The following is a 288358-nucleotide window of genomic DNA, read 5'->3' as shown; positions in this document are numbered from 1 at the left end:
TATGGCGTGAATGTTACTTGCCACATGTCATTCCAAGCCTGGATATTGTCCAGGTTGTTGTGTATTGCAGATGTGATACGCAGGACAGATTCTGGTTAAAAATGAATGGAGCTTTATTAATTTATGTGATCTCATCCATGGCTGCTTCTTCTCTCTCTGTTTCCCATGCTAGGTCTATTACATCATTTCCAGTGCATACAGCCGAGCTCCGGTGAGCCAATAGGAATAGATATGTGGTGGACCTCTGTTGTGCCTTTGTCCTATATGGACCACCGTTGTGTGTGTTTGTCATACCTGGACACATCCCCTTCCAGTTTGGTTCCTCCCCATGGCACCTAGTATAAAGGTGGCTGTCTCCTCCCCCTTGTTCAGTCCAGGTCGGTTATTTGTTGGGATCTGCTCCTGATTCTGTTGTGAATAAAAGCCTACACTTATATTGGCATATCGGTAGTCTTTCACCTTATTGATAGCGCATCAAGATACAAGTACAAAGCTCAAGTCTTGCTGCATTTGAACATGAACTGCTTCAGTATGTGAGTCGTCGCAAATGATACTGAACCTTGTGCAGTCATCAGCCAACATCCTCTTTTCTGACCTTATGATGGAAGGAAGGTCATTAATGAAGCAGCTGAAGATGGTTGGGCCGAGGACACGACCCTGAGGGACTCCTGCAGTGATGTCCTGGAACTGAGATGATTGATTTCCAGTATCCAGACCAACTTGCTTTGTACCAGGTTTGACTCCAACCGGTAGAGAGATTTCCCCTGATTCCCATTGACTCCAATTTGCTAGGGCTCCTTGATGCTGCACTCGGTCGAATGCTGCCTTGATGTCAAGGGCTGTCACTCTCACCTCACCTCTGGCATTCAACTCTTTTGCCCATATTCAAACAAAGGTTGTAATGAGATCAGGAGCTGAGTGACCCTGGCTAAACCCAAACTGAGCGTCAATGAACAGGTTATTGTTGATAGCACTGTTGATGTCCTTTCCATCATTGGACTGATCATCGAGAGTAGACCGATGGGCGGTAATTGGCCAGGTTGGATTTGTCCTGTTTCTTGTGTACAGGACACACCTGGGCAATTTTCCACATTGCCAGGTAGAGGTCAGTATTGTAGCTGTACTTGAAAAGCTTGGCTCGGGCATGGCAGGTTCAGGAGCATAAATCTTCAGTACTATTGCCAGAATATTGTCAGGACCCATAGCTTTTGCAGTATCCAGTGCCTTCAGCCATTTCTTGCTATCACATTGAGTGGATTGAATTGACTGAAGGCTGGCATCTGTGATGCTGGGGACTCCTGACAGAGCCCGAGATGGATCATCCACTTGGCACTTCTGGCTGAAGATGCAAGCCTTATCCTTTGCACTGATGTGCTGGGCTCCTCCATCATTGAGGATGGGGATATTTGTGGAGCCTCCTCCTCCAGTGAGTTGTTTAACTGTCCACCACTATTCACGACTGGATGTGGCAGGATTGCAAAACTTAGATCTGGTCCGCGGGTTGCATGTTATATATTTGTATTTCTAGGCCCATTGAATTGAGTCTGTCTGTTGGGAGTCTGTCTGAAACCTTCAGAAAAGGAGAGTCCACAGAGGATCAGACAGAAATGACCACACAAAAGTTATCTTCAAAACCCTTATTGTAATGATTGTAAATGCACAGTGTATTTAACTGATCTGTCTGGCAATTTTAGCTTAGACCATGGTCAAATGAAAAGATTTTCATATTGTCTACTGAACTCACAGATAATTAGGTGAAGCCACAATAAGCAGAAATACAGTGACACAGGCTTTGCGTTCAATCCATGGACACATTATAAATTACCTAGATGTTGATCTGTTGAAGGCGACATTAGAATTCCTACAGTGCAGAAGGAGGGCATTCGGCCCATTGAGTCTGCACCGACCACAATCCTGCCCAGCCTCTATCCCCGTAGCCCCACGTATTTACCCTGCTAGCCCCCCGATACTAAGTGGCAATTAACATGGCCAATCTACCTAACCAGCACGTCTTTCGGACTGTGGGAGGAAACCGGAGCACCCGGAGGAGACCCACGCTGACACGGGGAGAATGTGCAAACTCCACACAGACAGTGACCCAAGCCAGGAATTGAACCCGGGTCCCTGGCGCTGTGAGGCAGCAGTGCTAACCACTGTGCCAGCATATAGTATCTGACTAAAGTGGTCTGAGATGCTAAACATGAGAAAAATATCTCGACTAAAAAAACCTAAGATTCTTCAATAATAACAGACAAAAAACTATTGAAAATGGTTTCCATATCAATTCTTAATTCCAATTAAGCCTTCTCTTTTCACTGTAATGATTCTATATATACATAAATAGCATTGGTTAGCTTTTGATAAAGCTAAAGTTGCCATACTCCCAGCTGACCATTGGCTGCTCTCCCCTTTGACTGGTGGAGATTTAACCTGGGGAACACCACACCTCAGGCAAAGGGCAAGGTTGAAAAGTTGGGGCCTTCATGAAAACCTTCAGCCTGTACGGAAATTGAACCCGCGCTGTTGGCATTGCTCTCAATCACTAACCAGCTGTCCAGCCAAGTGAGCTAGCTAACCCCCAAAACAGAAGTTCTGTCCAATCTCAGAATTCCACCTAATATACACTATGGGCGGAACTTCCCCGTCCCGCCCGCCATGGGAATTATAGCGGGTGGAGGGGAGGTGGGGGGACCATTCAAAGGTCCTTGACCTCAGGAGGGATTTTCTGGTCTTGGACAAGTGCGGCTGTAAAATTCTGCCCCATTGAGCTTTGAACCTGAGCCCCTGGAGGAAACCTATGCAGACACGGGAGAACATGAACCCAGGTCCCTGGCGCTGTGAGGCAGCAGTGCTAACCACTGTGCCACCGTGCCGCCCCATTTTTGTATCATTTTTGGTACTCATGGGCTTATAACAAAGAGCATTCCTTAATCCAACTCTAATTGGTGATCTTAGTCAGAGCAGGTAGAGTGTAGCTGGTATAGAAAATGGAAAACATGTCAAGCTGGCGGAGTTGGACTACTTTATTGTAATTCAGGTGGAGGCATGGTGTCAGGGCAGAGACAACAATTCCTCATAATCTTTAAGAAGCATTTAGTGAGCAATTGGAAGACCATGGGGTAGGATTTTACAGCCGCACTTAGAACATAGAACATAGAACATAGAACAATACAGCGCAGTACAGGCCCTTCGGCCCTCGATGTTGCGCCGACCAGTGAAACAAATCTAAAGTCCATCTAACCTACACTATTCCAATATCATCCATATGTTTATCCAATGACCATTTAAATGCCCTTAATGTTGACGGGTCCACTACTGCTGCAGGCAGGGCATTCCACGCCCTTACTACTCTCTGAGTGAAGAACCTGCCTCTGACATCTGTCCTATATCTATCACCCCTCAATTTAAAGCTATGTCCCCTCATGCCAGCTATCACCATCCGAGGAAAAACGCTCTCACTATCCACCCTATCTAATCCTCTGATCATCTTGTATGCCTCTATTAAGTCACCTCTTAACCTTCTTCTCTCTAATGAAAACAACCTCAAGTCCCTCAGCCTTTCCTCATAAGACCTTCCCACCATACCAGGCAACATCCTAGTAAATCTCCTCTGCACCCTTTCCAATGCTTCCACATCCTTCCTATAATGCAGTGACCAGAACTGTACACAATACTCCAAGTGCGGCCGCACCAGAGTTTTGTACAGCTGCAACATGACCTCCTGGCTCCGAAACTCAATCCCTCTACCAATAAAAGCTAACACTCCGTACGCCTTCTTAACAACCCTATCAACCTGGGTGCCAACTTTCAGGGATCTATGCACATGGACACCGAGATCTCTCTGTTCATCCACACGGCCAAGTATCTTACCATTAGCCCAAAACTCTGTAATCCTGTTACTCCTTCCAAAATGAATCGCCTCACACTTTTCCGCATTGAACTCCATTTGCCACCACTCAGCACTGCAGCACTGCAGCCTATCTATGTCCCTCTGTAACCTGCAACAACCTTCCGCACTGTCCACAACTCTTGCCCTGAAACTGGAAAATCCTGCCCGAGGTCAACAGACCTTCTCATAGTCCGCCCCTTGTCCGCTACGATTCCCGTGGTGGGCAGAATGGGAAAATTTGCCCCCATAGCACACAAGGCTACAAACCCATTGCTGGAAAATGGGTTGAGAATAGATAGGTGTTTGATGGCCATTGCAGACACAATGGGCCAAAGGGCCTCTTTCTGTGCTGAAAAGCTCTATGGGCACTATCTTATTGGCCGTTCACGCCCAACTGCAAGTGAGGAGGGGGAATTTGGTGCCCAGGCAAATCTCCGTTCACTGCAGCGGGACCAGAAAATCCCGTTGGCGGGAACGGCCGTAAGAATTTGCACTGTGACGCTATGGTAGCTATATTATAAATAAATGAAAAATACTGCGGAAGCTGTAAATCTGAAATGAAACAGAAAATGCTGGAAAAATTCAGTAGATTTGGCAGCATCTGTGGAGAGAGGAGCAAAGTTAACATTTCCAGTCCATATGACTCTTCTTCAAAGCTTTATTCAGTATCTGTTTGTATTATTCCCTGATTAGATCTCCAAAGTGGAAAGTGATCCATTCTCCAATTGTCATATCTCTCACATTTTTTTAATTCATTCATGGGACATAGGCATTGCTGGCTGGCCAGCATTTATTGCCCTGGCTGCCCTTGAAACTGAGTGACTTGCTAGGCCACTTCAGAAGGCAGTTGAGAGTTAACCACATTGCTGTGGCTCTGGAGTCATGTATAGGCCAGGGAAGAATGGCAAATTTTCTTCCCTCAAGGACATTAGTGAACCAGATGGGTTTTTCTGACAATCGACAATGATTTCATGGTCATCAGTAGATTCTTAATTCCAGATTTTTAAAAATTGAATTCAGATTCCACCATCTGCCATGGCGGGATTCAAACCCGGGCCCTCAGAACATTAGGGGACCGTCTGACAAAGAGTCATCCAGACCCAAAATATTGGCTCTATTCTTGCTCCACGGATGCTGTCAGATCTGCTGAGATTTTCCAGCATTTTCTGTTCTTGTCCCCAGAACATTAGCTGAGTTTCTGGATTAATAGGTAATGATAATACCACTAGACCATCGCCTTCCCACGTTGATCAAACGCAAACAACAAAAGAACCCAGTTAAAATGGATATTAAATTAAAAAGGTAATAAAACAGTCAACAAATTTCCCTTGACTTTTTCTGACGAAGTGAACTGCAGAAAGTGAAAGAAACATAGGTGAACTGCAGAAAGTGTTAGGCCTAGTGATGTAGCCAGAAAGCATTTGGCAAAGTTTTGTATTTTACATAAATTAAGGCAGTGGAGTTTCAAGGTAACAGCTTGAAATGTACATGAAGAAGAAAATAGCAGCAAGTGGTCAGCGATGCTGAGTTTGGGGAAAACCATAATTGGATTGCTCCAGAGATTGGTATTGGTTCATCATTGTCTCTAATCTGCATCAACAATTTGAATTAGGTTAGGTGGATTGACCATACTAAATTGCCACTGGTGTCCAAAGATGTATAGGATAAGCCAAGGTAAATGTGTGTAGTTACAGGGATAGGGTGGGGGAAAGAGCCTGGAAAGACACTCTGTCAGAAAGGGTCAGTGCAGACTCAATGGGCCGAATGACCTCCTCCTGCATTGTAGGGATTCTATAAGAATCCAGAAACTCAAAACTAGTGACTGCTTCGAGGCACAATGATATTAAGTGAAGGGAACACTATAGTCTGATGAAGGTTTTAAAAAGAAAGAAATGTATAAGTGGGTGAAACAATAGTGGATTAAATTCAACACGGCTAAGTATAAAGGGAAATAATGATGTCCAACCAGCTAAAGTTTGAGAGATCCAGGGTTATGAGGAACACAGGTTCAAACCAGTGTTTATTTATTTATTTAATGTCACATTAACACTGCAATGAAATTACTGTGAAAATCCCCTAGGCATCCCAGTGCCTGTTCGGGTACACTGAGGGAGAATTTAGCATGGCCAAAGCATCTAACCAGCATATCTTCCAAACTGGAGGTGAATGGGATCAAAGGTTGTGGGGAAAACTGGAGCACCCAGAGGAAACCCACACAGACATGTGGAGAACGTGCAAGCTTCACACAGACAGTGACCCAAGCCTGGAATTGAACCCAGGTCCCTGGTGCTGTGAGGCAGCAGTGCTAACCACTGTGCTGCCACAGTAAAAAGCAAAATTTCAAACTTCAATTGGAAGGTTGTTCCTCAGGAAAAGAGTAATCAACACTTGAAACACATTTCTGGGTAATTCAGTGGAAGCAAAACTTCCTGTAATTTAAAAGACAGTTGGACACCGTCGGAAGCGAAGATGAATGAGCTAAGATGCACCAAAGCCTCCCTTCATCCATAATTATCTTTTGACGTATCTAACACAAGTATATTTGGAACTTGCTGTTGTGTTATCAATGAATTATTACATTGCTATATTGGACCATCTGACTTGACGACAGCATAACCATGAGCCCAGTGAGTGCAAAGTATGAATCATTTAAACAAGCTGTATTATTAAGGAATTTCCATAATTTATAAACTGGTAGCTAGTGTATAATGTTATTGATAGCAAATGTCTGAACTGTTTCACATTCTCAGAACATCTTAGATTATAACTGAACTTTCTTCAGCTATCTTTCTCTCTGTTTAGCTCTGTGTCTTCATAGAAGATAGCAGGAGGAGGCCATTTGGCCCATCGAGCCTGCTCCACCATTCATTACGATCATGGCTGATCATCCAACTCAATAGCCTAATCCTGCTTTTCCCCCATAACCTTTGATCCCATTACCCCCAAGTGCAATATCCAGCCACCTCTTGAATACATTCAATGTTTTGGCATCGACTACTTCCTGTAGTAATGAATTCCACAGACTCACCACTCTGGGTGAAGAAATGTCTCCTCACTTCCATCCTAAATGGTCTACCCTGAACGGTCTACCTTCCAAAGACATGCTCGGAGTAAAGATTGCTTATTCCTAATGTACCTGCCCCTTGCACTCCTGGTGCGGGGTTGGGGGGGCATTTTCCTGTCCCGCCCACCACGGGAATTGTAGCAGGCTGGACACGGATCATGCAAAGGTCTGTTGACCTCAGGCAGGATTTTCCAGTCCTGGGGCGAGTGCGGCCGGAAAAGCCAGCTCCTTGTTAGGTTATGTTGATTGGCCATGTTAAATTAACCCTGGTGTTAGGGGGTTCAGCGGGGAAAGTATGAAGGGTTACGGGAAAAGGGCCTGGATGGGATTGTGGTTGGTGCAGACTTGATGGGCCGAATGGTCTCCTTCTGCACTGTAGAGATTCTATGGACTCTATAACTTGCCTCTGTTTGGGTAGATGCCTGGGATATTTGTTGCCCACAACAGTACATGCTCTTCGTTGGGGTCAATGGATCTTGCTGGCATATATGTGCCTTGCTGAGGTCCTTTCCCAGGATGCAATTTCGCAGGCACCAGTAATCATCCAGTATCGTACACAGATGTGTCTTTCTTTTTTATTCAATCATGGGACATGGGCGTCGCTGGCTGGCCAGCATTTATTGCCCATCCCTAGTTGCCTTCAAGAAGGTGGTAGTGAGTTGCCTTCTTGAATCGCTGCAGTCCATGTGCTGTGGGTTGACCCACAATGATGTTTAGGGAGGGGATTCAGCGTTAATTTATTCTATTAATCATGTTCCAATCCTACCCAGTGAAGATTTGAAATTTGATCTCCGAGCCTTCTGGTGGGCTATGGTGGTCTGCACCTTTTATTGGGAATTACACCAGTCATCCAATGACAGGAAACTGGTAAACCACCACAGAATTCCAGGTTCTGAGTGCCAGCCTGAGGCTAAGAGGATTTTGAGTGTGGGGGGGTGGTGGTAGGGGGAGACAGCACAACCCAACACGTTCTAACCTGGCTCGCCATTCTCACACACACATGTACCCGAGCAGAGGTTAGCAGGTTTTATTAGAAGGCTGACAGTTCCCTTCCCTAGCCTCGGGATACTAGGGAACAGGGATAGCCTCGGGATAGCCCACTGTCTGCCCCACCCCCTCCCTCACCATTCCGGCACACCTCAAATCGAACCTGGGACCTTTCAAGGCTTTATGGCTCATTATCTCCAGCACTGTGCCACTGGGGAAGAAGAAGCAAAATTATCTTTCATATGCAGTAGGTTGTTAAATTGCTAAAGAATTGAGAATGTTGATCTCCCCTCTCTAGGCAGCTTCACACTGAATTTCAGAGGTGATGTTCGTGACCTTGCGCGGGGCATGATTTTCACCAGCTCAGCACTGGGGCGTCCAACTCTGAGTTCCTGCAAAGAGGCAGGTCAGGCGGAGAGCTACCGTTGTTGAGCATTACAGCAGCTTTGTGGCTCCCAGGAGTTTAAAAATTAAACAAAATTCATTCATTTTAATGAATATTACAAGTGCAATGAGAAATGACTTAAAGTCACATCAGTGATGTTAATGGAGATGTTTTTTTCTGGATTGATATGTGTTTCTCGGATGCAGCCCAAAATGTAATTCTACGTGCGTGCGTATTGATCTGATCATGGATGTGTTTGTGTGCATGTGTGCATATGCATGTGTGTGTGAATGTGAGTGTGTGCATGTGTGAGTGTGTGCATATGTGAGTGTGTGCATGTGTGTGTGTGCATGTGTGCGTATGCATGTGTGTGTGAATGTGAGTGTGTGCATGTGTGAGTGTGTGCATGTGTGAGTGTGAGTGTGTGCATGTGTGTGTGTGCATGTGTGCGTATGCATGTGTGTGTGAATGTGAGGGTGTGCATGTGTGTGTGTGCATGTGTGAGTGTGTGCATGTGCATGTGAGTGTGTGCATGTGTGAGTGTGTGCATGTGAGTGTGTGCATGTGCATGTGAGTGTGTGCATGTGTGAGTGTGTGCATGTGCATGTGAGTGTGTGCATGTGAGTGTGTGCATGTGCATGTGAGTGTGTGCATGTGTGAGTGTGTGCATGTGCATGTGAGTGTGTGCATGTGCATGTGAGTGTGTGCATATGTGAGTGTGTGCATGTGCATGTGAGTGTGTGCATGTGTGAGTGTGTGCATGTGAGTGTGTGCATGTGAGTGTGTGCATGTGTGAGTGTGTGCATGTGTGAGTGTGTGCATGTGCGTGTGTTTTTTTCCTCCCTATCACTATCCACCATCCAGTGATCTGACTGCAACATTCTCATGATAACTCCAGCCTTGGCTATTTCAACACCATTCACAGAATCTGCAGGTTCATCTTGTGTAACACCGTGAACATATCCACACACCACCACCCTATTGATTTGCTGTACATCTTTATCCCACTTATTTTCTGGATTCTTGTTTGCCTTCTTACGTTTGACTGCACTCACTGAACATAGCGCAGTAAATTTAACCAGTTCTCTCTGAGAATTCCTCTCTCCTTCCTCAGGTGAGTGATGAAGGAGCAGCGCTACCAAATAAACCTGTTGGACTTTAACCTGGTGTTGTGAGACTTCTTACTGTGTCCACCCCAGTCCAACACCGGCATCCCACCTCATTTCAGGAAGCGTAAAGGAGAACATGCCCATGTCTACATCAACGGGGACAAAGTAGAAAGGGTCGAGAGCTTCAAGTTTCTAGGTGTCCAGATCACCAACAACCTGTCCTGGTCCCTCCATGCCGACACTACAGTTCAGAAGGCCCACCAAGGCCTCTACTTTCTCAGAAGACAAAGGAACTTTGGCATGTCAGCTACGACTCTCACCAACTTTTACAGATGCAGCATAGAAAGCATTCTTTCTGGTTGTATCACAGCTTGGTATGGCTCCTGCTCTGCCCAAGATTGTAAGGAACTACAAAAGGTCGTGAATGTAGCCCAATCCATCACGCAAACCAGCCTCCCATCTATTGACTCTGTCTACACTTCCCGCTGCCTTGGCAAAGCAGCCAGAATAATTAAGGATCCCATGCACCCCGGACATTCTCTCTTACACCTTCTTCCATTGGGAAAAAGATACAAAAGCCTGAGGTCACGTACCAACCGACTCAAGAACAGCTTCTTCCCTGCTGCTGTCAGACTCTTGAATGGACCAACCTTGCATTAAGTTGATCTTTCTCTACACCCTAGCTATGACTGTAACACTACATTCTGCACTCTCTCGTTTCCTTCTCTACGAACAGTATGTTTTGTCTGTATAGCGCGCAAGAAACAATACTTTTCACTGTATGTTAATACATGAGACAATAATAAATCAAATCAAATCACACTTCAACCTGTCAGCCAAAGGGATGATGTGATCGGCGTGCAAGGATCCAGAAAATAAGTGGGATAAAGATGTACAGCAAATCAATAGGGTGGTGGTGTGTGGATATGTTCACGGTGTTACACAAGATGAACCTGCAGATTCTGTGAATGGTGTTGCAATAACTAAGGCTGGAGTTATCATGAGAATGTTGCAGTCAGATTCCTGGATGGTGGGCATTGCCTCCAGCAGTTGAATCTTGTTCCACTATTCAATTATATGTGGGGAAAACAGAGGTAGTTTCAGCTGATCTACATTTGTATTGTTAAATATTAGAAATAATGACAGATGACGAAGCTATTAGCCTGTGCAATAGTTCATAGTGATGGCATTTAAATCCTTTTGCTCCTTGTCTCTCTCCATTCAGAAAGTATTCAGATTTCTTGTCCTCAGATCAAAGTGCATGACCCCCACATTGCTGATGACACCATTAACTTTAATAGCAATGGACAGCTGTTTCCAGAAAGCTGCAGAGAATCATTTGTCTGGAAAAAAAAGGAAGACTTACTTAGCTTTTTAAAACACGCCACAGTGACTAACTTTCAATTAGACCGTACGGCCCTGGTATTTACTGGAGCAGGACTTCCCAGCGAGAAGGGAAACGAGGAAGTTGAGGTTTCTCCAGATGACGTAAGGTTTTAAATCCATGTAGTGTGTAATTTTTAAAAAGCGTTTCCAGTGACATTCGTGCCACACAAGTTCCAGGCAATGACCATTTTCAACAAGAGAGAATCTCACTATCTCCATCTGAAGTTCACAGCGTTACCATTGCTGAATCATTCACCATCAACATCCCGAAGGTGACCATCGACCAGAAACTGAACTGGGCTACACAGAGAAATATGATAGCTATCAGACCAGGTCAGAGGCTGTGAAATCAGCAGTAAGCGACTCACTTCCTGACTCCTTCCACAATCTACAAGGCACAAATGAGATGTGTCTTACGTTGCTCGCTCATCTGAATGAATGCTACATGCATCAGCAGGGCCCAAAAACATAATTTGCTGATATCTGATAAAGTTCATAGAATAATCATGGAATCCCTACAATGCAGAAGGAGGCCTTTTGGCCCATCGTGCCTACACTGACAACAATCCCACCCACGTCTTATCCCCGTAACCCAACATATTTACCCTGCTAGTCCCCCTGACATTAAGGGGGAGTTTAGCATGGCCAATCCACCTAACCTGCACATCTTTGGACTGTGGGAGGAGACAGGAGCACCCGGAAGAAATTCACACAGACACGGGGAGAACGTGCAAACTCCGCACCACCGCCCAAGGCCAGAATTGAACCCGGGACCCTGGCGCTGTGAGACAGCAGTGCTAACCACTGTGCCACCATGACTGTCACAGCTGTATCACCTACTGCAGTAACAAAGACTGAAAATATGTTGAAGATCTGAGATTTCAATGAACTTAGACAATGGAGGAAAAAACAATCAACTTCCTGTCAGATTATCAGGATAAAAAAGAGAGATGATTTCCCAATAAGTTTCTGGGAGGACCTTTTACTTTCTGCAGGCAGTGGTAAGGCAGCCACAATTCTCTCTGGATAAGGTTGCTCCATTATGGGCAATGGGAAGAACTGCTGAGAATATGGAGACAGGACAGCATCATCTTTTGTAGTGAGGAAAACTTCTTGTAGACAATCACCTTTGGGATGAGACAGCTTCAGATGTGCTAAAGATTCTGCCGTAGCTTCTGTGTTGACCTCCAATTCTGAAACAAAGGTAGCCATTGAGCTGGGACTGAGGTATGGGTGGCAATTGACATTCACTCTAGGAATGTACCATCGAGATAGTCACTGTCTGCTGCAGTGCCTTCTGTATCCTCTAGCTCTGGCCCTACTTCATGAAGGACTGAGGGATTCTTTATCTGCCCTGGGTCTAGTGGACGGTGTCTCTGTGAAAGAGAGGGAACTTGCTGTTGATTGTATAAACTTCCTCGGCTTCTGGAGGCACAGTGGTTAGCACTGCTGCATCACAGCGATAGGGACCTGGGTTTAATTCCAGCCTTGGGTCTCTGTCTGTGCCGAGTCTGCACATTCTCTCCATGTCTGCGTGGTTTCCTCCGGGTGCTCCGGTTTCCTCCCACAGTCCAAAGATGTGCAGGTTAGGTTGATTGGCCATGCTAAATTACCCCTTAGAGGAATTAGCAGGGTAAATACATGGGGTTACAGGGATAGGGGCTAGGTGGGATTGTGGTCGGTGCAGGCTTGATGGACCAAATTGCCTCCTTCTGCACTGTAGGGATTCTATGATTCTATGATTTCATTGCTTCTAAATAAAAGGTGGAAGGCTGTTACACAGAGCGCAGTGAGTCATTCAAATGAACAGGAGTGTGTGGTTCATCTAGGATTTCTAGAAATATGCCAACATCACCACTCAATAAAGGCTGTACATTGAACATAGAGAGAATCAATGACCTGTCACCCTTTGTAGTTAAAGGAGCAATAATTCTGCCTTTATTTGGAAGGTGAGTGCTAACTGGACCTTCTAACTTGTTGTCTGATGGATAAAGGGTCATTGACTGAAGCCTGTCTAGGTAATTTCTAATATGTTAACAGCTGCTCCAGTATCAATTATAAAAAACGTATTGAAGCCTCAAACCTGTACCTGTAACTGACCAGGTCCAAATTCTCCAGCCATTCACAGTGGCGGGATTCTCTGGCGGTGCCCAGTAGTCTGGATTAACTTCCGTTCATAACTCTATAGGGCCGTTGTTTTCTGCACTTTCTATTCCATGGCTTTGTTTAGTTTATTTCTTAGTGTCACAAGTAGGTTTAAATTAACACTGCAATGAATTTACTGTGAAAATCCCGTCATTGCCATACTCCAGCACCTGTTCGGAGAATTTAGCATGGCCAATGCATCTAACCAGCACATCTTTGGACTGTGGGAGGAAACCGGAGCACCCGGAGGAAACCCACGCAAACCCGGGAGAACGTGCAAACTCCATAGGTGAAGAAGGCATATGGCATGCTTGCCTTTATAGGATGGGGCATAGAGTATAAAAGTTGGGGTCTGATGTTGCGGTTGTATAGAACGTTGGTTTGGCCGCATTTGGAATACTGCGCCCAGTTCTGGTCGCCACACTACCAGAAGGACGTGGAGGCTTTAGAGAGAGTGCAGAGGAGGTTTACCAGGATGTTGCCTGGTATGGAAGGGCTTAGTTATGAGGAGAGATTGGGTAAACTGGGGTTGTTCTCACTGGAAAGACGGAGGATGAGGGGTGACCTAATAGAGGTGTATAAAATTATGAAAGGCATAGATAGGGTGAACGGTGGGAAGCTTTTTCCCAGGTCGGTGGTGACGTTCACGAGGGGTCATAGGTTCAAAGTGAGGGGGGGGAGGTTTAACACGGATATCAGAAGGACGTATTTTACACAGAGGGTGGTGGGGGCCTGGAATGCGCTGCCGGGCAAGGTGGTGGAGGCTGACACACTGGGAACGTTTAAGACTTATCTAGATAGCCACATGAACGGAGTGGGAATGGAGGGATACAAAAGAATGGTCTAGTTTGGACCAGGGAGCGGCGCGGGCTTGGAGGGCTGGTTCCTGTGCTGTACTGTTCTTTGTTCCAAACAGACAGTGACCCAAGCTGGGAATTGAACCCGGGTCCCTGGCGCTGTGAGGCAGCAGTGCTAACCACTGTGCCACCGTGCTGCCCAAGGAATGAATGTGTTTATAAATACTTGTTGGTCTTCGATTTTGATTAAAATGGCTGGATTTGCAGAAATGCTGGAAATGTCCAGCTTTGCCACACTGAAACCACACCCTGCTGGGGTGAATATGGTGGATTTTCACATCATCACACAAGCATCTCAAAATGGCTGCTCCTGCCTTGTGTTTTCAGCCCTTTCAGTTTGTTTGGTGGTATTTCATATGGGGCGGGGCTTGGGTCTCATGCCCTTGGGCCTACCCAATTTATGGAGTCATGTGAAGCATCGCTGATACCATGTGTTATGGCCCAGTTAAATGCTCTGATGATACAATGATGTGGAGATGCCGGCGTTGGACTGGGGTCAACACAGTAAGAAGTCTCACAACACCAGGTTAAAGTCCAACAGGTTTATTTGGTAGCAAAAGCTTTCGGAGCGCTGCCCCTTCTTCAGGTGAGTGGGACTTCTATTCACAATATTGTGTCTTTATATGCCCTGTTGGTGAACAGAACTCCCACTCACCTGACGAAGGGGCAGCGCTCCGAAAGCTAGTGGCTTTTGCTACCAAATAAACCTGTTGGACTTTTAACCTGGTGTTGAGAGACTTCTTACTAATGATACAATCCCAGCTGATGTTAAAATTGGACAAGTCAGATCTCAGAGTGAAACTTGCTTGATAGGTTCTAATTTTTTTTTAGAAATTGTGTAAAGTTACTGAACAGATTCACAGAAACTTGAAACACTCAAAAAAGCTTAACCAGATAAAAAGGTTGGAAAAATCACAATGTCAACAGAAAAAAATGATTCAAATCACACTATTCATTTCCTCCACCAACATCTTTATATATATATAGATAGATAAACAATGTATAATAACTATCTTATACTTAATATGAGGTACATATAAATTAACAGGTAAACTGTTACACCACACTCCAAAGTAAATGGCAGATGTTGTCGGGAAACCTCAGGGAATGTGGGCTGCAGCAGGAGAGGAATGAATGGAAAGGGTTAAACAGGTAGCCTGACTGTAGTATTCACACTCACTGTCGGCAGACACGACAAATTACCATATTCCAGACAGCACTAACACAGTCACCCCCGAGGTGAGATCTTTCCAAAGTTACAGCAACAATAAGAGGATTGATATCTTATCAAGGCTCCACAATATCTAGAGGAACCATTGTGCCTCTGGAAAACTAATTAAATATCATCAGCGAGATGGGACAATTAACATATCAGTTTGACAAACACAACGCTTTGATATTGTAAACAGAGATGTTGAAAATGATTAAAGCTGAAGCACACAGGTCAATGGATCCGTATAATGTGATCAAAAACAGAACTGTAACCAATTCAAAGTAACAATATGATGACCTATTGTAAATGTAGCACTTTGTAATGCAAAAAAGTATAAGAATATGTAAGAATCAATGATTAGTAGAATAGCTCGGAAGAAAGCTGCAATTACAGCAATGAGTTCTGCTCTCCCACATGCATGTTGAATAAAGCCGTTTTTGTTGAAGTTCTACATGGTCTCTGAATACTCAGTTTGTTCATTCCTTCCAACAGCAGATATTACCAAAGCTGTTCCATGGATTTTTGAACAACCCATCCTGATGTTTGTCACCCTGTAGACCATCCAGTCTCACTAAAAAAAGTCTTCCTCAAAAGGGTTTCCAATCTCCAATTTGAGGAACTTGCATTGTGATTTACTTCAAATGTCTCTTCAACTTTGATGGCTGATGTTGCAGCTTCCATTGCAACTTGCTGCCCTGCAAGCTCAGGCTGCTGCCAGCATGCCTGTGGATTACAGTGTGTGAATAACAAGAACATTTTCTGTCAGTAAAACAGAGAAAATACACAGATAGGCAGCAGGTTCAATACTGAAGGACAGAAAACAAAAACATGCACCTGAACTTTCACCTTTAAATGCTAATCTAAGTATTTATATTATTAAAAGAAAGTTTTCTTCATAGCGAGAGGATTTAAGAATAGGGATAGAGGTGTTTTATTGCAATTGTATAGGGTGTTGGTGAGGCCACACCTGGAGTATTGTGTGCAGTTTTGGTGTCCTTATCTGAGGAAGGATGTCCTTGCTATAGAGGGAGTGCAGCGAAGGTTTACCAGGCTGATTCCTGGGATGGCAGGTCTGTCATATGAGGAGCGACTAAGTCGGTTAAGATTATATTCACTGGAGTTTAGAAGAGTGAGAGGGGATCTCATAGAAACTTATAAAATTCTAACAGGGTTAGACAGGGTAGATTCAGAAAGAATGTTCCCAATGGTGGGGGGAGTCCAGAACTAGGGGTTATAGTTTGAAGATAGGGGTAAACCTTTTAGAACTGAGGTGAGGAGAAATTATCACAGATTGTAGTTGAGGCCAAGGAGAAATTAGATGTAGCTCTTGGGGCCAAAGGGATCAAGGGATATGGGGGGAAGGAGGGATCAGGATATTGAATTTGATGATCAGTCATGATCAAAATGAATGGCGGAGCAGGCTCAAAGAGCCGAATGGCCTATTCCATAAGACCATAAGACATAGGAGCCGAATTAGGCCACTCGGCCCATTGAGTCTGCTCCACCATTCAATTAAGGCTGATATTTTTCTCATCCCCATTCTCCTGCCTTTTTCCCATTACCCCAATCTCCTTATCAATTAGGAACGTATCTATCTTTGTCTTAAAGACACTCAATGACCTGGCCTCCACAGCCTCCTGCGGCAAAGAGTTCCACAGAGTCACCACTCCTGCTTCTAGTTTCTATGTTTATGTAAGAACTACAGTGAGACCCACCACTTACCTGGCAGGGTGACAATGGTTGAGGGACTTGGGGGATGGGAGTGGGGGGGGGGGGGGGGGGGGGGAGAAAGACAATAAATGGAGTCTTGTCAACATCACCTGCACCTTGACAACAAAAATAAAAACACAAACTGGCCATTCACCTCATTTACAGCACGTTCTATCTGGCTATCACAGTCACCCGCGTGAAGCTGATTGGGATTTTGAGGCTGTGATATGTTGCTATTTAAAGGTAAATTCTTTCATTCTTTCAATAATGGATAATTCCTTTGAACAACCAAGAGTCCAACCCAGAAAAACATGCCCTTTACTCTTACTGTGGAAATAAATAGAGTGAAGGCTATTGTGTTTAAAGATGGTGAGTTCTGACAGTTCAGTGAGATGCAATCCTCTGCCAGCAACTAGTTTCCAAATTTCCTGCCATCTGCTATATTCATGAAAATGGAAAACCTGAGGCTTAATGACTTCACAAATGATGATTAATTTAACAGCTAGGTACACTGCCTAAAATCGTGCTGAGTAGTTTATAAAACACCTTGTTGCTGTTACACTGAGATAGCAGCGCTCGAGACATTGTGCTTCCCCCTCCCACCTATTGTTCCCATGTGACACCAATCCTCCATTGGAGAGCCAACAGAAACGTCTTTCTGGATCCTCAACTTCCCCTCACACAGATGCTAAATGTTGGTCGCTGTAGCAGAACGATCTGGCACATATCGGGTTAATGTGGGACTGCGCTCAGTACCACCCATACCGATGGAAGGGAGCACATGACCCATGCCCAGGATCAGTCTCGTGTTGGACAGAGCTGTGTGTACCAGCAAGCACAGAGACAGCTCCTAGCTTGTACCCTTCACTGTATAGTTCTAAGAGACAGTAAAGATTTACAGTCAGCCTACGTATGACTACAAAGCATTCTTTGGACCTTCTGAACTATATCCATGTGGTGAACCATCGTTGGTTCCCACTGTGGGATTGTTCTAATGTTGTTGTTGGGTTGTTCTAATGTTGTTGTTGGGTTGTTCTAATGTTGTTGTTGGGTTGTTCTAATGTTGTTGTTGGGCTAGGGTGGGATTGATACACCTGTGGTTGTTACTGTTGTGGCACATCCCAGTCGGGCTCCGCCTCCTGGGAGAGGTATAAGACCCCCTGCTCGGGCGGGACCTCTTCAGTCTGGGATAGTGTGTTAAAGTTCTGTTAGTTCCATTGTTAGTTAATAAAAGCCTTCTTTTACCGAAGCTTCGTGCCTCGTGTCCAATTGATGCGCATCAATCCAATATCCGACAACAGTTACCAAACTCTTAATGGGGCTCGGAGGTTACTTCAGTCACATTGTTTTGTTTTGCACTCCTACCGCTGACAGCAAAATACAGGCACAACCTCCACTGACAAATTGCTGGCACACCAGAGACCTAATCACTTGACTTTTGTCTCCAAACTATACTTGAGCTCTCTTCTCCACCGTCTCAGTTTCTCTTGCTCTTTTCCTATAAGTTTGATTTGATTTATTGTCACATGTATTGGGAGACAGTAAAAAGTATTGTTTCTTACGCTATACAGACAGAACATACCATTCATAGTGTAAATAGGGGAGAAGGAAAGGATAGGGTGCAGAATATAGTGTTGCAAGTACTGAGAAAGTGTACTTTCATCATTGAATACCAAAATTAATCAATTTTGAAGCTGGAACTGGGGTTTGTCCAATGTAAACAGGATAAGTGCTGATCCCAGACTGGGTTATATCAAATGCAGTGTTTGCAATTCAACCAGAGACCCCTCAATCCCAGCTGCTAGTTTCCAGAGACGAAGAACAGGCTTTTTAAAAAAATCGCGCTACTTAGTCCCTATCCGCGAAATTAAGTTTGCTCTTTCTGTCAGAGATTGATTGAAGTTCAAGTCCCAAAAGGTGAAGGGTCAAAGTGCGCTAACCCAACGTCCTACCCAGTCCCATCAGAGTAAGTGAATTGTAATTACCACTTCTTAGACTGGACTCAAACTTTACAACCAAGTAAAAAGATAGACCGGAATTCTCCAGCCGTTCATGCCGGCGGGATTCTCCGGTCCCGCCGGCAGCGCACGCTCGCCTGTGGGTTTCCTGCAGTGTGGGGTGATGTCAATGGGAATTCTCATTGGCAGTGGCGGGAGCAGAGAATCCCGCTGCTAACAAACATCACGCCACCTCCCGCCGGCGGGAACCACGTGGCTGGAAGGCTGGAGAATCTCGTCCAACATGTCTGATCATCAACCCCAAGAAATTACACAGGATCCCTAAAATGAGCATGATTTTTAATCACAGAATTGTTCCAGTGCAGAAGGAAGCTATCTGGCTCACTGTGTGTGCACTGGCTCTGTGAATGAGCAACTCACCTAGTCCCATTCACCCGCCTTCTCCTCAAAACCCTGCACACTCTTCCCTTCAGATAACAGTTTAATTCCCTTCTGAATGCTTCAGTTGAACCTGCCTCCACCACACCTTCAGGCAATGCATTCCAGAGCCTAACCACTTGCTGTGTAATAGAGTTTCTGTTCATATCACCATTGCTTCTTTTACAAATTACTTTAAATCTGTGGCCTCTCGTTCTCGATTCTGTCATGAGTGGGAACAGTGGCCAGAACTTTACCGCCCCACCCACCACGGGATTCGGGGCGGGTGAGGGGCGGACCATGGAAAGGTCCACTGACTTCGGGCAGCATTTTACGGTTTCAGGATGAGCGAGGCCATAAAATCCTGCCCCAGTTTCTCTCTATCCACTCTGTCCAGACCCCCATGATTTTGAACACCTCCATCAAATCTCCTCTCAGCCATCTTCTCTCACTGGCCTTTGCATTTCTGGTCTGAATGCAAGGTTTAGTGAGAGGGAAGAACTGAGGGAGATCAATATTAGTAAAGAAATGGTGCTGGGAAAATTAATGAGATTGAAGGCGGATAAATCCCCAGGGCCTGATAATCCACATCCCAGAGTACTTAAGGAAGTGGCTTTAGAAATAGTGGATGCATTTGTGGTCATCTTCCAGGATTCTATAGACTCTGGAACATTCCCTGCAGATTGGAGGGTAGCGAATGTCACTCCAATATTCAAAAAGGGAGGTAGAGAGAAAACAGGGAACTATAGACCAGTAAGCTTAACATCGGTAGTGGGGAAAATTCTCGAATCCATTATCAAGGACTTTATAGCGGAGCATTTGGAAAGCAGTGGCAGGATCAGACAGAGTCAGCATGGTTTATGAAGGGGAAATCATGCTCGACAAATCTGCTTGAATTCTTTGAATGTGTAACTAGTAGAGTTGACAAGGTAGATGTGGTATATTTGGACTTTCAGAAAGCGTTTGACAAAGTCCCGCACAAGAGATTATCGTGCAAGATTAAAGTGCATGAGATTAGAGGAAATGTACTGAGATGGATAGAAAACTGGTTGGCAGAGAGTAGGCAGAGAATAGATGCTTTTCAAATTGGCAGGCAGTAACTAATGGGGTGGATTTGGATGAAGGAACAAAATGCAACATCTCAAAGTTTGCAGATGATACCGAGTTGGGTGGGAGGGTGAACTGTGACGAGGATGCAGAGATTCTTCAGAATGATCTGGACAGATTGGGTGAGTGGGCAAATCAATGGCAGATGCAGTATAATTTGGATAAGTGTGAGGTTATTCACTTTGGAAGCAAAAACAAGAAGGCAGATTACTACCTGAATGGCTGTAAATTGGGAGAAGGGAGTGTGCAGTGGGACCTGGGTGTCCTTGTGCACCAGTCGCTGAAGGTAAGCATGCAGGTGCAGCAGGCGATAAAGAAAGCAAATGGCATGTTGGCCTTCATTGCGAGAGGTTTCGAGTACCGGAGCGAGGGATGTGTTGTTGCAATTATACAGGGCCTTGGTGAGGCCACACCTAGAGTATTGTGTGTAGTTTTGGTCTCCTTTTCTGAGGAAGGATGTTCTTGCTTTCGCGAGATTGCAGCGAAGGTTTACCAGGCTGATTCCGGGGATGGCGGGACTGATGTATGAGGAGAGATTGACTAGGTTAGGATTGTTTTCGCTGGAGTTCAGACGAATAAGGGGGGATCTCATTGAGATTTATAAAATTCTAACAGGACGAGACAGGGTAGATGCAGGGAGGATATTCCCGATGGTGGGGGAGTCCAGAACCAGGGGTCACAGTCAGAGGATTCAGGGTAGACCATTTAGGACAGAGGTGAGGAGACATTTCTTCACTCAAAAAGTGGTGAGCCTGTGGAATTCATTACCACAGGAAGTAGTTGATGCCAAAACATTTAATGCATTCAAAAGGCGGCTGGATATAGCACTTGGGTGAATGGGATCAAAGGTTATGGGGAAAATGCAGGATTAGACTATTGAGTTGGATGATCAGCCATGATCGTAATGAATGGCGGAACAGGCTCGAAGGGTCAAATGGCCTCCTCCTGCTCCTATCTTCTATGTTTCCATGTTTCTATGTTTCTATGGTCAAGCTGCCCTGTGGTAAAAGACTTGATAAAGTTCATGTAGACTACAATAACAACACTGTCCTCATCAACTTTCCTTGTTACCTCCCTCAAATTCTATCAGTTCAGTCAGATACGACCTTCTCTTAGCATATCAATGTTGACAGTCCTTGATTAATCCCTGCCTTTCTCAAATCATAGAATTATGGAATGGTCGCAGCACAGAGGATGTCATTTGGTCTGTCATGTCCATGCTCGCTCTCTGCAAGAGTAGCTCAGTTCATCCCACCCCTACCCTTTACCCGTGCTTCTGCTAGCTTTCCCTCTTCACATGGTTATTTTTGAAAGCCACGATCGACTGTGCCTCTGTCACACTCTCAGGCTGTGCATTCCAGATCATCACCACTCGCATCGACCTGTCTCGTCCTGTTAGAATTTTATAGGTTCCTATGCGATCCCACCGCTGCCCCACAACCACCCACCCCACCCCCCACACCACCACCTCATCCTTCTGAACTCCAGTGAATACAATCCTGACCGACTCAATCTCTCCTCATCAGTCCCGCCGTCTCAGGAATCAGTCTGGTGTTGATGCCACTCTGCCATTTAAAGGATCTGGGGCAGGATTTTATGGCCTCGCTTGTCCCAGGACCGTAAAATCCCGCCCCAGGTCAATGGGCCATCTCATTATCCACCTCTCACCTGCTCCGATTCCCGTGGCGGAGTGGGGCGGTAGAATTCCGGCGCTAGTGTCCAGACATCATCAGCAGCATTGCCGACAAAATAACTGCTTAACCAAAATAGCCGTCAAACATTGTCATTGCCTCAGCTTTATTCACTGTTCAAACAGCAATCTGCTCAACAAACGCCTGTGGAAAGGGATGGGAGTTGTCTCATCGGGTGTTTAGTAAAGGTCAATAAATAGCAAATAGTTGCAGTGGCTTGTAATGATAATAATTTTGGAATAATTGAAGTGCCAGATTTGCAGCTTAAATATATCTGAGTCCCTGTGTACAGGCCTTCCAATTCAAGATGCTTTACTTCCCATGATCAAATAATCTGTCACTTACATTGTTAATGGGCCAGTGTGGACCTTTAAATTGATCGCGTTTAAGCAGCGTGACTAGTCTGAAATGTGGCCGCCTTAATCCAGAAAATCCCTGGGTTGGGCTGTGCTACCAGCAGTCGGGATTTGCACTGTATTACTGCTCAGAGGGAAAAATAACTGCTCGGGTGAACTACCTGATTTTGGAAATTATTCACCCTAATGTGCATTCAACCTAGTAAATGAATTGCTGAGTTTAAGCATAATAGTTCAAACACATTAACCAGCATTTAAGCCAATAATTAACGGATGGGGCAGCTTCGAAAGAATCAGTCACTTTATTTTTACCTATTACACTTGCTTCTGAGGCTCATTTGTGTGATTATTTAATCGCTCTCTTGCGTAAGGGGTACAAATCTGCCACCTTTCTGAGAGAGATCCCCCCATGCGCCAAATAGTGTGCCAGTCTCTGCATGGGTACTGGGTTCAAATGGAGATATGAATGGTTGGGAGTGGGAGATCGCAGGACTTGATCAGTATTTTGATGCAAAATTATTAATTAGCAGCACTGTTTCCCCACCTCCAATATCTCCCTGGATTTCTATTAAAATTGGCCCTCGGAATTACTGCACAAAGAATTCCTCAGAATTGGTCCTCAGAAAAATTATACAGTACAAAGCAGCCCTCTTGATTGGCATCCATTCCACAAACATTTGCTCCCTCCATCACCGATGCATAGTGGCACCCCATTTACAAGATGCGCTGCAAGGCTCCTTAGACAGCACCTTCCAAACACACCACTGCTATCATCTAGAAGAGGTGGAGATGCCGGCGTTGGACTACGGTGGGCATAGTAAGAAGTCTCACAATGCCAGGTTAAAGTCCAACAGGTTTATTTAGAATCATGTTCCTTCATCAGGTGAGTGGAGAGGTAGGTTTCACAAACACGGCATATAGAGACAAAGACTCAATTGCGAGATAATTACAGATTGGAATGTGAAGAATGGTTGAAATGTGAATCTTTACAGGTAATCAAATCTTTACAGGTATGAATAGTGGGGGTTGAGCTACAAGGCACACAACACACAACAACGCAGAATCACCGTCCCCCCCCTCAAGCCATTCACCATCCTGGCTTGGAAATATATCACTGTTCCTGCACTGTTGCTGGGTCAAAATCCTGGACCTCCCTCCCTAACAGCACTTTGGGTGTATCTATACTGCATGGTCTGCAGTGGTTCGAGAAGGCAGCTCACCACCACTTTCTCAAGGGCAACTAGGGATGGGCAATAAATGCTGGCCTAGCCAGCGATGTCCACATCCCATAAATGAATTTAAAAATAAAATATAACGTGCTCTTACAGAAAATATATACAGGCTTGATGGGCTCCTCAATGGCTACAGCCTTTCTGGGAATCTATGAAAGATGATAGGTTCATCATCGAGTACACTTCTTTAATGTATCAATGTCTATACTTTCTACCTCAGAGCAAATGAGATGGTGAATTATTAAACAATTACATTCATTAACAGTGACTGCTGCAATCCTCCAGGAGTGTCACAATTCCTAAGTCATCTATATTTGCAAACAGGTTCCAGGAATTACAATATATCATGTTCTGTGATGTACTTAAAGAAATTGTACTGAATGTTATACAGAAATTGTACTCGATCCAACCAATTCTATTCCAAAGGAACTAAGCAGATAAATGTCATTTACATGCCAGAACATTCCAGAAATCAACAGCTCTGGATACAAGCGGAACCCAGCACAGGCTCCATAATATAATCCCAAAGTAAGAAGGTTAAAGTCCAACAGGTTTATTTGGTATCAGGAGCTTTTGGAGCGCTGCTCCTTCATCAGGCGAGTGGAGAGCTGATTTCACAAACGGGGCATAAATAGACTCAGACTCAATTACAAGATAATGATTATATCTTTTCAGGTAATCTTTTCAGATTACTTTTCAGGTAATCAAGTCTTTACAGGTACAGACAATGCGAGTGGAGAGAGGGATAATCACAGGTTAAAGAGGTGTGAATTATCTCAAGCCAGGACAGTTAGTAGGATTTTGCAAGCCCAGACCAAATGGTGAGGGTTACATGCAGTGTGACATGAACCCAAGATCCCGGTTGAGGCCGTCCTCATGCGTGCGGAACTTGGCTACCATAGTTCACATCATAGTCCCAAAGGGCGCACATCTCAGCTTAAGGATAGAGGATTGGTTAGCTAACAGGGAGCAGAAAGTGGGAAAAATGGTCTTTTCCAGTTATGAAAAAAATGAGTGAAGTGCCACAGGGAGCGGTGCTGGGGCCTCAACTTTCTACAATTTATATCAATGACTTGGATGAAGGGACTGAATGAATATATAAATTTGATGATGATACTAAGATAGGTAGGAAAATCAGTTGCGAAGAGTACATAAGGGTTGCAATTTAGTGGCTGTGTTTGCTGTGTGGGAGATTCCTGTGATAAATTGCGTACAAACCTTGAGTTTCCGAGTTGCCCCCCCACCCCCACTCCAACCCCGGCAGTGACGTGATCAAGTTCACGCCCAGATATACATACTTTTAAATAAATCATAATATAATTAAAGGGCTTAACACTGTAGTGTCTACCTCCGATGCATCTCCCCCACCCCCCATCCCCAGCATGAATCATTATTGATTTTCAAAATCTGGGATATTAACAAGCGTGCAATTATGGAAGGGAAAGGTGGAATTCTGGAGTTCTTCATATACTGTGGGGTTTGAAACATATATTTTAAATGCACAGCGTGCCTCTTTAGTCACTGACAATTCTACAAACCAGTCAGTTTGATTGGCAGTCTTTGCTTCCAGTCAGAATGGAGAATACATCAGAGGCAGTGAGCCCAGTTCATGACCCCACATCAGGGATCTGATGGTCAACCCTAGAACAGGTTTGATCCCCAATCCCATGAAAAACATGGAAATGTCCTCTTCATCCCACTATAACTAGTCCAAGCGACCAAACTGATTTGTATTAATTTGCATTTCACTAACTTTCAAAGCCCAATTGTGAATGTGGAACCCGTCCTCTCAGCTATGGTTCGGCTACTCCTTCAGAAGTCAAGAAACGGCTTGGAGTGCCAGAGGAGATGTCTCCTGATGATCGGACTTGGTTTTACTCCCCCTGGAACCTGTCAGCTATGAGGGTATCACAGGCATGCCTGCCACGTTGCCCCTCCTCCATGACATCATGTTGTCCCTCAGGAACCCCCTGGATTCCTGCACCTGCCTCATCTTCCAGGAGGGCTTTTCCTCCTCCAGTTCACCCTCTGGCAGGGACTCACCTCTCTACATAGCCAGATTGTGATAGGCACAGCAAGCTGCGACCATGCGGCCAACCCTCTCCGGTGCATATTGCAAAGAGCCACCTAAGACCATAAGCTCAGGAGTAGGCCATTCAGCCCTTCGATCCTGCTCCACCATTTAATAAGATCATGGCTGATCTAACACTCACCAAGTCCACTTTCCTGCCTTCTCCCCATAACCCTCAATTCCCCCACTGGTTAATAAAAACCCTTCGATCTCAGCCTTGAAAATGTTCAAGGATTCGGCCTCCACAGCTTCCTGGAGTAAAATATTCCAAAGATTCTCCACTCAGAGAAGAATTTCTTCCTCAAATCTGCAGTAAATAGCATTCTCCTTATTCTGCGACTCTGCCCTCTGGTCCTACACACTCCCATAAGTGGAAACATCCTCCCAACATTTACCTTGTCTAACCCCCCAAGAATCTTCTATGTTTCACCTGAGCAGTACTGACATCTGAATCGCATCTTCAGCAGTCCAATGATCTGCTCTATGAGGGAATGTGTGGTGATGTGAGCAGCGTTATACCTTCCTCAGCTGGAGTCTGAGGGTGATGTACCAGAGTCAATAGCCACTGTTTAAATGGGTAGCCCTGATCCCCCAGCGACCAACCCCCCAGACTTTCTGGCCCCTCAAAGATCCCAGGCACCTGGGAGTGATTGAGGATGTCGGAGTCATGGTGACTCCCAGGGAACCGTGCACACACATGCAGGATGTGCTTCTGATGGTCACACAGCGATTGCATATTGTCGGAAATGGCAGCAGCCTTTGCTATTAATGAACATCAAGGATTGCTGCCAGGGTGCCTGTATCTGCATGGGTGCAGTCTATTGCTCCCTGCACCCTGGGAACCCAGAGATAGCTGAAAGGCCTGTGAATCTCTGTGCCTGGTTATCCTCATCCACAGCAAAGTTCACATAATGATGGGCCCTCCTATAAAGGACATTGGTTACCTCCTGAGTGCACCGATGTGTTGCTGACTATGAAATGCTGCACAGGTCCCCACTCACTCCTTAGAAAGACCCAGAGGCAAAGAAATTGAGTGTTCCTGTCACTTCAGGGTCACTGGCAGTGAGAAGCCTCCAAACCCACATGGTGTCAGGTCTTCTCGGAGCACGGGGTGTATGTGGTGGACCAGATCGCTGGACTATCGCAGCCTTGCTCTGAACTGCCTCTCACTCATTGTAGAAAGGGTATTCGTGGACAGTAGACCCACGGTGTTGCCAGTCATCTCCGCAGTCTGGGTCTCTGCCCTGTTGATGCTCACACTCTCCCTGGCCTGGTCTGCCAGGCAGTGCCCCCTGCTGGAGCTGTGTGCACAGACTGTTTCCCTCCTTCACCTCCTGCCACGAATGGGGAATCGTATGAAAGCTTCCTGGATCACTGAATCTATTTTCATGTCTGAAAAGATATATTGAAGAGCAGAATGGTTAAAAGGTGCTAAAACCAAGGGTGTGAATGAGAGACCTATGGGAGAAGTTGGACACCTTAGATCACATTGTTCCTCATGCTACCTTCCACCTGGGACTCTAGCACACATTAGGGTGAGCAATCGTCCATTCCACAGATACAACATCTGGAATCCATTGGGGGATAACGAGGGGCAGTGGGGGCGGTGAGAACTTGTGAATTATTTCATTGAACCAGTGTGGCTTTGAACTCCACTCATTGAGTCAGCCTCACTATGAGCTTTCATTTGCTCCTGGCGAATGAATGGAACCCATTTGGCCACTGACGAATTGCATTAATTGTTAACCTGTGACTCCCCTTCACTGATGGGACGGCACAATTGATGCAGCTTGGTGCCCCCTTCACTGTAGCTTCACTATCCGAGGCTGCATTCCTGTCTTCCACAATTTGGCATGAATCTATTGAGTTGCAAAGCACAAAATTAGAAATCTGGCTTGCTCTTCCTTCCTGGGCAACAAGCTCTGAGTCCCGCAGAATTGACCTGGACCCTGTCCACTGTAGTGGCACCAACAAGTGAGTATGCGTCACAAGATGCAACCCCAGAGTCCAGTTTAGCAGTCCTCTCATACTTCATCATAACCCTCCCAAGGAGAACACACATACTTCCGATTTTGGAAGATGCAGAAGGCAGAGAGTGGCTGTGGAGGGGTCTTTCTCTGCATGGAGGTCAGTGACCAGTGGAGTGCCCCAGGGATCTGTTCTGGGACCCTTGCTGTTTGTCATTTTCATAAATGACCTGGATGAGGAAGTGGAGGGATGGGTTGGTAAGTTTGCTGACGACACCAAGGTAGGTGGTGCTGTGGATAGTTTGGAGGGATGTCAGAAGTTGCAGCGAGACATAGATAGAATGCAAGACTGGGCGGAGAAGTGGCAGATGGACTTCAACCCGGATAAGTGTGTAGTGATCCATTTTGGCAGATCCAATGGGATGAAGCAGCAGTATAATATGAAGGGTACCATTCTTAGCAGTGTAGAGGATCAGAAGGACCTTGGGGTCCGGGTCCATAGGACTCTTAAATCGGCCTCGCAGGTGGAGGATGCGGTCAAGAAGGCGTATGGCGTACTAGCCTTCATTAATCGAGGGATTGAGTTTAGGAGTCGGGAGATAATGCTGCAGCTTTATAGGACCCTGGTTAGACCCCACTTGGAGTACTGCGCGCAGTTCTGGTCACCTCATTACAGGAAAGATGTTGAAGCCATTGAAAGGGTGCAGAGGAGATTTACAAGGATGTTGCCTGGATTGGGGGGCATGCCTTATGAGGATAGGTTGAGGGAGCTTGGTCTCTTCTCCCTGGAGAGACGAAGGATGAGAGGTGACCTGATAGAGGTTTACAAGATGTTGAGAGGTCTGGATAGGGTAGACTCTCAGAGGCTATTTCCAAGGGCTGAAATGGTTGCTACGAGAGGACACAGGTTTAAGGTGCTGGGGGGTAGGTACAGAGGAGATGTCAGGGGTAAGTTTTTCACTCAGAGGGTGGTGGGTGAGTGGAATCGGCTGACGTCGGTGGTGGTGGAGGCAAACTCGTTGGGGTCTTTTAAGAGACTTCTGGATGAGTACATGGGATTTAATGGGATTGAGGGCTATAGATAGGCCTAGAGGTAGGGATATGATCAGCGCAACATGTGGGCCGAAGGGCCTGTTTGTGCTGTGGCTTTCTATGTTCTATGTTCTATGTTCTATGCCATTTTAGCTGAGTGGTGGTGTTACACCTTTATTACAGGACAGAGTTCAACCCTCCCTCCCTCCCTCGTTCACTGTCTGTGTGCCTCTGATTTATCTGGAACCTCATGATGTGCAGGTAGAGATACCGCCTCTGAATTTCCAGCTCCGAAGAACAGTCGTATGGGACTTGAAACATCAAATCTGTTTATCTCTTCACAGATGCTGCCAGACATGCTGAGCTTTCCCAGCATTTTGTGTTTTTATTATTAGAGACGTCATCCGTTATTCTGCAGCCTCCCTCTCTCATACTGGACTCCGTCATTGTGGTGATGGACATTGACACACTCTTCCCCACAAGCCCATTCGTCCCACAGACCAGTACCCACCCCATCTGGAAGCTACGTGCACTGTCACTTACCTTCCCCACCCTAAGAGCTTCACGTATCTCCCACTGTGTTATCTGTTTCCTCTCTACAGGCTGCATTTGCCCCTTGGACCATCACCACACCCTCTGCTGCCCAGCACAGAGCCCGCCACAACCAGGGACATCAAGTATTGGACAGCCCTGCACACCAAGCTGTGTATTTTTACTTTGGAGCCCCTGTCCCACTCTGGAGTACACCATGCTCACAACGATTGCCCCTGCTGTATGTCCGCTGCTCTCCTGCACTGTCTCCTATCTCTGACTTCAGATTGTGAGGTTCACATGGCCCCTGGACTGCCTGTCATTTGTGACTCCTTTCCATTTTACAGCAGGAATGTCTGCACTCTCTGACTTCCGTCTGCCAACCCCTGAACTTAAACAGGAGCTCGGACATTGTTCCCAGTTCCAAAGAGGACTACACAAACCTTCACAAAGCACTGCAGCCCTGACCTGTTTAGTGTTTGTGTGAACAACCCCTAAAGTGCCATACTAACAGGCCCCCGCCCCATAATCTGCAGTCTGCATGCATTGCCTTCCAGTAATACACGTTCTAGCCCTGACACCCCATTGTTTGTGAATTATTCATGCAGCCTGTGTCGGGTCCAGATTCCCTCCCCTCCATCTTCCTTCTGCCTTCCATTGTATGTCTTCTTCACCCACCTCCTTGTCCCTCTGCCCGCCATTGTGAGCCCTCACCCTTCCTGCTTTGCACAGCCAATCATCTATATTGCCCCCCTAGAGTTTGCCCTTCCCTAGCTCCCTTCTTGCACAGAACCCCTCTACATTGCACCCTAGCCTTCATGAGGCTACCACCCACCCCAGCTTCACCCCGCACAGCACCCCCGCCATGGCACCAGAACCTTCGAACTCGCCAGCTGAGGGTTGGCAGACAAATCAGCTGACAAATCAGGAATTCTGAGGCTCCAAGTGCAGTATCTGGTGCAGGTACCGCCATTCCAGCCAAGTGTGACTGTCTGTGGAGTCTGTATGTTCTCCCCGTGTCTGTGTGAATTTCCTCCGGGTGCTTCAGTTTCCTCCCACAGTCCAAAAGGCATGCTGGTTAGGTGGTTTGACCATGTTGAATTGGTCCTTAAGTGTCCCAAGATGTGTAGGTTAGGGGAATTAGTGAGGTAAATACAAGGGGTTATGAGGAAGGACCTGGGTAAGATGCTCTGTTGGAGTTGGTGCAGACTCGATGGGCCGAATGGCCTCCTTCTGCACTGGAGGAATTCTATGATTAGCCTCAAAATGGGTGGCACAGTGGTTAGCACTGCTGCCTCACAGCGCCAGGGACTGGGCTCAATTCACGCTTGGGTCACTGTCTGTGTGAAGTTTGTTTGTTCTTCCCATGTGTGCGTGGGTTTCCTCCAGGTGTTCCAGTTTCCTCTCACTGTCCAAAAGACGCGCTGGTTAGGTACATTGGCCATGCTGAATTCTCCCTCAGTGTCCCCGAACAGGCACTGGAGTGTGGCGACTAGGGGATTTTCACAGTAACTTCATTGCAGTGTTAATGGAAGCCTACTTGTGAAACTAATAAATAAACTCTAACTTTAAACTTTAAAGGGAGAATTCCACCCGATGTGTGGGAACCAAAACGCGATACCAGATGCACTGGACATTGTGACACTTTAGGCTGTGAGAATAAATGTACTGGGCTTGCCACGCGGGTACATCAAAGATGTCAAAGCAAGTTTGATGGGCAATAATCCTCAATAATGCTCAAATACTAAGGCAAGTGACAGGCAAGTGTAGTCAGGAGATTGATGAGACAGAGGTAGACAGCATGTTGAGTTCATAATATATAGAGAATGGATGATCATCAAACACTATACCTGGAGTGATATCTTCATTATTCTCCCAGCACATCCTAAGGGGCTTGCAGAACTTTGTTACATTTTATATCTGCAATTTCAAGATTTCAATTTTAGGTAAAAATGTATCCAAATGAGATTGATAAGATATTTTTTAAAAAGGAGTAAATATAGACATTTCTGTAACAAGTACAGCTTCCTTCTTTTAAACTACAAATCCAACAGATTGACACATATTTAATATAAAAGGAGACATTCATCATGTTTTAATTCACAAACCTAGAGATTTTAAATTTTCCTAAATAACACCGAAGGTTTATTTTACTCATCTCTGATCTTACGCAACTTCTGAGCAGCAAAATATAAATAATGATGTGTTTTTACAGTCAAAAAATGAATCCTTTATGCATTTCTTCATTTTTACGAGTTCCACGGCAACCTAACTAAAGCTTAAAGCTTTAGCATTCCTGAGAGCTTTGATGGGGGTGGGGAGGTGCTTAATAAGGTAAGAAGTAAAGTCACAGCGGAGGGCCGTGATTTTTTGGAAAAGAGATTGGCATTAATAATTCAGGTTACTTTTACTCATAACGTGACTGTCATGTAGGATGGGAGCATCCGTAATGAATTCTGCCCCTGAGAAATGTGAAACCATTAGGAACACACTTAAAAAAGACAAGCTGCTGAATTATTGCAAAATTCTAAGTGCTATATCCAGGAGGGATGAGTACACCTTTTCAATCTTCTGTTTATGGTCCCCCAACACCATAGATTTAAGGTTGACGTTCTCGTATTCAAACCCTTCTACTGACCTGCCCGTCTCTGGCTATGAATTGGTTAGCCCCCGAAAATGGGCACGAGGATTGGGATGTGTGATTGACCCATTGAGTGGACTGCAAGCATCATGCCAACTTCATGCCGCCTGCCAATGATATTGATTGCTGCATGGAGCCAGCGCTCCTAGTTCATTAGCTACATGCATCAGCAGCAGGCGACGGCCTAGTGATACTATCACTAGACTATTAATCCAGAAACTCAGCTAATGTTCTGGGGACTCGGGTTCGAATCCCGCCACGGCAGATGGTGGAATTTGAATTCAATAAAAAATATCTGGAATTAAGAATCTACTGATGACCATGAAATCATTGTCGATTGTCGGAAATACCCATCTGGTTCACAAATGTCCTTTAGGGAAGGAAATCTGCCATCCTTAACCGGTCTGCCCTACAAGTGACTCCAGAGCCACAGCAATGCGGTTGACGCTCAACTGTCCTCCAAGGGCAACTAGGGATGGGTAATAAGTGCTAGTCCAACCAGTGATGCCCGTGTCTCATGAATGACTAAAAAAAAGGCTCAATAAGGCCAGGATCATGCACTATTTATAGCACACTGACACTACTTAAGAGCTAGCCAGAATCTCTTAAAGGGGAAGTGAATTGTGGTTGGAGCAGACAAGAGGATTTTGTTCTGCAACTGAATCTGATCTGTGAAAGAGAGAAGACTGGCTAACCATAAGAGACAGTAGGCACTAGGTTTTCTGACACCACAATGGGAGTCTCGGTAAAGGTGGTGGAAAGAAGGAGACCATTTTTAAAAAGTTTATTTATTAGTGTCACAAGTCGGCTTACATTAACACCACAATTAAGTTGCTGTGAAAATCCCCTAGTCACCACACCCCGGTGTCTGTTTGGGTACACTGAGGGAGAATTTAGCATGACCAATACACCTAACCAGCACATCTTTTGGACATGTCCTGTTCATCAGGGTGGAAGGAAGCCCTCCAGTCACACGATGAGAAACCAGTGGGTACAGATAGCTGCGGCGGTTAATTCCAAGAGTGTAACCCCCAAGAAACACCATGCTATGCCAGAACCAATTTAATGACCTCACATGAGTGGTCAAGAAATGCCGTATTCTACCAACTGCACCACTAGGTTACAGCACACGCATTACTGACTTACTAACAATCATCAGTCAGCATCAATGCTCCCCAGGCTGGTGAAGCTAGAACAAAGGAGCACAGTCTTAGGATAAGGAGCCGATTATTTAGCACTGAGTAGGGAGAAATCTCTTCACTCAAAGGGTTGTGAATCTTTGGAAATTCTTCACCCACGAGGGATGTGGATGCGCCATTGTTGAATACATTTTAGGCTAGGATAGTCAGATTTTGGATTACTCAAAGAATCAGGAATATGGGGAGTGGGTGGAAAAGGTGAGTTGAAGCCAAAGTTTAGCCATGATCGTATTGAATGGTGAAGGCTCAAGGGGCTGTATGGTCTACCCCCGCTCCAATTTTTTTACATTAGGTTTCCTCTAAGCTATGCAACTATGCAGCAGCCCCGAGCTCCTGGATCATTGCACACAAGTCAGCACCAATAAGTTGCTGTGTGTGCAAGGCCACGTAAAAAAACCTCAAGGGAATGTTGGTTAGGGCTGGAACCTCCATAATGTGCTTTCACCTCACTATCGGCATTGTTCAAGCCTCACACTCATGTCTCACAACTTGTGCGCACAGGGTGGCCATAACATTCAAACAGATTGTATAATATTCATGGACACATTTCCCTCTCTCTTGCTCACAACTGGAGGCAGCAGGAACTAACCGGGTTGGGAGAGGCAATCTGTATGTTCTAACCCAATTCTGGAAAGAGCCATTGGGGAGGTGATGACCACCAGGAGAGGTGGAATTCAGTGAAGGATATCCTCATTGTCGTTTTCACATTAACTTAACTCTCTTTTGACTTTCAAGCACTGGATGATGTTAGAATGTACTTCTTACTTACTCCCTTCCCCTCACCATAACACAATCCTTGTCCCTTCTCCATTTCAGATCCTCAAGTGGTGAAAGATTTGTTGATAATTTCAGCCTCAGCATTGGTCCCTGTGCCACCCCACTAGATACAGTTTGTCAAACTGAAAATGATCCATTTATCCTGACTCTTTGGCCTGAGGCGATGGCATCGTGGTATTGTCACTGGACTAGTAATCCAGAGGGCCAGGGTAATGCCCTGGAGACCGAGTTCAAATTGGGAAAGGGTGCAGAGGAGATTCACCAGGATGTTGCCTGGACTGAAGTGTTCCAGCTATGAAGAGAGGCTGGATCGGCTGAGGTTGTTCTCCTTAGAGCAGCCATGACTAAGGGGGGAATTGATTGAGGTGTACAAAATTATGAGGGACATAGATAGATAGAAACTTTTCCCATTAGTCGAAGGGGCAATAACGAGAGACATGGATTTAAAATATAGGGCAGGATATTTCGAGGGGATTTGAGGAAAAATGTTTTCATCCAGAGGGTGGTGGGAATCTGGATCTCACTGCCTGAAGGGGTGGTAGGGGCGGGAACCCTTATAACATTTAGGAAGCATTTTAGATGAGCACTTGAAACGCCATAGCATACAAGGCTATGGACCAAGGGCTGGAAAAGGGGATTAGAATAGATAGGTGCTTGATGGCTATCGCAGGCAAGATGGGCCAAAGGGCCTCTTTCTGTGCTGTAAAACTTTATGACTATTTGTAAACCAAAGCAACTCATATGCTTTTTTTAAAATCATCAGTTCAAGGGCAATTACGGATGGGCAATAAATGCTGCCCTTGCCAGTGATGCCCACACACCATGAATGAATAAAAAAATTCATAACACATTTTCCCGCTTTAGAAAATGCCTTTTCATCCATATTCTTAGAACTATCAACTTCCAAGTATAACCGTGGGTGCAGACGGAGTGCATGGTTCTCACAGTCAATGTTGTGCATAATCAGCCTGCACTTCACTTCATTTTCCCTTGCTTTACGTGCATATCAATTCAGTCATACCGGTTGGATCAAATATTGCGGATGGAAGCCATTGGAATGTGGCAACTCTATGTGTGGACAATGGTCAACAAAATACCTTGTGGGCCACATTTAGAACCCCGGGCTGCAGGTTACCCACCACTGCCCTAGATAGTTATTGGCAGGTTGGAAAACAGGTTCCCCAGCTGGGAAATCCAGAAATAAGAGCTAAAACATTTCTTAATTATCTATCATTACTTTAATAATTTACGCAACAGATTCAAGGAGGTTCCCCGCTCACCTTCAATCCTCCCCACAGACAGGCGGAAGAGGGTGGGATGATGTTGCAATTCCGATCCTTTCCCTGGGTGCATTGCCAGCAGCTGTCATCTCTCCCGCTAACACTGCCTGTCGTGAACAGGTGCCAGCCTCTGAGTGGGGGTCCTTCATCCTGGGAAAGGCCCGCCTACCACTTAAGTGCTGGGAGGCACTTAATACCTGCGAGACTTGCCCAAAGGGGGTGATGTGGACCTCTCACTAGCTTTCCAACCAGTAGGTGAGACCCTGTGGTCTGCAATAAATTTTGTTCCAGATGTGGAACGTCTGCTAGTGTGAAGTAAATGGAGTTAATTTCCCCATTGTATATCATCAGGAGGTCTCAGTGTCCTGAGATGGTTTGGCAGAAAATCGGTTTCTCAGATGCCAGAATGTAACTTGGCAAATGATCGCAAGGAAGTTGGCATCGCTATTGGGAAATTCTGCCCACAATCTACTGTTGTTTTTCATGATGTAACTGGGGTTTATCCTGGAATTATAGAATGTCACAGCACAGGAAGCCATTTGCCTCATCATGTTTGTGCCGGCTTCTTTGCTAGCATAATCCAAAACTAATCCACTTCCTGACCCTTTGCACAATCTCTGCAACTTCCTCCACTTTCCACAATTATTCATGTTTCCTTTAAAATACATTCGTCAAAACATTGCTAGAAGTCAAGCTGCTTAGTTTAAATTTCAAACAATGCTTGGCAGTTAACCATCGGTCACCTGGTGCATTTTCCAATGGTAATGCCTCTTCTAATCAGAGTCCACTCGCCAACCAATCAGCACTCTCTTCTCATACATTATAAAGTTGTTGTTTCCCCTGACATTGGTATTCTTGCAATTGTCCTGATGAGTGCAAGACAAAAAGCTTCGACAAAATGTCTTCTTTCAGCAACACTCACAGAAGAAGAAATGTTTTTGTCTCTCTGAGCCCGTTCTATGTTCTGATGGATCTTACTTTTGCGGCTAAAAGAAGTGGAACAAATCCAGTGAGCCTTTCCATACATATAGAGTTCCATTAAACAAAAATCCTCTAGATTCTGCAAAAATAAGCGAGTTCCAGGTTTAAAAAAGCTCTGAGTCAATAGATTCCGGCTACTAAGTAACATATCCAGGCTCAGAGACTGCAGACTCAGTCAAACCCTGGTAAATACATAACTAATTTGCTGAGGAATGTTATGCTTGGATCAGCCCTATGCCTCAAAAAGAGCTTCTGTATAATATGAGTAAATGGAAATGATACATTGGAATGCTTTCCTGGATCAGGCACACACCAAGTTAAAGCTCACAACCTCTTTACTATTAGCTGACCGTGTCTCTCCATGGGGAATTATACTGTGTAACATTCCTAAATAACTTTTCAGGTAATATGGAAACTACTTCTTGGGCCAGTAATATTCTGGCTGTGATGAGATGCACATCCACTAGAATAAAAATGGCAGCACCATGAATTAGTGCTGATCTCTGAACTTGATTCGAGCATACGAACCAGGAGCAGGAGTAGGCCACTTGGCCCCTCAAGCCTGCTCCGGCATTCAATAACATCATAGCTGATCTGATTGTAACCTCAACGCCATTTCCTGCGTACCCCAGACAACCTTTCAGCCCCACTGTAAATCCAGCGTCCTGCTCTGCCTTAAAAATATTTAAAGATTCTGCTCCCACTGCCTTTTGGAGAAGAGCGTTCCAGAGACTCTCTTTCTGAGACAAAGATTTCTCCTCATCTTAGTCACCGTGTTAAGGAGAGCAATTTAAAGTCTACCCTTAGTTATAAAGCCAAGAATCATTCTTGATGAAAGCCTTATATAATTTTTCAAACAAGCATGTTTGCACAAATCTGTGGTGCAGATCTGCTTCACTTTTTAAAGTAATTTTTAATGGTTGTGCATATTCAGGGAACACCAAATAAATAAAATAAGTAGAAACCAAAAAGGCTTCTTAAGGGACAAGTTCTGTAATAGAATATCAACTGACGATGTTTTCAGACTAACAGGTATTAAAATATAGATTTAACCTATATTTCAATTACACAGAAAAATCTTAAAGTCAGGTAACCTTATTAAGACCATAAGACCATAAGACATAGGAGCGGAAGTAAGGCCATTCGGCCCATCGAGTCCACTCCACCATTCAATCATGGTTGATTTCAACTCCATTTACCCGCTCTCTCCCCATAGCCCTTAATTCCTCGAGAAATCAAGAATTTATCAATTTCTGTCTTGAAGACGCTCAACGTCTCGGCCTCCACAGCCCTCTGTGGCAATGAATTCCACAGACCCACCACTCTCTGGCTGAAGAAATTTCTCCTCATCTCTGTTCTAAAGTGACTCCCTTTTATTCTAAGGCTGTGCCCCCGCGTCCTAGTCTCCCCTGTTAATGGAAACAACTTCCCTACGTCCATCCTATCTAAGCCGTTCATTATCTTGTAAGTTTCTATCAGATCTCCCCTCAACCTCCTAAACTCCAACGAATACAATCCCACGATCCTCAGACGTTCATCGTATGTCAGGCCTACCATTCCTGGGATCATCCGTGTGAATCTCCGCTGGACCCGCTCCAGTGCCAGTATGTCCTTCCTGAGGTGTGGGGCCCAAAATTGCTCACAGTACTCCAAATGGGGCCTAACCAGTGCTTTATAAAGCCTCAGAAGTACATCCCTGCTTTTGTATTCCAAGCCTCTTGAGATAAATGACAACATTACATTTGCCTTCTTAATTACGGACTCAACCTGCAAGTTTACCTTTAGAGAATCCTGGACTAGGACTCCCAAGTCCCTTTGCACTTTAGCATTATGAATTTTGTCACCGTTTAGAAAATAGTCCATGCCTCTATTCTTTTTTCCAAAGTGTACGACCTCGCACTTTCCCATGTTGAATTTCATCAGCCACTTCTTGGACCACTCTCCTAAACTGTCTAAATCTTTCTGCAGCCTCCCCACCTCCTCAATACTACCTGCCCCTTATTGTAGTTGCTGGCCTCTTAAAGGGGTGGACATTGGGTGGGTCATGTGGCACGATCACCCAATGGAGAACGAGTGTGTGGATCTGGGTGCAGAGCATGGGCTTTTGAAGTCACAACTGATCCCAGAGCTGGAAGTATTAACATTGTGAAAGTACTCTGTGTATTTATCTGCTTGTAAATAAACCATTATAGTTTGTCCCAAACTAACTGGTGGTCGCCAATCCTTTCAATTACTACATTAACGATGCTGTAAATGAGATTTGCAGCAAGGAATTGGAAGAGAACCTCATTGCAAAACTGCAGAATGAATCAGATTGATCAAAGCCTGAAAAAGAGGGAGCAGTCATGCCTCTCATTGGAAAGCTCAAAGCCTTCGACTCCCCAGAAGTGTGTCGATTTAGAGGAGCAGAGTGCTTTGACTATGGATAAAAAGGTCATTTGAGGCACAAATGTAGAAGCAAGGAGGGCCAGCCCAATACAAGCAGAGTAAATAATCCAGCTCCAGTGCATAGTATGGACGATTGTCCAGTGGGGGAGTGAAATGTTATGACAATAAGCAATGGTGAAGCGAGTAAGGCAGTCTCTATCACAGTAGTGTTGTAACAGCCGACATCTGAAGATGGAGGTAGTCACAGGAGCATCAGCTACTGTTATGAATGAGCTGACCAACTGGTATCTTAAACAAAGAGTTCAACCCCTGAAGTTGATGAACACTGCAGCAAGACTCGCTATGTATACCAGAGAAGCCATGAAGATAGTAGGAACAGCTGCAACCCCTGTGAGTTACAGACAGCAGTTGGCACAGCTACCTCTGGTGTCTGGACAAGGACTGAGTTTAATAAGGCGTGATTGGCTCCAGCAGATTAAGCTGAATTGTCTGGAGATCTTTAAGATGAAAGAAGGTGGCCTGCATAAGGTCAATAGGAAGCACCACAAAGTATTTGAAGTGCAACTTGGGAGGAGGATCAAGGGATTGCAAGCTAGGACATATGTAGATCCGAGAGCTACAGCAAGATTTTTAGAACAAGATTATGCATTAGTAAGAAAGTAGAGATGGAGCTAAAATGACTGGAAGACTTGGGCATTATCAAGCTTGTACAAATTGCAGAGTGGGCAGCACCTATTGTGCCAGTAGTTAATCCAGACAAGTCCATCCATATCTGCAGGGGCTACAAACTGGATAGGTATCCCATCCCCAAAAGAGAAGATCTGTATGCGAAGTTGGCTGTGGGTCTGAAAATATACCAAATTATACATGAGCTACACTTACCAACAGTTAGAACTGGATGAACCATCAAGAGTTAATGTCATTCTAAATACACATAAAGAGCTGTATCAATATACAATCTACCGTTTAGGGTCTCATTGACTTGTGCCATCTTTCAGCGACTATGAAGAGTTTACCGCAGGGTTTGCCCAGAGTTGTCATTTATTTGGATGATGTCATAATAACAGGGTCCACCGAAGAGGAACATTAGACAAATTCGGATGAAGTTGTAAAAACAAATTCCAGAAAGCTAGAGCACAATTAAAATGAGAGAAGTGCACCTCCCAGGCAGATGAGGTGGCTTATCTTGGTTAAGATGGCACGGATGCCATCATCTCACGTGAGAACACCATCTACCAGGTACACAGTACCTACTCTTGCAACTCGGCCAACGTTGTCTACCTGATACGCTGCAGGAAAGGATGTCCCGAGGCATGGTACATTGGGGAAACCATGCAGACGCTACGACAACGGATGAATGAACACAGCTCAACAATCACCAGGCAAGACTGTTCTCTTCCTGTGGGGGAGCACTTCAGCGGTCACGGGCATTCAGCCTCTGATCTTCGGGTAAGCTTTCTCCAAGGCGGCCTTCACGACACACGACAGCGCAGAGTCGCTGAGCAGAAACTGATAGTCAAGTTCCGCACACGTGAGGACGGCCTAAACCGGGATCTTGGGTTTATGTCACACTATCTGTAACCCCCACAGCTTGCCTCCTGGACTTGCAGAATTTCACTGGCTGTCCTATCTGGAGACAATACACATCTCTTTAACCTGTGCTTAATGCTCCCTCCACTCACATTGTCTGTACCTTTAAGACCTGGTTGGCTGCAGAGATTCGCATTCTAATCAGTATTCTGTAACTTGATTTTGTGTCTCTGTATGCCCTGTTTGAGAGCAGATATCCATCTGACGAAGGGGCAGCGCTCCGAAAGCTAATGGTATTTGCTACCAAATAAACCTGTTGGACTTTAACCTGGTGTTGTTAAAACTCTTACTTATCTTGGTTAACAGTGTTCAGGGGTCACACCCAATAGAGGACAAAGTGAAAGCGATTAAAGAGGCACCTGCCCCTAGGAACATCTCAGAGGTCAGATCCTTCCTTGGGATGGTCAACTATTATGGGTGGTTCCTGCCAAATTTATCAACATTGAATCATAGAATCCCTAAGGTGCAGAAGGAGGCCATTTGGCCCATCGAGTCTGCACCAACCACAATCCAACCCAAGCCCTATCCCCATACATTTACACTAACTCGTCCAACTGACACTAAGGGGGGATTTAGCATGGCCAATCCACCTAACCTGCACATCTTTGGATTGTGGGAGGAAACCAGAGCACCCGGAGGAAACCCACGCAGACACAGGGAGAATGTGCAAACTCCACACAGACAGACCCCCGAGCAGGGAATCGAACCCAGGTCCCTGGCGTTGTGAGGCAGCAGTGCTAACCACTGTGCCACCGTGCCACCCCACTGATACATGTGTTATTAAAGGAGAGTTAAAGTTGATAATGGAAGATTCCACAAAAAGAGGCTTTTAATCAAGTTAAGCAATCGCTCCAATCTTCAAGTTTATGAATGCATTTTGACCCCTCTAAGAAGATAGTACTGCATCACCATATGGAGTCATCATAAAAGTCCATAAGATGCTTCCAGGGCTTTTCAAGGGGGACAAGGTGATTCCACCAATTGCCACTATAAGAATACAGTGATGGGCACTGTTCTTGTCGGATAACGAACATACCTTTGAACAGCAGCCAGGGGCTCAAATAGCCAATCCAGATACTGTAAGTCATCTCTCTTAGAACACCACCCCCTCTAATCCTGTAAGGGATTGTAATGGCTTTGCACTTTCTGGGTTCCTTACCTGTAACAGCATAACAAATTAAGTACTGGACTCATAGAGACCCACTCTGTTATTGAAGATTAAACATATGATACTGCATGAATGGCAGAATAAGTGCGTTTCAGAGGAAATGAAGCCATATCAACTCAGGAAACATGAGCTCGGTTGTGAGGATGGTGTCATCCTTTGGGGGAGCGAGAGTGGTCACCCCCAAACCAGGAAGAGGGTTATTGCTTGAAGAAATGCATAGTGCTCATCGGGGTACATCAAAGATGAAAATTCTGGTGAGAAGTTATATCCGGTGGCCTCGCATTGGTACTGATATAGAAAGCGGTGTCAAACAGTGTGACCAGTGCTAATTTCAGCATAAAATTTCAGCAGCCCCCTGCACCCATGTCAGTCACCATGGCCAGGTCAGTCACGGGTAAGAGTTCATTCGAAATGGATGGTATTTGAAATGAAGTCCACAACTTCACACACTACACTTGAGAAGCTATGCTACTGTTTTGCCACCCGCGCCCTACCAGAAGTACTTGTCTCAGACAATCCCACAGCATTCACGATTCCAGAAGTTCATGGCCATCAATAGCATAAAAAACATTCATACAGCACCTTATCACCCTTCATAAAAAGGGCTATCTGAACGTGCAGTGCAAATGTTCAAGGCTGGTATGAAGAAGGAAATACCTGCTTCCTTTGAAACTAAAGTGCCACGTTTTCTTCTAGCTTATAGAACCATCCCACATGCTATGACTGGAATACCTCCAGCCGGGCTGCTAATGGGTCGATGCTTAATAACCAAGTTGAGCCTGATAGTTCTGAATTTGATGTGGAGATGCTGGCGTTGGACTGAGGTAAACACAGTAAGAAGTTTAACAACACCAGGTTAAAGCCCAACAGGTTTATTTGGTAGCAAAAGCCACTAGCTTTCGGAACAGGCTGTTCCTTCATCAGGTGAGTGGGAGTTCTGATCACAAACAGGCCACAAAGACACAAACTCAATTTACATGAATAATGATTGGAATGTGAGTCTTTACAGCTAATCAAGTCTTAAATGTACAGACAATGTGAGTGGAGGGAGCACTAAGCACAGGTTAAAGAGATGTGTATTGTCTCCAGACAGGAGAGCTAGTGAGATTTTGCACATCCAGGCAAGTTGTGGGGGTTACAGATAGTGTGACATGAACCCAATATCCCGGTTGAGGCCGTCCTCATATGTGCGGAACCTGACTATCAGTCTCTGCTCAGCGACTCTGCGCTGTCGTGTGTCGTGAAGGCCACCTTGGAGAACGCTTACCCGGAGATCAGAGGCTGAATGCCCGTGACCGCTGAAGTGCTCCCCAACAGGAAGAGAACAGTCTTGCCTGGTGATTGTCGAGCGGTGTTCTGCAGGAAAGGATGTCCCGAGGCATGGTACATTGGGGAAACCATGCAGATGCCAGAACAAAGGATGAATGAGCACCGATTCATCAAAAGTAGAAAGAACATTTAAAATAGTGTGCCCTGTTTTTGTGAAGAATTTTGGAAGCGGACCAATTGGGTCTCAGGAGTTATGGTGGCCCAGGACACTGTCTTATGAGGTGAAAGTGCAGGACAAGTTAATGAAGAAACACGTAGATCATTTGAGGAGATGGGAGCCATCCCAACAACCAGTGTTACCCTCTGGTCCAATTGTGCCAGTGAGTCGTGTTGTTGTTTGTCCCAGGGATGAATGGTTGATCAGCCAGTGACAGGCCAAAGTACTGCTCCCACTGAGGAAAGTGAGACACAAATTCCATAGGAGAGTCCGAGTGAAATAAGTTCAACCAAAATTACCGCAACAGTCGAACCTCAACCAGTTGAGGTAAACCAGAGAAAGTCCCCTGACAGGCTGAGTTTTTGATAAACTGTGTTAAAAAATGCTCATTATTGCTATTGTTTTGGAAATTGTATAGGTTATTTATATATTGTACAACAAGAGACTTAAAAGGGGGAGGGATATAGTAGCTGACCCTTTTAAGGGACTGACATTAAGAGGGTCATGTGCCCCGATTGTCTAATGGGGAACAAGCATGGGGATCTTGGTGAAGAAAGCGGGTTTTTGAGGCCAGTGGGCAGCATGGTGGCACAGTGGTTAGCACTGCTGCCACCCAGCACCAGGGACCCAGGTTTGATTCCAGTCTTCAGTCACTGTCTGTGTTGAGTCTGCAAGTTCTTTCCATGTCTGCGTGGGTTTCCTCTGGGTGCTCCGGTTTCCCCCCCCTCAGTCTAAAGATGTGCACGTTAGATGGATTGACTATGCTTAATTGCCCCTTAGTGTCCCAAGATGTGTTAGGGGATTGAGCTGGGTAAATGCATGGGTGGGCCTGGGTAGAATGCTCTTATGGAGAGTCGGTGCAGATTTGATATGTTGAATGGCCTTCACCTGTACTGTAGGAATTCCGTGGATTCTATGATTGATCAGAATGATATTCCAGCAGAAATTCTATATATTCTTTCCCCATAGTGCTGCCTAGATTCCTTACAGATCAAACATACCAATTTGTAGCACAAAAGGGAGCCATTCGTCTGGTATGTTTATACCTAGTAGCAAAAGCAAAGGTGGCTTTTGCTACCAAATAAACCTGTTAGACTTTAACCTGGTGTTGTTAAACTTCTTACTGTGTTTACCCCAGTCCAATGCCGGCATCTCCACATCATGTTTATACCTTCCAAACATGCAATCTCCACGACCTAGAAGTACAAGGGCAACTGGTGCATGGGATCACCACCAGCTGCAAGTTCACCTCCAAGACACAAACTATACTGACTTGGAGCTATATTGCCATCCCTTCACTGTCTCTGTTCCTGGAGCTGCTTCCATAACAGCCCGTGGAAATACCTATACCACACAGAAACATAGACGTAAAAAATAGGAGCAAGAGTAGGCCATTCGGCCCTTCTGTCCTGCTCCACCATTCATTATGATCATGGCTGATCATCCAACTCAATAGGCTGATCCCACATTCCCCCCATGTACTTTGATCCCTTTAGCCCCAAGAGCTATATTGAACTCCTTCTTGAAAACATACAGGGGGTGATTCTCCCATCCCGCTGTGCTGCTTTTGTAGAGCAGCAGACCGTGAGACTCGAGCAGAGGCCACTTTGCAGGCTCCCCGCTGGGCACCACGGCCTCCCCGAGTCTCCGGCAGCCGGATTTCAGTTGTCATCAACTCCACCCCAGAAATTAGCGCATAATTGCGTCATGTATGTAAATACTTATTTAAATCCAATTTACATTTAATTAGTGGGCCCGGGACTGAAGTCTCCAGGCCCGCTAGCGTCTCCCCCCGCCAGGAGTGGTTCACTGTGGCGGGGTTTACTGTAACTCCCCACTAATGGGGAACTAGTGGCCGAACCCCGGTGGAGTTAAGAGGGGCAATCGAGGCCCCCCAGAAGGCCGACGGTAAGGGGAGGTGCCCCCTGGGCAATGCCATCTTGGCAGTGCCAGCCTGGCCCTGACACTGTCCAAGGAGTAAAGTGCCATGCCCAGCGGGCTCCTTGGCACTGCCCACCAGGCATCAGGCAGTGCCAAAAGGATGGGCCCTCTGTGGAGGGTGGGAATGGAGAGAGACCAGTGGGGAGCTGGGCGGGGGGGGGGGGGGGGCAGGGGGTCCCACATCCCACTGCCACTCTAACTAAGCTGAATGACAGAGGGAGGGAGGCCAGCGATCAGGGTGGGGCCCGGACATGTTCGAGAGGCCAGCGATTGGGCTGTGGGGAAATCGCAAGGCCAGTGATGGAGGGTTGCGGGGCTCGCTAGCAATCCAGCTGGCCAGTGATCATGAGGCCAACAGTGCGGGGCTACTATGCATGTGCCGATCTCAGCACTGACAGATCGGTGCATGCGCAGTGGCTCACTCAGTGCTATGCTGCCAGTCTCTCCAGTGGGAATAGGCCCGCCTCCTGATTTTTGGAGTGATTCACGCTGAGGCACTCTGCAGTGCACAGAGTGTGAGAGATGCATTTTAAACTCCCGCTGAAAAACAAGCGGGATTTACTCCAGTTTTTATGCGAATTCGACACTTAGCATTTTTTTTGGAGAATCGCCCCCATAATGTTTTGGCCTCAACTGCTTTCTGTTTGAGAGAATTCCACAAGTTTACCATCTCAGCCTTAAATATCCTTAGACTGTGATCCTTGGTTCTAGACTCCCCCATCCATTCCATTGGGAACATAATTCCTGCATCTACCCTGTGTAATCCTTTTACAATGTTATAAGTTTCTATGAGACCGCCACCATTCTCATGAACTCCAGTGAATATAATCCTAATTGACTCAATCTATTCTAGATTCCTACATTACAACAGTGGCTACACTTCAGAAGTATGCTGTTGGATGTAAGGGACTTTAGGCCCTGTGGTCGCGCAAGCGGGTACTAAAATGCAAACCTTTTTTTTAAAAGAGTGCTGCCACTAAGCTCTCTCTGCTTTCCAAACAGCAAAGCACATGATGGTCTGACTGTCAGCCACACCATTCCAGAAATCAGTCAGGTAAACCTTTGCTGTACTCGCTCTATAGCAAGAACATCCTTCCTCAGATAAGGAGACCAAAACTGCAATACAATACCCCAGGTGCAGTCTCACCAAGGCCCTGTATAATTGCAGCAAGACATCCCTGCTCCTGTACTTGAATCCTCTCCAATATGAAGGCCAACATACCATCTGTCTTTACTGCCTGTTGCACCTGCATGCTTACCTTCAGCGACTGATGTACGAGGACACGCCCAGGTCTTGTTGCACATTCTCCTCTCTCAATCTATAGCTATTCAGTTAATAATCTGCCTTCCTGTTTTTGCTACCTCACATTTATCCACATTATACTGCCATGCATTTGCCCACTCACTCAACTTGTCCAATTCAACCATTCAAGAAGGTAGCTCACCACCACCATCTCAAGGGCATTAAATGCTGGTCCTATCAGTGACACCCATATCCCATGAACAAATTTTTTAAAATGCTAATTCTTTGATAGAACAACCCAAACATGATCCCACTATCCATAACCCTGTATAGTTATCAAAGGTCAATATAAGTGTTTTGTTTAACTTGCAACCTATAATCTGCAGGTTCGACAGCATCTTGAGTGTGAATTATTTGTCAGAAACCTACCTGGTAAAAATGATCATGATCACAGATACCTTCTCATTGTCTCCTGGTGGCAAATCCACAACTTGCCCAGAAATGGATTAGCCATGTCAGCTGTGGCTCAATTGGTAGCATTCTTGCATCCAAATCAGAAGATGATGAGTAAAGACTAACATTGCAGTGCAGTACCGGGAGAGTGCTGCACTCAGAGTTGCTGTCTTTCCAATCGGACTTTTAACCAAGGCCCTGTCTGTCTTCTAGGGTAGATATAAAAGATCCTGTGGTACTATTTTGAAGATGAGCAGGTGGGTTATTCCTAGTACCATGGCCAATATATATCTCTCAATCAATACCACAAAAACAGATTATCTGATATGATCACGTTCCTCTTTGTAGGACATTCTTGTGCATTAATTGACTGCTGTTTTCTACATTATAACAGTGGCTACACTTCAGAAGTATGCTGTTGGGTGTAAGGGACTTTAGGCCCTATGGTTGCGCAAGCGGGTACTAAAATGCAAGCCCTTTTTTTAAAAAGAGTGCTGCCACTAAGCTCTCTCTGCTTTCCAAACAGCAAAGCACATGATGGTCTGACTGTTAAAATAGTTGTACCTTTTCAGGTAATTACTTCAATTTATAATTACACTGAAATAATTTTTTACTTAATAATTTCCAATCACATTATATCTGGAATCTCTGCAGTATCGAACAGTAGGTGACAAGGATACATTTGGTTATTTAAATATCCAAGTTAGGCACATCACAATACAAAATACACATCAAGTCATACAGAATAAGCCCCTCAGCCCATTGAGTTTGCACTGACAAAACTACACTAACTCTACACGAATCCCACTTTACAGCATTTGGCCCATAGCCTTGAATGTTAAGACATCTTAAGTGCTCATCCATATACTTTATAAAGGTTGTGAGGTTTCCTGCCTCTACTACCCTCCCAGGCAGTGCGTTCCAGACTCCCACCACCATCTGGGTAAAAAATGTTTCCTCAGATCCCCTCTAAACCACCTGCCCCCCACCTTAAAATTATGCCACCTCGTTAGTGACCCGTTGACTGTTCTAAAACTGGTTTAATTTAATGGTTGCACCACTTCAAAGAACAAAGAACAGTACAGCACAGGAACAGGCCCTTCAGCCCTCCAAACCTGCGCTGATCACGTTGTCCAACTGCTTATATCCCTCTATTCCCCATTTTTTCATGTCGATCAAGATAAGTCTTAAATGTGGCTAAGGTAACTGCCTCAATCACCTCACTTGGCAGTGCATTCTAGGCCCCCACCACCTCGTGTGTAAAAAAACTTCCCTCGCACATCTCCACTGAACCTTTCACTTCTTACCTTGAACTTGTGCCCCCTTGTATTTGTCATTTCTGCCCTGGGAAAAAGCTTCCAACTGTTCACCCTATCTATACCTCTCATAATTTTATAAACTTCTATCAGGTCGCCCTTCAGCCTCCGTCTTTCCAGGGAGAACAATCCCAGTTTATTCAATCTCTCTTCATAGCTAATACCCTCCATACCAGGCAACATCCTGGTAAACCTTTTCTGTACTCTCTCCAAAGCCTCCACGCCCTTCTGGTAGTGTGGTGACCAGAATTGGACACAGTATTCCAAATGTGGTCTAACAAACATTTTATACAATTGCAACATAATTTGCCAACTTTTATTCTCTATGCCCTGTCCGATGAAGGCAAGCATGCCAGATGCTTTTGACAAGGTCCCTCATGGGAGGTTAGTTAGGAAGGTTCAGTCGCTGGGTATACATGGGGAGGTAGTAAATTGGATTAGACACTGGCTCAATGGAAGAACACAGTAAGAAGTTTAACAACACCAGGTAAAAGTCCAACAGGTTTATTCAACATCAATGGAAGAAGCCAGAGAGTGGTTGTGGAGGATTGCTTCTCTGAGTGGAGGCCTGTGACTAGTGGTGTGCTGCAGGATTCGGTGTTGGGTCCATTGTTGTTTGTCATCTATATCAATGATCTGGATGATAATGTGGTAAATTGGATCAGCAAATTTGCTGATGATACAAAGATTGGAGGTGTAGTGGACAGTGAGGAAGGTTTTCAAAGCTTGCAGAGGGATTTGGACCAACTAGAAAAATGGGCTGAAAAATGGCAAATGGAATTTAACGCAGACAAGTGTGAGATATTGCACTTTGGAAGGACAAACCAAAGTAGAACGTACAGGGTAAATGGTAGGACTCTGAAGAGTGCAGTTGAACAGAGGGATCTGGGAATACAGGTACAGAATTCCTTAAAAGTGACGTCACAGGTGGATAGGGTCGTAAAGAGTGCCTTTGGTAAATTGGCCTTTATAAATTGGAGTATCGAGCATAAAAGTTGGAGTGTTATGGTAAGGTTATATAAGGCATTGGTGAGGCCGAATTTAGAGTATTGTGTACAGTTTTGGTCACCTAGTTACAGGAAGGATGTAAATAAGGTTGAAAGAGTGCAGAGAAGGTTCACAAGGATGTTGCCGGGACTTGACAAGCTGAGTTACCGAGAGAGAGATTGAATAGGTTGGGACTTTATTCCCTGGAGCGTAGAAGAATGAGGGGAGATTTAATAGAGGTGTATAAGATTTTGATGGGTATAGATAGAGTGAATGCAAGCAGGCTTTTTCCACTGAGGCTAGGGGAGAAAAAAACCAGAGGGCATGGGTTAAGGGTGAAAGGAGAAAAGTTTAAAGGGAATATTGGAGTGGGGGGCTTCTTCACGCAGAGTGGTGGGAGTGTGGAATGAGCTGCCGGATAAAGTGGTAAATGCTTTTAACATTTAAGAAAAACTTGGACGGGTTCATGGATGAGAGGGGTGTGGAGGGATATGGTCCAAGTGCAGGTCAGTGGGACTAGGCAAAAAATGGTTCGGCACAGACAAGAAAGGCCAAAAGGCCTGTTTCTGAGCTGTAATTTTCTATGGCTCTATGCTTTCACCACCACCTTTTCCACCTATTTTCTATGTTTACCCTCTTCCACCTACTTCCATCAGGAAACAGATACAAAATTCTGAAAACACGAACCAACCGACTCACAAACAACTTCTCCCCTGCTGTCAGACTTTTGAATGGTCCTATCATATACTACGCTCATCTTCCTCTTCACCCTACGTGTAGCTGCAGCACTATACTCTGCAACCTATTGTTTTCTTTTCCCCCTATGTACTCTATGAACGGTATGTTTTGCCTGGAGAGCATGCAAAAAACAATACTTTTCACTGTATCCAGGCACATGCGACAATAAATCAAATCAAAATATGCTAGAAATGCAAGAAGAATGGTTGTTGGAACAAGGTTACAGGAACTCAACTGCCTTTACTGAAACTGTATCCTACATCAGTTAGTGCCTTTCAGGAAGGAGAGAAAATTGGAAGGGGCAAGGTTGGATAACATCAAAATAAATTAGGACTTAATGCAAAGTGAAATGTATTACATTTTTTAATGTATATGATCTGAATACAAAATCTTCTGTAGGAACTATAATTAAAGACAGGCACTCTTAAGTTTTGTTTACAGTTTCTTTTGCCTGACCCTCCAAAAAGATCAATCATCTTCCCAGTTGCAACATTATAAATAATTTTTGGAGGCAGTACTGTATAAATCACCCAAAGTTTAGAGCTTTGGTAAAGATGGTCCATTACAGTTCAGTGTTCTTTGTATTTAAAAATATGATAAATTATGAGTCAAAAAATACTGTTTTTCAAAATAGTACACCGAATTCTCTCAAATACAAGTTAACATAAAATCAGCAGTAACATAAGCGGTAAAAAATGGAATATGTATAGTTTTGCCTTGCAAACGATATGCAAGTCCATTCACCAAAGGAGTTTTTTTTTAAGGATTGGCCATCAGCTTTCATAGTGTTAATGTTTCAGAGCTGCAAGAAAGTTTGAGACTATCCCCTGAATTTGGGTCAATTATATATGAATTGCAACCCTTCTTCAAGTTCAAGTTACTCAAGTCCTTCAAATGAGTAACATATTTAACTGAAAAAAAATACATTAAAGTGCTTTGCTGTAACTGCAATCCTATGGATCAACAATTCCAACTCATAAACCAAAACGGCACTGACAGCTCACTGTTCTGCAGTTTTACTCATACAGGGCAAGCGGAGAACTATCCGGCGCCTATTGCTGTCCACTCGCAGTGCAAGCCACTCCTCCTGATTTACTGCCAAATAGGACTCAGGATGCCCAGTTGCCCTAATCTTGCTCAGTAGATCAGAGCCTGTGGAGGTTTCAGGCTGAAAGCTTGCTCTGTTCCTTTCAGTCCGCAAATCCAGGCTGTCAAGACTGTTCAAGCTCCCGTGACTGAAGTCGACAGTCCTGGTGGAAGAGGAGCCTACAGCAAAGTAAAGAAAATCGTATTAGTAGAGTTCTAAGGTCAAAGAATCAAAGGCCAAGCACAGCCTGTTCTAGCAAACCCATGAGGGAGCAAAAAGAGGTTAAAATGCTTGAACCACAGACTGTATTACACAGTTAATATTAATAATAAAGGATCCCAAAGTTTAAAATCAGAATTTAAACATCACCCTTCATTTAAAGATAACACTAATTATTTTACTTCAGATCAAGTAAACCGTCTTCCAAACGTGGCATCAAACAAAAGTAGTAATAGGGAAATCCCTACCCGAGAAATTTCCACCCCCCCTCCCTTATACTCATCAGCAGAAGGGATGCTGAGGGTTTGATGGCTTCTAAAAAGACTATTTTCTTCAAAGAGAACAATATCTGAGTAAGCACACTCTGGGGCCGATTTTACCAAACCGGCTCTAAGTGTCGGGTGCGGTCATAAATCAGACCCGTGCCCGGCAGCCGCGCTCCGGTGCCCCCATACGCCTTTTTTCGGCGCGGGTCCAGTGGACGGGGCCTAGCGCATTTGCATCTGTCGGAGCACCGACAGCACTCAGCGCGCCCGAGCGCGAAAGTCAAAGGCAGCGCTGACAGCACTGCTGTCTGCGCTGCCTTTGACTTTCCCTGGTGGGGAGGGGGCAGAGACGTCACATCCCCCCCCTACCCCCCCACCTCAGGGCAGAGACGTCACATCCCCCCCCTACCCCCCCCACCTCAGGGCAGAGACGTCACATCCCCCCCCCACCTCAGGGAAGAGACGTCACATCCCCCCCCCCTACCCCCCACCTCAGGGAAGAGACGTCACATTTCCCCCCCCCCCCCTTCAGGGAAGAGATGTCACATCCCCCCCCAACCCCCCCCCCCCCCTCAGGGAAGAGATGTCACATCCCCCCCCCCGCCCCACCAAGTGAAGAGACGTCATCCTACCCATCAGGACCCCCGGAGCAAGGCCTGGATCCAGGATTGCAAGATGCTTTCGACGGACACCAGCGATCAAGGTAGGTCGGGGGCCCAGGGGTTCCGATCCCGGGGGGGGGGGAAGCTGCTGGTGGGGCCTGCATCCCAGGGTGGTCCGATCGGGGGGGTGGGGGGCTGCCGGGGTGGTTTGCGGGGGCGGTCCGCGAAGGGTGGTCGGGGGCGATTCGGCGGTCCAGTTGCTGAGTTGACTGTGGGTAAAGAACATGTCAACCTTTTCAGCCTGATGCAACAATGGCCTTCTTGTGGATTTCTAATCCAACCCAAAGTTAAACAGAGCAAGCTAAAAACAGCTTCATCAAGAAAGCAGACTATACAGCAACACTATGCTGACAGGATAGGAGGCAGAGATTTTGCTTCATGCTGTAACCTGAAGAGTTTCAATAATATTTTGGTGGTGGGGGTAGAAGCTGTTAGAGTGGAGACTGAAACATTTCATGTCTTTAGAAACAGATTGAGGCCAAAAAAGTTACCCGCAATAATATTTTAAAATTCTAAATTCCTACAACAAACTTCTACTTTGTGCTAGGCTGAGTATGCTGCTGAAAATTTTATTCACAAATCTGTTGCTGCGAGCCTTATTACTCATTTCAACATTCTGTATTCTAACTCGCCTTGTTCTGTTCTCCCATTACCCCTGCACTCACTGACCTATACTGGCTCTCCAGCCAGCAATGTCTCAATTTCTATATTCACATTCTTGTTTTCAAATCCTTCCATGGCCTTATCCCTCCTGTCTCATCCCCATAATTCTTCGTGCTCCTTGGAATCTCGGATATCCTCAATTTTAACTACTCCACCAGTGACAGCAGGATCTTCAGCTGCCTGGACATTAGCTGGAATTCGCTACTAAACCTCTCTGCCTGTTCAACTTTCTCTCCTTACATATAGTAAAGTGCCACTTGAAAAGTACAAGGTCTCATGGGATTTAGAGTAACATATTAGCACAATAGAGGAATTGTTAAAGGATAAAACTCAGGGGCCTGGATTTTAACTCTTGAGGTGGGTGCTTAAAGTTGGGAAATTTTCTGGCTTGCAGTAGCCTCCTTGGAAAAATGTGCTTTGAATTGGGAGATCTTCAATCCATCTGGCGGAGGTGGTGTTGGGGGTGCGTACTGGAGAAACATTTTGGAGGTGGTCTAGTTAAAACGTTTGCCTCGGTTCTCTGGGACTTTGTCTCACCTTCTCAAGGGCAATTAGGGATGGACAATAAATGCTGGCCTAGCCAGCAATGCCCACATCCTGTAAATGAATTAAAAAACTTATGTTGTGCAATATTGGGCCCTGTACCCTCTTTCACCCTACCCAATATCCATGCCCTATGACAACTCATGCCCCCACCCAATCCCCCAATGATCCCTTATACCCTCCATGCCAACCCAAGCCCCACCATTCATTCCCATGGCCTCTTTTTACCAACTTAGCGCCAACTCTTGACTCTCCACTTTCACCCATGGCCCTATTGAAGCAGGCAGGCTGCTTTCCCCCAGAAAAATTAAAAGGCAGAGGATCTAAATAACTTGACAGCTTGACGGTTCCACAGTCCTTTTACCAGAATTTACATCTACTGTAAAAAAGCAAAAGTCACATATTACAGGATAAGACCCTCACTACAGTGAAATGCATTGAGTTCAAATGGTGCTGCTGGGTTTGGGTTTCCCCCACATAAGAACCACGTATTGGTGAAAATAGGATCTGTTAGAAATGGGGAATGGAAAATCAAAGCCTAAGAGTCAGAATAAAGAATGGCAGTGATGGTGGGCAGTATAGTCAGGGAAATAGATTCTCTGTAGCCATGATCAGGATTTCTAAAAGTTGTGTCGCCTGCAGTGTCGGTGTTTAAAACATCAAGGCCAAAATTTTCTGGCCATTCCTGTCGGTGGAATCTTCAGGTCCTGTTGACGGTGACCCATTGCTATGAGTTCCCTAGTGGCGAAGGGTGCAAACAACAGGAAAACCCATAAACAGTAGCAGGACCAGAAGATTCCACTGCCACCTCCGCAAAACATGCCATGGGGGGAGCGGGGGGAAAGAAAATTCCACTCCTTCTTGTGGTTCGAGACAAATTTGGAGTGGGACAGCAAAGAATCCAGCTATCATAGTCCACATAGGAATGGACGATATAGGTAGAACTAGAAAAGATACCCTGTTGAGAGAGAGTTTGAGGAGTTAAGAGTCCTAATTAAAGGTAATAATCTGTGGATTGTCACTGCAGCCACAAGCCAATTGGAACAGCATGAGGCAGATTGAGAATTAAATACGAGGCTCAAGAAGTGGTGAAGCAAGAAGCGATTTCAATGGAGGGGGCACTGGCAACAGCACTGGACAAAGAGGGAATAGGCCTCGCTTAAACTGAGCCGGAATCAACATGCTTGCAAATCGTGTAACTAGGGCTGTGGATAAGGCTTTAGACTAAAAGAGGAGGCGGAAGGTGAAGGGAGAATTAGAAATCTAAAGACAAAAATCAAGGCAATAGAACAGTGTAATGATCTGGTTAAAGACAAGCAGTGGGGGACAGGAAAGGACAGAGAAGTTAACTTTAATAGTGCATCAGTGGATAAAGTCCATGTAAAGAATACAGCTATAATAACCATTTATATGGTTGCAAGGTGCCCAAGGTTTGGAAATAAATATTCAAGGGTAGACAACATTTTGGAAGACAGGTGTAATGGAAAGGGAGAAGGAGTACCCTGACAATAAAGGATGACATAAGGACTGTAGTAAGAAGGGACCTTGGCTTAGAAACTCCAGAAGTAGAATCAGTATAAGTGGAGATTAAGAAAAAGTATCAGAAAACACAAATGGCAGTAGTTCTAGATCCCTAATAGTTTTATACTATTGGACAGGGCATGACGCAAGAAATAATTGGAGCTTGTGACATAGACTATACAATAATTGTGGAGGACTTTGATCTTCATATAGACTGGGCAAATCATATTAGCAAAGGTAGCAAAACGTAGGCAAATGTTTTCGTAAGAGCTTCCTAGAACAATACATTGTCGAACCAAATAGGAACAAAGCTATTTTAGATCTAGTATTATATAATGAGACAGGGTCAATTAGTAATCTCAAACATAGTACAAATATCCTCTGGGTAAAACTGGCCACAATACAACTGACTTCCATCCTGCAACATACACAAGTCCAAACCAAAACCTTAAACTTTAAACATAGCTAATAGCTATAAGGGAGAGCTGGTCAAGGTTGATTGCGTGAATATGCAATGGGAAATATTTAAAGAAACAATTCAAAGGGTTCAACAAAAATATGTTTCATTAAAGAACAAAAATGTTGAAATGGAGGAGAGTAGCTAAAGGAAACATTAGCACCTAAGAGATGGAAACAGGAGAAATATCATGGGAATTGAGGTTATGGCAGAGACAATGAACAAATATTTTGTGTTTGTCCTCAAAGTAGAAGTTACCAGAGAGAGAAATTAATGGGCTAATAACAGTAAGTAATGGTAAGAATCTTCAACAGTGCTATGAAGTAGCTCTTATATTTTGATAACCCGTTCATTGATGGCTCAGACTTAGCTCAAACATATGAGTTGGGAGCAGGAGTCGGCCACATGGCACCATGTGCCTGCTCCGCCATTTAATAAGATCATGGTTAATCCGATTGTGGCCTCAGTGCAACTTTCCTAACTACCCCTTGTCAATCAAGAATCTATCTAACACAGCCTTAAAAATAATCAATGACCTAACCCTCCACAGCTCTGTGGGGAAAAGAATTTCACAGTCCAACAACCTTCAGAGAAAACAAAATTCTATCTCTGTCTTAAATGGGAGATCCCTTATTTTTAAACTGTGTCCTCTAGATCTAGGTCTGTAACTTCCTGGTTCCCTGGATTTGAGGGGTACCCCAAAGATGTGTTGAGGAATCCCTCTTGGAAGTTCCCAGGTCAGGGTTGACGTGGCAATTACCATGGACAATTATACTGCACTGGGAATCAGCTACAAAGCGATTCAAATCACTAACCTCTGATGGTGCTGCCAGTGCAACACTAATAGTTATTCAGGAAAAGTTTAAAAACTTCTGCTAACTATTTAAATAGCCAGACTGATTCTTGCACTAGAACCTCCACCCATGGTATTCTCACCACTTGACACCCATATGGGATTCCCCCCACTCAACCCGACTCTCATCCCCACCACGAAAAGAACCCCTCCCACCCCAAACCCAGTTGGAGACACCCTACGCAACCCCCCCATCCCCAACCCCTCCACATCCACATCACCCAAACCCCCTCACCGACCTCCTACCCACTTGATTCCCCCCACCCCGCTCACTCTCCTGACCTCTGATCCCCAACCCCTGACCTTCGATCTGCCTGCTCCCCCAGCCTCCAATCTTTGATTTTAAAATTTAGTTCAATCTTCTGACCTACCACTAATCTTCGCAGAATTACACACTTTTTCTCTCAATCTGATACTATCTTGAACTTCCTCAGTTAGCCACAATGGTGCATGCATTTCTAGTGTCCTTTTTAACTGGAATGCATCTTTGTTGAATGTTGAAATCACCCATGATAGTTGAAGTGCCTTTCTTAGAACCCCCTTAGATATATACAATAAGTAAATTCCAGAAGTGAGGTGGAAGTGACTGTTATCAAACTGGCCAGTAACAGTTAATATTTTTCTTTCGAGCCTCAGAAGAATATGTCTGCTTCTCTTGCTCCCACACAATAAAATAATTTGCCATTTGTGAGCAGCATCCAAAAGGTCCCTTTAAGGACTGATTAGGTCACTCAACACAAATTCATGCTATGTCCATTTGTCTGGATCATCAGAGGACAGCGATGTGCATTTTCAGCACCATTGATTTAATTGCATCTCAATGGGCTGGTCGCCCATTTACAACCCTGCCTTAAATTTATTTTCATTCATTTACAGGACTTGGCCAGCATTTATTGTCCATCCTTAACTACCCTTGAGATGGTGGTGATGCCTTCTTGAACCACTGTAGTCTTTGTGGTGTAGGTACATCCACAATGCTGGTACGGAGGGAGTTCCTGGATTTTGAGCCAGCAACAGTGAAAGAACAGTGCTATATTTCCAAGTTGGGATGGACAGTGACTTGGAGGGAAACTTCCATGAAGTGGTGTTCCTATGTATATATTACCTTTGTTCTTCTAGATGTTAACAGTGGTGTGTGGAAGGTGCTGCCAAAGGAGCCTTGGTGAGTTCATGAAGCGCATCTGTAGATGGTATACATGGCTGTCACTGTTTGTCACTAGTGGAGAGGGTGAATATTTGTGGAAGGGGTGCCAATCAGGCAGGCTGCTTTGTCCTGGATGGTGTCAAACACCTTGAGTGTTGTTGGAGCTGCACTCACTCAGGCAAGTGGAGAGTATTCCATCAGACTCCTGATTTATGCCTTGTAGGTGGTTTTAGGGAGTCTGGAAGTGAGTTACTTGCTGCAGGATTCCGAGCCTCTGACCTGCTCTTGTTGCAGGTATTTGTATGGTTAGTCCAGTTCAGTTTCTGGTCAACGATAACCCCCAGGATGTTGATACTGGAGGATTCTGCTTTGGTAATATCGCTGATTGTCAAAAGGCAATGGTTAGATTCTCTCTTGTTGGAGATGCTTATTACCTGGCACTTGTGTGGCCTGAATGGCACTTGCCATTTGTCAGCCCAAGTTTAGACATTGTCCAGTTCTTGCTGCATTTGGACATGGACTGCTTCGGTATCTGAGGATCAAAACGGTGCTGAACATTGTCTAGTCATCAGTGAATATCCGCACTTCTGAACTTATGATGGAAGGAAGGTCACTGATAAAGCAGCTGAAGGTGGTTGGGCCTAGGACACCACCTTGAGGAACTCCTGTAGTGATGTCCTGGAGTTGAGATATTGACCTCCAACCATAGATAGATAAATTTTTGAACAGTAAAGGAATTAAGGGTTATGGTGAGCGGGCTCGAGGGGCCAGATGGCCTACTCCTGCTCCTAGTTCTTATGTTCTTATAACCACCACAACCATCTTCCTTTGAGCCAGGTATGACTCCAACCAATGGAGAATTTTCCCCTGAATCCCATTGACAGTTTTGCTAAGGCTCCTTGATACCACACTGGGTTAAATGCTGCCTTGATGTCAAGGGCAGTCACTTTCACCTCACCTCGAAAGTTCAGCTTTTTCGCCCATGTTTGAACCAAGGCTGTAAATGAGGTCAGGACCTGCGGGACTCTGTCAAAATTGTGGCATCAATCGAATACCACCCCCCATCGTCACCCATTTTCAACTACCATCACATTGCTTCTCAAGTGGAAAACTGAAAGCTGTCAGTTGATGATTACACCTTTTCTTCAATATTTCACATCAAGAAGTGATGTACTATTACACTTATCAGAGAACTGAAAGATCATTCAGGTGAAGCTGCATGAATCAGCACTAACTTGTTAAGCATTGTACATTGACCGATTCTCTGATTGCCCCCAAAACAACTGAAATATAGAAATCATGGGCAAAAGTTTGAGTATCAGCTGGAGTGGGAGATGGATGGGAGCTAAAATTGCCGAACTGGTCAGTGTGCCAGTATGCTGGCTCCATCCCATTTCTGGGCCATTTTTACAGAGGTGTGATTGGGGGCACAGCAGGGTCATCACAGCTCAGTAAGATCCTGTTGAGGTCAATTAAAGTTGGCTAGCTGAGATTTCCACTCGGTCTTCAGGTTCCTATCTGTGTTAGTGAGCAGTTTAGGTGCCTGGAGGCATCCTCCTGACAGTACATTGGTGCTACCAAATAAACCTGTTGGACTTTAACCTGGTGTTGTGAGGCTTTTTACTGAGCACATTGGAGGCCCAGTACTCCAGACAGGCACCGAAGCTCTCCCTGCCTGCTTGGGTGCAGAGTAGCTAAAGGAGAGGGGCAGGCACCCACCTTCTCCCACCACACGAAGCGAAGGCTAGCTGCTGGATCCTTCCTTTATTTAAAATTTTAAGAAGTTGAAGAGGATACCCTCTCCCTTACTTATTCTCTACTGCAGTCTGCTGCTCTTTTCAAGCCTGATGCGCTCTAATGGCCCTCTAGTTTTGAGATCCTTATTTGGATGGCACGTTCAGGCCAATTCAGGGGGTGCCCCTATGAAAATCACCATGAGTGCCCATTATCCCACCCTAAGGGGTGTTTTCAGCAGACGAAAATCCCTTTTTCCTATCCCCAGAGTAAAAATCCTTACCCATGTTTTGTAGAAAGCCATATTGTTAATTGTACATCAATTGGATCTTAATTATGTTCAGGCAATGGGTATTAATTGGACACTCACCTGTTCTCAGCTCTGCAAATAACAGTTTTTAAATTAATAAAGGTTAAGCTCCAACATTCTGCTCTTCAACACTTGGCTGACTGAGATTTGATGCATACAATCCATTTCACCAACGTACAAGACTAAATCAGAATTTACAAATAACAGAAAATTACTCGACACATACAACAGCTCCTGAATGGCTCCCAGGTGTTTGATGGAAAATAGACCTTCCGAGTAGGTTGCTGAAGGAGGCAGATAATGGCATTGTCCACTTGATGGAAGACCCGGAGAGAAAGAACAGCCTGTCTGATTTCTGATGAGAGCTGCTGTTCATCAGAACAGATCAAGTCTCTTATTGTGTCAAAATCCTGCTTCAGCTGCAAGGCACCCTGGAGGCTAAAGGACACAAATAACAAATTCACAATTTAATAGAACAAGTTACATTGAATAGTTGTGATACTATAACATAGACAATATATGTTCTACTGGAATAAAGTGATTAGCAATCTTTAATTAAATAATTTACAGTAAGGCAATAGAAGTAAATAACCTGAACAGATCCACAGGGTAGAATTTAATGCCCTCCCTCGTTGTGTGTTTGGTGGGGAAGGGGCATTTAATCAGGTTGGAGGGTGACCAGTGGAGTCCCCGCTGCCTTCCTGCTTTCACCCCAATTAAGTCTGTGGTGGGAAGGCCCATGGGTGGCTTTCCCATCCCGCTGCCAACTGAGACCCTGAAGTGGCCATTTGCAAGCACTGGAGTGCATGATTCAGTCAGCCTTTCCTCAAAGAGATGATGCAGGGCTTTGCTGGCTCTGTAGCTGGTAGACAAGATCCCAGTAGCCTTCATTAATCACCGCCCACAGTGTCTATTTTTATGTATTTCATTAAACACTCAGGTTTGACAACAATTAACAGCTACAATGGTGTTCTAATTACATAATTTAAAGTGAGTTCAAATTTCAGCAGAGCAGTTTGAGAACTTGAATTCACTTTTGAAAATCTGTAAATAAAAAGTTGGTGTCAGTAAAAGTGGCCATGACAGCGAATGCATCATCATGAAACCAACAAGTTCACCAATGCACTGCAATATGTCAAGGAGGGAAAAGATACCTGGGCACTTTTTTCTAGGAGGCAGTCACACCCCTTAGGATTGATGTTCTTACAGCCTGTATGATGAAAGCAGGAGCTTCAAGGTCAATCAACAAACTCACAGAATCACAGAATTGGTAAGACAGTCTCTAGGGAAGAGTGATCATAACATGCCAGAGTTTTACATCAAGTTTAAGAGTGATGCAGTTCAATATGAAACTAGGCTATAAAAAAGGAAATTACTAAGGCATGAGGGCAAATTGGAAACTACATTAAAAGGTATGATTGCAGACAGGCAATGGCTAGCATTTAAACAATTGATATATGTCTGAAGGGGAAAGATGATCCAACCATAGTTAACAGATTCCATTAAAGGAAGATCAAGTTGGCAAAAAAGTAGTAAGCCTGCAGATTGAGAGTATTTTAGGATTTAGCAAGGAGGCCCAAGAAACTGATAAACAGGGAGGAAATAGAATATGAATGTAAACAAGTGAGAAACACAAAAATGTGTAGGTCAGGCGGATTAGCCGTGGCAAATGTGCGGGGTCACGGAGATACGGTGGCGGGGAGGGCATGGGTTGGATGCTCTTTCAGAGAGTTGGTGTAGACACGATGGGCCGAATGGCCACTTTCTGCACTGTAGGGATTTTATGGTTTTATGGACTGTAAAAGCTTCTACATCTAAGTTAAAAGGCAAAGATTAGCAAAGACAAATGTGGACCCATTACATGCAGAGACAGGTGAATTTATAGTGAGGAACGAGGAAATAGCAGAGAAACTAAACAAATAATTCCCATCTGTTTTCATAGAAGATGCAAAATACCTTCCAGGAATATTAGAGAATCAAGGGACTAGCTAGAATGAGGAATTGAAACTGAGGTGGCTATAGAGATAGAAGATGCATTCATGATCATCTTCCAAAATTCTAGACATTCTGAGATCATTCCTGCAGATTGGAAGATAGCATGTGTAACTCCATTATTTAAGAAAGAAGGGTGAGAGAAAACAAGGAACTACAGACCTCTTAGCCTGAAATCAGTAATAAGGAAAATGCTAGAATCTATTATAAAGAATGTTCACTGTAGAAATAATGGTGGGATTGAGCAGAGTCAACACTGATTTATGAAAGCGAAACCATATTTGACAAACCTGCCATTAGCCAGACATTCACAGAAACTCTTGAGTGTCTATGCAATGTCCCTACTGCAAGTCATCATCATCCTCCTGCAATGTAGGGACTACGGGCAACTGCTGCATCCTCATGACAGGAGCCTTATCACAGAGATTGTGCGCTGCCGTCAGCCAGGTGGAAGAGCAATGCTCACTGGAGGCATCTGAAGATAATAGGATGTCCTCATTGGGTCTCATCATCCTCCATAAATCTAGCAGTGATGAGCATGTCCCGAGCTTGTCTGCCTTGTCAGTGTATTGCCATTGCCTCATGGTTGACACCCTCTCCCTCGAGGGCCTCCTCAGCCTCATCCCCTCCGATGTCCTCACCGAAGAAAACGTGCCACTCCTCCATCTCCTCTTCAGGCAGTTCCTCCCCCCGTTGCAACGCCAGGTTGTGTAGCAAGTGACCACGATGTGCAACACCCTCTGCGGATTGTATTGCAAGGCTCCACCAGATGAGTCCAGGCACTGGATCCTCATCTTTAGTATCACTATGGTCTGCTCCAAAGTGAGAGTTGCAGCATGAGCCTTTGTCTCAGCTGCATAGGCATCATTAGCCACATCCTCTGTGAGTAGCCCTTGTCGCCGAGGAGCCAAACTGGCAGTCTCTGTGGACTCTGAAATATAGTAAGAAGTTTAACAACACCAGGTTAAAGTCCAACAGGTTTATTTGGTAGCAAAAGCTACCAAATTTTGCTACCAAATAAACCTGTTGGACTTTAACCTGGCGTTGTTAAACTTCTGTGTTTACCCCAGTCTAACGCCGGCATCTCCACATCATGACTCTGAAATATGTCAGGGATCTAAGAGTGGCTCAGAATATAGGAGTCCTGGAGTCATGCACACTCCCTGAGAATTGAGTGCAATATCAACGTTTGGTGCGGTCATGGACCAGCTGAACATTCAGCGAGTGGAAGCCCCATGTGGTTCACATAGTTAGTTTACTGCTTAATGCCCCGGAGATCTGAATTTGACATGAGTGCAGTTGATGGCACCCTACATCTGTGGAAAGCCAGACATTTGCACAAAGCCCATTGCTCTTGCATCCTGGCTTGCCTGGTCCTGGTCGAATTGTGTCCATCGCTTCCTGGATGCCCTTGTGTGCAGAGGCTTGTAAAATCCTGTAGAGGTCATTTGTGGAGCCCTGGAAGGAGCGACTGGGGTAAAACTTGAGCACCGCTGTGCCTTTCAGTGACACTGGCCGTGGGTGCCCTCCAAGTCCCCATGGTGCCAATTCCTGCTAAAGGTGGCAGATGTGACCAACAGTTTCCTGCTCTTTGTTACAGATCAAAATTAAGTTATAATGAAGCAGTCAGAAAATATTGGCACTGATGACATGATTTCCAATGGCTAAGTATGAATGGAAAAGTTTAATACCGCAGAAAACAAAAATATTCAAACTGCCTGTCTCAGTTTATTTATTAGTCACAAGTAAGGCTTACATTAACACTGCAATGAAGTTACTGTGAAATTCCCCTAATCGCCACACTCCGGCGCCTGTTCAGGTCAATGCACCTAACCAGCATGTCTTTCAGACTGTCGGAGGAAACCGGAGCACCCGGAGGAAACTCACGCAGACACGGGGAGAATGTGCAAACTCCACACAGACAGTGACTCAAGCCGGGAATCGAACCCAGGTCCCTGGCGCTGTGAGGCAGCAGTGCTGACCATTGTGTCACCATGCCACCCCGCCACCGTGCCGTCTATTACAACCTTTTAAACATGTGCTCACAAAGCTTATTTCTTTTGTAACATCAGTTGTTATTTTGCTGTATAATAGCGCAACAGATTTTGTTTAATTGCTTAAAGTTTTAGTAAGAAATCATTAAAAATATTTTTTTTGCCAGATGTGATTTAGCCTTGCCAGATAAAATTGAGTGTGGCAGTGACCGGCTTTGAAGTTTTTCCACGAGATACACAACGTGTAATAAAATTATGTGGAAGATTACCTAAATTTTATCTTTTGTCTCAGTATGTAATCCATCCAGGCCTCCATAAAAGCAGTCAGGGCCTCTGTTAATGGAATAGTTTGAGCATCTTCTGGAAGTGGTTGAATTCCCTCCAGAACCTGACCAATCACAGTCTGTGCAGCAACAGTTGCATATTCATTGGGTTTACTGGGGAGCTCAACTGAAATGAGAAAAAATAATATTCACACTTTATCTGAAAAACAGAACTCAAGCACATCTAGTGTTTCTCCAATATTTAACGGAGGAGATTTGGAGGATGCCTTAATGATGTTAAGTTTGTCCGAATCAGGTGACTTGGGGGGGGGGGGGGGGGGGGCTTAAGGGGAAAAAAAAACAAATATGCTTAGCAATTGCTCTAATTGATTATGTTTCATTCATAAATTACATGACTGAGCCTGAATTCTTGAAGATACACCACTCAAAGAACAAAGAAAATTACAGCACAGAAAAAGGCCCTTCAGCCCTCCAAGCCTACTCCGACCATGCTGCCCGACTTAACTAAAACCCCCTATATTTCCAGGGACCATATCCTCTATTCCCATCCTATTCATGTACTTGTCAAGACGCCCCTTAAAAGTCACTACTGTATCCACTTCCGCTACCTCCACCGGCAATGAGTTCAAGGCACTCACTACTCTCTGTGTAAAAAATCTGCCTCGTACATCTCCTTTAAGCCTTGCACCTCGCACCTTAAACCTATGCCCCCTAGTAATTGACTCTTCCACCCTGGGAAAAAGCTTCTGACTATCCATTCTGTCCATGCCTCTCATAATCTTGTAGACTTCTATCAGGTCTCCCCTCAACCTCCGTTGCTCCAGTGAGAACAAACCAATTTTCTCCAACCTCTCCTCATAGCTAATGCCCTCCATACCAGGCAACATCCTGGTAAATTTTTTCTGTACCCTCTCCAAAGCCTCCACATCCTTCTGGTAGTGTGGCGACCAGAATTGAACACTATATTCCAAGTGCAGCCTAACTAAGGTTCTATAAAGCTGCAACATGACCTGCCAATTTTTAAACTCAATACCCCGGCCAATGAAGGCAAGCATGCCGTATGCCGCCTTGACTACCTTCTCCACCTGCATTGCCACTTTCAGTGACCTGTGTACCTGTACACCCAGATCCCTTTGCCTATCAATACTCTTAAGGGTTCTGCCATTTACTGTATATTTCCTATCTGTATTAGACCTTCCAAAATGCATTACCTCACATTTGTGAGGTACCATACATGGTATATGTTTCACCCTTTTTGTTTGCATGATTTAAAAAATCTGAGGTAACTCAACTCAGCATTCTTCATAAAAGACTGACCATCAAATCTTTACTCTCCTGTCTTCCATTGTTTTGCCAGAAGCTCGTGTCTCGTACACACACACACACAAATAAATTTGTCTCTTGTATACACACAAATAAATCAGTGTGCAGAATGAGTTCATACAAATATTAATAGTAATTTTGGCACAATTATTAATTGAGATGAGACGTCATGAGTCATTAAATCACAGGAAAAGTCAATAATGGTTTGATATGGCTTATGTGAATTAAACTTCCTTTATTTTATTTTTAGACAAATGGAACAGCGATTTGTTGTGCGAGACTAGAGGACATTTATCCTTCCTAAGGGTTGTCTTATCTGTTGGCTACTGCACTAGGAGTTGTCAGCTTTATTTCTAGAGATAAAAAATACTATTAATACTGGAAATAATGTTGTATTATTGTTTTGGTGAGTCTTTGGAATAGGAAAGGATGCATATCGTAAGTTGGAGAGATGGTGAATTAAGTTTAGTTTATCAACCATATGTGATGTTTGGTGAGCTGCTGAGAAAGTGTAAAATTGCTGCTAAAATCTATAGTGTTGATGCTCCAATTATGTCCTGGCTTGAAGAAGTATAAACAGTTATTGCCTTGCCTCTGTGGTTCTCCTTGTAGGAACTGAACTCCTGCTTTAGTTTCTTGCTGGAATTAATTATTTTCCAGCTGTCAAATAGTTGTTTTTCGAGTATTGAATCTGCCACTGGGATTTTGAGTGCAGTGTTTTCTGCTTGTAAAACTTACTTCGTATTAAGAGTGGGACTGAATATTTTTATCTTGGTGTTCAGTTGAGAACTAATAGTAAAGCACATGTGAATATAGAAACATAGAAACCCTACAGTACAGAAAGAGGCCATTCGGCCCATTGAGTCTGCACCGACCACAATCCCACCCGGGCCCTACCCCCATATCCCTACATATTTTACCCGCTAATCCCTCTAATCTACACATCCCAGGACACTAAGGGGCAATTTTAGCATGGCCAATCAACCTAACCCGCACATCTTTGGACTGTGGGAGGAAACCGGAGCACCCGGAGGAAACCCATGCAGACATGAGGGGAATGTGCAAACTCCACACAGACAGTGACCCAAGCCGGGAATCGAACCCAGGTCCCTGGAACTGTGAAGCAGCAGTGCTACCGTGCCACCCTTTATATATATATATATATAAGAATATATATAGGAATATATTAAACTGGTTGTACACCAATAAAAATCGTGCAAACAAAAAGGGTGAAACATATACCCTGTATGTTCTGCACATGGCTTAAGAAATAAAATTAATGAGTTAGAAGTATAAAGTCAGCATAAAGGATATGATATAGTGATTATTGTATAGATTTAGCAATAAGTTGAGCATGACTGGAAGCTATAGGATCTTTAGAAAGGGGAGTGAAGAAAAGGGAATGAAATTATTGGCAAAAGATGCAATTGCACAGTAAGGATGATTGTTACAATCCCAGTTGAGGTTATAACCGGAAGGGAAGATTCCAGAATGGAGTGCTGGCTCAAAAGACTATAACTTTTATTTTTGTTTATAAACTGTGGAGGAACAGAGGACTGCTAATTAAGTTGAATAAGACAAAATATTAAACATGAAAAATTGGGTTACGATAGAATACTCATTTCATCCTGTTACATATTTAAGTGTTGCATTGTTTTAAGAGCAAGTCACATGACTTAATGGTGATGTCATTGGGTGTTTCACAGGTTCCTACTTTTACTTAGATTTTCTACTCTGTACAGGCAAGAACATCGAGAATGAATCTGTTGTTAGTTTGAATCTGTGTGTGTAAACCAGGTCTTTTTCTTTAAAAACTACAATGCCTAACATAGTTAGGACATCACAATTGCACCCCCCCACCCTTCCCACTCCGCCTTAGTTTAACAAATATGTACAGATTTTATTATTACAGAGTATATTTTAAACTACAATGGTCTCAGGAACACAAAGTCCCCTTAAGCAGACAGATTGGCTGTTGTCAAATACCCACTTTGCTCTGAACCCAAGTTAGTGTCTGTGGATTTCTCCTCAGAATTCCCCTAGGTGATTGTCACATGAGAGCTTCCAAACTCCAATCCCAAAAATCATGTTTTAAAATCTCTCAAAATATTGCTTCCCTTAGTGATTTGCATTCCAAAATCCAGTCTAGGTTTTCCAAATGACACTTTGAAACAAAGTTTCCATTCTACTTTTAACAGCAAATCCAGTCCTAGATTTACACCACCCCCTTTTAGGATTTCTTTGTCTTGACTGCTGTACAAACTGCTTTCTCTCGTATCCCAAACTCTAGCAAAATGGCATCAAACATTTGATATAGCTTTGAAATCTGCAATTCCAGTTGAAGTATGGTTGCTGCAATTATTCCTTTAACTCAGAAGCTTATGTTTATTCTTCCTTGATTTATTCTGAATAGTACCTTGGTCTCTGTTCCCTTAACTCCAGTCATCTAAAAACATTCTTTCTGTCCCAATTCCCTGGTTATCTAGACAGTAATTGGTTCTTTAGGACACCTGCCTCTTTGCAGCTCTCATCCTGTCCAGAGTTTCTTCCGGCAGAGTTGAGAAATGTTCACTGCCTGATGTCATGTCTTCAACATATCTAGCTAAAACTGAAACTTAAAGCTTTCCCTTTATTTATTTCATTTCTTCCATTGATTCATTTTTCAATCCCCCTCTTTTTTATCCCGCTTTCTATCTTTTACCCTTATTACTATCGCCCCTCCCCCTATCCCACAGGGTCATCTGTTACCTGGCCCAGGTTGTCCTTTGACACACTGCTTACCTTTGTTCTGCCATTAACACATTCTGATCTCTTAATATGCCACTAGTGGCACCCTTCTTAGGCATGATCACCATCATTTACATTCCCCATGTCTTTATGTCCATGACATCTTCGTCAATCTTCCCCTTGTGTTCACCTAATGTTGGCCTTGTATACAGCTCCCCCCACCCTCATCACAACAGTATAAATCTCAACCTATTTTCAACTGACTTCAGCTCTGATGGAGAGGAGAACGTGCAAACAGTCATCCAAGGCCAGAATTGAACCCGGATTCCTGGCGCTGTGAGGCAGCAGTGCTAACCACTGCTTTTTAAAAATTCATTTGTGGACATGGGCAGCACTGGCTGGCCAGCATTTATTGCCATCCCTAGTTGCCCTTGGAGGGCAGTTGAGAGTCAACCACATTGCTGTGGCTCTGGAGTCACATGTAGGCCAGACCAGGTAAAGACAACAGATTTCCTTCCCTAAAGGACAGTAGTGAACCAGATGGGTTTTTATGACAATCAGCAATGGTTGCATGGTCATCAGTAGATTCTTAATTCCAGATTTTTTTAAATTGAATTCAAATTTCACCATCTGCCATGGCGGGATTCAAACCCAGGTCCCCAGAATATTACTGAGTTTCTGAATTAATAGTGCAGCGATAATACCACTGCGCCATTGCCGCCCCACCTGCCACCCTCTTTGAAACATTAGTTCTGTTCTCTTTCCACTGATGCTGTCAGACCTGCTGAGATTTTACAGTATTTTCTGTTTTTGTTAAAAACTTTCCTACTTTACAAGAGCCCCCAGGGTGCTAAGTAACCACTGCTAACACTATGTATTCTTCATGTCATAACCCTCTCTAAGCACAACAGAATCGTAGATGGAATTGAAACCAATCTCCACATATACAAACACCTTTGCCTAGCATAAATCTAACTACAGGTTTTACCCTTTTAGGCACAGAAACTCCAAATTAAACATACTTAAAACTACATCTTATTTCTAATGTTTACCAATACAAATATAAATCCCTTAAAACGACATTTGTTTTCCAAACAATGATTGAAACGTCGGAAACATTATAGGGTAGATTTTTAATTGTGCTATACTGTAAAGTGAGTGATAGTGAATCAGCAGCCCATTCTAAATCACACTTGATTTTTATTTCCATTGACTTCAACAAAATCAAAATTTATGGGTAGAACTAAATATCAGAAAATGATAAAAACAAAACTAAAGACATGCGTCTTTTTCATGACTTCAGGGCATCCCACAATGTTTACAGTTAGTGATGTGTTTTGTTTTTGGAAGTGTACTAACTGTTGTGATGTAGTGAACTATGGCTCCCAATTTGTGTTCAGTAAGGTCCTAGAAACAGCAATGAAATACATCAATCAATCAATTCTGTTTGAGGAATAATAATTGGCTATGACACTGGACATGACTCCCCTGCTCTTCTGCAAACAGTGCCATGGGCTTTTTAGGAGTGAAAACAGGAAGCACTTCCTTACATAAAGTGTGGATTTTGACCCAGCGACAGTGAAGGAATGGTGATATAGTTCCAAGTCAGGATGGTGTTTAGTTTGGAGGGGAACATGCTATTGGTGGTGTTCCTACATATTTGCTTTCCATGTCCTTCTAGGTGACAAGGTCACAGGTTTAAAGATGTTGTTGAAAGAGACTTGGTGAGTTGCTGCAATGCATCTTGTATATGATATGCACCGCTGCAAATATGTATCTGCAGCAGAGGGCGTGAATGCTTAACATGGTGGGGGTGGTGCAGATCAAACGGGAGCCTTGTGTATTGTTGAGGCTGGATAGCTGGGGGTTGTTCTCCTAAGTAGAGAGGGTTTTCAGGAGATCTGACAGAGATGTTCAGAAACATGAGTAAATAAGGAGAAACTGGTTCTCATAGCAAATGGATCATGGGGATAGGCGATGGGGACAGGAGTGGGCCATTTAGCCTCTTGGGCCTGTTTCACCATTCAGTAAGATTATGACTGATCTATAATCTAACTCCGTACACCTGCCTTTGCTCCATGTCCCTTAATAGCTTTGGATACAAAATACAATCAACTTCAGTTTCAAATTTAACAATGAATACTGTATCAATTGCCATTTACAGAAAAAGAGTTCCAAACACCCACCAGTCTTTGGGTGTAGAATTTTGTATTTTCACTCCTGAAATGTCTGGCTATAATTTTTATGTCCACTAATCCTAGACTCCATTATCAGTGGAAATAGTTTCCCTCTATCTACCTTATCTGTGCCCCTTAATATCTTGAAAACTTTGATCAAATCACCCGTTGTCTAAATTCCAGGGAATACAACCCAGTTCCCCACCACCTTCTCAAGGGCAATTAAGGATGGGCAATAAACATTGGCCAAGCCAGTGAAGCCCAGATCCCGTGAATGAATAAAAAAAACCTTTGTGTTATCTCTCTCCTAATTTAACCCTTGGGGCCAGAATTTTGCAGGTGGGTCGAGTCAGGAAATTTCCGGCCTCGGCAGACCTGCCTCAGTTTAACAGGTCTTGTTAGACCCTGTTTTCACTCTGGGGAAGCGGGAACAGGATAGAGTTTGGCCTGGCAATGACAAAGGTAGATTCTATGTGGCCTGTGAGGCGGGGCGAATTCCAAGGTGGTTGGTTAGAAGGCCTGCCTTGGTTCTCTGGGACTTAGTCTCTGTTGTTTTGGAAACTGTTAAGCCTTCCAGTCCCCCCTTTCCAAATTCTAAACACATCCCCATGGTTCCTCCATGCCAACTTATAGCCCCACCCATCCCATGACCCCGGATACTCCCCATGCCAGTTTCAGAGCCACTCGCACATGATCAGCCATGGACAAACCTCAGGAGATATATATAGAGATGAAAAAGAAATAAACTTCTAACAATCTAATAGAGGCATCAGTCATACATACTTGAGAGTGAAAAATCTCCCATTCATGAAATCTAATTTAAAGCTTTTAAATTTCTTCAAATGGTTATTTCTTTATAAAAACAAAAACTTCTATTCAGACCCTACATTAAAGAGAGCTAATGCTTCAAACTGTTAAACAAACTGAACTGAGAAGCCCTGCTGATATAATTGTAGCTTTTGAAACTCAGCCAAGCATTCAAAGCCATATTAATAGTGCTTGGGAAATGTTAACAAAGATCTCTATTCAACTACACACAAAGATTTTTTTTTCTAATCTATACCAGATGACTTGTCAAATAAAGCAGTCCAGCAGATGATTTATCTTAACTCGCACTGAAAACTTGAACCTGTTCCTTTTTCATGTTTTAAAGAGCGGGGGATTTTTAAAAATTCAGCTTTTCCATCTTTAAGAGTATTTATGTGTACTCTATCAATTTGTGACTCCTGCACTGCAGTTTAAGGCTCTTGGATCAGTCAAAATGGTGTCTATTTGAACTCAGCACTAAGTTCATATGTACCTGCTGTAGTTGGTTTCCTGCTTGTGTGAGTCACGTCCTGCCCTGTTCCCCATGCTGGCAAAAATTTGATCGGTCAGAAATGGGGGCAGGACTTCTGCATTTGGGTCCGCCTGCAATTTTTGAAGTTCAGTGGAGTCTTCCCAACTCTGTGAAAATCTGGTCCTTGAGCTCATTCTGATAAATCTGTGCAACACTTCCTCCAAAACCAATATATCCCTCCTGAAGTGTGATGCTTAGAATTGTTCACAATACCTCAGCTGTGATCCAACTAAAGGATACACATTTAAAGTGATTGGCAAAAGAGCCAGTGGGGACACAAGGAAACTTTTTTTTTACACAGCAAGTTGTTGAGATTTGTAAAATACTGCCTGGAAGGGTGATGGTAGTAGATTCAATAGTAACTTTCAAAAGAGGGTTGGTTAAATGCTTGAAGAGGGAAAAAAGGGCTATGGGGAAGGAGCAGAGTAGTGGGATTAATTGGATTGCCCTACCAAAGAGTAGGCACAGGCTCGATGGGCTGAAGGTACTCCTTTTCTGTTGTATTGTTCTATACTTCTATGATTTGCCTGCACAAAAGGTATATATCACTTTAACAATGCTAAGTAACAAATATTACAATCAATGTCACAACAAGGCATTTTTGTAAGTATGAGGAATCTAATTACCTGATCGATAATTTACCCTCCACTGTCTTCCCACAGGCATTGTCTGCCCAAATATATCAATAGCCATCCTTTTACAGCTAGTTGAAAATACTGTTAGTGCTTTTACTGAGAATGTCTGTAAAAGGAACATAATTTGAAGTGATATTTTCAGTTTGGCATCTGCATGCACACATGCATAGTTTTTATTGTACGACTAATGGATCTTCTCGAGTGTTGCGCATGGTAAGTGCTTTATAGGGAGTATATAATACCACGTTGTTGCCAAGGTAAATCAGTGATCTCTTAAGGACAAAAGTTTAATTACTGTTAAAGGAGGTTACATTTTAATTGGGCTTCAGGCTACAGTTCATATCCATGGATCTTCTATTTTATTTTGGGTGTATGAACTAACTTTCAAGTTACATGCGTTCTAGCATTTGTCATAGAATCCCTACAGTGCAGAAGTAGGCCATTTGGCCCATTGAATCTGCACCGACCCTGTCCAATGGAGCATCTTACCCAGACCCTATCTCCGTAACCCCAAATATTTACGTCAATAATCCCCCTAACCTACACATCTTGGGGCACTAAAGGGCAATTTAGTTTGGCCAATGAACCTACCCTGCACATCTATGGACTGTGGGGAAAACACCAGAGCACCTGGAGGAAATCCATGCAGACACGGGGAGAATGTGCAGTCGCCCAAGGTTGAAATTGAACCCGGGTCCCTGGCCCCGAGGCAGCAGTGCTAACCACTGTCCCACACTCTCTAGCGTGGCAGTTAATGTGTGAAGAAAAGGAGAAGTACATCTCCTGAGGATTGCTCACAGTAAGCCTGAGGGTTCGTAAGGGCAGGTTACTATGCTATGTAGCATTACCAGAGACAGGTTTATCAACCTTTGAGAATGTTCCAGGGTTTGGAACACACTGGAGGTGGGTCTCAGGTTCCAGTGCTATTAGACATGGTCCCAGGATCTGGGAACACATGTGAGCAGAGGGCAGGGGTGGGGTGTGTGCTAAGAACACTAGCGATGGAAGTGCTAAGAAATCTGGAACATGAACATTGGATCATTAGTAGAGGGTTCCAGAGATCTAGGAGAGATAGGGTGGGTCGTCTCAACATTGGAGGTTGAATAGATTCAGGGAAATTAGGTCTTAAGATTTTAAATAATTATTTTTATGGGATGTGAGAATCATTGGCAAGGCCAGCATTTGTCACCCATCCCTAATTGCCCTTGAAAAACTGATGGTTAGCTGCCTTCCCGAACTGCAAAGGGTGATGATCAGAAGAGGCTTTTAGCCTATTAAGCCTCTTCTGATCATCACCCTTTGCAGTTCAGGAAGGCAGCTAACCATCAGTTTTTCAAGGGAATTAGGAATGGGTAACAAATGCTGGCCTTGCCAATGATTCTCACATCCCATAAAAATAATTTTTAAAAATCTCGAGACCTAATTTCCCTGAATCTATTAAATAGATCCTAGTTGTCCTGTTTATCAACTGTAAATTCTAAAAACAGGGTAAAAACACACCTGGTAATTGAGCAAAGGTAAACTGCAGAATCATGAATCATTTAGATCACAAACCTATCAGTCTAGGACAGAATGTATACATAAGTGTTTTGTAATGTGTCAATGAGTTAAGGTCAAATATTAGTACTACTTCCATTTGTTGGAAAAACATGTCTGTTTGGAGGAAGTATAATAGGGTCGTTTTGGTTCACTTGTGTCTAAAACAGAGGAATGTTAATATGAAAACCCATTATGAGCCTCTGTACATGGCTGGTTCTCTTATCAAAATATTTTTCAATTGATTAGACCCATCTAATGAAAACCCCACACATATTAGTAACTATGTTATCATAGAATCATAGAAACCCTACAGTACAGAAAGAGGCCATTCAGCCCATCGAGTCTGCACCGACCACAATCCCACCCAGGCCCTACCCCCATATCCCTACATATTTTACCCACTAATCCCTCTAACCTACCCATCCCAGGACACTAAGGGGCAATTTTAGCATGGCCAATCAACGTAACCCGCACATCTTTGGACTGTGGGAGGAAACCGGAGCACCCGGATGAAACCCACGCAGATACGAGGAGAATGTGCAAACTCCACACAGACAGTGACCCAAGCCGGGAATCGAACCCAGGTCCCTGGAGCTGTGAAGCAGCAGTGCTAACCACTGTGCTACCGTGCCGCCCATTATACAGGGGGTAAATGTACAAAAAAATACACAAAACAGTATTAGAATGACAGTACTCAAAAATACCTACAGCAAAATAGGTTTAAAAGGGCATGTATCAGGTTAGGGATAAACAATTGCTCAGTTCACGATATGTGGCAACATATTGGTCTGGAGTTTTCTATAAATTTGTGCCAAAAAACTGCTTAATTTTAAACAATTAATTTATGGAATATGGGCGTAGCTGGCTAGACCAGTTTTATTACCCATCCCTAGTTACCCTTCAGAAGGTGGTGGTGAGCTGCCTTCTTGAACTGATGCAGTCCATATGGTGTAGGTACATCTACTGTGCTGTTAGGGAGTGAGTTCCAAGATTTTGACCCAGCCACATTAAAGGAATGGTGATATATTTGCAGGTCAGGATGATGAGTGACTTGGAAGGGAACCTCCAGGTGATGGTGTTCCCAGGCATCTGCTGTTCTTATCCTTCGAGATGATAGCGGTTGTGGGTTTGGAAGGCGCTGCCTAAGGAATCTTGGTGAGTTCTTGTAAATGGTACACACAGCTGCCACTATTTGTTGATGGTGGAGGGATTAATTGTGGCATAACTTCCATGTTCAGTTGATTGGTAAACTGCTAATGTGTAAGTTTAACAGTATTCTGTTTTACAAAGCAATGAATTGTTTGTGTTTACTTTTATAAAGGAGCACTTTTTCACATCCTCCAAACACAACAAAGCAATTCACAACAAATTAGTTACATTTGCTATGAAGGCAATTAAGACAATCACTTTTTACATAAGGTTCCACCAACAACTTTTTTTGGTGAGATTGGTTGAGGACCAAATGCTGGCCAGCATGCCAGGAAAATTACAATGGAATTTTTTTACATCCACTTCAGCTCCAATGGAGCCTCAATTTCACATCAGAGGCTGGATTTTATTGGCTGCATGGCTCCCCTCACACCCCAAGGCTCAAACGCCAGTAGGGAGTCTGCCAATGGAAGAATGGCTACCCACTGACATTTCACAGCCAACAGGACGTTAATAGGCTGGAGAAGGGATCTTTGCCCTTCAGGGACAGAAAGTCCTGCCTCAGATTGGGCAATCTAAGGTCGGCAGCTCTTCATGCTGCCAACACCAGGCAGAGCAATGGCAGCTGGTGACAATGCAACTACCACGATTGCTGAAGGACCCCAGACCAAGGATGCATGAAGGCAAGATGGGATCACGGGGTGGAGATCACAGGAAAGATGAGGCAGGGAGTTGCTTTCAGCCACATCCCCCTTCCTGATGCTGAGTCCCTTGATCAGGCACAGAGAGCCTGACTACGAGAAAGCCCCCCCCCTCCACTCCCCTACACCCAGCTCCACCACACCTCCCACCCCACCAGGTCGATAAATCCCCGGGACCTGATGAAGTATATCCCAGGACATTGTGGGAGGCTAGGGAGGAAATTGCAGGTCCCCTAGCCGAGATATTTGAATCATCGATAGTCACGGGTGAGGTGCCTGAAGATTGGAGAGTGGCAACTGTTGTGCCTTTATTTATAAAGGGCTGCAGGGAAAAGCCCGGGAACTACAGGCCAGTGAGCCTCACATCTGTGGTGGGTAAGTTGTTGGAAGGTATTTTGAGAGACAGGATCTACAGGCATTTAGAGATGCGAGGACTGATTAGGGACAGTCAGCATGGCTTTGTGAGTGGAAAATCATGTCTCACAAATTTAATTAAGTTTTTTGAAGGTGTAACCAAGAAGGTAGATGAGGGCAGTGCAGTTGATGTTGTCTACATGGACTTTAGCAAGGCCTTTGACAAGGTACTGCATGGCAGGCTGTTACATAAAGTTAAATCTCACGGGATCCAGGGTGAGGTATCTAAATGGATACAAAATTGGCTTCTTGACAGAAGCCAGAGGGTGGTTGTAGAGAGTTGTTTTTCAAACTGGAGGCCTGTGACCAGCGGAGTGTCTCAGGGATCAGTGCTGGGCCCACTGTTATTTGTCATTTATATTAATGATTTGGATGAGAATATAGGGGGCATAGTTAGTAAGTTTGCAGATGACACCAAGATTGGTGGCATAGTGGACAGCGAAGAAGGTTATCTCCAATTGCAACAGGATCTTGATCAATTGGGCCAGTGGGCTGACGAATGGCAGATGGAGTTTAATTTAGACAGATGCGAGGTGATGCATCTTGGTAGATTGAACCAGGGCACGGCTTACTCAGTTAATGGTAGGGCGTTGGAGAGAGTTACAAAACAAAGAGATCTAGGAGTACATGTTCATAGCTCCTTGAAAGTGGAGTCACAGGTGGACAGAGTGCTGAAGAAGGCATTCGGCATGCTTGGTTTCATCGGTCAGAACATTGAATAGAGGAGTTGGGACGTCTTGTTAAAGTTGTACAAGACATTGGTAAGGCCACACTTGGAATACTGTGTGCAATTCATGTCACCTTATTATAGAAAGGATATTATTAAACTAGAAAGAGTGCAGAAAAGATTTACTAGGATGCTACCGGGACTTGATGGATTGAGTTATAAGGAGAGGCTGAATAGACTGGGACTTTTTTCTCTGGAGCGTAGGAGGCTGAGGGGTGACCTTATAGAGGTCTATAAAATAATGAGGAGCATAGACAAGGTAGATAGTCAATATCTTTTCCCAAAGGTAAGGGAGTCTAAAACTAGAGGGCATAGGTTAAGGTGTGAGGGGAGAGATACAAAAGTGTCCAGAGGGTCAATTGTTTCACACAGAGGGTGGTGAGTATCTGGAGCAAGCTGCCAGAGGTAGTAGTAGAGGCGGGTACAACTTTATCTTTTAAAAAGCATTTAGATAGTTACATGTGTACGATGGGTATAGGGGGATATGGGCCAAATGCAGGCAACTGGGATTAGTTTAGGGTTTTTTAAAAAAAAGGGCGGCATGGACAAGTTGGGCCGAAGAGCCTGTTTCCATGCTGTAAACCTCTATGACTCTAAGCCGCAGGGAAACCGAACAGTTTGCTTGGTAGCCTTCAGAAGGTGCGCAAAACAGTGCAGCCTCATAGCCACCACTAAATTGCAGTGGCCTCAAGAGATAATGGGTGTCCAGCGGCTCATTAATGAGCCTAATTGACATCCCGTTGATGGTGGCTTGGAATCTCGCGTCAACCACCCTGCCCTCAGACTTAATCAGGGGGAGACTTTGCCGGGAGTCTACTGCGGAGCTTCTCCCGGGATTAAGTAGCTATTTTTCTCTCAGTGCTGGGCTGTATTAATCCAGCCTAATAAGACCGGGAATATCATATTGACCAAGGATTTGAAATTTAACTCTAGTTAGTCAAGTTTCCTGTGCTTTGCAAACTCTGGTCGCTGGATCCATCAGTAAGTATTAACCTGAATCCAGTCTACCACCACTGCTTCCTCCTCCAATCTCTACTATAAGGCCTTTAAACTCCCTTAAAGGGCCTTCGATTTCATCCCCCAGGCCTCCAATCTCCCACTGGTCTCCAATCCTGCAGGCTACCTATCTCCCTCATGATGACCCCACAGTTTTCCAATCTTCAGTTTCCCCACCACTCCCCGGTAGTACCAGCCTCTCAGTCTTACGTTAATCAGGTCCTGCTGTTAAATTCGACAGGACCTTTGGGATAGCTGCCAGTGTTCCCGTTCCCACCCCACCTCAGGCTAAAAATCCAGCCCAAAGTCTTCTTGTGGTATCTTGTCACTCTAATCTTAAGTTTGTTATGTAAGAATATTTAAAATGAATTTTCTCATTCATGTAGGTTGGACAGTCAAACAAGCATCTTGCTGTATCAATTCACCCAGTGCAAAATTGAAGTTAAATTTTTAAGAATTAAAAGTGTGATTCCTTACATTGAAGATGGCTGCAACACAGCCGAGCTCTTTCACCAGTGTAGTTACTTGAGCCAACAGCAAAGTCTCCTGGATTCCTTGGCTACTCTTTTCTTCAAAGCATAAAGTTTCTGCAAGCTGCAACATCTTCGATGCCATAACCCTGAGAAGCTAAGTTAGGAAAGAAAAAAGTTATTAGCAACCTAAAAACATTTTAGGTCTTTTCCAGAAAAAAGTAAACCATATATATAAACCAGGCTGAGGACCCCATGATGTCTGTGAAATGTAAGCATTCAGCATATTAAAAAATACAAAGGACAACTGGTAAAGACATATACTTGTGCCAGGAATAAACTGAATACAAATCTGAGCCAATTTTGGTTAGTCAAACCAAGCCGGTCTTGTTAAATTACAGCATTCTTTGCTGAACAAATAATTTACACCCAAATTAATGATAATTGGGACTATGCTGTGATTGATACCACTGAATCTAAACAATTATTTTAGCTATTTAAATGATGCTAAGAGTTCAGTTTGATTAACACTTCTCTTCACTGTGTCTGTCCATCACAGTGCTCATTTACAAATGTTCCTAGATGAGCAGCTGACACATACAAGCCTCAATGCAGAGGAAAATGCCAGGTCTTGCACCTTAGCTGCAGCATGCAGATGTGACCTTTCTCTTGGACCTCTGTGTGGATAAGCCAAGCTCCCTGCCTTGCTGGAATGTAGCAGATCATTGAACCTTTTCCAGCACTGAGTCCATAAGCTCTCATGGTCTCCTGCTTTGCTCACCACATCTGCAATCTGAATCCAGTTCTTCTTGGTTGTCACAGGTGCACTGGGCCAGCCAGTAGGGTACATTTCTGCTCTCCTCTACTGGACCTTTTCAACAAAACCTGAAGGTCCTAATGAGAGAAATGTGGGTCAACTGGACTCATCCGTTTCCCACATTTCCTCTGTGTGACATTCTATGAAAAAAATGCAAGGCAAAAAGAGTCACTCAGATTATAATGCTCTCATTCACGTTTGTATGCTTGCATGCACTAACCATTTTCATATCATCAATAATTACTGTAAATGGTGTGGTGGAGAAAATGGCTCTGCACAAATACTTGATGCCATGTGTGTTATGTTTGTCACTCCAAGCTAGCATTCGGTGCTCTGTGACCACTGGTCTCTGTAAACCCCTACTGATTTACTCCCTCATAGTCACACTGTTGTTCCATGACAGTATGTAGCTATGAGGGACCAGGACAAGGGTCAACTGTGTGGGTGCATCCTGATAGATCAGTGGCAAGAGGGCAAGTGAATGGGATAATGAGCATGCCACTGTTCATCATTCACCCACCCACTGAATTTTGGCAACTAACTACATGACCGCAGAATATCTGACCCAGGTAGTGGTGGCGAGATGATGCCATCTCCGTGTAGTAATGTGGTATATGAATTTCAGCATCAGTGTGATGCCAGGTATAAAGGCTGTATGTCCCAATGACTGGTGGGTCATATCAAACAGCACGTCGCTTTGGCTGTCCAAAATAGATGGAATACTGATCATACCCAACAAGTCCATGCTTGCAAAACTCAAACTATAATGTCCAACATTAGATTCCGTGATTGCACAGCAATTGTTAAGCAATCCTGATTGTACTAATGTAATGTCCTGACTATGTACTCTGCACTGCACAGAGTACAAAGTAAAACAGCGGACTCTGCAAACCCTAATGACATTACCATCAAATCACGTGATCAGCTCTTAAAACAACCTGCAATCCTTTTAAATATATAACATCCCTCCCCCTTTACTTCTGTGGTCATTACAACAAATTACTATGACAATAAACATAGGAGCAATAATACGTTGCCACAATACTATGCATCATTAAACAGAGTCACTTAGAAAGTCAATTGGGAGGATGTCTATCCCTCTTTGACTGTATACAACGTTCTGGAATTTGGTTGTCCTTGACTCTCGAAGTATGATTTGGAACTTCAGTAGATACTTCTTCTCTTGGAACTGATTCTGCGTCATCCTCACAAGGTATAGTAGCATAGACACAAACAGGCACCTCAGATTCAACTGAGTCTTCCGTAGTAGTACTCAACATGAGGGACTTAAGAAGTTGGTACTTCTGGAGAGGATTCTGAGAAATAATTTTAAAATGACAATTGGTTAGCATGGCAACGCCAAATTAGTTCATCTTCAGTTTGAACCATGTCAGAAATTGGACCTGTTCTCGCTAAAACTATGGCTGATACCCATTTTTCACTTGTGGCACAATTACATGTTAACACTCGATCTCCTTGTTGAAATTAGTGTTTTACCATCCAGTCTCGTCCAGAATTCCAGAACGTTGTATACAGTCAAAGAGGGATAGACATCCTCCCGATTGACTTTCTAAGTGACTCTGTTTAACGATGCATAGTATTGTGGCAACGTATTATTGATCCTATGTTTATTGTCATAGTAATTTGTTGTAATGACCACAGAAGCATTCCAGCTATTGTTCCTTTCAATACCACACCCATCATCTTCCCCTAGTAGACTGTAAGACCCTAATGACATCACCATCAAATCATGTTATCAGCTCTTAAAGCAACTTGCAACCCTTTTAAATATATAACAGCTATGAATTGCATTGACAACCAATTTAGGATTATCAATTGGGCTCATTGTGCAGTTCACTTATACGTGCTGGAAGCTACAAATATTCACACACAGCACCCTGTGCATTTGTGGACAGAGGAACACATCCAATCATTGCATCTTTTTCAATTAAACAAAAGCTTGAGGGCCTGCCATTTTCTGGTTCACTCCCCATGGCAAATCCTTGACCAGATTCAACCTGCCTGGTTTGAATTGAAAAGGTTGGCGGTTAAGTGTTCCCCTGGTGTGGCTGCATGGTGGCACAATGGTTAGCACTGCTGCCTCTCAGCGCCAGGGACCCATGTTCTATTCCAGCCTTAGGTGATTGTCTGTGTGGAGTTTGCACATTCTCCCCTTGCCTGTGTGGAGTTTGCACATTCTCCCCTTGCCTGTGTGGAGTTTGCACATTCTCCCCTTGCCTGTGTGGGTCTCCTCCGGGTGCTCTGGTTTCCTCCCACAGTCCAAAGATGTGCAAATTAGGTGGATTGACCAAGCTAAATTGCCCAAGTGTCCCACGATGTGTAGGTTAGAGAGATTAGTGAGGTAAAAGCGTGGGGTTAAGGGGCAGGGGGTGGGTCTGGGTAAAATGCTCTGACGGAGAGTCGGTGCAGATTTGATGGGCTGAATGGCCTCCTTCTGCACTGTAGGGATTCTATGATTCTAACTAAACTCTGAGAGCTGAAGATTTGTGTTCCCATTGCTAATTGCTGCTTTTTTTGTGTTCACATTAAATCCCAATTACCTCTGGAAGGCTTGCTCCCTCCTCATATGTCTTCATAGTGCCAGGAGAATGATGACTCCCTGTGCTGCCCAGACGCCTACTCTCCCCAAACCTTTTGCTGACTCAATGATACCCCTGTTTGCCAATAGACAAGTTCTCCTCTGCACTGTTCTTCCTTTCATGGGATCCACTTGATTTATTGAGGCAACCATAAGTAGCACTGTGTTGCTGCCTCCATACACCTGATCTGCCTCAGACCCTGGCTGGGTTGAATTTACCTGCTGTGGTGGCCCCATTACTGGCCAGAAAACCAGTGACAACTCCGCCATGACTATTTCTGGGGGCCCCAACTGGATTAAATGTCATTTAGGGACCTGCTGTTGGGGCTCCTGTGCTTTTAAAGGCAAAGATCCTGCCTCTAAGCACTGCCAGCCAGAGGACTGATAACTTCTCAGCCCCAGCAAAGCCACTGGGCATGGTGGCCACTACTGGAACTGCAGGAAGCCAGGATCAGCAGCCATTAAGGAGGCCCTGGAAAAGCTGAGTGGGGCAGGCTCACCAGGCCAATCTGACTCTCTTTCAGCAGGGATGGTTCTTGCAACTAGCAGGGCCTTCTGCGAGGCACAGGATGCTTGAACAGGAGATCCCACCCCTTCCACCATTGCAGTAGAATAGCAGCAGTGATGGGATAAGCTTCTTACCCCATCATAAGAAATTAGACCCAAAGGGAGTTTGGAAGGTGATAGGGCTCTCCACCCTGCGCCTTCCCATCTGATTATATGCCGCCCCTCAGCCGCACCTCCCATTCCACTCCTCGAGGCGATAATTAAATTCTACCTACCATGCTCTTCCACTGAAACATGATGCATTTGCCCTCAATTCATCCCCCCTAACTAGATATTGACCTGACTACTGTTGCATTGTAAGGAATATACTGATCTAAAAATGAGTAAAAGGCAATGTCAGTGACCCAGGATGTGGTTGCTTACATCTGCCAGCTTCTCTTGAACGGGCTACAACTGCAAGGACTCTGGAGGAGTAATGCCTGGCCTACAGAGTGAACAGCTGTCCAGGTGCTGTTTAATTATGGTGCCAAGACTTTCGACCATGAGGTAATAGAGTGGTGGACAACTCCCTGCCCAACTTTCCACGAGATTGGCTGTGCTCCTTAGAATCATAGAAATCATAGAAACCCTACAGTGCAGAAGGAGGCCATTCGGCCCATCGAGTCTGCACCGACCACAAGCCCACCCAGGCCCTACCCCCATATCCCTACATATTTTACCCGCTAATCCCTCAAACCTACACATCTCAGGACTCTACGGGGCAATTTTTTAGCATGACCAATCAACCTAACCCGCACATCTTTGGACTTGCTGATGCGTAATTAATAAATTGAACAGCGGAGGATCGCACGTGTTCAGCTGTCCCGCTGCCCAGTGGGAATCACGTTGACATTTCCACCTGCCACCAGACTTGCCCTATATTGCTGTTCCTTCATTGACTGCTGGGTCAGAACCCTGGAACTCCCTTCCTAACAGCACTGTGGGTGTAATTGCAGCAGATAGACCGCAGCAGTTCAAGAAGGTTGCTCACCATCAGCTTCTCAAGGGCAATTAGGGATGGGCAACAAATGCTGACCCCCTCAACTACATTTTTCTAGTATTTTAATGGTTCTTTGATCGATACTGCAATCCCCCCAATTCCCACATTTTCCCTTCCCTTTCCTTCCATAATGCCTTCTCGCCAGGAATATTAAATTTCCAATCTTACGTTTTTTTGAGTCAGTCTATTATTTGCTAGTAGATCATAGATTCATATGACAACTTGCGCCTACAATCTTCTTTACCACACTCCATTCATTGCATCCATGCATTCCAACCCTAACCTAGACAGATTTGTATTTGCCTCTGAGTCCTTCCAATTTCTGAACTATAAAACGAATCATCGGAAAACTTTATTGAAAATAGTTTATTGCAAGGGAAACCTTGAATTGGATGAAGAATTGTAGCTAGGCTCAAAAAATATAGGCAACAAGTTTGTAATAAGAGTATGTCTGCTAACAACGTTGCTGCTAATTATGATGTTTAGTATAAATACTGCCGTTGATGGCTATATTGAAGCTTTAATTGCAGAATATCATTGGCTTCTGATTTTTTAACCTCTGTAAATTAACATTTTATGCAGCTCATTGGAAACCTCTGATCTGATTAATGGCTTTTCTCCTCTTGGTTTCAAGGTCATTCCAGCAACTACAGTTAATAATTACAGCTGAAGTGTAAGGGTGAAAAGGTCACTGAATTCTTAATTATTATTGACTACTTTTAATAGTAGGAAGGACAGCACAGTTACAAGTAGATCAAAGTAGGTTTTAGAATTTACACCATGCGTGCCAATAACAGTTGATTTTTAAGCAGGGAGTGCCAGTTGAGTTCATAAATGTAAATTGAGTGATAGTTTAATCTGGTTGTTCATTGTCCCACTATCCCTGATGGCTTTATTAATGCATCAGTTTGGCAGCAAATCAATCCTGATAGGATTCAATTCAGCCTTCTACCAAGAGATTTTGAATAGAGGCATAAGGACATAATTAAACATCACGCAACCATTCGAAAACAACTGCAAAATCATTTAGTATTCTGGATGGAGATTAATGCTGGGGGCCTTTTATTAACCTAGTACCACGGTCTACACACAGATCCTTTTGAATTGTAAGTTAGAAGTTCAATGAATCAGTACATTTCTCATTTATCTATCATATAAATCATATACGATAAACTCATGTATAAATTTAGGTTTTTGTATATGTAAATAAAGAAGAAAGATGCAAGGAAATAAATGACCTAGTTCGGGCACCAAGGGTAAATGTCTGTCTCGTCCTGATCCCCTCCACACCCCGCTGGCTCAAATTCAAAATCAATTTCCACTTGGTGGGGGGTATTTGCTCCAGGTGTGGCAAAGTGGTAAAATCCCACCCTGTATCTGCCAAGCTTGCTGGCAAGAAGTAACACGAAGGGCCCGATTTTACCAAAGATCCGTGCCCGAAATCACGGTAAATTCGGGGGTTTGGCCTTTAACGCTATCTGCACCCGAATCAGAGCAGATCGCGGCTTTACCCACACCCGATTCGGGCATGGATCCGGTCCGCGCCCGAATTGGGCGGCCCGACGATTTAAATGCATTAGCATGCATTTAAATTGATTTAATGAACTGCCCGCCCAACTCTACTGCCAAATCCCACTTTACCACCGCGCGGCCCAAACCGGATCCGCGCTTTTAGCGACCTGCTAAATAAAAGTTGGAAGCCGGTGCTTCCTCAGTGAGGTAGGTGCATGGCGTCCGAAAGCTCTCCGGTACTTACGGGTGTCTTGTAGTCGCAGCCATTCTGCCGTCCCGGGTCGGTGGGCCAGAGGGAGAGTGGGGAGGGGACGGGGGGGTCGGGGGGGAAGGGGGTGGGGGGAGGAGGGTGTGTGGGGGGGAGAGGGGTGTGGGGGGATGGGAGGATGGATCTCTGGTGGGGGGGGGAGGATGGATCTCTGGTTTGGGGGGGGGGGGGAGGAGGGAGGGAGGATGGATCTCTGGTTGGGGGGAGGAGGGGGGGAGGATGGATCTCTGGTGGGGGGGGGGGAGGATGGATCTCTGGTTGGGGGGGGAGGACGGGGGAGGATGGATCTCTGGTTGGGGGAAGGAGGGGGGGGGAGGATGGATCTCTGGTTGGGGGGAGGAGGGGGGGAGGATGGATCTCTGGTTGGGGGAGGGGAGGGGGGGGAGGACGGATCTCTGGTTGGGGGGGGGGGGGGGAGAGGATGGATCTCTGGTTGGGGGGAGGAGGGGGAGAGGATGGATCTCTGGTTGGGGGGGGGAGGAGGGGGGGGGAGGATGGATCTCTGGTTGTGGGGGGAGGGGCGGGGGGAAGGACGTAAACCATTTCAGGCTCGTAAACCATTCATTATCTTTACTGTTAAAGGATAGGAATTGAAACATTTGAATGTATTAATTCCTGTCCTTTGACAGTAAAAAGCATCTCTTTTCAAAATATTGTTACACTTTAGAAAGTTAATAAACTAATTTTTCTGCATAAACAACCATTACATTCATTTGATCTAAAATTAAACTTCTGACACTGTTTAAGTATATCCTAGATGTTCCTGGGACTAGAAATTTCTTCTAAAGAACTGTTGCTTCAGGATAAATGCTACAAGTGCTGGGTTTGTCATATATTTATTTTACAATATGTTGATGGGGAGACGTCTCTGTGACAACAGGAATGAACAGACACTCAAAATGATATGGATGTACTTTGTTCTGTGTGGTCGAAGATTCTCAGAAATGCACATTTTATTTTTCACTTGAGCCCTGCAAGTAGACACAATCAGCCCAAAATAACCCAAGCAGCTCACATTCATTACTGAGACAAAAGTAGACAGTTGAAATAGAGGCAAGTGTAATCTTTCGACAAAAGCTTTGAGTTTAATAGCATTATCAGATTGTTAGAACAATATTTTCTCTAACAAGAGCAGGTATAATTATTGCCAACTCTTCCATGTGTCAGAGAGCCGCTCTCTCTGCTTTTTTTTCTTTCCCGCCCAGGCGCGCTGCTTCAGATTTCTTTTTGAACTGCGCATGCGCAGTTCAGAGCTCCGATCGTTCCGGGCTCGGATCTGTATTACGCCCAGATCCGGCCCTTAGACTCCAAATGGTAAAATCAGGGCCAAAGTGTTCTCTTCCTGTTGGGGAACACTTCAGTGGTCACGGGCATTCGACCTCTGATCTTCGGGTAAGCGTTCGCCAAGGCGGCCTTCACGACACACGACAGCACAGAATCGCTGAGCAGAGACTGATAGCCAAGTTCTGCACACATGCGGATGGCCTCAATCGGGATCTTGGGTTCATGTCACACTATCTGTAACCCCCACGGCTTGCAAAATCTCACTAACTGTCCTGTCTGGAGACAATACACATCTCTTTAACCTGTGCTTAACCCTCTCTCCACTCACATTGTACCTTTAAGACTTGATTACCTGTAAAGACTCGCATTCCAACCATTATTTTGTAAATTGTGTTTGTGTCTTTATATGCCCTGTTTGTGAACTGAAATCCCACTCACCTGACAAAGGAGCAGCGCTCTGAAAGCTAGTGGCTTTTGCTACCAAATAAACCTGTTGGACTTTAACCTGGTGTTGTGAAACTTCTTACTAAGAAGTAACACAAGCAGGGCAATCTTCAAAGAGAACATACAGTTCATGGGGTTTCTTTTTCAAACTGTGACAGTTATAATGGAATTGCATAATATCAAAATTCAAAAAATATAAAAATACAATTTTTAAAATACCATAAATTGAGAAAATTTATAATTTTAAGTATATAAAAGGGTAGTATGCTTGAACACCTATTAGTGACTATTTGAGTGGGGCTGTTTGAAGCAATGTACATGGTAAAGATGCGCCAGCTCCCCCAAAAGGAAAAAGAATGAAAAGCTGACGCATCAACAAGAGTGTTCGTGTTTTTCAAAGCAGCACTGGCACAGGCTAATTTCTGGATAGCCTGACTACTCTCGTTTGTTTTAAACTAAAGAGAAGTAAATCAGGAAAACAGGAATAGATTAAATGCGAAAATCCCTTTTTAATTATTACATTTTAAAAGCTGGGAAGTCATCATGCATTTTTGGATGACTTTTTATATAATATAATGTCGAAACTAGAGTTTGTACCAATGTGTTAACATATCAGAACAGTTGTGATCTGATATACCGCAACAAGTCCACAGCAGATGGCATCTTCCTGGCCCTGCACTCAACCCTGGAACACCTAGATAACAAGGACACCTATGTCAGACTCCTATCTATTGACTACAGCTCAGCCTTCACCACTACTATTCCCACGAAATTCATCTCCAAACTCCGTGGCCTGGGCCTCGGCACCTCCTTCTGTGACTGGATCCTGAACTTCCGAACTCACAGACCACAATCAGTAAGGATAGACAACAACACCTCCTCCATGATCATCCTCAACACCAGTGGCCCACAAGGCTGTGTTCTCAGCCCCCGACTATGCTCCTTATACACCTATGACTGTGTGGCCAAAGTCCCCTCCAATTCGATTTTCAAGTTTGCTGATGACACCACCATAGTGGGTCGGAACTCAAACAATGACGAGACAGAGTACAGGAATGAGATAGAGAATCTGGTGAACTGGTGCGGCAACAATAGTCTTTCCCTCAATGTCAACAAAATGAAGGAGATTGTCATCGACTTCAGGAAGCGTAAAGGAGAACATGCCCCTGTCTACATCAATAGGGATGAAGTAGAAATGGTCGAGAACTTCAAGTTTTTAGGTGTCCAGATCACCAACAACCTGTCCTGATCCCCCCAAGCCAACACTATAATTAAGAAAGCCACCAACGCCTCTACTTTCTTAGAAGACTGAGGAAATTTGGCATGTCAGCTACGACTTTCACCAACTTTTACAGATGCACCATAGAAAGCATTCTTTCTGGTTGTATCACAGCTTGGTATGACTCCTGCTCTGCCCAAGACCGCAAGGAACTACAATAGGTCGTGAATGTAGCCCAATCCATCACGCAAACCAGCCTCCCATCCATTGACTCTGTCTACATTTCCCACTGCCCCCGCAAAGCAGCCAGCATAATTAAGGACCCCACACACCCCGGACATTCTCTCTTCCACCTTCTTCCTTCGGGAAAAAGATACAAAAGTCTGAGGTCACGTACCAACCGACTCAAGAACAGCTTCTTCCCTGCTGCTGTCAGACTTTTGAATGGACTTACCTTGCATTAAGTTGATCTTTCTCTACATGCTAGCTGTGACTGTAATAATACATTCTGCACTCTCTCATTTCCTTCTCAATGAACGGTATGCTTTGTCTGTATAGCGCGCAAGAAACAATACTTTTCACTGGATGCTAATATGTGTGACAATAATGAATCAAATCAAATCAAATCATGGAGTTGAGGTGAAATTGTGAATAATGAAAGTGACATACAGCCATTACTCTAACACCCAAGATAGGATGAGGTAAATAGTGACAAATGATATCCATTGGGGAGTAGGGCAGCAACAAAAAGGTACAAATTTAAGATAATCACAAAGAACTAAACAGAAGGTTAGGAAAATAGAATGCTATGTTACAGATAGATGTTGAAGCACAGTTCATAAATTCTGCTGAAGAGAATTAGATAGTTACCTGAAAATAAGAATATTAAAGAGTATCAGGAACAAACGTTAAGTGAAATAAACTAGGTGACTTGTGACAAGGAATGTTGCTGCAAAATCAATAGATAAATCTATTTTTTGGACTACTGCTGGTGGACAATATCATGCAGTCTATCAATAAGCTATGACTAACTCACTTATTAGACAATGAATGAAACTATACTATATAATTCGATACCGAATTATACAGAGGAATATCATAACTTTTATGTATTTTATTATGTTACCACGCTTAAATATTTTTGAGTATTTTAGTGATATTGGTTAAAAGTATGAGAGCATTTATTGACATTGCTGTTTGTCATCTGCGATTGAGGGAAATAGAAGTAGGTGCCATCAAATTAAATATGGACCCTCACCTTGTTTCTGTGGATTACATTGCCATGTTCAGTGTTCCTTTATTTGTTTCATTTTGTTAGTCTTCATCCTATTCCTTTCTTTATCCCTGGCCACGCTAAATTGATGTGGAGATGCCGGCATTGGATTGGGGTAAGCACAGTAAGAAGTCTCACAACACCAGGTTAAAGTCCAACAGGTTTATTTGGTAGCACAAGCCACTAAGCTTTCGAAGCGCTGCTCCTTCGTCAGATGAGTGGGATTTCAGTTCACAAACAGGGCATATAAAGACACAAACACAATTTACAAGATAATGGTTGGAATGCGAGTCTTTACAGGTAATCAAGTCTTAAAGGTACAGACAATGTGAGTGGAGAGAGGGTTAAGCACAGGTTAAAGAGATGTGTACTGTCTCCAGCCAGGACAGTTAGTGAGATTTTGCAAGTCCAGGCAAGTTGTGGGAGTTACAGATAGTGTGACATGAACCCAAGATCCCGGTTGGGGCCGTCCTCATATGTGTGGAACTTGGCTATCAGTCTCTGCTCAGCGATTCTGCATTGTCGTGTGTCATGAAGGCTGCCTTGGAGAACCCGAAGATCAGAGGCTGAATGCCCGTGACTGCTGAAGTGTTCCCCAACAGGAAGAGAACACTCCTGCCTGGTGATTGTCGAGTGGTATTCGTTCATCTGTTGTCGTAGCGTCTGCATGGTCTTCTTCCCAATGTACCATGCCTCAGGACATCCTTTCCTAAATTGACCCTCGTGTCAGGAGATTAACCGGGTAAATATGTGGGGTTACGGGAATAGGGCCACTGGAAACACAAGGTCATGCATGCAGACTGAAAGGTATTCCACAAAACAGTTACTCATTCTGCGTTTGGCCTCCCCAGTGTATAGAAGACCACATTGTGACCAGCAAATATAGCATACTTAATTGAAAGAAGTGCAAGTAAATCACTTGCTGGAGTATTTTATTCCGACTCCGGATGTCACAATTTAAGAAGCATGTCAGGGCCTTTGGAGAAGGTGCATGGAGATTTACTAGCATGGCACCAGAGATGACTGACTTCAGTTACATGGAGTGGTCAATTCTCATTACAGCAGAGATGATTAAGATAAGATTTGATAGAAATGTGCAAAATCATGAATAACTTTAACAGAGCAAATAAAGACAAACTGTTTATAGTTGCAGGAGGGTCAGTAAGTATCTTAGGTGAATGGCTAAAGAACCAGAGATAACAAGAGAACATTTTTTCACACAGTAACTGTTGAGACCTGAATGCACTGAATCAGATTCTTTTTACAGTGCAGAAGGAAGCCATTTGGCCCATTGTGTCTACTCCAGCTCTCCAAATGAGCATCATGGTTTAGTGCTATTCCCTGTCTTTTCCCTGTAACTTTGCACACTGCCTGAAAGGATGGTGGAAGCAGATTCAATAGTAACATTTCAAAGAAAATTGCATAAACACTTAAAATATGCATGGCTATAGGAAAAATGCAGAACAGTGTGATTAACTGGATAGTTGTACTAAAGGGCCAGCATCGGCACAATGGGACAAATAGCCTCCTTCTGGCTATTCTAGAGTCTATAGTTCTATGTCTTTCAATAGTGAAATGCAAAACTCCTTAAATTGCCATGCTTACTTTCAAGCTGAAAGATGATTACTTCAGCAATTTAACAATCTCTTGATTTATGTGAGCTACTAAATGAATATTTGGATGGATTAGATAAAGAGCACATCATTACAAAATTCCCATGACTACAGGATCTGGAACTAAACGTATTAACTGAAAGAAGATCCCACAAATTCCTGTTTCTATGTTTATAAGTAAAATGAACCTCAAAACAAGGAAGAGATACTCTGAGAAATACCTGATCTTACACGTTCACTGTGAGAAACATAGCTATTATTTTATTATGTACATACAGACATCTCCTTGCCAAACTCGCCGTTGAATGCAAGCTAAATTTATTTCCTTACATAGAAAGGCTGTTGCAATGTGTGGTCATGTGGCAGATGAAATTTGATGCAGAGAAGTGTTTAGTGATAACCTTTAAAGGAAGAAGGGGAAAGGCAATAAAACACAAGGGTACAATTCTAATGGGGGAGAGGGGTTCTGAAACAAGAGTCCTTGGTATATGTGCACAAGTACTTGATGGTGGCCATGTAAATAACTCTCCCTTTCTCACACGGCCACTCAGGCTAAGAAAGGTATATGGGATCCTGAGCTTTATAAATAGGGGCATCGAGTACAAAAGCAAGGGAAATAAGATAAATCTTTATAAAACACTGGTTCCGCCTTAACCGAAGTACTATATGCAATTTTTGGTATTGCACTGTAGGAATAATGTGACGGTTTTAGAGAGGATGCAGAAAAGATTGACAAGAACACTTCCATGGATGAGAGACTTCTGTTGCATGGGTAGATTGGAGAAGCTAGGGCTATTCTCCTTAGAGAAAAGAAAGTCAAGAGGAAATTTGATAGACGTATTCAAAATCGCGAGGGATGTAGAGAGAAATGGCTCCCTTTTGTGCAAAGGTTGAGACCAGAGGACAGCGATTTTAAGGTGATTGAGAAAAGAACCAAAGGTTACATGGGGAGTATTTAGGATCTGAAATGCACTGCCTAGAGTGTGGTGGAGATAAATTCAATTGTGACTTTCAAAAAAAGGATTGGACAAACACCTGAAGAGAGAAAATTTGCAGGGCTACAGGCAAAGTGCGGAAGAAGCTAAATTGTGCTTGGAAAGAGTAGGCACAGGCCCGATGAGCAGAATAGCCTCCTTCTATGCTGTAATCATTCTATTGCTGGGATCAAGCAGCTATGGGAGAGTGCACCTTCTAGCCGATGTACCATAACCACACAGGGGTTATGAAGTACCCTTCCCCAGGAACCCACTAGGAAGCTATCAGGTTTACTTGGTGAACTCCTCATGTGGCAGAGGGCCCCCCAAAGTTGACAAAATGCTTGTAGGGACAGGAGTTGGCCATTAATTTGCCATTTAATTGGCACAATTAACCACATTGCTGAGGTTCCAGCCACTGGTAATTTGCCATGGCAGTGCAAAGGCATCAAGCTCCCCTCCCGATGACTTCTGCTGCCACTTTACCAGCCCTCCTGCGTCTCAGCCTTTCTCCAGAGGGCTGGAAAAATCTAGTCGGATGTTTCTATCCCTGGCATCATCTTGTTGAACCTAAACTGAATGAATTCTCTAACTTTAATATCTTTTCTACAAAGGCACATTCCAAACTATACAGAGAAAGCATAATGCTTTGTACTACCTTATACTTATTTTTTTGCTCCTGTATAAAATTGATGGCTTTTTACAGCTCTGAGTATTCTTAATATGTTAATTGTTCATTCTCTAACCAATACTGCCCATCAAGAATCAACATCAGGAAAAAACGTAACATATTGAAGATTATGCTGGAGTTTAAAATGTACAGATATTCTGTTAGTAAGTGTGAAACAATGTATATTTCAATCAACATTTTTAAAATAGCAGCTCTAATTTTCTATTTACTTTCTCAGTCTTTATCCACACTGACTTGCAAATATGTACTAAATGCACTTTTACCAAAATTAGTATCAGCAAGGGTTCTATGGGGCAGGGTTCTCCAGTCTCACCCGTGGCATGACCTGTCGTGAGCGAGAATGGGAAATTTGGCAATCCAGCCAAAACTCCATTCTCTGTCAGCGGCACCGGAAAATCCCAACTACATACAAGGACAGCCTAGGTAACTATCAGATTGTCATAAGGATCCATCTGGTTTGCTGTTGTCTTTATCCAATCTGGTTTATATGTGGCTTCAGACCCACTGCAATATGGCTGACTCTTAATTGCCCTCCGAAACAGTCTAGCAAGCCACTCAGTTGTACCAAATAGTTATGAAACTATAATCACTGTGGGAATATCTTCGACAACTTGGGATTGATAATAAATATTGGCCTTGCCAGTAACATCCACAAACTGTGAATGAATAAAAAGAGGTAACTTGTTCAGTACACTCAGAAACATGCGGTGTGCATTCTCTTTGGTTCTTCAGATCTATACTGCTCTACAAAGGGGAAACTTTTGTGTGCTCCATCTCATTCTGGCTCAACAAATTTGGACTTTATGATTCAAGGAAGGTCATTGATGAAGCAGCTGAAGATGGGCCTAAGGACAGTACCCTGAGGAACTCCTACAGCAATGTCCTGGATCTGAGATGGTCCAACCACCACAACCATCTTCCTTTGCGCCAGTATGACTCCAACCAGCTTTCCCCTAATTCCCATTGACTCTAGTTTTGCTAGGGCTCCTTGATGCCATACTTGACCAAATGCTACCTTGATGTCAAGGGCAGTCACTCTCACCTCATCTCTGGCATTCAGCTCTTTTGTCCATGTTTGAACCAAGGCTGTAATGAGGTCTGAAGCTTAGTGACATTGACAAACCAAAACTAGGCATCCATGAGCAGGTTATTGCTGAGTAAATGTTGTTTGATAGAACTATTGATAATTCCTTCCGTCACTTTGTCGACGATTGAGAGTAGACTGAAGGGGCGGTAATTGGTCGAGTTGGATTTATCCTGTTTTTATGGACAGAACAAACCTGGGCAATTTTCCACATTGCCAGGAAAATGTAGCTGTACTGGAATAGCTTGGCTCGGGGCATGGCATGTCCTGTAGCACAAGTCTCCAGGACTATTGCTGGAATATTGTCAAGGCCCATAGACTTTGCCGTATCCAGTGCCTTTTTCTGTTTCTTGATATCATATGGAGTGAATCAAATTGGTTGAAGACTGACATCTGTGATGCTAGGGACCTCTGGAGGAGGCCAAGATAGATCATCCACTTGGCACTTCTGATTGAAGATTATTGCAAGTGCTTCAACTAAACTTATATTTTGTACAGATGTGCTGGGCTCCTCCATCATTGAGGAAGGGGATATTTGTGGAGCCTCCTCCTGCAATGAGTTGTTTAATTATCAAATGAAATTAATTTAATTCAAATGCACAGCAGGTAACAAACTTACAAAGAAAGAGAGTTAATACCGTTAGAAGTTTAAAAATGTTGCATGCAATTGCTACCTTAGATGATCAATGTGGCCCACTCAATAAAATACCAGCCACAAGTAAAAAAGGTTCAGTACAATATTGTAGATGAACTACCTCTCTTGTTGGCAGCATAGCAAATATGGCTAAATAGTCTCATGCTCTAGAACAAAGATTGGACAAAATGGCTTCAACAGGACTCACTTGCTTAGAAATAACTGGTTATAATTAGAATCAAAACAGCACTCACTTTTAGATCCGCTTGAAGTACCAGCAGAAACTGATTCATGGACCAAGAAGAAAGAAATTGGAAACCTTTTGTCACGAGCCAATGGGATGATGTTTGCACTGTTGTGATGCAATGACTCACTGTCCGCAACAAGATTGATGGCACTACCAGCTTTTGAACTACTCCAGTTCTGGCACCTGCAACCAGGAACACACAAAGTCCATGTTTAATATAAGCACCTAATGAGAAAAAGCCAATCGAGTCCTTCAAGCCTCTGCACAATCTATATTTTCATGGATTGTATCTCTCTGCATATTATTATATAATAATCATATTGTAGCATGTGGTATAACTAGTTAAGATTCTTAAGAAAGCATTGTTTGTTCAGGAAATAATCTACAGTATAAACAATCTTGTTAATAAGAAAGTCTCATGACATGTCATTTATTTCATGTGATCTTGGAAATTTTGTATGATTAAAAAATAAGTTTCAATGTCAATTTTGTTCAGAAGTTAGAGTTTTTAAAAGAGATTTGGAGATTTGGCTAGAGGTGTGACAAGCTCTGAAGCATAACTTTTCTGGACTATAGTTGGGATATTATTGAAGTCCATAGCTTTTGCTGAATCCAGTGTCTTCGGAAATTACTTGATATCAATGTGAATTGAGTTGGCTGAAAACTGGCTTTAGTGACAGGGTCCTCAGGAAAGGCCAAGATGGATCACCCACTTGACACTTTAGGCAGAAGATGGTTGCAAATATTTATTTCTTGTTCTTTGCATTGATGTGCTGAGTTCCACCATTACTAAGGATGGGAATGTTCACAAAACCTCCTTCCTCTTAATTGTCCACCACCATTCACAGCTGGTTGTGGCAGGATTGAAGGGCTTTGATCTGATGATTTGGTTATGGAATCACTTAGCTCAGTCTATAACATGCCTCTGCTGTTTAGCATGTTTGTATTCCAGTGTTGTAGCTTCACCAGGTTGGTACCTCATTTTTAGGTTCTGCTTTTGTCATGCTCTCATACACTCCTCATTAAACAGATATTAGACAAGTGAATATCCGTTTACTGAATCAGGTAGCAGGAAACATTCTAATGATTCACAACTGCTTTATGGACAGCTCAGTACAAACACAGGTTTCCACCCTTGCCGTCTGGATCCTCTTCCTATTCAGAAGCACCCTACACCCGAGGAGAAACTCAGCTTTTAAGTACAAGTTTCAATGAGATCACCTGCTCTCCATTCATTCTGAAGCAAGTCTTAAAGGGACTTATATTTTTAACATTGTCAGATTCCCTTTCCAAGAAAAGAATATATTTAGATAACAGCACACAGACATAAATACAGAAAAAAAAACTAAAATCAGATCCTCCAGTTACATCGTCAGACATCCTACTTCTCGAACCTTTAGAGCAATCCAATAGTTGATGACTGATATCAACCCACCTTAGCTTAGAGATTTATTTTCTCTCCAACATCTGCTTTTAACTTTCATGTCCATACTAAGTATTTATTCATTTTCACTTGTTGCAGAATGTATGTTATCCCACAAAGGTCATTTATCTCTGTAACATTGGTATTGTTCTTTCAGTTCGTTTTTTGTACAGCTTTTCCTCCAAGATCTTGGACATATCAACAGTATCAACAAGAACAAGAGATTCAGTGCCTAGTGTGCTCTTCACAATTCCCCCTATTTTCTTTGCCTCTCATGCCGGGGACAACATTTCCCATTCTCTCTCACAAGAAATATCATAAATCCTCCTGCATTGAAAAACACTTTGCCAAGGTTTGCATAAGAGGCATCACTAAAAATGATTAATTGCATGTTATTGGGGTCACCCAAAGCTGGGAACTTCAGCACACACTTCTCTAATTTTATTTAAATGTATTCACTCTAAAGATGTCCTCCACCTTCAGATTTTTTTTACATTAAGACCAAGTTCCAGTACATCAAAACTTGCAACTGGTATTGTTTGTGTGCCTAACAAATTGAGCTGTCCAATGAGACTCCTCAGCTGTTCTGGCTCACCCTGGTAGCAGTTGCATCTTAATGTCTGGACCTGGTACGACTAATGGTGGCAGGGCTAAATATCGAAGTAAGACTGTTGATGTAAATTTACATCTTACTCACCCTGCTTAATCTCCAAACCCACATATTTGAAGGCCCCGGAAGCTTGCATACCAATTTTAAATTCCTTCCTAATTTGATTAGCAACATTTTCTTCAATGTCACTAGTGCCCCCCACAAAAAAAACATGCATCATAAAGATGCTCGCATGTCTCCCTTGTGTTTTGTGATATTAGAGTTCAGTACAAACATTGGTTTCCACTCTTCCCTTCTGGATCCTCTCCCTGTTGAGAAGCACCTCCCAACTGGGGAAAAAACTCAGCTCTTAAATACAAGCTTCATTGAGCATCAGTCTGAAGCAAGAACAGGTTCACCCTCAAAGGGACCTACTTTTCTAACATTGTCAGTTGGTCCCTTAACTTAATGGTTTTGATTTGATTTATTATTGTCACATGTATTAGTATTCAGTGAAAAAGTATTGTTTCTTGCGTGCTATACAGGCAAAGCATACCGTTTAGAGAAGGAAACGAGAAAGTGCAGAATGTAGTGTTATAGTCATAGCTAGGGTGTATTCAAAAATGATGGCAGCAGAGAAGAAGCTGTTCTTGAGTTGGTTGGTACGTGACCTCAGACTTTTGTATCTTTTTCCCAACGGAAGAAGGTGGAAGAGAGAATGTCCAGGGTGCATGGGGTCCTTAATTAAGCTGGTTGCTTTGCCGAGGCAGCGGAAAGTGTAGGCAGAGTCAATGGATGGGAGGCTGGTTTGCATGATGGATTGGGCTACATTCATGATCTTTTGTGGTTTCTTGCGGTCTTGGACAGAGCAGGAGCCATACCAAGCTGTGATACAATCAGAAAGAATGCTTTCTGTGCTGCATCTGAAAAAGTTGGTGAGAGTCGTAGCTGATATGCCAAATTTCTTTAGTCTTCTGAGAAAGTAGAAGCGTTGGTGGGCTTTCTTAACTATAGTGTCGGCATGGGGGGACCAGGACAGGTTGTTGATGATCAGGACACCTAAAAACTTGAAGCTTTCGACCATTTCTACTTCGTCCCTATTGATGTAGATAGGGGCATATTCTCCACCACGAGGGAGAGATTGTCATCAAACCAGTCCACCAGATATTCTATCTCATTCCTGTACTCTGTCTCGTCGTTGTTTGAGATCTGACCCACTACAGTGGTGTCATCAGCAAACTTGAAAATCGAGTTGGAGGGGAGTTTGGCCACACAGTCATAGATGTACAAGGAGTATAGTAGGGTATATAGGCGATGGAAGGGTGAGTGATAAACCAGATTATGGTTAATATAGTTCTGCTGCTATTGAAGGCAGACAACACCTGCAGGAAATTATTTGCCTGCGCCTTGGTGTAAAACTGTGCCAGGAAGCCAAATTGACAATCTGGGGAGCGAGTAAAATTCATTCCTTTTTACACAATAATACAAATAAGATGATTCTAATAATTATTCAGTGAAAATTAGTTATTCTGTGAAGAAGAAGCAAAACCAATGAAATAGCTCTAAATATACATTAAAATCCTTTCAAATCAGTAACTGCCGTTTGACTAAGCCGAAGAATTGTAACTGGAAATAAAATTATCATAATGTAATTAGTGTTTAACTATTTATTTGCAGTAGGTAAGAAAAACTAAATATTTTTGAAGAACTAAGGAATTATTTTACACACCTCCTTCCAAATTCTGTCAGTGGAGCATTGTACCCCACCCCCCATTTCTCCCCCCAACTTCCAAATGCAACATTTAAGTATATCTGAAAATGGGAAATGCCATTAAGGATCAAAAACAGATATCCACAAAATAAAATACTATGTCTAAAAAAAACTACCAATTTCAATGCATGATGCTAATTCCATAGCTTACAGGTAACTCACTCCTATAAACCTCTTAACACCATTCTGCTACATAATACTAGGCTGCAGGTAACTGTGACTAGGATTACTTTTACATTTCCATTTTCTATTTACTGAGAAGCCAAAACGCAGGGCCAAGTTCTACAATGTAAGTACCACAAAGGTTGGAGAATATGGGAAGAAAAAAAAATGAACTCAATCAGAAAGTGATAAGGCGGTTCTAAGCTAAAAGAACCATACTCCATCTTATTCCATCTTGATGAGGAGGAACTTCTTCAACAGAGAGTACTGAATCTGTGGAACTCATTGCCGCAGAAGGCTGTGGAGGGCGGGTCATTGAGTGTCTTTAAGACAGAGATAGATAGGTTCTTGATTAATAGGGGATCAGGGATTATGGGGAAAAGGCAGGAGAATGGGGATGAGAAAATATCAGCCATGATTGAGTGGTGGAGCAGACTTGATGGGCTGAGTGGCCTAATTCTGCTCCTTCGTTTTATGATCTTTATGTGGGAAATTCTGCCATTATGAACTAACAAATCAATTTATATTTAAACAAGCACTAATGAAAAATTGTACAATGTTTTAGAATATAAATGGACCACACCCCAAATAACTCATAACTAAACAATCTTATGCATACGGACATACAATTTTAATTCCTGGTACTATTTGAAAAAGTTATGACGTTAATTTCCATCTGCCAAATTTCTACTTGCAGCATAACCCACTTTAGATGTGTTTCAAATTCTTCTATACAAGAAAGGTGAGTACAAAGAGAAAAATGCAAGATTCCCTGTTGTCAAAGCAGAAATCTTCGTGATGTCATTCTGTGTAATTAACTTTACGTTGTTGACTTATTCATTGTGGAGACATTCCTTTAAAAATTCTTTAGTCATTTGGCTGGGGAAGCATTTACCATTCAATGTGGTGATTAACAATCCATTCATTTGATTCAGTGTGAATGATTGTGATGCCACCAGGAATGGATCTCTCAGAACAGAGCAGAAGTTCAGTATGTGGACTGCTTTGGATGGCCAGTTTGAAGCATGTCTAAGGTGATTATGCTGCAAGTAGAAATGGGCAGCACGGCGGCATAGTGGTTAGCAGTCCTGCCTCACAGCGCCTGGGACCGGAGTTCGATTCCTGGCTTGGGTCAGCATCTGTGTGGAGGCTGCATATTCTCCACATGTCTGCGTGGGCTTCCTTCGGATGCTCTGGTTTCCTCCAGTCTGAAAGACATGCTAGTTAGGTGCACTAGCTATGCTAAATTCTCCCTCAGTGTACCTGAACAGGCGCTGGATTGTGATGACTAGGGGATTTTCACAGTAACTGCAATGCAGTATTAATGTAAGCCTACTTGTGACACTAATAAATAAACTTAAACAAATAAAAATGAATGCTATAAATTCTTCAGCTGTTGTCCTTAGACAGTAAATAATGGAGAGCTCAAGACAAAGCAAACCAACGAATGATCATTTGATATTAAATATGTAGGATATTAGATATGTAGGATATTAAATATATAGGTATTAGATACCCAAATAGTTAGATATATAAAAGCACCAATTGTAGCCCTAACTCCATACATGCTCTCAGTCTATCACTAAAACTCTGATCAAAATCGTTTTAATGCAAATTACAATAACAAACTATTAGGTTTTCATTCACAATCTTCTATCTAGTGAATTATTTATCACAGCATGACTATTTCAAATGCATTTTATTGACACATAATAAGGAGGGGTGGAAACAAAAGAAAAAAATCAACGCAGGGTAAACTGGTATTTTTCATAGAAGTTGCATGTATAGTAGATTGGGAGTTTTGCCCAGGCACACCTGTCCAGAGGTATCTACAGTTATATTCAGTGTTTGTGCATTTGGTTTATTTTCACTTGACTTTTGATTTGCTCTATTTCCCAATCCATAAAGACTGGGTTGATGTGTGGTGAAGTCAGATGGATGTTACCAGTAATTAAAGTAAAAAAAAAGCTAAAGAAAAGTCATAACAATAAAATTACCTTCTCATTAAAATTCAAAGCCTTGGTCCAAACTAACTCTCCTGTTAGGAACAGATCAAATTTGGCAATATTGGCTTGGATCACAAGTTAACGAAGATCCCAGGAGTCCCAATTAATTAGTAATATTTTACTTTAATCAATGAGTCAAAGGTTCATTCCGTAAGTATTTCCTCTGCCTAACAACCTTTTTTCTCAACTAATTTAATTGCTCTGGACTGCACAGACTGTAAGCAAATTCTTCTGGACTTAAAGCATCAGACAATAGAAAAGAACCTTCTGACACCAAAGAACAGCTTTTCAGTTCATGGCTGGCATCCTGATGTCTGTCCAATTACAGGACCTAACTCTGTTCCAAGGGTGAAGCAATCACGTGATGCAATTTTCCCAAAGGTTGGTCCCAATTGGCTGGAAAGTGGGTTTGGCAGCCAATTAAAAGCAGCAGGCAAGGTGAGTAAAGTGCAACGCCCAGATGACAAGCCTCTAGGACTAAAAGCACCAGCTGAGTAGTTTGTGGGCAGATGGTGCTCCTGACATGGGAGAAGGATAATTACTGACCTGTGAGCAAGACTCAATTCCTTAGTGCTGCCGAGGAGCTAGCATCTGAGATACATGCAGCACCGCATTTAAATAAACTGCACTTCTCCCTGTGCAACTGTGTGCCAAAACTTCAGTTGCATTGGGAAGCTTCAGTTTTGCAGAGATATCTTTTGTCAGAGGTGAGTTATCATGATCTCCTTACGTCTCCCACAGGGCCAGCTGTGGAGTGGGGAGCATGCCAGTGCCATGGCAACATCACTGGTGTCCACTAATGAGATGAAAGCTACAGGCCAACAGTGCCACATCATTCAAGCACATCATTCATCAGCGCCAATGCACTCATAATGGTGATGCTCAAGCATGGTTAAAAAGAGTGGCGCTGAAAAGTATGCCATGAGCGAGCAGGAGGTGAGAGTGGCAGAAACAGCAGAGGCCTCCATCAGAGGATGAAGGCCAGACACAGTCATCCTTAGCTGAGCATAAATGCACAGCCACAGGAGTCACAAGCAAGGTGGTCTATTTTGACCAGCATTGACCCGTATGTTGGACTTCCCTGAGGTTGAAAATGGAGGAGTCCATTCAGTGCATTGCCATGGCTCAGGGGTTCAAACACATGGTCGCCTCCTTGGAGGCCACCTCATGGAAAGCCATATGCTGCAACACTCTGACTGTTGCAGAAACAGTGCACTAATATGCATAAAATGCATACTACACTTAGTGTTGACTGTAAGAAGTCTCACAACACCAGGTTAAAGTCCAACAGGTTTATTTGGTAGCACGAGCTTGATGAAGGATCAGCACTCTGCAAGCTTGTACTACCAAATAAATCTGTTGGATTTTAACCTGGTGATATTGTGCCCTGATGGCAAAACTACAAAAGTCGGAAGATGTGCTGAATCATAGAATCCCTATCGTGCAGGAGGCGGCCATTCAGCCCATCGAGTCTGCACCAATTTTCTGACAGAGCATCTTGCTCAGGCCCCATCCCTGTAACTCCCCATATTTACCCCACTAATCGCCCGAACCTATATATCTTGGGACACTAAGGGGTAAATTTAGCATGGCCAATCCACATCTTTGGAGTGAAAGGGGAAACAGGAGCACCCAAAGAAAACCCATGTAGACATGAGGAGAATCTGTAAACTCCACACACAAACTACCCAAGGTCGGAATTGAACTCGAAGGCCCTGGTGCTGTGAGGCAGCAGAGCTAACCACTGTGCCACCGTGCGGCCCATAACGAAAGCAACAGACTTAGAATGAGGATATTGAGGCCACTTGAGAGATGTGTACCATGCATTGTCAGTAAGAATGGCACTACATCCCCTGTATTAAAAGTTGTGTGTTTAGTGGATGTGTTGTCACCAATCAGAGCAAAGCCATGCCAGAGCATGCAGTTCTGCTGGAGTAGTGCTCAGGTGAAATGTGCCTGGTTCAGATGTGCCCTAGCATTCATGTTGCCTTGTTGACTCTAAAGACATTTCCAGTCACCTCCCCATGCAACATAGGCACTGCTCTGCATCTTCCTCCTCCGATGAGTTCTGTTAATCTAGCACTTCAGACTCTTCAAGGTTCACACCTCTCTGGAGAGTCATGTTATGAAGAGCGCAGAAATCACCACAATGCATGATATCCTTGCAGGAGTGTACAGTAGGGTGCCACCTGAATGGTCTAGGCACCAGAACCACATGTTCAGAAATCCAACGGACTAGTCAAAGCAATCTTTTTAAGCAAAGGACTTTCGTTATAGTATCTCTATGCCTCAGTTTCAAGATCATGTAAAGTTGTGAGGAGCCCTCTCTTCAAGGAATATCCCTTCTCTCCTAGAAGCCATCTATTAAGTTTTGATAGTGACATGAAGAACAGCAGCACTAGTAGTATAATTACATTTAAAGCTATTTAGGGAAGATTCACTTGACTAATTCTTGGGATGAAGGAGTTAGCATATGAGAAAAGGTTGAGCAGGTTGGGCCTTGAGTGAACTGATTGAAACATACAGGATCCTGAGGTGACTTGATAGGGTGGATGCTGAGAGAATGTTTCTCTTTGTGGAGGAGTCTAGAACTAGGGGACAGTTTAAAAATGAGATATTTCTCATTTAAGACAAAGCCAAGGAGCATTTTCTTTCTCTCAGAGAATTGGTAGTCTGTGGAATTCTCTTTCCCAGAGAGCAATGGAGGCTGCGTTATTAAATATATTCAAGGTTGCGTTAGATAGATTTCTGACTGACAAGGAAGTCAAGGGTTATGTGGGGCAGACAGGAAGGTTGAGTTGAGACAACAATCAAATGAGCTATGAGCGGACTTGAGGGACTTATGGCCTATTCCTGCTCCTAATTCTTGTGTTCTTCCTGTTGAGGAATCACACTGGCTGCTCACTCTATGCCTTGATGGCCACAGAGGTATAATCGATACTCTGAGGGAATCTAATTTTGGAGGTGAATCTCATTGCTCTTTGTGTCTACAAGAACCCATTGGTTTGAAATTGAATGTACTGCCATATGAAAGACACCACCAAGATCCACTACTGATCATTGGAACAAGCCAAAAGGTGAGCAAGTTGAAGGCAACAGTGATTTTAACAGCTACTGGCAGAGCACGATGACCAGTCTAGCAAAGTCTGAGGTTTTCCTCAATAAGGGCATAAATTTCAGATATTATTTGCATAACAAGACAGTTTCCTGTGGCACTGATTCTCTGACATGTCTAACAAGCTTCCCTAGCTCACCTCTAGATGAACACCCCTCTCAACCATGCACTCTTTTATGAACCCCATCTCTACTAATGACATGGCTATGACTGGTTCCTTGCTACATTGCACGAGATCCTTGCAGAAAGTAGGTTGCCGCTCAAATGGTCAAGGCCATCTTCTACTTGATGTGTTCCAGATCCAGTGCCTTCCACAAAAATACAGACTAGTCCTTAACCAGTTCCAAGTCTGACTGGTCAGAATCAGGCAGGCTGCCAGGAGACATCTGCCTCCTTTGTCACAAAAATCCATCCGAACGGCATTGGGATATGGCACATCAGCATGCCTCAATTCCCGCTCCTGTTTGGCCACCGAACTCCTGCCCCAGAAATTAATAAACAAATCAAATAAACCAATCCTACTGACTAAAATTAGTCAGAAAATCTTAGAAAATCAAGAGAGCATCAAATTATCTTATGAGCCTTTCCTAATCTATTGAGTAGAAATTTCAGGGTGAATGTCATCACTAAAACAGCAGACAAACCTTTGACACAAACACTTTAGTGTTCATAAAATAACATTAATGGCAGTAATTTCTATCTTTAAAATATCTGCCCATTATAGGTAAGGGCTTCATCATTACACTGGGAGCAACGGAAAGAATTACAAGACAGTACAATCAATTATCAACAGAGCTTGTGAAATCCATATACCTTTCTAATAATCAGAGCAAATACTTTCCCATGAGCATTAAATCACAAAACTTGTGTTTTGCCATTGCCAGAGAGCACCAGGTACATGTTTCTGTTAATTCTCACCAGTTCATTCCATATTTTATAAAACATGGTCAGTCTATAGTTTCCCTCCTTTGCTGTAGTGACTCTCATTACAAATCTTTGATCAAGGATGTGACACTTCTTTATTTCCCATGCCGATTCATGCAGAATTGTGCATCATGTCTTTGGTTGCTTCAACCTCATTTATATCTCATGCCACGTAATGATCCCACACACAACTTGCATATTCCCATGATTGGACAAATGTTTGGTGAGTTATAATTCTGACATTTTTGTTGCAATACCAAAGATTCCTCCTCAGAAATCCAAAAGCCCTGTTTGCTTTAGATGTTACCAACTGAAATGTGGAATCTTCATTAAAGATTGTTTTTAAAATTAACCCCCAGGTTGTGTATCTATCTGTAGGAGAATTTGAATACAGAAATCAAAGTTGTGTTGGTGGTTCCTTTTTGTTGGTAATACACATGACAGCATTGTTGGCATTGAATGTAATCTCATATTGGTTCTCCTATTTTTTGAAATTCCAGAAGATTTTCCATCCCTTCCCACCAGCAGGATATTCTGGTCCCGCCGAAGTCAACCCGCACGGTGGGTTCCTTGGTGGCGCAACCAGCAAGCAATGCAAATGACCATTGACTTCTACAGGACTGGAAGATCCTGCCAATAGCAAGCTACCTCAGATGCCAGAAAATCCCTAATATCTACAGCCAGTAAAATTATGTTTTTTTTCAGTAAGGTACAGAAACACAGTTATAAACATCATCTACCCATTCTGGGACAAGGTGGAACATGTCTGGGCAAGTACTCTCTTGTTTTCCATTCAAGCCGCTTTAATAAGTCATTCTAATTCATTTCCTGCTTGACTGGTCGGAGGGGGTGGGTGGAGGGAGAGAGAGCTGGAATTCAGCTGCCGCTCCGCCAGTGAGGACAGAGAATCTCAGCCAAATCGCCGTTCACTGTAGTGGGACAGGAGAATCCCGGCTGCAAGCAAGATCGGAGAATTCAGCTCATCCTGTCTACATCTACCCTGTCAATCCCCTTTAGCATCTTACGTACCTCAATTAGATCTCCCCTCATTCTTCTAAACTCTAGAGTCCAGGTCTAAACTGCTCAAGCTCTCTTCATAAGACCAACCTCTGGAATCAATTTAGTGAACCTCCTCTGAACTGCTTCCAATGCAACTATATCCTTCCTCAAGTAAGGGGACTAAAACTGTGCACAGTACTCCAGATGCGGTCTTACCCGTGCCTTTTACAGATGTCCTGGAGATATCTATAATTCTAGGTGTATTCAAAACATGAGGGGTGGAACTTCAGTTGGAATCATGTCAGAGACAGAGACAGTCGCTGAAGGAGGAAATATGCTGTGAAGGCAAGTTTTAGTAAACACCTTGTCAAACACCAGGAGGGAAATGGAAAGCAACGAAGATGGATACAGTAAAAGAGACAAACGGAAATTCCGTCAGAGAGAAGAGCAGTACTTCTGCAAGGTAGGCATTCCTGGAAGAGAAATGGCAGTGAATGCTAAGATGAAAGCAAATTACTGTGGATGCTGGAATCTGAAACAAGAACAGAAAATGCTGGAAAGTCTTAACAGATCTGACAGCATCTGTGGAGAGAGAATAGAGCCGACGTTTCAAGTCTGGATGACCCTTCGTCAGAGCTGAAGACAAAGAAAATAGGACGAGATTTATACTATAAGGGTGAGAGTTGGGTTTGTGTAATTGACCAAGCTGTCAGACACAAAAAGACAAATAGAATGTTCAAGATGGTGATAAAGGCTGAGAATAGTGCTAATAGCGTCCAATAAGAGATTGGGATGTGTGAATGGCAGAACAAAGGTGCAGAGTGTCAAAGGACAACCTGAGGCATGTGGCAGATGGCCCTGGTGGGGTGGAAGGGTTTGTGCAATTGAGCAATCTGGGAACCTGGGTTCAAATCCCACCACAGCAGATGATGATATTTGAATTCAATTAAAAAATCTGGAATTAAAAGTCTAATGATGACCATGAAACCTTTGTTGTAAAAACCCATCTGGTTCACGAATGTCTTTCAGGGAAGAAAATCTGCCATCTTTACTTGGTCTGGTTTACATGTGATTCCAGATCCACAGCAATGTGGTTGACTCTCCAATGCCCTCTGAAGTAGAGGGCAGTTAGGGACGGGCAATAAATGCTGGCCCAGCCAGTGACACTCTCATCCTGTAAATGAATAATAAAAAAAATCTCCTGAAAAATAAGGCCAACATTCTATTTGCCTTCCTAATTGCTTACAGTGCATACATGCTAGCTTTCAGGGACTCGGACACAGAAAAAAAATCAACAATTCCCAATCTCTCACCATAACAGTACTAATGCTTGCCCCACTACCACTTGCCACAAACTAATCTCCAGTTAAAATACCACCGATCTCTCATATCGTAACCAATATATTTTTCTTCAATACAATCAAAAACCAATCATTCTTCTTGCTACTTATAGAATCATAGAACCATAGAAAATTACAGCTCAGAAACAGGCCTTTTGGCCCTTCTTGTCTGTGCCGAACCATTTTTTGCCTAGTCCCACTGACCTGCACTTGGACCATATCCCTCCACACCCCTCTCATCCATGAACCCGTCCAAGATTTTCTTAAATGTTAAAAGTGACCCCGCATTTACCACTTTATCTGGCAGCTCATTCCACACTCCCACCACTCTCTGCATTAAGAAACCACCGCCCGCCCCCCCCCCCCCCCCCCCGCTAATATTCCCTTTAAACTTTTCTCCTTTCACCCTTAACCCATGCCCTCTGGTTTTTTTCTCCCCTAGCCTCAGTGGAAAAAGCCTGCTTGCATTCATTCTATCTATACCCATCAAAATCTTATACACCTCTATCAAATCTCCCCTCATTCTTCTACGCTCCAGGGAATAAAGTCCTAACCTATTCAATCTCTCTCTGTAACTCAGCTTCTCAAGTCCCGGCAACATCCTTGTGAACCTTCTCTGCACTCTTTCAACCTTATTTACATCCTTCCTGTAACTAGGTGACCAAAACTGTACACAATACTCTAAATTCGGCCTCACCAATGCCTTATATAACTTTACCATAACACTCCAACTTTTATACTCGATACTCCGATTTATAAAGGCCAATGTACCAAAGGCACTCTTTACGACCCTATCCACCTGTGACGTCACTTTTAGGGAATTCTGTACCTGTATTCCCAGATCCCTCTGTTCAACTGCACTCTTCAGAGTCCTACCATTTACCCTGTACGTTCTACTTTGGTTTGCCCTTCCAAAGTGCAATATCTCACACTTGTCTGCGTTAAATTCCATTTGCCATTTTTCTAGTTGGTCCAAATCCCTCTGCAAGCTTTGAAAACCTTTCTCACTGTCCACTACACCTCCAATCTTTGTATCATCAGCAAATTTACTGATCCAATTTACCACATTATCATCCAGATCATTGATATAGATGACAAACAACAATGGACCCAACACCGATCCCTGCGGCACACCACTAGTCACAGGCCTCCACTCAGAGAAGCAATCCTCCACAACCACTCTCTGACTTCTTCCATTGAGGCCAGTGTCTAATCCAATTTACTACCTCCCCATGTATACCTAGCGACTGAACCTTCCTAACTAACCTCCCATGAGGGACCTTGTCAAGGGCCTTGCTGAAATCCAGATAGACAACATCCACCGCCTTCCCTTCATCCACTTTCCTGGTAACCTCCTCGAAAAACTCTAATAGATTGGTCAAACATGACCTACCACGCACAAAGCCATGTTGACTCTCCCTAATAAGTCCCTGACTATCCAAATAATTGTAGATCCTATCCCACCTTCCAATAACTTGCCCACCACCGACGTCAAACTTACTGGCCTATAATTTCCCGGATTTCTTTTGGAACCTTTTTTAAACAACGGAACAACATGAGCCACCCTCCAGTCATCCGGCACCTCCCCCGTGAATACTGACATTTTAAATATGTCTGCCAGGGCCCCTGCAAGTTCATCACTAGCTTCCCTCAAGGTCCGTGGGAATACCCTGTCCGGTCCTGGGGATTTATCCACTCTGATTTGCCTCAAGACAGCAAGCACCTCCTCCCCTTTAATCTGTAAAGGTTCCATGACCTCCCTACCTGTTTGCCCTATTTCCATAGACTCCATGCCCGTTTCCTCAGTAAATACGGATGCAAAAAAACCATTTAGTATCTCCCCCATCTCTTTTGGTTCCATACACAGTCTACCACTCTGGTCTTCAAAAGGACCAATTTTATCCCTCACTATCCTTTTGCTCCTAACATACCTATAGAAGCTCTTTGGATTTTCCTTCACTCTGTCTGCCAAAGCAACCTCATGTCTTCTTTTAGCCCTCCTGATTTCCCTCTTAAGTAGCTTCTTGCACTTTTTATACTCCTCGAGCATCTGATCTGTTTCTTGCTGCCTGTACATTTCATACAACTCTCTCTTCCTCTTAATCAGTGTTACAATATCCCTCGAGAACCAAGGTTCCTTATTCCTATTTACTTTGCCTTTAATCCTGACAGAAACATACAAACTCTGCACTCTCAAAATCTCTCCTTTTGAAGGCCTCCCACTTTCCATTTACATCCTTACCAGAGAACAGCCTGTGCCAATCCACACTTCCCAGATCCCTTCTCATTTCATTAAATTTGGCCTTTTTCCAGTTCAGAACTTCAACCCAAGGACCAAATCTATCCTTATCCATGATCAGGTTGAAACTAATGTGGATTTACCCTCAAGCAGCCTCTCCCAATCAAGAGCTGCCAATTTCTGCCTGATCCCACTAAAGTTAGCCTTCCGCCAATCCAACACCTTACCCTTGGGACACCACTCATCCTTTTCCATCACTATCCTAAAGCTAACAGAATTGTGGTCACTATTTGCCACATGTTCCCCTACCAAAACTTTGAAGACCTGACCGGGCTCATTCCCCAGACAGTGATTTATATAAATGATCTGGAAGAAGGAGTAACTGGGGTGATCAGTAAGTTTGCGGACGACACAAAACTGCCAGGACTTGCAGATAGTGAGGAACATTGTCAGAGGCTACAGAAGGATATAGATAGGCTGGAAATTTGGGCAAAGAAATGGCAGATGGAGTTCAATCCTGATAAATGCGAAGTGATGCATTTTGGTGGGAATAATGTAGGGAGGAGCTACACGATAAATGGAAGAACCATAAAGGGTGTAGAGACGCAGAGGGACCTGGGTGTGCAAGTCCACAGATCTTTGAAGGTGACGTCACAGGTGGAGGTGGTGGTGAAGAAGGCATATGGCATGCTTGCCTTTATAGGACGGGGCATAGAGTATAAAAGTTGGGGTCTGATGTTGCAGATGTATAGAACGTTGGTTCGGCCGCATTTGGAATACTGCGTCCAGTTCTGGTCGCCACACTACCAGAAGGACGTGGAGGCTTTGGAGAGAGTACAGAGGAGGTTTACCAGGATGTTGCCTGGTATGGAGGGGCTTGGTTATGAGGAGAGATTGGGGAAACTGGGGTTGTTCTCCTTGGAAAGGCGGAGGATGAGGGGAGACTTAATAGAGGTGTATAAAATTATGAAAGGCATAGATAGGGTGAACGGTGGGAAGCTTTTCCCCGGGTCGGTGGTGACGTTCACGAGGGGTCATAGGTTCAAGGTGAGGGGGGGGAGGTTTAACACAGATATCAGAAGGACATATTTTACACAGAGGGTCGTGAGGGCCTGGAATGTGTTGCCGGGCAAGGTGGTGGAGGCGGACACACTGGGAACGTTTAAGACTTATCTAGACAGCTATATGAACGGAGTGGGAATGGAGGGATACAAAAGAGTGGTCTAGTTTGGACCAGGGAGCGGCGCGGGCTAATTGTTCTTTGTTTCTCGTTTCAAGGCTTCATTCTATGATCATCTTGCTGGTGCCAGTACAGAGCGAGACTGCGGATAGTTGGGAACCTGTCTCGGGGGCAGGGAATTCAGATGGTGTTCGTAAAGCAGAAGTGGAAATGAATAGGGTTGGGAAGCATTTTCTGATCAGGGCCAGTGTGATCTCCTGGACTCGTTTCGATCGCCACAGGGGGTCGGAGAGGAATTTCCCAGATTTTTTTTTCCCCATATTGGCCCTGGGGTTTTCACTCTGGGTTTTCGCCTCTCCCTGGAGATCACATGGTCTGGAATGGGGGGGTGGGGGTGAGTTAATAGGTTGTGATGAACATAGCATCGTAGCTGTGAGGGACAGCTCGGTGGATAGGATATTAGGATGTAGATAGGCTGGAAAATTGGGCGGGGATCCTGGATTCAGGATTCAATCCTGGACCGGGGAGCGGCGCGGGCTTGGAGGGCCGAAGGGCCTGTTCCTGTGCTGTATTGTTCTTTGTTCTTTGTAATGGCATTATGATCACTGGATCCAAAGTGTTCCCTCACACACACATCCATCACCTGCCCCAACTCATTTCCCAATAGGAGGTCCAATATCGCATCCTCTCTAGTTGGCACCTCTATATACTGATGTAGAAAATTCTCCTGAACACATTTTACAAACTCTACCCCGTCTAAACCTTTAACAGTATGCGAGTCCCAATCTATATGTGGAAAATTAAAATCCCCTACTATCACAACTTTGTGTTTCTTGCAGTTGTCAGCTATCTCTCCACTGATTTGCTCCTCCAATTCTCGCTGACTATTGGGTGGCCTATAATACAACCCCCTTAAATGTGGTCATACCTTTCCTGTTTCTCAGCTCCACCCATAGGGCCTCTGTAGACAAGCTCCCTAATCTATCCTGCCTGAGTACCGCTGTAACATTTTCCCTGACCAACAATGCCACCCCCCCACCTTTTATCCCTCTGCCTCTATCCCGCCTGAAACATTGGAACCCTGGAACATTGAGCTGCCAGTCCTGCCCCTCCTGTAGTCAAGTTTCACTAATGGCTATAATGTCATATTTCCATGTGTCTATCCACGCCCTCAGCTCATCTGCCTTCCCCACAATACTCCTTGCATTGAAATACACACACCTCAAAAGGTTATTTCCACCACACTCAACCCTTCCATTTGTGATTTTGCTTGAACTAACCTGACTTTTTATCCCTGCTCCACTATCTGCTCTGGCACTCTGGTTCCCATCCCCCTGCAAATCTAGTTTAAACGCTCCCCAATAACACTAGCAAACCTCCCTGCAAGTATATTGGTCCCCTTGTAGTTTAGGTGTAACCCGTCTCTCTTGTACTGGTCCCACCTGCCCCAGAAGAGGTCCCAATGATCCAAGAATCGGAAACCCTGCCCCCTACACCAGTTCCTCAGACACGTGTTCACACCAGTTCCTCAGCCACGTGTTCATCTGCCCAAGCATCCTACTCCTACCCTCACTGGCACGTGGTACAGGTAGCAATCCTGAGATTACTACCCTCGAGGTCCTCCTTTTTAACTTGCTTCCAAGCTCTTTGTACTCACTCTGTAGGACCTCCTCACTTTTCCTACCTATGTCATTGGTACCGATGTGTACCACGACATCTGACTGATCACCTTCCCACCATAGAATGCTGCGCACGCGATCAGAGACATCCCTGACATTGGCACCCGGGAGGCAACAAACTATGCGCGAGTCTCTGTCCCGACCACAGAACCTCCTGTCCGTACCTCTGACCATTGAGTCCCCTATCGCTACTGCTCTCCTCTTCTTCATCCCACCCTTTTGCGCTGTAGAACCAGACTCAGTATCAGAGTTCCGGCTGTCGCAGCTTGTCCCAGGTAAAGCATCTCCCACAACAGTATCCAATTCAGTATACCTGTTGTGGAGGGGTATGGCCACAGGGGAACCCTGCTCTGCATGTCCTTTCACATTTCCATTTTCTCTCCTTACAGTAACCCAATTTCCTGTGCTCTGCTGCTTAGGTGTAACTACCTCCCTGAAGCTACTGTCTACATACTTCTCATTCTCCCGAATTAGATGGAGGTCATCAAGCTCCTGCTCCAGTTCCCTAACACGCTTTGCTAGCAACTGCAGCTGGATGCATCTTTTGCAGGTGTTGTTGTCAGGGATACCGGAGGTCTCCCTGATCTCCCACATCCTGCAAGAGGAGCATTCCAACATCTTGCCTGGCATTTTTTTTTAAACTCTGAGGAAAAACAGGAATAAACTTTCTGGGGAAAAAGAAAAAATCATACTCTCGCCTCTGCCTGTTTTCGCCGAAGCCCTTCAGCTCTCACTCTGCTCCCTGCTCACTCCGCAGCCCGCTAACGACGCTGCCCGCTGGATAGTGCAGCCTGCTTTTAAACCTCCCGCGCACTTATTAAAAAAGAAAAACTACACAATCCCTTCCCAGGTCACCCCACGCCCGACCTACTTCCGTTTTTCCCTTCCACTCTGAAAAAAGAAACCCCACGAAAAAGTAAGTAAATACAGTGATTCCCTTACCCTTTTTTCTTTAAGCACCAATGGGATATCAATGGCAGAGGCATTTTTTCTGCATTAAATAAAATCCTACACTTCAAAATAATTAATTGTGTAAAACATTCAACATTACAATGTGATGAAACCTCTCTTTTTTATTAACTCATTGGGCCATGAATTACCACCTCCCACTCTGTCAACAGCTTTGCAACATCAGAACATGAAGTGGATGTAGCAAATTATCTTTATGCAAAATATTCCATGATTAATATAGGATGGTAGCTAATTCCTTTGGTGTTACATCTCAGCAATAATGAGATTTCCAAAATTGTGTTTTCTAAATACGACAGAAGCTCAGACATTTCCTGTACTAATTCCCCTTCTGTAATTTACTGTGGTCTAAAGAAAACTAAAAACAGACCTATAAGTAAAAGTATTGCAAAAACAATATCAAGAGAGGCTTGAAGGCCAATTCGCTGTCATTATTAAAGAACATGATGACCTGCTTCACGCTAGCACGGTAGCACAGTGGTTAGCACTGCTGCTTCACAGCTCCAGGGACCTGGGTTCGATTCCCAGCTTGGGTCACTGTCTGTGTGGAGTTTGCACATTCTCCTCGTGTCTGCGTGGGTTTCCTCCGGGTGCTCCGGTTTCCTCCCACAGTCCAAAGATGTGCGGGTTAGGTCGATTGGCCATGCTAAAATTGCCTCTTAGTGTCCTGAGATGCGAAGGTTAGAGGGATTAGCGGGTAAGTATGTGGGGGTAGGGCCTGGGTGGGATTGTAGTCGGTGCAGACTCGATGGGCCCAATGGCCTCTTTCTGCACTGTAGGGTTTCTATGATTCTATGATAGTAAGAGTAATTATATAGCAGATAGAAACAAAAGTTATTGCGGTATTGAGACCAGCGTAGGCAGACAGCCATGGATATTTAGCGCCAAACACAAGGCAGCAATAAACTGAAAGATTATGATAGTACAATTTTATAACAACTATTTGCATTCCATTGATTAGATTGTGAAAAATACCAGCTGATTTGCAATGGGTTATAATGAATCACATTTAGAGTTTGGGATGATATCTAGTTGCTAGAATCAGGTGCACTACAGCCTGTTAATGTTAGATTACAGATTATTTGCTAATGAGCATTCATTTTTTAAAAGCAGAAAGCTTTGCAATGAAACATAGACAACTATTCTCATTCAAGTAGCCATTCTTCAGTGAATGTAGGAGTGAGTGTGAGTAACGTATTCTCCAAAACAGTCGTGACCCAGAATTCAAGCTCAGAAAAACTCCGAAGAAACCACTATACAGCCTTCTTGTAAGTGAATCTTGGCTCAATTAAAGCATTCTTGTCCTGTGCTGGAAGGTCTTGCGTTCAGACCTAACCTCCAAAGGCGTGAACTCAGGCTGACATTTTATTGTGAAACTGAGGGAATGCTGCACTGTTGGAAGTGGTATTTTTAAATGAGGCATTAAACCAAAGTATCTTCTGCCCTCTCATGTGACATTAGATTTGATTGTCACATGTATTAGTATACAATGAAAAGTATTGTTCCTCGCATGCTATACAAAGCATACCATAAGTAGAGGAGAGGGTGCAGAATGTAGTGTTACAGTCATAGCTACAGTGTAGAGAAAGATCAACTCTACAAGAGGTAGTTCAATTCAAAAGTCTAATGGTAGCAGGGAAGAAGCTATTCTTGAGTCGGTTGGTACGTGACCTCAGACTTTTGTATCTTTTTCCCAATGGAAGAAGGTGGAAGAGAATATGTCCGGTGTGCCTGGAGCCCTTGGTTATGCTGGCTGCTTTTCCGAGGCAGCAGGGAAGTGCAGATAGAGTCAATGGATGGGAGGCTGGTTTGCGTGATGGACTGGACTTTGTTCACGACCCTTTAAAGCTTCTTGACGATCTTGGACAGAGCAGGAGCCATACCAAGCTGTGATACAAACAGAAGGAATGCTTTCTATGGTAAAAGTGAGAGTTGTAGCGGACTTGCCAAATTTCCTTAGCCTCCTGAGAAAGTAGAGATGTTGGTGGGCTTGCTTAACTATAGCGTCAGCGTGGAGGGACCAGGACAGATTGTTGGTGATCTAGATACTCAGAAACCTGAAGCCCTCGACCATTTCCACTTTGTCCCCATTGATGTAGACAGGGGCATGCCCTCCACTGCGCTTCATGAAGTCGATGACTATCTCTTCCGTTTTGCTGACATTGAGGGTGATTATTGTTGTCGCACCAGTTCACATAAAGGATCCCATTGCAGTATTCAACCATGGGCAGAGGAGTTCTCCCAGTATGGACAATGTTAATCAACTACATGAAAGCACATTTTTAGCTATCTCAGCTATCTGTGGGACCTTGCTGTGTACAATGTGGTTGCTAATTTTCCTTAAATTGCAACAATAACTATACCTTGAAAATTACTTCAATAATTGTGAAGACTTTGGTTTCTGAGATTGTGAATAACTACGTAAAATTATATTAATTCACAAGATGTCAGTGTCATGAACCACCCCTGCATTTATTGGACATCTTTAGTTGCCCTGAGAAGAAGGTGCGTGGCTTTTTTTGAACCATTGCAATTATTTGTAGTGGTTTGATACAGCTGAGTATCAGCTGAGGCTTACTAGGCTACTTCAGAGGGCAGTTAAGAATCAACCACATTGATGTGAGACTCTCTTCACATAGAGGCCAGATGGCGAAAGGACAGCATACTCTCTCTTCCCCAAAGTGCAATAATGAACCACTTGTGGTTTTTATGACTATCTAATAGCTTCATGGTCACTTGTACTGTAATTATTGTGTTTTTACTTCTAGGTTTATTTTTTAAACTGAATTCAACATCAGCTTCTTCCCTGCTGCCATCAGACTTTTGAATGGGCCTACCTTGCATTAAGTTGATCTTTCTCTACACCCTAGCCATGACTATAACACTACATACTGCACTCTCTCGTTTCCGTCTCTATGAACAGTATGCTTTGTCGGAATAGGGTGCAAGAAACAATACTTCTCTGGATTACTAGTCCAGTAACATAACCACTACGCAATCATACCTGTCGAAGCAGTCCTTTAATCTCTTTAAAAATAAATCAGGTATATTGGAATTTGCTTCTTCTCTTGGGTGTGTGATTTCTTTTCCCTTAACATTACCATTAGAGTTTAAATTGCAGAACATTAGATTTGCTTTAAATCTAATGTTAGCCCAAAGTTAAAAAAATTCAGTAAAGAGAAAAAGATATTTTTATCAAAACAATCGTATTCTCCTTTACTAGGTTAGAATATATTTATGCAATCCATGCTTTAGTATCTTTGTTGCACCATTTTTTGTGCCTGTCCATAATGAACGATTACAAAAGCTTATTACATTCCAATAGCAAATAGACATGAAGTACAATTTTACTGCATAGTAGTTCACTGGGATTTCATTGCCATGTATCATGTTAAAATCACAATTATTCAGCAGTTCAAATTAATTCAATAAAAATCCAATTACTGTGTGGATAATAACATTTCATTTTAAACTATGTAAACTTCATGCAGAATCCAAGGTGAAAGTCCAAGGTCATTGTATGGTCAACCCAAAGGTGTTAAGCTACATCAAGGTGTGATTAGAGATAGTGTTCTAAAAGCCAAATTATTGTAGGGGAAGAAAAGACAGGAAAGTAAAACATTCTACACTTCTAAAGGTCTTGGAAATTAATTAAAAGCAGAGGATACTGTGATGATTTGCAAATAAAATGATTATGCTGAAAGGTATATTCGATTTGATTTATTATTGTCACATGTATTAACATACAGTGAAAAGTATTGTTTCTTGCGCGCTATACAAACAAAACATACTGCTCATAGAGAAGGAAACAAGAGAGTGCAGAATGTAGTGCTACAGTCATAGAACATAGAACATAGAACATAGAACATTACAGCGCAGAACAGGCCCTTCGGCCCACGATGTTGCACCGACCAGATAAAAAAAAACTGTGACCCTCCAACCTAAACCAATTTCTTTTCGTCCATGAACCTATCTACGGATCTCTTAAACGCCCCCAAACTAGGCGCATTTACTACTGATGCTGGCAGGGCATTCCAATCCCTCACCACCCTCTGGGTAAAGAACCTACCCCTGACATCGGTTCTATAACTACCCCCCCTCAATTTAAAGCCATGCCCCCTCGTGCTGGATTTCTCCATCAGAGGAAAAAGGCTATCACTATCCACCCTATCTAAACCTCTAATCATCTTATATGCTTCAATAAGATCCCCTCTTAGCCGCCGCCTTTCCAGCGAAAACAATCCCAAATCCCTCAGCCTCTCCTCATAGGATCTCCCCTCCATACCAGGCAACATCCTGGTAAACCTCCTCTGCACCCTCTCCAAAGCCTCCACATCCTTCCTGTAATGTGGGGACCAGAACTGCACACAGTACTCCAAGTGCGGCCGCACCAGAGTTGTGTACAGTTGCAACATAACGCTACGACTCCTAAATTCAATCCCCCTACCAATAAACGCCAAGACACCATATGCCTTCTTAACAACCTTATCTACTTGATTCCCAACTTTCAGGGATCTATGCACACATACACCTAGATCCCTCTGCTCCTCCACACTATTCAAAGTCCTCCCGTTAGCCCTATACTCAACACATCTGTTATTCCTACCAAAGTGAATTACCTCACACTTCTCCGCATTAAACTCCATCCGCCACCTCTCGGCCCAACTTTGCAACCTGTCTAAGTCTTCCTGCAAACTACGACACCCTTCCTCACTGTCTACCACACCACCGACTTTGGTGTCATCAGCAAATTTGCTAATCCACCCAACTATACCCTCATCCAGATCATTAATAAATATTACAAACAGCAGTGGCCCCAAAACAGATCCCTGAGGTACACCACTTGTAACCGCACTCCATGATGAATATTTACTATCAACCACCACCCTCTGTTTCCTATCCGCTAGCCAATTCCTGATCCAATTTCCTAGATCACCCCCAATCCCATACATCTGCATTTTCTGCAGAAGCCTACCATGGTGAACCTTATCAAACGCCTTACTAAAATCCATATATACCACGTCCACTGCCTTGCCCCCATCCACCTCCTTGGTCACTTTCTCAAAAAACTCAATAAGGTTAGTAAGGCACGACCTACCTGCCACAAAACCATGCTGACTATCACCTATCAATTCATTACTCTCCAAATAACTATAAATCCTATCCCTTATAATTTTTTCCAACATCTTGCCGACAACAGAAGTGAGACTCACCGGTCTATAATTCCCGGGGAAGTCTCTGTTCCCCTTCTTAAACAATGGGACAACATTCGCTAACCTCCAATCTTCTGGTACTATACCAGAGGCCAACGACGACCTAGGGTGTAGATCAACTTAATGCAAGGTAAGTCCCTTCAAAAGTCTGACAGCAGCAGGGAAGAAGCTGTTCTTGAGTTAGAACATAGAACATAGAAAAACTACAGCACAAACAGGCCCTTCGGCCCACAAGTTAGAACCATAGAAAATTACAGCTCAGAAACAGGCCTTTTGGCCCTTCTTGTCTGTGCCGAACCATTTTTTGCCTAGTCCCACTGACCTGCACTTGGACCATATCCCTCCACACCCCTCTCATCCATGAACCTGTCCAAGTTTTTCTTAAATGTTAAAAGTGACCCCGCATTTACCACTTTATCTGGCAGCTCATTCCACACTCCCACCACTCTCTGCGTGAAGTAGCCCCCCCTAATATTCCCTTTAAACTTTTCTCCTTTCATCCATAACCCATGCCCTCTGGTCTTTTTCTCCCCTAGCCTCAGCGGAAAAAGCCTGCTTGCATTCACTCTATCTATACCCATCAAAATCTTATACACCTCTATCAAATCTCCCCTCAATCTTCTACGCTCCAGGGAATAAAGTCCTAACCTATTCAATCTCTCTCTGTAACTCAGCTTCTCAAGTCCCGGCAACATCCTTGTGAACCTTCTCTGCACTCTTTCAACCTTATTTACATCCTTCCTGTAACTAGGTGACCAAAACTGTACGCAATACTCCAAATTTGGCCTCACCAATACCTTATATAACCTTACCATAACACTCCAATTTTTATACTCGATACTCCGATTTATAAAGGCCAATGTACCAAAGGCACTCTTTACGACCCTATCCACCTGTGACGTCACTTTTAGGGAATTCTGTACCTGTATTCCCAAATCCCTCTGTTCAACTGCACTCTTCAGAGTCCTACCATTTACCCTGTGCGTTCTACTTTGGTTTGTCCTTCCAAAGTGCAATATCTCACACTTGTCTAAATTAAATTGCATTTGCCATTTTTCAGCCCATTTTTCTAGTTGGTCCAAATCCCTCTGCAAGCTTTGAAAACCTTCCTCACTGTCCACTACACCTCCAATCTTTGTATCAACAGCAAACTTGCTGATCCAATTGACCACATTATCATCCAGATCATTGATATAGATGACAAACAACAATGGACCCAACACCGATCCCTGCGGCACACCACTAGTCACAGGCCTCCATTCAGAGAAGCAATCCTCCACAACCACTCTCTGGCTTCTACCATTGAGCCAGTGTCTAGTCCAATTTACTACCTCCCCATGTATACCTAGCGACTGAACCTTCCTAACTAACCTCCCATGAGGGACCTTGTCAAAGGCCTTGCTGAAATCCAGGTAGACAACATCCACCGCCTTCCCTTCATCCACTTTCCTGGTAACCTCCTCGAAAAACTCTAATAGATTGGTCAAACATGACCTACCACGCACAAAGCCATGTTGACTCTCCCTAATAAGTCCCTGTCTATCCAAATATTTGTAGATCCTATCCCTTATCACACCTTCCAATAACTTGCCCACCACCGATGTCAAACTTACTGGCCTATAATTTCCCGGATTTCTTTTGGAACCTTTTTTAAACAACGGAGCAACATGAGCCACCCTCCAATCATCCGGCACCTCCCCCGTGAATACTGACATTTTAAATATGTCTGCCAGGGCCCCTGCAAGTTCAACACTAGCTTCCCTCAAGGTCCGTGGGAATACCCTGTCCGGTGCTGGGGATTTATCCACTCTGATTTGCCTCAAGACAGCGAGCACCTCCTCCCCTTTAATCTGTAAAGGTTCCATGACCTCCCTACCTGTTTGCCCTATTTCCATAGACTCCATGTCCGTTTCCTCAGTAAATACCACATTACTGAGTTACATAAAGTTGTGCCGAACACATCCCTACCTTCTAGACCTACCTATAACCCTCCATCCTATTAAGCTCCATGTACTCATCTAGGAGTCTCTTAAAAGACCCTATTGAGTTCGCCTCCACCACCACTGATGGCAGCCAATTCCACTCGCCCACCACCCTCTGTGTGAAAAACTTACCCCTAACATCTCCCCTGTACCTACCCCCCAGCACCCTAAACCTGTGTCCTCTCGTAGCAGACACTTCCACCCTGGGAAAAAGCCTCTGAGAGTCCACCCGATCTATGCCTCTCAACATCTTATACACCTCTATTAGGTTTCCTCTCATCCTTCGTCTCTCCAAGGAGAAAAGACCGAGCTCCCTCAGCCTATCCTCATAAGGCATGCCACTCAATCCAGGCAACATCCTTGTAAATCTCCTCTGCACCCTTTCAATCTTTTCCACATCCTTCCTATAGTGAGGCGACCAGAACTGAGCACAGTACTCCAAGTGGGGTCTGACGAGGGTCTTATATAGCTGCAGTTGGTTCGTATGTGACCTCAGACTTTTGTATCTTTTTCCCAAAGGAAGGTGGTGGAAGAGAGAATGTCCGGGGTGCGTGGGGTCCTTAATTATTCTGGCTGCTTCGCCAAGGCAGTGGGAAGTGTAGATAGAGTCAATGGATGGGAGGCTGGTTTGTGTGATGGATTGGACTACATTCACGACCTTTTGTAGTTCCTTATGGTTTTGGGCAGAACAGGAGCCATACCAAGCTGTGATACAACCAGAAAGAATACTTTCTATGGTGCATCTGTAAAAGTTGGTGAAAGTCGTAGCTGACATGCCAAATTTCCTTAGTCTTCTGAGAAAGTAGAGGCGTTGGTGGGCTTTCTTAACTATAGTGTCTGCATGGGGGGGACCAGGACAGGTTGTTGGTTATCTGGACACCTAAAAACCAGAAGCTCTCGACCCTTTCTATTCATCCTCATTGATGTAGACAAGGGCATGTTTTCCTTTATGTTTCCTGAAGTTGATGACAATCTGCTTCGTTTTGTTGACATTGAGGGAGAGATTATTGTTGCCGCAACAGTTCATCAGATTCTCTATCTCATTCCTGTACTCTGTCCCATCACTGTTTGAGATCTGACCCACTATGGTGGTATCATCAGCAAACTTGAAAATCGATTTGCAGGGGAATGAATACCATTATTACCATTTATATATATATTTGCACAATGGTGGACCACGTTCACAGCAAACAAAAACAGAAAATGCTGGAAAAACCCAGCAGGTCTGGCAGCATCTGTGGAGAGAGAAACAAGGTCCAATTTGACTCTTCTTTGGAAGTAGAAAGAGATAGAAGTGTGATGGGTTTTTTGGTTGTTGAAATGGGGAGGGACTGGTTGATCAAAATAGAAGATCCAGGGTAGTTTTGAAGGCAGGAGACAGTAAACAACAAAGATGACATGGAACACAAGACAAAAGGAGTGGTGATAATAGTATTAAAGACTAAAGCTTTGTTCCAGGGTGGTGTTAATAGCATTGAAGTTCAGAGCAACGCAGATTATAGTAGTACTCGTAAAATAATAAGGCTCCAATCCCTAACCTTGAAATAAATCTTTAAGAGACAGATGGCCTGCAATGTAGTAAGATATCCTTGCATTCTTTGAGAGAGATGCAAGAAAAGCCTCCACAGGTTTAGGAGCAGTCAGTATGGAAATCTTGAACAGTTAAAAACTGTTAAGAGGAAACTAAATGCATAGCAAGAAAGAGAACTCTCAGAATTTAGCAGGCAGCTTTAAAAACAAGAAGTTCTAGCACTTTTGTTTAAGATTAGAGGAAATACCAAGGCAAAGATTGTCAATAGATGAATGGTGAAGTGCTGAAAAGTTATAGGTGCTGCTGGCTAGAGTTACTAGCGGTGTAAAATATTGAATGTTTGAAGAACAAAGAACAAAGAAAATTACAGCACAGGAACAGGCCCTTCAGCCCTCCAAGCCTGCACCGACCATGCTGCCCGGCTTAACTAAAACCCCCTACCTTTCTGGGAACCATATCCCTCTATTCCCATCCTATTCATGTATTTGTCAAGAGCCAAAATAAATTATGGTTGGGATTTAACATGGGTGATGGGGTCTCACCCACCAGCCCATATGTACATTTAAGGCTGAGATAGAATTTTGTTTACTGAAGAAATCAAGGGTTACAGGGAAAGAAGAGAAAGTGGACATGAGGAATGATGGATCAGCTATGATCCTATTGAATGGTGGAGCAGGCTCGAGGAGCCGAATGGCCTACTCCTGCTCCTATTTCTTATGGTTTTATAAGATAATTGGCAGAAGAAGCAAAGGCAACATGAGGGAAAACATTTTCATGTGGCAAGTGGTTAGGATCTGGAATACATTGCCTGAAATTATGGTGGAGGCAGGTTCAGCTGAGGCTTTTAAAAGGGAATTATCAGAAAAGGAAACATTTGCAAGGTTATAGAAAAGGGCAGGGGAATGGCACTGGGTGAATTACACTTTAGAGGGCCAGCATGGACACAATGGTCTAAATGACCGCCTTCTGTGCTGCAATCATTCTATGAATTACAATTTTTGATCATAAAACATGTCTATGAACTACTGTCATTTCGCCAGATAAGTGATCACTTCAAACTTCATATCTCTAGCACCTTAATTTGAAGCAATATAATTCTTGATCTCCCAAATGTTCATGAATTTTTCAATATGTATGATGTTTATTATCTATTTAATTATTTAAATAATCATTCTGTGGGCATCAGTATTTACAGGATGATGTTAGCTATTCATGGTTCATCGAGCAAATGTCCAGTTTAATCAAGTATTTTTGAAAAGATTATCTCATTTAATGAGCTATAGAGACGGCAATTTAAAACTGAGAAAAAAAACTATGCTAATATTTCAGACTGCAGAAGGTTATTTTAACATAATTTTTATTATATTAACTCAGGATTTTATAGGTCCTTTCTGTTTGATTTTCCTGATTTTTTGACAAAAGTAACACTGAAATTGCGTGCAAAAGTGACTAAGCATTATTGTATTAAGGACCAGATCAGAAACCCCAAGGTATATTGTGAAGTTAGACTAGGCCCCAACTATATTTTGGATTTTAGCATTACTGTGAGGATAAGGTGTTTCACTCCAGGTGTGATTCTACTGACACACGAGGAAGCTTTTATCAAAACAAACTTTATTTTATAACGAATGAACTGGCTTAACTTTTACCAATTAAAATACTTAAACAGTCCAAAGATGTGCAGGCATAGATTTCACTTTTGAAACCGCACATTTTGATGTTCAGCCAGCATTCTTTGTCTTTATTAGCGGTAAATAAGTATCATAATAAAAATATATTTACAGAACAGATATGGTCTGCAAAAATAGAATAATTTTACTGTGAATAAGTGTTACAGATTATCAAAATTAATTAGATTTAGAAAAAAAACAAATTTATGAATGAACAATAATATATGGAAATATATTTTATCTTGTTGCAAACAGCATATTGGGTCTGCTTCATATGAAAATAGGTTGACCAGATTTGGGATAAGGGAGTAAATTTTGTATGACATAGCTTCAGCTTCAAAATATTCTATTTACTGATGTAAACATGTGAAGTATCAAAGCTGTTACCTACAAAGAAGTGTGAACCTCAACACCGGCACCCCATAAGGCTGTGTCCTCAGCCCCTTACTATATTCCTTATACACCTATGGCTCTGCGACCAAATTCCCCTCCCACTTCGATTTTCAAGTTTGCTGATGACACCACCATAGTGGGTCTGATCTCAAACAATGATGAGACAGGGAAAGAGATAGAGAATTTGGTGAACTGGTGCGACAACAATAGAGAGAGTCATCAACTTCAGGAAGCGTAATGGAGGACATGCCCCTGTCTACATCAATGGGGACGAAGTGGAAATGGTCGAGAGCTTCAAGTTTCTAGGTGTCCAGATCACCAACAATAGGTAATAGGTGCTGCTGGCTAGAGTTACTAGCGGTGTAAAAAATTGAATGTTTGAAGAACAAAGAAAATTACAGCACAGGAACAGGCCCTTCGGCCCTCTGTCCTGATCCCTCCATGCTGACGCTATAGTTAAGAAAGCCCACCAACACCTCTAATTTCGGCATGTCCACTATGCCTCTTACCAACTTTTACAGATGCACCAATGAAAGCATCCTTTCCGGATGTATCACAGGTGACGATCACGAGGGGTCACGGGCTCAAACTGAGAGGGGCGAAGTATAACTCAGACATCAGAGGGACGTTTTTTACACAGAGGGTGGTGGGGGCCTGGAATGCGCTGCCAAGTAGGGTGGTGGAGGCAGGCACGCTGACATCGTTTAAGACTTACCTGGATAGTCACATGAGCAGCCTGGGAATGGAGGGATACAAACGATTGGTCTAGTTGGACCAAGGAGCGGCACAGGCTTGGAGGGCCGAAGGCCTGTTTCCTGTGCTGTACTGTTCTTTGTTCTTTGTTCTTTGAAGGGGGGGAGGTTTAACACAGATATCAGAAGGACATATTTCACACAGAGGGTCGTGGGGGCCTGGAATGTGTTGCCGGGCAAGGTGGTGGAGGCGGACACACTGGGAACGTTTAAGACTTATCTAGACAGCTATATGAACAGAGTGGGAATGGAGGGATACAAAAGAGTGGTCTAGTTTGGACCAGGGAGCGGCGCGGGCTAATTGTTCCTTGTTTCTCGTTTCAAGGCTTCATTCTATGATCATCTTGCTGGTGCCAGTACAGAGCGAGACTGCGGATAGTTGGGAACCTGTCTCGGGGGCAGGGAATTCATATGGTGTTCATGGAAGTGGAAATGACTAGGGTTGGGAAGCATTTTCCGATCAGGGCCATTGTGATCTCCTGGACTCGTTTCGATCGCCTCAGGGGGTCGGAGAGGAATTTCCCAGATTTTTTTTTCTCCCCATATTGGCCCTGGGGTTTTTCACTCTGGGTTTTCGCCTCTCCCTGGGGATCACATGGTCTGGAATAGGGGGGTGGGGGTGAGTTAATAGGTTGTAATGAACAAAGCATCGTAGCTGTGAGGGACAGCTCGGTGGATAGGATATTGGTATGTAGATAGGCTGGAAAATTGGGCGGGGATCCTGGATTCAGGATTCAATCCTGGACCGGGGAGCGGCGCTGGCTTGGAGGGCCGAAGGGCCTGTTCCTGTGCTGTATTGTTCTTTGTTCTTTGGTATGGCTCCTGCTCTGACCAAGACTGCAAGAAACTACAAAGAGTTGTGAACGAAGCCCACTCCATCATGCAAACCAGCCTCCCATCCATTGACTGTCTACACTTCCCGCTGCCTTGGAAAAGCAGCCAGCATAATTAAGGACCCCACACACCCCGGACATACTCTCTTCCACCTTCTTCCGTCGGGAAAAAGATATAAAAGTCTGAGATCACCTACCAACCGAAAGACAGCTTCTTCCCTGCTGTCATCAAACTTTTGAATAGACTTACCTCGTATTAAGTTGATCTTTCTTTACACCCTAGCTATGACTGTAACACTACATTCTGCACTCCCTCCTTTGCTTCTCTATGAAAGGTATGCTTTGTCTGTATAGCATGCAAGAAACAATACTTTTCACTGAATACTAATACATGTGACAATAATAAATCAAATATGTTACAGATTATCAAGGAAGAGAAGTCCAGGATGAGCCTTTATGAAGAGATACACACATTAGTGCTTATCCAGCTTTAAGCATTGACCATGTGTTAATGATTTGTATTGACATCTATCATACACATTTTCTGATCTCTGGACTGCTCAATATCAATTGACAAGAAAGGGTGGGTGGGCCTCTTCCTTGAACCACCATAGTTTCTGGGTACATGGTGTCCTTAACAATGATCTTACGTAAGGACTGAATGATGATGGCAAAAGACAGCAAGTCTTCAGGTCTCGGTTGGATATGGACCTAAGCTTTTGTTCCCATGTAATGTCACATCAGTGTTGACAGAGATTTACACACACATTCTAGACTGACGCTTGAGGTAGGACTGAAGGAAGAGTTTTTCAATTGATATATTAAAACGAGACCCCCATTTGCTCTTTTAGGTGCACTAAATTGGACAATATTTATCCTTTAATCAATGCCAACAGGAATGCTGAGTTGCCATTCCAGCCATGTTTCAGTAATAGCTACGATACCATACTTTGAAATGACTATGGCTAGGATTGTCTGGTCCTGTTATTGCTGGGTAGGAATGTTGGAGGGGGTGGTGAATCCAATGGATCTAAACGTGGGGCATAATAAGAACAGGGAAGCTCCCTAGTGATATTAAAATGTATGGTAATGAGATTTCCGACCTTTCATGGCAGGAATCCCATTATGTCACTGGTGGGTGGTAGAGAGAATAAGACAGGGAAACCCCCGACAGCACAAATGCTGAGGACTCCCATTGGATTCACCACTCCTTTCGTGGTACTGAATTCCACAGATTCACCACTCTCTAGGTGAAGAAACTTCTCCTCACCTCAGTTCTAAATGGTTTACCTCTTATCCTCAAACTATGACCCCTAGTTCTGGACTCCCGCACCACTGGGAACATTCTTTCTGAATCTACCCTGTCTAATCCTGTTGGAATTTTATAAGTTTCTGATGAGATCCCCTCTCACTCTTCTAAATACCAATGAATATAATCCGAACCCAATCTCTCCTCAAATGTCAGTCTTGCCACCCGAGGAATCAGCCTGGTATACCTACACTGCACAACCTCTATAGTAAGGATAAGGAGACCAAAACTGCATATAATACTCTAGGTGTGGTGTCACTAATGCTCTATACAATTGCAATAAAACATCCTATTCCTATACTCAAATCCTCTCGTTACGAAGGCCAACATACCATCTGCCTTTACTGCTGCCTCACAGCGCCAGGATCCCAGGTTCGATCCGAAGCTTGGGTCACTGTCTGTGTGGAGTTTGCATGTTCTCTCCGTATCTGTATGGTTTCCTCTGGGTGCTCTGGTTTCCTCCCATAGTCTGAAAGATGTGCTGGTTGGTGCATTGACCCGAATAGGCGCTGGAATATGGCAACTATGGGATTTTCACAGTAACTTCATTGTAGTGTTAATGTAAGCCTTACTTGTGACTAATAAATAAACAAACTTTTAACTTCTTTACTGCCTGCTGTATCTGCACGCTTACTTTCAGCGACTGATGCACAAGGACACCAAGTTTCGCCGAGTGTCCACCTCTCTCAATTTACACCCATTCAAATAATAATTTGCCTTCCTATTATTGCTACCAAAGTGGATAACCTCACATTTATCCACATTATACTGCATCTGCATATGTCCACTCACTCAGCCTGTCCAAATCACGCTGAAGCAACTCTGTATCCTCCTCATAGCTCACCCTCCCACCCAACTTTGTATCATCTGCAAATCTGGAGCTAATACATTTAGTTCCTGCGTCCAAATGATTAATATATAATGTAAACAGTTGTGGTCATAGCACAGACTCCTGCCAACCCCACTGCCCCCCTCCCCCCCACCACATGCAGAGACACTGCTGACTGGGCTCTTTGTTTGCCGGTAGGAAGTGGAGATTTTTTTTTTACTCACCCTTATCGCTTACTGGCACCCTTGACACTGTCGAGCTGGTCCCTGTCATGGATCCTCTCCAACCTCTGGAATTCTTGTCATTTTTTTTAAAACGAAAATAAATTCTGTTTTTCTTCTTCTTTGTGATTTGTTGATCCTGCATTGTCGCCAACTTAATTGTTATATTATCCGTGACTGGACGGTGCAGAGACCGGTTCTATTTAGGAGGCCCATGAAAGTTTTAAGCGAAAAAGCAGACAGCTTTATTATTAGGGGTGCATCGTACAGACTTGAATTTTCCAACTGCCAACCACCTGGGAAAACCCTGATAATGTCACGGAGTGATGTGACCATCGAACTTAACTTAAATGTTTAACTTTAAACCTAACTTCTCTATCCCTCCTTGAGGTCTGATATCACTTTGTGATTCTTTTCCTGCTGTGTTGCTAATCTCTTTCTCCTGGTGGTTTGTTGTGTTTCTGCTTAAATCCTTTGAGCTGCTCTGGCAGTGCTCCTTGCAGTCCCAACTCTCTACAACTGCTTTGCCTCTGTTATAAATCTCAGGATCGGTCCTGTGGTTCTGCTCATTCTCTTGTCTCTGCTTTGCTGCTCTGTCACAATTCTGTTTTGTCACTTGCTACTACAGATCTTAACTATTGCGCTCATCAGGACAAACATAAGCATGCTTAATTTCAAACAATCACATGGAAAATAGGAGCAGGAGTAAGCCATTCAGCCCTTCAAACTGGCTCCGCCATTCAACATGATTACGGCTAGTCCGTTATCTCAACACCAGCAATCTCCTCATACCCTTCGACATCACTGGAGACATATAAGTCTAGAAATCTATCTATTTGCTTCTTAAATATATTTAGTGATTTGGCCTCCGCAGCCTTCTGTGGTAGAAAATTCCATAGGTCCACCATCCGGCAGCAAGGTGGCACAGTGATTAGCACTGCCGCCTCACAGCTCCAGAGACCCGGGTCCAATTCCCGGTTTGAGTCACTGTCAGTATAGAGTCTGCATGTTAAGACCATAAGACCACAAGACATAGGAGCGGAAGTAAGGCCATTCGGCCCATCGAGTCCACTCCACCATTCAATCATGGTTGATTTCAACTCCATTTACCCGCTCTCTCCCCATAGCCCTTAATTCCTCGAGAAATCAAGAATTTATCAATTTCTGTCTTGAAGACGCTCAACGTCTCGGCCTCCACAGCCCTCTGTGGCAATGAATTCCACAGACCTACCACTCTCTGGCTGAAGAAATTTCTCCTCATCTCTGTTCTAAAGTGACTCCCTTTTATTCTAAGGCTGTGCCCCCGCGTCCTAGTCTCCCCTGCTAATGGAAACAACTTCCCTACGTCCATCCTATCTAAGCCGTTCATTATCTTGTAAGTTTCTATTAGATCTCCCCTCAACCTCCTAAACTCCAATGAATATAATCCCACGATCCTCAGACGTTCATCGTATGTCAGGCCTACCATTCCTGGGATCATCCGTGTGAATCTCCGCTGGACCCTCTCCAGTGCCAGTATGTCCTTCCTGAGGTGTGGGGCCCAAAATTGCTCACAGTACTCCAAATGGGGCCTAACCAGTGCTTTATAAAGCCTCAGAAGTACATCCCTGCTTTTGTATTCCAAGCCTCTTGAGATAAATGACAACATTACATTTGCTTTCTTAATTACGGACTCAACCTGCAAGTTTACCTTTAGAGAATCCTGGACTAGGACTCCCAAGTCCCTTTGCACTTTAGCATTATGAATTTTGTCACCGTTTAGAAAATAGTCCATGCCTCTATTCTTTTTTCCAAAGTGCAAGACCTCGCACTTGCCCACGTTGAATTTCATCAGCCACTTCTTGGACCACTCTCCTAAACTGTCTAAATCTTTCTGCAGCCTCCCCACCTCCTCAATACTACCTGCCCCTCCACCTATCTTTGTATCATCGGCAAACTTGGCCAGAATGCCCCCAGTCCCGTCATCTAGATCGTTAATATATAAAGAGAACAGCTGTGGCCCCAACACTGAACCCTGCGGGACACCACTTGTCACCGGTTGCCATTCTGAGAAAGAACCTTTTATCCCAACTCTCTGCCTTCTATCTGACAGCCAATCGTCAATCCATGTTAGTACCTTGCCTCGAATACCATGGGCCCTTATTTTACTCAGCAGTCTCCCGTGAGGCACCTTGTCAAAGGCCTTTTGGAAGTCAAGATAGATAACATCCATTGGCTCTCCTTGGTCTAACCTATTTGTTATCTCTTCAAAGAACTCTAACAGGTTTGTCAGGCACGACCTCCCCTTACTAAATCCATGCTGACTTGTCCTAATCCGACCCTGCACTTCCAAGAATTTAGAAATCTCATCCTTAACGATGGATTCTAGAATTTTGCCAACAACTGAGGTTAGGCTAATTGGCCTATAATTTTCCATCTTTTTTCTTGTTCCCTTCTTGAACAGTGGGGTTACAACAGCGATTTTCCAATCCTCTGGGACTTTCCCTGACTCCAGTGACTTTTGAAAGATCATAACTAACGCCTCCACTATTTCTTCAGCTATCTCCTTTAGAACTCTAGGATGTAGCCCATCTGGGCCCGGAGATTTATCAATTTTCAGACCTTTTAGTTTCTCTAGCTGTGTTCTCCCTGTGTCTGCGTGGGGTTCCTCCTGTTGCTGGTTAGGTGCATTCACCGTGCTAAAAATTCTTCCTCAATGGACCAGAAGAGGCGCTGGACTGTGGCAACTAAGGGATTTTCACAGTAACTTCATTGTAATGTTAATGCAAGCCTACTTTGGCACTAATAAACAAACTAAATAAACTACCAAGTGAAGAAATTTCTCCTCATGATCTAATCTGCATCCTGAGACTGTGACCCGTTGATCTACTCCCACCAGCCAGAGGAAATAACATCCCAGCAACCAGTCTGTCCAGCTCTGTCAGAATTTATATATGTTTCAATCAGATCCCCTCTCATTCTAAATCCCAGTGAATATCGGCCCAATCTCTCCTCATCCAACAATACTGCCATCCCAGGAATCAATCTGGTGAACATTCATTGTACTCCCTCTATGGTGAGTATATCCTTTCTTAGATAAGGAGGCCAAAATTGCACACAATACTCCAGATGAGGTCTCACCAAGGCCCTGTAGAGCTGTTGTAAGGCTTGCTCCTATACTCAAGTCCTCTTGCAATGAAGGCCAACATACAATTTGCCTTCCTAACCTGCTGTACCTGCATTCTTGTTCTCAGCGACTGGTGTACTAGGACATCTAGGTCCCTTTGTAAATCAACATTTCCCAATCAATCACCATTTAAGTAGATACCTCAGGAGAAAAAGGATGCTATTTGGTTGGCAAATTGACTCTGATTGGCTGAGACATTAGCTGATAGATCCTATTAGTGAAAAATACCACTCACATCGCCACTGTATAGAGCAGCATGAAACTGCTTGAAAAACCTGTTGTTCATTTATTTTCAGTCAAGCTCATTATGTGGCTCATTTAAGCTTGTTGGAAGTGACATATATTAATGTGCAGAAACCTACATACATTAATACATAAGTGACATATATTAGTGCGCAAATCAGATGCACCTTTCTCTGATTTGATTTATTATTGTCACATGTATTAACATACAAGTATTGTTTCCTGCGCGCTAAGACAAAGCATACCGTTCATAGAGAAGGAAACAAGAGAGTGCAGAATGTAGTGGTACAGTCATAGCTAGGGTGTAGAGAAAGATCAACTTAATGCAAGGTAAGTCCATTCAAAAGTCTGACGGCAGAAGGGAAGAAGCTGTTCTTGAGTCGGTTGGTACGTGACCTCAGACTTTTGTATCTTTTTCCCGAAGGAAAAAGGTGGAAGAGAGAATGCCTGGGGTGCGTGGCATCCTTAATTATGCTGGCTGCTTTGCCGAGGCAGCGGCAAGTGTAGACAGAGTCAATGGATGGGAGGCTGGTTTGCATGATGGATTGGGCTACATTCATGACCTTTTGTAGTTCCTTGCGCTCTAGGGCAGAACAGGAGCCATACCAAGCTGTGATTCTACCAGAAAGGATGCTTTCTATGGTGCATTTCTAAAAGTTGGTGAGAGTCGTAGCTGACATGCCAAATTTCCTTAGTCTTCTAGAGGCATTTGGTGGGCTTTCTTAACTATAGTGTCGGCATGGTGGGACCAGGACAGGTTGTTGGTGATCTGGACATCTAAAAACTTGAAGATCTCGACCCTTTCTACTACGTCCCCATTGATGTAGACAGGGGCATGTTCTCCTTTACGCTTCCTGAAGTCGATAACAATCTCCTTCGCTTTGTTGACATTGAGTGAGAGATTATAGTTGCCGCACCAGTTCACCAGATTCTCTATCTCATTCCTGTACTCTGTCTCGTCATTGTTTGATATCCGACCCACTACGGTGGTGTCGTCAGTAAACTTGAAAATCGAATTGGAGGGGAATTTGGCCACAGAGTCATAAGAACATAAGAAATAGGAGCAGGAGTAGGCCATCTAGCCCCTCGAGCCTGCCCCGCCATTCAATAAGATCATGGCTGATCTGACGTGGATCAGTTCCACTTACCCGCCTGATCCCCATAACCCTTAATTCCCTTACCGATCAGGAATCCATCCATCCGCGCTTTAAACATATTCAGCGAGGTAGCCTCCACCACCTCAGTGGGCAGAGAATTCCAGAGATTCACCACCCTCTGGGAGAAGAAGTTCCTCCTCAACTCTGTCTTAAACCGACCCCCCTTTATTTTGAGGCTGTGTCCTCTAGTTTTAACTTCCTTACTAAGTGGAAAGAATCTCTCCGCCTCCACCCTATCCAGCCCCCGCATTATCTTATAAGTCTCCATAAGATCCCCCCTCATCCTTCTAAACTCCAACGAGTACAAACCCAATCTCCTCAGCCTCTCCTCATAATCCAAACCCCTCATCTCCGGTATCAACCTGGTGAACCTTCTCTGCACTCCCTCCAATGCCAATATATCCTTCCTCATATAAGGGAACCAATACTGCACACAGTATTCCAGCTGTGGCCTCACCAATGCCCTGTACAGGTGCATCAAGACATCCCTGCTTTTATATTCTATCCCCCTCGCGATATAGGCCAACATCCCATTTGCCTTCTTGATCACCTGTTGTACCTGCAGACTGGGCTTTTGCGTCTCATGCACAAGGACCCCCAGGTCCCTTTGCACGGTAGCATGTTTTAATTTGTTTCCATTGAGATAGTAATCCCATTTGTTATTATTTCCTCATAGGTGTATAAGGAGTATAAGTTGAAATGGGGAACATATAGTTCCCTGTTGCTTTCTCCAGTGCAATGCCTCAGGCAATCAGAATCAACTTGCCAACCCATCAGCATCCCTCTTCTCCTGTAGTATAAACTGTGATCGTCTGAAATTTGGCATTCTTGTGTTTGCCCTGCTGGGCGCCAGATGAAAAGCTTTAGCAACATGTCTCTTTTCAGCAATATTCAGTTTAAATCCTTAAGGCTGCTCCCATGGTTTGCCTTGGCAATTTCTTGCAAGGGAAAAGCATCAAATATAACAGTATTAACTTGCAACATCTTTTTTGATGTACATTCCGCTAGACAGACAGTGTGGTAAATTTTCATTTTCATTTTCACTACCTGGAAAGTAATCTGATGGAGCAGGTTCAGTCTGACTTTCATTCGAATGATTTCAGTCACTGATCAGGCAAAAGAAAATTACCCCATACAATTGTAATATAGTATTTTCTGACTGATAAGGTCTATACTCAAAAGTTTTGTAACACATACATGTCAGAAAATATATTTAAAGCTAGAAGAGATAAATCAGAAACAAGGTCCTGCAAGAAATAGCAACTCATCAATTCAAAATTTTTTTGCTGACCGTTATTTTGAACTTGCTCCATGTTCAACCAGGTCAACATCACACAGAGTGGGTGAAAGAGTTCCAGGAAAAGCCCAGCTGTCCTGCTTCTCACTGTACCTCCCTTCCTCTCAGGATCAGGAAAACATTTATCCTTCAACGTTGATCCCAAGGCACTGCAGAAAACTAAAGCAAACATAAAAAAAATGTAATGGCAACTTTGTGGTTCCTTTATTTTCAACTAATGAACTCATAGTTTTTTTGTTTTATTTGCAAATTTGAATTATTTCAAATATTTACAAATAACCTGAACTGAAGCAACATGCTCTATTATTCAGATAGTGTTAGGGTCAGTTTGTGGGGAAAATACTTTCTGAAGAAGGGCAAAAAAAATCAATAATAACTGGGCATTTATGTAATGTCTTCAATGTTGAAAAATATCCAAAGTTGCTCCAGGGAACCACAATCAGACAAAGCTGAATGCAGTGTCAAAGAAAAATAAACCAGAAGAGATGACTAAAGACTTGGTCAGAGAGGACGGTTTTTTAAAAAAGTACTGTTTGATTTCAAAACAATTTGTTTAAAAAATAACTTTGTCAAATAACACAAGGAAATTTGAGGGTCAAAATATAAATGTTAACTTAATAAATACAAAAACTAAAGACATTCACAAGCTTTGCTATCATCACCACCCCACAGGAAGGTCATTGGAGAATATTGTGGATATCATTCAAATATCACAGAAATGTGTCACTATTTTCACGTTTTATTGGCTTAAAACCTATTCAAGTTACTTTAGTATGAAATATCTTTCTTCAGTTTGTACATTTATTTCCCATTTAGAGTTGTAGGTTTTGATTTCTTTCTCTTGTCCAAATTACAGGTACGACATGTCAGCAACCTGCTCGTTGCTCTTCTCCAAATACACTTGCCTACACCCCACCCACAACACACACAGTTCACATTTCTTTCTTCTCATGGTGATTGTGTTTTGCCGAAGAATGAAAGATATACAAGCCCCTGGAAGCTATGGACCATAACAAATATAATTTCCCAAATTATTACATTTCATGCGCAACCTGCCAGAAAATGAAATATATATATATTCATAAAATATGGGCAAAACATCCTCACATTGTCATTATGATAGCCAATGCTTTTTATTTTATTACTTCAGCTTGCTTCCCTAATGCTTTGGGAGTGAGCATGTTGCATTCTATTAAGTCATACATGTAAGGCCCATGTTTGACTTTTGATGCATGTTAAATTACCTAATCTTAGCTTTGATAAGAGTGGAGATGTTACATTTACCTCAGTGTCTCCAAATAAGGAAAAGGAAAATCAATCAGGGTTCTTGTTCTGATCTTTGCCCAGGACCTTACATGTGTCAAGTGACAACAGGATAAAGTCAACAGCCAAAACAACATCCAATGTTTGTTAACTCACTCACATATGTAAAATGGCCAGTTAAATGGGATACAGAGGGCTTTCAACACCCAAAGAACCATTCCCTTGAGTCATACCTTTGGAGGAGACAGAAAGCGAGAACAAAACCGGGAAATAAAATCTAACTGTGCACCACAACAGTCCCCACTGTTAATACTAATTGTGTAAAGACAAACAAAAAATAAATACTGAAAAGGAAATGAGTATTCTCAAAAGACTTACTTTACACACTAAGGCCCAGTTAAATAGCAGTGCTCTTAATTATCATTCCTAGTGTTGAGAAGAAACTAAATGTTAGCCTTCATGCCCTTTTGTGTGAAACCTATCACAGAAAGTTGTAGCTTTGGTTAAAAACAAACCTTTAAAATATCTCTATTATAAACCAACACAGTTTTACTGAATTGCCACCATTCATAATGCCATACAAGCTGTTAAACTGCTGCCCTCTGCTGATAAACTTTGTTAATAGATGACTTGTCCTTTTCATTTAGATACCTTGATCCCAGTGAATGAGAGCAATCCGTGAAAACATATCGTGGCAAAGATCCTTTACAAATGGCTCAGAATCACTTGGCAGTAACCCTGAAAAGAAAGAAAACCAACATTTAAATATAAATATTTAGACACAGGAAAAAAACTGATACAAAACTGAAAGTAATAGGGGCAGCAAGCTTCCACTGCCAAACAAGATCACGGCTGGTCTGCAATCTCAACTCTGCCTTCGAGCACTATCCCGATATCTCTTGATTCCCCTCATATTCAAAAATATATAAATTTCTGTCTTGAATATGCTTAATTATAAGCATCCACAGTATTCTGGGGTAAATAATCATGAAGATTCAGAAATTTCTTCTCATCTCAGTCCTAAATGGCCAACCCTTTATCCTGAGACTGTGATCCCCAGTTCTAAGATCCGCATGTTGCCAACATTCCAAAAAGAACTTTACATGTTTCAATGAGATTACCTCTCCTTTTTCCAAAAAGCAGAGAATACAGACCTAATCTAACATAGAAGTGGATTATGGAGATCTGAAATAAAAACAGAAAATGCTGGAAAATCTCAGCAGGTCTGGCAGCATCTGTGGAGAGACAAATGGAGTTCCGAGTGTCATACTGGACTCTGTTTCTCTCTAATTTTCCTATCAAACTGCATAACTCCACCTTACTTCACATTATATTTCATCTGTCACCTATTTGTCCAATCACCTAACCAATTTAAATCCTTTCACAACCTCCCTGCATCCTTCGCACAGCATACTTTCCCACCTAACTTTGTACTGTCAGCAATCTTGGAAAGTACAGTAAGAAGTTTAACAACACCAGGTTAAAGTCCAACAGGTTTATTTGGTAGCAAAAGCCACACAAGCTTTCGGAGCTGCAAGCCCCTTCTTCAGGTGAGTGGGAATTCTGTTCACAAACAGAGCATATAAAGACACAAACTCAATTTACATGAATAATGGTTGGAATGCGAATACTTACAACTAATTGTGTACAGTTTTGGTCACCTAGTTACAGGGAGGATGTAAATAAGATTGAAAGAGTGCAGAGAAGGTTCACAAGGATGTTGCCGGGACTTGAGAAGCTGAGTTACAGAGAGAGATTGAATAGGTTGGGACTTTATTCCCTGGAGCGTAGAAGATTGAGGGGAGATTTGATAGAGGTGTATAAGATTTTGATGGGTATAGATAGAGTGAATGCAAGCAGGCTTTTTCCGCTGAGGCTAGGGGAGAAAAAAACCAGAGGGCATGGGTTAAGGGTGAAAGGAGAAAAGTTTAAAGGGAATATTAGGGGGGGCTTCTTCACGCAGAGAGTGGTGGGAGTGTGGAATGAGCTGCCAGATAAAGTGGCAAATGCTTTTAACATTTAAGAAAAACTTGGACGGATTCATGGATGAGAGGGATGTGGAGGGATATGGTCCAAGTGCAGGTCAGTGGGACTAGGCATAAAATGGTTCGGCGCAGACAAGAAGGGCCAAAAGGCCTGTTTCTGAGCTGTAATTTTCTATGGTTATGGTTCTAATCAAGTCTTTAAGAAACAAAACAACGTGAGTGGAGAGAGCATCAAGACAGGCTAAAAAGAAGTGTATTGTCTCCAGACAAGACAGCCAGTGAAACTCTGTGGGGGTTACAAATAGTGTGACATGAACCCAATATCCCGGTTGAGGCCGTCCTCGTGTGTGCGGAACTTGGTTATCAGTTTCTGCTCAGCGACTCTGCGCCGTCGTGTGTCGCGAAGGCCGCCTTGGAGAACGCTTACCCAAATATCAGAGGCCGAATGCCCGTGACCGCTGAAGTGCTCCCCAACAGGAAGAGAGCAATCTTGGACACAGTAGTCAGTCCTTCATACAAGTCATTGATGAATATTGTCATAGCTGAGGCCCCAAGCACTCATCCTTCCAGTATCTAATTGATATTTCAATGTTGAGAACCCAATGGTGAAATCATGCAAAGTTTTAGAGAATTTTGTATATTTGAACTTTACAAATCAATTACCTCCTATTCTTTAAATGTTCTTCCCTTTGTGTAATGCACCATATCTGAATTAAGAGGGTAAACTGGTCTCCCCTATTATCACTCCTGAGTTATCTGCTAGATGGTGTGCAAGCATCTGATTTTCTGTTCCTGGAGGGAGCTGTGGAGCATTTGCTCACCATTCATTATGTACAGAAATCGATAAAGTGTCTCAGAACTATCATTACATAGCTGCAAAAACTCTATGAAAATGTCAATTAATTCAAGGTAATTCACAGAAATTCAATATTAGTCCAAATTAAAGAACTGCAGATTGAATACCTGAAACTGCCAGTCCAATCTTTGTCAATATTACTGCTTGCATATTTATTCAAAAGCATTACACATATTGAACACAACTTTAGAAGATCTCCATTGCATTTAAAATACCGGTAATTAGAACTCCTTCAGTGTTTGGAAAGGGAAAGGCTTTTTACTCTTATGTGAGAAATAAAAGAATGACCAGGGTGAGGTTAGGGCCGGCCAAGGACAGTAGTGGGAACTTGTGCATGGAGTCAGAAGAGATAGGAGAGGCGATGAATGAATACTTTTCTTCAGTGTTCACCAAGGAGAGGGGCCATGTTTTTGAGGATGAGAATGTGATACAGGCTGATAGGCTGGAGGAGGTAGATGTTCTGAGGGAAGATGTATTAGCAATTTTGGAAAACCTGAAGGTCGATAAGTCCCCTGGGCCAGATGAGATATATCCTAGGATTCTTTGGGAGGCAAGGGATGAGATTGCAGAGCCTTTGGCTTTGATCTTTGGGTCCTCACTGTCCACGGGGATAGTGCCAGAGGACTGGAAAGTGGCGAATGTTGTTCCTCTGTTCAAGAAAGGAAGTAGGCATGACCCTGGTAATTATAGGCCGGTTAGTCTTACTTTGGTGGTCGGCAAGTTAATGGAAAAGGTCCTGAGGGATAGGATTTACAACCATTTAGAAAGATGCAGCTTAATCCGGGATAGTCAACACGGATTCGTGAAGGGCAAGTCTTGCCTCACAAATTTGATTGAATTTCTTGAGGTGGTAACTAAGTGTGTAGATGAAGGTAGAGCAGTTGATGTCATATACATGGATTTTAGTAAAGCGTTTGATAAGGTCCCCCATGGTCGGCTCATGAAGAAAGTAAGGTGGTGTGGGATAGAGGGAAATTTAGCCGATTGGATAAGTAACTGGCTATCACATAGAAGACAGAGGGTGGTGATGGATGGAACATTTTCGGACTGGAGACCAGTTACCAGCGGTGTACCACAAGGATCAGTGCTGGGTCCTCTGCCATTTGTGATTTTTATCAATGACTTGGAGGAGGGGGCTGAAGGGTGGATCAGTAAATTTGCTGATGACACCAAGATTGGTGGAGTAGTGGATGAGGTGGAGGGCTGTTGTAGGCTGTAAAGAGACATCGATAGGATGCAGAGCAGGGCCGAAAAATGGCAGATGGAGTTTAACCCTGATAAATGCGAGGTGATTCATTTTGGTAGGACAAATTTGAATGCGGATTACAGGGTCAAAGGTAGGGTTCTGAAGACTGTGGAGGAACAGAGAGATCTTGGGGTCCATATCCACAGATCTCTGAAGGTTGCCAGTCAAGTGGATAGAGCCGTGAAGAAGGCCTATAGTGTGTTAGTGTTTATTAACAGGAGGTTTGAGTTTAAGAGCCGTGGGGTTATGCTGCAACTGTACAGGACCTTGGTGAGACCACATTTGGAATATTGTGTGCAGTTCTGGTCACCTCACTATAAGAAGGATGTGGAAGCACTGGAAAGAGTGCAAAGGAGATTTACCAGGATGCTGCCTGGTTTGGAGGGTAGGTCTTATGAGGAAAGATTGAGGGAGCTAGGGCTTTTCTCTTTTGAGCGGAGGAGGTTGAGAGGCGACTTAATAGAGGTTTATAAGATGATGAGGGGGATAGATAGAGTAACGTTCAGAGACTATTTCCTCGGGTGGATGTAGCTGTTACTAGGGGGCATAACTATGAGGTTCATGGTGGGAGATATAGGAGGGATGTCCGAGGTAGTTTCTTTACGCAGAGAGTGGTTGGGGTGTGGAATGGACTGCCTGCTGTGATAGTGGAGTCGGACACTTTAGGAACTTTCAAGCGGTTATTGGATAGGCACATGGAACACACTAGAATGATAGGGAGTGGGATAGCTTGATCTTGGTTTCGGACAAAGCTCGGCACAACATCGTGGGCTGAAGGGCCTGTACTGTACTGTACTATATTCTATATAAAGGATGTCACAAAGCACCTGCGGCACAATGGTTAGCACTGTTGCCTCACAACGCCAGGGACCTGGGTTCGGCTCTTGGGGCTTGCCAATGATTGAATGCTGAACTGGACTAGCCATATAACTACTGTGACTACAAGAGCAGGTCAGAGGCTAGGAATCCTGCAGCGAATAACTCTCCTCCTGACTCCCCAAAGCCTGTCCACCATCTACCAGGCACAAGTCAGGGGTGTGTTGGAATACTCTCCGCTTACCTGGCTAAGTGCAACCCCAACATTCAAGAAGCTCAACACCATCCAGGACAAAGTAGCTCACTTAATTAGTACTCTTTCCACAAACATTTATTCCCTCGACCACCGACTATTAAGGTAGCAGTAGGTAAGAGAACTAGTTCAGGTAAAGGCATGCAAGAATAGGCAGCATGGGAATATGATGTGGAGATGCCGGCGTTGGACTGGGGTGAACACAGTAAGAAGTTTAACAACACCAGGTTAAAGTCCAACAGGTTTATTTGGTAGCAAAAGCCACACAAGCTTTCGGAGCTCTAAGCCCCTTCTTCAGGTGAGTGGGAATTCTGTTCACAAACAGAGCTTATAAAGACACAGACTCAATTTACATGAATAATGGTTGGAATGCGAATACTTACAACTAATCAAGTCTTTAAGAAACAAAACAATGTGAGTGGAGAGAGCATCAAGACAGGCTAAAAAGATGTGTATTGTCTCCAGACAAGACAGCCAGTGAAACTCTGCAGGTCCACGCAACTGTGGGAGTTACAAATAGTGCGACATGAACCCAATATCCCGGTTGAGGCCGTCCTCGTGTGTGCGGAACTTGGCTATCAGTTTCTGCTCAGCGACTCTGCGCTGTCGTGTGTCGCGAAGGCCGCCTTGGAGAACGCTTACCCGAATATCAGAGGCCGAATGCCCGTGACCGCTGATGTGCTCCCCAACAGGAAGAGAACAGTCTTGCCTGGTGATTGTCGAGCGGTGTTCATTCATTCGTTGTCGCAGCGTCTGGATATCTGTGTTAAACCTCCCCCCCTTCACCTTGAACCTATGACCCCTCGTGAACGTCACCACCGACCTGGGGAAAAACTTCCCACCGTTCACCCTATCTATGCCTTTCATAATTTTATACACCTCTATTAAGTCTCCCCTCATCCTCCGTCTTTCCAGGGAGAACAACCCCAGTTTACCCAATCTCTCCTCCTAACTAAGCACCTCCATACCAGGTAACATCCTGGTAAACCTCCTCTATACTCTCTCCAAAGCCTCCACGTCCTTCTGGTAGTGTGGCGAGAAGGTCACAAGTTCCGCACACACGAGGACGGCCTCAACCGGGATATTGGGTTCATGTCACACTATTTGTAACTCCCACAGTTGCGTGGACCTGCAGAGTTTCACTGGCTGTCTTGTCTGGAGACAATACACATCTTTTTAGCCTGTCTTGATGCTCTCTCCACTCACATTGTTTTGTTTCTTAAAGACTTGATTAGTTGTAAGTATTCGCATTCCAACCATTATTCATGTAAATTGAGTCTTTGTCTTTATAAGCTCTGTTTGTGAACAGAATTCCCACTCACCTGAAGAAGGGGCTTAGAGCTCCGAAAGCTTGTGTGGCTTTTGCTACCAAATAAACCTGTTGGACTTTAACCTGGTGTTGTTAAACTTCTTAGCATGGGAATACACAGGGGTGATTAGTTAACTTTTATATGTAATATAGCATGACTAATTTATAAAACGGGTTTTATTTAATGGTGCTCTTATTCTTCCATTATCTCCAAGCAGAATCTGTAATGGCTAATGATGAAAGGGAAGTAAGACATTTTCTATGTTTCTATGGCGAAAGATGAATTGCTGAATCACACCTGGATGAATTCTTCACTAGGGCAGAAAGGGGCTGTATGGGTTACTTCCTTGTTTCTTTCTGCTCACTGTGGGCATTGGTTTTGGCTGCTCATTCAAAATGCTAAGATTATGCAGAATGTAGCAGACCAGCAAAAATCGTGATGCCCGTTCTGCTGGGTGAATGTTGCAGAGTCCCTCCAGAGTGGCAATGGAAGCACTGTCAATGGTCTGGTTCTACCACATTTTGTGTGACAGCAGGAAATTTACTGAATGCATGCTGCACAATTGAGTGTGGATAGCACACCAGTCATCATCCATGTCTTCAGTGAACAACCAGTGCCAGCCAGTGACCACTCTTGGTTTGCCATGATGTTTCAAATGCAGCAGGCACAGTGTACGACTGCAGAATGAAAGGCATCTTGATTGAACAAAGAACAAAGAACAATACAGCACAGGAACAGGCCCTTCGGCCCTCCAAGCCCGCGCCGCTCCCTGGTCCAAACTAGACCATTCTTTTGTATCCCTCCATTCCCACTCCGTTCATATGGCTGTCTAGATAAGTCTTAAACGTTCCCAGTGTGTCTGCCTCCACCACCTTGCCTGGCAGTGCATTCCAGGCCCCCACCACCCTCTGTGTAAAATATGTCTGTCTGATATCTGTGTTAAACCTCCCCTCCTTCACCTTGAACCTATGACCCCTCGTGAACGTCACCACCGACCTGGGGAAAAGCTTCCCACCGTTCACCCTATCTATGCCTTTCATAATTTTATACACCTCTATTAAGTCTCCCCTCATCCTCCGTCTTTCCAGGGAGAACAACCCCAGTTTACCCAATCTCTCCTCATAACTAAGCACCTCCATACCAGGTAACATCCTGGTAAACCTCCTCTGTACTCTCTCCAAAGCCTCCACGTCCTTCTGGTAGTGTGGCGACCAGAACTGGACGCAGTATTCCAGATGCGGCCGAACCAACGTTCTATACATCTGCAACATCAGACCCCAACTTTTATACTCTATGCCCCGTCCTATAAAGGCAAGCATGCCATATGCCTTCTTCACCACCTTCTCCACCTGTGACGTCACTTTCAAGGATCTGTGGACTTGCACACCCAGGTCCCTCTGCGTATCTACACCCTTTATGGTTCTGCCATTTATCATATAGCTCCTCCCTACAATATTTCTACCAAAATGCATCACTTCGCATTCATCAGGACTGAACTCCATCTGCCATTTCTTTGCCCAAATTTCCAGCCTATCTATATCCTTCTGTAGCTTCTGACAATGCTCCTCACTATCTGCAAGTCCTGCCAATTTTGTGTCGTCCGCAAACTTACTGATCACCCCAGTTACACCTTCTTCCAGATCATATATATAAATCACAAACAGCAGAGGTCCCAATACAGAGCCCTGCGGAACACCACTAGTCACAGGCCTCCAACCGGAAAAAGACCCTTCCACTACCACCCTCTGTCTTCTATGACCAAGCCAGTTCTCCACCCATCTAGCCACCTCCCCCTTTATCCCATGAGATCCAACCTTTTTCACCAGCCTACCATGAGGGACTTTGTCAAACGCTTTACTAAAGTCCATATAGACGACATCCACGGCCCTTCCCTCGCCAACCATTCTGGTCACTTCTTCAAAAAACTCCACCAGGTTAGTGAGGCATGACCTCCCTCTCACAAAACCATGCTGACTATCGTTAATGAGTTTATTCCTTTCTAAATGCACATACATCCTATCTCTAAGAATCTTCTCCAACAACTTCCCCACCATGGATGTCAAGCTCACCGGCCTATAATTACCCGGGTTATCCTTCCTACCCTTCTTAAATAATGGGACCACATTAGCTATCCTCCAATCCTCTGGGACCTCACCTGCGTCCAGTGACGAGACAAAGATTTGCGTCAGAGGCCCAGCAATTTCATCTCTCGTCTCCCTGAGCAGCCTTGGATAGATTCCAACAGGCCCTGGGGATTTGTCAGTCTTTAAATTCTCTAACAAACCTAACACTTCCTCCTTTGTAATGGAGATTTTCTCCAACGGTTCTGAGGATACTAGAGTTTGACGTGCATAATTCGCCTCTTGGGCGCGTTTCAGGAGTGGAAACCTTTTTGGTTCCATGATAAGTAGAACTGGCATGAGAAGCTCATAAAGCAATGCGAGTGCAGTCACTGGCAACCTGTACAATGGGGAAGTCTGCAATCCTATCGAAACCTCATGCTTGCTCTACCTGCTAGGCACTGGCAATAAAGAATGGTTCTCATTGAAGAGTTTCAGTGCACTCCCTTAAACAAGTGTGGATGTCAAAGTTCAAGATGCTGCAAATATCTCAAGTTCCCGGAGCCATACAAATAAAAGTTCATCACCATGGTTACTTTAACAGCATTGTAGACCTTGCCCTGCTGAGGTTGCAGCTATGGTTGCAGCAGATGGCAGAATTCAGTGAGGACTTAATTAATCTTACACATTGTTCCTCGCTAACCATCAGGTGGAATGAATGCTCACAAAGCACCTTAGGCAGGTATGACCCTCTACTGAGAGGCGCACCCCCCTCCCCCGACCCCCCCAATCCCTCACCATCCTTCTCCCTCTCCCAGCTGATTGCTCTGCTCTGTGTGGTTTTTGTTCATTCTCCAAGTCATGCTGTATTCCAAGGGAAATGCCTATTGGTAAACCTACGTCTGGCAACATGATGTCAAGACTTTTGCCCAAACCACATCAAAAACTCTTTCAGCATCTGCCACACCATTCCCTGCTAACTTTTGCAACATGAAGCAACTATGGAAAACATTTGCAGAACCATAGCAGCATCCAGAAAAAAGATCATCCACCAATTAGTCTGTAAGTAGATGATGTTGGTGGATCAGGCTGGGTGGGAGGGGGGTCAGTCTTCCTGCTGCAGAACACATGCTTATATATGCAAGGTTAAGACACAGCATTAGCTGGAACATTGAGCTCCAAAATGGCAACACAAGTATCAAATCAGAATGCAGCACAAGCGACTAACTGGACATTTTCAGTGTGTGACTGGACCCTATCCTTTGCAGATAGAAGGAGCATGTTCACACAAAGAACAAAGAACAAAGAAAATTACAGCACAGGAGAACAGACCCTTCGGCCTTCCAAGCCTGCACCGACCATGCTGCCCGACTTAACTAAAACCCCTTACCCTTCCGGGGACCATATCCCTCTATTCCCATCCCATTCATGTACTTGTCAAGACGCCCCTTAAAAGTCACTACCGTATCTGCTTCCTCCACCTCCTCCGGCAACGGGTTCCAGGCACCCACCACCTTCTGTGTAAAAATCTGCTTCGTACATCTCCTTTAAACTTGCCCCTCACACCTTAAACCTATGCCCCCTAGTAATTGACTCTTCCATCCTGGGAAAAAGCTTCTGACTATCCACTCTGTCCATGCCTCTCATAATCTTGCACACTTCTATCAGGTCTCCCCATAACCTCCGTCGCTCCAAACCACGTTTCTCCAACCTCTCCTCATAGCTAATGCCCTCCATACCAGGCAACATCCTGGTAAATCTTTTCTGTACCCTCTCCAAAGCCTCCACATCCTTCTGGTAGTGTGGCGACCAGAATTGAACACTATATTCCAAGTGCGGCTTAACTAAGGTTCTATAAAGCTGCAACATGACTTGCCAATTTTTAAACTCAATACCCCGGCCTATGAAGGCAAGCATGCTGTATGCCTTCTTGACTACCTTCTCCACCTGCATTGCCACTTTCAGTGACCTGTGTACCTGTACACCCAGATCCCTTTGCCTATCAATATTCCTAAGGGTTCTGCCATTTACTGTATATTTCCTATCTGTATTAGACCTTCCAAAATGCATTACCTCACATTTGTCCGGATTAAACTCCAACTGCCATATTTCCGCCCAAGTCTCCAACTGATCTATATCCTGCTGTATCCTCTGATGGTCCTCATCGATATCCGCAAATCCGCAAACCTTTGTGTCGTCCGCAAACTTACTAATCAATCCAGTTACATTTTCCTCCAAATCATTTATACATGTTACAAACAGCAAAGGTCCCAGCACTGATCCCTGAGGAACAGCACTTGTCACAGCCCTCCATTCAGAAATGCACCCTTCCACAGCTGTGCCTTTTCAGCTTAATAATAGCTTGGGGTGACATTATAGAATCATACAGCGCAGAAGAAGCCCTTTGGCCCATCGAGTCTGCACTGTCATATTAGAAACACTTGAACTCCTCCCTAATATATAAATGATACAGCAGGATATAGATCGGTTGGAGACTTGGGCGGAGTTTAATCCTGACAAATGTGAGGTAATGCATTTTGGAAGGTCTAATACAGATAGGAAATATACAGCAAATGGCAGAATCCTTGAAAGTATTGATAGGCAAAGGGATCTGGGTGTACAGGTACAAAGGTCACTGAAAGTGGCAATGCAGGTGGAGAAGGTAGTCAAGAAGGCATACAGCATGCTTGTCTTCATTGTCCGGGGCATTGAGTTTAAAAATTGGCAAGTCATGTTGCAGCTTTATAGAACCTTAGTTAGGCCGCACTTGGAATATAGTGTTCAATTCTGGTCGCCACACTACCAGGAAGATGTGGAGGCTTTGGAGAGGGTACAGAAAAGATTTACCAGGATGTTGCCTGGTATGGAGGGCATTAGCTATGAGGGGAGGTTGGAGAAACCTGGTTTGTTCTCACTGGAACGACGGAGGTTGAGGGGCGACCTGATAGAAGTCTACAAGATTATGAGAAGCATGGACGGAGTGGATAGTCAGAAGCTTTTTCCCAAGATGGAAGAGTCAATTACTAGGGGGCATAGGTTTAAGGTGTGAGGGGCAAGGTTTAAAGGAGATGTACAAGCAAGGTTTCTACACAGAGGGTGGTGGGTGCCTAGAACTCGCTGCTGGGGGAGGTAGTCGAAGCAGATACAATAGTGAGTTTTAAGGGGCAGCTGGACAAATACATCAATAGGTTGGGAATAGAGGGATATGGTCCCCAGAAGGGTAGGGGGTTTTTGTTCAGTCGGGCAGCATGGTCAGTGCAGGCTTGGAGGGCCGAAGGGCCTGTTCCTGTGCTGTAATTTTCTTTGTTCTTTAATCCCATCTGCCTGCACTTGGCACATAGCCCTGAAGGTTATGATGTGCCAAGAGCTTATCCAGATACTTTTTAAAGGATATGAGGCAACCCGCCTCTACCACCCTTCCAGGCAACGCATTCCAGACTGTCACCACCCTGTGGGTAAAAATGTTTTTCCTCACATTTCCCCTAAACACCTTGAATCTATGTCCTCTCGTGACTGACCCGTCAACTAAGGGGAATAGCTGCTCCTTATCCACTCTGTCCATGTGCTTCATAATCTTGTACACCTCAATCAGGGTGCCTCCTCAGTCTTCTCTGCTCCAACGAAAACAACCCAAGCTGACCCAATCTCTCTTCGTAACTTAAATGTTCCATCCCAGGCAGCATCTTGGTGAATCTCCTCTGCACCCTCTCCAGTGCAATCACATCCTTCCTATAATGTGGCAACAAGAGCTGCACACAGTACTCTAGCTGTGCCCTCACCAAAGTTCTATACAACTCCAACATGACATCCCTGCTTTTGTAATCTATGCCTCGATTGATAAAGGCAAATGTCTCATATGCCTTTTTCACCACGCTACTAACATGCCCTTCCGTCTTCAGAGATCTGTGGACAAACACGCCAAGGTCCCTTTGTTCCACAGAACTTCCTAGTGTCCCACCATTCATTGAGTACTTTCCTGTCCATCTCCAATGCCATGATCAAAGTCAACTTGCCTAGCTTGAATTTGAACAAAAGCTTGGCAGTTAACTGTTTGCTGGTGCATTCTCCATGCAATGCCTCTACCAGAGTCCACCTGCGAACCAATCAGCACTCTTTCCTCATACAGTATAAACGGAATATACAACTGCTATTCTTGCAATTCTGTCCTGATGAGTGTAGGACAAAAAGCTTGACAGCATGTCTCTTTCTTCAGTAATAATCACGTTATGTACTATCAAACAACTGAATCTGATAGAGCAGATCAAAAATATGATCACAAAGCATTAAAGAATAGATGTGCGAGGAAAAATTGCAAAGCCATTGGCATGGGTGAAAAGCTGGGTTTTAAGAAGGAGAGAAAGTGAAGAGGCAGATGTGTCAATGTAATTTCAGAGCGCTCAATGTGTAAGTCAATTTCAAGTTTTACCACTAACGCTGGGGCAAAGGGTTAGGGAAATGAACAAATAATCAGATATACAAGACCAAAGGATGCAAAAGGAAAGAAAGTCTGAAATAACTTGCTGAGGTAGAGTGTAGTAAAGCCATGGAGAAATTTAAAGAGTACCGTGAGAATTTTGCCAAATATCCTGTTCAATATTTATACTTCAACCAACATCAGAATAAAAGAGATTAAATTGTCTGTATCACGTTGCTGTTTGTGAGAGTTTGCTGTGTGCAAAGAGTGACCATTACACTTCAAAAGTGTTTTATTGGTTGCAAAGCACTTTGGGACATCCCAGGTTGTGAACAAAATTGCAAGTCTTCCTTACAAATTGAAATTTTGCTGTCATTTCTTTTTATTTATTATTGTCACATAGAGTCATAGAGGTTTACAGCATGGAAACAAGCCCTTCGGCCCAACTTGTCCATGCTGCCCAGTTTTTAACCACTAAGCTAATCCCAATTGCCTGCATTTGGCCCATATCCCTCCATATCCATTTTACCCAGGTAACTGTCTAAATGCTTTTTAAAAAACAAAATTGTACCCGTCCCTACTACTACCTCCTCTGGCAGTTTGTTCCATTCACCACTCTGTGTGTGAAAGGATTACCCCTCTGGACACTTCTGTATCTCTCCCCTCTCACCTTAAACCTATGTCGTCTAGGTTTAGACTCCCCGACCTTTGGGAAAAGATGTTGGCTATCCACCTATCTATGCCTCTCATTATTTTATAGACCTTTATAAGATCACTCCTATGCTCCAGAGAAAAAAGTCCCAGTCTATCAAGCCTCTCCTTATAATTCAAACCATCAAGTCCCGGTAGCATCCTAGTAAATCTTTCCTGCACTCTTTCGAGTGTATTAATATCCTTTCTATAATAGGGTGACCAGAACTGTACACAGTATTCCAAGTGTGGCCTTACCAATGTCTTGTACAACTTCAACAAGACGTCCCAACTCCTGTATGTAATGTTCTGACAATGAAACCAAGAATGTTGAATGCCTTCTTCACCATCCTGTTCACCTATGACTCTACTTTCAAGGAGCTATGAACCTGTGCTCCTTGATCTCTTTGTATTGGTATACGGTGAAAAGTATTGTTTCTTGTGTGCTATACAGACAAAGCATACCATACAAGGAGAAGGAGAGAATACAGAATGTAATGTTGCAGTCATAGCTAGGGTGTAGAGAAAGATCAAAGAATGAAGATTGGAGAAATTTGGTTTACTCTCACTGGAACGACGGAGGTTGAGGGGGCGACCTGATAAAAGTCTACAAGATTATGAGAGGCATGGACAGAGTGGATAGTCAGAAGCTTTTTCCCAGGGTGGAAGAGTCAATTACTAGGGGGCATAGGTTTAAGGCGCGAGGGGCAAGGTTTAAAGGAGATGTACGAGGCAGATTTTGTTTTTTTACACAGAGTGTGGTGGGTGCCTGGAACTCGTTGCCTGGGGAGGTAGTGGAAGCAAATACAGTAGTGACTTTTAAGGGGCGTCTTGACAAATACATGACTAGGATGGGAATAGAGAGATATGGTCCCCGGAAGGGTAGGAGGTTTTAGTTAAGTCGGGCAGCGTGGCTGGTGCAGGCTTGGAGGGCCGAAGGGCCTGTTCCTGTGCTAATTTTCTTTGTTCTAAAGTTTTAAAAGCATAGAACAAGAGTAAAAGATAGAATCAGAGGGTATGCTGGATACAGCTTGCAGGAAGTCGCCACGCTCCGCTGCCATCTTGGGATGAGCAAAGTTCTGGAGTTCTTTAATATAAACTTCTATGAAAAAATACACGTTTGAGAGAGAAAACAATATGTATATATTTATTGATGGATTTCAGTCAGAAGGTTAAAAGAGGCAAGAGAGAATAATTCACAGTGCTGCAACCTGGTGGGTTATTGAAGCCAGTTTAAGATTGCAAAAAAAAATCTGAGGTGGACAGATTTTAATCAGTAAGGGGATTAAGGATTATGAGGCTAAGGTGGGAAAATGGTGTTGAGGATTAAGATATCATTGAATGGCAGAGCAGATTCAATGGGCCGAATGTGATTCCTAACAGCACTGAGTGTACCTACACTTCAGGGACTGCAATGATTCAAGAAAGCAGTTCATCACCACCTTCTAAAGGGCAACTAGGAATGGGAAATAAATGCTGGCCTAACCCAAATCTCATAATTGATTTTTTTTAAAAATGACCTTGGCTGCTCCTACATCCGAGTACCTTAGTTGCATTCGAGTACCTTATCCAATGGATAAAGCGCCCAGCTGCATAAAACAGTATGAATATTCAGATTTGACTGTATCAGCCATTTCATCTTTTAATTGATTGACAGGTCACGGGCATTCAGCCTCTGATCTTCGGGTAAGCGTTCTCCAAGGCGGCCTTCACGACACACGACAGCGCAGAGTCGCTGAGCAGAAACTGATAGCCAAGTTCCGCACACGTGAGGACGGCCTAAACCGGGATCTTGGATTTATGTCACACTATCAGTAACCCCCACAGCTTGCCTCCTGGACTTGCAGAATCTCATTGGCTGTCCTGTCTGGAGACAATACACATCTCTTTAACCTGTGCTTAATGCTCCCTCCACTCACATTGTCTGTATCTTTAAGACCTGGCTGGCTGTAGAAATTTGCATTCTAATCAGTATTCTGTAACTTGATTTTGTGTCTCTGTATGCCCTGTTTGAGAGCAGATATCCACTCCATCTGACGAAGGAGCAGCGCTCCGAAAGCTAATGGCATTTGCTACCAAATAAACCTGTTGGACTTTAACCTGGTGTTGTTAAAACTCTTACTGTGTTTACCCCAGTCCAACGCCGGCATCAACACACCTAAATCAAGTCAACCTTCAGCCTTCTTTGTTCCAAGGGAAATAACCCCAACCTAACCAATCTCTCCTTGTAGTTACACCTTTCTTACCCTGACAACACTCTTGTAAACCACCTCTGCACTCTCACCAGAGCAACTACGTCCTTCCTGTAATGTGGTGACCAGAACTGCACACACTACTTCAGTTTTGGCCTTAACAATGTATTATATAATTCCAACATTATATCCTGCACCACTGTCAATGAAGGACAGCATTCAACATGCCTTCTTTCCAACTTGTCTACTTGAACTGTTGTCTTTAGGGACTTGTGTACTTGAATGCCAAGATCTCTCACTTCATCTACCCCTCTTAGTATATTCCCATTTATGTGTACACCCTCTAACTGTTTGACTTTCCTAAATGCATTACCTCACAATTCTCTGCGTCAAAATCCACCTTCCACTTTACCACCCACTCCACTAACCCATCTAAATTGTTTCAGAGATTATAGCTATCTTCTACACTATCCACTTCTCGGCCAATCTTTGTGTCTATAGAATCCCTCCAGTGCAGAAGGAGGCCATTCAGCCTATCAAGCCTGCACTGACAACAATAACACCCTATCCCCATAACCTCACGTATTTAGTCTGCTAATCCCCCTGACACTAAGGGGACAATTTGGCATGGCCAATCCACCTAACCCGCACATCTTTGGAGTGAGATGGGAAACCGGAGCATGGAGACATGGGGAGAACATGCAAACTCCACACAGACAGACAGTGGCCTGAGGCTAGACTGAATCTGGGTCCCCTGTACTGCGAGGCAACAGTGCTAACCACTATGCCGAGTCGTCTGCAAATTTCCCAATCGTGTCCCCCACATTCACATCCAAATCGTTAATATATAACACAAACGGTTAGGGTCCCAACACCAAGCCCTGTGGAGTACCACTTGAAACAACTTTCCATTCGCAAGGGAATCCATCAATCATTACCATTTGTTTCCTGTTACTAAGCCAGTTTTTTATTTGGTTTGCCACCTTACCTTGTATCCCATGGGCTTTTACTTTTTTGACCAATCTACCATGTGTGACTTTGTCAAACACCTTGCTAAAATCCATGTACACAACATCTCCCGCGCTACCTTTATCAACCCATCTTATTACTTCCTTAAATAATTTTCCTATATTAAAACAGCAAATACACTCCAACAGTACTTCACCAGCTGGACAGAGCTTTGGGATGCAAGATGGCCATGAATGACACTATATTAAATGCAACTCCTTTTTTTTCAATATTTTGCAGACAAGCTTACCTTTGTAACATGCTTCATGCAATACTTGAATAAGTAATGCAGTAATTTGGGCTTTGCACTGGTCCAGCTTTCCAATAGAATGTTTAGAGGTTCCATAAGAAAGCCATGGTTGGAAGTAAAACCGATCACTCAGGTGAGTGGCAAAGGCTTTCCACATCATGGTTTTGTATTTAGAATACAGTGCAACTTTTCCTTCACAGTGCGAAGAGTCCTGCCAGTGCACAGATTTTCTCCTGACAGGGGGAACGAAAGGATGTTGACTGTGTTTTTTGGCTTCTAAATCTTGTTGAGGGCTATTTTCTGCTGAGAAGATGCTCTGCTGCAATTGCAAATCTTGAGCTTTAGCTTTCTGTGGTTTATCAGACATGGGTCTATTGAGAACATGTTGCCACAGCATGTTGGATGTAGCAAGACCATCAACAATACGGTTCAGAAGCACTTCATCTTCCATGCAGAATTCTTGGATGGACCTCTTACAGGTACACGGTTCTAATTCTTGCCGATTGTCCTCTAATTTTGGTCTACACAGGCTAGTTCGTATATCTTCACCACAAAAAATATTATGACTATTTGTAAAACTCTGAAGAAGAGACATTTTTATATTTTCCCAATCCAAAGCTGGGAAGTTATTACCTCTCACAGTTGAAATAAATGTTCTGTTTGTTGTGATGACTTCATAGAAACATTGGGATGCTATTCTTCCTCTTTCATTGGCTAAAACGCCCAATACCCTTTCTACGAGGAATGGTTCAATTTTTGAGTTCCAACTCTTTCCACATAATGTTACTTCCAATCTTTGAGACAGTAAATCAGATTCATTTATATTAATTTCTTCAATACCATTCTTCAGTTCAAGGTATGACTGATGCATATTAGATTCTGATATAATGCTGTTGAATATTTCCAGACCACGGAAAAATTCCCACAGCGATTCTGAGGGAAGAATATACGGTTTAGCATATGCCAAGGTACAAAGCACTGTGGAAATATATTGTTCCATGAGGAAAACAGCAGATATGCCCAACAATGTCAAAGCCCGCTTCATTCGGTTAAAGGTTTCATTCATATGTATCAGCTGACAAGTTAACCAAGGATCATTCTTAATTTTTTCACTAAGGCATTTCCAGTGGCTTGTATGGTATCTCAGTTCTTCACACAGACGGCCAAGTCTCTTGACAGATATGCCACTTGAATGATCCTTGCCCAAATTTACTTTTTTGGACATTTCCTGCTCTTCAGTCAACAATTCTGTCAGTTTTCTTACAAATTTAGAAGCTCCATTTACACTCATGGCATATGCTTTATTAAGAAGAATACAAGATCTATGTTCTAACAGTTTCTGAAGTTTTGCGTAATTGTTCGCTAAACTTGATATGGTCCGATGATAATGGAAATCAGTGGTGCCCAGAATATCTGAGGGCAATGATTTCACATGACCATGAAAAAAGCCTCCTTTTAGACTTTGTTGCAGCTGGCAACATTTACCTAGGTCAAAGGCAATCCGTTCCGCTTCCGCCAGTCTCCCTGAAAGAAATCTATTATCCAAATCGGGAGAGAGCAATGAATCATCACTGTCTGTGTCTGAACAACTGTCTTCTGCTTGGTGCTTAGTCATTAGCCATCTCCATCCAGGTTGAAGCCGATTCCACAGTAGAGTTTCAGCTTGCTGCAGAGATTTTGCAAAACTGCTTGGTAATCCTAAACATGGAAATATAAAATTAATTCATATAATGTGAGACATTTTTAGTAAGATAAAGTTAGATGCACATAGATAAAAATAATCTGTATATAATTAACCTGCACCACAGCTATGTTCTCTGATGCAGTAAGGTTGTTTATATTTTTGAGAATTCATCCAGCTGTGGTACTCTTTGATTTGCACTGAAAAAATATTTAAAAATAAATTTGTTCACTTTGTGAAGAGGCCAAGTCATCCTTCAGTATTCTAAACTGTCGAACTGCCTTTTCCCAGCAAAATGAAAGGTCAATACAAAGAAGTGTAGAAATTCAACAGAGTATCAAAGCTATTAAAAAGAAAATAAAAGGGATTCAAAGGAAAGAAATGGGGAGAAAAAGGAATAGAAAAAAAACTGCAAGGAAATGAATAGCAAAGTTTTAATAAACATATTAAGAGTGCGGTAATGGAAATATGGTTGAGTTTGGTTGAGGTTCTTTTGCCAATTGCCTTTAACCTGTCCTTTGGTTTCTGGTCCTTCTGCCACTGTAAACAATTTCTCCTTATTTATTCTGTCAAATCCTGTCAGAATTTTAAACACATCCATTAAATTTGTATTCACAGGAGAGCAAAGCCAGCTTCTCTACTTTCCATACATAACTGAAGTCTATCATCACTGATACCATTCTAGTAAATCTCTCCTCTCTAAAGTTCTATTGGACTTCCTGAAGTGAAGTTAGTCAGAATTGGCCAAGGTACTTTAGCAAGGGCCTAACCTATGTTTTATAAAGGTTTAGCATAACTTAATTGTTCTTGTACTCTATGACTTGACTTCTAAAACCGAGTAGCCTAAATGCCTAACAGCCTGCTCAACTTATGTCCATAAGTTGGGGCGGCATGGTAGCACAGTGGTTAGCACTGCTGTCTCACAGCGCCAGGGACCTGGATTCAATTCCCGGCTTGGGTCACTGTCTGTATGGAGTTTGCACGTTCTCCCTGTGTCTGCGTGGGTTTCCTCCGGGTGCTCCGGTTTCCTCCCACATTCTGAAAGACGTGCTGGTTAGATGCATTGACGCCAGACTGCGGCAATTAGGGGAATTTCACAGTAACTTTGTTGCAGTGTTAATGTCTGCCTTACTTGTGACTAATAAATAAACTTTAAGTCCTGGGTCTCTCTGTTCTTGCGCCTTTAAATGGTTCCGTTTTGTGTATAATGCCTCTCCTCATTCTTCCTGCACTAAAATTGATCACATCATATTTCTGTGTTAAATTTTATCTTCCAGGCTGCTCTTGAGGACTGGTCCTGACACAATGGGCCGAATGGCCTTCTTCCATGCTGTAATTATTCTCTGTCCTGACGATGGAAGTGGATGTAAAACCCATTCCTGCCCATGATCATACTGTTAATGCAATATTATGCTGGGTGGCCAATTAATGGCCACCTCGTGTGCAACACGCCATATGATAGGCTGAGCACTGCCAGGGAGGGCAGGAAGAAGGTGGGCACCGAGAAAAGGGAATGTACAGCCTGGTAGTTTCCTCAGAGTGACAGTCTGAAGGAGCTGCAGACCTGTAAGAATTATCAACGGAAAAACTGTGCCATAAGTCTCTACGCAATCATACACAGACATATTTCCCAGGCGCCTTTGTTAATTTTATTTGAGCCCTAAATTTCATCCCGCCTTGATTTGAGAGTGTAGCCAATCGGTCCACCCACCAACCATAAAGGCAGGTCGCAATGTAAAATCCCAGTCAATTGTTGTTTAATTAATTTAACTTGGCTTCTTGATTATCAACGGACTGCTTCTGACCTGAATACACATGCGCTGACCGAAACATCATGATAGGGTGCGATGACATCGAGACACATGCCTGACACATTTTTGCATCATTTCATTCACTTCTGGATCCAACACATGCAACACAAAATTCTGGCCCATGATGCTATGTATCTGTCATAGTGTCATAGAGGTTTACAGCATGCAAACAGGCCTTTTGGCCCAACTTGTCCATGCTGCCACTTTTTTAAAAAAAAACACCTAAACTAATCCCAATTGCCCTCATTTGGCCCGTATCCCTCTATACCCATCTTATCCATGTAACTATCTAACTGCTTTTTAAAAGACAAAATTGTACCTGCCTCTACCACTACCTCGGGCAGCTTGTTCCAGACACTAACCACCCTCCGAGTGAAAAAATTGCTCCTCTGGACACTTCTGTATCTCTCCCCTCTCACCTATGCCCTCTAGTTTTAGACTCCCCGACCTTTGGGAAAAAATATTGATCTATCTAGCTGATCTATGCCTCTCATTTTATAGACCTCTATAAGGTCACCCCTCAGCCTTCTACACTCCAGAGAGAAAAGTCTCAGTCTATCCAGCCTCTCCTTATAACTCAAACCATTAAGTCCCGGTAGCATCCTAGTAAATCTTTTCTGCACTCTTTCTAGTTTAATAATATCCTTCCGATAATAGGGTGACCAGAACAGTACACAGTATTCCAATGTGGCTTTACCAATGTCTTGTACAAGTTCAACAAGACGTCCCAACTCCTGTATTCAATGTTCTGACCAATGAAACCAAGAATGCCTTCTTCACCACTCTGTCCACCTGTGACTCCACTTTCAAGGAGCTATGAACATGTACCCCTAGATCTCTTTGTTCTGTACCTCTCCCAAGTCCTGCCCTGGTTCAATCTGCCAAAATGCATCACCTTGCATTTATCTAAATTAAACTCCATCTGCCATTCATCAGCCCACTGGCCCAATTGATCAAGATCCCGTTGCAATTGGAGATAACTTTCTTCACTGTCCGGGACGGCACGGTAGCAGTGGTTAGCACTGCTGCTTCACAGCTCCAGGGACCTGGGTTTGATTCCCGGCTTGGGTCACTGTCTGTGTGGAGTTTGCACATTCTCCTCGTGTCTGCGTGGGTTTCCTCCGGGTGCTCCGGTTTCCTCCCACAGTCCAAAGATGTGCAGGTTAGGTTGATTGGCCATGCTAAAAATTGCCCTTAGTGTCCTGAGATGCGTAGGTTAGAGGGATTAGTGGGTAAATATGTTGGTATATGGGGGTAGGGCCTGGGTGGGATTGTGGTTGGTGCAGACTCGATGGGCCGAATGGCCCTTTTCTGTACTGTAGGGTTTCTATGATTATGCCACCAATCTTGGTGTCATCTGCAAACCTACTAACCATGCCTCCTATATTCTCATCCAAATTATTAATATAAATGACAAATAACAGTGGACCCAGCACTGATCCCTGAGGCACACCGCTGGTCACAGGCCTCCAGTTTGAAAAACAACCCTCTACAACCACCCGCTGGCTTCTGTCAAGAAGCCAATTTTGTATCCATTTAGATACCTCACCCTGGATCCCGTGAGATTTAACCTTCTGCAACAACCTACCATGCGGTACCTTGTCAAAGGCCTTGCTAAAATCCATGTAGACAACACCAACTGCACTGCCCTCATTTACCTTCTTGGTTACCCCTTCAGAAAACTCAATCAAATTTGTGAGACATGATTTTCCACTCACAAAGCCATGCTGACTGTCCCTAATCAGTCCTTGCGTCTCTAAATGCCTGTAGATCCTGTCTCCTAAAATACCTTCCAACAACTTACCTACCACAAATGTGAGGCTCACTGGCCTGTAGTTCCCAGGCTTTTCCCGCAGCCCTTTTTAAACAAAGGCACAACATTTGCCACTCTCCAATCTACAGGCACCTCACCCGTGACTATCGATGATTCAAATATCTCGGCTAGGGGATCCGCAGTTTCCTCCCTAGCCTCCCACAGTGTCCTGGGATACACTTCATCAGGTCCCAGGGAATTATCTACCTTGATGCGCTTTAAGACTTCCAGCACCTCTTTCTCTGTAATACGTACACTCCTCAAGACATCACTATTTATTTCCCCAAGTTCCCATCTGTATGTCCTCATTAAGTTTATCTCTTTCCTCCTCACTGTTTATTACATTTCTGAGTTTTGATACATCTGCAAACTTTGACATTATGTTTGTATATCCAGGTCACTAATGTATAAGCGAGAAAAACTTTTTAAGTTGCATTTGTCAATCAAACCATAACCATAAGCAGAAATTAATGAATGCTGATTTCCACTTCACAGAAGTTTTAATTTTGGAAAATACAAAAGCAATCAAAAATCTAGAATGGTATTAAATAGTTTACAACTTTTGATATCCAAAATAAATGTGTACTATTTTCAACTCACCTTTAACTAATATCACCAAATATTGTAAATGGACATTTATTTTAAATTTAACCATTCTACACCTGAGAATTCTTGTGGTTGCTACTGGATACAAAGAAAGTGTTATCTATACAGAGTGCTATCTGAAACCTGTACAATAAATAAATATTGAACAGAATCACCGCCCATTCAGATAGGATTCTAATAGACATAGAACAGTACAGCACAGAACAGGCCCTTCGGCCCACGATGTTGTGCCGAGCTTTATCTGAAACCAAGATCAAGCTATCCCACTCCCTATCATCCTGGTGTGCTCCAAGTGCCTATCCAATAACCGCTTAAATGTTCCTAAAGTGTCTGACTCCACTATCACTGCAGGCAGTCCATTCCACACCCCAACCACTCTCTGCATAAAGAACCTATCTCTGATATCCTTCCTATATCTCCCACCATGAACCCTATAGTTATGCCCCCTTGTAATAGCTCCATCCACCCGAGGAAATAGTCTTTGAACGTTCACTCGATCTATCCCCTTCATCATTTTATGAACCTCTATTAAGTCTCCCCTCAGCCTCCTCCGCTCCAGAGAGAACAGCCCTAGCTCCCTCAACCTTTCCTCATAAGACCTACCCTCCAAACCAGGCAACATCCTGGTAAATCTTCTCTGCACTCTTTCCAGCGCTTCCACATCCTTCTTATAGTGAGGTGACCAGAACTGCACACAATATTCCAAATGTGGTCTCACCAAGGTCCTGTACAGTTGCAGCATAACCCCACGGCTCTTAAACTCCAACCCCCCGTTAATAAAAGCTAACATACTATAGGCCTTCTTCACAGCTCTATCCACTTGAGTGGCAACCTTTAGAGATCTGTGGATATAGACCCCAAGATCTCTCTGTTCCTCCACAGTCTTCAGAACCCTACCTTTGACCCTGTAATCCACATTTAAATTAGTCCTACCAAAATGAATCACCTCACATTTATCAGGGCTAAACTCCATTTGCCATTTTTCAGCCCAGCTTTGCATCCTATCTATGTCTCTTTGCAGCCTACAACAGCCCTCCACCTCATCCACTACTCCACCAATCTTGGTGTCATCAGCAAATTTACTGATCCACCCTTCAGCCCCTCCTCTAAGTCATTAATAAAAATCACAAAGAGCAGAGGACCAAGCACTCATCCCTGTGGCACTCCGCTAGCAACCTGCCTCCAATCCGAAAATTTTCCATCCACCACCACTAATAGCAAAGAAGTTTGTATATAAAACTCCCTTTTAATGTGGGATAATTTCAAAAATGGAATTTAAGCAGTCAGAGATGTGAAATACTTATTGAAACTATTGACAATCACTGAGGGCCCGTGGTGAAGATGATTTTATTTTCTGTGCTGCCAATAAACTTAAAACGAATCGGGCATTATGACTCTTTTCAAAACTTAGCAACATCAAACACTCTCAAGTCAGATACAGGATACAGTATTGGTCAATTTCAAAATGGAGTTCCCGCATTTGCTCCCATCCTCGCCAGCAAAACACCCGATCCTTTACAACAGGAACCTTTTTGTTTCTGACAAAAATCATCTTTGTGGTCTAATTGAGTAAATTTAGAGGTTGGGAGCAGATGAGGGAACAGAGATAAAGTATGTTGATTTACTTCAGGAAAACGTGCTCAAATTTCTCAATATCCCATTAAAGCGAACATTTTTCATTTAACTAAATTACCTGATCCAGTTAAATAATCAAGTTTTTCTTTTTGTACAGATTCCTTTGATGGAATAGATGTTAGAGGGCTAAATGAGGATTGTGATCTGTTGTCCTCTGTGACTGCAGTATTCTGGAATAAATAGATTAGAATGTAAAGATAAGTTACAACTTCCATTTAAAAAATAGTAATGCAAAGAACAGGGAAAGAGGAGAATGTCAACCATTTTTGATGGATTCCAGGATTGAAAGAAATTGCAAAAATTGAAGTCCTATATTGAATAATGCACTGAAATCATTTTAAAACCTAGTTAGAGTACTGAAACTGATCAGAGGATTACAAGAGAAATTTTAAACAGGCAATTTGTATAATTTCATTCCATGCATATTTAAAATTTTTCAAGATGAACCCCAATTCCTGTACCCAAGTCACAGATAATGCTTAAATGAAAACAGAAAATGCTGGAATAACTCAGCAAGTCTGGCAGCAGCTGTGGAGACAGAAGCAGAGTTAACGTTTCAAGTCTGAATAACTATTCTTCATGCCGGCATCTGCAGTAATTTACTTATATCAAAGATAAGTTTGAGTCACTGGAAGGCACAGGAAAACAGAATAGGCAAATCACCTTTCAATTTTCTTCCCTTTCCATTTACTTTCCTGAAGGCAATAATTTATATGATGGGAAGAGTGTCAGCCAGGTAGAAATTATTCATTTTCAAATCTAGCTGTTGAGTGTTACAGAACTGATTTGCCCCATGAGGCACTACAAGAAAGCCTAATCTTGATTCTGCCCAAATGTAATGTCCAAAATACATGCTTCTGGTAAAGATAACTGAATGATTATCAGGGTGAGAACTCTGTCCACTTCTCGCTGCTTCATATAGAAGCATTTAAACCAACTGTAGCGTTTCTATTAATTCCCTGTGGATTGCACCTAACATAGTCCAATGATCGAAACCATGCCACAGAGCTCAGATACTCATTGCATTTCTGAACATGCCAACTGATCTTCCAACTCCTAGTTTTTGCTCAGCTAAAATTGTTGAGATCAGCAACACAGCACAAGGAAAAATCGTGGTGAACCTGTGTATCAGCATTCTACAATGCAGTGCATTAGTATAAAGTAAAAGGTCAAGTCACCATAGTGCCAGATGACCATAGGTCTGAAATAGAGGGCAGTTAGAGATGGGCAATAAATGCTGGCCCAGCCAGTAATGCCCACATCCCATAAATAAATTTTTAAAATATATATACTATACAATATTATACTATTGGTCACCTGTGCCATTGCTCATGGTAATATTTGGAACAGCCAGTTTTGGTGTTGGCCTTCAGAGTTCCAACAGTAAACCTGCTTTACAATTTAGCAAAGCCATAAATAGAATATTGTGTTTTTCGTAGCCAACGGAAGGAAGCGGGGCAAGTACAGTCAGTCAGGACCAGATCAATAAAAACAAATGATAGAAACATGATTGGCCAGCACTTCATCAATCAGCAGGGGAAAAAATGATTCTAAACACAAAATATTATATACCCATGCAATATATGCTCTTTTTAAATATTGTTAGAGGCATGGGACCATAAGCTTACTTTGCATCTCCTGATAGCCATTTTATGAACATCAACTTGCATTTATAGTAAAATATCATAAGATGTTATACTATGAAACAAATTTATCAAACACAAGGAGATATTAGGACAAGCTACCAAAAGCTTTGTCAAAAAGGTAGGTTTTCAGGAGCATCTTGAAGGAGGAAAGAGAGACAGAGAGGTTTAGGGAGGCAACTCAAGATCTTGGGACCAAGGCAGCTGTGAATGGTAGAACAATTAAAATTGGCGATGAGACCGGAAGTGGATGAGCATAGAAATCTTAGAGGGTTCTAGAGCTTGAGGAGGCAACAGAAATTGCGAGGAGCAAGGCCATGGAGGAATTTGAAAAAAGGAACAGCTCATGTTCATGGAGGATGAAAAATGGGAGGCTGGACAGGAGAGTATTGGAATACTCATCTAGAGGTAAAAGAGGCATAGCTGACAGTCTCAGCAGTAGATGGACTGAGGCAGACATAGAGACAGTTGATGTTACAGAGATAGAAGTAGGCAGTTTTGGTAGTGAAACACATATGAGCTTGGAAGCTCATCTCTTGTTCGAATACGATCCCATGGTTGCAAGCAATGAGGTCCAGCCTCGGAAAATGGTGAAGATGTTGGATGGAGCTGTGGCTAGGGAACAGAGTTCATGGTGGAGATTGAAGACAATGGCTTTTGTTTTCTTAATATTTAGGTAGAGGAAATTTTCAGCACTATATGCTAGACAGCAATAAAATCAGAGGCAACGGAAAAATCAAGAGAGGTGGTGATGAGGTAAAGCTTGTTGATGATGGTACAGGTGGAACCTGACGTTGGATTTTCAGATGATGTTGCAGAAGAACAGCACTTAGATAACAGCAGGTCAAATACCATGGACAAAAGTGACCGGCCACTCACCTATATAATACTGACAAACAAAAGAGACCACAGGAGGAAAAGGGGAAGGGAAATATTGAAGTAACTGAATAGACTATTGCTTAATAAGGTAAATTTTGTATGACTCTGCCCACTGATGCAAAAGGGTCTCCCAAAACTTACCCTTATGTGCAATAGAGGTAGGCAAAGTGTTCACTTGCAACACATTATTTAAATTAAATTATTTTCATCAAGCTTACTTTGTCTTCAGCTGAGGAAGTCATTGCCAATTCCAGTGTCTTTTGAAATGATTCTTCCTTATCTAAGAAAAAGAAACTCAAAATTATCTTCATCATTTATTTCAGTAAATACCAGACAAGCTCTGAGTCTGCGTCTTGTTGAATAAGGTGGTAGTGCTTTTCATGACCAGAGGCCATCATAAAGCATTTTACTGCCGAGTATTTACTTTTTGAGGTGGAGTCACTGCTATAATATAATGTGCAATGTTGCGCAAACATATGCGATAAATTATCACCTCATTCAGCACACAATGCTGACCTGCCATCGAATTTCTAGGCAAAGGCACGATAGAATAAAGCATGGCAGAGTACAACTTGTGTACTTTCAATTTTTACACATCAGAAATGGGTATAAAGAAAGTGAAGTTTACTGAAACTTAACATAATCAAGCCTTGATGGCATTCCTCCGATGATGATCGTAAGGGAAGCTACAAAAGAAGAGTGGCCGTAATTTTCTAAAATTCTTGGAAAGGAAAATTTCAGAGGAGTGGCAAATGCGATATCATCTTCAAAAAGAAAAGGAGACAGCGATTAAGCAGCAAATTAAAGGCCTTCCTTCAGATATTGGTAAACTGCGTGAGTCTGGAACTATTGGATGAAATTATTGAGTGCTAGGAGGAATGTGAGCTGAGGGCACTCAGCCCTTTAGAGGTGTTTTTAAAGACAGCTTGATGAAGACATGATCTAAAAGTGTATAAGAACAGTCCAGCTGGGGAATAAAGTTGTTTTACTTGCAAATTTGCAAAATGCTAATAAAAATACATATATACAACACAATATATATTATGCAATTCTAGTTAGCCCCCTCCTTCCATGGCTGAAGAAAGAATGTTCTGCTGGTTATACCTCAAAGTTCTCTGGCACCAGACAGATGATTTTATGGCCCTTCTCTGCACAGTCTTGAGACTTTGGAAGTTTGCTTTATTCTTTCGCAATCAGAACTGAGTACTTGAGAGGGCGCCTGCACAGAGCACTGTATAATTTCTACCTAGGTTTACTTCAAGTGGTATGTGAAATCTTAGATGAGAAAACAATTACTAGGGAGTAATCTGAATTGGGGAGGTGGTGCCACAGTGATAGAAACATAGAAAAACTACAGCACAAACAGGCCCTTCGGCCCACAAGTTGTGCCGAACACATCCCTACCTTCTAGACCTACCTATAACCCTCCATCCTATTAAGCTCCATGTACTCATCCAGGAGTCTCTTAAAAGACCCGATTGAGTTCGCCTCCACCACCACTGATGGCAGCCGATTCCACTCGCTCACCACCCTCTGTGTGAAAAACTTACCCCTAACATCTCCCCTACCTACCCCCCAGCACCTTAAACCTGTGTCCTCTCGTAGCAGACATTTCCACCCTGGGAAAAAGCCTCTGAGAGTCCACCCGATCTATGCCTCTCAACATCTTATATACCTCTATTAGGTCTCCTCTCATCCTTCGTCTCTCCAAGGAGAAAAGACCGAGCTCCCTCAGCCTATCCTCATAAGGCATGCCACTCAATCCAGGCAACATCCTTGTAAATCTCCTCTGCACCCTTTCAATCTTTTCCACATCCTTCCTATAGTGAGGCGACCAGAACTGAGCACAGTACTCCAAGTGGGGTCTGACGAGGGTCTTATATAGCTCAAACGTCACTAATGTCACTGGACTAGTAATCCAGAGGCCCAGGGAAATGGTCTAGGGAACATGGGTTCAAACCCTCCACAGCAATTGGTGGAATTTAAATTCAACGAATATATCTGGAATTGAAAGCTAGTCTCAATAATGGTGATAATGAAAGTATTATTGATTGCCATAAAAATCCATCTGCTTCACGAATGTCCTTTAGGGAAGGAAATCTGCCATCCTTACTTGGTCTGGCTCCAGATCCACACCACTTTGCTTGACTTTCAACTGCTCTCTGAAGAGCAGTAACAAGCCACTCAGCTCAAGGGCAATTAGGGATGCGCAATGAATGCTGGCCTCGTTAGCAATGCCCACATCCCATGAAAGAGTTTGAGAAAGTCTTAGAAAAACTGTATTTAGTCAAAATTCTCAAACTCATCTGAAGGGCCAAAGTCATCTAAAACAAATAAAATGACATGCAGTTATGTTTACATACAAACATATTTTTTTAGAATGTACTGATCGATCTACTTTGGTCAAGGAATTTTGACTTCAAATAGGCTATTAGTAAAGTAAAACCTTTGCCTTGTGGCTCCTTACTTGACTGTGAGAATCCTTCAATATTTTTGCTCTCTGTTTCAGCTGGAGAAACACGTTTTTGTCCCATCAAAGGGCCCAAAGGAAGTAGAAAACCTCCAGATGCCTGTGACATTCTCCCAATTGTGAAGATGCTAGAATTCAACCATAAACGTTCTTTATCAGCTCCCTGAAAAAAATAAAGGAAAACACAGAATATTTCAACATTACAAAAAAAATACAACTTGAATATATATAGTGCCTTTAATGTAGTAAAACATCTAGGGGCTTCACTTGGCTGAGTTGAGAATACCCAAAACTCAATTCACATCACCTTGTTAAGAGTCAGAGATAATCAAAGAATAATACAACACAGGAACAGGCCCTTCAGCCCACCAAGCCTGTGCCAATACGTGGTTTCTATCCCTCTGTCCGCCTCTGAGTGTTTTATTGTTATGTCAGTTTTCACAGCATAGTAAGATAAAATAAACAAATAAAGTTCAATCTAAAATAATACAATCCTTATTAGCAGTGGGGGAAACAACATGATGTGGCATATGATAAGAAGGCAAATAGATTTGATTTATTATTGTCACATGTATTAATATGCAGTGAAAAGTATTGTTTCTTGCGCGCTATACAGACAAAACATACCATTCATAGAGAAGGAAACGAGTGCAGAATGTAGTGTTACAGTCATAGCTAGGGTGTAGAGAAAGATCAACTTAATGCAAGGTAAGTCCATTCAAAAGTCTGACAGCAGCAGGGAAGAAGCTGTTCTTGAGTCGGTTGGTACGTGACCTCAGACTTCTGTATCTTTTTCCCGAAGGAAGAAGGTAGAAGAGAGAATGTCTGGGGTGCGTGAGGTCCTTAATTATGCTGACTGCTTTGCCGAGGCAGCGGGAAGTGTAGACAGAGTCAATGGATGGGAGGCTGGTTTACGTGATGGATTGGGCTACATTCACGACCTTTTGTAGTTCCTTGTGACCTTGGGCAGAGCAGGAGCCATACCAAGCTGTGCTACAACCAGAAAGAATGCTTTCTATGGTGCAACTGTAAAAGTTGGTGAGAGTCGTAGCTGACATGCCAAATTTCCTTAGTCTTCTGAGACAGTAGAGGCATTGGTGGGCTTTCGTAACTATAGTTAAGAACTGGGGGGACCAGGACAGGTTGTTGGTGATCTGGACACCTGAAAACTTGAAGCTTTCGACCCTTTCTACTTTGTCCCCGTTGTTTTAGACAGGGACATGTTCTCCTTTATGCTTCCTGAAGTCGATGACAATCTCCTTCGATTTGTTGACATTGAGGGAGAGATTATTGTTGCCACACCAGTTCACCAGATTCTCTATCTCATTCCTATACTCTGTCTTGTCATTGTTTGAGATCCGACCCACTATGGTGGTGTCGTCAGCAAACTTGAAAATCAAATTGGAGGGGAATTTGGCCACACAGTCATAGGGGGCTGAGAACACAGCCTTGTGGGGCACTGGTGTTGAGGATGATCATGGAGGAGGTGTTGTTGCCTATCCTTACTGATTGTGGTCTGTGAGTTAGGAAGTTCAGGATCCAGTCGCAGAGGGAGGTGCCGAGGCCCAGGCCAGGGAGTTTGGAGATGAGTTTCGTGGGAATAATAGCGTTGAACGCGCTGAGCTGTAGTCAATAAATAGGAGTTTGACGTAGGTGTCCTTGTTATCTAGGTGTTCCAGGGTTGAGTGCAGGGCCAGGGAAATGGCGTCTGCTGTGGACCTGTTGTGGCGGTAGGCAAACTGTAGTGGATCCAGGTAGTCTGGGAGTCTGGAATTGATTCGTGCCATGACTAACCTTTCGAAGCACTTCATGATGATGGATGTCAGAGCCACTGGACGATAGTCATTAAGGCACGCTGCTTGGTTTTTCTTAGGCACTAGGACGATGGTCGTCTTCTTGAAGCACAAAGGGACCTCAGATTGTTGTAAAAAGAGGTTGAAGATGTCTGTAAATACCCCCACCAGCTGATGTGCGCAGGATCTGAGTGCATGTCCAGGTACCTCATCCGGGCCAGTCGTTTTCCGTGGGTTGACCTTCAAGAAAGCTGCTCTGACATCTGCAATGGTGACCCCAGATACAGGTTCATCCAGGGTGGAGGGCATGCTCTCTCTGACCTCTTGCTCAAAACGGGCATAGAATGTATTGAGCTCATCAGGGAGGGGTGTGTTGGAGCCAGCGATTTTACATGCCTTTATCTTGTAGCCTGTTATGTCTTACAGACCTTGCCATAGTCGGCGGGGGTCGGTGTGGCTAGCTTGGGACTCTAGCTTGGTCCGGTACTGTCTTTTGGCATCTTTGATGGATCTCCTTAGATCGTATCTGGCTTCCTTGTATAAGTCAGTGTCGCCTGACTTGAACGCCTCAGACCTGGACTTCAGCAAGAGTGGATATCTCTGTTCATCCATGGTTTCCGGTTGGAGAACACATGGATTTGCTTCTTTGGCACACAGCCTTCTACACACTTACTAATGAAGTCAGTTACTGTAGTGGTGTACTCATTCAGGCACAAAAATAGGTTCTGTGCACAAGCAGTACCTTAAAAGACATCAGCTGCATTTTGTACATTGCACATAAACTTTCAAATTCTGCTTTCAGGCCTTCAGAACATCATAATTGTTACACCTCTTGTATCAAGGAAGTACAGAAAAAGGAAATCAATAGCCTAATACCATAAAGAGCAAATTAAAATACAGAGGGAAAGAGAGAGTAATACACTGTGGAGTTTGCAAGGTTGTGCGTGCTATAGCTTTGTGGAATGGTACCTTCACTGTTGGAGGCACCATCTTTCAAATGCGATATTAAACTTCTCAGGTAGATGTAAAAGATTCCATGGCAATATTTGACAACAACTTATATTTATATTGTGTTTTTAACATGGGAATGTGGTACTTAAGAGCCTGCCTACCATTCGATAAGATCATGGCTGATCCACTTTCCTGTCTGTCAAACCTTCGCCTTTTTTGTCTTATCAAAAATCTATCTAACTCAGCCAATGACCCATGAATCAAAAGCCATCCCGCCAGGAGCATGGTGTGGAACCAGTGGTTGAAACTTTTTGGCAAGGTGGCACAGTGGTTAGTATTGCTGCCTCACAGCTCCCGGGACCCAAGTTCGGTTCCCGGTTGGGTCACTGTCTTTGTGGAGTTTGCACGTTCTCCCCATGTCTGCGTGGGTTTCCTCTGGGTGCCCTGACTTCCTTCCACAGTCCAAAGATGTGCGGGTTAAGTGCATTGACCATGTTACATTGCCCCTTGGTGTCCCGGGATGTGTAGGTTAGAGGGATTAGCCGGGTAAATATGTGGGAAAATGGGGATAGCGCCTGGGTGGGATTGTTGTCGGAGCGGACTCGATAGGTCAAATGGCCTCCTTCTGCACTGCAGGGATTCTATGATTCTAAGTGCCACACTATACAACGGGAAAAGCCACCACTGCCATCAGTGAGCTGAACTTCTTGCCAACCATCAACCCTTGTTGATTTCTGGAAAAATCTCACCCTATATACTCACCTTTGCCCTTTAGTACCTTCCATTAACAAAACTTCATCAATCTCAAACTTCTCCTGCCTGAAATTGTTCTTGCCATCCTGCTATCCAAGTGATTAACTGAAATGAACCCCAATGTGTTTCAAAACATCATTTGCTTATTTTCAATAAATGGGATTAGAGAAGCTCCAAGGCTGTCCAATGGATAGGAGGGCAGATCGAGCCTAAATGGCCATTTCAATTGTAGCACCTCTGCTCGAGCAACTAAATTGCTACGGACAAGAAATCAAACTTGTATCCTTCCTGATCCATTGGCTCAGCTATTATTGACCTTAGCCAGCTGTCAAAAGACACTCTAGTTGATTGACAGTACAATAGGATCTTTGGTGCTTTAATAACAACATAGAGGGATTTCTAATAGCCACAGTGTGGAATAATTCCTCTTCTCGATTTGTTAACACTGCATGGTTTGTAACCTTGTCAATAATTAAGTTAATTGTACACTGAATACTGTAGATTACAGCATATAAATCAATTTTTCCAATTTATATGTAGATTAAATTCACCCATGATTATTGCTGTGCCTTTATCACAAGCACCCAACATTTCTTCTTGTATACTTTGTCCTACGTTGAGGTTACCCTAATATTCCTCATCTCCACCTGAAACCAATTCTACATCTTGATCTCCTGAACCAAGGTCATCTCCATCTACTGCGTCAATACCATCTTTGATTGGCAGTGTTACCCCTCCACCTTTACCTAGCTTCCTATTCTTCTTGAATGTCATATAACCAACCGTCCACATTCAGGGCCCAATCCATAACATCCTGAAGCCAATAGCTATCAAATTTTATTTATGATGTGGAGTTGCCGGCGTTGGACTGGGGTAGGCACAGTAAGTAGAACATAGAACATTACAGCACAGTACAGGCCCTTCGGCCCTCGATGTTGCACCGACCAGTGAAATCAATCTAAAGCTCATCTAACCTACACTATTTCAATATCATCCATATGTTTATCCAATGACCATTTCAATGCCCTTAATGTTAGCGAGTCCACTACTGTTGCAGGCAGGGCATTCCACGCCCATTTCCACTCTCTGAGTGAAGAACCTACCTCTGACATCTGTCCTATATCTATCACCCCTCAATTTAAAGCTATGTCCCCTCACGAGCTTTCGGAGTGTTACCCTTTCTTCAGGTGAGTCTCCGAAAGCTCGTGCTAACAAACAAACCTGTTGGACTTTAACCTGGTGTTGTGAGACTACTTACAGATTTTATTTATTTACTTCAACGTGTGGTATCAATTCATTGACTTAGTTATAAAAGCTACATGTAATCATATACAGAGTAGAGAAATGCAGGGTGGTACATTTTGGTAGGAAGAACATAGAAGGACAGTACAAAATAAATGGTACTACTCTAAAGGAGGTGTGGGAGCAGCAGGACCTCGGTGTATCTGCCCATAAATCATTAAAGATGACAGGGCAGGTTGACGGAGCAGTTAATAAAGCATACAATATCATAGAATCCTACAGTGCAGAAAGAGGCCACACAGCCCATTAGTCTGCACTGACCACAATCCCACCCCAGGCCCGATCCCCATAATCCCATGCATTTACCCTAGCTAGCCCCCTGACACTAAGGGGCAATTTAGCACGGCCAATCCACCTAACCCGCACATCTTTGGACTGTGGGAGGAAACCAGAGCACTCGGAGGAAACCCACAGAGACATGGGGAGAAAGTGCAAACTCCACAGAGACAGTGACCCAAGTCAGGAATCGAACCCGGGTCCCTGACGCTGTGAGGCAACAGTGCTAACCACTGTGCCACCATGCCGCCCCAATATCCCAAGTTATATTAGTTGGGGTAGAGGACAAGAACAGGGAGGCTATCTTGAACTGGTATATAAAATTAGTTAAGCCTCAACTGATGTATTGAACACAGTTCTGGATGCTGAAAGCATAGGAAAAAGAGCAGACGAAGATTATAAGAATGGTTCCAGGGATAAGGAACTTCAGGTCTGATTTTCTGGTCCATTCAGTATACAATTAACTTAATTATTGACAAGGTTACAAACCATGCAGTCTCGATAAAACTGGAGAAGTTAGGACTGTTTTCCTTCGAAAAAGGAATGCTGAGAGGAGATTTGACAGAGGTATTCAAAATCATGAGGGGACTGGGCAGAATTGATAGGGAGAAATTGTTCCCACTCACGAAAGGATTAAGAGGACACAAATCTAAAGTAATTATCAAAGAGAAGCAAAATTGATACAAGAAAAAGGTAGCCCAATCCATCACACAAATCAGCCTCCCATCCATTGACTCTGTCTACATTTCCCACTGCCTCAGCAAAGCAGCCAGCATAATTAAGGACCCCACGCACCCCGGACATTCTCTTTTCCACCTTCTTCCTTTGGGAAAAAGAAACAAAAGTCTGAGGTCACGTACCAACCGACTCAAGAACAGCTTCTTCCCTGCTGCCGTCAGACTTTTGAATGGACCTACCTTGCATTAAGTTGACCTTTCTCTACACCCTAGCTATGACTGTAACACTACATTCTGCACACTCTCATTTCCTTCTCTATGTACGGTATGTTTTGTCTGTATAGCGCACAAGAAACAATACTTTTCACTGTATGTTAATGCATGTGACAATAATAAATCAAATCAAATCAAAATCAAATCAAATACAGTGAGTGGTTAGGATTTGGAATGCACTGCCTGAGAGTGTGGTGGAGGAAAGTTTGATCAAGGCTTTCAAGAGGGCATTAGATTCTTACTTGGTAATAAACAATCTGCAGGATTACGGGAAGAACGCAGGAGAATAGAACTCGAAGAAATGTTCAGACAGCCAGTGCAAACATGATAGGGCAGAGACAGTGCAAACATGATAGTGCAGAGCCTATCACAATTCTGTGATTCCTCAAGAACTGCCCAAATTACAAAACATTTGAAAAAATGCATGACTTGTTAAAGCAACCCAATTTTCAAAGAAGTAGTGAGAAATGGTACAGAATCAACGCAATCAGAAGATATATATTTAATTACTTCTTTGTACTCCTTTCTAAACTCAGACAGTAAATTTGACTTGTTGGTATCTTACCCCTGTGCTGTGTTTTCCCTCAGTCCTATGCAGTATGTTTATTCCCGCCATGATGCACCACAAACTGCCAGCAATAAACTAGCAGAGATACTTACAGGCTATTTATAAATAATTTAATTGGATACAACAACTGGATGATAGTGTCTACTTAATAATCTGTGCCTCTGTAATCCATATCCAATTAGTTCATATCAGGGTTGAAACTATGATCTAAAGCATGGCCTCCATTTTGCTCCAATGAGGGAGGAATAATATTCAGGAATTTTAAGGGGAAAATGAAATCCAAGAGTAGCTGCAGCAGCGGGAGGGATGGGTGGGCATTGGTCGGAAGGAAATGGTTGAGCCTAGGACACTACCCTGTAAAACTCCTACAGCGGTGTTCTGGGATTGAGATGACTGATTTCCAACAATAATAACCATCTTCCTTTGTGCTTGGTATGACTCCAAACAATGGAGAGTTTCCCCCCTAATCCCCATTAACTCCAGTTTTGCTCAGGTTCCTTGATGCCATACTCAGTCACATGCTGCCTTGATGTCAAAGGCAGTCACTCTCACCTCATCTCTTGAGTTCATTCTTTTGTCCAAGGACCTTTTGAACCAAGGCTGTAATGAGGTCAGGGCCCAAACTGAGCATGAGAGCAAGACATTACTGAGTAGGCACTGATTGTAATTAGTCAGATTAGAATTTCTTTTTTGTAGACAGCACATACCTGGGCAGTTTTGGATGGACCTGGGTGGAGGGTGTTGCATGCAGCAGTCCCATACAATTGGAGGATGCATCGGTTCACAGACTCCAAGATAACTGCCCTTTTTGCATTCTTATGAAGTCCGTGGACCATATTTATATATGGTGCTTTAGCCTACACTCCCTTTTCACTTATTTAAAAAATCTTTTGTTAGTCTTGTTGCACTCCGGCCCCACGTTTCTGATCTACAGGCACTGGTGCAGAGGGGACGGGAAGGGATGCCTCTCACCTGCATAACATGTTCAGCATGACTTCAGAATGCATCACATTTCATACTGACCTTTTTTCTTTAATTTACTAATTAATAACAAATATACTGAGGCAGCTGCCTGTTCGATGAACTTTGCCAGTTTGACATCTTTTTTGGAGAGACCATCGCAGTGAACTTGCTCCTGGGCCTGGCCAAGCTTGCCATCAACGGGTCCAGGCAACGGGCGATCAAGAGGATCATTCGACCCGACTGTTTGCCCCTCTACCATGACTATATTCGCTGCTGGGTGTCCCTGGAGAGGGAGCACACGGTGTCAATGGGCACCAGAAACTTTGTGCCCATTGGGCACCACAGGGTCTGTAGTGCCTTACTGACGCTGTTGATCACATTTTGGTTTAATATTTTAAGTTTTGTTTCTGATTTGTTACTGTTTCAGGTGGTTCCCCTTTAAGGGGCTGCCCCTTTTATTTTGGCCCTCAGTTCATGTAATTTAGTTTAATTGCTTAACTCAAAAGAGTTGCAGGCCTTTAGAACATTCACTGCCACACTGGGGAATCTCCCTATGAAGACACTGGGCCTCGTCCTGTTGAAAGTGCAACCTGTGCCTTCTGAATAGGTGTCCCTTGCCCCAAATTGTCCAAATGTCCTAAATGCCTGCCTCATGCACCATGCCTCAAGCCATGCACTGATCTTCCTTGTCTTCCTATTTCTACTCTCTCGATTGCACAGTACTGGGAATAATCCAGGGCATTACTACCTTTGAGGTTCTACTTCAATTTCCTCCTTTATTCCAGGAAATCTGACCATGAGACCTCAATCAATGCCCTCTCTATGTTGCAGGTATCGACGTGTACATCTTCTGGCTCACTCTCTTGCCTCTCATATTAGTAAACTATATGAGTTTTTATGACAATCCAGCAGTGATAAAGATTAATAAGACTAGAACTTAATTTCAGTTTTATTAACTAATCCAATTCAATTTCCCCCAGATATCATGGTGGGATTTGATCTCATGTCACTGGAGTATTAGTCCAAACGTGCAGATTACTACTCCAGTAACACTGCCACCATGCTATTGTTCAGAGACGGTCAATCAAAACCCTACATGATTTTAAATATAGCTATCAAATCTCCCATTATCCGCTTCTCTAAGGAGAACAAGTTTCTTTTGCCTCCCCATGTAAATGAAGCCTTTCATCCTTGGTACCAGTCTAGAAGATCTAGTACAACATTTCTAAGAACTTGACATCATCCTAATGTGTGAAGCCCAGTATAGAGCACGATGCTCCACTGGATGCCAAACAAGTGAAGTGTAAACTAGCATAGCTTCCTTGTTTTAGTATCCCATGGCTTTACTTGTATGTCTCTAACAGCTTTCTCAACTTTTCTCGCAATCTTTGAAGATGTCTCTCTCTGGCCTCTCACAGGTCTCTCTTTTTTCCTGTACCCTGTTTACATCATCTCTCCTCATTCTTCCTGCCAACATGTGTGACTTCATCCCTTGCGAAATGCAATTTGATCTGTCATGTGTATTTTTATAAAACATATGGTTATCCCCATTGCTATTTTATAAATTTTAAGACTGAACAAGATTCTTAATAAAACTGAACCAATGTCTGTCTGTGACCCCCCCCCCCCCCTCCCCCTCCCCCTAACAAAGAAAGCCACCTGGCACTTTTAGGAAAGGTTCATGCTTCCTTATCTCTGCAGAGCCACTAACTCCCTATGGACTGAACAGCCCAAATTCAAAGAGAACTATACAAAGGCTATCTGCATTTAATAACCCAGGCTGGACATCAGGCAATGGATCATCTGCTAAGACAAAGGTCCCACAACATTCCTTTCAATTCGTAATGGCTGAGACATTTAACAGTCTTTGGAATTCAGACAATGGATATACATCCTTGGTGGAGAGGTGTGAGTTATGTGTCATGGGTCTCTGGCTTGTTAAGTAATTGCCTTGCTGAACTGAAAGACTAAGTCTGCTGTTTACTGTCTAGCAGATAAGGAGCTCTGCCCAGGTGGAATACCTGGTTCCCATCTGCACTGCTTCTGCTGGAACTTCGGTATCATCACCTACAAGACTGATATAGCTCAGCGTTCCTATCTCATCGCAGGAAGCCAGCACCAACAGAAAAGTGAATTATCCAGCATCAGTATTTAGTCCATTGACCTTCGTTAAGGAATACCACATTGGACTTTGATTCTGGACTCTGGAATTCACGTGACTCAAGATTTAGTATCTGCACTTTAAAACCTTCTCTTCTCTATCCCTCTCTTTACTGTCTGAGTATGGAGGTAACATTGTGATCCACCCTTTCATGGGTTGAATGCGTGCATTAACTAACCCACTAAGTTCATCTTATCTTGAGTTTGCTGTGGGGATATAGAAAATTGGATCACACAATAATTGAGTTGGGAAATATGCAACTGCTTATAAAGAGGGCAACAAATCAAAACACCCTTATGAAATCTGTTACTATCCTAATTTCATGTCATCTACAAACTTTAAAGTTATGTTTGATATACCATTAAACCATAAGGAAAACAGAAGTAGGCCATTTGGTCCATCGAGTCTGCTCCACCATTCAATGAGATCATAATTGATCTGATGTGATAATCCTCAACTCATCCCCATAACCATTAATTCTTTTACCAGTTAAAAATCTATCTCAGCTTTGAACATACCTAACGACCCAGCTTCTACAGCCTTCAGCAGTAAAGAATTCCACAGATTCACTACTATCATCTTTGTCTTAAATGGGAGACTCCTTACTCTGAGATTATGCCCTCTGGTCCTAGACTCTCCCACAAGGGAAAACAACCTCTCAGCATCTACCCTATCTCGCCCCCTGTGAATCTTATATATCTCAATTAGGTCACCTCTCATTCTTCTAAACCCCAATGAGTACAGGCACAGCCTAATCAACCTCTCCTCATAAGAAAATCCCTCCATACCCATATCGGTCCAGTGAACCTTCTCTGGATTGCCTCCAATGCCAGTATTATCTTTCCTTAGGTAAGGGGACCAAAACTGTTCGCCGTATTCCAGGTGTGGTCTAACTGGTGTTGTGTATAAAGTAAAAGTAAACTTTATTTAGTAGTCACAAGTACGGCTTACATTAACACTGCAATAAAGTTACTGTGAAATTCCTCAGTCGCCACATACGGGGAGGTGATGGCCTAGTGGTATTATCGCTAGACTTTTAATCCAGAAACTCAGCTAATATTTGGATGACAGATTTCCTTCCCTAAAGGACATTAGTAAACCAGATCGGTTTTTCCGACAATAGTTTCATGGTCATCAGTAGATTCTTAATTCCAGATTTTTTTTATTGAATTCAAATTCCACGATCTGTCTCCACTCAGCATCCTGCCTTGTTGCTGGGTCAAAATCCTGTAATTTTCACCCTAATGGCATTATGGGTCAACCCATAGCACGTGGACTGCAGCATTTCAAGAAGGCAGTTCACCACCACCTTCTAAAGGGCAACCAGGGATAGCCAGCCAGCGATGCCCATGTCCCACGAATGAATAAAAAAAATTTCCAACATCAACATTACAACATGGGTCTACATACAACCCCTACTAACTTTTTTTGCCCCTTAGTGTTTCTCAGCTCTACCCATACAGAGTCCATATTGTTGGAGTTAATATCTTTCCTCTAATTCCATCTAGGGGAAGTTCATTTGATTTGATTTATTGTCACATGTATTAGTATACAGTGAAAAGTATTGTTTCTTGCGTGCTATACAAAGCATTACATACGTAGGGAAGGAAGGGAGAGAGTGTAGAATGTAGTGTTACAGTCATAGCTAGGGTGCAGAGAAAGATCAACAATGCGAGGTAGGTCCATTCAAAGACTGATGGCAGCAGGGAAGAAGCTGTTCTTAGTTGGTTGGTACTTGACCTCAGAGTTTTGTATCTTCTCCCAGACGGAAGAAGGCGGAAGAAGGGGTGTGTGGAGTCCTTGATTATGCTGGCTGCTTTTCCGAGGCAGTGGGAAGTGTAGACAGTGTCAATGGAGGGGAAGCTGGTTTGAGTAATGGACTGGGCTTCATTCACGACCCTTTGTAGTTTCTTGTGGTCTTGGATAGAGCAGGAGCCATACCAAGCTGTAATACAATCAGAAAGGATGCTTTCGATGGTGCATCTGTAGAAGTTGGTGGGAGTTGTAGCGGACATGCCAAATTTCTTTAGTTTTCTGAGAAAGTAGAGGCGCTGGTGGGCTTTCTTAACCATAGCATTGGCGTGGAGGGACCAGGACAGATTGTTCATGATCTGGACACCTAAAAACTTGAAGCTCTCGACCATTTCTACTTAGTCCCCATTGATGTAGACAGGGGCATGTTGTTTCCTGAAGTCGAAGACAATCTCCTTCGTTTTGTTGACATTGAGGGAGAGATTTTTTTAATATACTTTTCCAATTCAATCCAGTCAAATCCAATTCAGAGTCTCAACAAGTTGAGACATTTCAGATCCAGGCTGACAAGACAGGGCGAGCGACCAAACCACCCTGTCCTGGGCCTGATCTACATGAGCCAAGCTGATTGGAGAAGGGGGAGTTTCCTCCTCCAAGACTTGAGCTCATTTGCATCTTAGCCAAAAGGCCGAGATGCCACTTTTAAAAATTCAGTGTAACCTAATGACCTCAACCAAGTGCGGCCGACCATGGGCTGCCAACCATACATTGAGAGAGAGATTATTGTCGTCGCACCAGTTCACCAGATTCTCTATCTCATTCCTGTACTCCGTCTCATCATCATTGTTGTTTAAGACCTAACCCACTATGGTGGTGTCATCAGCAAGCTTGAAAATCAAATTCATGGGGAATTTTTGTTTTTTTTATACAGAGAGTGGTAGGTGTCTGGAATGTGCTGCCAGGGGTGATGGTGGAGACAGATCCGATAGGGGCGTTTAAGGGGTTTCTAGGTAAGCACATGAATATGCAAAAAAGAGAGAGATGGACCAAGGGCAGGCAGAATGGGTTAGTTTAATTTGGAGTCATGTTCGGTACAACATCGTGGGCCGAAGAGCCTGTTCCTGTGCTGTACTGTTTTCATTGTTGCATTAATAGGGGGGGGGGGGGGGAGGTCTTCACCTTACTGTCCTAGACAGCCAAGCCCGGGTTCCCGGTCAGAGTGGAGAGGTTGCTGGGCATGTCTGAGAGCACATACCGGCCCATACCCCACCCTGGGCTCACAGCCTGTGTTTACATCACATGATTCGCCAGCTTCCTTTCAATTAGCCGAGAACTACAGCAGACATCACTTACCTAAAAGCCAGAGGCCTGGGCCCGGGTGCTGGGCCCGGTGCGATCCCCATGGGCCCTCAGTCAGTAACCGGCCACCCCCAGCCGGCCGCTCGCGCATTCGCTTCAAACCTCCCCCACAGCCCCGCGCGCCACCCACCAACCGCTGCCAGAACCTCCCATAGGCCGCGCGGCGCAGCAAAGCGCAATCCCATTGGCCGCTGGCCGCGTAGCAACCGGAGCGTCGCCTCGCGCGGACCAAAGCAGGCTGTGATTGGACAGCAGCCACTCGGGGCGGACGTTGGAGGTGCTCAGGCTGTGGGCCATACCCGCTGTGAGGTCTACTCAGGCACACTCATTGTGGGGTATACTCTGTGTGAGGCACTCTCATTGTGAGGTATACTCTGTTATAGTTTGTATGAGGCACATCCACTGAGGGGTATACTCTGTGTGAGGCACTCTCATTGTGGGACACTAAGGCACCACTGGTTGTTAATTAAGCAGCCTTAAGCTAATTTATAGTCCTCCTTTCCATTGGAAATCACACTAGTTTGGTCGATAGGTTGGCAACTGCTGACAAGTCTAAGTAGACTAAATTCACATACTACTCTGGGTGGGCTTTGAACCATACAATCCTTACAGTGCAGAAAGAGGCCGTTTGGCCCACCTAGTCTGTACTGACTCGCCAAAAGAGCATCCCATTCAGGCCTTGCCCTCCCTCCATCACCACAATCCCACACGTTTACTTTGTCTAATCCACCTAACCTACACATCTGTGCCAGGTTAAAGTCCAACACTCACCTGATGAAGGAGCAGCACTCCAAAAGCTTGTGATTCCAAACAAACCTATTGGACTTTAACCTGGTGTTGTGAGACTTCTTACTGTGCCCACCCCAGTCCAACGCCGGCATCTCCACCTCATACACATCTGTGGGAGGAAACTGATGCACCTGGAGGAAAGCCACAACATGCAAACTTCACAGGCAGTCATCCATGGCCAGAATTGATGGTACATACTCTTGCAATTCGGCCAACGTTGTCTACCTGATACGCTGCAAGAAAGGATGTCCCGAGGCATGGTACATTGGGGAAACTATGCAGACGCTGCGACAACGGATGAATGAACACCGCTCAACAATCACCAGGCAAGACTGTTCTCTTCCTGTTGGGGAGCACTTCAGCGGTCACGGGCATTCGGCCTCTGATATTCGGGTAAGCGTTCTCCAAGGCGGCCTTCGCGACACACGACAGCACAGAGTCGCTGAGCAGAAACTGATAGCCAAGTTCCGCACACACGAGGACGGCCTCAACCGGGATATTGGGTTCATGTCACACTATTTGTAACTCCCACAGTTGCGTGGACCTGCAGAGTTTCACTGGCTGTCTTGTCTGGAGACAATACACATCTTTTTAGCCTGTCTTGATGCTCTCTCCACTCACATTGTTTCGTCTCTTAAAGACTTGATTAGTTGTAAGTATTTGCATTCCAACCATTATTCATGTAAATTGAGTCTGTGTCTTTATAAGCTCTGTTTGTGAACAGAATTCCCACTCACCTGAAGAAGGGGCTAAGAGCTCCGAAAGCTTGTGTGGCTTTTGCTATCAAATAAACCTGTTGGACTTTAACCTGGTGTTGTTAAACTTCTTACTGTGTTTACCCCAGTCCAACGCCGGCATCTCCACATCAGAATTGACTGAAGCAGCTATGCTAACCATTTTGCCACCTTTCTACCAAACTCACCGTCTCCAGATATCACAAAGAATGATGACACACAGGATATTTAGCCATTTGCATCTGTGGTGGCCTTCTGAAGCAACAATTCCCCCAATGCCACTCTATCTTTTCATTAAAAGACCTGCAGTTTCTTCCTTCAAATGATTTCAAGACCTCCATTGAACCTACCACAAAAGCAGTGCACTCCTGCTCCTAACCGATTGTAGGAAAAACCTTCCTCATGCCACCATCGCTACTTTCACCACCATCCTTTGGTTCTCCCATCTACTCTTTTCCAAACCTCAAGTTTTTGAATGTATCTATCAAATCACCCCTCCAAGCAAACAGCCCCAGCTTTTCCAATTGATCCATAACGTCATACAGAAAGTAGACGCAGGAGCTTCGAGCCTGCTCCATTCATTTTGATCATGAAATTCAATATCCTGATCTCCTCCTCCTCCTCCCCCCACCAAATAATATCACCTGATCCCTTTAGTACCTAGCACTATATCTCATCTCTTCTGGAAATCAGACATTTTAGTGTCAACTATTCTGTGGTAGTGAATTTGACACATTCACCAGCCTCAGTGAAGAAATGCCTCCTCACCTCAGTTTTAATGTAAGCCTACTTGTGACACTAATAAATAAACTTTAGAACTTGAATAACTGAAGTTGCTCATTTGTTTTTCTGACTTGAGATCTACAATTAGGGCCATTGCCCTTTTTGATACATTAACAGGCATAGTTGATGTACAGGACAAAACGTAATAAATGAGGATAGTGACACTTCAGAAGGATATAGGCTGATGTGAAATTAAGACAATAGATGAAATTTAAAGCAGAGAAGGGAAGTGATACATGTTGGTAGGAGACAACGATGAGAGTGCAGGAAGAGACCTGCAAGAGTATGTACACAGGACAATGAGATGAAAATTTAAAATGTTTTTTTTTAAAAACGAGTGCGATCCTTGGCTTTATAAATAGAAGCAGCAAGTACATGAAACATTACTTCATTAAATTGTTGGTCCACATTGCTTAGATTTAAAAATAAACTTGAAAATACTGATGGAAGGCAGGATGGACAAGTTACCATGTCAAATAGCTTTTCATTGGTTCTGCATTTTGTGCCACAGGGCTCGCTTCAGGATTGGAGCATGTGGCCAGATATCCCCCCAATGCAGTTTCAAAGGAACTTCTGCATTGAAGTTGTTCACTCAGGAATTAAAATTCCCTGTTCCAGTGGGCATTAAAGACAAGATATACAGCACCATCCTTAATGGAAGTTCTGCCAAATGACCCTTTTGCTCATTATGCATCCTGTTGACTCTGGGATTTTTCTGTACATGTTTTTGTATTTACCTATAAAGTAACTCATTGTACACGAAGCACCAAGAAACAATGGACTACATACCACCTATTTGCAAGATTTCTCAAATATAATTTTATATATTTCACCCTAGTATATTTATATGCTAATGTGGACTGTGGTACAGTAATCTGCAGTTATCTAATTAAGAGATTCATTAAGTAATGTGTTGTTGGTATCCTATTCCCAAGAATCAAACCAGACATGGTCATTGAGTGAAAATGTTTTAGTACTTGCTACATTCGTAGTATTAAATATTTGGCTTGTTTCACAAGATTTCACCATTTCAAACTGATCAGATTTTATATACAAGATTTCCAGTAATGATAAATATGTATGCAATTTGAAGCCAGGAGTCGATATTTCTAAGTGAAATTAGAACAGCTACAGGCCAATAAATAGACAATCCAAATTTTATTGTACAGCTGCAGATTTACAAAAAAAACTAGAAATATTAAAAATGCTCAAGTTCAACAATTTATATTTCAATAGCAAATAATTTCAGATGTCTATCATCAAACTGGAGTCTGGCCACATGCAAGACAAGTTGCTTTAAATACAAAGTAAAAACATTACAAAATTGTGTTTATTACAGTTTTCCATTAGGAAATCAGACTTTACACCAATGGATTACATTTATGCAGATCTGTTAAATCAAAAACACACCAGTATTTCTAAAATTCACAGGTCAAACATTAAGATACAAAAAAGTAGTAACTTTATTCAATCTCAAATGGGAGACAGTAGCAATTAGCATTAGCATCAGATCTTGCATCTGATTTTGATGAGGATACTTGACACTGCTCCAGGAATAAAACACAAAACATAACAAGTAATCTAGCAACTACAGGACAAACAGTCCACTCTAGGTTTTCCCATTCTCACCTGCATATTAACCCTATCTAGAAATGGAGAAAGGGCTCAAATTCCCCCAACTACACCCCCAGTCCCTAGAGATGTTCAGAAATAAACCAAGTTTTGTTACAAAGCACTGTTAAAGCCCATGTTTGAAATAGGATCTTATGTCAATCTGGTGCCATAACTTCCTCAAAGATGGGTGCTATTTATAGCTTGTTAAAGTGTTTGTGTGTGGTGGATTTGGGGATGGGGGTGGAAGTCAACCCAAGCAACCCAACTTAGGGACAAGGTTTAACATTGCATTTTGGACATAATCTTGTCCACAACACTTAGTTGAAAAATTTTGTATTTTGGAGGTAGCCAAAGAGCTTTTACATTAATGCATTTGCTGGACTGAACATTATAGACAAATCTACACAATGTGGCATACATTGTAAAAAAAAACACTAAGCCCCTTTAAGTTTGAGATCACCACAGCAACTGTAGACCTGTTCCAACCGAGGCAAGCCACCTTAGTTTAACCAAGAGCTGACTTCGTTGGTTTCAGCCAAACAAGCTTGCAAATCAAACTCTTTGCCCACATGAGGATAGACCAATTCTCTTGTTGGAGTTGAGCAAGATATCTAAAGAAAATTGAAAGATCAAAACATTAGATAAATTGCAAATTGTTAGTGACTTCATAGGACTGAAAAATATGTCTCAGTAATATCACAAAGAACCAAAATCCAGATAACGTTGTCCACCCTATCAACCTTAGTTTTTAAGGAAGGATTACCCAAGATGGATATATCAGATTAGTAAACACATCACCATACCTGAAGTCTGTGTACCAAGAAATCTGACTTGTCTTCAAAATGGATGCAAGTTAATGGAGTACCTGCTTCCTGCCAGTTTTTACTGGAACACCACCCCCAAGTTTGGGCCTTAGAATGCTGTAGCTCATCAGTTGTAGAAAGGTCAGAAATCTAAGTTCCTACACAAAGCCACTTTGGTAGGTCAAGTCAGGATGCCAGAAAATCTTGAATGGGTGAGCTGCATGATTTTTTGTAATGTAGAAGCCAATAGCACACCTGTTATTCATGGGCCTACTGATATAAAACTTATCTGGGTGTTTTGGGGAGCAGGCTCCAACAGTCCATTTAAGATTATTGGTCAGGCTACAATGCTGAAAGACAGCAAAAAAACTAATTCTGGAATTAAGGGACGGCACGGTGGCAGTGGTTAGCACTGCTGCCTCACAGCGCCAGGGACCTGGGTTTGAATCCAGCCTTGGGCGACTGTCTGTGCGGAGTTTGCATGTTCTCCCCATGTCTGCGTGGGTTTCCTCCAGGTGCTCCAGTTTCCACAGTCCAAAGATGTGCAGGTTAGGTTGATTGCCCATGCTAAATTACCCCTTAGTGTCAGGGAATTAGCAAGTTAAACATGTGGGGTTACGGGTATAGGGCCTGGATGGGATTGTTGGTGTTGCAGGCTCAATGGGCTGAATAGCCTCTTTCTGTACTGTAAGGATTCTATGATAAGAATCACGCTGTTCTCTGGAAATTTGGCCAGCATTGCTTTAAGCAAAGGAGTCATGATGTGGAGATGCCGGCGTTGGACTGGGGTAAACACAGTAAGAAGTTTAACCTGGTGTTGTTAAACTTCTTACTAAGCAAAGGAGGACAGGATACAAATTCAATCAAACGCAAACAAGAATGTAGAAAAATCAGATTAATCTATTTACTTGTCAAGAGTTTGAAATTAAATTATGTACCTAGAAAATGTATGTTCATCACTATAATAATACATATATATTTTTAAAAGGTCAAGTTGCAGACCTGAGGAGATGGTGCACGCGTGTTGCTTGGCGTGCATCCTCTCTCATCATGGAGACTTGTTCGACTTCCACTTGAGCTGTTCACAGATTCTGTTTCCATATCAAAATCAAACTCCGTGCTGAAAAACATAGCAAATCACAGCTTTTTTTGGTTGACATTTTTGTTTTATGTTAAAACCTCCGCTGATGTTAAATGCAAGTGTACCGCAAAACCTAGAAGGGAAATTTGGAACACTGGTTCTTAGTGGTATATATTTCAATTTGGTATAATGCAAGGGAAGAAATGCAAACCAGTGAGCAGTCAGGCTTGTTGCAATCAATTAGTAAAATAATATTAAAAGAAAACACATTACAGTAAATGGAATTACAATAATGGCCACACATACATTAGTTAACCCTTGTTCCCAACAACCAATGTATTCAAACGGTGGCTAGATATAGCACTTGGGGCAAATGGGATTAAAGATTATGGGGGGAAAGCACAATTAGGCTATTGAGTTGGATGATGATGAGCCATGGTCGTAATGAATGGCGCAGCAGGCTTGAAGGGCCAAATGTCCTCCTCCTGTTCCTATCTTCTATGTTTCCTGAACTCAAATGCCTCTGTTCCCAAATATCCAATACTATACAAGCTAGATCCAACATAGTTACCATCCACAGCTTATTTACCAGGTTTGGTTTTTTTCTAAAAACAGCAGCTTTTAGCAACAATATTTTCAGGAAAGTCTGCTTTCTTTGGCTGGGTAGTGGATATGATGGCAGCTGCCTCTCTCCTCTGGTGTACTCAGCTATCCTCCTACGGTTATATTGTCTTTTCCCTTCAACATTATGCTATTTTGTAACACCTTGGACCAAGCTTTTAACATATAGGTTAAAAGTTGTATTCTTAGCTCCACATTGTCTCATCTCCCATTTTCCTTAATCACTTAGGTAAACACATTTTCCTACCACTATGCTAATTCACGCATCAAAAACACCCCTTCAGACAGCTGCACTCAGTTCGCTTTTATCCAGTTTCTCTATTTTATCCCAACTTCATTTTTATTCTTGATTTTACTCAATTCTTAATCTTCTTTTACTCCAGTATCTTAACATTTACAACTAGTGAAACATTCCTTTAATGCTAACAGGTTGACATCTGCAGAGATAACATTTTATTCCTTATATCACAACAAATAATTCATACCATTCCTACTAGCTGGAATTAAAGAAAAGTGCACAATTTAACTGCACCCTCATCCCAAACATCTTGCACTTTAGTCACACCAATACAGAGTAATTTGAACATACACTGCCTGTAAATCACTGCCTTCTTCTGCTGGTGGATCCCAAGCATGCAGTGCAATTCTCCACAACCTAATTTGCTGGTCCCAGGATCTACGGCTGAATTTCTTGAACTTGTTTGGAGTCCTTGGATGAACACCTGGCTTCCGAAGATGTCTGAAAGAAAGCATTCAATACACGTATTCAGGAGTTAATGTGCTTTAAAGTATATTATCTAGTATCAATAACATGTTCTACATCCATCCAGCTAAAACTAACCAAACTCAAACAACCAAGCAGAACAATGATTTGTAAATTATTTATGGTACTCAGACTGGTTAACTTCAAATTGTTTATAACACAAAAATGATTTTAGATCCTTTTGCTCAGCAGTTAGTAGCAATCTTGTCCTATTAGACAATTGTGGGTGCAGTTCTAGCCCTCATCTAGATGCTGACCCATGGCAGCAAACTTCATTTCATATGCTTGCTAAAGATGCATCACCTCTCTCACCCTTGCACTAACTGCGCTGTCAGATTACTTGCTCAACATGCAGTCCTGGATGATGCAAAATTTCCACCAGCAACAAATTTGGCCCAAGACTGAAGCCCATCATCTTTGGCCCCCACTACAAGCTCTGTACCTTTGCCTCAATAGCCAAAGATAAGAATCACTGTCGGGTTCAATTCAATATAGTTTCTACCGTGTATCCACTCCATCAGAGGTTGCTGAATTACATCCCAAAAGTCCTTCTGTACTGTAATTACATTATGATCCTCTGCATGGGTTTCCTCCAGATGCTTCGGTTTCCTCCCAGTCCAAAAGACGTACTGGTTCGATGCATTGGCCATGCTAAATCCTCCCTCAGTGTACCTGAACAGGTGCCGGAGTGTGTCGACTAGGGATTTTCACAGGAACTTCATTGCAGTGTTAATGCAAGCCTACTTGTGACACTAATAAATAAACTTTAACTTCAGTTAATCCACAATATACCCTAATTTGCATCAGGTTCTGCTCACCCACTTAACCATTGTCTCCTGGTCTCCAATCTCATTTAAAAACACCAGCATGGCTGTGTTCCTTGTTACCAGGCTATGCTTTTGAAAAAAAGATACAATTTCAATTTTTTTTCTGGCTGGCTGGATTTTAAAGTCAATGGAGACAATATCAATATACAGCTTGTATTCCACTGTGGGATGGGGGAGGGTAAAGAAAAAGGATAACCTCTTGGGAGAGCATTGAAGACCCCATCTCCTGTTGGCTTTACACTAGCCTGAAACTTTGCAAATATTGGAGGCATCAAAATGCAATTACCTTTCTAAAATAATGACTAGAGCAGATATAGAGCAATAGAATTTCTCTGGAAGATAAAGACAGCAGGGTACATAAAGATAAGAATGCTACATTGAAACAGGCTATTTTCTCTTCAAAGTATTACATAGAACATTACAGCGCAGTACAGGCCCTTTGGCCCTCAATGTTGTGCCGACCAGTGAAACCAATCTAAAGCCCATCTATCCTACACTATTCCAATATCATCCATATGTTTATCCAATGACCATTTAAATGCCCTTAATGTTGGCGAGTCCACTGCTGCTGCAGGCAAGGCATTTCACGCATTAAGCCCTGAGCAAAGCAATTATTCAGAGAAGAAAATCCACAACAAACACCCAGGAAGACAACTGAATACAACAGCCACAATGTGGAATCACTGCATCAAGACAAGCCAAAGAATTAACTGTATATTGCTGGTTTTATCTTCACAAATTATTTTAAAATCCTCAAGTCTATCCTCTTATGTTTCCATCTGTACTGGTTACATGAGTGTCCAGGCAAGTGTTAAATGCGATTTACCTAGCCCTTTAAGTTGGGAAATGGTTTTTAAAATAACTTATCTTGCTTTAACCAAAGAAAACCTGTTCATCTAAATTCTTCACAATGAGCGCACATATATTGAGTCTCCTACAGCATTGGCAAAGCTCATCCTCTTTAAGTTCAGAAAAACACTTATGGTCAGACCTGGAGTCATTTTTACTCCCACATGGTTGTGACATCCTCTGCATCTGCACACTTGCAAGGTATACAAGCCCCCTCCAAACACTATTCTTTGGAACATACTCTCTTTAAAATCCACATCTTCCACTAAGCTTTCAATCCATCATCTCCCCAAAGCAGCTTGTGACGCTTGTCGGCATTACATAAAAACAGTGGAAGTTTCATAAAATTTACAGGTCAAACATATCAAGAACATAAGTGCGTCCACTCAGGAAATGCCAATACCTTGTTAGGCTTCTTCCTGTAACATTTATTTCTTCCATTGAGAGCAACTCCAGTTTGAGGCTGAGCTGGAGCCATGTCATCATAAATGAACCAGAGGTAGGGGAATATTATATAAATATCAGGTACCATATTTCACTCCTAACCAATTGTAACAAATTATAACTTGAGCAAGAACATCAAGCTTCTGCATACAAGGACAGTCAGATCTGTTTCCTTGCTGATTTCAGTCAGTATAGACCAGCTTTTATGCCTCTAATACCAAAAATATTTTCTATTTTACTATAGGCAGTCAGTGCGATGTAAAGTTATCCAATATGGGCTTAATCACCCCCACCCCAAACCTGGCACAAAATAAATTGTGTTATTAGGACAAGAATAAAACATTTGCAACCTTACTTAGGAACTTCCTGAATGAATCGATCATATGCAATGGTATTCTTTCCATAGTTGATCTGCTTCTGCCTTCTCATCAATACCACTTCATCAGTTTCAAGTTCTGAAGGTGCTAATGATTCTCTGGAGCCACTCGAACTGAAATTTAACAATCAGATGTTTAAAAGAATTTTCCAATCCTCAAATTTCTAAGAAAGAATTAACAATAAACCACACATTCATTAGTGCATTAATATGCTACAACCCTAAGTTACGAGGGACCATTATAAATTCAAACTCTCAGCATCCAAAAATGCCACAGTGCAATATGGTATGAATGCAGATATAAACCTTTGGTGTATAAATTCCAAACATGTTGCAGGAGACACAATAGAAACCAAAAAGAAAATCAAGCCACACTGACAGATGGCAATACTGGTAGACGTCTGCTGGGATTACCCGCAGCTAGGTAAAGGGAGGGATCTGTGCCAGAAAAGATCCAGAATAGTTGATGACTATCCAGGTCAGTCTCAAACTCTCCCTCCTCATTTCTTCCCACAATCACACATTCTTATGGAGACTTTGGGAATGTAGTTTAACAATCTGATGTAATTTCAATACAAAAGGAAAGGCTTTGCATAATGCAGAGGTGCAGTACTACATTAGCAAGCATTTATTCAGGATTTGTATAAATATTTTAGCTATACCTTTCAGAAGAATAATCCTTTTCATGATCGTTGAAGTCATTTAGCAAAAGTCGTCTTTTGTATCTGGAAGAAAAAAAGTGAAAATTTGGGAGGATTTTAACAAAGTACTTAAGGTCTGCAGAGAGGAAATGGTGTATAACACTGGGCTAGTAACCTAGAGACACAGGCTATTTCTCTATGGACCTGGGTTCAAATCTCACAGGCGATGGGATTTAAATTCCATTAACACATCCGGAATGATAAATTAGTTTCAGTAATGGTGACCATGAAAGTATCATTGATTGTTAAAGATTCATCTGGCTCACTAGGTTCTTTAGAAAAGAAAACTTGCTTTTCTTACTTGGTCTGGCCTACATGCAACTCCAGACCCACAGCAATGCAGTTGACTCAAACACCCTCAAATGACCTCGCAAGTCACTTAGTTCAAGGGCAATTAGGGATAGGCAACAAATGCTGGCCTTGCCAGTAACACCCACATCCCATGAAAGAAAAATGTAAGAGTCAGACAATTTTTAAACTAAATACAAACACCATAGTTGTCCAGTAACAAAAATAGAATCAGTTCACCAACTATGACACACACACTTCAGAGTTACTAATTTAAAAATTAGGGGTGGCACGGTGGCTAGCACTGCTGCCTCACAGCACCAGGGACCCGGGTTCGATTCCCGGCTTGGGTCAGTGTGGAGTTTACACGTTCTCCTTGTATCTGCATCAGTTTCCTCCCACAATCTGAAAGACGTGCTGGTAAGCTGCATTGACCCGAACAGGTGCCGGAGTGTGGCGACTAGGGGAATTTCACAGTAACTTCATTGCAGTGTTAATGTAAGCCTTACTTGTGACTAATAAATAAACTTAAAAACTTAACTGTGGGGTAGGACAAAGGGATATGTTCAAACCACTAAAGAGCAACTCTAGAAACTGGTCATTAATTTTTTTAAATAGCACTCAGCATTAGTGCATGAATTGCAAAAAAAAAATTAGCACAGGTACAGCAGGTAATTAGGAAAGCAAATAGAAAAGTTATGCTTCGGTTGTACAGGGCATTGGTGAGACCACATCTGGATTACTGGTCTCTTTAAGGACGGATGTAAATGCATTGAATGAATTTGTTTAGAACATAAGAAATAGGAGCAGGAGTAGGCCATCTAGCCCCTCGAGCCTGCCCCGCCATTCAATAAGATCATGGCTGATCTGAAGTGGATCAGTTCCACTTACCCGCCTGATCCCTATAACCCCCAATTCCCTTACCGATCAGGAATCCATCTATCTGTGATTTAAACATATTCAACGAGGTAGCCTCCACCACTTCAGTGGGCAGAGAATTCCAGAGATTCACCACCCTCAGAAGAAGTTCCTCCTCAACTCTGTCCTAAACTGACCCCCCTTTATTTTGAGGCTGTGCCCTCTAGTTCTAGCTTCCTTTCTAAGTGGAAATAATCTCTCCACCTCTACCCTATCCAGCCCCTTCATTATCTTATAGGTCTCTATAAGATCCCCCCCTCAGCCTTCTAAATTCCAACGAGTACAAACCCAATCTGCTCCATCTCTCCTCATAATCAACACCCCTCATCTCTGGTATCAACCTGGTGATCCTTCTCTGAACTCCCTCCAAGGCCAATATATCCTTCCGCAAATAAGGGGACCAATACTGCACACAGTATTCCAGCTGCGGCCTCACCAATGCCCTGTACAGATGTAGCAAGACATCTCTGCTTTTATATTCTATCCCCCTTGCGATATAGGCCAACATCCCATTTGCCTTCTTGATCACCTGTTGTACCTGCAGACTGGGTTTTTGCGTCTCATGCTCAAGGACCCCCAGGTCCCTCTGCACAGCAGCATGTTGTAATTTCTTTCCATTTAGATAATAATCCAATTTGCTATTATTTCTTCCAAAGTGAATAACCTCGCATTTGTCACCGTTATACTCCATCTGCCAGATCCTCGCCCACTCACTCAGCCTGTCCAAATCTCTCTGCAGACCTTCTACGCCCTCCACATGATTCACTTTTCCACTTATCTTTGTGTCGTCTGCAAACTTTGTTACCCTACACTCAGTCCCCTCCTCCAGATCGTCTATATAAATGGTAAATAGTTGAGGCCCCAGTACCGATCCCTGCGGCACGCCACTAGTTACCATCTGCCAACCAGAAAAGCATCCATTTATTCCAACTCTCTGCTTCCTGTCGGATAGCCAATCCCCAATCCACGCTAACACCCTACCCCCAACTCAGTGTGACCCAATCTTCTTCAGCAACCTTTTGTGAGGCACCTTATCAAACACCTTTTGGAAATCCAGAAACACCTCATCCACCAGTTCCCCTCCGTCAACTGCACTAGTCACATCTTCAGAAAAATCCAACAAGTTCGTCAATCACGACTTTCCCCTCATGAATCCATGCTGCGTCTGCTTAATCGAACCATTCTTATCCAGATGGCCTGCTATTTCTTCTTTAATGATGGATTCCAGCATTTTCCCAACTACAGACGTTAAGCTAACCGGCCTGTAGTTACCCGCCTTTTGTCTATTTCCTTTTTTAAACAGGGCGTAACATTAGCCGTTTTCCAATCCGCCGGCACTACCCCAGAATCCAATGAATTTTGATAAATAACCACTAACGCATCCGCGTTAATAAACAAATTCATTCAATGCATTTACATCCTTTTTTTTTAAAAATCAGATTTACTGAACTAATCATGGCCTTTACTGGACGGGGCAGAGTATAAAAGTTGGCATATGATGTTGCAGTTATATAGAACGTTGGTTAGGCCACATGTGGCGTCCAGTTCTGGTTGCCACACTACCAGAAGGACGTGGAGGCTTTGGAGAGAGTGCAGAAAAGGTTTATCAGGATGTTGTCTGGTATGGAGGGTATTAGCTATGAGGTGAGATTGAGTAAACTAGGGGTTGTTCTCCGTGGAAAGACGGAGGTTGAGGGGCGACCTAATAGAAGTTTATAAAATTATGAAGGGCATAGATAGGGTGAACAGTTGGACTGGGGTGGGCCCAGCAAGAAGTCTCACAACACCAGGTTAAAGTCAAGTAGGTTTATTTAGTATCACGAGCTTTTGGAGCACTGCTCCTTCATCAGGTGAGGGTGCACCTGAAGAAGGAGCAGCACTCCAAAAGCTCGTGATACCAAATAAACCTGTTAAGACTTTAACCTGGTGTTGTGAGACTTCTTACTATTCAGAACATGGCTTAACCCTGGGAAATTTGTGATTTTCACCCCATTTTTCCATTTGGAAAACTGTACAACAATGACCAATTGTTAGCCCAATGTTTTGCAATTAAAAAATAAATAAACTTGGGCCCTGAAGGTATTTTGACTTTCCGCTACTGTGCAGGTTGTATCTTTGTTGCAAGTGCAGTAAAAGAAATCCCACCAACGGGGGATTGAACACTACAATGAAGCTTTTCCCCAGGTCGGTGGTGACGTTCACGAGGGGTCATGGGTTCAAGGTGAAGGGGGGGGGGAGGTTTAACACAGATATCAGATGGATATATTTTACAGAGGGTGGTGGGGTCCTGGAATGCGCTGCCAGGCAAGGTGGTGGAGGCGGACACACTGGGAACGTTTAAGACTTATCTAGATAGCCACATGAACGGAGTGGGAATGGAGGGATACAAAAGAATGGTCTAGTTTGGACCAGGGAGCGGCACGGGCTTGGAGGGCCGAAGGGCCTGTTCCTGTGCTGTATTGTTCTTTGTCACTGGACCAGCAATCCAGAGACCCAGGCAATGCTCTTGGAATCCTGTTTCAAATCCCATCATGGCAAAATTTGAATTTAATAAAAATCTGGAATTAAAGTCTAATGATGACCTTGAAACCATTTTTAAAACTTTTATCTAGTTTGCTAATGTCCTTTAAGGAAATTTGCCATCCTTACCTGTCTGGCCTACATGTGACTCTAGATGCACAGCAACATGGTTGACTATTAAATGCCCTCGGAGGGGCAATAAATGCTGGCCCAGCCAGCAATGTCTGCATCCCATGCATGAAAAAAAGTTTCAGTCCAAGCTTTGAGTCGGGAGGTTACTCCCTGCAGGACTCCTAGCCTCTGACCTGCTCTGGTAGCCAGTTTTATGTGGCTAGTCCAGATCAGCTTCTGCTCAATGGTAACCCCAGGATGTTGATCAATCCTTCCACCAATCACCTTAAATCTCTGCTCCCGGGTAATTGGCCTGTCTGCTAGGTAAGAAACAGGTCTTTCATTTCTACCATGTCTAGGCTCAAGCCAGTCATTCCTCAGCCCCCTGTAAGAAAAACAGCCCTAGCCTTCCAATCTTTCCTCATAGTTGCAATCTTCAAGCCCTGGCAACATTCTTGTAAATCTCCTCTGCACTCTTGCCAAAGAAATCATGTCCTTCCTGTAATGTGGCAGCCAGAACAATATTCAAAATTTCAGTTCCAACTTACATTTTATACAGTTCCATCAGCATCAGCACATCTGCTTTTGTATTCTATAGCTTGCGCAATAAAGGAAGGCATTTCTTCTGCATTCCGCTGGTTCTGTGACCTTCAGGGACTTGTGGACATGCATTCCAAGGTCTCTCACTTTCTCGCCCCTCTAAATATCCTATTTATTGCTTATTCCTTTGCTTTGTTTGCCCTCCCCAAATGCATTAGCTCACTTCTCTGGATTGAATTCCATTTGCTTCTTTTCCACTCTCAACAAAACCACCGAGATCATTCTGGAATCGACAGCCACCATCTTCACTACTACACAGTGAATTTGTGTCATCTGCAAATTTCCCGATCATCGCCCAACATTTGAGCACCTATGGAACACCACTGAAAACAGCTTTCCATTCCCAAATCACCCAACAACCCCTTTTGTTTCCTGTCACTCAGCCAATTTTGGATCAAACTCACCACATTCCCCTGTATCCCATGGGCGTTTACTTATTTTGACCAATCTGCCACATGGGGCCTTATCAAATGCCTTACTAAAATCTATGCAGACAATATTCACTATACCACCCTCAATCCTCCTTGTTACTTTGAGACAAAACTATACTGACTATCCCCAATCAATCCATTTCTTTCAAGTCAAACTGTCACTTAGAATAAATTTTCTCACCACTGACTGACCAGCTTATAATTATTTGGCCTATCCTATTCTTCGCACCCTTTTAAATAATAGTAAGATGATCACTGACCTCTAATACCTCACCTGTATCTGGTGAGAATTGGTAAATGATGCTCAGAGCACTGGCACTTTCCTCCCAGGCTTCCTTTGACGTCCTGGGATACAATCCATCTGGCCCTAGTAATTTATCCACCTTCATAGATGACACTCCCTCCCTCATTATGCTTATTGTATCTAATATTTCATGCTACGCTCATTAAATAGAATGTCTGCATTATCCCTCCTTCCTGAGGGCACAAAAAGTACTCATTAAAAATACTGCCCACATCTTCTGCATCCACAGTTATCTTGTATGTCTAATAGGCCCTGCCCTCTTTAAATTATCCTCCTGCTTTTAATATATTGATAAAACACCTTTCAATTTTCCTTGATTTAACACCTTTCAATTTTCCTTGATTTTAGCTGTCAATATTTTTAAATTTCTTCTCTGGCCAATGCTGAGGGTTTAAAATTATAGTGGATAGGAACACAGGTGTAGCATTAGAAAGGAGCAACAAGGCACAAAGAATCAGACAGCCATACATGATATCAGATGGTGTTATAGCAAGAAGGAATGCAACAAGGTCCAAATCAGGCTGAAGGAAGGGAACATGAAGGTGGCAGTACTACAGCCTGAACACACAAGTAATCTATTCACTTAGAGCTGGAAAAAAACAAGGGCGGGGGGGGGGGCGGTTTGTGAGTTTCCCTCCACAGTCCAATGGTGTGCAGGTTAGGTGGACTGGCCATGCCTCTTAAGTGCCCAAAGATGATAGGGTAGGGGGATTAGTGGGGCAAATATGTGGGGTTACAGAGATAGGACCTGGGTAAGACGCTGTCCGAGTCGGTGCAGACTCATTGAGCCGAATGGCCTCCTCCTGCACTGCAGAGATTCTAGTTGGCCAAAATGTTCCAATCTCCCTTCCAAATAGGGGCCGTACCAGTGTTCTAAAAAAAGGGTATAAAGATTAACCCCAGCAACTACAGAATGGCAGAGTATTATTAAACAGTGTTAGATTGGGAAATGTGAATGTACAAAGGGACCAGGGTGTCTTTGTACAGTCAGTGAAAGCAAGCATGCAGGTGCAGCAAGCAGTTAGAGGCAAGTGGTATATTGGCCTTCGTTGCAAGAGGACTTTGGTGAGACCACACCTGGAGTATTGTGCACAGTTTTGGTCTCCTTGCCCAAGATATACTTGCTAGAGGGGGTTCAGCAAAGATTTACCAGACTGATTTCTGTGACGGCAGGATTGTTACTCGAGAAGAGATGGGTCGACTAAACTTATAATCACTGCAGTTAAGAATAATGAGGGTGATGTCATTAAATGTACAAAATTATGACAGGGATAGACAAACTGGACACACGGATGATGCTCCCTTGGCTTGGCGGGGGTCCAGGTCCTACCGATATTATCGCTAAGCTATTAATCCAGGAACTCAGCTAATCTTCTGGGGACCCAAGTTCAAATCTCACCATTGCAGAAAATATCAGGAATTAAGAATCTCTTGGAGTCGAGACAGAGGTTTACAGCATGGAAACAGGCCCTTCGGCCCAACTTGTCCACGCCGCCCAGTTTTTTACCATTAAGCTAGTCCCAATTGCCTGCATTTGGCCCATATCCCTCTATACCCATAGAACTGTCAAAATGGAAGGGCGAGCATTACTACATCATGCATATTCAACCGTAAACTTGATTTTAAAAACTTATTCATTCATGAGACCAGCATTCATCAGCAATTCTGAATTGCTCTTGATAAGGTAATGGCGAGTCACCTTCTTGAACCACTGTTGTGTTTACACTGCTGTTAGGGAGGGAGTTCCAGAAACAGCGATATTTCTCCAAGGATGGTCTGGGGCTTGGAGGGGAATTTGAAGAGGATGGTGTTTCCATGCATCTATTGCCCTTCTTGGTGGCAGAAGTTGGGGGTTTGGAATGTGTTATCAAAGGATCATTGGTGTGTTGCTGCAGTACATTTTGCAAATGGTGCACACTGCTGCCATCGGTGCTAATAGTGGAAGAAATAAATGTTGAAGGTGATGGATGGGATGCCTGTCAGTTTAGTTTCTGGTCAATGGTAATTCCCAGGATGTTGATAGTGGGAGATTCAGCAATGAATAATGTTATAGGACTATGGCTGGATTCTCTCTTGTTTGAGATAGCATTTGCCAGGCAATGACCATCTGCCACTCATCCCAGTTTTGCTGCATATGGACACAGACTGCTTCAGTATCACTATGCCACTAAACATCCCAATTCTAACTTAGAGGGAAGATCACTGATCAAGTAGCTGAAGATGGTTCAGGCTCAGACACCACACAAGCTCGTGCAGTGATATCCCAGAGCTGAGATGAGTCAGTCTTCCTTTGTGCTAGGTAGGACTCCAGCCAGTAAAGACTTTTCTGTCCAACTCGCAGTGATTCATTTCGTCAAGGCCCTTGGTGCTACACTCATTAAATGTTGTCTGGAGGTTAAGAGTAGTCACTTTCACCTCGCGTCTAAAGTTCAGCTGGTTCTGGAGCAGACTGAAAATGCAGGTCACGTATTTACTCACTATAGCAATTCAGGATACTGGACCATTATTGCAGGAGCATTGTATAATGGACTTTCAGGTTGTGGAAATCATTGAAGCAATGAAACATTAAAAAATATATTTTAAGATACAGGAACCAAGAAGGAATGAGTCTGTGGACAATGACATACCATGGGATCTCCAATAAAAAAAAAGCAAAATCCAAGCAAAAAAATCAGTTACTGGAACCCAGAGATAACGTAGCTGCATGTTCCACAGAAACCAACATGTACGTAACATGTTCATCCAAATCGACTTCCTTAAAGATTTGTTTTCCTTCTCACCCAGCAACATTACTTATTGCAATTTCACGAAAAGGATATGCCTTTTAAAGTAAAAATAGGACTGAATTTTATCAGGAATTCAATAAAATACACAAGGCTCCATTGAATATCTCAAACACCCATTTACTCTGTAGGTTACAGCTGGAAACACACCTGTAAAGAAAACAATGATGCCAGTGCTTTTGGAGGCAGGATCTCAAATGCCATATGGTGCAGTGTCAGCAACAGCCAAGAAAGTTGGCCACCAGCTGCACCAAGGTCAGGTGAGCTTTAATAAGCCAAAATACCTACCATTGCTGAATCTGCTCTATTATATAAACAGTGCAGATATAACAAGGAAACCAACGATTACAAACAACCTTGAAGCAATACACAACATAAATCACCCCAGCAGCACTTCACAAAAATGCATATTTTAACATTTTTGGTTGTCTACAGGCGTTAGTAGTACACAAGATCTCACAAAAGCAAAGATTAACAAGGCATAGAACCACATTTTATACAAGTTGATTGCAGCATTTGACACTCCTTCCAAAGGCAATTTGCAGAACGAAAGCATACAAACCTCTTCAAATCTCGATAAACAATCTGTCTTGTTTCTTCAGCTTCTACTGCAGTGCCCCAATCTGCTGAACCACATCTGGGGATCACTCCATCACCTTCTGGTGTTGTGAAACTGGAAATGATCAATTTTAACATGGTTAACTTTGAATGATCAACCCTATTTTTCTTCTTGCAACATGGGCCTGGCTGCAAATTAATGATGTGGAGACGCCGGCGTTGGACTGGGGCGAACACAGTAAGAGTTTTAACAACACCAGGTTAAAGTCCAACAGGTTTATTTGGTAGCAAATGCCATTAGCTTTCGGAGCACTGCTCCTTCGTCAGATGGAGTGGAAATGTGCTCTCAAACAGGGCACGGAGACACAAAATCAAGTTACAGAATACTGATTAGAATGCGAATCCCTACAACCAGCCAGGTCTTAAAGGTACAGACAATGTGGGTGGAGGGAGCATTAAACACAGGTTAAAGAGATGTGTATTGTCTCCAGACAGAACAGCCTGCAAGTCCAGGAGGCAAGCTGTGGGGGTTACTGATAATGTGACATAAGTCCAACATCCCGGTTTAGGCGTCCTCATGTGTGCGGAACTGCTATTCCGCACACATGAGGACGGCCTAAACCAGGATGTTGGATTTATGTCACATTATCAGTAACCTCCACAACTTGCCTCCTGGACTTGCGGGCTATCCTGTCTAGAGACAATACACATCTCTTTAACATGTGCTTAATGCTTCCTCCACCCACATTGTCTGTATCTTTAAGATCTGGTTGGCTGTAGGAATTCGCATTCTAATCAGTATTCTGTAACTTGATTTTGTGTCTCCGTGCCCTGTTTGAGAGCACATTTCCACTCCATCTGACGAAGGAGCAGCGCTCCGAAAGCTAATGGTATTTGCTACCAAATAAACCTGTTGGACTTTAACCTGGTGTTGTTAAAACTCTTACTGCAAATTAATGATCCAGCATTTGAGAAAAAGCAGGAGAAATTACCAGTTGAAGCAAATGCCATATGGCATTTTGCATTATATTTTTGGCATTATGGCCACATCAGCACAATTTCAAAATTGACCCAAGAAATACATTTTATGCCAAGTGCTTTTACATCCAACATAAATTTGGGACATTTTCCAAGTTGAGGAAATTGATCACATTATGCCTCAACTTAATGCCAAGTTGATATGAGCCGCTGATCCCATTCCTCTAGGACATGATCCAATCTCCAATTTAACAGTAATCGCTGAGGCCAAAAGGTCAATAAAGGAATGAGCTGATAAAGGATAGCATTTAAACAAAAATTTCCCTCTATAGCAGTTATGTCAAGATTTTTTTAAAACAGGTATTCCATTCTTAATTTCAAAGACAAAATTACTTCAACAGAGCATGTGCAAGCATAGCAAACTGCCAAAACATTATAAACTCTTTCCAATAGGTAACAAGTTAAACAACAAGTCAAAGTTGGATGACAGGAAATTCTTTTTTATGTTGAAGTCAATCACATAGAATGATGCCTATGATGAGCCACAATTCCACACTGGTAACTGTGGAATAACCAAACATGTTGATGGTTGGCACACAGTCACGTCAAGCCGAGTGTCAGAGTCAGAGAGGTTTACAGCATAGAGTGGAGTTATACCACAAGCTCAAAATCATGGTGTGCTGGGCAAGTCATCATTTGATATAGTGAGAGGACTTGCCAAGCTTACAAGTATGGTTGTGATTGTTTTTGACAAACTGTTTGGCATAGCATGTTACATCGAAATGCATTGTGAATTGGGCCTCCCCAGCTATCAAAGCTTTGTTCAACAGGAATTTGAGGACAGATTTGACAATTTACTGTATAATCATTATGAATAAATACAATATGCCCACTTACCACACAGCTATTTATGCTTTACACTCAGGAGTACTGCCAAAATAGTCTAAAAATAACACATCTGCAAATTCACATTTTTCTCAACCTGGAGATCTACTGTGTGCCAGAGATAATGAACAGCAAGCGTTCATTAACAAATGCTGCCCCACATGATTTTTAAAGACGCTAATATTTACTTTGCATCTCCACAAGATTAGTTGCAAAACCAGCAGTGCTTCACTTTTTTAAAGTATAGTTTAACCATGAAGCAAATAATTTCAGTATATTCACTACAGAAAGGTCATTACTCTTAGCAGTTGTGCAAAACAGAGTTAGACCATAGTACCATGTGCAATTCTCAAAAGCACATTAAAGCATTACACTTCAGATTCTCCAGGTTGATGCCAGAGATTGGATCCTTTAATTATAAAAGGTATCAGGAGATAATGTTACTGGTGCAATAGCAGAGGACTAAAGTAATTTCTTAAATATCAAATGCCAAGCTTCAGTCAAAATGGAAAGTATTTATTCCAGCCTTGGGAGTCAATAGCAGGTATCGACTTATTATTAGGGCAGGCCATGGCATCTTTTACAACAAAATTGAACATTTTCTTAATCAGAGGATACAGGGTTAAGGGAGACATCAATTGGATGAATGTTGATCATTCTAGCACTCAGCACAGGGACACATACTATCACTCTACTCTATAAACAATCATTAATTTCATATTCTTTCAGACAGTGAAAGTTCACTAGTGCAAGCAAAATTCCTACCATTTCAACTATCTTTGAATGCAGCTTAAAAAGATCCAGCTACATGTACACCCTTTCATCGATACAAGTGTCACTATGGTATTGCAACCCAAGTCAAATGGGTTATTTGTGCTTTTGTGTGAAAAGAACTACAACTGTCTTATAACATGTAGAGTCTCAAAAGGGAGAACCATTAAGCCAAACCCATGTAGGACAACACATGATATTTTTGTCACATTCACCTGCATCCTTACTGATTTACAACCAATTTTCATATTGCAAAACATTGAAATTGAGGAAGCAGGATTCAGAATTATAGCTTGTTACAAAAAGCCCAGCAAGCCTGCTTTTACACTCCCACAAGTCACTTAAATCCCACTCTCCTAACATTCTGCAGTCATTAAATAAAGCTTCATTTATTTTTCCAACTTCTTTCATTCTTGGTAATGTTACATTTCTGTCCACTTCACAATGCTTTGGATATTTTTCAACATTAAGGACATTAGCTGAAAAAATACTTAGTTAAATAACCACCCTTTACCTTCACAACCTGAATTATTCAAATTAACAGCTTTAATAAACAAAGCCCCAATTTCTCAAATCTCTTCATAATTGTAGTCCCATCTCCGACATTTTAAATCCAACTGCACTTTGTGTTTTGTATAGCAGTTACAATGAATAAAGTAACATGGAATTATACACAGAAATATTGGGACTTTAAAAGATCTAAGTTTTAGATTTTAAATGGACACAAATCCTGAAGATGGCAGAGATGTAATTACAGTAAGAAGTCTCACAACACCAGGTTAAAGTCCAACAGGTTTATTTGGTAGCAAATACCATAAGCTTTCGGAGCGCTGCCCCGTCATCAGATGGAGTGAAAATCTGTTCTCCAACAGTGCACAGAGACACAACATCAAGTTACAGAATACTACTGATGTAATTAGCCATTGACCGGAATGGCTGCAGAATGTTTCTCTAACAGACAATGGAACCCCACGCAGTGCTTCCAAAAATTGATTAACCATCTCCGGTAAAGACAAAGGAACATAATGGCTACGGGTGTAATTGCCTTCCTAGGCTGACAAGTGTATTTGAGATCCAGTGGAATACAAAAAAGAGAGGGTTAAAAGCTAGCTGAAAGTGCTGCACCAGGTTTGCCTGCCTGCACCTGCCCTGTCAGTCTATATGAGCTGTGATGAAAAGCAGCTGGAAAACCTCTCACATTGTGGAAGTTGACTAGCAAGCAAAGGGTGGCAGCTAAAAGAACTGAAATAGCTCTATCAAACCATAGTCACCTGAATCCAAGAGCCAACTACTCACCTGCAGAAGTCAACTCTACTGAAATCAATTCCTAATGGCTGCAATGCTTCAACATCTACTCCTCACAACTCAGGACTGTTCTGTAACTTTTTATTTATATTTACTATTGGACTCAATTTTAGTTAATAAACTGACTATCTTAACCCAAGAAAATCTGGTTAAATTGGCTCCTTTTTAAACAGAACTATCGAGTCCGGAAAAGGTATCCAAGGGAAAGAGAACCCTTGTTAGATTGAATCTAGTTGCTACCAAAGGGTAGGTTGCATAAAGACAGAGCCAGACATCCCTCCTCACTGGGTTTGTAACAATTGGTGGGTATCCCAACCAACCAGCTGGTGATAAATTGAGGGACCTCACCCAGATCAACTACTTTTAGAGAACTTCACATTGGGATGGTCATACCAATATCCTTCCATGCAGATCATGCTTGTAGCAGCAATCCTCCAAGGCCTATGACGAATTCAACACTACTGGATTTTGTATGCTGTGGTAAAGTATTGAGTTTGCATTTATGGCACATACTTATTTTACTCCTCTCACGGTTTATGCAGATCCTCTGTTCCCATTTAAAACGTACTACTTGACAATGTACTAAACAACAAAGAAAATTACAGCATTGGAACAGGCCCTCTGGCCCTCCAAGCCTGCACCGACCATGCTGCCTGACTGAACTAAAACCCCCTACCCTTCCGGGCACCATATCCCTCTATTCCCATCCTAACACTTACTCTTTCCAACCATCTTTGACTCCTACTGGTTAGGTGAAAGCTTTAAACTTTTTTTTAAAATCTGTTCTTTGGCTTTGATTATTACTGGAAAGGCCAGGATTTATTGTTCATCGCCTATCTCACCATCTGCTCAGGAGAACGAGCACTGTCCAAGCCAGCAAAAAATTAAAAACATCCATTAGATGTCCTACATTTGAAGATGTCCTATTTACAAACTAGTTAGTTTACAGTAAGCCAGATGAGCCAAATATTCCAAGATTGGCGACATCTCTTGCAGCATTGCTCATTTACATCATTTCCCAGGATTGGAGCTCCACCAGAAAGATGTGATCAATTTTAGTACATTGCCATCCCATAGTCATTTTCCATGAGGGAAGGATGTCCAGATCTTGACATCTATTATGTTGGAAACCTACATAGGGGAAGGTGGGAGAATCAATGCCCAAAAACCCTAAACTGGTAGGAAAGTGTTGCTAATGCTTTGGAAGTGTCAGAGAGCTGGTAGGGATCTGTTGGAAGCTCACTGGTAGAGATTAGCTGCCAAATATCCAATATGACCACATGATGGCAGACCAAATGACTTCACCAAATTTTACAATTTTGCACCCCATGTTCAAGAATTGTTTTACACCAGCATCTGCTGAGAAATTCCAAGAACCTGGAACCCACCTCAGAGGGGAAACCTGTCTTCCATCTCTGCCTCCCAGCACTCATTCCGGAGTCTCCCCCCATCCACTGAGAACCCTGATGCTATATTTAGCCGGTTTTAGGGCCCTTCACATCTGTGTAATGGAGATCTTTTACCCACTGCTCACAATTGGACAGAACCCCTATTTCCCTGTGGTAGAGCTGTGCATTCAATACTAGACAGAGGCATACTGGATAAAAAACCACCACTACAAAAGTTTCCTTCCACATACTGCCAACTTACCAGCCAGTTTTTGTTGCAAGTAGTACATTGAAGGTTGTGGTTTGTAAACTTGAGAACGTATGTAGTTTCAAGGGGCAGTTTTTGTCAATTATACAAATTATTCACAACAGTTGGCAAGTGTCTGTACAGGTTTCATTGTAGTGCATGTGAACTGCCAATCCTGTTTGCACAATCATATTTCCCAATTGTGCTTGGTTTCAATGTGAAAAATTTAAGAACAAACTGGCCTACAGATAGCATCATTGGTCAACGGTAGTACTTTGAGAGCTCATGCCCCATTGCAGGACATGAAGCAAAGAATTTAGACTGATGCGATAATACAGTACAGTAAGAAGTCTCATAACACCAGGTTAAAGTCCAACAGGTTTATTTGGTATCACGAGCTTTCGAAGCGTTGCTCCTTCATCAGGCGAGTCATTCTCCTTAGCAGATAGTGGTGAGGTAGGCAATGAACAATAATTGCTGACCTTTCCAGTAATAATCAAATCCAAATAACTCACCTGATGAAGCAGCAATGAAGCTTGTGATACCAAATAAACCTGTTGGACTTTTACCTGGTGTTGAGAGACCTCTGACTGTGCCCACCCCAGTCCAATGCTGGCATTGCCACATCATGTCTATAATACAGTAGCATGCACTATTGCTAAAAGGTCAGATGGGGTAACAAAGGCTTGATGATGATGCCAAGGACAGGAACATCTTGGCCACTATTGCTCTCAAACCTCAAAAACACTACATATGTACTGCCCGTCAGACCTTGTCTTGTGAAACTGGATGCCCCATTTAGACTGAAATCTACAGCACAGAAACAGGTCATTCAGCACAACCAGACTATGCTAGTGTTTATGCTCCCATGAGCTCCATCTCATTTTTTCCATTGAAAATATATCAAGAAAAGCCTAAATGCATTGGAGGCAGGGGAGGTGATGGCCTAATGATATCATGAAACTATAAATCTAGAAACTCAGCTAATGTTCTGGGGACCCGGTGTTCTACATGCCACGGCAGATGGTGGCATTTGAATTCAATAAAAATATCTGGAATTAAGAATCTACAGATGACCAAGAAACAATTGTCAATTGTCGTAAAAACCCATCTGGTTCACGAGTGTCCTTTAGGGAAGGAAATCTGCTGTCCTTACCTAGTCTAGTCGACGTGACTCCAGAGTCACAGCAATGTGGTTGACTCAACTGCCCTCTGAAATGGCCTAGCAAGCTACTCAGTTTCAAGGGCAACTAGAGATGGGCAATAAATGCTGGCCAGCCAGCGATGCCCATGTCCCATGAATGACTTTTTTTTTAAAATACAGAAAAGGCTATGGGCCCCAACAACATCCTAGCTATAATGGATGCTCAATACAGAGTTGTTGTTCGGTTTGAAATCTTTCCTATTTAGTACAGTGGAAGCGCACACAAAGAAGGTATGATGACAGGACTTTGTGGTGCTATCCCCTACCAATACGGTCATAGACAGATGCATCTGCTATTGGTAGAATGGAGAGGAAGAGATCAAGTAGGTTTTGGCCTCATTGGTTGCCTCACTACCTGCAGCAGATGCAGTCTAGCAGCCATGTCCTTTAAGACTCAGCCAGTTTGGTCGGTAGTGGCGACACCAAGCCATTCTTGGTGTTGCACACTGAAATCCCCCACCCAGGGTATATTGTGCCCTTGCCCCTCAGTGCTTCCTCCAAATGGTGTTCAATATGTAGCAGTACTGATTCATTGTCCTGTGTCTATTCCTCATCCCCCTTTTTGCATGTTATCACCTAAATCAGTTCCAGTCCGAATCCTTTCAATTAAGCTTCTTGCCCATTAGCACCAAAGCCCCCCTCTCCCCCCCACCACTTTTAATTGTACAACACTATCTCTCCATATCTGCTGCTGCATTCACCAGTTAACCACACCATCTCCCTCCATTGTTCAGTTTAGAGGCACTGCCTTCATTTGGTTTCAGATTTATCCATCTGATAAGCACAGCATCCATATCTTCCCTAAGGAATATAGGATTCCATTCTTGACTTTTTCCATCTACATGTTGCCTTTCAGTCAAATGATCCAAACAATAATAATTCCCCAGTACCTATATCCAGCTTGATCTCGCAACCCCTCCACTATGCTAAGATAATTGGTCCAACCTCAGTCATGAACAATTCACAAATCCCAACAGCAAAACAGAAGTCAACATAGTCAATCCTGGTCACAAACTCCTCTTCCCAGCATTATCACAGGCCAAGGTAGATGGCTCATAACCTTGGCATCCAATTTGTCCCAAGTTGAGTTTCAGATTCCACAAAAGAAATTTGCGATCCTTGCTTGGTCTGGCTGATATGCAAGTCCAGACCCACAGCAATGTGTTGATTAGTAACATTCATGCCACAAACAAGTGCCAACAATGACCATCTTCAACAAGAGAGAATCTAACCATTTCTCCATGACACTCAAATGGTATTACCATCACTGAATCCCCCACTATCAACACGCTGAGTTGCCATTGACCAGAATTGGACTAACCATATATGGTGGCTACAAGGGCAGGTCAGAGGCTAGGGGTCATGTGGTGAGTAACTCACTACCCGACTCCCCAAAGCCCGTTCACAAGGCACAAGTGAAGAGTCTGATTAAATACACTCCACTTGTCTGGACGAGTGCAACTCCAAGAAGCTTGACATCATCCAGGTCAAAGCAGCCCACTTGATTGGCACTCCACCCACAAATATTCACCCCCTCCAACACCAACATAATTTTTGCAATGCATTTAGTAGATCGCATACACTGCTACCACTTACCAAGGTTCCTTAGGCGACACCTTCCAAATCCACGACTACTACCATCTAGAAGGACAAGGGAAATAGACACGTGGGAACACCACCACCTGACGATTCCCCTCCAAGTCACTCACTATCCTAACTTGCAAATATATCTCTATTCCTTCACTGTTAGGTCAAAATCTTGGAGTTCCTTAATAGTACCCAAACCACATGGACAGCAGCATAGAACCATAGAACATTACAGCACAGAAACAGGCCTTTTGGCCCCGCCGAACCATTTTTCTGCCTAGTCCCACTGACCTGCACCTGGACCATATCCCTCCACACCCCTCTCATCCATGTACCTGTCCAAGTTTTTCTTAAATGTCAAAAGTGAGCCCGCATTCACCACTTCATCTGGCAGCTCATTCCATACTCCCACCACTGTGAAGAAGCCCCACCTAATATTCCCTTTAAACTTTTCCCCCTTCACCCTTAACCCATGTCCTCTGGTTTTTTTCTCCCCTCACCTCAGTGGAAAAAGCCTGCTTGCATTCACTATCTATACCCATCATAATTTTATACACCTCTATCAAATCTCCCCTCATTCTTCTACGCTCCAGGGAATAAAGTCCTAACCTATTCCACCTTTCTCTGTAACTCAGTTTCTCAAGTCCTGGCAACATCCTTGTAAAGCTTCTCTGCACTCTTTCAACCTTATTAATATCCTTCCTGTAATTAGGTGATCAAAACTGCACATAATACTCTAAATTCGGCCTCACCAATGTCTTATACAACCTCACCATAACATTCCAACTCTTATACTCAATACTTTGATTTATAAAGGCCAATGTACCAAAAGCACTCTTTACGACCCTATCTACCTGTGACGCCACTTTTAGCGAATGTATCTGTACTCCCAGATCCCTCTGTTCCACCGCACTCTTCAGTGTCCTGCCATTTACCTTGTATGTTCTACCTTGGTTTGTCCTTCCAAAGTGCAATACCTCACACTTGTCTGCATTAAACTGCAGATTTCCACTCCATCTGACGAAGGAGCAGCGCTCCGAAAGCTAATGGTATTTGCTACCAAATAAACCTGTTGGACTTTAACCTGGTGTTGTTAAAACTGTTACTGTGTTAAACTCCATCTGCCATTTTTCAGCCCATTTTTCTAGCTGGTCCAAATCCCTCTGCAAGCTTTGAAAACCTTCCTCACTGTCCACTACACCTCCAATCTTTGTATCAGCAGCAAATTTGCTGATCCAATTTACCACATTATCATCCAGATCATTGATATAGATGACAAACAACAATGGACCCAGCACTGATCCCTATGGCAGACCACTAGTCACAGGCCTCTACTCAGAAGCAATCCTCCACTGCCACTCTCTGGCTTCTTCCATTGAGCCAATGTCTAATCCAATTTACTACCTCTCCATGTATACCTAGCAACTGAACCTTCCTAACTAACCTCCCATGTGGGACCTTGTCAAAGGCCTTACTGAAGTCCATGTCGACAACATCCTCTGCCTTCCCTTCATCCACATTCCTGGTAACCTCCTCGAAAAACTCTAATAGATTGGTCAAACATGACCTACCATGCACAAAGCCATGTTGACTCTCCCTAATAAGTCCCTGTCTATCCAAATATTTGTAGATCCTATCTCTTAGTACTCCTTCCAATAATTTACCTACTACTGACGTCAAACTTACCGGCCTATAATTTCCCAAATTACTTTTTGAGCCTTTTTTAAACAGCGGAACAACATGAGCTATCCTCCAATCATCCGGCACCTCACCCGTGGATACCGACATTTTAAATATATCTGCCAGGGCCCCTGCAATTTCAACATTAGTCTCCTTCAAGGTCCGAGGGAATGCCCTGTCCGGTCCTGGGGATTTATCTACTGATTTGCCTCAAGACAGCAAGCACCTCCTCCCCTTTAATCTGTAAAGGTTCCATGACCTCCCTTCTTGTTTGCCTTATTTCCATAGACTCCATGCCAGTTTCCTTAGTAAATACGGACGCAAAAAACCCATTTAATATCTCCCCCATTTCTTTTGATTCCATACATAGCCGACCACTCTGATCTTCAAGAGGACCAATTTTATCCCTTACTATCCTTTTGCTCTTAATATGCCTGTAGAAGCTCTTAAGATTATCCTTCACCTTGTCTGCCAAAGCAACCTCATGTCTTCTTTTAGCCCTCCGGATTTCTTTCTGTAGTTTCTTGCACTTTTTATACTCCTCAAGCATCTTATTTGCTCCCTGTTGCCTATACATGTCATACATCTCTCTCTCTCTTTATCAGAGTTCCAATATCCCTTGAGAACCAAGGTTCCTTATTCTTATTCACTTTGCCTTTAATCCTGAAAGGAACATACAAAGTCTGCACTCAAAATTTCTCCTTTGAAGGCCTCCCACTTACCAATCACATCCTTGCCAGAGAACAGCCTGTCCCAATCCACGCTTTTTAGATCCTTTCTCATTTCTTCAAATTTGGCCTTTTTCCAGTTTAGAACCTCAACCCGAGGACCAGATCTATCTTTATCCATGATCAAGTTGAAACTAATGGCGTTATGATCACTGGAACCAAAGTGTTCCCCTACACACACTTCTGTCACTTGTCCTAACTCGTTTCCCAATAGGAGATCTAATATTGCATCCTCTCCAGTTGGTACCTCTATATATTGATTTAGAAAATTTTCCTGAACACATTTTACAAACTCTAACCCGTCTAGACCTTTAACAGTATGGAAGTCCCAATCTATATGTGGAAAATTAAAATCCCCCACTATCACAACTTTATGTTTCCTGCAGTTATCTGCTAACTCTCTGCAGATTTGCTCCTCCAATTCTCGCTGACTATTGGGTGGTCTATAATACAACCCCATTAATGTGATCATATCTTTCCTGTTTCTCAGCTCCACCTATATGGCCTCGATAGACAAGCCCGCTAATCTGTCCTGCCTGAGCACTGCTGTAACATTTTCCTTGACTAGCAATGCCGCCCCCCACCCTTCATCTCTCTGCCTCTGTCACGTCTGAAACATCGGAACCCTGGAACATTGAGCTGCCAGTCCTGCCCCTCCTGTCGCCAAGTTTCACTAATGGCTATAATGTCATAATTCCATGCGTCAATCCACGCCCTCAGCTCGTCTGCCTTCCCCACAATACTCCTGGCATTGAAATAGACACACCTCAGAAGATTACCACCACCACACACAACCCTTCTATTTGTGATTTTGCATGAACTATTTTCACCCCCGCTCCGGCACTCTGGTTCCCATCCCCCTGCAAATCTAGTTTAAACCCTCCCCAATAACACTAGCAAACCTCCCTACAAGTATATTGGTCCCCTTGTAGTTCAGGTGTAACCCGTCCAGTTTAAGGAAATAATTCACCACTCTCTTTTCAAAGGCAATCTGAGACAGGCAATAAATGCAGGCCAGCCAGCAACACCCACATTCCGTAAATTAATTTTAAAATTATCCTCTGATATGTGCCTGTAAGTCACTCAGTTCAGTTAGGGGTGGGCAACAAATGCTAGCCTTGTCAACAGCACCCACACCCCATGAAAAAAAGTTTCCCCATCAGAGGTTGCCAAGTTCCAACCCTACCTCACAGGATCTGCTCCTTATCCCCCTCATACCATTGTTACCACCCTCATCTCCCAAATGTAAAATTCTTAATATTTCTTCTGTACAACACTTTCCCTCCAACCCCCCCCCCCCCCATGATTAGCTTAGTCTAATTTATTAGCGTCGTAAGTAGGCTTACATTAACAGTGCAATGAAGTTACTGTGAAAATCCCCTCTACCTCAACAAACCAAGCAATTTGGGCTATACTGGCAATCACAACAGTCAAAGTGCGTACAGCAAATTCTCCAGAGAGAAAATTATATGATTAGCTTCAGGTTTTGCAATACAGACTGGGAGTAGAAACCACACCCAGTGGATGGGGAAGAATGCACTAATCTTGTACTTCAGACGCTTTGATGCAAGATATACAGGCTGTATATCCTTCGGGAAGCCAGTTCTTCCTCAGGGCATTTAAACCCATCCGCCTCGCCAGGATTAAATCTCTCACCTGGAGACCCTGCCGTCTGACCAGGAAGGAGCTTCTTCCCAATCCTTTTCATCCTCAAAGACAGTGGAGTCCGAGTCGCCCATCCTCCGCAATTTGCCATCGGCTCCTCGCTTCCTGCCCATGGACCAGCGACATGGCGGCGGCTTCCTCCTGTCGGGGTGGAGAGGGGAAAACACAAACACCAGAGTCAAGGAGCAGAGAGCACAGGGAGGGAAAGCAGCGAGAGCGAGAGAAAGGCCAGGGACCGAGAGAGAAAGGGAGATGATGGATCAGAGGCGGGAGTGCCTGTGGCTCGGACCGAACCGGGACCTCAGCCCTGGATTGGGGGGGGGGGGGGGGGCAAAAAGGGGGATTTAATCCAAACGCAGAGCGAGGGACAAAAGGCCAAGGTCCGAGAGAGAGAGAGAGAAAGGAGGGAGAGAAAAAGGTGGGTCAGAGGCGGGAGTGCCTATGGCTCGGAGCGGGGGAGGTGAGCCCGGGACCTCAACTCCCGCCCTGGATAATGGAGGGAAAGGGGGATTTAATCCAAACGCAGTGAGGGGATTTAATTCAGTGATCGGTATTCATCCTGTACACACATAAAATAACATCCGTGTGTACAAATATGCACATTTATAACTTTTAATGAGGGAAAATGTGCTTGGAAGGGAAAAGAATATACATGAGGGGAGTTATCCGGGAGATAGAGGTGTGTGTGTGTGTGCGGGACATTGCAGACTCCGGGCAGAGTGGGGGATCAGGGTGCGGGAGCTCTCGGGGCCGCTGCTCCTTTTCCCGCCACTGCCGATCCGCGCGACACATTCAAACCCGCTGCGAGTAACGGCCGCCTCCTCGCGCCCTTCCTTCCTCTCCCTCCCTCTCTTAATGGCGGGCGAGCAGGCGACAGGGTCAGAAACTGCGCTCCTGCTCTCTCTCACTTTATTACAAGACGCACTCTGGTCTCCACGCTGCTTCATATCAAAATATTTTCCCCATCCCCCGGTATTGGAAACGTACCTGGAGCGCTCGTTTCCCTGACAGGCTGACACCGGGCTATTATGAGCCATTCACCAACCCGAATCCTTTAGTCACTCTCCTCTCCCGGAGACTGAGTGTGCGCTCCGGCTCCGCCTTCCAGCATAAACCCCGCCGTCCGCCCGGCCCCAGCCAGGCCAGGCCAGACCGCACCAACTGCCAGGGAAAGGGGGGGAGGTGACAGAAAGTGCTCCAGAAAGATAAACAACCCACATGCGAAATACCGTGAGTCAATGGAGCTGTAGAATGACAATAATATTATATATAATGTGAACTAGATAGCATCTGTTAACTCCACATAAAGTCACTGCTATTCCTCAGATGATATTTCCCCCCCCCCCCACATTTGAAAATAGTTTCTTCCTTTCTGCTCACAAACCTGCTGAAATTTATTTTTACCTTTAATTATTTGATTCAATCTGTTAGATTTCTAGATTTTTCTCTTTTTATTTCAGATTTCAGCCTTCTGCCTTTGTGATTTTTCTATATTTCGGTTCCCTACCCCTGGATTGGCGCCGTGGTGCTGTTATTCTGATTGGGTAACCTGACTGATTGACAGGTTTTCACCCAAAAATGAAAGTGAAACGCTGGGGCTGCTGGAAATCTGAAATGGGGACAGCAACTGCTGGAAAAGCTCAGCAGGCCTGTTTAAAAGTTTATTTATTAGTGTCACAAGTAGACTTACATTAGCACTACAATAAAGTGAAAATCCCCTAGTTGCCGCACTCCGGCACCTGTTCGGGTACTCTGAGGGAGAACTTAGCATGGCCAATGCACCAAACTGTCTTTCGGAAAGTGGGAGGAAACCGGAACGCCCGGAGGAAACACATGCAGACACGGGGAGAACATGCAGACGCCGCACAGACACTGACCCAAGCCGGGAATCGAACCCGGGTCCTTGGCGCTGTGAGGCAGCAGTGCTAACCACTGTGCCACCCAGTGCTGCCTCAGGTGTGGCAGCATCTGGAGAGACGAACGGAGTTAATGGGCAAAATTTTCCAGCCATTCACGCCAGCGGGATTTTCCACTCCTGTCAATGGTGCACCCCCCACACACAGGTTTCCCATTGACAATGGCAAGACTAGAAGATATCGCCACCGGCCAATGGTGGGATGCCTCCGTCTCTGAAACACACGGCGAGTGGGTGTGGAAAATCCCATCCCATATTTCAGGAATGTTATGACTTCTTCGGAACTGGACAGGGGTAGAAATGGAATGGATTTTATGCTGTTGAGAAAGGGGTAAGGGCAGGTACAGCCATATAGAAGTTCAAGGATAGATTAGAAGGCAAAAGAGATGAATATTAAATGACAAATATGGAACGCAGGACAAAGAGAGCGGTAATGATCACACTAAAGGCTAAAACTTTGGGCAACAGCAGGCGTTAATAGCAGAATAAAGATCAGCACTGTCTGAAAGCAGAATAGCAGAATGTGTTACCAGAAAAAGGGCCGGGGTTGTCTGAAAGCAAAATCATAAGAACAAGATACAAGGTGAAATAATGATTTATTTGCACTTATTTTAATTTTGTAAGCTATATTAGCTATTCACAATACACTATCTACATTGGGAAAACCAAACACAGAATGGGTGACCACTTTGCGTAACACCTTTGCTGAATTTATAAGTGTGACCCCGCCCTTCCTGTTGCTTACCAGTTCAGTTTATCATCTTGCTCTCATGCTCACATTTCTGCCCTTGGCCTCCTACAGTGTTCCATTGAAACCCAATGCAAGGAGGAACAGCACCTCCTCTTCTGTTTAGGGACTTTACAGCCTTCTGGACTCAACATTGAGTTCAACAACTTAGACCTTGAAATTTGCCCTCCATTTTGACATTTTCCCCCCAAGTGACAGTCTGTACCTTGTTCTCATGTTAATAATGGAGCTCAAATACAAAATATATAAAAGGAAATTTAAAGAGCTAAATCATAATGGGCAGCACGGTGGCACAGTGATTAGCACTGCTGTCTCACAGCGCCAGGAACCCGGGTTTGATTTTTGGGTCACTGTCTGTGTGGAGTCTGCACATTCTGCTCGTGTCTGCATGGGTTTCCTCCGGGTGCTCTGGTTTCCTCCCACAGTCCAAAAGGTGCATTGGCCATGCTAAATTCTCCCTCAGTGTACCCGAACAAGCACCGGAGTGTGGTGACGAGGGGATTTTCACAGTAACTTCATTGCAGTGTTAATGCAAGCCTACCTGTCACACTAATAAATTAACTTTAAATAACTTAATAAGTTAACTTAACTTTTATTCTTGTTCAGACACACTATTTCTTGAAATGTCCACTGATGCAGGAGGCCTTTTTCAGAGAAGAATGATTCCTCACTAAGCTTGCCACAGTACAAGCAAATGTTGTTTTTAACAGCCTTTTGCAGGTAAAGGCTGAATTATGACACCTATTGCCAACATAGAAATCAAAGTACTGCACCAATGTTTGAGTCCAGAAGGCTGTAAAGTCCCTAAACAGAAGAGGAGGTGCTGTTCCTCCTTGCATTGGGTTTCAATGAAACACTGTAGAAGGCCAAGGACAGAAATGTGAGCATGAGGGCAAGATGATAAACCTGACCCACACATCTTTGGACTATGGGAGGAAACTGGAGCATCCGGAGGAAATCCATGCAGACATGTGCAAACACCACACAGAGAGTGACACAAGCCAGGAATCGAACACAGGTCCCTGGAGCTGTAAGGCAGCAGTGCTAACCACTATGCTGCTCAAGGATTATATTCGTTGGAGTTTAGAAGCGTGAGAGGGGATCTCATAGAAACTGTTCCCAATGGTGTGGGAGTCCAGAACTAGGGGCTATAGTTTGAGGATATGGGGTAAACCTTTTAGAACTGAAGTGAGGAGAAATTTCTTCACCCAGAGGGTGCTGAATGTGTGGAATTCACTACCACAGATTGCAGTTGAGGCCAAAACATTGTCTGATTTCAAGAAGAAAATTTCAGTGTCAGGTTTGTTCATTTGACCTCTGCTAACAAGTTGTGTATTCAAGCCTCAGTCCAGAATTTGATAAAGCAATTGCGGCTGACGTGTCTGTGCATTGATGCCGAGGTGCTGCATTGTCGGAGGTGCTATCTTTTGGATGAGATGTTAAGTCGAGATTCTGAACAGATGGACAAATAAGATCCGAAAGGGTTTTTATTTGAATAAGAGCAGAGAGTTCTTCTGGTGGCCTGGCAAACGGCCTCTGATATTCGGGTAAGCGTTCTCCAAGGCGGCCTTCGCGACACACGACAGCGCAGAGTCGCGGAGCAGAAACTGATAGCCAGGTTCCGCACACACAAGGACGGCCTCAACCGGGATATTGGGTTTATGTCACACTATTTCACATAAATATTTCTGCTTTTTTCCTCCTGAGTCTTTATCATGCGATCCTAGAATCAGAATTTATGTCACACTATTTGTAACTCCCACAGTTGCGTGGACCTGCAGAGTTTCACTGGCTGTCTTGTCTGGAGACAATACACATCTTTTTAGCCTGTCTTGATGCTCTCTCCACTCCCATTGTTTTGTTTCTTAAAGACTGGATTAGTTGTAAGTATTCGCATTCCAACCATTATTCATGTAAATTGAGTCTGTGTCTTATAAGTTCTGTTTGTGAACAGAATTCCCACTCACCTGAAGAAGGGGCTCAGAGCCTCGAAAGCTTGTGTGGCTTTTGCTACCAAATAAACCTGTTGGACTTTAACCTGGTGTTGTTAAACTTCTTACTGTGTTTACCCCAGTCCAACGCCGGCATCTCCACATCATAACGGTCATCCTCCAAACTAGTCCTTTATCTCACTTATATCTGTGGAATCTTGTTGTGTTGCATTTGACGACTTAATAGCAGGTAGTGCACTTCAAAATTAATGAATCAACTGTGAAACACTTTGGGATTCCCTGATTTGATGAAAGTTTCTATATAGTTGCAAGTTCTTTCTTTCTCTTTCCATCCCAGCCTAAGGAACTCCCAATGTGTTCTTGTTTTACACTAATGAAATGTTAGTTCATGGTAAATGAAGAGCATATTTAGGCTGTGGGCCGATGGTCATTAGAAATTCAGATAAGAAACAGAGGGAGATAAATTCAAGTTCTCCCATCTTTGGGAGCAGGATTCAGGATTTGGGATTACCTCACACTTATAGAGTCGTTGTGTGGTACAGCACAGAAACGGCATTTCAGCCCATCAAGTCTGCACTGACAATAACCACCACTAATTACTAACACTACGTGTTAATCCCATTTTCCAGCACTTGTCCCTTATCCTTGCTTCAGTCCCATTGAAGTCATGATTATAGAGTGAAGCCCAGTGCTGATGTGCAGCAGGATGACCTCATTAGCAACAGGGGAGCAAGCAGCATGATATGGCTAGCCTGCACCTCTGAAAGACAGCCTGTTCTTCTTGAGTGAGAGCTATTCTCATTATATTGTGATCTGTGGCTACAAAGAGCATAGGAAAGAGAATGGACTCCCAGGTTTTCACATGCAGTAATGGAGGCATTAGTATAGAAAGTAGAACGGCAGAGAGAATCAATGATTCCACAGGTTGCATGGAGGCCCTCAAGGACTATCCTCAGAAGGAGTAGATGGTCAGAGAGTTAATTCCCAGAGTCTAACCCAAGAACCTGGTAGCAGCACCACAAGAATTTTAATGACTTCAGCTGGGTCATCAAGATCAGTGAACACACTTTCAAAGGACATTTCTTACCCACTATACCATCAACTCACACTCAATGCACCACAACCCCATCACTCACCCATCAGCAGTCAAGACTCACACCTAACATCCACTCACCTCATCTTCACACACCTTCCAATGCTGCCAGCCTCACACCTATCGCTCCCTGTTTCCACATTCTTCCAGCTATTCAAATATAGCAAAACCTTACCCAAAGACATGGTCACACACTCAATGACTTTGTTCCCTCTCTCTTGCAGGATAAGATGGCCTAAAAATTGAAGAGCAGAGCCAGATAGGGATAGTTATATCTGCATCTAAACTATCTGGAAGAGACAGTGCTCAGCATCACCAAGAAGACTGTGATGGGACCCATTGTATCCAGCTGAGAATGTTCAAAACAGTAAGTTGCTGCCATATATGCCCCTTCTCAAATACCATCTCACTCTCATCCTGTTATCTGGTATGCTGAAGATGGGTCTGATCATGGACCCAGGGCTTGCCATCCCATCTTCATTTGCTCATCCTATCTGTCCACTTCTAATTTTCTAATTAGTCAGGGTTCACACATGGTGAGTCATGGAACATAAGTGGACAATAGAAAGGGCTGGTAGAAAGGACAGTTTCAGTGTTAGTTCTCTGGAGGAAGAGGCCACAAACAAGTTCTACTTCAGGTGACTCAGCTCGGAATGTTTTCGGGATGGCATACAGGAGAGCATTCAAGTGCACACACATTGAAATTCTTGGTGTATTGGCTGGCCTGACAGACAACCTATTGTTACTGCCAAAGACAATGAACAAAGAACAGTACAGCACAGGAAACAGGCCCTTTGGCCCTCCAAGCCTGTGCCGCTCATTGGTCCAACTAGACCATTCGTTTGTATCCCTCCATTCCCAGGCTGCTCATGTGGCTATCCAGGTAAGTCTTAAACGATGCCAGCATGTCTGCCTCCACCACCCTACTTGGCAGCGCATTCCAGGCCCCACCACTCTCTGTGTAAAAAACGTCCCTCTGATATCTGAGTTATACTTCGCCCCTCTCACCTTGAGCCCGTGACCCCTCGTGATCGTCACCTCCGACCTGAGAAAAAGCTTCCCACTGTCCACCCTATCTATACCCTTCATAATTTTGTACACCTCTATTAAGTCTCCCCTCATTCTCCGTCTTTCCAGGGAGAACAGGCCCAGTTTACCCAATCTCTCCTCCTAGCTAAGGCCCTCCATATCAGGCAACTTCCTGGTAAACCTTCTCTGCACTCTCTCTAAAGCCTCCACGTCCTTCTGGTAGTGCGGCGACCAGAACTAGTTAGCAAGGAGCCTGAGGGCTACTTTTTTCATCAATGTCTAAATGTGGCCTAACCAGCGTTCTATACAGCTGCAACATCAGACTCCAGCTTTTATACTCTATACCCCATCCTATAAAGGCAAGCATACCATATGCCTTCTTCACCACCTTCTCCACCTGTGCTGCCACCTTCAAGGATTTGTGGACTTGCACACCTAGGTCCCTCTGTGTTTCTATACTCTTGATGGCTCTGCCATTTATTGTATAACTCCCCCCTACATTAGTTCTTCCAAAATGCATCACTTCACATTTATCTGGATTAAATTCCATCTGCCATTTCTCCGCCCAATTTTCCAGCCTATCTATATCCTGCTGTATTGTCCAACAATGTTCATCGCTATCCGCAAGTCCAGCCATCTTCGTGTCATCCGCAAACTTGCTGATAACACCAGTTACACCTTCTTCCAAATCATTTATATATATCACAAATAGCAGAGGTCCCAGTACAGAGCCCTGCGGAACACCACTGGTCACAGCCCTCCAGCCGGAAAAAGACCCTTCGACTGCTACCCTCTGTCTCCTGTGGCCAAGCCAGTTTTCTACCCATCTAGCGACCTCTCCTTGTATCCCATGAGCCTTAACCTTCTTAACCAACCTGCCATGAGGGACTTCGTCAAATGCCTTACTGAAATCCATATAGACGACATCCACAGCCCTTCCTTCGTCAACCGTTTTTGTCACTTCCTCAAAAAACTCCACCAAATTTGTAAGGCACGACCTCCCTCTTACAAAACCATGCTGTCTGTCACTAATGAGATTGTTCCATTCTAAATGTGCATACATCCTGTCTCTAAGAATCCTCTCCAACAACTTCCCTACCACGGACGTCAAGCTCACTGACCTATAATTTCCCAGATTATCCCTGCTACCCTTCTTAAATAACGGTACCACATTTGCTATCCTCCAATCCTCAGGGACCTCACCTGTGTCCAATGAAGAGACAAAGATTTCCGTCAGAGGCCCAGCAATTACATCTCTTGTCTCCCTGAGCAGTCTAGGATAGATGCCATCAGGCCCTGGGGATTTGTCAGTTTTAATGTTACCTAAAAAACCTAACATTTCCTCCCTTGTAATGGCGATTCTCTCTAATGGGTCAACACCTCCCTCTGAGACACTCCCAGTTGTAAGCGGACACAAATTTCTGTGATTCCTTAGATTAAATATTTCTTAGAATAAAATCAAATAAATGAAACAGGACAAAGCAGCACCCAGGCACAAAGTGTGAACAGACAAGCAGGTCTTTTAAAACGCAGAAACAAGGCTGACAAAAGGACTCAGGAACTCACATTAGCATACCCTTCCATTTAATTAAATTGGCTCCAAGGATATCAGGAAGCCCTTATCAAACACTTCAGAAGGTCTCCTAGACCTGGAAGACTTCCTGATATCCAATTAAACACCTATTGTATAAGAAACTCCGGAGATCTCAGACAATTCTCACCTCCCTAGACTGGGCAATCACCAGACTTAACACATCAATTCCGCACCTAAAAACCCATTAAACAGGATGACCATAGCAGAAAACCATAAACAAACCATTTACACATCAACTACAGAATATGACTATAACTATAACCCGTTTTGGTGGGCCTTCAGAGTACCTTCGGGACTGTTATTGTATGTATGTCCTGATTGTACCTCCGTTGATGTCAAGCAATAAAGCTGTGCCATTGTTGAACCTGACTCTGGGTCCGTAGTGGTCGTATTCGCCCACTCGCGCTAACACAGTCAACAAGTCCCTCTCCTTTGTGAATACCGATGCAAAGTATTCATTTAGGATCTCCCCTATTCCCTTGGGTTCTAAGCATAATTCCCCTCCTTTGTCCCTGAGAGGTCCGACTTTTTCCCTGACAACTCGTTTGTTCCTAACATATGAATATGAAGGAATGTGTTTCCAACATTGCATAGAGCATTAATTTTGAGCTGCTCCTTTTCAATGTGGAAGTCATGGCCAACTTTTGTAGAGCACTTGCAGGTCCATCCATGATGCAACACCTGATCTCTCAACATCCATTGCAGTTTATGTGGGCAGTCACCCAATGTCTCAGTACTGCAGTGGAAAATCAGACTAAGAACATGGCATCTATACTTAGTGCCATGCAGACTCAGACTTCTGCCATCATGGCAACTGTACAGGTGTTTAAAGGTGTAATATACTTAAGTAGTTGCATGATTGCTTTAAGAGTCGGCCACATGATTTGATGGTGATGTAATTTGGGTGTTTCACAGGCCTGCCTCAGTTTTATTTTGCACTCTGTACAGGCAACAGCTCCTGCAATAAATTGTTGTTGTTATTTTGAATTTACACGTGCAAACCACATCTTTTTCTTATTGTTTAAAACATACAACTCCTAATGTAGTAAGGACATTACAAAAAGAAAATTGATGATGAGGATGAGATTTTATTTTCATCAAGAACATCGAAAATAGATTCTAAGTAGAAAAAAAAATTGTGGATCCTCACACTTCAAATATTAGAAGACTGGGGCAAATCAACAACAGGATTAAAGACTGAAGTGCCAGTGAAGGGAGACCAAGTAAGAAAAATAAAATAAAATTGCATTTCCTACCAGAACAAAACAGGTAGATTCCCCTAAGCTGCAGGTCTGCGCACGTGTTGCTGTGTGTAGCAGCAGAGCTGGAGACGCCCTATGCAGTTGAAAAAGGGTGCAAACTCTCTGTGTGGTTTTAAAAAAGAGGTTTTTCTAATCAGAGAAGGGGGAGATTCCAGGCAGTATCTGGCATATTTGAAAAGAAGGGATGTTTCAAAGACTGCATCAAGTCAGTGGTCTACAGGGTAAAAAAGGGGAGTACTGGGAAGACAGTAAAAAATATATACTGAGCAGCTTCAAGTTTCTAGTGCCTGTAGGAGAAATGGTGGGTCAATTAGGCATCAGAGGTCCTTTCAATGAAGAAAATGAATCATGGGATTCCTGTGCAGAACAGGTTCAGTATTTTGTACAAGCGGGTAAAATTGCAAACGAGTTGCTTGTACCAGCTTTTCTCAGTACAATAGGAAGTAAAACCTTCAATTTGCTCCATTGCTTGGTTCATTCACCAAAACTTATGATGACCTGACAAAGGTCCTTGAAGAGTATTGCTCTCCAAAGTCACTGATCATCACAGAATGCTTCAGGTTCCACCAAAGGAATCGAATGGAAGGCGAAAGTATTGCTCAGTTTGTGGCAATGTTAAAAAGGCTGCCACAACATTATGAGTTTGGCGAGTCACTAAAAGCTACTTTTCGAGATTATCTAGTTTGTGGACATCAAAATGTGGCCATCCAAAGAAGATTGTTTCCTGAACATGCATTGACTTTAAAGACAGCAGTAGAAATCACAGTGTTGGTGGAACTGGCTGCTAAAGAAGCTTCACAATTTGGTGCAGGAATAAAAATCCACACGTTGGGAACTGCCCATAAGAAGTCAAAACAGCCACAAGAATGTCACAGATGTGACAAACTGGGTCACTGAGCGAGTGAATGCCGGAGCAAGGATAGTCAATGCCAGAATGTGGCAACTGGGTCATATTGCAAAAGCTTGTTGGGCTAAACCAGCTTCCCCTAAGAAGATTATTCAGAAGAAAAATCTGGATACCTTCAAGAAGAAGAACAAGTTGCATTCCACAAATATAATTGACAACAATGAAGAAAAAATCACGACTGTGAAGAAGAGAATGTCCAGAAATATGATGAAGAGCTCCAGCTGAATGAATTATCCATACAGGGTGAATCACATGGATTCTGGGTAACCTATTAGGATGGGAGTGCTGCTGTATCTTTAGTTCCTGAGACTATACCCTAACAAAAACTGAAGCATCTTCCTTTAAAACCAACTGATGTGATTTTAAGGACATACACAGAAGAGTTGAGTAGAAAGATAGTGGAATTGCCTCTCCATGTGGTCTATGGTAATTTCCCAGCTCTATTTGGGAGATCATGGTTGGAGAAGATAAAGCTTAACTGGAGTACTGTCAACAGACTGGTCGATGCTAAAACAGATGTACAACACCTAGATAAATACAAGAATGTATTCAAAGAAACATTTGGCTCAGTGAAGGGAGTTCAAGTGAAATACTTAACCAAAATGTCTCAAAGTAAGAGCAGTGCAATTTGCAATTCATCCCAAAGTCAAAGAAGAATTGGTTTTGACTTGTTAATATTGGTGTGCTAGAGCTAATTCCGATGAATGACTGGGCTACCCACTTCATACCTGTTATGAAACCAGATGATTCAGTTTGTATTTGTGGTGATGAAAAAACATAAATCCAGTGTTGTGTGCTGATCAATATCCACTTCCTTTAATTGAAGGTTTGTTTGCTGGGTTATCAGGTGGGCCGAAATTCATCAAGATTGATCTTTCACAAGCATATTTACAAATCAATGTAGCCACTGAATCTCAACCATTGCTTACCATCATTACTCATAAAGGTCTATTTCGTTATAAAAGATTGCCTTTTGGAATAACATCCTATTCCAAAGATCAATGGATCAGATTTTAAGTGGTCACTCTAGTGTACAATGTTATCTGGATGCCATTCTAATATTAGGGTCCACTGAGCAAGAGCACTAAAATAATTTAGGAGCAACATTCCAACATCTTCAAGCACATGTTCTGTGTATCAAGAAAGAAAAGCATGACTTTTTTGAGACATCAGTCCAGTGTTTGGGTCACATTATTGATAGTAAAAGCTTACACAAAGCACTTAAAAAGATGGAAGCTATCTTAGAAGCATCACGTCTGATGAATGTGATGCAATTTAGGTACTTTCTAAGATAAATAAATTATGTTAAATTTGTTCCTAACTTAACTACATTATTGAAGACATTGCATAATTGTTTTCATGTGAAACAGTCATGGGAGTGGACAACAGAATGTGAGAAAGCATACAAGCATGTCAAAGATGTTTTGCAAAAGTCTAAAATATCAGTTCATTTTAATCCGAAGCTACCATTACTACTTGCTTACAATGCTTCACCTTATGGAATAGGGGCAGTAGGTTCACATATTATGCCTTTGGGAGAAGAACTAGTGCCAAATCTCACTGTGCTCAGCTAGAAAAAGAAGCATTGAGTATTATTTTTGGGTGTACAAATGTTTCATCATTATTTATATTGTCATCATTTCACATTATTGACTGATCATTGAACTTTAGCTACTATTTTTGGGCCATGTAAAAGAAATACCTTCATTAGCTGCTAGCCAATTGCAAAGATGGTCTCTGATCTTATCTGCACACTCCTACGATATAAAATCAGAGTGCCATGCTAATGCTGGTGCACTCTCATGCTTACCTTTAGCTATTGAGCAGATGCCACCAAATAGTTTTGCTAATATTCTTTATTTTTCATTCATAGATCACTTGCTTTTCAAGTTGTCAAATGATCCTGTGGTAGGGAAAGTGATGGATATGTTAATGAAAAGAACAATAGCTGGAATGCATGGTCCGCATCCTGATTTGAAACTAAATGTTTCAAGACAGCTTGAGTTGACCATCCAAGATGTGTGTCTATTGTGGGTAATCCAAGTGATCCTTCCTTCTAGTTTGCATGGAAGAGTTCTTGAACAACTACACAAAGGACATCCTGCTCTAGTCGGGATGGAGGAACTAACACATAGTTATTTTTAGTGGCGGTGTCTGGATATTCAGATTGAAGAAAATGTGGGACAGTGTCAATCCTGTGCACAAGCGAGAAATACATCACCATTGCCTCCTTTACACTCGAGAGTGACTTAAAATGCCATGGCAACAATTGCATATAGATTTTGTTGGCCTGTTTGAGGGTTACATGTTCTTAATCATAATTGATGCACACGCAAAGTGGCCGGAAGTTGTTTGTCATGAGATTTACTACATCTGAACAAACCATTATAAAGCCTGACAAAATCCTTGAAAGATTTGGTAAACCAGAACAGATTGTTAGTGGTAATGGTTCAAAGTTTACTTCACCAGAGTTTGAGATTATCTCAAAGTAAATGGTATTCAGCATATAAAATTTGCACCTTATCATCTATCAACCAATGGATTAGCTGAAAGATTCATGTAATCCTTGAAAAAACCTTTAATAGCTTTAAGAGAGGAACATTTGTTATCATGTTGTGTGAATAGCTTTTTGACATCTTATAGAAACACTACTCATGCAACTATCCAAAGTTCACCTGCATTGCTACTCTTAAAGAGAAAGTTGAGAACCACATTTGATTTATTATTACCTCCAGAAACTTCAGAGATAGTAAAGCATCAACAACAATCTCATGTTGCGAGACAAGAAGCAAGGGCAAAATAACACTCATTTCAACAAGGAGATTGGGTGTTAATGTGTAATTATGTCATGAGTGAGAAATGGCTACCAATCACAGGTTTAGCAAAAACAGGTCCAATTTCTTACATGGTTCAAACCGAAGATGAACTAGTATGGCAACACCATGCTGACCAATTGTTGTAATCTCAAAAACGATTTGTCAGAATCACCTCTAGAAGTACCAACATCTTTAGTCCATTATGTTGTGAATATGACTACGGAAGTCTTAAATCTGAGTTGCCTGATGATTGTGTCTTCTCTGCTATACCTCATGAGAATGATGCAGAATTAGTTCCAAGAGAAGTTTCTACTGAAGTTCTAAATCATACTTCTAGGGTCAAGGACAGCCAAATTCCAGAAAGTCATTTCAACCAAGGAGGAATAAATATATTCCTAGCTGACTTTCTTATTGACCATGTATAATGATTAATGGTGCATAGTACTGTATTATTGACCCTATGTATAACATGTATAATTTGTTGTCATAACCAGAGAAGTAAAGGGGAAGGAATGTTATATATTTCAATGGTTACATGATTGTTTTAAGAGCCAGTCGCATGATTTGAATGTTTCACAGGCTTCTGTTTTAGTTTCATTTTCTAATCTGTACAAGCAACAGCTCCAACAATCAATCTGTTATTGTTATTTTGAATCTACATATGCAAACCACATCTTTTTCTCTTTGTTTAAAATCCACAACACCTAATATAGCTAAGACTGTACAGCTAATATAGTTAAGTCTGTGTCCATTGTCATCCGACAACGGATGAATGAACACTGCTCGACAATCACCAGGCAAGACTGTTCTCTTCCTGTTGGGGAGCACTTCAGCGGTCACGGGCATTCGGCCTCTGATATTCGGGTAAGCGTCCTCCAAGGCGGCCTTCACGACACACGACGGCGCAGAGCCGCTGAGCAGAAACTGATAGCCAAGTTCCGCACACATGAGGACGGCCTCAACCGGGATATTGGGTTCATGTCACACTATCTGTAATCCCCACAGCTTGCCTGGACCTGCAGAGTCTCACTGGCTGTCCTGTCTGGAGACAATACACATCTCTTTAACCTGTCTTAATGCTCTCTCCACTCACGTTGTTTGTATCTTAAAGACTTGATTAGCTGTAAGTATTCACATTCCAACCATTATTCTGTAAATTGAGTTTGTGTCTTTATATGCCCTGTTTGTGAACAGAATTCCCACTCACCTGAAGTAGGGGCTTAAGGCTCCGAAAGCTTGTGGCTTTTGCTACCAAATAAACCTGTTGGACTTTAACCCGGTGTTGTTAAACTTCTTACTGTGTTTACCCCAGTCCAACGCCGGCATCTCCACATCAGAAAAGAACAGACAGGGCAGAAAGTGGCAGAGGAGGTATGGTGGCAGATCTGTTGTTGATTTGGTCAACCATATTCTCAGACAGTCAAGCCTAACCTTTGGGATGGACTGACCCATGTTCAACTGCTGTTCTCATGGAACCCTCTTCATCTTTGGCTATCAAAGTTCATGGTTGTATATTTGCTGCTGCCAACGCTTTTTCAACAAGATGTCTGTAAGAACAGTCCAGTTTTTAGAAAGAAAATTGTGAGACTTCTGATTATTTTAATTTTTTTGATTTTGATATATTATTGTCACATGTATTAGTATACAGTGAAAAGTATTGTTTCTTGTGCACTATACAGACAAAATATAGAGAAGGAAAGGAGAGAGTGCAGAATGTAGTGTTACAGTCATAGGTAGGGTGGCAAGAAAGATCAACTTAATGCGAGGTAGGTCCATTCAAAAGTCTGACAGCAGCAGGGAAGAAGCTGTTCTTGAGTCGGTTGGTATGTGACCTCAGACTTTTGTATCTTTTTCCTGATGGAAGAAGGTGGAAGAGAGAATGTCCGGGGTGCGTGGGGTCCTTAATTATTCTGGCTGCTTTGCCGAGGCAGCGGGAAGTGTAGACAGAGTCAATGGATGGGAGGCTGGTTTGCGTGATGGATTGGGCTACATTCACGACCTTTTGTAGTTCCTTGCCATCTTGGGCAGAGTAGGAGCCATACTAAGCTGTGATACAACCAGAAAGAATGCTTTCTATGGTGCATCTCTAAAAGTTGGTGAGAGTCGTAGCTGACATGCCAAATTTCCTTAGTCTTCTGAGAAAGTAGAGGCATTGTTGGGCTTTCTTAACTATAGTGTCGGCATGGGGGGACCAGGACAGGTTGTTGGTGATCTGGACACCTAAAAACTTGAAGCTCTTGACCCTTTCTACTTCGTCCCCATTGATGTAGACAGGCGCATGTTCTCCTTTACGCTTCCTGAAGTCGATGACAATCTCCTTCGTTTTGTTGACATTGAGGGAGAGATTATTGTTGCCGCACCAGTTCACTAGATTCTCTATCTCATTCCTCTACTTTGTCTCGTCATTGTTTGAGATCCGACCCACTATGGTGATGTCGTCAGCAAACTTGAAAATCGAATTGGAGGGGAATTTGGCCGCACAGTCAGAGGTGTATAAGGAATATAGTAGGGGGCTGGGAACACAGCCTTGTGGGGCACCGGTGTTGAGGGTGATCGTTGAAGAGGTGTTGTTGTCTATCCTTAAGGATTGTGGTCTGTGAGTTAGGAAGTTCAGGATCCAGTCACAGAGGGAGGTGCCGAGGCCCAGGCCACGGAGTTTGGAGATGAGTTTCGTGGGAATAATGGTGTTGAATAAATACTAATTGCTCCTAATGCTCTCTAACCTCTTAATCTCTCAGAAATTAAGAGGTTAGAGAGCATTAGGAACAATTAGTATTTATTTTGTTTAAGTCAAGGAATCACTGATGTGGGGTTGATAGTCATTGTTTTTGTATTATTAAGAGGGATGGCACCTGTACAAGAAGGACGGGTCACAACTAAGTTGGAAGGGCACGAATATCCTGGCTGGGAGTTTTAACAGTGCAGTTCGGGGGGGTTTAAGCTAGTATGGCAGGGGGGTGGGGATCAAAATATTAGGTCTACAAGTGTAGAGGCTGGGGACGAGCTTGGGGCTGGGACAAGGCTGGCAAAGAAGAAGAGCACTCTGGGGGAGGATGGCCTCACTGGGCCTGGAGGTCTGGAGTGCTTATACTTCAATGCAAGGAGCGTAGCAGGTAAGACAGATGAACTTAGGGCCTTAATGCTCACGAGGACTTTGGATGTGGTTGCGGTGACAGAGACTTGGTTGAAAGAGGGACAGGACTGGCAGCTGAATATTCCGGGGTACAAGTGTTTTAGGCGAGACAGAGGAGGGGCCAAAAGAGGTGGGGGAGTAGCAGTATTAGTTGGAGAGCATATTACAGCGGTGCAGAGGGAGGACAATTCAAAGGGGTGTGTGACGAGTCACTCTGGGTGGAGCTTAGAAACAGGAAGGGCGCAGTCACTATGTTGGGGGTGTACTACAGGCCCCCCAACAGCCCAAGGGAAGTGGAAGAACGGATATGTCAGGAGATACTGCATAGGTGCAGGAAAAATAGGGTTGTTGTAGTGGGAGACTTCAATTTCCCTGGTATAGACTGGAAATCGCTGAGAGCTGGGACTCTGAATGGGGAGGAATTTGTAAAATGCGTACAGGAGGGTTCTTTGGAACAATATGTAGATAGCCCGACTAGAGAGGGGGCTATACTGGACCTAGTACTAGGGAATGAGCCCGGTCAGGTCTTCAAAGTTTCGGTTGGGGAACATGTGGCAAATAGTGACCACAATTCTGTTAGCTTTAGGATAGTGATGGAAAAGGATGAGTAGTGTCCCAAGGGTAAGGTGTTGGATTGGGGGAAGGCTAACTTTAGTGGGATTAGGCAGAAATTGGCAGCTCTTGATTGGGAGAGGCTGTTTGAGGGTAAATCCACATCTGGCATGTGGGAGTCTTTTAAGGAACAGTTGTTAGGGCTGCAGGACAGGCATGTACCTATAAAAAAGAAGGATAGGAAGGGTAGGATTCGAGAACCGTGGATAACCAGGGAAATTGAGGGATTGGTCAAAAAGAAAAAAGAGGCATATGTTAGGTCCAGGCAGCTAAATACGGAGGGAGCTCTGGAGGAGTACAAAGAAAGTAGGAAAGAACTCAAACGGGGAATTAGAAGGGCAAAAAGGGGTCACGAAATGTCCTTGGCAGACAGGATTAAGGAGAATCCCAAGGCATTTTATTCATACGTTAGGAACAAAAGGGTTGTCAGGGAAAAAATCGGACCTCTCAGGGACAAAAGTGGGGAATTATTGGGCGGCACGGTAGCACAGTGGTTAGCACTGCTGCTTCACAGCTCCAGGGACCTGGGTTCGATTCCCAGCTTGGGTCACTGTCTGTGTGGAGTTTGCACATTCTCCTCGTGTCTGCGTGGGTTTCCTCTGGGTGCTTCGGTTTCCTCCCACAGTCCAAAGATGTGCGGGTTAGGTTGATTGGCCATGCTAAAAATTGCCCTTAGTGTCCTGAGATGTGTAGGTTAGAGGGATTAGTGGGTAAATATGTAGGGATATGGGGGTAGGGCCTGGGTGGGATTGTGGTCGGTGCAGACTCGATGGGCCGAATGGCCTCTTTCTGTTCTGTAGGGTTTCTATGATTTTCTATGATTATGCTTGGAGCCCAAAGAAGTAGGGGAGATCCTAAATGAATACTTTGCGTCGGTATTCACAAAGGAGAGGGATGTGTTGACTGGGAGTGTCTCGGAGGGGAGTGTTGAACCGTTGGAGAAAATCTCCATTACGAGGGAGGAAGTGTTAGGTTTGTTAGAGAATATAAAGACTGACAAATCCCCAGGGCCTGATGGAAACTATCCAAGGCTGCTCAGGGAGACGAGAGATGAAATCGCTGGGCCTCTGACGCAAATCTTTGTCTCGTCACTGGACGCAGGTGAGGTCCCAGAGGATTGGAGGATAGCTAATGTGGTCCCGTTATTTAAGAAGGGTAGGAAGGATAACCCGGGTAATTATAGGCCGGTGAGCTTGACGTCCGTGGTGGGGAAGTTGTTGGAGAAGATTCTTAGAGATAGGATGTGTGCGCATTTAGAAAGGAATAAACTCATTAACGATAGTCAGCATGGTTTTGTGAGAGGGAGGTCATGCCTCACTAACCTGGTGGAGTTTTTTGAAGAAGTGACCAGAATGGTTGACAAGGGAAGGGCCGTGGATGTTGTCTATATGGACTTTAGTAAAGCGTTTGACAAAGTCCCTCATGGTAGGCTAGTGAAAAAGGTTGGATCTCATGGGATAAAGGGGGAGGTGGCTCGATGGGTGGACAACTGGCTTGGTCACAGAAGACAGAGGGTGGTAGTGGAAGGGTCTTTTTCCAGCTGGAGGCCTGTGACTAGTGGTGTTCCGTAGGGCTCTGTATTGGGACCTCTGCTGTTTGTGATTTATATAAACGGTCTGGAAGAAGGTGTAACTGGGGTGATCAGTAAGTTTGCGGACGACACAAAATTGGCAGGACTTGCAGATAGTGAGGAGCATTGTCAGAAGTTACAGAAGGATATAGATAGGCTGGAAATTTGGGCAAAGAAATGGCAGATGGAGTTCAATCCTGATGAATGCGAAGTGATGCATTTTGGTATAAATAATGTAGGGAGGAGCTATACGATAAATGGCAGAACCATAAAGGGTGTAGATACGCAGAGGGACCTGGGTGTGCAAGTCCACAGATCCTTGAAGGTGACGTCACAGGTGGAGAAGGTGGTGAAAAAGGCATATGGCATGCTTGCCTTTATAGGACGGGGCATAGAGTATAAAAGTTGGGGTCTGATGTTGCAGATGTATAGAACGTTGGTTCGGCTGCATTTGGAATACTGCGTCCAGTTCTGGTCGCCACACTACCAGAAGGACGTGGAGGCTTTGGAGAGAGTACAGAGGAGGTTTACCAGGATGTTGCCTGGTATGGAGGGGCTTAGTTATGAGGAGAGATTGGGTAAACTGGGGTTGTTCTCCCTGGAAAGACGGAGGATGAGGGGTGACCTAATAGAGGTGTATAAAATTATGAAAGGCATAGATAGGGTGAACGGTGGGAAGCTTTTCCCCAGGTCGGTGGTGACGTTCACGAGGGGTCATAGGTTCAAGGTGAAGCGGGGGAGGTTTAACACAGATATCAGAAGGACATATTTTACACAGAGGGTGGTGGGGGCCTGGAATGCGCTGCCAGGCAAGGTGGTGGAGGCGGACACACTGGGAACGTTTAAGACTAATCTAGACAGCCATATGAATGGAGTGGGAATGGAGGGATACAAAAGAATGGTCTAGTTTGGACCAGGGAGCGGCACGGGCTTGGAGGGCCGAAGGGCCTGTTCCTGTGCTGTATTGTTCTTTGTTCAGATACGAATTGTACTTTTCAAATTACGAAAGTGCAGTTGCAACTGCTCTTCTGTATTTTCTACATTCTTATTCAAGGATCAGCTATAGAAGACAATTTACTGCAAGATAAAATAACTTATTGATTTCTGCAGGTTTTGTATAATCAAATGTTTATTTGGCCTTCATTCAGAGAGATGGAAGAGCTTTAATGTGAAAACATAAATATCTTGTACAAATTACAGAGGGATGCTACTGCTACAACCCTCGGTTAATCCAATAAAGATATGTCAGCATGTGTCACCCCCCCCTCCCCCCCAATAAAGGTAACATCTCTGACAGTTTACAGGTGTAACTGAGTTCACTGAACCAGTGAAGGTATTTCCACCACATCAGAATTTGAAAAACCTAAAACAAATTATAGTTTCATTTTGCCCAAGTGCATTCAGTTGCATTTGAGCCAGGCTCTAAATCCTCAGCCAACATCCTCCGAAATACAATGCACCAGTGCATCAATGTTCCTGACACACAGCATCACTCTGCAATCAATAGAATGACGTACTCCTGTAATTTGACTGTGCCAACCCAAATATTTAACCAAGGTCTGCATTAAGTTATGGAAAATCCAGGAAATAGCAGAGGGAGCCATGTAATGAGTTAAATAGTTACTTTTCATATTAATAATCGCTTGGTAGTCCAGAACTTGAGTATTGCTGAAAAAAAGTCATTTTGTCGAAGTTTTTTATCTTGCACTCATCAGGACAATTGCAAGAATACCAATGTCAGGGCAAACAACAACTTTATACTGTATGAGAAGAGAGTGCTGATTGGTTGGCAAGTGGACTCTGGTTGATAAAGGCCATGGAGAACATACCAGAATGCCCTGTTCATTCGACGGGAAGAACATGCTGCTGCATATAAACACAGAAACATAGAAACGAGATGCCGGAATAGGCCATTCAGCCCTTTGAGCCTGCTCCGCCATTCATTTTGTTCATGGCTGATCATCAAATTCAATATCCTGATCCCCCCTTCTCCCCCCCATATCCCTTGATCCCTTTAGCTTCTCGAGCTTTATCTAATTTCTTCTTGAAATCAGACAACGTTTTGGCCTCAACTACTTTCTGTAGTAATGAATTCCACAAATTCATCACCCTCTGGGTGAAGACATTTCTCCTCACCTCAGTTCTAAATGGTTTACCCCTTACCCTCAAACTATGACCCCCTAGTTCTAGACTCCCCCACCATTGGGAACATTCTTTTTGAATCTACCCTGTCTAACCCTGTTAGAATTTTATAAGTTTCTATGAGATCCCCTCTCAATCTTCTAAACTCCAGTGAATATAATCCTAACTTCAGCTAAACAAAATTAGGTGATAGCCATTTGCTGGTTCAATCCTCAGAACAACGCGCTGACCAATCCAAGTCTGGCTGCCTGGTTTAAAGTTTGAAACAATGCTTGGCAGTTAACTATATAAGAAGTCACACAACACCAGGTTGAAGTCCAACAGATTTATTTGGTAGCACCAAATAAACCTGTTGGACTTTATCCTGGTGATCTGAGACTTCTTACTGTGCCTATCCCAGTCCAACGCCGGCATCTCCACATCATGGCAGTTAACTGGCAGTCATCTTCTCAGCTTAATGTCCTTTAGGGAAGGAAATCTGCCATCCTTACCTGGTCTGGCCTACGTGTAGTGATGGCATGTGGCGCAGTGGTTAGTATTGCTGCCTCGCAGCACCAGGGACCCGGGTTCAATTCTGGCCTTGGGTGCTGTGTGGAGTTTGCACATTCTCCCCGTGTCTGCGTGGATTTCCTCTGGATGTTCTGGTTTTCTCCCACAATCTAAAGATGTGCAGGTTAGATTGATTGGCCATGGTAAATTGCCCTTTCATATCAGGGGGACTAAAAGGGTAAATATGTGGGATTATGGGGATAGGACCTAGGTGGAATTCTGTGCAGACTCGATGGGCCAAATTGCCTCTCTCTGCACTGTAGGGATTCAATGCTTCTATGAATTGTCTTACATAAAATATCTGATATGCCAATATGGACACATAGTTTATGTATTCTAACTTTTGAACAATTAAAAAGATGAGCAAGCTACAAAATCCAAACATTTTACTGAAATGACTTTGGTATTTTCACCAGGATGTGAAGAACACTTTTTCCCCCCAAAAAACTAAGTGTCATAGCACACACTTGGTGCAGTGAAACAACCCCCCATGTTGCCAGAGGTAGTAGTAGAGGCAGGTACAATTTTATCTTTTAAAAAGCATTTAGATAGTTACATGGGTACGATGGGTATAGAGGTATATGGGTCAAATGCGGGCAATTGGGATTAGTTTAGGGGTTTTTTAAAAAAAGGGCGGCATGGACATGTTGGGCCGAAGGGCCTGTTTCCATGCTGTAAACCTCTATGACTCTATGTGAAACACGCCGGTATGGAGACCCCAGGTTTGAGTATTGCCCAAACTGGCTGCTTGTTGTGCGTTGTCAACAAGGGGGCATTCCCGAGTTGCGATGCCTGACCCCCTTCGAGGAGTGTGAGATGGAGCTCACAGTGGATGCACCCAAGTGAGTTATGAATGCTTGTGAGGTCTGCATGTGCCACAGAAGTAAGGATCTACAAAATCTCCATATGACCTGTCTCAAGTAAGTTCCAAGGTGCCCAGATACTTGTCCCCACCTTGCAGTGAACCATGTGTCTTGGTTGGCAGCAGCAACACCTGATGAGGCCAGACCCTCAGAAGTTGGCGTCACCCCTGCGACCCCACCAGCACCTCGGAGGAAAGCTCCCGGAAGTTTGTCCGAGTGGAGACTAATGCGGAACTGATTTGAGGTCCCATGCTATTTTCTGGGATTGGCGTGATCTGCACCAGATGCAGCGAGGCGGAAAATCACCCCCTTTATAGAACATTACAGCACAGTACAGGCCCTTCGGCCCTCAATGTTACGCCGACCTGTGAAACCAATCTAAAGCCCATCTAACCTACACTATTCCAATATCATCCATATGTTTATCCAATGACCATTTAAATGCCCTTAATGTTGGCGAGTCCACTACTGCAGCAGGCAGGGCATTCCATGTCCTTACTACTCTCTGAGTAAAGAACCTACCTCTGACATCTGTCCTATATCTCTCACCCCTCAATTTAAAGCTATGTCCCCTCGTGCTAGCCATCACCATCCGAGGAAAAAGGCTCTCACTGTCCACCCTATCTAATCCTCTGATCATCTTATATGCCTCTATTAAGTCACCTGTTAACCTTCTTCTCTCTAACAAAAACAGCCTCAAGTCCCTCAGCCTTTCCTCATACAATCTTCCCACCATACCAGGCAACATCCTGGTAAATCTCCTCTGCGCCCTTTCCAATGCTTCCACATCCTTCCTCTAATGCGGCGACCAGAACTGTACACAATACTCCAAGTGCGGCCGCACCAGAGTTTTGTACAGCTGCAACATGACCTCATGGCTCCGAAACTCAATCCCTCTACCAATAAAAGCTAACACATCGTACGCCTTCTTAACAACCTTATCAGCCTGGGTGCCAACTTTCAGGGATCTATGCACATGGACACCGAGATCTCTCTGCTCATCCACACTATCAAGTATCTTACCATTAGCCCAGTACTCTGTATTCCTGTTACTCCTTCCAAAGTGAATCACCTCACACTTTTCTGCATTGAACTCCATTTGCCACCTCTCGGCCCAGCTCTGCAGCTTATCTATGTCCCTCTGTAACCTGCAACATCCTTCCGCACTGTCCACAACTCCACCGACTTTAGTGTCATCTGCAAATTTACTAACCCATCCTTCTACGCCCTCATCCAGGTCATTTATAAAAATGACAAACAGCAGTGGCCGCAAAACAGATCCTTGCGGTACACCACTAGTAACTGAACTCCAGGATGAACATTTCCCATCAACCACCACCCCCTGTCTTCTTACAGCTAGCCAATTTCTGATCCAAACCGCTAAATCATCCTCAATCCCATGCCTCCGTATCTTCTGCAATAGCTTACCATGGGGAACCTTATCAAACGCTTTACTGAAATCCATATACACCACATCAACTGCTTTACCCTTATCCACCTCTTTGGTCACCTTCTCAAAGAACTCCATAAGGTTTGTGAGGCACGACCTACCCTTCACAAAACCGTGATGACTATCCCTAATCAAATTATTCCTTTCTGGATGATTATAAATCCTATCTCTTATAATCCTTTCCAAAACTTTGCCCACAACAGAAGTAATGCTCACTGGTCTATAATTACCAGGGTTGTTTCTACTCCCCTTCTTGAACAAGGGGACAACATTTGCTATCCTCCAGTCTTCTGGCACTATTCCTGTCGACAATGACGACATAAAGATCAAAGCCAAAGGCTCTGCAATCTCCTCCCTAGCCTCCCAGAGAATCCTAGGATAAATCCCATCCGGCCCAGGGGACTTATCTATTTTCACACTTTCCAGAATTGCGAACACCTCCTCCTGATGAACATCAATCCCATCTAGTCTAATAGCCTGTATCTCAGTATTCTCCTCGACAACATTGTCTTTTTCCTGCATGAATACTGACGAAAAATATTCATTTAGCGCCTCTCCTATCTCTTCGGACTCCACGCACAACTTCCCACTACTGTCCTTGACTGGCCCTAATCTTACCCTAGTCATTCTTTTATTCCTGACATACCTATAGAAAGCTTTGGGGTTTTCCTTGATCCTACCTGCCAAAGACTTCTCATGTCCCCTCCTGGCTCTTCTTAGCTCTCTCTTTAGGTCCTTCCTGGCTAACTTGTAACTCTCAAGCGCCCTAACTGAGCCTTCACGTCTCATCTTTACATAAGTATCCTTCTTCCTCTTCACAAGAGATTCAACGTCTTTAGTAAACCACGGTTCCCTCGCTCGACCACTTCCTCCCTGCCTGACAGGTACATACTTATCAAGGACACGCAGTAGCTGTTCCTTGAACAAGCTCCACACTTCAATTGTGCCCATCCCCTGCAGTTTCCTTCCACATCCTATGCATCCTAAATCACGCCTAATCGCATCATAATTTACTTTCCACCAGCTATAACTCTTGCCCTGCGGTATATACCTATCCCTTTCCATTGCTAAAGTAAACGTAACCGAATTGTGGTCACTATCACCAAAGTGTTCACCTACCTCCAAATCTCACACCTGGCCTGGTTCATTACCCACTACCAAATCCAATGTGGCCTCGCCTCTTGTTGGCCTTTCTACATACTGTGTCAGGAAACCCTCCTGCACACATTGGACAAAAACTGACCCATCTAAAGTACTCGAACTATAGCTTTTCCAGTCAATATTTGTAAAGTTAAAGTCCCCCATAACAACTACCCTGTTACTTTCGCTCCTATCCAGAATCATCTTTGCAATCCTTTCCTCTACATCTCTGGAACTTTTCGGAGGCCTATAGAAAACTCCCAACAGGGTGACCTCTCCTTTCCTGTTTCTAACCTCAGCCCATACAACCTCAGTAGACGAGTTCTCATCAAATGTCCTTTCTTCCACCGTAATACTGTCCTTGACTAACAATGCCACACCTCCCCCTCTTTTACCACCTTCCCTGATCTTACTGAAACATCTAAACCCCGGAACCTGCAATAACCATTCCTGTCCCTGCTCTATCCATGTCTCCAAAATGGCCACAACATCGAAGTCCCAGATACCAACCCATGCTGCAAGTTCACCCACCTTATTCCGGATGCTCCTGGCATTGAAGTATACAGACTTCAAACCACCTTCCTGCCTGCCGGTATACTCCTGTGACCTTGAAACCTTATCCATGACCTCACTACTCTCACCCTCCTGTACACTGGAGCTACAATTCAGGTTCCCATCCCCCTGCTGAATTAGTTTAAACCCTCCCAAAGTGCATTAGCAAATTTCCCCTACAGGATATTGGTACCCATCTGGTTCAGGTATAGACCATCCTGTTTGTAGAGGTCCCACCTACCCCAGAATGAGCCCCAATTGTCCAGGTATCTGAATCCCTCCCTCCTGCACCATCCCTGTAGCCACGTGTTCAACTGCTCTCTCTCCCTATTCCTCTCCTCGCTAGCACGTGGCACGGGTAACAAACCAGAGATAACAACTCTGTTTGTTCTAGCTCTAAGCTTCCACCCTAACTCCCTGAATTTCTGCCTTACATCCCCATCCCTTTTCCTACCTATGTCTTTGGTGCCTTTGTGGACCACGACTTGGGGCTGGTACCCCTCCCCCTTAAGGATCCCGAAAACACGATCCGAGACATCATGGACCCCGGCACCTGGGAGGCAACACACCAACCGCGAGTCCCTCTCGTTCCCACAGAATCTCCTATCTATCCCCCTAACTATGGAGTCCCCAATAATTAATTCTCTACTCCTCTCCCCCCTTCCCTTCTGAGCAACAGGGGCAGACTCTGTCCCAGAGACCTGTACCCCATGGCTTATCCTGGTAAGTCGTCCTCCCCAACAGTATCCAAAACGGTATACTTGTTATACAGAGGAATGGCCACAGGGGATCGCTGCTCTGACTGCTTCTTACCCCCTCTAACTGTCACCCAAGTATCTTCATTTCTAGGAGTAACTACCTCCCTGTAGCTTCTATCTATAGCTGTCTCTGCCTCCCAAATGATCCTGAGTTCATCCAGTTCCAGCTCCAGATCCCTAACACGGTCTTCAAGGAGCTGGAATTGGGTGCACTTCCTGCAGGTGTACTCAGCTGGGACATTAATGGTGTCCCTCACCTCAAACATCCCACAGGAGGAACATTGCACTACCTGCACTGACATCCCTGCTACCTTCCCTTACTAAGAAACGAAAGAGAAAAGAAGTAAAGAAAAAAAAGCAAAAAAAAAGCTTACCTGCTCTCACACCAAGCCTTTTATTTAGGTTAGAGGAGGGGGACAGTGGGAGACTCTACACGTGTAGTGTCTCGGGTTTCCTCATTGTTCAAATTTATTGGGCAAAACAAAAACCTTCCCAGGTCTCTCTACCTTCCCAGGTCTCTCTTATGTTTTGTGTATGAATCTAAAAGTATGAATAACTTTAAATTAACTATAGAAAATAACATGATAGAAAAATAGAAAACTACAGCACAAAACAGGCCCTTTGGCCCCACAAGTTGTGCCGAACATATTCCTACCTTTTAGGCCTACCTATAACCCTCCATCCTATTAAGTCCCATGTACTCATCCAGGAGTCTCTTAAAAGACCCTATTGAGTTTGCCTCCACCACCACTGACGGCAGCCAATTCCACTCGCCCACCACCCTCTGTGTGAAAAACTTCCCCCTAACATTTCCCCTGTACCTACCCCCCAGCACCTTAAACCTGTGTCCTCTCGTAGCAGCCATTTCCACCCTGGGAAAAAGCCTCTGAGAGTCCACCCGATCTATGCCTCTCAACATCTTATATACCTCTATTAGGTCTCCTCTCATCCTTCGTCTCTCCAAGGAGAAAAGACCGAGCTCCCTCAGCCTATCCTCATAAGGCATGCCACTCAATCCAGGCAACATCCTTGTAAATCTCCTCTGCACCCTTTCAATCTTTTCCACATCCTTTCTATAGTGAGGTGACCAGAACTGAGCACAGTACTCCAAGTGGAGTCTGACGAGGGTCTTCTATAGCTGCATCATTATCCCCGGACTCCTAAATTCAATCCCTTGATTGATAAAGGCCAGCACACCATAGGCCTTCTTAACCACCTCCTCCACCTGCGGGGACGATTTTAGAGTCTTATGGACCCGGACCCCAAGGTCCTTTAATAGAATAGGGATTTCATAATAGTTCCACCAAAAGAGAAGACAATAAATGGCTTTCATCATGTCTATAAATCAGTAGAGCCTTTAACCAATGTGAACTGGCCAAATCAAATCTAAATTTTTGATTCTTTTGCCTTTCAATTTACATCGTGCAGTTCTTCCTTAGCTTTTTGTCTAAAGTAGGTCGATTTGTTAATGCTGATTTTAGTGCTTGTCATACTTTTCTTGATTCATTTAATTTGGACTTTTTGCTGAATGTATGAGCCTAGGAATTCTCCTCCATTTTGAAGCAGAATTATTGTAATTGGAATCTTGGAGAGAGGGAATTGGGATTTCTACACCTCGGTGGGGTTGCCAGGTGGGCATTGCCCAGCTATGTCCCTGACCACCCGAGGGCTTCAATGGCCCCTGAGCCCTCCCGAGGTGGCCATCACACTTGGTCTCCATTTGTGGAGACCAGTAGTGATTCTCGCTGGGGTCCCTGTTGTGGGGGAATTAAAGTGATTGACATAAAATGGTTGCCTGACACACAAAATGGTTACCTGGGAAGGGGCATTAACAGGCACTGGCTTTTAGCACAGACACTTACTTAAAGTTAAAATATGCAGGAACCGAAATGCTGCAGGAAGCTGGTCAGAGCTTGAGGCACTTTAGATAAGGGCAGACCCAGAAAAATAAGTCTGATAATAAGGTCAGCCACACATAGGGACATAAATACATAAATGCAACAAGACCAGCCACTGAATGTATAGATCGAAACCAGTCATTGATAGAGGAAATGTATCCATTCGATGAACAATGATATGTTAACTGTTCATGTCTGTACCTGTCTGCTTGTAATGATGTGTTAACTATCAATGACTGTAATCTGTCTACTTAACTTATAACGATTGTTAACGGCTAATGTCCATACTGCCTATTGTCTAAAAGGTATAAAAATGATCAACTACCATTGTGTAATTGAGAAGGAAGCTGCCAAGTACTGCGGAATACCAGTGCTTTCTCCCGAAGCTATGTGTCCGAAATAAAACTGTATTGTTGAAACCTCCAAGTCTGACTCCGGTGGTAAATTTCCCACAACAGTCCTGCTGGATCAAAGTATCCTAAGACCATTGTCAATCTGGTCTCTAAACGTGCTAATTAAATGTGCTAATCTGGTTCCCGCCTTCACTGGGCTGGAACCAGATTACTTCTGGGCGTGGTGGCTGGGAGGATTGCAATGGGGTTTTGTGCCAGCACTGAATGCGCTAGACCACTCACCTGTGATTCTCCAACCCCTCACCACCCCAACGTAATCTGCACCAGGCGCGGATGTGGCCAGAAAATTGCAGCATTTGGATCAGGTTGAGAGCAAACAGATAGATTGAAGCCCCAACTTAAGACCATAAGACCATAAGACATAGGAGCGGAAGTAGGGCCATTCGGCCCATCGAGTCCACTCCACCATTCAATCATGGTTGATTTCAACTCCATTTACCCGCTCTCTCCCCATAGCCCTTAATTCCTCGAGAAATCAAGAATTTATCAATTTCTGTCTTGAAGACGCTCAACGTCTCGGCCTCCACAGCCCTCTGTGGCAATGAATTCCACAGACCCACCACTCTCTGGCTGAAGAAATTTCTCCTCATCTCTGTTCTAAAGTGACTCCCTTTTATTCTAAGGCTGTGCCCCCGCGTCCTAGTCTCCCCTGTTAATGGAAACAACTTCCCTACGTCCATCCTATCTAAGCCGTTCATTATCTTGTAAGTTTCTATCAGAAACTTGCTGTATGTCCAATGACAGAGTGAACTCTTTGAAAATGTTAAGACCTGTACTACACCAAACCCATCTGGTGTCTTGATAAAGGACATATTTTCATCTTTGTTCATAATTTCCATGCACTAGGTATGGACACAGGAAACTGAGCACTGGTTTGCCATGCTTCCCTTGCTTGTTAAGATTAAACCCTGTCACTAACTTCCCTGCTACTTAACTGCTGCATCAGTGGTGACGTCTGCTCACCATCTGGAGCAACTTTCTTCTCCCTCTTTTACTTGTTAGGGTACGAGATCAGAAACCCCGAGGTATATTATGAAGTCAGACTAGACCCCAACAATTTTCTATTTTGGCATGAGTGTGAGGGTATGATGTTTCACTCCAGGCATGCTTCTACTGACATACTGGAAAGCTTTTATCAAACAAACTTTATTTAACAACACAGTTTAACTATAACAAATGAATTAGATTAACATTTCACAATTGAACAGTATTTAAACATGACAAGATATAATTCTTAATTGCTACCCAATCCCTATGAGTTCCAATTGAAGCAATATTCTTTTTACAGACTTAAAACCCCTCTTCAAAATCAGTGAACTAAACACAGGCTTGTCATTAGGTTGCCAGTCCTTGAGTTCTCAGATCACTTCTGGAGAGGGAGAAAGACCGAGACAGAGACACGTCTTGCTTCTTTCAGAACCAGATAGCAAACTGCTTGTTTTTAAAATGAAAAAGAAACTGGGTATCTTCACTGCAAGCTTAGCTCCTCCCATAAGCACATGACTCGGTCCTTGTCAATCAACCTAATCAAAACCTACTCTGAAACCTCAGGGGGGAAAACCAAGTAAACACAAATGCATTAACTCTGTTAAGACAAACATGTCATTAGATAAATTGAGTTATCCTGCATTCTCAGTATGGAACTGCATGTTCATTCAGACAAATCAACTCCTTGCAACTAAACATTGCCTCTTACAAGAAACATGATATAAATATATTTCTTGAAGGCACAGTGTCATCACTTACTGATCAGGCTGCATTGATGCTTGGCTTTCCTGAATGACATGCTGCACAAAATGTGAAGGTTTCCTAGCCCATGTCTGTCCAAGATATGACTACTGGTTTTTGATTTTGTTCATGGATTTTGGGCATTGTTGGCAAGGCCAGTATTGCTCATTCCTCAGGGCCCTTGAGAAGGTGGTGGTTCCTGATCCGCTACAGCCCTTGTGGAGTTACTCCCAAGGTGCTTTTAGTAAGAGAATTCCAGGTTTTTGACCCAGCAACAGCAAAATATTTCCAAATTAGGATGGGAACTTGGAGGGATTAGTGTTTCCATCCGCCTGTTCTCTTCGTTCTTCTGGGCAATAGAGATTGTGGGTTTGGGAGGTGCTGTCAAAGAAGCCTTGGTGAGTTCCCCTGGTGCATCCTGTGAATGGCACATATTGAAGCCACAGTGCACTGGAGGTAGAGGGAGTGAATGTTTAAGGTGGAACATCAAATGGGCTGTTTTGTTCTGAGTGGTGTCAGGCTTCTCAGTGTGGGAACTGCACTGATCCAAGCAAGTGGAGAGTATTAAATCACACTCCCAAACTGTGTCCTGTAGATGGTAGAACAGCTTTAGGGAGTCAAGAGTTGAATTACTTGCCACAGAATTCCCAGCTTGCTCTTGGAGCCACATTATTTGTATGGATAGTCCAGTTCAGTTTCTGGTCAATCATGACCCCTAAGATGTCAATGGGTTGGAGTTTTGACAATGCCAAGGGGAGGTGGGTAGATTATCTTTTTGGAGACATTCATTTCCTGGCACTTGTATAGTACGAATGTTAGTTGCCACCTATCAACCCAACCTTTGTGTTTTCCATGTTTTGCTGCATTTGAACCCCACAGACTGTTTCAGTATCTAAGGAGTTGTGAATGAAACTGAATGCTGTGCACTCATCAAGGAGCATCCCCACTTCTGACTTTAGGATTAAGGGAATCTTAATCATTATTTCTCTTCCTTGCATCCATACTATTAAAATCAAGATGCATCTGTCACTCTAATTCAGTCCTCTCAAGCAGCAGAAAACTTGCTTTCCTCATCCTCTGCTTTTTTACAATCTGCATGCCTTTAAAACCCAAACTTAGTCCCATCTAACTCCTGCTACTTGATTTGGTTGATCTTCAAGGTTAATTTTATTTAACCTTGTTGGTAGCTGTGGGATTTGGCCCCTCTTCCCAGCAGTATCAATTTTACATCCAAAAGCTATTTAATCAGACTGGGCCTATGTTTCTATGTTAAAATACACAACACACACAATTGAATTACATCTGTAAATCAGTTATTTAAGCCTGCACATTTTGGAAGACTTATGTATTTTGATATATTTCAGATGGGGAGTTCTCTTCTATCACCTTGCTCATTGGTTGATCTTTCTTCTGTCGTGTGCGCAATTTGTAGATGTTAGCTAGAAAGCAAAATGGCAAAAATAAAATAATTTTATTTGGATCAAAGGTAGATCAATAGCATATAACGTATAGGCCTTCAATAGGAAGATGATTTTCAAATTCATCTGGTATCTTAAGCTACCTTACTCAATTTTGTTTTTAAGTTTCTAGTCCCCGTGGAAGTTGAGGAGACGGAATATCCATAATCTATTTTAAACATAATTTACTGCTGAAGACAACCGTACAGCTATATATAATACACACATTATATTAGTGGTCATTAGGAATGCAGGAAGACTCAGAGGAATTGTGCCAGGCGATTGCATGGGTGGAGGCCTTTGGATGCCACAGAAAATGGTCAACTACAGCAATAAGGAGGAATCTATCCAGATTCCAGTAAAAATAACAGTGACATTACACATCTGTATGTGTCACATCTAATTGTTTTTTTAAAAAGTTTATTTATTCGAGTCACATGTAGGCTTACATTAACGGTGAAAATCCCCTCGTCTCCACACTCCGGCGCCTGTTCGGGTACACTAAGGGAGAATTTAGCATGGCCAATGCACCTAACCAGCACGTCTTTCAAACTGTGGGAGGAAACCAGAGCACCCGAAGGAAACCCACCTAAACACAGGGAGAACGTGCAGACTCCACACTGACAGTGACCGGGTGATGCGCGACAATCAAGCACGAGGTACAAGGCTTCAGCGATTGAAGGCTTTTATTGACAAACAATGGAACTATCTAAACACGAGTACACCATTCCAGACTGGAGGGGTCCCGCCTGAGCAGAGGGTCTTATACCTCTCCCCAGGAGGCGGGGCCCGACCGGGATGTGCCATAACAGCATCCACCACAGGTATATTAATCCCACAGTGTAAACACCCTAACCCAACAACAACATTATAACAACCCCACAGTGTCAACACCCTAACCCAACAGTAACATTGGAATAACCCCACAGTGGTAACCAACGATGGTTCACCACATTCACCCCTCCTTTGAAAACAAAGGCCGGCGGGGTGCGAAAACAGATTACATATATACAAAAAAAAATCTACAAGTCCAGACGGTCTGGAGGACCGCACCGTCGCTGTGATCTCCTCAACACCGGTTGTGACACCGGAGCAGGTGCTTGCGGTGGCGTTCTCTCCAAAACAGCGTCCGGCTGTCCCCTCGAGGACTCCCGGGCCGGTTGACCCTGGTGAAGCGGTGGTGCAGGGGATCCCGGTACCTTCTGTGGTGGCGCCGATCTCCGAGTCTCAGGCAAGCTGTACATGGGAGTATAACTGTTATGCACTGGTCCCGGTGCTGACCGCGCCACGTCCGGGGAAGAAAGAAGTGATAGGGGATTCGTGACAGGGGGTATAGGAGCGACAGGAGTTGCTACGTCCCCTGCGGGCGCCAGGTCTCGAATCGAGACCGTGTCCTCTCGCCCGTCAGGATATGCCACATAGGCATACTGAGGGTTGGCGTGGAGGAGTTGGACCGGTTCGACCAAGGGGTCGGACTTGCGGGCCCTCACATGTCGCCGCAGAAGGACGGGTCCTGGGTACGTCAACCAGGCTGGTAAGGAGATCCCCGAGGACGACTTCCGAGGGAATGAGAACATCCTCTCGTGGGGAGTAGCATTGGTTGCCGTACACAGGAGGGAGCGAATGGAATGAAGCGCATTTGGAAGGACCTCCTGCCAACGGGAGACTGGAAGGCCCCTGGACTTCAGCGCCAATAGGACAGCCTTCCAGACTGTAGCATTCTCCCTCTCCACCTGTCCGTTACCCCTAGGGTTGTAGCTCGTGGTTCTACTAGAGGCAATCCCGTATGAGAGCAGGAATTGCCTCAAGTCGTTACTCATGAACGACGAGCCCCTGTCGCTATGTATGTAGCAGGGGTACCCGAACAGGGTAAAAAGATCACTGAATGCCTTAATCACTGTGGCAGTCGACGTGTCCGCACAGGGGACAACAAACGGGAACCGGGAGTATTCATCTATGATATTGAGAAAATACACATTCCGGTCCGTTGAGGGAAGGGGGCCCTTAAAATCCACACTCAGCCTCTCGAAGGGGCGAGTGGCCTTGACCAATTGTGCCCGGTCAGGTCGATAAAAGTGCGGTTTGCATTCCGCGCAAATCCGACAGCTTCTCGTTACTGACCTGACATCCTCCACCGAGTAGGGCAGGTTGCGGGCTTTTATGAAGTGGTAGAGCCGAGTGACCCCAGGATGGCACAGGTCATTATGGAGGGCGTTCAAGCGGTCCTCCTGCATGATAGCGCATGTTCCGCGCGAGAGGGCATCCGAGGGCTCATTGAGTTTCCCTGGACGATACATAATATCGTAATTATAGGTGGAGAGCTCAATTCTCCACCGCAAGATCTTATCATTCTTGATCTTGCCCCTCTGCGTATTACTGAACATAAACGCCACGGATCGTTGATCCGTGATCAGGGTGAACCACTTCCCCGCCAGGTAATGGCGCCAGTGTCTGATGGCCTCCACAATAGCCTGAGCCTCCTTCTCCACCGCTGAATGCCGAATTTCGGGACCTTGAAGGGTGCGGGAAAAAAACGCGACGGGCCTGCCTGCCTGGTTCAGTGTGGCGGCCAGGGCGAAATCCGATGCATCACTTTCCACCTGAAAAGGGATGGATTCATCCACCGCATGCATCGTGGCTTTCGCAATGTCGCTTTTCAAAGCCTTGAAGGCCAATTGGGCCTCCGGCGTGAGTGGGAAAGTCGTGGACTTGATGAGCGGACGGGCTTTGTCCGCGTAGTTGGGGACCCACTGCGCATAATAAGAAAAGAAGCCGAGGCATCTCCTCAGTGCTTTTGCGCTAGCGGGCAAGGGAAGTTCAGTAAGGGGGCGCATACGGTCTGGATCAGGGCCGATGACCCCGTTTTCCACCACGTATCCCAGGATAGCTAACCTGCGCGTACGGAATACACACTTCTCCCTGTTATAGGTCAGATTCAGGCGAGACGCAGTGCGCAGAAAGTTCTGGAGGTTTGTGTCATGGTCCTGCTGGTCATGGCCGCAGATGGTGACGTTATCCAGGTACGGGAAGGTAGCCCGCAACCCGTTCTGGTCCACCATTCGGTCCATAGCACGCTGGAAGACCGAGACCCCATTGGTGACACCAAATGGAACCCTAAGAAACTGATACAGACGACCATCCGCCTCAAAAGCCGTGTATTGTCGGTCCTCTGGGCGGATGGGGAGTTGGTGGTAGGCGGACTTAAGGTCTATGGTGGAGAACACCCGGTACTGCACAATCTGATTGACCATATCAGGTATGCGCGGGAGAGGATACGCATCCAGCTGCGTATAACGGTTAATGGTCTGACTGTAGTCGATGACCATCCGGGGTTTGTTCCTGCTTTTAACCACCACGACCTGCGCTCTCCACGGACTAGCACTGGGCTGTATGATCCCTTCTTTGAGGAGCCGCTGAACCTCAGATCTGATGAAGATCCGGTCTTCAGCGCTGTAACGCCTACTTTTAGTAGCGATGGGCTTGCAGCCTGGTACCAGATTCTTAAATAAAGAGGGTGTGGTGATCTTTAGTGTGGAAAGATTGCATGCGGGGCGCTTTGGACAATTTGGAGGCTGCGGCTGATTCCCTACTGCCACCGAAGGGAGTGGCCCACCGTACTGTAGGATCATACTCTTCATGTGGACCATAAAGTTTAGTCCGAGGAGAATTGGCGCGCAAAGGTGCGGCAACACAAGGAGCCTGTATCGCTCGTAAATTGTGCCCTGCACCTCTAGGGTTACCACACAACGTCCTTGGATCGGTACAGACCGGGACCGTGATGCCATAGAAATTGTCTGTTTGGCAGGTAGAACCCGGAGTCCACACCTCTTTGCAGTGTCAGGGTGAATAAAACTCTCGGTGCTCCCACTGTCAAACAGACAATACACAGTATGACCATTTACCTTGATGTTCATCATTGAACAGTCAAGCCTGTGGTGCTTTGTCTGGTCCAGAGAGATCGACGCCACCGTTGGCCCTTGGACGTCACTGCAGGCAGCCGAGGTTGATACTGAGGACCCCTGCTGGTCGCTCCTGGTCGTCGTCGACCACGATGGCCGCCCCCATGAATCGCACGTGGGTGAGGGCGCCAAGCGTAGCGACTCCTGGTGGTCATCCTCCTCCTCCACCAGCCACGATGGCGTCATCCTGGATTCGCACGTGGTCGGACCTCGTGGGTACTGCGACACCGAAGGAGATTGTCTCCGCTCTGGAGGGTCACAGGCTGCACTGCCGTTCTTGGGCTTCGACCTGCAGACTTTTGCGTAGTGCCCCTTTTTACCGCACTGACTGCAGATCACTGTTTTAGCTGGACACTGTTGCCGTGGATGCTTGGCTCCTCCGCAAAAATAGCACCGCTGGCCGCCTGGAGCTGCCGCCGTCGTCGGGTCGATATGGGAGCGCGAGCCCGTGGGGCGAGGAGGGATTTGTGCTTGCTCCTGCCACGTTGTCTCCACGTGGTCTTCGGGGTACAGAGCCAAGCTCTTCGACGCTGCCTCCAGCATCTCAGCCATCTCCATCGCTTGGGTCAGGTTGAGGTTCCCTTTCTCCAACAGCTTAAGCCGGATGTACGAGGACCCTACCCCTGCCACAAACGCATCTCGGGCGAGGTCGTACATGTACTGCTCAGCCGACACAGCTTTGCAGTCGCAGCCCCTGGCAAGCTGCAAGAGCTCATTGGCGTAGTCCTCCATGGTTTCGCCCGACTGCCGACGTCGTGTAGCGAGGAGGTAACGAGCGTGGATCTCGTTGGGTGGTCTCGTGTATCGTTTTTTCAAGAGTTCGATGGCCCTCGGGTAAGTGGTGGCCGCATGAATCGCGAGATAGACCGTGTCGCTTACCCTCGCGTGGAGGACCTGGAGTCTGTCGTTGTCCGTAGTAACTGCTGCAGAGGCCGCCAGGTAGTCCTCGAAACACTTCAGCCAGTGGTCGAAGGTGTTAGAGGCACCGACCTCACGTGGGTCCAGCGTCAGACGCTCTGGTTTCAGCATTTGCTCCATACTCTCTTTACTGTCGAGAGTTTTGTGTTTGTCAATAAAATTGATGCGCGACAATCAAGCACGAGGTACAAGGCTTCAGCGATTGAAGGCTTTTATTGACAAACAATGGAACTATCTAAACACGAGTACACCATTCCAGACTGGAGGGATCCCGCCTGAGCAGAGGGTCTTATACCTCTCCCCAGGAGGCGGGGCCCGACCGGGATGTGCCATAACAGCATCCACCACAGGTATATTAATCCCACAGTGTAAACACCCTAACCCAACAACAACATTATAACAACCCCACAGTGTCAACACCCTAACCCAACAGTAACATTGGAATAACCCCACAGTGGTAACCAACGATGGTTCACCACACCGGGGTCAGACCGGAGTCTGTTAATTGATAGGAAACAGAGAGTGAGGATACGGGTTTTTTTTTCTGGTTGACTGTGGTTCCACAGGGATCAATGCTAGGACCGCAACTGTTTACAATATATATTAATGATTTGGAGGAAAGAAGCAAATGTATTGTAGCCAAATTTGCAGACGACACAAAAATAGGTATAAAAGCAAATTGCGAGAGATTTACAAATAGATTGATAGGTTAAGTAAGTGGGCAAAAAGTTGGCACAGTATAAAGGTACAGCACAAAGCGACCTGGGGGTACTTGTGTACGAAACACAGAAAGCTGGCACACAGATGCAGCAGGTAATCAGGAAGGCTAATGGAATGTTGGTCCTTATTTCACGGGGATCGGAGTATAAGAGTAGGGAAACCTTACTGGTCCAGAGACCACATCTGGAGTACTGTGAGCAGTTGGAAAGATTATTTAATTGGAGGCAGTTCAGAGAAGGTTCATGAGGATGAACCCCGGTATGGAGGGATTATATTTTTATAAGGATTTTATCTAATTAAGAGATAAATGTTACAATTTAGCATTTTGAGTTCAGAGGTTTGTGGACAAGAGCACATACTGAGTTATTCTGACATGGAGGTCAATACACTCACATGATATATCATTGCTCAGGTGTCCTGGTTGGTCGCCACTAAATAGCTGTGCTACACTCTCCAATCATATGAACATTTGTGCTGGGAATGCTAAATCCTAAAATGATGCCCAAATTCTGCGATATGTTTTGAGTGAGCGCATAATATTCTTACCTGATTTATCATCAATTTTCTGCTGAGAAAGGCTAAGTTCTGCACAATTTACATTAAATCGAGAACTGCAATAGAGATTTTGGAACAGAAATTTAATATTTGGATTAATCAATGCATTTTGACTGAATATAAACAGTGATACAAAAACATTCAAACAACTATCTGATGCCACTAAATTTATCTGCTATTTACCCCTGTTGCTTTTCAATAATGTTACATCAACGTAAGCCATGGAATCAGAAAGGGGCATTCGGCCCATTTTGCTTGTTCTTTCCTCATTCTGCCCTATCCCTGTCATTGGTGCAATTTAATCCATTTAACTTGCTAAGAAAACATCTTCAAAATTTTCACCTACCTCGACAAAATAAATTCTGCAACACTCTAGAATATCTATCTTGGTCAATGTTTTTATAGAACACAATAGCCTTGAATTTTCTGGTAACTCTGGTCCCACTGTAATGGTAAATCAATGTTGCAGGACACAATTTATGGCTCAAGTGTCCCAGATTATCATGGCAGTAGTAACTTCAGCCATTGTTGCATCATTTGAATATAGAAACAAGAATTAGCCCCTTGAGGCTGTGCCACGATTAAATCAAATCGTGATTAACCTGCGGATTCCCACCCTATATCTCAATATATTTGGCTATAAAAAACCTATCACCCTCCAATTTAAAATTAACAATTGATTCAGCCTTTTGCTGAGGAAAATTCCAAACTTCCAACATCTTTTTAAAGTGAAGAGGTTTTTCCTAATTTCATGCCTGAAAAATCAGGTTCTAACTTTTAAACTGTGTCCTCAGTCCTAAATTCCCCAAAATAGAATAAATAGTTTCTCCCAATCTATCTTTCCTATCTGATCCCTTTAATATCTTGAAATCTTCAATCAAATCACTTTTGAACACTTTAAATTCAAGAGAATAGAACCCTAGCTTGTAGCTTAATCCAGATGTCATTCTAGTAAATCTGCACCATACACTCTACAAGCCCAATATATTCTTCCTAAGATGTGCCTGGAACTACTCACAATACACCAATGGTGCTGCTTCATTGTCTCCCTCACTGAAACAATTACACAGTGTGTCTTGGGAACTGGTAACCAATTTAGTGGAGTTCTTTGAAGAAGTAACATACCGTGAGGTTAAAGGGGAACAATTGGATATACAGTATTTAGATTTCCAGAAGGCATTTGATAAGGTGCCAAATCAAAGGTTTTTGCGAAAAATAAATGGTCCTCGTGTTGGGAGTAACATATTGGCATGGATAGAAAATTGACTAACTAGGAAAGGCAGTGGCCTGGTGGTATTGTCACTGGACTCGTAATCAAGAGACCCAGGATAATGTTCTGGAGACTCAGGTTTGAATCCCATCACGGTAAATGGTGAAATTTGAATTCAATAAAAATCTGGAATTAAAAGTTTAGTGTTGACCATGAAACCATTGTTAATTGTTGTTAAAACCTCACCTGTTTAGGGAAGAAAATCTGCCATCCTTACCTGGTGCGGCCTACACGTGACACCAGCTCCATAGCAATGGACAATTAGGGATGGGCAATGCTGACCCAGCCAGGGATGCCTAAATCCCATAATATAAACAGGAAACAGAGGGTAGGCATGATTGGGTCTTTTTCTGTTTGGCAAGATATAATCAGTGCTGTGCTGGGCCTCAACTTTTTGCAATTTATATAATTAACCTGGGTGAAGGGACCAAAGGTGTGGTTAATAAATTTCCCGATGACACAAAGATAGGTAATGTAGTAAGATGTGAAGGGGACCTAAGGAGGCTATAAAGGGATATAGATAGGTTAAGTGAGTGGACAAAGACCTGGAAAATAGGGTATAATGTGGGAAAGTATGAAACTGTCCATTTTGGCAGGAAAAGTAAGAAAGATGTATAAAGAGATTGCAAAGTTCTGAGGCACAGAGGGATCTAGGAGTTCTAGTGTATGAATCACAAATGGTTAGTATGTAAGTATAGTAAGTATTTAGGAAAGCTAATAGAATGTTATTGTTTGTTGTGAGGGGATTTGAATACAAAAGTAGGGAGATTCTGCAGGTGGGACCTCATTTGGAATACTGTGTACAGTATTTGTCTCCTATCTTAAGAAAGGATGTAAATGGGTTAGAAGCATTTCAGAGAAGGTTTGTTAGTCTAATAACTAAAATGGGCAGGTTGTCTTATGAGGAAAGGTTGGACAGGCTGGACTTGTATCTGCTGGAATTTAGAAAAGTAATAGGTGACTTGATTGAAACACAAGATCTTGAGTGGCCTTGACAGAGTCGACGTGGAGAGGTTGTTTCCTCCTGTGGGAAAATCTGGTACTAAGGGCCACTGTTTAAAAATAAGGTGTCAATCATTTAAGACAGAGATGAGGAGAGTTTTTCTCTCTTAGAGGTTTGAGAGTCTTTCGAAGTCTCTTCTCAAAAGTTGATGGAAGTAGAAACTTTGAGTATTTGTAAGGCAGAGGTAGATAGATTCTTGATTAAGAAGGGGGTGAAGATTATCAAGGGTAGACAGAAATGTGGGTTTCCGGTTACAATCAGACTAGCCATGATCTTATAGAATGGTGGAGCAGGCTCGAAGGGCCAACTGGCCTACCCTGCTCCTACTTCAGTTGTTTGTATGTTCATGCAAAAATCAAAAAGGAAAATGAATTCTCGGCTATTCTTTGCTGTGCGATCATATTTTAATTATTTCACCAGTACCTTTAGATTTTTCACTGAAGAATCAGGGAGCACAGTGCTCTAAATATATGGAGTGTATCGCCAACACAGCAAATTTGGATGCCCATGTCAACAAAATCAGACCCAATCTCTCCAGGATTCAGTTTAATCTGTATTTGTTTGGTTTGTAAAGATACTGCCAGGTGTGGCACTGACCAAACAGGTTTCAACATTGACGTTCATGCTATTTGTCTTCAGTCTCTCAGGTAGAAAATGTAGAAGGATCACAGCAAGTCATTTATATTGATGATTTGGGTCCAGAGAGGCAATTCTTTCACACAGAGGGTGGTGAGTGTCTGGAACCAGCTGCCAGAGATAGTAGTAGAGGCGGGTACAATCTTGTCTTTTAAGAAGTGTTTAGGCAGTTACATGGGTAAGAGGGTATAGAGGGATATGGGCAAAATGCAGGCAATTGGGACTAGCTTAGGAGTTAAAAAAAAAGGGTGGCATTGACAAGTTGGGCCGAAGGGCCTGTTTCCATGCTGTAAACCTCTATGACTCTGTGTTGCTACTCCTGACTGCCCTCTAGTGTCCTCTTATGGAAAGAATGCATAAGTGAAGATGGAATTAACCGTGATGCTCCCAGTCAACACACTTGGGTGCAAATTTTCCTGTTCCGCCCGCCGTGGGAATTGTAGCGGGCGAGGGGCGGACCATGGAAAGGTCCGGGATTTTCTGGTTTCTGGGTGAGCACGGCCGGAAAATCCCACCCATGGTATCGGCTCACAAATGGCAAACTGAGTCTCAGGGTGGGGAGAATAGGGGGTTGGTGTTGTTACTCACGGAAATATACTGCAGCCATGGTTTTCAGAACAGGAAGGGAGAAAATTGATAACAAGAACAAATATTTATATTGTGCTTTTAACATAATGAAATGTCACAAGGCAGTTTGCAGAAACATTATAAAACAAAGTATGGCATTGAGCCACATAGGGAGATGTCAAGGCATGTTAACGAAAGTTTGATCAAAGAGGAATGTTTTAAGGAGTGCTTTAAAGGAAAAAAGTGAGGTAGAGAGGCAGAGAGGCGTAGGGAGGGAGACAGGGCTCAAGGCGGCTGATGCTCCAAATGGTGGTGTGATTAATACTGGGGATGATCAAGAGGTCAGAATTAAATAAGCCTAAATATCTCAGAGGGTTGTGGAACTAGAGGAGATTTCAGGGATGGAGAAGGGCGAGGCCATGGAAACAAGGATGAACATTTTAAAATCAAGGCATTGCCGGGAGCCAGTGTAGCTCAGCAAGCACAGGGGTGATAGAGGAATGGCACTTGCTATGAGCTACGGGCAGCAGAATTCTGCATAACCTCAAGTTTGCAGAGAATTGAAAAAGGGAGATGAGCCAGGAGTGCATTGGAATAGTTGGGTATGGAGTTAATGAAGGCATGAATGATGGCATGAGCAACTGATGAGCTGAGACAATCAAAATCGAGTGATGTTATTTTACATTCAGTTTGAGGGAGAGAGAAGTGGGTCTGAGACTATGGGGCGAATTTTCCCGTTCCATGGAAAGGTTCGTTGACCTCAGGCAGGATTTCCCGGTTTCGGGGTGAGCGCAGCTGGAAAATCCCACCGCATGTTTTCCAACTTAAATAAGGCCAATTATGAGGGTATGAAAGCTGAGCTGGCTAAAGCGAATTGGTAAATTAGCTTAAGAAATAAGTCAATAGAGATTTAGTGGCAAACATTTAAGGGGATATTTCAGAATGCACAGAACAGATAGATTCCAATGAGTAAGAAAAAAGTCCAAGGGATAGACTCATCATCCATGGTTAACTAGAAAGTCTAAAGATAGTATCAAACTGAAAAACCTGGTGTTGTGAGACTACTTACCAAACTGAAAGAAACAGTGTATAATTGTGCAAAGACCGGTGTCAGGTCAGAAGATTGGACAAGATATAAGGAATAGCAAAGGATTACTAAAAGATTAATAAGGAGGGAGTATCAGAGAAATAACATAAGAACATAAGAAATAGGAGCAGGAGTAGGCCATCTAGCCCCTCGAGCCTGCCCCGCCATTCAATAAGATCATGGCTGATCTGAAGTGGATCAGTTCCACTTACCCGCCTGATCCCTATAACCCCTAATTCCCTTACCGATCAGGAATCCATCTATCCGTGATTTAAACATATTCAACGAGGTAGCCTCCACCACTTCAGTGGGCAGAGAATTCCAGAGGTTCACCACCCTCTGAGAGAAGAAGTTCCTCCTCAACTCTGTCCTAAACTGACCCCCCCTTTATTTTGAGGCTGTGCCCTCTAGTTCTAGTTTCCTTTCTAAGTGGAAAGAATCTCTCCATCTCTACCCTATCCAGCCCCTAGCTAGCCAGGATTATAAAAACAGATAGTAAAAGTTTTTATAAATATTAAAAAATAAGTTAACAAAGTGAGCACTGGTCCTATAGAAAGTGAGTCGGGAGAATTGATAATGGAAAACAAGGAGATGGCAGTTGCATTCAAGAGGTATTTTGCATCATTCTATCTTGTAGAGCAATGGTCCTCAAATAGTCGAACATGATTGACAGGTCAATCCTGGAGTCTCGAAAAGTCGATTGTCATTGGCTGCCGAACAGCTGCCGAAAATGCACGCAACTGGGACTTCTCATGATGACAAAGGAATCAGCTCATTGACTGCCGAATCCAAAAACCGACCTTTTCCACCAGGAATGGAAAGTGAACTTCTTTTTACAAATGTCAAAGGCAAGCCTATTGTCTCATTTGTCAACAGAGTGTCGCCTTGAGTAAAAGAGATAAGGGGCGATTTTCCCCCAAAAGTTCTAAGTTCGAATTTGCATAATAACTGGGGTAAATCACGCTGGTTTTTTTTCAGCGGAGCTTAAAAAAGAATCTCCCACACTCTGTGCTCTGCGGAGTGCACTAGCATCAATCCCGTTGAAGATCAGGGAGCGGGAAGAGGCTGGCAGCATAGTGCTGAGAGGGCCACTGCGCATGCTCCTATCAGTGCCGAAATTGGTGCATGCACAGTGGCCTCTGTCTGCTGGCCTCCCGATTGCTGGCCAGTTCAATTGTTGGCCAGCCCCGCGACCCCCGCACCGCCAGCCCTCCGTGCCCCCACGGCCTGATCGCTGGCCCTCCAAGCATGCCCAGGCCAGCCTCACCACCCCCCCCGCCCCACCCCAGCCCCACCCAGCCCGCCTCAATCATTCCCCTCACACCCCCAGCCCCGATCTCCTGATTTCCCCACCCCCACCGATCTCCACCTCCCCCCCACCATCCCACCGGGAGTCCCGATCCTTCCGGACCTCCCTCCCCCACCCCCTGGCAGCCGTGACTTCCCCAGCAGACCAAACCCCACTCCGCACTCCAATGGCCAGCCTTGATCACTGGCCTCCCTCCCTCTGTCACTCAGGCCAATTGCAGAGTGGCAGTGGGACCCTCCACCCCCACAGATCGCCCACCGTAGGCCCCATCCCTTGGCCCTTCTCCATGCCTGGCGGACATGAGCACTTGGCTCCTTGGGCAGTGCCAGGGGCCCCAGGCTGGCACTGCCAAGGTGACAATGCCCAGGTGGCACCAACCTCCCGGCGCCCGACCCTCTGGGGGCCTCAGTTGCCCCCCTTTCATTCCAGCGCGGTCAGACCACCAGCTTCCCACAACTGGGGAGCTACTGTAAACCCCTCTGGAATGAAATACTCCTGGTGGGGTGGGAGAGGCTAGCGGACCCGGAGACCTCAGTCCCGGGCCTGCTAATTACATTCAAATTAGATTCAAATTAGAAGCTGCATATATAATGTAACTCCATTCCTATTTCCAGCGCGGGGCTGATACACCGGAAATCTGACACTGGGAGACGCGCTCGGGCCCAGGCGCCAGCGCATAGAATCATAGAAACCTACAGTACAGAAAGAGGCCATTCGGCCCATCGAGTCTGCACCGACCACAATCCCACCCAGGCCCTACCCCCATATCCCTACATATTTTACCCGCTAATCCCTCTAATCTACGCATCCCAGAACACTAAGGGGCAATTTTAGCATGGCCAATCAACCTAACCCGCACATCTTTGGACTGTGGGAGGAAACCGGAGCACCCAGAGGAAACCCACGCAGACACGAGGAGAATGTGCAAACTGCACACAGACAGTGACCCAAGCCGGGAATCGAACCCAGGTCCCTGGAGCTGTGAAGCAGCAGTGCTAACCACTGTGCTACCGTGCCGCCCTTGCCACCGTGCAGATCGCTCTAATCTGACGCCGGCCCGCTGCATTAAAAAATCAGCACAGCGGGAAGGGAGAATCGCCCCCATAATTTGGAACGGCATCACAAGGCAATGCATGCAAAATTTCAAGAAAATTTCCCTTTAAACAATGCCATTTGGACAGAGAAAGTTGGGCCGTTAAAAGGAATGTTGCAAGCTCAGCAGTGACTCTTTTCAAAACCTGCTGCTATAGGCAAGGCTGGCAAAAAGGCATCCTTTCACATTAGCCAACTGCTGGCAAAATATAAGAAACTGTTCACCGATGGCAAAGTGATCAAGAAGGCGATAATGGTTGCTGCTGCCACCTTGTTCAAAGACTTTAAAAACAAAGATGAAATTACAACAGCCATCAAGAGCATGTCACTTGGTGCTTTAACAGTAGCCAGAAGGATGGAATTGTTGTCCGAGGATGTGTCTCAGCAAATACACCAAGACACATCAGGCTGTGAATGTTTCTCACTGCAGTTTGATGAGTCAGCAGATATGATGGATACGGCCCAGCTGAATGTTTTCGTTCGCATGGCATTCAAAGATGCAACAATACAGGAGGATTTCCTCACTCTTTTACCATTCAGAGAGGGCAAGAGACAAGAATGTCTACAGCAAATTTAAAAGGAATGTGACTGAGAAAAACATTCCGATCAAGAAACTGGTTTCAAACACAGCTGATGGTGCACTGCCAACGCTGGGTGGCAATGCAGCTTTTGTTACACTTTGCAGAAATGATCCTGAATTCCCCTTCTTTGTCAATTACCACTGTGTTATCCACCAACAAATGCTAGCGAGTAAGGTTATTGACTTTTCTCCTGTAATGACAGTTGCCAAGGTCGTCAACTCAATTCGTGCCAGAGCTCTGCAACATTGCTTGTTCAAATTGATGCCACCCACAGTGAGCTAATCCTTGATGCAGATGTGAGGCGGTTAAGTTGAGGAAAAGTCTTCCAGAGATTTTTTGATCTGCTCCCTGAAATTGTCACCTTTCTTGAATCAAGAAATGAGGTGTACAGCAGGCTGTTAGATGATGCATGGCTGCTAGACTTAGCGTTTCTTATGGACATAAGTGCAAAATTGAATGAGCTGAACTGTGAACTGCAGGAGAGGGACAGAGACTTGTCACCTGATCAGTGCAGTGAATGTGTTCAAGTTGAAACTGGGCCTGTGGTCCGCCCAGTTAAAGAACAAAATTAATGAGCACTTCCCAAATCTGGAGAAAATCCAACTACAGGTCAAACAGAAAGGGTTCCATCCAAACAAACTCTGCGACCATCTGAACAAGTTGGAAAAGGAATTCAACAGAATTCAATTTCAGGAGTTAGACAAGATGGAACAAATCATTCTGTTTATCTCAAATCCTTTTTTTTCAAGTGGACATTGGAGTATTGACTGCAAAATTAAATGGACTTGACATGGAAATGATCACCATGCAAAATGACATAGAACTGAAAGCTAGGTTAAGGGACAAAGACTTTTGGGGACTTGGAAACAGAGAGAAGTATGCTCTTCTGACATTGTGTACACTCAAGGTGAAGGCCTACTTCGGTTCCACAAAGACAAGTAGGAAAATAAGTTGTAGAGAGGACATAATAAGGGCACAAATAGATTTAGATAGGATTGATGAGTGGGCATAGATCAGGAAAATGGAGTATAATATGGGAAAATGTAAAATTCTCCATTTTGTCTAAATGATGAGAAATTGAAGAGCTCTGAGGTGCAGAGGGATCTAGGTGTCCTAGTGCACAAATCACAAAAGGTTAGTATACAGTACAGCAAGCAATTAGGAAAGCTGATAAAATGTTATCATTTATTGCAGGGGAATTGAATACCAAACTAGGCAGGTTATGCTTCAGTTGTACAGGGCACAAGTGAGACCAAATTTGGAGTACAGAGTACAATATTGGTCATCTTATTTAAGGAAGGATGTAAATGCATTGGAAGCAGTTCAGAGAAGGTTTGTCAGACTAATACTTGGAATAGGTGCACTGTCATATGAGGAAAGGTTGGACAGGTTAAGCTTGTATCTGCTGGAGTTTAGAAGAATAAGAAGTAACTTGTTTGAAACATATAAGATCCTGAGAGGTCTTGACAGGGTGGTTGTGGAGAGAATGTTTCCTGTTGTTGGAGAATCTAGAACTAGGGATCACTGTTTAAAAAAAGGGATAGCCCATTTAAAAATTCTTCTGTCAGAGGGTCATGAGTCGCTGGAACTCTCTTCCTGAAAATAAGGTGGAAGCAGAGAGTGTGAATATTTTTAAAGCAGAGGTGGATACATTCATGGTAACCAAGGAGGTGATAGGTTATTGGGAGAAGGTGGGATGCAGATTTGAGGTTACAATCAGATCAGTTATGATCTTATTAAATGGCAGAGCAAGCATGAGGGGCTGAATGGCCTACTGCAGCTCTTTGTTTGTATGTATGTATGTTCATATGTTATGGAGATAGAACTAGGCAGTCTCAGTGATAGCACGAACATGAGGTCGGAAACTTAACCGGGGGTCAAATGTGACATCAAGATGGTGAATAGATGGTGTCTGTAGCTAAGGAATGGAATTTGGAGCAAGGACCAAAAATAATGGCTTTTGTTTTCCCAATATTTAATTGCAGGAAATTTCTGCTCATCCAGTACTGAATGTCAGATAAACAGTCTGATAATTTGGCAAAAGTGGAGGAATTGAGAGAGGTGATGGCAATACATACATGTGAAAACTAATACTGTACCTTTGGATGATGTCACCAAGTGGCAACATGTAGGTGAGAAATAGGAGGACAAGAATCGACCCTTGGATCAATACCAGCGGTATTGGTGCAGGAGCAGGAAGGGAAGCCATTGCAAGTGATCCTCTGGCTACAGTTATATAGATAAGAATGAAACTCTGTACTCCAAATTTGTTCGAAGTGGTGCAGGACAGAGGGAGAGATTCTCAGCAGGAGTACTGAGGGTGAGTAAAGTGCTGTGATTTATTTATTTAATCCGGTTTTTTTCGCGGGCTTTTTTCAAAGGTTTAAACTCTGAGGAACTGGGAGGATGCTGCAAGGGATTCTGGGAGATTGTGTTTTTTAGTATAAAAGTCACTCTATACAGCGGGCAGCGTCGGGAGCGGGCTGTGGAGTGAGTGGGAAGCTGAGTGAAAGCTGTAAGGGCTTTGGCTCACAGGGCTTCGGGGGAAAGGGCGAGCAGGGGTGAGTTTAACTCATTTTTGCTGTTTCTACCTGGTACTGGCAAGGTATCTAGAGGGGATGGGTGTGCAGGCAGTGCTATGTTCCTCTTGCACTATGTTTGAGGCGAGGGACGACCTCAGTGTCCCTGCTGATTACACCTGTGGGAAGTGCACCCATCTGCAGCTCCTCCAAAACCATGTTAGGGAACTGGAGCTGGAGTTGGATGAACTTAGGATCATTAGGGACGCAGAGGTGGCCATAGGCAGAAGCTTTAGGGATACAGTTACTCCAAGGAATGAAAATAGATGGGTGACGGTGAGGGGGGCTGGGAGGAAGCAGTCAGTGCAGGGATCCCCTGTGGTCGTTCCCCTTAGCAACAAGTATTCCGCTTTGGATACGGTTGAGGGGGACGACATACCAGTGGTGAGCCGCAGTGAGAGGATCTCCAGCACTGTGTCCGTCTCTGTGGCTCGGGAGGGTAAGGGGGAAAGCGGGAGGGCAATAGTTATTGGGGACTCGTTAGTTAGAGGGATAGATAGGAGGTTCTGTGGCAGCAAAAGAGACTCGAGGATGGTATGTTGCCTACCGGATGCCAGGGTCCGTGACGTCTCGGACCGTGTCTTCCGGATTCTTAAGGGGGAGGGGAAACAGTCACAAGTCGTGGTACACATTGGTACCAACGACATAGGTGAGAGAAGGGACGGGGATTTAAAACAGGAATTTCGGGAGCTGGGCTGGAAGCTGAGAGCCAAGACAAAACATGTGGTCATCTCTGGTACGTTACCGGTGCCACGTGATAGCGAGTTGAGGAACAGGGAGAGAGTGCAGTTAAACATGTGGTTGCAGGGATGGTGTAGGAGGGAGGGGTTCAGATACGTGGATAATTGGAACACATTCTGGGGAAGGTGGGACCTGTACAAACAGGACGGGGTGCACCTGAACCAGAGGGGCACCAATATCCTGGGAGGGAAATTTGATACGGCTCTTCAGGGGGGTTTAAACTAATTTGTCAGGGGAGTGGGAAAAGGAGTTGTAGTCCAGAAGTCAGTGTTGAGGGCGGTGAGGTACTGGGGAAGGTATCAAGGTCAAGGGTGGGTACCGGTAGACAGGAAGGTGGGTTGAAGTGTGTCTACTTCAATGCAAGGAGCATCCGGAACAAAGTAGATGAACTTGGGGTGTGGATTGGTACTTGGGACTACAATGTTGTGGCCATTACGGAGACGTGGGTAGAACAAGGACAGGAATGGTTGTTGGACGTTCCGGGGTATAGATGTTTCACTAAGTGTAGGGAAGCTGGTAAAAGAGGTGGAGGAGTAGCATTGTTAATCAAGGATAGTTTAACGGCTGCGGAAAGGCACTTCGAGGGGGATCTGCACACTGAGGTAATATGGGCTGAAGTTAGAAATAGGAAAGAGGCGGTCACGTTGTTAGGAGTTTACTATAGGCCCCCAAATAGTAATAGAGATGTGGAGGAAGAAATTGCTAAGCAGATTATGGATATGTGTGGGGGTCACAGGGTAGTTGTCATGGGGGACTTTAACTTTCCAAATATTGATTGGAACCTTTGTAGGTCAAATAGTTCGGATGGGGCAGTTTTTGTGCAGTGTGTGCAGGAGGGTTTCCTGACACAATATGTGGATAGGCCGACAAGAGGTGAGGCCACATTGGATTTGGCACTGGGAAATGAACCGGGCCAAGTGTTAGATTTGGTTGTGGGAGAGCACTTTGGAGATAGTGACCACAATTCGGTGTCTTTTGTTATTGCAATGGAGAGGGATAGGGCCGTACAGCAGGGAAAGGTTTACAATTGGGGGAGAGGTAATTATGATGCGATTAGGCAAGAATTAGGGGGCATAAGATGGGAACAGAAACTGTCAGGGAAAGGCACTAATGAAAAGTGGAACTTTTTCAAGGAACAAATACTGGATGTCCTTGATAGGTATGTCCCTGTCAGGCAGGGAGGAAATGGCCGAGTGAGTGAGATAGGCGAGGTGATGAATGAATACTTTTCTTCAGTGTTCACCAAGGAGAGGGGCCATGTTTTTGAGGAAGAGAAGGTGTTACAGGCTAATAGGCTGGAGGAAATAGTTGTTTGGAGGGAGGATGTACTGGCAGTTTTGAATAAACTGAAGGTCGATAAGTCCCCTGGGCCTGATGAAATATATCCTAAGATTCTTTGGGAGGCAAGGGATGAGATTGCAGAGCCTTTGGCTTTGATCTTTGGGTCCTCACAGTCCATGGGGATGGTGCCAGAGGACTGGAGAGTGGCGAATGTTGTTCCTCTGTTAAAGAAAGGGAATAGAAATGACCCTGGTAATTATAGACCGGTTAGTCTCACTTCGGTGGTTGGTAAATTGATGGAAAAGGTCCTTAGGGATGGGATTTACGACCATTTAGAAAGATGCAGATTAATCCGGGATAGTCAGCACGGATTCGTGAAGGGCAAGTCGTGCCTCACAAATTTGATAGAATTTTTTGAGGAGGTAACTAAGTGTGTTGATGAAGGTAGGGCAGTTGATGTCATATACATGGATTTTAGTAAGGCGTTTGATAAGGTCCCCCATGGTCGGCTTATGATGAAAGTAAGGAGGTGTGGGATAGAGGGAAAGTTGGCCGATTGGATAGGTAACTAGCTATCTGATCGAAGACAGAGGGTGGTGGTGGATGGAAAATTTTCGGACTGGAGGCAGGTTGCTAGCGGAGTGCCACAGGGATCAGTGCTTGGTCCTCTGCTCTTTGTGATTTTTATTAATGACTTAGAGGAGGGGGCTGAAGGGTGGATCAGTAAATTTGCTGATGACACCAAGATTGGTGGAGTAGTGGATGAGGTGGAGGGCTGTTGTAGGCTGCAAAGAGACATAAATAGGATGCAAAGCTGGGCTGAAAAATGGCAAATGGAGTTTAACCCTGATAAATGTGAGGTGATTGATTTTGGTAGGACTAATTTAAATGTGGATTACAGGGTCAAAGGTAGGGTTCTGAAGACTGTGGAGGAACAGAGAGATCTTGGGGTCCATATCCACAGATCTCTAAAGGTTGCCAGTCAAGTGGATAGAGCTGTGAAGAAGGCCTATAGTGTGTTAGCTTTTATTAACAGGGGGTTGGAGTTTAAGAGCCGTGGGGTTATGCTGCAACTGTACAGGACCTTGGTGAGACCACATTTGGAATATTGTGTGCAGTTCTGGTCACCTCACTATAAGAAGGATGTGGAAGCGCTGGAAAGAGTGCAGAGGAGATTTACCAGGATGCTGCCTGGTTTGGAGGGTAGGTCTTATGAGGAAAGGTTGAGGGAGCTAGGGCTGTTCTCTCTGGAGCGGAGGAGGCTGAGGGGAGACTTAATAGAGGTTTCTAATAGAGAGTGGTTGGGGTGTGGAATGGACTGCTTGCAGTGATAGTGGAGTCAGACACTTTAGGAACATTTAAGCGGTTATTGGATAGGCACATGGAGCACACCAGGATGATAGGGAGTGGGATAGCTTGATCTTGGTTTCAGATAAAGCTCGGCACAACATCGTGGGCCAAAGGGCCTGTTCTGTGCTGTACTGTTCTATGTTCTATGAAACCATATGAGAACAGTCACACCCAGCTGGTACTGTGATGAGATGTTGGAGGAGGATGGTGCGGTCAAGCATGTGAAAGGGTTGATGGCCTAATTCTGCTTCTACATCTTATGGTCTTATGGGTGCATGCTGTGGAGATGCCGGCGTTGGACTGGGGCAAACACAGTAAGAAGTCTAACAACACCAGGTTAAAGTCCAACAGGTTTATTTGGTAGCAAAAGCCACAAAGGTGGCTTTTGCTACCAACTAAACCTGTTGGACTTTAACCTGGTGTTGTTAGACTTCTTACTTATGGGTGCAGACAGGCCCAGAAGGACGAGGAGGGATAGTTTACCTTTGTCACACATTTTTAAAAAATGGATGCATACAGACTATCAGCAACTATTTGTCAGAGCATTAGCAGCAGAATTAGCCGTGCTTACTGGGGCCTTTTCTTCAGTATACAGCAAAGAATTATTCACCTTTTCTCTATCTTCTGCTTAAGTGCTTCTTTCTTTATTATGGAAGAGTTTTCATACACAGAACTGTCTGCACAGGAAATATCAAATGACACTATTATTATAAATATCAGGCTACAGTCAATTGATAAGATATTATGATGTTCACGTTCAGTTGAAAATAGCACAAACAGAATATAGTGCCTCAGGCACATTACATTAGTGGTACTTTAGAAAATGTTTGGCCTGGATTTCTCAGTATATATAAAATTTTTGACAATCTGTATAGTCATCGAGGTTTACAGCATGGAAACAGGCCCTTCGGCCAACTTGTCCATGCCACCCAGTTTTTACTACTAAGCTAATCCCAATTGCCCGCATCTGCCCATATTCCTCTATACCCATCTTACCCATTTAACTGTCTAAATGCTTTTTAAAAGACAAAATTATACCCGCCTCTACTACTGCCTCTGGCAGCTCGTTCCAGACACTCACCACCCTCTGTGTGAAAAGAATTGTCCCTCAGTCTGGTACAAGTTAAGTAGAACCAGCGTTGGATCCCAAGTTACATATCTAAGGAGCCTCCCACACCTGAAAATTGCACCAGGCAGATTTGGGTGTTTAAGGGACAGCCAAGGTGTTACTCTGCCCCCAGACATTTCAGCTGTCCGTTTTTCGAGCTTAACTCCAACCATCAAGGAATAAAACAGAATTTCACAAGTGTAACAATTTTGTACTCCACACAAGCAGCTATGGTATCTTTGACTTGGGATTACCAATAAATGCTACAAGCTGCACAAATTAGGCATTGGATTGGAATTGCCTAATGCATTACATGAACAGTCATTCTGCTACTGGACTATTAGTCCAGAGGCCTAGGCTTATGATCCAAAAAATTTAAGTTCAAATCCTACCCTGGCATTTTAAGAATTTGAATCCAGTTGAACAACTTAGCAAACAAAGAACAGTTAATAATAAAATAGAGTATCCATGAAGCTTGTCATTAAATAGTTCATTAGGGACTCATGTCCAGTATGGAACTTGAAGCTTAAGTGTACTCCGAAGTGGCCTAGCAAGCTACTTAGTTGTATAATTTAGTTATAAAAAACTGCTAAGAAGGCAGACAACCACCACCTTCTCTCGGCATCTAGTTCTTGGCAATGATGCCACCTTCAGGGCTTTGCCAACAATGCTGACATCCTGTGAAGGAATGAAAAAGATATTTCACCTCTGTCAGGGAAACCTGGCTTTAGTCTGTGCTTGATTTCAACCAGGTTCCATGGATAAAAGGTTCAGATACCAGTACTTTGCTGCATATAGCTCTGTTACTAAAAGATGTGCTAAAAGTATCTGTGTATTACTGGTAGTAAATTATTGCTTCTTTCACTTTTCACCCAGTACATAGAAGATTTACCTGGGTCTATGCCCAGTCCACTGAATAACATTGGTTCACGTGGATACTGGAAAACCAGGTGGCTTTACAGGCTGGACTCCAATTTTCTTATATTCAAAGTGCTCAGGCAATCCAGTCTGATTGTTACAGACCCAGGAAAGTGTCCTTTTTGTCACAAAGTGACAAAAGGTTTGATGAGAGGTCACAGACTTGAAGCATTAAACTCTGCTTCTCTCTCCACAGATGCTGCCAGAGCCACTGAATATTTCCAGCATTTTCTGTTTTTATCTCCAATGCTATACAGTTGTGTAGTTCAGACATGTTTTGTCAATGATGACAGTAGGGTGGCCTATAACCTAACGACTGGTGCAGGCAAATCATTTGATGCAGGTCCCCAGCCCAGATAAATGGGAACTGCACTCCCTCTTGGGCAGGTATATCCTTTGGGTCTGGAGATCAAATGTGTATACAATATTCCAGGAGCGGTCTCACCTATATGAGAGCAACAAAACTTCTTTACTCTTTCACAGCAGTCTAAGGCTGACATATCATTTGCCCTCCTAATTACCTGCTGTACTTGCCTTCCCTTGGGATAGTTGGGAGTCTATCAAAATGAGTTTTGAAAAGTACCTTGGGGAAGATGCTGCAGATACACACTGATCTTTCAGCATTTGCACGCCCGCTGGGCACCGCAGGGGTTGGGGTGCATTATTGACCCCAATAATCACATTTTAAACGCCCGCTGGGCACCGCAGGGGTTGGGGTGCATTATTGACCCCAATAATCACATTTTAATTTGATGTTTTTAAGTTTCCTTTGTACTTTGATTTCTGTTCGGGCTGTTCCCCCTCCTTTTTGGGGAGCTGCCCCTTTTACTTTGTCCTGATTTAATCTGAGTTTGTTTACTTGGTTTGGTTTGACCTAAAAAAAAAAGAGGATAAATGGGAACAGTTAGTGGCAGGAAGGACATCTGGCTGCAAAGCCACCTGACAAATCCACATGATGGTTCATATGAATGGAATTGGCACCCATGTTATGGCATACCCTACAAGCGACAAGCAGGATCCCTATGAGGAATGAGTAAGGGTTACATTCCAATGAGCATGGAAGGCTAAAGAAGAAAGCCTGAAGGAGAAATAAAAAGATGACTTAACTGAAAAAGAGTAAGCCTAAATGCCAGTAGCCTGACAAAGAGAAGCAGTGAAGTAATTGACCTGATGGTGGGAAAAGGATGCAAATCATGGATCTCCAGAAAACAAAATGGAAGGCAGCAAATCAGGAGACATTGGTTGTAGATATAAATATTACTACCAAGGACAAGATAGGAAACATAGGAACATAGGAATTAGGAGCAGAAATAGACAAATTCAACCCTTCGAGCCTGCTCCGCCATTTAATCAGATCATGGCTGATCTCTCCCTGGTCTCAAATCCACCTCCCCACTGGTCTCCATATCCCATTATCCCTTTTTAATTAGAAATATATTTATCTCCTTCCTGAAACTATTCAACAAATCAGACTCCACTGCGCTACAGGGCAGTGAGTTCCACAAATTCACCACCCTCTGAGAGAAGTAGCTTCTCTTCATCTCAGTTTTAAATCTACTGTTCCTAGCGATAATTTAATTCACTACTATTCTGTGAAACAATTGTCTAATTTATTGCTGAAAAAAGAAAAATGCTATCAAAGCTTTTTGTCTTGCACTCATCAGAATAGCTCACAAGAATTTTCCAATTGTAATGGGGAAACAACAATTTACACTGCATGAGAAGAGAATGCTGATTGGTTGGCAAGTGGACTCTGATTGGTAGAGGTGTTGCCATGGTGAATGTAGCATGGAACAGTTAACTGCCAGGCTTGTCCAAGTGAGTTTGGGGAATTAATAATGGCATATAAGGAGATGGCAAATGAATTGAACAGGTATTTTGCACCAGTCTTCACTATAGAGGACACAAGTAGCATTCCGGAAATAGCTGTAAATCAGCAAATGAAAGAGAGGGAAGAACTCAAGAAAATTACAATTAGCAGGGAACTGGGACTGAGCAAATGATTGGAACTGCGGGTTGACAAGTCCCCAGATCCCAATGGGCTTCATCCTAGGATCTTAAAAAATGACTAGTGAGATAGTTGATGAATTGGTGAATTTTCCAAAATCGCAAGATTCGATGAAGGTTCCATTAGATTGGGAAATTGAGAATGTAACTCATTTCCCCAAAAAAAGAGGGAGTCAGAAAGCGGGGAACTACAGGCCTGTTAGCTTAACATCTGCAATAGGGAAAATGTTAGAAGCTATTATTAAATAAGTTTTATAGCAGAGCGCTTGGATGAATTCAAAGTAATCAAGCAGAGTCAACATGGTTTTGTGAGTGGGAAATCATGTTTAACTAATTTCCTGGAGTTCTATGAAGAAGTAACATGTGCTAGGGAATGTACTGTACTTGGATATCCAGAAAGCATTTCATAATGTGCCAGATCGAAGGTTATTGCAGAAAATAAAAGCTCACGGTGTAGGGGGTAACATATTAACATTGATAGAAGACTGGCTAAATAACAGGAAACTGAGTGTAGGTATAAATGGGTCTTTTTCTGGTTGGCATGATGTAACAAGTGTTGTGCCATAGGGATCAGTGCTGGGGCCTCAACGTTTTACAACCATATAAATGATTTGGATGAAGAGATTGGAGATTGCAAATGATACAAAGTTAGGTAGGAAAGTAAAGTGTGAAGTGGACATAAGGAGGCTACAAAGAGACATGGCTAAGTTAGGTGAGTGAAAAAAGAACAGTACAGCACAGGAAACAGGCTCTTCGGCCCTCCAAGCCTGTGCCGCTCATTAGTCCAACTAGACCATTCGTTTGTATCCCTCCATTCCCAGACTGCTCATGTGACTATCCAGGTAAGTCTTAAACGATGCCTGCGTGTCTGCCTCCACCCTACGTGGCAGCGCATTCCAGGCCCCCACCACTCTCTGTGTAAAAAACGTCCCTCTGATATCTGAATTATCCCTCTCACCTTGAGCCCGTGACCCCTCGTGATCGTCACTTCCGACCTGGGAAAAAGCTTCCCACTGTACACCCTATCTATACCCTTCATAATTTTGTGCACCTCTATTAGGTCTCCCCTCATTCTCCATCTTTCCAGGGAGAACAAGCCCAGTTTACCCAATCGCTCCTCCTAGCTAAGACCCTCCATACCAGGCAACATCCTGGTGAACCTTCTCTGCACTCTCTCTAACGCCTCCACGTCCTTCTGGTAGTGCGGCAAAGATCTGGCAAATGGAATATGATGTGGGAAAATGTGAAGTTGTCCATTTTGCCAGGAACAATACAAAAGAAACATATTATCTAAATGATGGAATCCATTATTAAAGAGGAGATAGCAGGGCATCTGGATAGAAATGGTTCGATCAATCAGACGCAGCATGGATTCATGAGGGGAAAGTCGTGCTTGACGAACATGTTGGATTTTTATGAAGATGTGACTAGGGCGGTTGATGGAGGAGAACCGGTGGATGCGGTGTTTTTGGATTTCCAAAAGGCGTTTGATAAGGTGCCCCATAAAAGGCTGCTGAAGAAGACTAGGGCACACGGAGTTGGGGGTAGTGTGTTAAAGTGGATTGGGGACTGGCTATCCGACAGGAAGCAAAGAGTCGGAATAAATGGGTGTTTTTCCGGTTGGAGGAAGGTAACTAGTGGCGTGCCGCAAGGATCGGTACTCGGGCCGCAACTGTTTACCATTTATATAGATGATCTGGAGGAGGGGACGGAGTGTAGGGTAACGAAGTTTGCAGACGACACAAAGATAAGTGGAAAAGTGAATCGTGTGGAGGACGGAGAAGATCTGCAGAGAGATTTGGACAGGCTGAGTGAGTGGGCGAGGATATGGCAAATGGAGTATAACGTTGATAAATGCGAGGTTATACACTTTGGAGGAAATAATAACAAATGGGATTACTATCTCAATGGAAACAAATTAAAACATGCTACCGTGCAAAGGGACCTGGGGGTCCTTGTGCATGAGACGCAAAAGCCCAGTCTGCAGGTACAACAGGTGATCAAGAAGGCAAATGGGATGTTGGCCTATATTGCGAGGGGGATAGAATATAAAAGCAGGGATGTCTTGATGCACCTGTACAGGGCATTGGTGAGGCCGCAGCTGGAATACTGTGTGCAGTATTGGTCCCCTTATATGAGGAAGGATATATTGGCATTGGAGGGAGTGCAGAGAAGGTTCACCAGGTTGATACCGGAGATGAGGGGTTTGGATTATGAGGAGAGGCTGAGGAGATTGGGTTTGTACTCGTTGGAGTTTAGAAGGATGAGGGGGGATCTTATGGAGACTTATAAGATAATGCGGGGGCTGGATAGGGTGGAGGCAGAGAGATTCTTTCCACTTAGTAAGGAAGTTAAAACTAGAGGACACAGCCTCAAAATAAAGGGGGGTCGGTTTAAGACAGAGTTGAGGAGGAACTTCTTCTCCCAGAGGGTGGTGAATCTCTGGAATTCTCTGCCCACTGAGGTGGTGGAGGCTACCTCGCTGAATATGTTTGAAGCGCGGATGGATGGATTCCTGATCGGTAAGGGAATTAAGGGTTATGGGGATCAGGCGGGTAAGTGGTACTGATCCACGTCAGATCAGCCATGATCTTATTGAATGGCGGGGCAGGCTCGAGGGGCTAGATGGCCTACTCCTGCTCCTATTTCTTATGTTCTTATGAGAGATTGCAGAGCTCTGAGATACAGAAGGATCTGGGTGACCTCATGCATGAATCACAAAAAGTTAGTGTGCAGGTACAGCAGATAACTAGGAAAGCTAATAGAATATTATCATTTATTGCGAGGGGAATTGAACGCAAAAGTAGGATGGTTATTCTTTAGTTATATTGGTGAGGCCACATCTGAAGTACTCTGTACAGTATTTCTCTCTTTATTTAAGGAAGGATATCAATGCATTGGAAACAATTCAGAGAATGTTAAATAGACTAATATCTGGAATGAGTGGGTTGTCTTACAAAGAAAGGTTGGACAGGGGTCCAAGGGGACAGGAATTTAGAAAAGATGACATGATTGAAACAGGTAGGATCTAGAGGGGTCTTGCCAGGGTGGATGCAGAAGAATTTAGGACCGGGGGTCACTGTTTAAAAATATGGGGTCACCCATTAAAGACAAACATGAGGAGAATTTATTTTTCTCAAAGGATCATGGGTGTTTGGAACTACTTTCCTCAAAAGGTTGTGGAAGCAGAGTTTTTGAATATTTTTAAGGTGGAGGCAGATAGATTATTGATAAGCAAGCAGTTCAAAGGTTGATCAATCGAATCAGCCATCATCTTATTGAATGGCAGAGCATGTTTGAGGGGCCGTGTGGCCTACTCCTGCCGCTAATTTGTATATCATATGATGATCTGATCAGGGTCATTCCACAGGATGGCTTTAATGTGCTTTATTTCTTCTTCGGGCTTACATGGTGAGTAAATGGCTTGGGCCCTATTTGCAAGGCTCAGAATAAGGTCAATATTCAAGTTCTGTACTACCAAACAATTATTTGTCTAATTTATATTCTCAAGTGAGGCTAATTTGATAGTCACATTTGAAGAGTCCAGTGATTTGTGTATGCTGTCCTGTGCATGGTGAATTACTAAATTATATGAGAGTAAAAGCTCAGCGGACGCAAAGGGGTAGGTCTTATCTTTGTTTGATAGTGAGAAATGAGTCTGAGAAAGTCAGCAGTCAGTTTTGTATCTTTAATCAGGAGAGATGTACAATGGGCAGTCAAACGCAATCACCTGCTTTACGTGATTGCACAAAGACAAGGTCTACCCTAAAGAGTCTTGTTGTCTTATTTACCTTTTGTTTGTGGTATTTTTCCTCGTATTTCAGTTAGCTCTGCAGAAATTGTGTGCGATCTAAAACTATGAAAAGTAAGAAGACAACTGAGGTATTATTCTAGCTCACAAATGGGCAAAGTGTGCCCTGTAACTAATGCTAATCTTATTCAGAACAGAAAAGTGGTATGTTTAAACGCAAAAGGGAAAAGTTATTTATCCTTCAAATCTTTCCTTCAATTTCCACTTTTGATTTAAATCCACCAAGTTGGCAGCCCAACTACATTGCTATTTTCTGTGGCGGTCTAATGATTACCATATTATAAAAACGAGTAACAAAATTCAAAGTTCTTTTTCATCCTAATTTTTTTTATCTATTAATTATTTTGGACTCCTGTCTTCCTGTAGGAGTTCATGTTATGTTAATTGTATTGTTAAGATGGGTGGAGGGTGTTGATTGATTAAGTATCTTCAGTACAGATTAAAAGGGAATTGCATCCCTCTAAAGGGCTGGTAATTAGTTCATTTTTTGATTTGATTTTTACTCCAAAGATTATGAAGAAGGATTAGGCCCAGGCAGTATGTGGTTGCAACCTGATTGTCTACCTCTCTTCTGTGATTATGCCTGTGCCTGGGTGTCCTTGGAGAGAGAGAGAGCTTGGGTGATTGGTGCCCCAGGAATGCTATTTTAACCTAAGATTGAGAAGTTTTCTTAAAAGATTTGTTTTCTGTTAAAATGCCCTTTCAGGGGTTGTTCTTTGGTTAATTAGTTAATTTGTTTCTTTGATTTACACAAAAGAGTATTAAAAAATTTTTTTATAAAACCGACTCCTGGGACATTGTGTTAGTTGGTAAGTAGGACACAATGATATATAATGCTGCAGTTTACAAATACATTTACTGTCATGAAAAAGATTTGTATCTGGATTTGTACTTCACCATCTGACCTGGCATTCATTTAACAGTACGTGTTCTTTTTAAAATTCCTTTATCATCTTTGCCCTAAATGCGTTCTTTGCTGCTCTTACCTCTTCTTTAGCATGTGGGAAAAATACTTGGAAATGTGACCACGGTTTTTAGTAATTAATTATGGTGAGTGAAGGCATAGTTCTGAGCTACACAGATCAGAAAACTCCCAGATTTCAACACGTGGATCTCTGCTCTAAAGAAGTCAAGTCTCAGATGAGGTAATAGCAGGGGAGAACAGGAACTATAAATGCCTTTAAAGATCAAAGGTTAGAGACTTGTAAAATCAGTTTCAGTATGACTCAACAGGCTTTGTCTGTCCAAAATGATGAATCCCTCCAGGATTTATAATCCTTTGTGTGACCAACAGGGTGCAGGAGTGGTTTTCCAAGAAAGTTCAAGCCTTCACTGTACCCCCTCCCTCAATTTCCCCCCAGAATCCCCTACCTACAGGCTCTACTGCTAACCAGCCAGAGTTCCTGGAGTCCGAAAGCCACTTTCCTCCACCCTGCCCATTCTAGGCCCAGCTCAAAACACCCTAGCCTTCTACTGCCCCGGTCTGGCAGGAAGCAGAACAGAATGGGTGGTGTGCTGACACAATGTTTAACACTGCTGCTTCACCGCACCAAGGACCTGGGTTTGATTCCAACCTTGAGTGACTGTCTGTGTGGAGTTTGCAGATTCTCCCTGTGGGTTTTCTCTGGGTGCTCCGGTTTCCTCCCACAGTCCAAAGATGTGCCAGTTAGGTGGATTGGCCATGATAAATTGCCCCTTAGTGTCCAAAGATATGTAGGTTAGGGGGATTAGCAGGGGAGATGCATGGGGTTACGGGGATAGAGCTGGTTGGGCCTTGGTAAGATGCTCAGTCGTAGAGTCGGTGCATACTTAATGGGCTGAATGGCCTCCTTCTGCACTGTAGGGATTCTATGAAAACCAGCAGTATCCCACTGGAAGCCCTCTCGCAGTTAACAGCCCCTCCCCATTCTAAATTTCAATGTCATACAGGGTACATCTTGGGATAAATTGGCTCATTCAATACTTCAAGATCAGCAGCCCTACTGATATAGAACCCCAGATCAAGAGTTTGCAGCCATTTTAGATTAATAAAAATAAATAGATAAATAAAACTATAGAAAGTGAATGGAATCTGGGTTACTAAAACTTTTAAGTCTAGACAGAAATCCAACATAGCAAAATTTCTGTATTTGGTCCCGGCAGTTTTCGGAAAATCCAATGTTTAAGTCCTAGCTTTAGTGAAAGTCTTCATGATGTGTAAACCTGGGGATTGATGCATTGCTATGAGGCCACTCTTTTAGATTATGAATGCAGTTTTTTCGCCATAGTGACGTGTTTTTTGGGAACCTTGTTTCACAAGTGATAATCACCAGATCAGCTGAACGTAAAGAGTGCAAGGTCAGATAACACGTTGGCTGCAAGGGACCATTCTGCTGTTCTGGACATTGTTTTTAAAGGGATGTAACTGCATTTGTTGTAAAGGGGAAGCAGTGGCGTAGCAGGGGAGGCAGCGGTTAGTAATCCAGAGCCCGAGGGCAAGATCTGGGGACCTGGGTTCAAAATCCCATCATGGCAGATAATGAAATTTGAATTCAATAAAAATATGGAAGTCTCATGGTAACCATGAAACTATTGTTGATTGACATAACACTAGTCCACTAATTTCCTTTAGGGAAGGGAATCTGCCATCCTTGCCCGGTCTGGCCTACGTGTGACACCAGATGCACTGCAATGTGGTTAATTCTCAAATGCACTCTGAAATGATGGGCACTTGAGGAGGGGCAATAAATTCTGGCCCAGCCGACATCCCGTAAATGAATTTTTAAAAAATTGCTTTTACATCATTTTCTTTCTTTATCTTCTAACATAATGACATTATCAGAAATAGATTTGTACTGCAGTTGCTTGATACTTATCTCCTCCTCAAATTAGATATATTTCCTAAAACAAACTATAAAAGAATATAAATACATATATATAAATGTAAGTCTATGTCTGGGGGAGAAAATAGTGTGTGAAATACACATCTCTCACCGTTCTGTCTCCTGTTCTTCATGTTTCTGCAGCAGCAGCATAAAGCTACAATCACAATCAGCATTGCGGGACTGATTGCTGCCAACAGCCAAATAACCAGATTGTTCTTTTGGAATGCTATATTAAAAAACAAGACACATATTGTTAAGGGGACTTTAGTCGCACAAATATTAGTTTTTATTCACTTTTGGGATATGAGCATCACCAGCAACCCTTATATGAAGCATCCTTGGTTCCCTTTGAGAATCATAGAATCCATAGAATCCCTACAGGTACAGACAGAGACCATTCGGCCCATCAAGTCTGTACTGACCACAATCCCACCCAGCCCTATTCCCGTAAACCCCCCACATTTACCCTGCTAATCCCCCGGACACTAGGGTCAAGTTAGCATAGCCAATCCACCTAACCCGCACATCTTTGGACTGTGGGAGGAAACCGGAGCATCCGGAAGAAACCCACACAGACATGGGGAGAACGTGTAAACTCCACACAGACAGTGACCCGAGGCTGGAATTGAACCCGGGTTCCTGGCGCTGTGAGGCAGCAGTGCTAACCACTGTGCCAATATGCCACCCCAGTGGGTAGTGGACCTTCTTGAACAATAACTTATATTTACCCGAGTATTATAAAACAGAATATTATACTTAGCCATACAAGGAGATATTAGATCAGGTGACCAAAAGCTTGGTCAAAGAACCAAATTTTAAGAAGTGTTTTAATGGAGGAAAGTGAGATAGAGAGGTTTAGGTACATATTCCAGAGCTTGGAACCAAAGCAACTTGAAAGTACAGCCACAAATGAAGGAATGATTAAAATCAGAGAGGCTCAGGATTAGATGAGCGCAGATGTCTTGACGGGTTATGGGCTGGAGGAGATTACAGAGATAGTCAAGTCTCTAGGTAACTAATCAATGAATGAGGATATTAGCGGCAGATGAGCTGAAGCAGGGGCGAAGTTCGACAATATAATGGAGGTGGAATAGGTGGGTTTTAATGACAGCACAAATACATGGTCAGAAGCTCGGTGAGGGTAAGAATAACATCAAAGTTGTGAACAGATTGGTTTAGTCTCAGATAATGCCAGGGAGAAAGATGGAATCCATAAGTAGGAAATGGAGTTTTCAATGGTAAATGAAAACAATGCCTACAGTATTCCCAATATTTAACTCGAGAACATTTCTTCTCATCCAATTCTGGATGTTGGAGCTTCCTACAGTAGACAGGCTGAGGGAGGTGGTGGTCGGGAGAGCTGGGTGTAATCAGTACATACATGAAAACTAATGCTGCACATTTGGATGATGCCGGGGTGGGGGTGGGGGCAGCATGTAAAAGGAGCCCAAGGAAGAGAAGCTGCTGCAAGTGATCCTCCAGCTATAATTAGATGGATAAGAATGGAACCATAGAAATCATAGAAATAGAATCATAGAAAACCCTACAGTGCAGAAGGAGGCCATTCAGCCCATCGAGTCTGCACCGACCACAATCCCACCCAGGCCCTACCCGCTAATCCCTTTTTTTTTTACCCGCTAATTTACGCATCCCAGGACTCTAAGGGGCAATTTTTAACCTGGCCAATCAACCTAACCCGCACATCTTTGGACTGTGGGAGGAAACCGGAGCACCCGGAGGAAACCCATGCAGACACGAGGAGAATGCGCAAACTCCACACAGACAGTGACCCGAGCCGGGAATCGAACCCGGGACCCTGGAGCTGTGAAGCAGCAGTGCTAACCACTGTGCTACCGTGCCGCCCTAAACCAGGTGAGAGAAGGTCCACCCAGCTGGAAGACAATGGAGTGGTGTTGGGTGAAGGTGGTGAGGCCGACTCTGTCAAAGGCTGCAGGCAGGTTGAGAAAGACGGGGAAGTAAATTTTATCTGAGTCACAATCACATAGGATGTTCTTTGTGACTACGATAGGAGTCATTTTGGCACCATAGCTAGAGCAAAACCTGATTGGAGGGATAACTGTTGGGAGTCTGCGGGCAGACAAGACTTGTCAATGTAAGCTGCAACCAGGCTGCAAGCCTGCAATTGTGTATATATTCTGTTTTTAATAAATTTAATTTACAATAATTATATTGATTATCCTGCAACATAAAAACACATATAGATCAGAAGCTAAGCTTCATAGAGAACACCTACTGTACTTTTAAAAAGACTAGCCAGCATCTGTTTTTAATCGGAAAACTGGAAGGGTTTGGAAAGAATCAAGATGGTTTAGAGAGGGTATATAAAAGTCAGGTAGGGAGCACCCTAACATTCAACATGACAGTCTGGTCTGGTAGCGTGAATGTGAAATGCAATAGTAAGCTGGCCAGCATTGTCAACACTGCAGGTAAAATCATTGGTAGACAGCAGACACAGCTGGATAACCTATTCGACAACACAGTCAAGAGAAAAGCTCAGACCATCATTTGTGATCCCTCTCACTCTTTCTATCCTCAATTTGGTGGATCTGTGGAACTCTTTGCCGCAGAAGGCTGTGGAGGCCAGGTCATTGAGTGTCTTTAAGACAGAGAAAGATAGGTTCTTGATTAATAAGGGGGTCAGGGGTTATTGGGAAAAGGTAGGAGAATGGGGATGAGAGAAATATCAGCCGTGATTGAATGGCGGAGCAGACTCAATGGGCCGAGTGGCCTAATTCTGCCCCTATGTCTTATGGTCTAATTTGGGCCAGTTCTTTAAAATGCCAATAGCTGGGAAAATCTGTTCAAGGGGTCTTTCGTTTCCAGTGCCATAAGCTTACTAAATAACATAATGGAAACTCAATCCACTGTTTTTATTTATTCAACTGCAGTAAGTGTTTTAATGGCAGAATGCAATGTATTATGTTTGTATGGTGTGGATGTATGCTATATATGCACAAATGTATGAATGGAGATATAATGAAATATTCATTGTTTTTAAACTAACGATTGATTATATGATTATATGTTATACTGCAGGTGAATCCAAAGACAAATTTCCACTTTTGTGTAGACAATAAAGTTCTATTCTATTCTAGTGGAATGAATGGATATTCTACTATTCACAATGACACATGGGCTGAAGAAGGTTGGAAGGCCATAAACCTAGCCCCCAGAATCTTTATTCTAACAGTTGAATTGAGAAGTCCTGCACTTTCCATAGCACCAATTTAGATTTTATTAAAACTGTATTTTATAGGCTTAACAAACTGGAAGCTGAACTTATTTTCACTTGGTTACTTTATTCTGAGTTTGAATTAAAGCCGAATATCTTAAAACATTCAAATAGATCTAAAATAATTATTGGAAACAGTGTACCCTACTGTGCATGGTTATGGCTCTCGGTTTACTATCCATCCTCCTGTAGTAAGTAATTTGTTGCATATAATCCTGGTCTATAAGTGCTACATGAGCAGAATATGTAACTGAAACATCACAACATAGCCTGAAACTGTCCTCACCCAAGGTGCAAGTATACACACTTTCCAGCAGAGGTCACTAGATAGCAGTATTCTGTGGGAATCTTCGGACCAGATTTTCCAGTCCAGCAATCATAGAATCCCCACAGTGCAGAAGGCCATTCAGCCCATAGAGTCTGCACCGACTCTCCAAATGAGCATCCTATCCAGGTCCACATCACCCCATCCTATCCCCGTACCCCACATATTTACCCCGCTAATCTCCCAATCTACACATCTTGTGACACTAAGGGGCAACTTAGCACAGCCAATCCACCTAACCTGCACATCCTTTGGAAGTGAGATGGAAAAAAGAGGGTTCAAGTGGCCTGTAATACCAGCATTTTGTCTATTCCTGACTTGCCCGAGGACAGAGGAATGAGTGAGGAAGTGGGAGTGGGGACAAGTGGAAAAGTGAAGCCGCCCAACTGCCTTGTTAATTAAGACAGGTTGAGGACATGAGGGAGCTGAAATGTTCATAGGGGTGGGTGGCCATTAGGAGCTCTCTGGAGGTGCAGCCTGACAGGAATAGGGGTGGCTGCACAGAAACAGTTTCATTGTTGATGCAAAAAAAATAAAAGTTTGGACAAAAAAACTCTGAGCAGCAATTAAATTTTACTGAGTTCCAACTCTCCATTTGCCCTTGGTCACTTGAAGGTCCACTCATTGTTCTAAGGCCACACATATAGAAGGGCAGCCATATGGCTAATTGGCTGATGAAACAAGCCAGAACGTGTCCCTCCATTCCTGCTCCCTCAATTCCCCCTGCCTGCCAGCCCTGTCTCAAGAGTCATCAAGACACTGAGCCCATGTAAATCCCACATCATGGCAGGCAGGAGACAGAGGCAGGCAGGCAGCATGGGACCTATCCCATCTCCTGACTCCCGCCTGGTCCCTCATGAAATCAGTTAACTCATCACAGCCCGATTTCAGGTGTTTCCACCACTCAGTTACACAGTATTTTTTTTAACCAACTGTGTTACCGAAGTTGCTGAAAGATTTTAAAGCTGTATTTCGATTTGTTAAAAATCTCCACCCAATCTTTTATGTCAGAATAGAAAGCCCCTCTTCATAACAAGAAAGTGTAGAACAAGGTTAGACATTCAGGGCCATTAAGCTTGTTTCAAGAGCATTGCTCAAGTGCAGATGAGGTCCTGATCTTGTGTGACAAAGATGTATGTATAACTGAAGTGGCTTATAAAGTGGTAAAAGTTTATTTCTCTCCCCTTATTTCCCTAATTGTGATGTATCTTGTTGAACAATTCAGAAACCAAGGGGTATTTTAGGATTATTATCAGATTACTTCACCAATCGCAATAATAAGCAGTGATGCTGAGATTAAAAGAGAAGTAAGGTCCAGCTCTCACTGTCTGCTGAGTTAGTCAGTCCAGGTTGTTACTCCTGATCCCCATCCAGCAGCTCTGAGAGTATAAAGATATGCGTGCAGTGTGAGGACTGAATATGAGGGAGTAGGGAATAGATAGTTATGGTGGTAGATTTGGGATCCGGGAAGGCTTGAGTCAAGATAAATGGCCATGAATGGCCATTTCTTAGGAGATTCTGCCAGTCCCCAGACAAAGCTGCAGCAGGAGAACTCATACAGAAGCTCAGTTTCAGTGGCTGTGTTTATATACATGTATGAGGTGTGAGAGGGTGGAACTACATGCAAACATCGGTTAGCACATTCAAGAGAAAAATAAGTTAAAAACAAAGGGAGAAAGTATCTTTTTATTTAAGCACAGTATATTGGCATGGCTTTACTAGGTTACAATCTTTCTGTTAACCACCTAGGTAGAATCAGCTCTCTATTAGAACTGAGAATGACAATCAAGATTTACCTGGATGGGAGCTACGCAAGTAGACCCCTGCTGCTTTTATATATCAGTTAAATATGAAAAGTCATTGGCTCTGAAAGTAACTTACCAAAGACATTTACCAATGTTCCTTCTCCACTTGCTCGACGGACTGGTGGTGGTATTTCCACAAACACTTCACAATGATATAGACCTGAGTCATTTAGAACAGCATTACGAATGGTCAGATTTGAGTAGTTCCCTTCAATAATGTATTCTCTTCCATCAGATTTATAGTTTCCTTTGCCAATTTTTGTAAAAATGTTAATATAGTCCTTTGACCAGGCCACTCTAATACGCTCGCTGTGCCCGATGTTCCATAAACATGTCATTGTTTCACTACTTCCCTCTGAAATATTGATTGCTTGGGGGAGCTGTGTGATTTTTAGGTCCTCTGTTTCATCTGTGAAGGAAAACAAGGCAATGGGCAGAGTTAAATGTTGGCAACAGAGGTCATGCCCTGGCTGGTTGGTTTGCTTTTTGAGCTTTCTGTGTGGCAATTCCGCTGCTTGCTACTGCTGGAGTACCAGCAATGGCAGCCTGAGACCCTTAAGTTGGCGTGAATTGCCCACATTCACGAGCCTTCCCACCCAATGATTTAAACAGGCAGAAAGGTGCCAGGATTTCCAGCTCACACCCTCCTGCATGATTAAATGCATTCCCCACCTCAAAATTCACTATCAGAGATATTAAATCCCACCTAATATTTGCATAGTCCGAGTGAACTAGAAAGACTCTCATTAGTGTTGTCTCTACAGAAAACTTTGGAGAATGTATATTTTCTAGTATATGGCATTTGTCTCACCTATCTTCCCCGATTCACAATATTCTGCACTGCATTGTTGTTTTACACGATAGAATAAAGCACCAATGAAACTGATGTTTTCCTGTGGTAAGTTAAAAGAAATATTAGTCATCTCCCAATGTGTCCGCTTTGGCTTAGTGATATCTTTCTTGTTTTTGCGTCAGATGATTGTAGGCTCAAGTCCTATTCCAGGATTTAGAATGATTTAGATGGGTGGCACGGTGGCACAGTGGTTAGCACTGCTGCCTCACAGCGCCAGGGACCCAGGTTCGATTCCCGGCTTGGGTCACTGTCTGTGTAGAATTTGCAAGTTCTCCCCGTGTCTGCGTAGGTTTCCTCCCACCGTCTGAAAGACGTGCTGGTTAGGTGCATTGACCTGAGCAGGCGCTGGACTTTGGCAACTAGGGGAATTTCACAGTAACTTCATTGCAGTGTTAATGTAAGCCTTACTTGTGAATAATAAATAAACTTTAAAATCATAGAATCCCTACATTGCAGAAGGAGGCCATTCAGCCCATCGAGTCTGCACTGACCACAATCCCACCCAGGCCCTATCCCTGTAACCCCATGCTTTTACCTTAGCTAGTCCTCCTGACACTAAAGGGCAATTTAGCACGGCCAATCGACCTAACCCTCACATCTTTGGACTGTGGGAGGAAACCTGAGCACCCAAAGGAAACCCACGCAGACTCGGGAGAATGTGCAAACTCCACACAGACAGTGACCCAAGCTGGGAATCAAACCCGGGTCCCTGGCGCTGTGAGGCAGCAGTGCTAACCATTGTGCCGGTTTACCTTGCAGTGCAGTACTAAAGGAGTGCTGCATTGTTGGAGGGGCACTAAAATATCCCACAACACTAGTTTTAAAGGCAGGGATTTTCTCCCAAGTGTCTGTGTCAATATTTTCCCTTCAAACAACATCACTAAAGTATCTGATCATTTTCACATTGCGCACAGCAAGGCTTCAGAAACAGCAAGTTGGCTGTTGCATTTTCGGCATTATAACAGTGATTACATTTGGAAAGTACTGCATTAGTGAGTGCCAAGACCAGAAAGGGAGGGTGCGGGATAACACTTCTAATGGGCTCCCTCAAGGTGGACAGCTGCTGCAGAGCTGTGTCAGGGAGCTGCAGCTGTCCGCAACTTAAATGTGATGACAAAGCACTGCACAATGTGTCTGAGCAGCACATTCAAACTCAAGAAACCTCAGACCCCAAACAGCTTTTTAAATTTAATTTCAGCTCTGACAGTTCACCTCACACTGGATCGAGGTTGTAGCTAAAATGTGAAGGCCGCCTGGCGAATAGGCCTGCCTGCCTGCCAACTGGAAATTTAGATGGGCCACCTGAAATCACTTTTAGATGACTTTATTGGACCTAATTGTCCAGTTAATTGTCGGCAGGCGTGCTTCCGACTCCCACGCATGCCCACATTTAACTCTGCCCATTGAAATATTGCACGAGTGCATGAAGACATTTGGATGCACACCCGATGTCTTGACCCATGTCCAACATTCTCCCTTCACCTGGACCCTTCCCTCTGGCCTCTTACCCCCTTTCCAGATCTTTTGAGTGACCATTGTAGGCGTGACATTGGCTGTATCAATTTCTTCTCACGCACTCTAACCTGTGTCTATATGAACATGCTGCACGCCTAGACGCTTTCTTTCATTCTTCCTTCTCCTCCCCCACTCCTTCTTCTGCCACTCATCCTCTGCCTTCCACTGGCTTAAAAACTCTTGCTTTCTATCTTTCTTCAGTTCTGATGCAAGGTCATCGACTTGAAATCTGATTTGCAGAGATTTTCAGCATTTTCTCTAGATTTCCAACATCCATGGTATTTTGCTTTTGCAGTGGGTGGGTTTGGCGAAACCTTTTTTAGAAGACTTCCTGTGTTCATTAGGAGCAGTGGGGGAATATACTGCCTATAAAGAATTTTTGTGATTCATTCGTAGAATGTTGGCATCACTGGCTAGACCAACATTTATTGCTCATCCTTAATTGCCCTTGAGAAGGTGGTGGTGAGCTGCCTTCTTGAACCGCTGCAGTCCTTGTGTAGGTGCACTCACAGTGCTGTTAGACAGGGACATAGGATTTTGACTCAGTGACAATGAAGGAACAATGATATAGTCCCATGTCTGGATGGTGTGTGGCTTGGAGGGTGAGGGACTGGGAGGGTAGCACAGGGACTGGGGGGGCAGGACGGGGACTGCGGGGGATGGGGGAACCCTTACTCATGGTGCCCTCAGTGCCTGATTGAGGGACCTGGCACCGAGAAGTGTGGGGCGGTGCCATTGAATGCCACTCCTATCCTTGCCTCCAACTCTCCTGTCCCCAACTCTGGTAAGCTCCTTCCTGTGACCTCCATCCCACCATATTCTCCTGTGTCCAGGGATCCAGCGGTGATTCTCAGGCTAGGTCTTGCAACAATACTGGCAGAAGCCAGTGCTCTGAGTGACACTGCCTGCAATTGCGAGCAGCTGGCCTCTAAATTGTAATAGCCTGCTTTGATTGAACAGCCTATCAACACTCTCCATAGTTATGGTTTCTCAAGTAAAGGATGATGATCTGACAGACTGTTGTACATTAAATAATATCCTGTGAGATCCATCACTTTCAGAAGAGTGGAGAAAAGTGTTAAGGTGGTGTTGGCAATCAAATTGCAGGCTGCTATGAACATAATCCTCTCAATAATGAGACCCATTAAAGAGAAAAAATGATTACACATATCCCCCTTAATTCTTTCATGGGATGTGGGTGTTGATGACAAAGCCAGCATTTGTTGTCTATTGCTACTTTTTACAATTCTTTCATGGAACCGTATGTCACTGACTAGATTAGCATTTATTGTCCATACTTAATTGCTCTCGAGAAGGTGGTGGTGAACCGCCACAGTCCATGTGTAGCCCGAGGAACATCCACAGTACTATTAAGAAGTGAGTTCCACAATTTTGACCCAGTGATCATAATTACCCTTGAATTGAGTGGCTTGCTAGGCCATTTCAGAGAGCAGTTAAGGGTCAATCACATTGTTGCGGGGCACTGGAGTCACATGTTGGCCAGACTAGGTGAGGATGGCAGATTGCTTCCCTGAAGGGTCTTAGTAAACCAGATGGGTTTTTATGACAATCGATGATAGTTTCAGGTGGTCACCATTACTGAAACTAACTTTACATTCCAGGTTTATTAGCTGAATTTAAATCCCACCAACTGTGAGGTGGGATTTGAACCCAGGGCATTAGCCTGGAACTCTGGATTACTAGTTCAGGGATATTACCATGAATTTCAGCACCGGTCACAGATTGAATACTATCTTGATGTGGAGATGCCGGCGTTGGACTGGGGTGGGCACAATAAGAAGTCTCACAGCACCAGGTTAAAGTTCAACAGGTTTATTTGGAATCACAAGCTTTTGGAGCGCTGCTCCTTCATCAGGTGATGAAGGAGCAGCACTCCGGAAGCTTATGATTCCAAAAAAACCTGTTAGACTTTAACCTGGTGTTGTGAGTCTTCTTACTGAATATTATCTTGGGAGGGGAAGTTAAATGAATAGAAAAGACACTTGGATTTATAAAGTGCTTTTCATGACTTCAGGATTCCCTAAAATACTTTGCTATCAATGAAGTATTTTGTGAGGTGGAGTCACTAATGTCGGAAAGGCAACTGCTATGTTGTACACAGCAACAAACAATGTTAAAATGACCAAATAATCTGTTTCTCATGATGAGGATTGAGAGATAATTATTGATCAGGATAAGTCTCGTACCCTGCTTTGAAAAAGTACCACTTTGTCTTTGATATCCACCTGAGAGACAGAGCAGGCGGAGCGGAGCCTTGGTTTAAAATGGCATCCAAAGGATAGATACAAATGGAACCAAGTCCCCGTTGAAGCACATTTGCCTGAGAAATGTTGAATTAATCTAAAACTGTTTTACAGGGTTTCCATGAATAGTTGGGATTAATTCCATACCTCATGCATGCACAGGAAAAACTTTTGATAGGAAAACCACACAACAACTTTTGGGAAGGATTGAACGTCAGGTGCACATTACTGATATCAGGAGCTGCATTTAAAATGGCCAGAAGGCGAGTTATCCTATCCTAACGGAGCAGCCAAATTAAAACCTTTCCTTCATAGTGAGAAATTAGGTTACCACCACATGAAGAAGCAACCTCTTTCAGTCATTGTACTAAACAGCAGACATTGCATGCAATCTCTCTGACTATCAATTTGGTAGTCATGATGTGGAGATGCCGGCGTTGGACTGGGGTAAACACAGTAAGAAGTTTAACAACACCAGGTTAAAGTCCAACAGGTTTATTTAAACCTGTTAAATAAACCTGTTGGACTTTAACCTGGTGTTGTTAAACTTCTTACTGTATCAATTTGGTCAGTAGTTACTATGGTATTAATACGTGCAGGCCTAAGCAATTTGTACAAGGGTTCCACAGGAAGAGGTTAGCCACAGGGATTGATATTTGGAAATTTGGTACAGGCTGCAATCGTTAATGATCTTGATGTACGTGTCAAAGGAGTGCTTCTTAGGTTTGTAGATAACATCAAGTATTCGGACAGTAATCGATGCTCAACCACTGTGAGATTATCTCAATTTATTAGAGAAATGAGTTCATTTATGGTAATGTTTAGCTGATAAACATAGAAACGTAGAAAGTAGGTCCAGAAGTAGGCCATTCGGCCCTTTGAGCCTGCACCGCCATTCAATATGATCATGGCTGATCATGCACTTTCAGTATCCCACTCCCACTTTCTCTTCATACCCTTTGATCCCTTTAGCCACAAAAGCCACATCCAGCTCCCTCTTGAACATATCTAACAAACTGGCCCCAACAGCTTTCTGTGGTAGAGAATTCCGCAGGTTCACAACTCTGAGTGAAGAAGTTCTTCCTCATCTCAGTCCTGAATGGCTTACCTCTCATTCTTAGACTGTGAACTCTAATTCTGGACTTCCCCAACATCGGGAACATTCTTCCCGCATCTAGTCTGTCAAGTTCCATGAGGATTTTATATGTTTCTAGGAGATCCCCTTTCATTCTTCTAAATTCCAGTGAGTATAAGCCCAGTCGATCCAGTCTCTCTTCATATGTCAGTTCTGCCATTCCAGGAATCAGTCTGGTGAACCTTCACTGTACTCTCTTAATAGCAAGAATGTCCTTCCTCAGACTAGGAGACCAAAACTGCAACAATACTTAAGGTGTAGCTTTACTAAGGCCCAGTATAACTGCAGCAAGACATCTTTAGTCTTATACTCAAATCCTCTTGCTATGAAGGCCAGCATGCCATTAGCTTTCCTCACCGCCTGCTGTACCTGCATGCCGACCTTCAGTGACTGTTCCACCATGACACCCAGGTCACGTTGCATTTCCCCTTTTCCTAAACTGCCACCATTCAGATAATAATCTTCCTTCCTGTTTTTGCCACCAAAGTGGATAACCTCACATTTATCCACATTATATTGCATCTGCCAAGTATTTGCCCACTCAGCCAACCTGTCCAAATCACCCTGCAGCCTCTTAGCATCCTCCTCACAGCACACACTGCCACCCACCTTAGTGTTGTCTGCAAATTTGGAGATATTGCATTCAATTCCTTTGTCCAAATCATTAATGTATATTGTGAATAGCTGGGGTCCCAGCACTGAACCCTATGATACCCCATTAGTTGCTGCCTGCAACTCTGAAACGGACCCGTTTATTCTCTGCTTCCTGTCTGCCAACCAGTTCTCTACCCACGTCAATACATTACTCCCAATACTATGAGCTTTAATTTTACTCACTAATCTCTTGTGTGGGACCTTGCCAAAAGCCTTTTGAAAGTCCAGATACACAGCATCCACTGGTTCACCCTCTACTGGTAACATCTTCAAAAATTCCAGCAGATTTGTCAAGCACGATTTCCCTTTCATGAATCCATGCTGACTTGGACCGATCCTGTCACTGCTTTCCAAATGCTCAGTTATTACATCCTTAATAATTGACTCCAGCATTTTCCCCACTACCGATGTTAGATTAACTGGTCTATAATTCCTGGATTTCTCCCTCCTTTTTAAAAACGTTAGCTACCCTCCAATCCACTGGAACTCTTCCAGAGTCTATAGAATGCTGGAAAATGATCATCAGTGCATCCACTATTTCTAGGGCCACTTCCTTGAGTACTCTGGGGTGCAGAGCATCAGGCTCTGCGGACTTATCGGGTTTTAATCCCAGCAATTACCCCAATACAATTTCCTGGCTAATAAGTCAGGAAATTGTATTTTAGTTCCTCCTTCATGCTAGACCCTCTGTCCCCTAGTATTTCTGGAAGGTTATTTGTGTCCTCCTTAGTGAAGACAGATCCAAAGTATTTGTTCAACTAGTCTGCTATCTCCTTTTTGCCCATTATGAATTCACCTGATTCTAACTGTAAGGGACTTAGAACAAAGAACAAAGAACAATACAGCACAGGAACAGGCCCTTCGGCCCTCCAAGCCCGCGCCGCTCCCCGGTCCAGGATTGAATCCTGAATCCAGGATCCCCGCCCAATTTTCCAGCCTATCTACATACCAATATCCTATCCACCGAGCTGTCCCTCACAGCTACGATGCTTTGTTCATCACAACCTATTAACTCACCCCCACCCCCCCCATTCCAGACCATGTGATCTCCAGGGAGAGGCGAAAACCCAGAGTGAAAACCCCAGGGCCAATATGGGGACTTACATTTGTCTTCACCAGTCTTTAACTCTTCACATATCTATAGAAGGTTTTGCCATCAGTTTTTATGTTTTCTGCAAGCCCATTCTCGTATTCTATTTTTCCCTTCCAACTTAAACCCTTTGTCCTCCTCTGCTGGATTTTAAATTTTTCCTCAGGTTTGCTGCTTTTTCTGGACAATTTATATGCCTCCTCTTTGGCTTTAACACTATCCCTGATTTTCCTTGTTAGCCATGGATGAGCCACCTTCCCCGTTTTACTCTTACACCTGACAGGAATGTACAGTTGTTGAAGTTCATCCATGTGTTCTTCAAATGTCTGCCATTGCCTATCCACTGTCAACTCGTCAAGTATCCTTGCCAGCTTATCCTAGCCATATACGTCTCATACCAGCTTTCCTCAAGTTCAGGACCTTAAGTCTCAGACTTAACTGTGTCCCTCTCCACTTTAATGAAGAATTCTACCATACTATGGTCACTCTTCCCAAAAGGATCTTGCACCACAAAGTTGCTAATTAATCCTCTTTTTTTATACAGAGGATGGTGGGTGCCTAGAACCTGCTGCAGGGGGAGGTAGTGAGTTTTAAGGGGCGTCTTGACAAATACATGAATAGGATGGGAATAGAGGGATATGGTCCCTGGAAGGGTAAGGGGTTTTAGTTCAGTCAGGCAGCATGGGGCCGAAGGTCCTGTTCCTGAGCTGTAATTTTCTTTGTTCTTTGAGTCTCACATTGTTGGTTAGGAAGCTATTGGAGAGGATTCTTAGGGATAGAATTTCCACACATTTGGAAAAGCATGGCCTAATTAGGGAAAGACAGCATGGCTTTGTGCAGGGCAGGTCATGTCTTATTAACTTGATTGGTTTCTTCGAGGAGGTGACGAAGGTGATCGATGAGGGTAGAGCAATAGATGTTGTCTACATTAATTTTAGTAAGGCTTTTGACAAGGTCCCTCATGGTAGGCTCATCCAGAAGATGCATGACATCCACGGTGACTTGGCTGCTTGGGTTCAGAATTGGCTTGCCCATAGAAGCCAGGGAGTAGTGGTGGAAGGGTGTTTTTCTGGCTGGTGTTCCACAGGGATCTGTACTGGGACCTCTGCTGTTTGTGATATATATAAATGACTTGGATGAAAATGTAGATGGGTGGTTAGTAAATTTACGGATGACATAAAGATAGGTGGAGTTGTGGATAGTGTAGAAGGTTGTCAAAGGATACAGCAGGATATAGATCAGTTGCAGATATGGGCGGAGAAATGGCAGATGGAGTTTAATCTGGGCAAGTGTAAGATGCTGCACTTTGGGAGATCAAATGTTAAGGGTAAGTGTACAGTTAATGGCAGGACCCTGAACAGCATTGACGTACAGAGGGATCTTGAGGATCAAGTCCAAAGCTCCATGAAAGTGTCCACACAGTAGATAGGTTGGTAAAGAAGGCATATTGCATGCTTGCCTTTATTGGTCGGGACATTGAGTACAAGAGTTAGGATGTCATGTTGCAGCTTTACAAAACTTTGGTTAGGCTTACCTAGAGTATTGCGTTCAGTTCTGGTCCCCACATTATAGTAAGGATGTGGCGGCTTTGGAGAGTGTGCAAAAGAGGATTACCAAGACGCTGCCTGGATTAGAGGGTCTGAGCTATAAGGAGAAACTGAACAAACTAGGGTTGTTTTCTCTGGAGCAGCAGAGACTGAGAGGAGACCTGATAGAAGCCTATAAAATTATGAGAGGCATTGATAGGGTTGACAATCAGAATCTTTTTCAGAGTTGAAATGTCTAATACTAGGGGGCATGCACTTAAGGTGAGAGGGGGAAAGTTCAAAGGAGATGTGAGGGGCAAGATTTTTTATACAGAGATGATGTCTGGAACGTTCTGCCAGGGGTGGTGGTGAAGGCAAGTATGATAGGGGTGCTTAAAGGGCTTTTAGATAAGCACATGAATATGCAAAGAATAGAGGGATATGGACCAACGGCAGGCAGAAGGGATTAGTTTAATTTGGCGTCATGTTAGGCACAATATCATGGGCTGAAGGGTCTGTGCTGTTCTATGTTCTGTGTTCTATTTAATTAATTGTAGCATTTGTTATTCATTAAATTAAAGAAAGCCAACATGGATTTGTTAAAGGCAAATCAAGTTGAACTAGCTTGGTTGAATTCTTTGATAAGGTAACAGAGAAGGTTGATAAAGATAATATGGTTGATATGGTGGTATATCAACTTCTAAAAGTTTGATAAAATGCCACATTATAGAGAGATATGGTCTGAAAAAGTTGAGGACAAGCAGACACCAATTTAAGGTGAATGCTGAAAGAACCAAAGGTGACATGAGCAAAATTGATTTTATACAGGTACAATTTGGAGTGCACTGCTGGATGGCAGCAGCAGATTCAGTTGTGGCTTTTAATAGGAAGTTGGATAAGTGCCTGAAGACGAAAATTTGCAGGGTCACAGGGAAAGGGTGAAGGAGTAGGACAAGCTCTTGCAGGTTGCTCGTATGGGCTTTCACATGCATGTATAGCGAGCAATTGGGAATACAAGTAGTACATTTATTGCAAAGAGGATGGCAAAGAGGAAATCTTTGTTGCAATATTTTAAAATTAATTTAGGAGATGTGGGTATTGTTGGCTAGGTCAGCATTTATTGCGCATTCCAAATTTCCCTTGAGAAGGTGGTGATGGTGAACTGCCTTCTTGAACCGCTGCAGTCCATATTGTGTAGCTACACCCACAGGAAGGAAGTTCCAGGATTTTGGCCCAGCGTCAGTGAAGGAACTGTGATATAGTTTCAAGTCAGGATAGTGGGTGTCTTGGAGGGGAACTTCCAAGTGATGAGATTCCCATGTGTCTGCTGCCCTTGTCCTTCTAGATGGTAGTGGTCCTGGACCTTAGTGAGTTCCTGCAATGTAGATGGTGCATACTCCTGCTACTATGCATCGGTGGTGGAAGGAGTGAATGTTTAAGGATGGGGTGCCAATCAAGTGAGCTGCTTTGTCCTGGATGGTGTTGAGCTTCATAGAATCATAGAATCCCTACAGTGCAGAAGGAGGCCATTCGGCCCATCGAGTCTGCACAAATTCTTGAGTGTTGTTGGAACTGCATTCATCCAGGTAAGTGGAGAGTATTCCTTCACACTCCTGACTTGTGCCTTGTAGCTTTGGGGAGTCAGGAGGTGAATTTCTCTTTGCAGGATTCCTCTGACCACATCTCTGACCACATCTGGAATACTGAGTACAGTTTTGATCGCCTTATCGAAGGAAGGATTTATCACTTTAGAGAGGGTGCAACAAAAATTAATTCAAAGGGTGAATGGACTATATTATCAGGGGAGATTGAGAAGAATAGGCCTAAATTCTCTGGAGTTTACGAAGTGATCTCATTGAGACATATAAGATTCTTGATAGGCCTGACAGGGTAGTTGCTGGGATGCCGTTTCCAAGACTACAGAGTCTAGAATTGGAGATCACGATCCTCAGATAAGGTCTTGGCTATTTAAACCGAGGTGAAGAGCAATGTTTTCACTCCAGAGGTTTCAGAGTCTTTTCGTAGAATCCCTCCAGAGGCCAGTCGGCCCATCGTGTCTGCACTGACAACAATCCCTCCCAGGCCCTATTCCCATAACCTTCCATATTTACCCTGACACTAAGGGGCAATTTAGCATGGCCAATTAACCTAACCTGTACATCTTTGGACTGTGGGAGGAAACCCGGAGGAAATCCACGCAGACACGGGGAGAATGTGCAAACTCCACACAGACAGTGACCCGAGGCCGGAATTGAACCCGGGTCCCTGGCGCTGTGAGGCAGCAGTGCTGCCACCGTGCCGCCCCATTGAATCATCTCTCTTAGATGCTCTAGGGCTATAGATGCTCAGTCGATGGGTATATTCAAGACTGAGACTAATTGACTTCTGAGCACTAAGGGATAACGGGAAAAGGGTGGGAATGTGAAGATGATGTCAGTGATCAACATGATCTTATTGAATGGCGGAGCAGGCTGAAGAGGCCACAGGGCCTCCTCCTTCTATTTCTGATTATCTTAGCAAAGAATAGTATTCACTAAATGCTTTCAGAAAGTAGTGTTTGTTTAATTACAGAATCACAGAATTATTATATCACAGAAGGAGACCATTCATCTCTTCATGTTCTTCCAACTAAATGAACCACTTCACACTTCTCAGTATTCAACTTCATCTGTGACCCATCCTCCCATTCCAGCAATTTGTTGAATGTCTTTTTGAAGTTCTATTCTTTCCTCACAATACTTACATGTCTTATATCATCTGCATATTTTTAGATTGTGTCCTGTACACCAGAGACTAGGTCATTAATTATATATCAGGGAAAGCAAGAGTCCCAATACCCACCCATGGGGAACTCCTCTACTAAATCTTTCTCCAGTCTGGAAAACATGCCCGCACCACTATTTTCCTGACACTGCAAAATTAGTATCCATGTTGTTACTGTTACATTTATTGCAGGAGCTATAACTTTGCACACAAGTTTGTTGTGCGGCTCTGTATCAAATACCTTGCTGAAGTCCATGTACAGCATTACCTTCATCAACTCTCTCTGTTACCTCTTCAAATTTTTCTGAGTCCTTCCCTCCCATTTCCTGATTTACAGCTATTTCTGGGATTTTACTTGTAACGTCTATTGTGAAGACAGATGCAAAATACCTGTTAAATTCATCTGCCATCCATTATCAATTTTTATATGAACAATGTTCACTTTGTTCATTCTTTTCTTCTTTAAATATTAATAGACTATCATCTTTATATTTCTAGCTATCATTCTCTTGTATTCTTAAGTTTTTCCTCCTTATTAATCTTTGTCATTCTTTGTTATTTTTAATATTCTGTCCAATATCCTGACTTACAATATTCTGTTTTTGCACAATTATGTGCTTTTTCATTAAGTGTGATATTGTTTTTAATATTTTTAGTTAACCACAGATGGTGGGTCCTCCCCTTAGAATTTTTCTTTCTCATTGATATGTATCTATTCTAAATATTGTGATGGTAGCCATGATGTGGCGATACCGGCACTTTCGGAGCACTGCTCCTTCATCACCTGATGATTCCAAGTAAACCTGTTAGAATTTAACCTGGTGTTGTGAGACTTCTTACTGTGTATTCTGAAGTATTCCTTTAAATGTTTGCCACTGCATCTCTATTGACCTATCCCTTCTCCTCATTTGCCAATTCACATTAGCTAGCTCCACTTCCATGCCCTCATAATTGTCCTTATTTAAGTTTAAAATACTGATCTTCAATGCACTCCCTCAAACTGAGTGTAAAATTCAATCATATTATGGTGGCTGGTACCATAGGGGTGCCTTCAAGATGAGGTTATCAATTAATGCTATCTTGTTGCACAGTGCCAGGTCTAGTACAACCTTCTTTCTGGTTAGCTCAGGCGTGCTATTCTAGGCTATCTTTTCCAATCTGACTTTTGCAGTCTATATGTAGATTGGGGCCACAAGTGGCTTCATGCTTTTATCATTTCTCATTTCAACCCAAACAGCTTCCATATGCTGAACTGGTTTCCTGAACTTAGCTCATTCTTAGCTTCTCTTATGTGCTAATGCCAACATTAATTAACAGAGCCACCCTTCCACCATTTCCTAACTCCTTGTCCTTCCAAAATGTCACGTACCCTTCAATATTCAGATCCTAATCTCTGCCATCCTGTAGCCAAGTCTCTAAAGGCTAAAAGACCATACTTATTAATTTCTATTTGCACTATCAGTTTGTCTCTTTTGTTTCGAGTGCTATAAGCATTTAGAAACTGAGCCTTTAGTTTTGCCCTTTTATTATTTTTGTAGCGCCTAGTCTTATCTGTTAATTTATTCTCAGATGTGTACTGTCTGTCCTTTCTTGTCACGCACAGTCTGTTTATCTTTTCCCATATTAGTACCTTTCTTACCTTATCTCTACTCTTTGGTTTACCGCATCTTCCCAAATTTGATCCCTTCCCTCATATTTAGTTTTAAACCCTCTCTTTTTCTCTAGTTATGCAGCTCGCTAGGACACCAGCCCCAGTATGGTTCAGGTGTAGACTG

The 288358-nt window shown here is 43.6% G+C and overlaps 2 protein-coding genes across 4 annotated transcripts; both read right to left on the bottom strand.

Annotated features, from left to right (window-relative positions):
- Positions 1 to 49635: 49635 nt before the first annotated feature.
- ccdc142 (coiled-coil domain containing 142) lies at positions 49636 to 176242 on the bottom strand. Of its 3 annotated transcripts, XM_078223095.1 has the most exons (13): positions 176122 to 176242; positions 163297 to 163462; positions 161048 to 161109; positions 158366 to 158477; positions 150762 to 152459; positions 134333 to 134419; positions 132413 to 132577; positions 93434 to 93609; positions 77229 to 77378; positions 71217 to 71331; positions 63010 to 63190; positions 58981 to 59192; positions 49636 to 50561 (listed from the first exon to the last, which is right to left on the bottom strand). In XM_078223095.1, the coding sequence occupies exons 2-13, from the start codon at positions 163406 to 163408 to the stop codon at positions 50296 to 50298; spliced, it is 3336 nt and encodes a 1111-aa protein (XP_078079221.1). In that variant the 5' UTR covers positions 163409 to 163462; positions 176122 to 176242; the 3' UTR covers positions 49636 to 50295. The 3 variants fall into 3 exon arrangements, 2 of the variants coding, with proteins under 2 accessions (XP_078079221.1, XP_078079233.1); XM_078223107.1 differs by lacking the exon at positions 158366 to 158477 and having other exon boundaries at positions 176122 to 176225; XR_013498969.1 differs by lacking the exon at positions 63010 to 63190 and having other exon boundaries at positions 49642 to 50561.
- Positions 176243 to 179572: 3330 nt separating this feature from the next.
- Positions 179573 to 208622, bottom strand: slbp (stem-loop histone mRNA binding protein). Its single transcript, XM_078223171.1, has 8 exons — positions 208451 to 208622; positions 207455 to 207604; positions 195030 to 195140; positions 186474 to 186536; positions 185791 to 185925; positions 183142 to 183291; positions 181853 to 181970; positions 179573 to 180658 (listed from the first exon to the last, which is right to left on the bottom strand). The coding sequence occupies exons 1-8, from the start codon at positions 208498 to 208500 to the stop codon at positions 180548 to 180550; spliced, it is 888 nt and encodes a 295-aa protein (XP_078079297.1). The 5' UTR covers positions 208501 to 208622; the 3' UTR covers positions 179573 to 180547.
- Between the last annotated feature and the right edge of the window lie 79736 nt (positions 208623 to 288358).

This window comes from Mustelus asterias, chromosome 1 (genome assembly GCF_964213995.1).
Source record: "Mustelus asterias chromosome 1, sMusAst1.hap1.1, whole genome shotgun sequence".
Classification (NCBI taxonomy): Eukaryota; Metazoa; Chordata; class Chondrichthyes; order Carcharhiniformes; family Triakidae; genus Mustelus; species Mustelus asterias.
This window is presented reverse-complemented; position numbering and strand designations above follow the sequence as displayed.

What these genes read in the sequence shown, in the direction of transcription:
- slbp (XM_078223171.1), bottom strand. Translation starts at nt 208,500, where the DNA reads ATGGCTCATAATAGCCCGGTGTCAGCCTGTCAGGGAAACGAGCGCTCC. An exon ending in CAGGGAAACGAGCGCTCCAG is followed by an intron (nt 207,605 to 208,450) that starts GTACGTTTCCAA and finishes CCACCCCGACAG; the next exon opens with GAGGAAGCCGCCGCCATGTC. An exon ending in TCAGACGGCAGGGTCTCCAG is followed by an intron (nt 195,141 to 207,454) that starts GTGAGAGATTTA and finishes GATCATTTCCAG; the next exon opens with TTTCACAACACCAGAAGGTG.
- ccdc142 (XM_078223095.1), bottom strand. Translation starts at nt 163,408, where the DNA reads ATGTCACAGGCATCTGGAGGTTTTCTACTTCCTTTGGGCCCTTTGATG. An exon ending in TCTCATTCACTGGGATCAAG is followed by an intron (nt 132,578 to 134,332) that starts GTATCTAAATGA and finishes TGTTTGCTTTAG; the next exon opens with TTTTCTGCAGTGCCTTGGGA. An exon ending in GGAGCAAGTTCAAAATAACG is followed by an intron (nt 93,610 to 132,412) that starts GTCAGCAAAAAA and finishes TCCTGGTTGCAG; the next exon opens with GTGCCAGAACTGGAGTAGTT.